This window comes from Triturus cristatus, chromosome 3_2 (genome assembly GCF_964204655.1).
Source record: "Triturus cristatus chromosome 3_2, aTriCri1.1, whole genome shotgun sequence".
Lineage (NCBI taxonomy): Eukaryota > Metazoa > Chordata > Amphibia > Caudata > Salamandridae > Triturus > Triturus cristatus.
The window spans coordinates 800,134,195-800,422,552 of record NC_140584.1 but is presented as its reverse complement, the minus strand read 5'-3'; positions in this window follow the sequence as shown (position 1 = coordinate 800,422,552).

Here is a 288,358-nt window from a genome sequence, read left to right as displayed (position 1 = left end):
ACTGGCCCCACTGCCCACCCCTCTTACCTGCAGCAGCCGCGGCTGCCTCTGAGGAACAGCTGCGTATTGTTTTGCCAAATGTGCTTTGAACACCTTTGGAATTGTATGACTGTATGCCTGAAGGTTTTCCTGTGGGGAAGCTTATAGTCAGTGCAATAGGCTTATGTTGGTTATAGCAACAAGCTTATGATAAAGCCCTTCAGCCTGATTATCTCACTGAGAAAAGTTACAACAGACACCAGAGTTTTGCCTTGTTTATTGTAAAAAAGCATGACACAGCACAGGCAGTAGAACTGGCATATTTATCTTCAAAATGATATGTTAAAGGCAATAGATCTTTCAAGATGGGTTGTTATTTCACAGTTCATACACTAAGCACAATAGCATACCAATATGCTGCTGCTTTGTTAATTTTCTTATTGAAATCATATGCCCACCACATGTAAGCAGGAACATGTTTTGTGTTTTATACTTCTGTTATTTTATTTATGTTGCAAATGACTGTTGAATTTGTGTGTGTGTTTCATTTTGAATGCAGGAGTGGGTGACTGTAAGAATGAGTCAGTGACTGGATGAATTGATTTATGACTGCAAGGATGAGTAATAGAATGCATATATGATGAGTTAATCCATGCTTATAAATAGCAGGGAGTGAAGAGACACTTTAGGAAAAATTCCAGACTTATTGTATAACCGTGGCTTATTTCAGGCATCGCCAAGCTGTTCTTATAGTTTGAGATTTGATTTTTTTTTTCTATTTTCAGGAAATTGCAGTTCTGGGAGCTCCACAGAAGCTGCTAGGCTCCCACAGTCACCAAAATATCTGGTTGTACTACCCTTCATCAAATCCACCCCCGTCTTTCCCCATGATTCCCACAAAGCCTAACAACAAACAGCTGTATAGGTATTCCGAAGAAGAAAACTGTTGACAGGAGTGTCATTTGGAAGTTATGTAACTCCACAATACTTTCCATAAAAGTACAGGGGACACATTTTTCTTTTATCACCCTTAAGGGGTAGAATCAAACCCTATATAGAGGTGATTCACAATAGCAATCTTCCTCTACTAAAGTTACTAAAGTTTTAAATGTGTTAGTTTTAAATTTGACATTATTACCATGCCCAGCTATCTACTTAGCTTTCTTGATTGAACAAATGCATATATATAACCAGGAAGAGTTGGCAACCATCTTTGGACTCAGAAAAAAGTAAAAAACAAACAGAAGGGGGCAATGCAGGAATACCCTAACCCCCTAGGCCTGGTGGTGGAGTCCCACAGAGACCGCTCCAGGGGCCATTTTTTTCTCCAATTTTTGGGGCCAATTTGCAGAGGATCCACAAATCCATGGCAAAGATAAAAAAACAAAACAAGCGGACTACCACGCTCATTTTTAATTTGCCCCCTGGCTGGGCCAGGTCCTGGGAACAGGGGTTTTATAAAATTAAGGGACGGGGCACACACACATCCCCCCCTCCCTGGGCCGCTTTCAAACATCTGCGAGGGAACTCAAAATAGTGTAAAGGGGAGGGGGTCAATGGAGCCCCCCTCCCTGAACTACTTTTGGTCCCAGGGACCACCATCCCCCCGGCCCAGCCATCCATTTATATATTGGGAGGGTGCATGCGGCCCCCTCTCCCTGGCTGATTTTGGCCCCTGGGACCACCACCAACAGGGGCCTGGGTGAAACAAATAAAGGTGAGGTGTGCCACGCAGCCCCCCTCTACCCCTGGTTGTTTTCAGCCCTGGGGACCCCAATCCTCTGGACCTGGCAATGCTAAATAATGGGAGGGGGCACACGGCACCGCTCCTGGAGCCATTAATGGCCCTGGAGGATGGGGTCAGCTATGCCCTGGGTACCCTATGCTCGGGACATAGCAGTTTCCCTACCCACATTCGTCCAGGAAGGGAAACCTCTGTTTGCTCTCACTCAGCTGTAGCAAATTTAAAGCTCCCACCAGGTGAGAGCAAACAGTAAGTCTGCTCCCACTAATGGCCCAGGAAGGGGCGTTGCATGTCCCCTTTAGAAAATGGCCTGGCCACGGGCGATGTGGACCCTAGAGCCGAAATCTACCTGGTGCCCCTCTCTTCAATTAATAAAAATGAGGCCAGTGGAGGGGGCTACATGACCCCCTCCCACTTATAAATATGGCCAGAAGATGGTGTCAAAGGGACCAGAAATCAACCCTCCCTATTTACAATAAGGCCAAGCCCCAGGAGATGGGCTTCCTGGGGGCTGAAATACAGCACGGGGAGGGGGCAATGTACCCATCTCCCCAATAAAAATGTGGGGGGCCTTGGAGGATGGGCTCCCCATGGCTCAACAACTCTGTGGTTGGGAGCTGCGAGCTCCCCTCCCAAGTTGGCTGCCTTCGGTGTGTTGGCCACAGGCCCTTTGGCCAACTCTCAGCTGCGCATCCCTGATGCATAAAAAAAGTACACATTCACTGCAAAAAATTAAGTTAACATGGATGTTAAAGTTAGGAAACCGATTTTAAAACGCCTTAAAATGTCATTAAAAAAAACTAAGGTTACAGGGATGTTATAGTTGGGATTTGTGCCCTAAGGTAACTATAACTCGCGCCTTCACCATGCACTGCTGATTTCCCCACATTTTACATTACTCATTATGGGCCTTATGTAGGTAAATTACATTTACCACTTCATAAATACCGAATCATACCGATTCGGTATTTATGAATCGGTAAATGTAATGTAAGTAAAAAAATACCGATTCGGTAAGTGTCGGTATTTTAGAATCGGTATTTACCGATTCGGTAATGGTAACCTGTATCTCATTGATTCCTATGGGCCAGGAGGCCCATAGGAATCAATGGGAAGCCAGTTACCATTACCGAATCGGTAAATACCGAATCGGTAATGGGGGGAGCTTAATCAAGGGTGGCAGGGTGTCACATTGACACCCTGTTGCACCCCTGATTTCTGCATGTGTGCACATGTGGCACACATACATGCCCTGAGGGCATGTGTGTCTGCCACATTGCACACATCTAAGGGCCAAAAAATGCATTTCCCGAGTCATTTGTCATTTACCACCAACTTACAGTTGGTGGTAAATAACGAATCCCCACACCCACCACACACTCCCCCTACATCTCATTTCTGTATTCGGTATTACAGATTCGGGAATACAGAAATGAGCCCCCTACATGTCAAAAGCCTAAATACCGGTCGGTAACGGTATAATTACCGAAAATCGGCCATTACCGACCGGTATTAGGTAAACTAAACAAAATGGTCGCACACTGCTCCACCCACTAGCGTGTTACCCCGAAGAACTGTGGTCCCTGTAGTCAGCGTCGGCGGGTACGCCTATGCTCAGTGGTGCGTGCAAGTCAGAGTAGCGTTAGCCATCCCTGGACACGTGTTTCGCGGTAGTTGCCGCTCGTCAGCAGGGAGTAGGAAGAGTGTGGGGTTGCATGTGTAGGCTGCTAAAATCATATCAGGTCTGGTACCTCTCGTAGCAACGCAGGTGCGTAACCTACAGCCCGTCGGCTGTCGGGGCTCAGGGAGCCACTAAATAACTAAACAAAATGGTCGCACACTGCTCCACCCACTAGCGTGTTACCCCGAAGAACTGTGGTCCCTGTAGTCAGCGTCGGCGGGTACGCCTATGCTCAGTGGTGCGTGCAAGTCAGAGTAGGGTTAGCCATCCCTGGACACGTGTTTCGCAGTAGTTGCCGCTCGTCAGCAGGGAGTAGGAAGAGTGTGGGGTTGCATGTGTAGGCTGCTAAAATCATATCAGGTCTGGTACCTCTCGTAGCAACGCAGGTGCGTAACCTACAGCCCGTCGGCTGTCGGGGCTCAGGGAGCCACTAAATAACTAAACAAAATGGTCGCACACTGCTCCACCCACTAGCGTGTTACCCCGAAGAACTGTGGTCCCTGTAGTCAGCGTCGGCGGGTACGCCTATGCTCAGTGGTGCGTGCAAGTCAGAGTAGCGTTAGCCATCCCTGGACACGTGTTTCGCGGTAGTTGCCGCTCGTCAGCAGGGAGTAGGAAGAGTGTGGGGTTGCATGTGTAGGCTGCTAAAATCATATCAGGTCTGGTACCTCTCGTAGCAACGCAGGTGCGTAACCTACAGCCCGTCGGCTGTCGGGGCTCAGGGAGCCACTAAATAACTAAACAAAATGGTCGCACACTGCTCCACCCACTAGCGTGTCACCCCGAAGAACTGTGGTCCCTGTAGTCAGCGTCGGCGGGTACGCCTATGCTCAGTGGTGCGTGCAAGTCAGAGTAGCGTTAGCCATCCCTGGACACGTGTTTCGCGGTAGTTGCCGCTCGTCAGCAGGGAGTAGGAAGAGTGTGGGGTTGCATGTGTAGGCTGCTGAAATCATATCAGGTCTGGTACCTCTCGTAGCAACGCAGGTGCGTAACCTACAGCCCGTCGGCTGTCGGGGCTCAGGGAGCCACTAAATAACTAAACAAAATGGTCGCACACTGCTCCACCCACTAGCGTGTTACCCCGAAGAACTGTGGTCCCTGTAGTCAGCGTCGGCGGGTACGCCTATGCTCAGTGGTGCGTGCAAGTCAGAGTAGCGTTAGCCATCCCTGGACACGTGTTTCGCGGTAGTTGCCGCTCGTCAGCAGGGAGTAGGAAGAGTGTGGGGTTGCATGTGTAGGCTGCTAAAATCATATCAGGTCTGGTACCTCTCGTAGCAACGCAGGTGCGTAACCTACAGCCCGTCGGCTGTCGGGGCTCAGGGAGCCACTAAATAACTAAACAAAATGGTCGCACACTGCTCCACCCACTAGCGTGTTACCCCGAAGAACTGTGGTCCCTGTAGTCAGCGTCGGCGGGTACGCCTATGCTCAGTGGTGCGTGCAAGTCAGAGTAGCGTTAGCCATCCCTGGACACGTGTTTCAGGGTAGTTGCCGCTCGTCAGCAGGGAGTAGGAAGAGTGTGGGGTTGCATGTGTAGGCTGCTAAAATCATATCAGGTCTGGTACCTCTCGTAGCAACGTACATATGGCCCTATATCTTCTATGACATTATTAATATTATCACAGCAACATTTGGAGTGAAATTATTGATGAGAAGACTGTGCATGGCGGGCGGGGGCTTGAGTTATAGTTGCCTTAGGGTACAAGTTATAGTTTCTTGAGATAACTCTAACTAAAACTGCTGAACTTCTAAGGTTTTGTGTGTGTAAATTCTGAACCTAACTATAATGTCCCTGAAACCTTTGTTTTTTTGGTGAATATATATATATATCCTTCCTATTTGTCACGAGTATCTCTGCCATATGGAAATCACTGGCATTACTGATATATGTTATCCTTTTGAGTTTGTCCTTTTGACGCATCCAATGATGTTGGTATATTCCCAATTGGACTTAAGGATAAGTTGCCGGATGGTGAATATTAGGCATTTTTATATTTGGCCCACTGGGGCGGAATTGTATTGTTTAAAATTGACGTAAGCCCAGTCAGGCATTTATCATGTTTGTCATTATTGCAAAGTGAAAACATGTGTGACAGCGACATGAGAAAATGGTGATATTTACACTAATCTGTTATAAATTTACTTAATATGTTGTCAACATCCCATGACACTGTGGCTTGAAACATTCTATGCATATGAAGTTACCACTTCAAAATGGATGCCGTTTTGCGAAGCATGTGCTGTGATATAGTAGTCCTACTTTCATTTTTGTTGATTCATGTGCACTATATGAAATAGGTGAATACAAGTAGTACTTGACCCATGACCCCAACCTCTCGCAGCACGTGAACACAGTGGACACTCCAGACGGGGGTAAGATATACTCCTTTATTTAAATTAACAGCGTATCAGCTCCTTGACGCGTTTTGGCTGGTCCCAGACTTTCTCAAAGATTCACTGACCATCCGGCCATTTCTTCTTAAAAGGTACATGATGTCATAGACATGGAAGACATCAATGTTTCTGAAGTCTTTCTTCTTTTTTTAAACGTATTTTCATTTTTTCTTTTTTAATATATCTTTTTTTCTCCTTATGATTACAATGCAATGCATAAGTATAACATACTTCTGTGTACCTTACTTTCAAGTGTACAGGATTTAGACCTGAGAACTGGGAGGTCTTAATTAAATATTTTGTCTTTTGGGCAAGTGCCCTCTTCAGTCACGGCTAGTTATTATCTAAAAATGACAAGGTAAAATGTATATACAAGATGAAATGGACACAGTTTTTTACAGCTTTACAAAGATAAAATCATACGAATATATCTCAATTCTATAAATATCTAAAGGATAAAACTACTACCACCAATTGATTAATATATAACAAAAAATCATCATATCTCAAATATATCAAAACCTATATCTAAAATAGTGGGAGGGTTTTCTCTGAAATATAAATACTTACGAATATCTAATTACAAAATGTTAATATATTCATCAATGAAGCTGTTCATTACATCAATAAATACATAAATACTGTCACTCAAGAGATGTAATCAGCAAAATAATTACATGTGGGGGCTATGTACAGTTCCTAGTCATTTTTACTTAGTAAACCAGGCATGGACTACTCTAAGCATATACTGGGGCCATCAATGAAATCACCCCACATGTCCTTCCAACTCTTCATCCCTGTTAGGCCCGCCGGGAATTTAGTATGTAAGTCTAAGATATACCTGGATTCAAGGCTTCTAAGATTGTTCACCCTATTCCCACCTCTTATATTTGGGGCAACTCTATCTACTGCAAAGTAATTCAGTAGTCCAGGATCACTCTCTTGGTGGTCATAAAAGTGCCTTTCCAGTGAGTAAGTAAAGTCATAGTTTCTTATAGCTCGTTGATGTTCCAAAATATGTTTTTTCAAGGGAAATACGGTACTGCCCACATATGAGAGGGGGCAGGGGCATGACAATGCATAAACACAATGATCCGTATTGCAGTTATAGAAACCATTAACTTTTATTCTTTGGCCATCAGAGGTCTGAAACGTAAATACATTTTAAGTCAACCTGCACGCTTTACAATGATTTCTTTTAAAAAAGCCCCTTTTGGCAGATAGCCAAGTATCCACTTTACGTTTCCTGACAAAGTTAGGCTGTCTCCCAACATCCTCCTCTCCCTATAGCTTACTGGAGGAACTGGTGGTAGATCCCTCCCTATCACTGTGTCACTTTTCACCAGTTTCTAGTGATTTCTCATTATCTGGGAGACCATGGGAGACATAGAATTAAAGGATGTGAGGAATCTAGTTATAGAATTACCTTTTTCCCTTCTTGTGTAACTGGTTCCTAGTTAAATTACTAGTTCTTGTGTCACAGCCCCTCTTTTGGAACCTATTATTCATTTTAATCACCCGTCCTTCAAATTCTTGTTCCTGACTACAATTCCTATTCAGTCACAGGGTTTCACCATAGGGAAAACTCTCTTTTAAATTCTTGGGGTGCTGACTTTTGAAGTGCAAAGTGTGTTTTCCTGCCGTTAGTTTGCGATGGACTGTGGTGTTAATGCACACATCCTTTACTTGTAACAAAATATTGAAAAAAGAGAATGCCCTAGAGCGTATATGTGATGTGAAGTGGAGATTGAAAGTATTGTCATTGAGAACCTTTCCATACTCCTCTGCTTTAGAGCTGGACCCATTCCATAACAAAAATAAGTCATCAATGAAATGGGTCTAGATCAGGGTGTTCTGGACATATTCGGAATTCAGGTCAGCCCCGGCTACCTGCTTCTCCCACTAGCCCATCACCAAATTGGAGAAGCAGGTCCCCATTGCTGTTCCCATCTTCTGTCTATACAGGGTCCCATCATGTAAAAAGATATTATCTTTCAGACAGATGCTAATCATTTTAAGAGGCATCCGATTGTTTTCCCAGAAGCAGGCTTGCCGCTTCTTAAGAAAATATTCACAAGCCTTTAGCGCAAAGTCGTGTCCAATGGATGTATATAGGGCAGTTACGTATAATGTAATCATAATGTATGAGATTGCCCAAACAAGGTTATTGATCTTGGTAAGGAAATCACCACTGTCCTTACAGTAGGATGGTAATGTTTTCATGAATGGAAATAAAAATTAGTTGATATAGATAGCAGTGTTCTCCAAGAAGCTGTCATTGGAGGAAGCAATGGGCCTCCCTGGGGAATTTTGTAGGGCCTGATGTACCTTAGGTAATAAATAAAATGATGGAATTCTCTGATATTCGGATTTAAAAAATTGTTGTACTACAAGACAATTTTTCATTTGATACAAAAATATATGCTGGACCTCAAGGTTGAAAGTGGTACGAATTAGGAGTGCAACTGAATTAGTGATAAAAACTGCAAAAGCAAACTGACATCTTAGCACAATAAAAACAATTGACAAACATCATGATAAGGGAAAAAGTGGTTCTCTCCGTATATTAGAGAGAGAGAGTGTGTGTGTGTGAGAATGTGTGTGTGAGGTGTCAGTCAATTTTTTTTACTGTTTTGGATACAAATGTAAGCCTTACAATAGAAAACCCAAGATACTACAAAACATATGAATTTAACTATGACTTTCAAGAGAACTTGTCATACCTTGTGTGCAATGCAGTTCTGCATCTTGTACAGAGTGGCTTGTTCCCGCTTCTGTGCAAGTACCAGCCTTGTCAGGGTGGAGCTTCCTACGTACCACTTAAACTACCAGTAAAATATTTATATCCAGCCATTGAAAATAGATGAGGGCCAATACAATATTTTATTTGGAACAACTGTCCTAATATATACAGATTCAGATATTAATTACAACAGTACAAAGGTCAAATCTTAGGTTATTAACACAGTACAGCTGACACGGATGTGGAACTACAAGACCAAGACACTTGTGATCTTCACTGCTTACACTACCGGCCAATACCATGAGATGGTGCTTTAAGTCTGCCCCGATGGCTGTATTTATAACTCTTGAGCATCAAATAACAGCTTGGCATCTACCTTATATGCAGGTGGGCATCAAGCATTGTGATATTCAGTGCCATTGCTGATGGGGTATCATGGCCTTTAACTCATGAATCCTAGCATCCTAGCATATATATATATACATATATATATATATATATTACCTACTGGTGGTCGCCAGTAGGTAGTTATAGTTAGGACCTTGTTTCTATTCAAAAAGCGTTTTTTGTTTTCCCAATAACTTTGGCGCCGGTTGACGAATCATCGTGAAACTTTCAAACCCTATGGCCCGCTACGATCAGCTTCTATCCTGAAAGTGGTGATTCGCCAAGCGGGGGCTGAGAAAAAAGGGGGGTCCCAAAACGCATTTTCTCCATGTTATTTCCCATAGGAAACTTTAGACACGACTACAGCCTGAACTGCTGAACGGAATTACACCAAATTTGGCAAAAAGGTAGCCCTTGGTTCAGAAAGAGACCTTTTTTTTAAATGGTGTGAATCTGTTCAGTAGTTGCTGAGAAATTCAAAAAATAAGAGTAAAAAAATCAATTTCCCATAGGAAACTTTATGCAAGGCAACAGCCGAAAATACTCAACGGATTTACCCCAAATTTGGCGAAAAGGTACTGCTTGGCTCAAAAAGTGACCTTTTAAAAAATGGTGTAAATCCGTTCAGTAGTTGCTGAGAAAATCTAAAATAAAGGTTTCGATATTTACAGGCGTGGTGGATCCGCGCACCCTCCCGATCATGAGCTGCATTCTAATTGGCTGCTAATACTTCAAACCAGGAAGTGTTGGCAGCCATCTTGTGCCTCGGTAGAACCGAGGCACAGGAAATCAGTAAAACAAATGCGAAACACAAGAAAAGGGGGCAGGGTAGAAAAACCCTGACCCCCTAGGCCTGCTTAGGGGGTCCCACAAGGACAAAATCACGAGATGCGCAGAGGATCCGCTGACCCGGCCGCAAAAATAAAAAAAACTAAGCGCGGGCTCCCGCGCTTCGTTATTAATTAGCCCCCGGGTGAGCCAAGTCCCGGGGGCATGTCAAAAATATCCGGGTACCCCCACGCCCAGGGCTTTCTATAAATATTTGTGGGGGGGCACACAGCCCCCCCGCAGCCCTGGGGACCGCCAACCCCCGGGGCTTGTATTTTAAATGAGTGGGGGGCCTCCAAGGCAATGGACCTCCACCCCTGGGGCTTTCTTTACATATTTGCAGGGGGGCATATGGCCCCCCCACAGCCCCAGGGGCTGCCACCCCAGGACTTCTTTTTTTTTAAACTACCTGTGTGGGGGGCTTGAGCCCCCCCACATGCCCCAGGGACCGCCACCTCCGGGGCTTTGCTAATGTTGGGAGGGGGGCCGCACAGCCCCCCTCCTGGAGCCAGTGATGGCCCTGGGGACCACCACCCCCCAGGGCCAGCTCCTGCAGTGTCCTGGGGTGCCTGCAGGAGCAGTGACTGCTGTTCGCAATCACAGGGCGGGAGCCTCTCGGCTCCCGCCCTGTCATTGCAAACTCTGGTTTGGGTTTTGAAAGCGAGAGCAGGAAACCTGCTCTCACTTTCAAAATCCAAACCACATTGCTTTTCCACATGGGGATCTGCATCTTAGCAGCTATCCGTGTGGAAAAGCAATGCTGGCTCCCCCACAGTCCCCAACGAGAGGCCAGGCCCTGGGGATGGGGTCCCCAGGGCCATAAGTGGCCCGGGAGGGGGGGCACACGGACCCCTACCCCATTATAAAATACATTTTTTTTTTAAACCACGGAAAGGCCGGCCCCGGGGGATGGGGTCGCCGGGGCCATAAATGGCCTGAGGAGTGGGGCCATGCAGCTCCCTCCAATAATTTAATTAAAAAAAAAAAACATGGCCATGCCCCGGGAGATGGGGTCCCTGGGGCCGAATATGGCATCGGGAGGGGGGGCCATGCAGCCTCCTTCCAATTTTTTTACCTAAAAAAAAATAGGGGTCAGGCCCTGGGGGATGGGGTCCCCATGGCCAATAAAATAGGAAAGGAAGGGGGGCCACACAGCCCCCCTTCTTAAAAAAATAAAATAAAAAGACCGGCATCGCGCCGGAGTCCCTGCCCCCTCCCTGCAGCAATCTGCAAATGCGCCCTCTGGCACGTTTTAAGATGGGGAACTAATTCCCCTTGAATACTGGGGGTCCCTTGGGGCCAACTAGCGCACCAGGAACCTCCAGTATGTGCCAGGGAGCCGTGTTGCAGAGAGGTGTTCAGAGGCCACGCCCCTTTTTACACCTCTCTGCAATGCAGCTCTGTGGCGCTTACTGGAGGTACCCGGTGGGCTAGTTGGACCCTAGGGACCCTCAGGATTCAAGGGCACTTAATTCTCCAACTTAAAATGTGCCACGGGCACGTTTGCACAGTGGTGAAGGTAGGGGGCGGGGCCAGAGGTAACGTGTGCAAACACGCCCTGTGGCGCGTTTTAAGTTGGGGAATTAATTCTTAAAACTGAAAACGGCCACAAGGAGTGTTTGCACACATGTAACCTCAGGGCCCCCCTCCCTTTACCAGTGTGCAAACGTGACACGTTGCGTGTTTTAAGAGGTAGTTTTAATCCCCCTGCCCTATTATGTACTAGGGTCTTACAGAGGAGGTCATGCTAATCACAGGGGTACTCCAACGCATAGTGTTCTCTAGTGTATGTAGGTGTTTTCACTGTATTCTAAGTGTCTTTTAGCATAGCACTGGCTCTAGGCCGGGTTAGTCAGAGTCAGTTACCATCAGTACCCGTCTGAAAAGGTGGTGGGCACAGGAGGACTTTCTGCTCCTCTGTTGGTTCTTTCTGCACATCTCTTCTTCTTACTGCACTTTTCTTCGTCTTTGTGGACTTCTGTTGCTTCTTTCTGCATTTCCTTTTTTTCTTTCTGTGCGTTGTTTCTTCTTTCATCACATGTCCTACCTCTGTAGGCATAGTTAGAAACTAGCATTTAAAAAACATTTTTGAAATTCACTGAAAAAACCATAGGTTTCAGGCACGTTATAGTTAGAAATTAGCATTTAAAAAACCTTTGAAATTCACTGAAAAATCCATAGGTTTTAGGGAAAGTTATAGTTAGTTGGACATTTCACTTGTACAAAACCATACAAATTCCCCCGTTATAGTTAATTCAGATAACTATAACTTGCGCCTCCGCAATGCACTGCTGATGACGTCACATATTACATCACTCATGACATGGTCAGTGACATCACTGATGACATCTCAAATGACATCCGCGCATCATTTTTTTTATTTTCGTGGCCAGATCCGCGAATCCTCCATGCATATCGCGTTTTAAAAAAAATAAAATGCTTTTTTTGGCCCTGGGAGTCCTTGTGGGGCCCCCTAAGCAGGCCTAGGGGGTCAGGGGGTTTCTACCCTGCCCCCTTTTCTTGTTTTTCATGTTTGTTTTACTGATTTCTTGTGCCTTGGTTCTACTGAGGCACAAGATGGCTGCCAACACTTCCTGGTTTGAAGTGTCGACAGCCAATTAGAATGCAGCTTGTGATTGGGAGGGTGCGCTGATCCACCGCGCCTCTAAATATCGAAACTTTTATTTTTGATTTTCTCAACATCCACTGAAGGGATTTACACCATTTTTAAAAAGGCCACTTTCTGAGCCAAGCTATACCAAATTTTGCTAAATTTGTGGTAAATCCATTCAGTAGTTTCGGCTGTAGCCTTCCATAAAGTTTCCTATGAGAAATTGATTTTTTGACTCTTATTTTTTGAATTTCTCAGCAACTACTGAACGGATTCACACCATTTTAAAAAAAGGTCTCTTTCTGAACCAAGGGCTACCTTTTTGCCAAATTTGGTGTAATCCCGTTCAGCAGTTCGAGCTGTAGTCGTGTCTAAATTTTCCTATGGGAAATAACATGGAGAAAACGTGTTTTGGGACCGCACCTTTTTTTTGGCCCCCGCTTTGCGAATCACCCCAAAACTTTCAGGATAGGAGCTGACTGGAGCGGGCCATAACGTTTGAAAATTTCGCGAAGATTCGTCAACCGGTGCCAAAGTTATTGGGAAAACAAAAAATGCTTTTTGAATAGAAACAAGGTCCTAACTATAACTACCTACTGGCGACCAAAATGTTTCAAGAGCGTTTAGTTAGGCTGACATTTCACAAAACCAGAGAAATTCAGCCTTTATAGTTACCTTAGTTAACTATAACTCGCGCTCCCGCAATGCACTGCTAATGACCTCATATATTACATCACTCACGACATGGTCAGTGACAGTCGCCAGTAGGTAGTTATAGTTAGGACCAAAGTTTCCATAGGAAAAGCATTTTCTGTTTTGCCATAACTTTGGCACCGCTTGCAGAATCTTCACGGAATTTTCAAAAACTTCCCCTTTTTGGTTCAGCTGCTGTGTTGAAAGTTTCGGGGTGATCCATTAAGCAGGGCCAAGAAAAAAGGGGGTTCCAAAACACGTTTTCTCCATGTTATGTCTATAGGGATTTTTCATTTTTTTTAACACGACTACAGCCTGAACCGCTGAACAGAATAACACCAAATTTGTCAGGAAGCTAGATGTTGGTCCGGAAAGCGTACTTTTTGTGATTTGGTGTAAATCTGTTCTGTAGTTTCAGAGATATTTAAGTTTAAAAAATATATATATCTGGGGACGCAAGTCCTTGCAGTGGACTGGTGGATCCAACAAAAATTTGATTGATTGCCAATACTCTAACCAGGTAGTTTTGGCAACCATCTTGCAACTCAGTTTGATGCTGAGTCCCACAAAAAAAGTACAAAATAAAGAAAAGGGGGCAGAGTAGGAATACCCTGACTCCCCAGATATTGTGGAGGGGGCGTTCCCACAGGGGCCACGCTGGGGGTTAAAGTATTTTTGAAATTTCATTTTGCTGCAAATTCACGGGGAACCCACAGATCCGTGCAAAAATAAAAAATAAAAAGACGGTTGGGCTCCTGAGCATAATTTTTATGAAGCCCCCGGGTGGCATGTAGGCTTTCTATAATCTAGGAGGGGGACTCATGTGGCCCCCACCTAAACTTTGAACAGCCATGGAGACTGCCACCTCCCTGGGGCACAGAACTATACAAATGCGGGGCGCCCACCCAGCCCCCCTCCAGCCCTGGGGACCGCCAACTCCCTGAGGCAGTGAATTATACAAATTCAGAGGACCCGCATGCCCCCCACATCGCTGGGGCCTGCCACCTCCCCAGGGCAATGAATAATAAGAATGCTGAGGGTCCACAAGGTCCCCTGCAGCCCCAGGGACCACCACCGCCCTGAGCAGTGAATTATACAAGTACGGGGGACCTGGTGCACCCCCCACAGCTTTTGGGACCACCACCTCCCCGGGGCTGTGAATAATAGAAATGCGGGAGGCCCACAAGGCCCCCCCACAGACCCGGGAATGCCACCTCTCCGGTACTCTAATAATATAATGGAGAGGGTCCGTTCCGGATCCCTGCCCCAGGGACCACCACCTCCCCAAGGAAATTTCTAAGAAAAAAAGAAGGGGAGCCGCGCGGGGCACTGCCTGGAGCCAAAGATGGCTCTGGGGACCACCACCACCCTGGAATGGCTCCTACTATGTCCTGGTGTGCTCACCCCCAGGACACAGCTGTTTGCTATAGCTTAGCTGGAGCATAACCGCTCCTGCCAAGCCATAGCAAATTGTGCTCAACGTTGATGAAAGTGAGACCATTTTGCTCTTGCTTGATCAAAGCGGAGCACAATTGCTTTGAAAGAGAGGGAGCTGAATGTTAGCAGATCCCTCTTTGTCAAAGCAATGCCGGCTCCCGCAGGAGGAAGGGAGCCGGCAGGGACCATGGGGCCTTGAGGCTTACCCGTAGTCCCCAACATTGCTCAGTGGGTGCCCTGGGTGGGATCAGAGTACCCACACTAGAAGCCGGGCCCCGGGGGATGGGGTCCCCTGAGTCAAAATCGACCCGGGAGAGGGGCCAACTTGCCCCTTCCCTTTATTTAAAAATAAATAAATAAATAAAAAGGTCAGGCCCCAGGGGATGGGGTCCTTTGAACTAAAATTGGCCTGGGAAGGGGCCAACTGACCCTCCTCCCTTTAAGTTCTAAAATAAAGAAAAGGGCCGGGCCTCGGTAGATGGGATCCCCAGGACCAAAATCCACCCAGGGAGGAGGCCGTGTGGCCCATCTCCCTCATTAATAAAAGGCTGGCCCCAAGGGGTGGGTTCCCCAGGGCCCAAATTGGTCAAGGGAAATGGGGCTACACTTTCCCCTCCTGTAAGAAATGTTGCCACCCCTTTCTCCACTACTCTGCAAACCTGCACTGCTGGAGAGGTAACAGGAGGTCTTTTTGGCACCCAAGGACCCTCTGTAGCTAAGAGGTCTTCTTTCCCTACCTGCAATGCCCCAGGTGGTGCGTTTTACAGAGTGTTGGAGAAAGGGGACGAAGCCTCTGAAGACCTCTCAGAAAGCATACCCTTTGGTACTTATTGGAGGTAACAGTAGGGCTTGTTGGCCCCCAAGGACCTTCTACATCCAAGGGGACTTCACCCCCAAGCCAGAAGTGTGCCACGAGGTGCGTTTGCAGAATGGTGGAGAAAGGGGGCATGGCCTCCGAAGTCTTCTCAGCAATACCTGTGTGTGGGACTTACTGGAGGTAACAGGAGAGCTTGTTGGCTCCCAATGAAACTCTAGAGCCAAGGGGACTTCCTCTCCCAACCAGTTGTGTGCCATTAGGTATGTTTGCAGAATAATGGAGAAAGGGATGTGGCCTTCAAAGTCCTCTGAGCAATTATGCTCTGTGGGACTTAGTGGAGGCAACAGGACGGCTTGTTGGCCCCCAAGGACCCTCAGCAAGCAAGGGGCCTTCATCCCCAACAAGCAGTGTGCAGGAGGCGTATTTGCAGAGTGGTGGAGAAAGGGGGTGTGGCCTCCAAAGTCCTCTGAGCAATCACATTGTTTGAGACTTATTGGAGATAATAGTAGGATGTGTTGGCCCCAAGGATCCTCTACAGCCAAGGGGACTTCCTCCACCAACCAGTTGTGCTCCAGCAGGTGCATTTGCAGAATGGTGATGAAACAGTGGGGGGCCTCTGGTGACTTGCCGGCCTTTTTTTTATTTATTCGGGGAGGGGGACCGCGTGGGTCCCCTTCACTGGCCCAATTTTGGTCCTGGGGACTTCATTATACGGTACCAGGCTTTTTACTTTTTTACAAACTAAAAGGCAAGGTGGCCAAGCCTCCCCTTCACCGGGCCGATTTCGGCACCGGGGACCCCATCCCCTGTGTCCAACCCTTTTTTTTTTAAGTAAAAAAAGTTATAATAATGGAGGTGGGAACACCCGGTCCCATTCCTTGAGCAAATTAGGGCCAGGGGGCCCCATTCCCTGGGGCCTGGCCTCAATTGTGGGTACCCTGGTCCCACCCAGGGCAGCAACTCTGTTGGAGCCCACGGGGGAGCCTCAAAGCCCCCGTGGTCCCTGCCGGCTTCCCACCTCCTGCGGGAGCCGGCATTTCTTGAACAGAGAGGGAGCTGCTAACTTACTTATCGCAACAACAGGGGTTCTTGGCCACCAATTATCCTCAGCAGCCAAGGGGAGTTAGTCCCCTAACCAGTAGTACCTCAGGAGGCCCCTGTGCAGAGTGGTTGAGAAAGGGGAGAGAGCCTTCGAAGCAACCACACTGTGAGGGACTTAGTTATCGCAACAATAGGGGTTCTTGATCCCCAACAACCCTCAGCAGCCAAGGGGAGGTCATCTCTCAACCAGTAGTACCACAGGAGGCCCCTGTGCAGAGTGGACGAGAAAGGGTATGGGCCTGCTACGATCTCAGCAATTCTCAGCAGGCTCATTTCTGACCTTTTTTCTGCCTCTTTCTGGTCATTTATGACCTTTATTCTGCCTCTTTGTGCTCATTCCAGACCATTATTCTGCCTCTTTCTGCTCGTTGCTGACCTTTATTCTGCCTGTTTCTGCTTGTTTCTGACCTTGCCTCTTGTTGCTCGTTTCTGTCCTTTATTTTCCCTCTTTCTGCTTGTTTATGATCTTTATTTTGGATTTTGCTACTGCTAGTTTCTAACCTCTAATCTGCCTCTTGCTGCTTGTTTTTGACCATAATTCTACCTTTTTCTTGCCAGGAGACCGCTGGGGTAGCCTCAAGTCCCATGCTGTCCCTGTATGCTCCCCGCTACCTGGGGCAACCAGCATTGCTTTTACACATTGAAAGTTGCTAACATGCAGCGCCCTGTGTGTAAAAGCAATTGTGCTACGCTTTCAGCAAGCAAGAGCCTATTCAATGCTCTAGGTTGCAGAAAGCGAGCACAGTTTGCTACAGCTTGGCGGGAGCGGTAAAGCTCTAGCCAGGCCATAGCAAACAGCTATTTTCTGTGGGTGGGACACAGCAGGAGTGGGCCCTGGGGGGTAGCGGTCCCCAGGGCCATGTATGGCTCCAGGAGGGTGACCGTGCAGCCCCCCTCCTGGGGAGACCGTGGTCCCTGGGGCTGCGGGGGGCCACAACCCCTGCGTTCAATTTGACTTAAACCCCTGGGAGGTGGCAATCCCTGGGACTGCAGTGGGGTCTGCATGCCCCCCCTTCTTCAAATTAAAGCCCCGGGGAGCTGGCGGCCCCCGGGGGCCACCTGCAATATTTAATCTTAAAACCCCAGACGGGGGGTCAAAGGGGCCCCGATTAATCAATAAATAAGCCTCTGGAGGTGGTGGTCCACGAGGCAGTGGGGGAGGCCATACGGGCCTCCCCGGCATTTTTCGTAAAAGAAGCACCCAGAGGTGGAGGTCCCTGGGGCATCAATGAGCCCCAGGAGGAAGGGGTCGTGCATCCCCCTTCTTTATTAAAAGGCCACAGGAACTGGCCTACCCCGCGGCCAATTAGTAAGTAAGTGAAGGAGCCCTTGTTTCCTTCTCTTTTCAATTTTGACACAGACCCGCTGGTCCACCCGTGAATTTGAGGCAAAATTGAATTTAAAAAAATGTTTTTAATACCCGGCGGGGTGCCTGTGGGACCCTTCAACCATATCTGGGGGGTAAGGGTATTCCTACACTGCTCCCTTTTTTTTTTATTTTCTACATTTTTTGTGGGACTAGGCTTCACGCCGAGTTCCAAGATGGCTCCCAACACATCATTGTTGAAGTGTTGACAGCCAATGACATTTCAGTAGGATCTGTGAGTCCACTGCAAGGATCCACGTCTCCATATATCTATATTTTTTAAACTAGCTCTTAAGCTACTGAAGGAATTCACACATCTAGCTGTCTGCCAAATTTGATGTAATTACGTTCAGTAGATCGGGCTGTAGTTGTATTCAAAATCACTGTGGGAAAATGCATGAGGAAAACATATTTTGGGACCCCTCTTTTTTCTCTGCCCCTGCTTGCTGGCTCGCCGTGATACTTTCAACACAGCAGCTGAACCAACTGTAGCAAAAGTTTTGAAAATTCTATGAAGGTTTGTCAAGCGTGCTAAAGTGATAGGCAAAACCAAAAATGCTTTTCGTATGGAAAAATGGTCCTAATGAAAATTACCTACTGGCGACTGCCAGTAGGATGGAGATATATATATATATATATATTTATATATTATCTACTGGCGGATGCCAGTAGATAGTTATAGTTAGGACCGTGTTTCCATAGGAAATCCGCAACATTCTATTTGGAATAACTTTGACGCCGGTTGACGAATCCTTGCGAAATTTTTAAAATAGGTGGGGCGCTCCGCTCCGCTCCTACCCTGAAAGTCTCGGGGGGATTCGTCAAGCGGGGGCTGAGAAAAAAGGGGGGTCCCAAAACGCGTTTTCCCTATGCAATTTTCCATAGGGACCTTTAGTCCAAGGTACAGCCCGAACGGCTGAACAGAATTACTTGACATTTGGCAGAGAGGTAGTCCTCAGGTCAGGGATGTGCCTTTTGCAGGTCTGGTGTCAATCTGTTCAGTAGTTCCTGAGAAAATCAAAAGTAAAATCATATATATATGTGGGCAGAGCCTAACCACACATCTCATCCTGAGATCTGATTGGCTATCAGCACTTCATCCAAGAAGTGTTGGCAGCCATCTTAGGACCAATATACATGATAGCACCTGATTAAAAAGCATTGCAGTTAATAGAAGGTTTTAAGACTTTCGTTACATTATAAATCATTTGTTGATGGTACCATACTCATTTTAGGAATTGTGGTATGTTCTAAGGTGATTTCACCATGTGAAAAAGCCTTCTGCTGGGATATCATGATAGAGAGAAAAATATTTTCCCATGCTTTTCCCACAGAGGTTTGGAAGGTGATCTATAAGCTAAACTGAGAGCTTATTTTCTGTAAATTCACATTATCTTTCTCAGTCATGTGAGAATGAAGTCTGAAATTCTCAGTAAAACATGTACATCCAACAAGGGCAGAGACTGTCAGTTGATTCCTTTGTGTTCTACTGCAGCTTTCCAGAGTGTTCCAAAGAACAACTAGAGCGCTAACAGTCCTACTTATGATAAACGTATGGCACACCTGAAGCCATCTTGCTTGGATTAAAGTGGTAACTCTTAAAACATTTAATTTAAAACGGAACAAAATGAGGGGGTTCATTTTTCCATAAAAAGTAAGATTAGTGCTGCAGAAAGAAAAATTAGTGCACATTTTGAGTGACTTCTCAAATCCTCTTCTATTTCATTAAACAATTCTGACATGCAGACTGAAACATGCACTTTCAATACCAGCAGCAGTTTTCCCTGGAGAGCAGTAGCTTTACTACAGTGATCTAATGAGCAAAAAGAGTGCTAGCATTCTGAATTTATGGCAAATGTGTGACACATCTGAATGCCTTCTTGATGGAATCAAAGTAAAAAACTGAAAGAATTTCCTACTGAGGAGACTGCAGTAAATGAGGAAATAAGGAAACTTCATAACAAATAAGTCTCCCAAGATGGCCACCAGAGACAAAAGAGCCCAAATGCAGCCCAAATATCACCCAGATGTAGCCCAAGTATAGCCCAATGACAGAATGTCCCAGAGTGTTCTTAAAAACAACTACAGCGCTTACTGTCTTCGTTATGACAAAAGTATGGCACACCTGAAGCCATCTTGATTGGAATAAACTGTTAACACTTAAAACATTTAATTTAAAAAGGAACACAATGAGGGGGTTCATTTTGCCATAGAAATTATGATTAATGCTGATGAAAGAAAATGAGGGCACATTTTGAGTGACTTCTCAAATCCTCTTCTATTTCGTTAAAAAATTCTGACATGCAGACTGAAACATGCACTTTTAATACCAGGAGCAGACTTCCATGGTGAACAGTAGTTTTACTACAGTGATCTAATGAGCAACTAGAGTGCTAACATTCAGAATTGATGGCAAATGTGTGACATATCTGAATACCTTCATGATGGAATCAAAGTACAAAACTGAAAGCATTTCCTACTGAGGAGACTGCAGTACATGAGGAAATTAGGAAACTTCATAACAAATAAATCTCCCAAGATGGCCACCGGAGACAAAAGAGCCCAAATGTAGCCCAAAATCACCCAGATGTAGCCCAAATATAGCCCAATGACAGAAGTGTGCAAAACACTTATTATTTTGTGTTTTTGCAGTGTTATATAGTGCAGCCTTGTCAGGTATTGGAGTGCTTTACATGAGCATTGGTTACATCACACAAGAACAAATTCATTTTGGTTGTCGACATGGGGAGACTAAGTGATTTGACCAGAATCACAGAATGTCGAGCTGAAGCAGAAACTCCAACCTGGTTCCCCAGTTGCAAAGTCTGCAGTTCTGGAAGTAACACCACATCCTCTCCCCTAAGTGCAACTTTTAATCAAGTGGTCAACTGGATAAAAAAACATAAAGGTAACAAATAATTTAAAAGTGCTTTGTCGCTATTTGAAAACTCAGAAAATATGTCCTTATTTTAGTCTTTTAGAGCACTAACCATAATTGTGATGCCAATAAGACCATCTCATATATGTAATTTCTAAAGGAAATGCTCTAGGTATTACAGTTTTGATTACATCAAGATGACGTCAGGCGTTCCACACTTTTGTAATAAATATAGAACGTTAGCAATCTAGTTGTTCATTAGGATACTGTTGAGAGGCAGAGGCCAGGGGCACGGACTCTGAAAATTGAAGGCAGGTAGGAGGGTGCAAAGGCAACAATTTAACCATACTGAGCAGGCAGGAAGGGTCGTGGCAGCACAACAGACTATGGAGGGCAGTGGAAAGGGGGGCAGGGGCAACAAACCAACAATACAGGACTTGCAAGAGAGGCTGTGGCAATGTAATAGACCATTGTGGGCAGAAGGAAGAGGCAATGGTAGTACAACCATACATGCCAACAGACCCGATTCAGCCAGGAAACGTCCAATGTTTTTAAGCTCAAATGGGCTTTATTTGATCTGTCTCCTGTCTACAATCTCCTCTTTTTCAATGTAACTCAAAGGGGAAAATCAATACCCCAGTTTTTTTTCAAAGTCTCCCTCTTACCAAGTTCAAAATGTTCGCAAGTATGGTACATTGGATCATGGAAGGAAATGGGGTAGGGACATGGACTTGGATAACAGAGGACAGGAGGAACATGGAGGGGTGCACCAAACTGACCCTGCAGGGCAGGCATCAGGGTTTGCAGCAGCGCAATACACCACACAGTGCATGCGGGATGGGAGTGCAGCACAACAATCCATAGAAAGCAGGAGGGAGGGGACAGGACCATGCACATGGACAACAGAGAACAGAGGGGCAAGAGGCAATGGTAGCTAGCTGACCATAATGGACAGACAGGAGATAAATCTGCAGCATAACAGACCATAAAGGGCAGGAGGGACGGATCAGGGGCATTACAATGGAACAGACAAGCCAGGAGGGAGGGAGTAGGGGTCTGCACATGTAAACAGAGGGCTGGGGGCAAGGGGGCAGGGCAGGAGCAGCAAGATAGCCATGGAGGTCAGGCAGGATGGACACTAGTAGCAAGACACACCATGAAGAGCAACAGTGAGACTGTGATGGCATACACACAGACCATGGAGGGAAGGTGGGAGGGGTTCAGGGGCAGCTAACTGACCACACAGGGAAGGTGGGAGGGGCCATGGCAGCACAGAAGACCATGCATGGCAAGTGGGAGGGTTAGTGGCAGCACAATGGCTATGATGGGCAAGAAGGAGGGTGCAGGGGCATGCACAAAGGACGATGGAGGATAGAAGGGAGGGTCAGGACCTGTGCACAGACAAGAAAGTTCAGGGGAAGGGGCCTCACAACAGACCGCACGGGGCAGGCAGGAGGAGCAGTTGCAGCACAACAGACCAGGGAGGGCAGAAGGGTGTGGCAGTACAATGAACCATGTAGGACAGGAGGAAGAGGATAGGGGCATGGCATGTGGACAGGCAGGGTGGAGGTGGCAGGGACAGGTTATAGTCATCTGACAATGCTAGGCAGGTGGGAGGGGAGTGGCAGCTCAACAGAACACTCAGAGTAGATAGGAGTGGCAGGTCCATGGAACATGGTGGGCAAAAAGGATGGAGCAGGGGCATGCACAAAGACATCGGAGGGCAGGGGGAAGGAGAATAGGGGCAGAAAGCTAAGCACAGAGTTTAAGCAGGAGGTCAATGATGGGGCATAGAATTGGGCAATGGAGGGCAGGAGGAGTGGACTGGTACATCATACTAAATTGAGGGCAGTGGCAGCACATCAGACCATGCATGGCAGGAGGGAGGAGGCTAGTCCATGGATTCACACAACAGAGGATAGGGAGGAGGGGGATAGGGCAGCAAGCTAACTGTTCAGAGAAGGCGGGTATTAGGAACTTTATTGTTTTTAAAACGTGTGTCTGTGCGAACTCCTTAAAATATGAACAAGTATGCAGCATAATCTCACTTTTATTCAGGAAGAAGAGGACGTTTGTGACTGTGACTCCGGGCTCACTTGGTAGAAACACCCCCTGACCCTCCACCCCCTATCGCAAAATGTAATGCCCGTGAAAAGGGTAGGTGAACACAGTGTTATATAGAACATAGTCCTGAGAGCACGATTGAAAATGAAAACTAGATATAGTGTATGGTATAAACTATGCACCAAAAAGTGTGATATAAGATGAACCGGGCGTGAAATATAATATGCAATACATTGTGCGCAATGACAGATTCATTGGAGAGCGCGAGATAGCACAGGCACTAGCGCGTGCTATGCGATATGCGCCTTGGAGTGTAATATGCACAGGGCAGTGTTGTGTAACCTAACTAGTCTCTAAAGTTGTAATATAAAATATGTGCTGGGGAGTGTAACGTTGCATATGCACTGTGACAAAGATATGGATCCCAGATTGTAATATGTATGGCATAGCACTCTGCGTTATAACAAAGGCATCGAGGAAGGCACGTTAGATGGGGCAATATAACCCGCGCGAAGACAAGTGTGGCTTGACATATTCACGAGGTGGTGTTACAGTGCACATGGGCTAGAGAGTGTCATAGCATATGCACTAGCTAGTGGAATATAACACAGAGGTGTGTGGCACTCAGCAGGCAATGGTGGGTGTAACACAGCATTGGGCTCTGCCAGGAGCGCGGTGTGACTCTCAAGTGATGTTCGTCCCCTTTCCAGAGAGTAAAATAAAAAGTATTACACATCCGGCAGTGGATGTGTGTTTTATTAACCGTGAGGGGGGTTTCTTGCATAGTTTTGGTCGAATTTTTGTCGAATCCCCTTTGAATGGCTTGGTGTGCATGTGTATTAAATGTGCCCGTCAATAGCTACCCATGTTTGTATAAATAAACGACAAGGGTGTCTACCGGGATTAGGCACGGTAGGGCATCAGACATGTCAGAGCTTCACTAGTGGTGTAAATACATTCCACGTGGATGCATTGTATGCATAGTCGCCTTTTAATGAATAGCACGCAAATCGTCATGGTGATAGGTACGTACGGTTTGTCCAGCATGTCCTAGGTGTGTCCATAGATATATATTTTTTAAAAATAATAAAAAACAGTGGCCGGCCCTGGGGATTGGGGTTAAAAAACATATAATTAGGAGACAGGCCCTGGGGGATGGGGTCATCAGGGCCAATATATTAGAATAAGAAGGGGAACCACACAGCCCCCCTTCTTAAAAAATTTAAATAAATAAAAGACTGGCATCGTGCCGAAGGCCACGCCCCCTCCTTGCAGCACTCTGCAAACGCGCCCCCTGGTGAGTTGTAAGTTGGGGAATTAATTCCTCTTCAATACTGAGGGTCCCTGAGGGCCAACTAGCCCAACAGCCATCTCCAGTATGCGCCAGGGAGCTGCGCTGCAGACAGGTGTTCTGAGGCCAAACCCCTTTTTACACCTCTCTGCAACGCTGATCTGTGGCGCTTACTGGAGGTACCTAGTGGTCTAGTTTGACCCTAGGGACCCTTAGGATTCAAGGGGACTTAATCTCTCAATTTAGAACAGCCACAGGGCGCGTTTACACAGTGGTGAAGGGAGGGGACCTCCTGCTTAGCCTCTGTTCTATATTCACTGAAAAAACCATAGGTTTCAGGGGCGTTATAGTTAGCTGGACTTTTCACTTGTACAAAACCATTGAAATTCCCCCGTTATAGTTAGTTCAGCTAACTATAACTCGCGCGCCCGCAATGCACTGCTGATGACGTCACATATTACATCACTCATGACGTGGTCAGTGACATCACTCATGACATCACTGATGACATCTCAAATGACATCACTGATGACATCATCCTTGTGATAGAGTGGCAGACCTCCTCTCACCCTAATATAACCTTTGATACACACATTCAAAATAGAGACTAAAATTTTCAAAACAATGGACATACCAATACCAGTTACAATAACCTCTTCAGTAATTCTAAGATCCACATACACATCCACTCATTCACCAACAGTCCTATACAGTCACTCATACATGTACTCACTCATCATATGTACTCATTCACCTATACATCCTGTTACACAATGCCACTCATCCATCGAGTTACTCACACACATAGTCACTCATGCTAATAAAGAATCAAACGTACATTTACTTGCATATACAGTTATACACACACCACCACACTTACTTCTACGGAAACTTACACATACTTAGTCTTTTAAACAATCACTTATAGAAACACATACTTATTCATACAGGAACTCTTTCAATCTCTCACTCTCACATATACTCAATTATATACACCAATAGTCACATATACTAGTTTAAAAATTATGTAGTTACTCATAAAGACACTATTGAGACAGTCATTCACTCACTAACACACCCATACACACACTCATCCACCCATACAGTCCTGTACACATGCTGTCTTCAACACATACAAACAGTGAGTCACTCATTCATGCACCTATGCACTACGTAATATCCCCCACCGAACCATGCAGACACTCAGACTGATACTAAAAAAACCAACTAATAACCTATATAGACACCCATGTAGCTACTCACCAACTCATGCAGCCACTTATACACAAAGTGAGAGACTGATACAGATATTTACATATTTAAACATTACTCACTAAGCCATGTATTCACTATGATACACTTAATCAGTCAGTTACACAATCAATTTTTCAAAAACAAATCATCCATTTAGACACTGATATGCCCATTTATTCTTCCATCTACCTTGAGATATACATATATAAAACATATTTAATTTTCAGAAAAACACACATTCACTGGATGATGTCATCAGTGATGTCATCAGTGATGTCATTTGGGATGTCATCAGTGATGTCTTGAGTGATGTCACTGACCATGTCATGAGTGATGTAATATGTGACGTCATCAGCAGTGCATTGCGGGCGCGCGAGTTATAGTTAGCTGAACTAACTATAACGGGGGAATTTCAATGGTTTTGTACAAGTGAAAAGTCCAGCTAACTATAACACCCCTGAAACCTATGGTTTTTTCAGTGAATTTCTGAGGTTTTTTAAATGCTAATTCCTAACTATAACGTGCCTGAAACCTATGTTTTTTTCTGTGAATATATATATATATATATATATATATTACCTACTGGCGGTCGCCAGTAGGTAGTTATAGTTAGGACCCCTTTTCCAGAGGAAATCCGCAACATTCTATTTTGAATAACTTTGGCGCCGGTCGATGAATCCTCGCGAATTTCTCAAAATAGGTGGGGCGCTACGCTCCGCTCCTACCCTGAAAGTCTCGGGGGGATTCGTCAAGCGGGGGCTGAGATAAAAGGGGGGTCCCAAAACGCGTTTTTCCCATGCATTTTTCCATAGGACCTTTAGAACGAGCTACAGCCCGAACGGCTGAACAGAATTACTAGAAATTTGGCAGAGAGGTAGTCCCTATGTCAAGGAAGTGCCTTTTGTAGGTTTGGTGTAAATTTGTTCAGTAGATTCTGAGAAAATAGCCTTTAAATCAATATATATATCTGAGCCCGCTTACGGTACGCTTACCGTACGCTTACAGTACGCGTACGGTGGCGTGCGCGAGCGCGATTCTGATTGGCTCTTAGATCTTAGTAAACATTCGAATCGGCCGAAACCAGGAAGCGGCGTCCGCCATTTTGTCTCTCGCACTGAGTGTTATTTATCAAACATGATGCCCAAAAACATGTTACGGGGCTGTTTTGACAACTCCCTCCCACATAGTCATGTTGAGGGAGTCCCCAAACATCCCCCAAGAGCAAAAACGGTTTTATTTTTTTTCGGCAATTTCGCCGAGTACGCTTACCGTACGCTTACCGTAAGCGTACGGTAAAAAATAGAAATAAAAAAAACACTATCCATACTTACCCCACCCCCTGTGCTTTTGGTGGCCGTAGGCCACCAAATGTACAGGGCTTATTACATCAGTAAAAAAACTATATTTTGGCAACATGAAATTATAAAATCGAAATAAAAAAAACACTATCCACATTGACCCCACCCCCTGTGCTTTTGGTGGCCGAAGGCCACCAAATGTACAGGGCTTATTAAAGTTGATAAAAACCGTGCACGGAACGCACTGCGTTAAGTGGGCGCGCACGCCTCGAATGGCGTAAAGTAACTTAGCATTTAAAAAAACGTACAAATTCACTGAAAAAACCATAGGTTTCACACACGTTATAGTTAGGAATTAGCATTTAAAAAACCTTGCAAATTCACTGAAAAAACCATAGGTTTCACACATGTTATAGTTAGCGGAAATTTTACTGATAAAAAACCAATGAAATTGCCCCGTTATAGTTAGTGCTGGCAACTATAACTCACGCGACCGCAATCTTCTGCTGATGACATATGTGTCTTTATAAAAAAAAATATTTGTAATATATGTATAGCTAAAAATGTATGGAAGAAGACATGGGCAAATAAGTGTCTAAATACAGTATTAGCATCAGCAGAGGATTGCGGTCGCGTGAGTTATAGTTGCCAGCACTAACTATAACGGGGCAATTTCATTGGTTTTTTATCAGTAAAATTTCCGCTAACTATAACATGTGTGAAACCTATGTTTTTTTCAGTGAATATATATATATATATATATAATCGCTACCAAGTTGCACCAGGGGCCAAGGCACTCATAGGCGGGTGCTGTAACGCGGTGGTGCCCGCGTTCAAAATCCACGCTACCAACAATGTCCACGCTCTCGGACAAAGCACAGCACTCCGGGAGGATTCCGTATATTAGTTTATTCGGCAACAAGCAAAAGACAGACGCGTTTCAGGGTATCCTTCGTCAGTGTCTAATTACGCTAGCCGCGCGAGAACTATTTTAAATTCAAAAGACCCATGACGTCACTTCCTCACCCATATGGCCAATGCAATATTGTCTATCGCATGGCGGCCATCTTAACAGGGTGAAGATAACGTACCAGCCTATAGAGTTAAACACAATTTCAAGTATTACTCTCGACATTTAAGAGTTCCATCAACAGCGTTAAAACACAATTGTTACTAATCATGATTGAAAACAATTGTTAATCAGTTAGCATATTGTAAATATCATTTAACAATTATGTTACAAAGAGAGCTACACATCTTAGTACAATTAAGCCGTGGATCGGCATGTATATTGTAGCAAGCCTCATGATGTACATTTTGAACCTCGGTGTATTAAATAATTCATTCAATGGTTCATTAAACAGTGAAGCCGTGAATCGGCCTAAGCATTTTATAGTGAAGTAGTCCACTGAAATCCATGAGACTAATTCCCCACAAATGTAAGAAAGAGTCAGAACATACTCAAGGGAAACATAAGTAGGAGACAGGAGTTGTTCTTACCCCTTATATTACCTGAGTTGCATGAATGAAACGACAAAGAGAAGAAGAGATTACAGTTACGTCTACAAAGTCTACCAAATTACCTCCCCAGATGCACAGCTAATTCCTCTCCGCTATTCAACCCAAAGGGTGTTTTGGTGTGCAAATCAATAATGTAGCGGGACTCAAGTCTCCGCAAGCGTTGCACTCTATCCCCACCTCTTGGATTAATGTATACACAGTCCAAACCAAAGTACTGTAACAGTTCCCTGTTACTCTTGTGTTTGAGGGCAAAATGTCTGGCTACAGGGTAGTTACTATCTTTGTTCATGATTGCGCGTTGATGTTCCAAGATGCGCATCTTTACACTATGGATAGTGCTACCGATATATTTAAGTCCACAGGGACACAATAGACAGTAAACTACATGTGTAGTAGTGCATGTAATGAATTTATCTATGGGTTTAGGTTTTTTTATCCCATCAATTGTGTAGCTCAAGGTTCTTTTGCTGTTACAGCAAGCTTTGCATTTCCCACAAGGGAAAAAAACTTTCATTTCTTTCAGAACACCTTTAGCTTGACTTACAGGTGGTAGGTAGCTCTGAACAAGTTTATCCCTCAAAGACCGTGATTTGCGGAAGGTAATCAGTGGCACTGTAGGGATTTCTTTACCCATTACGGAATCGGTTTGCAATATATGCCAATTCCTTTTCATTATATTCCTCAAAGTGTTTGCATCATCTGAGAAAGTTGTTATCATCCGCAATTTGCTACCTTCAGAATTATTCCTTTTTATGCTGTTCAGCTGGGTATCATTACGGATCAGCAGATCCTTCCTATTAATCTTATTGACTCTCACTAGTGCTGCATTCAAAACTTCCTGGCTATAGCCCCTGTTAAGAAATCTTGTGAAGCAGTTAGCAGCAGCAGATACAAAATCGTTTTCTCTGGTGCAATTTCGTTTGAGCCGGAGAAGTTCCCCATAGGGTATGCTATTTATCAACTTGGGTGGGTGGTTGCTACTGCCATGTAAGATTGAATTACCGGCAGTCGGTTTCTGATATAAATCTGTGCCCAGGTTGCCATCCCTCACCTGCACCTTTAGATCTAGATAATTAACTTCAGTGGTGCTAATTTCATGTGTGAACCCAAGATTGAGATTGTTGTTATTAAGTTCAGAAATGAAATTTTCAGCTTGTTCAATTGAGCCTCTCCAGATTATAAAAAGATCGTCGATGTAACGATACCACACAACTATGTGTTCGGCCCATTTTTGTCTTTCATCACTAAGGGCCACCTGCTCCTCCCAACAACCTACGAAGAGATTCGCATAGCTGGGGGCGAAGCAGGTGCCCATAGCTGTACCAGAGATTTGTTTGAATAGCTGCCCCTGAAATAAGAAAATGTTGTTATGAAGGCAAAATTCAATGAATTCTAGCAGCATACTGCTGTGCTCTGCAAACTTGAGGGGCCTTTTATTCAGGAAGTATCGCATTGCCATTATACCCTGGTGATGATCTATACAGGTGTATAAGCTAGTAATGTCCATAGCAATTAGTTTGAAGGTAGGTTCCCAGTGCATGTCCATCAAATGAAGAATAAAGTCTTTGGTGTCCTTAACATATGACTTCAATTGTGTGACAAATGGATGGAGAAAACTGTCTATATAAGTGGACATGTTCTCTGCTAAGCTGCCCTGTGAAGAGACTATTGGTCTCCCGGGTGGGTCAATTTTATCTTTGTGTATCTTCGGTAATTGATAGAACGTAGGTGTAACTGGTTCATTGTTCCGTAAAAAGAGAAATTCATTGATGTCAAGCAAACCTAAATTATGCCATTTGGTAATCAGGGCATGATACTTTGTGATACTGGTTTGGTACACATCTTTATTGGTCCTTTCATAGAACTTGGTGTCATTCAACTGCCGATAAGATTCTCGACAATATTGTTCTCTTGTGAGTAACACTACGTTACCCCCTTTATCCGAAGGTTTACAAATGATATTGTCATCCATAGCCAGGTTTTTAAGGATCACTTCCTGTTCATGGGTTAAGTTCCTCTGTTGTTTCGGTGGGTGGGAGGAAGCCTTGATTCTGAATTTCTGAAGATCATGAAGTACGGCATCTGAGAGCGAGTCTATAGCATCGTATGGCATTTGTGGGTTGAAAATGGAAGGAGGTTTAAAAGTGGTTGAGGGTGTTTCTTGCTCAATTCCTGCCCGATGTACTCTCAGGACTAAATCCTCACTCTGTGAGGTCGTAATTGATTCTTCTGCCCGTAATTCTTCCAACAGTTCGATTGTATCCAGATCTTGGCCCGTTAAGACATCTGTTACTTTCTGCCTAGATTTGTGCTTCAGTCTTCTTGCTTCAGTTATAGAAGGTTTCAATTTGAAATATTTCTGTAGCTTAATTTTCCGGACAAATTTGAATAAATCAATGCGCGTCTGCGTGTATTCTAGGCGATCGCTTGGGCAGAATGATAATCCTAATTTCAAGGCTGCCTCCTCAGCTTCGCTTAATACACGTGGCGTGAGGTTAATGATGGTCAAATCATTGCTTTCTTTTACCATCGTTTTCCCCTGTTGCTGCGCTTCACTGTTTAATGAACCATTGAATGAATTATTTAATACACCGAGGTTCAAAATGTACATCATGAGGCTTGCTACAATATACATGCCGATCCACGGCTTAATTGTACTAAGATGTGTAGCTCTCTTTGTAACATAATTGTTAAATGATATTTACAATATGCTAACTGATTAACAATTGTTTTCAATCATGATTAGTAACAATTGTGTTTTAACGCTGTTGATGGAACTCTTAAATGTCGAGAGTAATACTTGAAAGTGTGTTTAACTCTATAGGCTGGTACGTTATCTTCACCCTGTTAAGATGGCCGCCATGCGATAGACAATATTGCATTGGCCGTATGGGTGAGGAAGTGACGTCATGGGTCTTTTGAATTTAAAATAGTTCTCGCGCGGCTAGCGTAATTAGACACTGACGAAGGATACCCTGAAACGCGTCTGTCTTTTGCTTGTTGCCGAATAAACTAATATACGGAATCCTCCCGGAGTGCTGTGCTTTGTCCGAGAGCGTGGACATTGTTGGTAGCGTGGATTTTGAACGCGGGCACCACCGCGTTACAGCACCCGCCTATGAGTGCCTTGGCCCCTGGTGCAACTTGGTAGCGATTATTTGTTTCCAGAGCACCGCGTGTGGACATCGCAGCTGTGTATTTACACCGGAGTGAGGACTGTGACTGCAGGAGCAGAAGGAGCACGGACCATCCCCCTCAGCGAAAGAAACGGGATCGGGTAAGACGTGCTCCTTTCTCCATTACAATCCTCCTCGTTTACTGCAATACGAGTCCCACGTTAGGCGTATGGGAGTCCGTTAGTAGGAAGAATACATCTTCTTTCCATTATATGCAAATACACAACAAGCAATGTTTGACGAAGCAGATCGTCGCGAGGCAGCTCACGACATTTTTAAGAAGACCACAACATCGTCATCAGAGAACCCACAAGCTGTATTGAATGAGTCAAACACTCGCAAGAATTTGCGTACACTTTTCACCAAACTCGAAAGACTCTATGAAAGAGAGGTAAGAAAATGGTGGGAAGCCACCTCCCTTCAAAGTTACATGGATGTCGACAGAGTGCCTAGGGGCCTGAGGATCTACACAGTGCCCGCTTATGAAAACCCGGATCCCTGCCTCCTTGAAGAATGGGCTGAATACACAGCAGCGTCATGCAAAGGCATGCTCGCAATTCTGGTAAAATTCGCCTGGAGTGACAGAGAAAAGGCATTGGTGGAAATCGCGAATCTTGAGAAAGAAATCGCGAATGATGACGACAAAACTAAACAGGAAGAGTTGAAGGAAGAGATGAAGAAACGCTTACAAAGATATGAATTGAAGATACGACAATGGAAGCAGGACAAATTTGAACGTGATGAACGGGATTACGCCCAAGGGAGGATCCTAACCTTCTCAAGAAAATTTTACGAACCACGAAAAGCCATCTATAAGAAGAAATCTCCAATACCGTCTGATAGAATAGAAACCTCTGAATCTGAGATCACTGAAAGTGAACTATCCGGTGAAGACACGACTGCCCCACAGAGTGATAAAACGAAAAATCCTTTTCACTTGGAGTTCGATCTGATACGGCAAACGTGGCTGAGAGGCGGAAAGAGCAAGCCTCCAGAAAACGCAGACGGACAAGGAGAGGCGGCTGGTGGCACACGAAGCAGAGGAAGAGGAAGAACAGATGTCTTAACGGCCCAAGATCTGGATACAATCGAACTGTTGGAAGAATTACGGGCAGAAGAATCAATTACGACCTCACAGAGTGAGGATTTAGTCCTGAGAGTACATCGGGCAGGAATTGAGCAAGAAACACCCTCAACCACTTTTAAGCCTCCTTCCATTTTCAACCCACAAATGCCATACGATGCTATAGACTCGTTCTCTGATGCCGTACTTCATGATCTTCAGAAATTCAGAATCAAGGCTTCCTCCCACCCACCGAAACAACAGAGGAACTTAACCCATGAACAGGAAGTGATCCTTAAAAACCTGGCTATGGATGACAATATCATTTGTAAACCTTCGGATAAAGGGGGTAACGTAGTGTTACTCACAAGAGAACAATATTGTCGAGAATCTTATCGGCAGTTGAATGACACCAAGTTCTATGAAAGGACCAATAAAGATGTGTACCAAACCAGTATCACAAAGTATCATGCCCTGATTACCAAATGGCATAATTTAGGTTTGCTTGACATCAATGAATTTCTCTTTTTACGGAACAATGAACCAGTTACACCTACGTTCTTTCAATTACCGAAGATACACAAAGATAAAATTGACCCACCCGGGAGACCAATAGTCTCTTCACAGGGCAGCTTAGCAGAGAACATGTCCACTTATATAGACAGTTTTCTCCATCCATTTGTCACACAATTGAAGTCATATGTTAAGGACACCAAAGACTTTATTCTTCATTTGATGGACATGCACTGGGAACCTACCTTCAAACTAATTGCTATGGACATTACTAGCTTATACACCTGTATAGATCATCACCAGGGTATAATGGCAATGCGATACTTCCTGAATAAAAGGCCCCTCAAGTTTGCAGAGCACAGCAGTATGCTGCTAGAATTCATTGAATTTTGCCTTCATAACAACATTTTCTTATTTCAGGGGCAGCTATTCAAACAAATCTCTGGTACAGCTATGGGCACCTGCTTCGCCCCCAGCTATGCGAATCTCTTCGTAGGTTGGTGGGAGGAGCAGGTGGCCCTTAGTGATGAAAGACAAAAATGGGCCGAACACATAGTTGTGTGGTATCGTTACATCGACGATCTTTTTATAATCTGGAGAGGCTCAATTGAACAAGCTGAAAATTTCATTTCTGAACTTAATAACAACAATCTCAATCTTGGGTTCACACATGAAATTAGCACCACTGAAGTTAATTATCTAGATCTAAAGGTGCAGGTGAGGGATGGCAACCTGGGCACAGATTTATATCGGAAACCGACTGCCGGTAATTCAATCTTACATGGCAGTAGCAACCACCCACCCAAGTTGATAAATAGCATACCCTATGGGGAACTTCTCCGGCTCAAACGAAATTGCACCAGAGAAAACGATTTTGTATCTGCTGCTGCTAACTGCTTCACAAGATTTCTTAACAGGGGCTATAGCCAGGAAGTTTTGAATGCAGCACTAGTGAGAGTCAATAAGATTAATAGGAAGGATCTGCTGATCCGTAATGATACCCAGCTGAACAGCATAAAAAGGAATAATTCTGAAGGTAGCAAATTGCGGATGATAACAACTTTCTCAGATGATGCAAACACTTTGAGGAATATAATGAAAAGGAATTGGCATATATTGCAAACCGATTCCGTAATGGGTAAAGAAATCCCTACAGTGCCACTGATTACCTTCCGCAAATCACGGTCTTTGAGGGATAAACTTGTTCAGAGCTACCTACCACCTGTAAGTCAACCTAAAGGTGTTCTGAAAGAAATGAAAGGTTTTTTCCCTTGTGGGAAATGCAAAGCTTGCTGTAACAGCAAAAGAACCTTGAGCTCCACAATTGATGGGATAAAAAAACCTAAACCCATAGATAAATTCATTACATGCACTACTACACATGTAGTTTACTGTCTATTGTGTCCCTGTGGACTTAAATATATCGGTAGCACTATCCATAGTGTAAAGATGCGCATCTTGGAACATCAACGCGCAATCATGAACAAAGATAGTAACTACCCTGTAGCCAGACATTTCGCCCTCAAACACAAGAGTAACAGGGAACTGTTACAGTACTTTGGTTTGGACTGTGTATACATTAATCCAAGAGGTGGGGATAGAGTGCAACGCTTGCGGAGACTTGAGTCCCGCTACATTATTGATTTGCACACCAAAACACCCTTTGGGTTGAATAGCGGAGAGGAATTAGCTGTGCATCTGGGGAGGTAATTTGGTAGACTTTGTAGACGTAACTGTAATCTCTTCTTCTCTTTGTCGTTTCATTCATGCAACTCAGGTAATATAAGGGGTAAGAACAACTCCTGTCTCCTACTTATGTTTTCCTTGAGTATGTTCTGACTCTTTCTTACATTTGTGGGGAATTAGTCTCATGGATTTCAGTGGACTACTTCACTATAAAATGCTTAGGCCGATTCACGTCTTCACTGTTTAATGAACCATTGAATGAATTATTTAATACACCGAGGTTCAAAATGTACATCATGAGGCTTGCTACAATATACATGCCGATCCACGGCTTAATTGTACTAAGATGTGTAGCTCTCTTTGTAACATAATTGTTAAATGATATTTACAATATGCTAACTGATTAACAATTGTTTTCAATCATGATTAGTAACAATTGTGTTTTAACGCTGTTGATGGAACTCTTAAATGTCGAGAGTAATACTTGAAATTGTGTTTAACTCTATAGGCTGGTACGTTATCTTCACCCTGTTAAGATGGCCGCCATGCGATAGACAATATTGCATTGGCCGTATGGGTGAGGAAGTGACGTCATGGGTCTTTTGAATTTAAAATAGTTCTCGCGCGGCTAGCGTAATTAGACACTGACGAAGGATACCCTGAAACGCGTCTGTCTTTTGCTTGTTGCCGAATAAACTAATATACGGAATCCTCCAGGAGTGCTGTGCTTTGTCCGAGAGCGTGGACATTGTTGGTAGCGTGGATATATATATATATATATATATATATATATATATATATATATTCACTGAAAAAACCATAGGTTTCACACATGTTATAGTTAGCGGAAATTTTACTGATAAAAAACCAATGAAATTCCCCCGTTATAGTTAGTGCAGGCAACTATAACTCATGCGACCGCAATCCTCTGCTGATGCTAATACTGTATTTAGACACTTATTTGCCCATGTCTTCTTCCATACATTTTTAGCTATACATATATTACAAATATTTTTTTTTCATAAAGACACATATGTCATCAGCAGAAGATTGCGGTCGCGTGAGTTATAGTTGCCTGCACTAACTATAACGGGGGAATTTCATTGGTTTTTTATCAGTAAAATTTCCGCTAACTATAACATGTGTGAAACCTATGGTTTTTTCAGTGAATTTGCAAGGTTTTTTAAATGCTAATTCCTAACTATAACGTGTGTGAAACCTATGGTTTTTTCAGTGAATTTGTACGGTTTTTTAAATGCTAAGTTACTTTACGCCATTCGTGGCGTGCGCGCCCACTTGACGCAGTTCGTTCCGTGCGCGCACGGTGCGCTTCGCGCACCGTGCGCGCACAGTAAGCACCGCACGGTGGGCACGCGGTGCGCTACGCGCACCGCGTGCCCACGTTACGCTAGATGGGCCATGTACGCACGATGCGCTTCGCGCACCGTGCGCACATGGAGGACATATGATGCACTTCGTTTTGAAAGGTAATATTTTAATTTTTCGTAATTTTTATAAGCCATGCACAAATGGTGCCCTTCGGGCACCATTTGCACACGGGGTGGACAGAGTGTGGATAATTTTTTTTATTTTTTTTTATTTTAAATATTATAGTTTATCTCATCTGATATAAGCCATGCACAATTGGTGGCCTTCGCCCACCAATTGCACACGGGGTGGGGAGAGTGTGGATAATTTTTTTTTTTATATAATTTTTTACCGTACGCGTACGGTAAGCGTAATCGGCGAAATTAGCGAAAAAATAAAAATTCCGTTTTTGGCCTTGGGGGATCTTTGGGGACTCCCTCAACATGGCTATGTGTGTGGGAGCTGTCTAAACAGCCCCTTTACATGTTTTTGTGCTTTGTATTTTCATCATCACTCTCAGTGCGAGAGAGAAAATGGCGGCCGCCGCTTCCTGGTTTCGGCCGATTCGAATGTTTACTAAGATCTAAGAGCCAATCAGAATCGCGCTCGCGCACGCCACCGTACACGTACGGTAAGCGTACCGTAAGCGCACCGTAAGCTGGCTCAGATATATATATTGATTTAAAGGCTATTTTCTCAGAATCTACTGAACAGATTTACACCAAACCTACAAAAGGCACTTCCTTGACCTGAGGACTACCTCTCTGCCAAATTTCAAGTAATTCTGTTCAGCCGTTCGGGCTGTAGCCCTGTCTAAAGGTCCTATGGAAAAATGCATGGGAAAAACGCGTTTTGGGACCCCCCTTTTATCTCAGCCCCCGCTTGACGAATCCCCCCGAGACTTTCAGGGTAGGAGCGGAGCGTAGCGCCCCACCTATTTTGAAAACTTCGCGAGGATTCGTCGACCAGCGCCAAAGTTATTCAAAATAGAATGTTGCGGATTTCCTATGGAAACGTGGTCCTAACTATAACTACCTACTGGCGACCGCCAGTAGGTAATATATATATATATATATATATATATATATATATATATATATACATATATATACATATATATATATATATATATATATATTGCACAGATTCCTCGTAACTCAAGGATGACGACGCCGTGTTCTGGCCAAGAAAAAACTTTATTGCATTCGACTGGTAGGACGCGTTTCGCCTGACTAGCAGGCTTGTTCACCAACGGCTTGCCCGTTTCAAAGGCCATTTTAAATACAGTGTTTCCGTCATGTCACATGACTTGGACTACTCTCATAGTGTATTGGAGAAAAGACTCGTAGTTTATCAAAACATATTAGCGTGAGTTCGTGCGATACACTTCAATTTATATTCTATAAATATAGACCAGTGTAATTGTAAGAGTTCACTGCAAACCTAATAATCTTTACGAATTAAAAATGAATTATACAATTTAAGAAACATTGTTTCATCAAGATTTAAGAGGTATTGATTTTCTGTCTCATTTCAGCAATACGAAATAGCCTATAAAGCAGTTAAGCCCAAGTGGGCCAACAAATCCATAAGAACTCTCATGTTAATTAAATCACGCTGAAGAGCACACTCAACACCAAACACATTTCATTCTGCCCCAGTGGGCTTAAAATACAGTATAGTCTGAAATACACTCATTGATTAGCTGTCAGAATTGTACACTAATAGGCGAATATGATATATGTGTCTAAAAAAACAAAAAGAAGAGAGAAAAAAACTTTGAAAATAAAATGTGACTTAAAAACGGGGCAGAGAAGTTGCCTATTTTATACTGTATTCTTTCATAGAAAGCTGTCAGTAACCTGATTATAGATGTGTACCTAAATCGTCTTCAATATTCAATCCCGCCGGGGATCGTGTGTTCAGCTCTATAATGTAGCAAGACTCTAGCTTACGCAGCTTTTTTTCTCTATTGCCTCCTCGCTGGTTCAGAGGAATGCAATCTATCACAAAATACACAAGACCTTGAGTACTCTTATTGTGGTATGCTGCAAAGTGTCTCGCAACGGGGTAAGAGTTGTCTCCATTGCGTATAGCTCTAAGATGTTGAAGCATTTTTTTGTGGACTGGGTGGATTGTGCTGCCGATGTATCTCAAGCCACAAGGGCATTGGAGAACGTAGACAGCAAAATCTGTCTTACAATTGAAGTGTCCTTTGATTTTTTTCGTGCGTTTAGATAGTCCCAGTGTATATATCTGTGTGTTTTTTCCAAAGCTACAGGCTTTGCATTTTGAACACTTAGTGAACCCCTCTCTGGGTTTTAGCCAATTCGTGGACTGTTTCTTGGGACGCCTCATCACATTACTGACCAAAATTTGTCTAAAGGACTGTGCCTTTCTAAATGTAATTGCTGGTCTTTTCTGTGTTAGTTTGCCAAGGATCGGATCGTTTCTGATCAAGTGCCAGTGTTTAGTGAGGATGCTTCTGATTTGACCATGTTTACGATTGAAGGTGGTAATCATTCTGAGTTGATTATTTTCTGTGTTTGCCTTTTCGATTTTACTTTTACTTGGTTTGAAAAGAATTTCCTCTCTAGAGCTTGCCCTGGCTTTATTGGTTGCTGCTTGCAGATTAGTCTTGGTGTACCCTCTAGCTGCAAATCTCGAGCTGAGTTTGGTTAGTTCATCTTCCAATACTGCCTTTTCGCTGCAGTTGCGCATGGTTCTTAGGCATTCCCCATACGGGATGCTCCTGATCAGATTCTGGGGATGGAAGCTCTCTGCATGGAGCAGAGTGTTCCCTGCGGTGGGTTTTCTGTACAGTTTGGTTTGCAGTTTGGAGTTACTCACATAAATGGAGAGATCAAGAAAATTAACTGAGGTGTTACTGAGGTATATATATATATATATATATATATATATATATATATATATATATATATATAGAGAGAGAGAGAGAGAGAGAGAGAGAGAGAGATGATAGATGTATATATATTTGGGATGTAGTTTGAGCCCTGTGATTAATACTCCGAGTTGGGTACAGAGTGATTCAAAGTTTGGAAGTAACGGCCAGGCTACAACATGGTGTCAGGAGAATTCTCCAACAAGCCGTTAATCTACGAACCACCGCATTATTTCAACATAAAGATCAAACTCACAAACGTAACCATGGCAACTGACGCGCTTAGAGAAAGGGAGGAAGCAGCGGCAGCTATGATTAGCGACAACAATGCGCTGACAAATGACTCAATTTCCCAGAAACCATCAACAATGGCCAAAAATGCAGGCATTAAAGAAAAATGCAAACAACTGGAAAAGCTTATGAGAACAGAGCTAAAACGCTGGTGGGAGGTGAAGTCATTGCAAATGTATATAGACGTGGGAAGAGTTCCCCGCGGTCTAAGGATACTCATCGCCCCAATTTATGAAGCGCCCGACCGCGAGATAATGCGGGAATGGGCTGAAACAAACTTGGAATCATAGCGTAAATTACTTTTTATTTTGGTCAAATATGCTGAAAAGGATTGTATAAAGTTGGCTGATGAAATGGACAAACTAAATAAAGACCTTGAAACAATGGAACAACGGGAGGAAATCGAAAAACTAAAAATGGACATGAAAAAACGTTTTAAAAAGAGGAAGACATCATAAGGGAGCACAAAGCCTTTAAATTTCACTGGGGACCGGTGTGATTACGAATATGGAAGAGTATTTACATTCACAAAAACATTTGACGCTCTGAAAGCTGATATATCAGGGACGACACAAAACTTGGTTCAAGGGACAAGGGGTGAGAATCTGCAACCAGAATTGACCTCTGCATCAGATGGAAGCTCGGCGGTGGAAAGTGGGTCGGAAGCTGAAGCTCGCAGAAAAACGAAACCTCCGGCAGCTCGCAGACACTCCCTAACTCAGGAAGTGGATTTTTTATGCAGGGAGCGCCTCCAATTGCTCAGGCCATGAAAACAGCAAGGGAATCCATATCGAAACAAAACAGAAAATGGAGGGAGAGAAGGAAGGCAAGTAGAACAAAAAGCAACCAAAACAGCAGCAGAAGAAATTCTGGAAAAAATAAGGCCAATGAATGCAGATGCAACCAATGACAAAACTGTCATTAATCTAACAGACACTGTCCTAAACGCTGCAGAAAAACAACTTCTGACCTTGGGTCTATCCTTCTGCCCCGAAAGTTCATTTAACTATGCCAAATCACGAGTTGATGTGTACAAAAGCGTAAGAAAATTAAAGCTTCAAAAATTCCATGCACAGGCCAAACCTTCAAAATCAGATAATGTTGACGCAAGTGTAGCTAATAATATTCAACCAATACATGAAGAGCATACTGAGGCCACAAGCGACAAAGAATCGCAAAATATGGTGGAGATCCTATGCGATCTAATACATAAGGAGGATCATGGAAGTCAAGGCAATGTTGAAGACTCACCATTAACCCAAACTAAGCAATGTCAAACACCATTCAAGCCACCTTCTACGTTTTACCCACTTATAATCAAGGATACAATTGACATCTTTCAGGAACAAGTTATCAATGATTTAAAAAACCTGAATAGGAGTATATAGAAAACAAAAAACAAATCCACAAAGAATAAGAAAGAACTTCAATACCACCAACTGATGACAAGACTAAAAAACAACAAAGATATAGTCATTAGCAATGCCGAAAAGGGCGGTAACGTGGTACTTTGGAGGAAAGATGACTATGTAAAGGAGGCAATGCGTCAACTCAATGACAAATCGTGTTACTGCAGCAGCAACAAAATGACTTTAAATTTGGTCCACTCAACATATAAAATGAAACTGATGGGTTGGCGAAATTTTTATGGATTGCAAATCCAACTACGTCAATTATGTACTTTATTCCAAAAGTACACAAAGACGAAATAAACCCCCCCGGGAGGCCGATTATATCAGCCAGAAACAGTATTTTTGGGGAACACTTCAATATACATAGATTTCTTTCTTCAGGAACATGTTCACAAACTGACCTCCTATATCAAAGACACGGGGGATTCCTTAGCCAAAATGATGAATTTCCCCTGGCAAGATGATTACCTGTTGATCACACTCGATGTGGCCTCTCTATATACATCCATCAAACACAAGGATGGACTAAGAGCCTTACAATTTTATCTATCTAGAATAGGGCCACATTATGCTGAAATCACCAGGATGTTGACTAACATGGTTGAAATATGTTTAACAAATAATATATTCATGTTTCAAAATACTATGTATCAGCAATCGCGAGGAGTAGCCATGGGAGCCAACTTCTCTCCCAGCTATGCGTGTTTACACATGGGCTGGTGGGAGGAGTTGGTTCTCATGGAGAACAATTCTGATGTTATGACTAACCATGTTAAATGTTGGTGGAGATCCATCGATGATTTATTCTTGGTCTGGCAAGGGTCTAAAGATGAAGCGGTCATGTTCATTGATTCAATCAATATTAATGATTTGAATTTAAGTTTTACAGCTAACATTAGCCAAAACAGCATAGTGTTTTGGGATGTTGAAGTTTACATTAATCAGGGTAAACTTGAGACCACTTTGCATACAAATCCTACAGCAGGAAATGCAATCTTGCATGCAAGTAGCTCGCACCCAAAACACCTAATACAAAGTATACCTTATGGTGAGCTACTTCGCATAAAGTGAATATGCAGTGATAGCAAAGATTTAGAAACTGCACAAATGGAATGTCTAGCTGGATTCAAGAAAAGAGGATATAGTAACAAATGTCTAGCGACAGTCCTTACCAAAAGTAATCTCAAACAAAGGGAAACTCTATTGAAACAGAAGCCCAATAAGTTCACGCATGTTAAAACTCCAAACAGTTTCAGATTCATTCTGGAATATAACCGACAGGAGGCAGCAGTAAAAAATATCATTAACAAGAATTGGTATCTCATTAGACAGGATCCAGTCATAGGTATGACAGTCCCTAAACGGCCCTCCATAACTTATAGGAGGAACGTTTCAATGAAAGATACCCTAGTTAAAAATGATCCCTGTGGTCCTCCAGCTAAGACAACTTGGTTAAACCAAAGATTGGGGTTTCACAAATGTAAATCATGCAAGTCCTGCCAACATGGGGTGTCAACAACCAGCTACTCGACCCCCTTTGGCAGCCCGGAAAGACAAATCAAAATGACTTTAAACTGCAAAACGGATCATGTGGTGTATGTGCTGGAGTGCCCATGTAACTCAGATACATTGGGAGTACAATTTTACAAGGACATAAGCGGGTACTCCAGCACATACGCACGATCAAAAACAATGATCAAGCTTACCCAGTGGCTCACCATTTCAATGAGCGGCATAATAACAATCCAAAGGATCTTAAATATTTCCTTATAGATTGTGTCCCCAGGAATAAAAGAGGAGGAGATAGGGAAAAGACCCTCCGGCTATTAGAAATGAATTACATTTTAAATCTTGATACCAAGCATCCCAACGGTCTTAATAGCTCAGAGGAGCTTCACGCCAGTTTGTCCAGACAATAACCATCAGTCCTCTATAGAAACAACCCTGCTAGTCAATTCCATTAACAACAATCTTTCTAAAAATAAATATATTGAATTTCTATGCTCAAATCAATGTCAGCTCTCTAAACATAGCTATATAATCTGCATTAAGTAATTGTCCTGTACATGAAAAAACACCCTCCCTTGAATTATTAAACACCATTTTTTATCTATTCATTAGGCACTATTCACTTTCTTAAGCACTATTTTTTGCACATAGTTATCTTTACAACCAGCAACGTTCATTGTGACATTAACAAAAAACAAGGATTTGTCCTAAAATACATTTCAAACACAAAACTTGAGGACGAAAATGACAGAACAAATGAGTCCAGGCTTTTAACAATCACCATAGTTTTACAAATGATCAGGCTATCCAACAATAATCTTTTAAGAACAAATTCAAATGTATTGGAACTAAAAAGTTTGTAGGAATTATTAGAACGGATTAATCCTCTTATTCAGTTATTTATTCATTTATATATTTATACGTTTTAGATATTTAAATAATGAATATCCAAATTGATTGCAATAACTGTTAATCTACTGTGGGTGAGATTTCAATGCATACATAGGTATTTATTTATTTATTTATTTATTTATTTATTTACGTTTGCACATTTGCACATTGAACAATGGACCCTACTGCAAATAATAAGCCAGCATTAACTAGATATCATTTAGTCAAAGAATTACATGTTTTGATCTTTATTTTCTAACAATGATGTTGGTTATTTTGACAAGCACTGGGCACTTTAAATTTGTAATCACGTGGTTTACTGAAAAAAACGGGATCGCTAGGAAAAAGAAAAAAAGTGTAACCTTTAAAAATGAAAGGCCAATGGTTGATGCGCGTCATGTGATCAAGACGAGGGACGAAACGCGTAATGGCAGCCGCTATGTGTTTGTGAGAAGACCAACATAAACGAAGCAGTATTTTAACAAATCCAGTGGTCCGTGCTCTATTCAGTGCGCTACGAGTGAGAAGGTGCGACTTTGAAGGAGTGCTTCCCGATAGATATATATATATATATATATATATATTTTTTTTTTTTTTTCAAGGAATGGAACAAAACATTGGTGATACGCGTTACAGCACTTTAATAAACAACCTTACTTGAAACTGGAATTGCAGTGTCGGTATCTGGCTGTGTGCATTAGCATGCTGGAGCTGGTTGTAGATTTTATATATATATATTTATATATTCCAACCAAACCCGACTTAAATAAAATCGGACACCGACACAGGAGATGCTTTAGCCATCCAGCTTAGGTTTTATTGTTCTTTCGCTGACGCGTTTCGGCACAACTGCCTTGCTCACACAAATAGTCGCAAACAAATCCGTTACTTATAAACAGAAGTCACAAGGTCACATGATCATTTTCCAAATAAACACGGAAAACAGACTAGTGAGCGCTTCATGTATTACTATCTCAAAATACAATCATTTGTTTTATAGCATATTGTTTTACTCTCATTAATTTGCTTAATTCCTGTAAATTTCATTCATAATTATAAAAATTAAAAATTTTAAAATCACACATTTTTTTATAAATTTGAATTGTCCAAGGGATTAATAAAAGAGAGGGAGAGCAGAGACACTATTTCAAACACAAGTGCATTAAAATGTTTGTACAGCAATACAATCTCGCACTTATTGTTCTTTTATACATTCTGTGTTTATATTTGTCACACAAATTGTACTACATTGCTGGTCTCCTGGGCAAGTGCCCCTATCACGAGTCCAATTACTTATTTATTTTTGTCTCAATCGGGCAAATTACAGAGATTGTATCCAGTCAATCTGCCAATAGACCCTTGTCAAAAATATCAGAAAGCAGAGACATGTGTTAAAATCTTAATAGGTCATATGCTTATTAAAACAGTCAATCTTTATCCTGCTTAACAACGTGCAAATCTCGCTAACATAAAGTGCTAGTGCTTTATTCAGTGCAATAATCGCAACACATAATGTGCAAACATTGCTCAATAAAGTGCTAGTGCCTTATTATGTGCAAAAAACGCAATTTCTAACAAAGTGCAAGTGCATCACAGTACTTTATTTTAGAAAAAGTAAAATGGCTTATTGAAATTGTTTTTTGTGACCTATCACGTCTCCACTAATAAAACAGACAAGGGATCTTATTCTGACAGAGACTTTTCAAATATAGATATAGAGGAGACTATCTGTTCACTTGTAACTTCTGTAAATTAAAATATTTAAAAATAAAAGCTTAAAAAAGCAAAAAGGTTCATAATGGATACCAAACTATTCCAAATGTACATGTAAATCTTCCTCAACGTTCAAACCATGTGGACTTTTTGTATTAAACATCAGTATATATTTTGACTCCAGTTTACGTAGTTTTTTCTCTCTGTCAACCCCTCTTTGATCCTTGGGGATCTGATCAATAGCAAAATATACCAGTTCATTGGCATTACCTTTGTGTATTTCATTCATGTGACGTGCTACTACATAGTTCTTATCATTGCTACCAATTGCCCTAAGATGTTGTAGAATGCGTACATGTTATATATATATATTCACTTAAAAAACCATAGGTTTCACACATGTTATAGTTAGCTGGACATTTCACTCGTAAAAAACCATTGAAATTCCCCCGTTATAGTTAGTTCAGATAACTATAACTCGCACGCCCGCAATCCACTGCTGATGACGTCACATATTACATCACTCATGACATGGTCAGTGACATCACTCATGACATCACTGATGACATCATCCTTGTGATAGAGTGGCGGTCGCGCGAGTTATAGTTATCTGTACTAACTATAACGGGGAAATTTCAACCTATGGTTTTTTAATAGAATTTGCAAGGTTTTTTAAATGCTAATTCCTAACTATAACGTGTATGAAACCTATGGTTTTTTAAGTGAATTTGTAAGGTTTTTTAAATGCTAATTTATGTATGTATTATTATATTTTTTATATATTTATTTTACAATAAACTACCTATGTATATAGTTATAGATTGACTGTATCCTGTAATATGGAATGGCTCAGCTCTTTTTTTTTGAATTTGGATAAAGTTGAACAGCATAGTTAATATCTTTTATAAACTTATAAACAGTTTAAAATGTTTTATTTCTTTTTTTTTTTTACGGTGCTCGCACGGAGCGCGCACCCCGCAATTTTTTGAAAAATAAATTAAAATGTTTTTTCACCCTTTGGGGTCCTTCAGGGACCCCCTGACAAAGGCTAGGTGGTCAGGAACTCTCTACCCTGCCCCCTTTACACGTTCTCCACCTTTCTTTTTCACTGTCACACACAAAATGGCGGCCGACACTTCCTGATTTCGACCGATTCGAATGTTGACTGACATGTAACCACCAATCAGAATTACGCTCGCGCATGTTATGGTGCGCGCACCGTGCACGCATGGTGCGCGCACGGTGCGCATATAGATATTTATGTACTTTTAACTGCAATTTTCTCAGGAACTACTGAACAGATTGACACCATATATGCAAAAGGCACATGCCTGACCTGAGGACTACCTCTTTGCCAAATTTCAAGTAATTCTGTTCAGCCGTTCGGGCTGTACCTTCGGCTAAAGGTCCTATGGGAAAGTGCATGGGGAAAACGCGTTTTGGGACCCCCCTTTTTTCTCAACCCCCGCTTGACGAATCACCCCGAGACTTTCAGGGTAGGAGCTGAGCGGAGCGCCCCATTAGTTTTGAAAATTTCGCGAGGATTCGTCAACCGGCGCCAAAGTTATTCAAAATAGAATTTTCAGATTTCCTATGGGAACTCGGTCCTAACTATAACTATCTACTGGCGACCGCCAGTAGATAATATATATATATATATCTATATATATATCTATATATATATATATATATATATGGTAATAAACAAAAGCCCGTACGCTTGGGAGCGCACTCGAACAAAAACGAAGCATCCGGCTTTCATTCAAAGGCACCTTGCTTTATTTCTTGGGTTAGCAATATCCAGACCTGACGCGTTTCGAGATCGCCTCTCTTTATCAAAGGTCACTGCCAGGATTGACCCTCAGGAAGTTCTTGACGCTATTTAATTGATCTCCGCTGAGTGCGATTCCGCTGAGTGCGAATGCGTGCTGGGAATTGTAGTCCCGTTCAGAACATCATATTTGGCTTTTAGTAAGTCCTGATTGCCAGTTTCCTGTATTGCAGTTTGAAATGCCCTGGTGGACCCCAGTAATGTTCAGCAAGTAAGTTACCTCGTTTTTGTGCTGCTAACAAGTATGGACACAGTTCCAGCCCAGCAGCCTCCTTAAAATTAGTGGATGGTGCAGCTCCCCACGGCAAGGGCTGCCGTGCATGATATGGTAATAAACAAAAGCCCGTACGCTTGGGAGCGCACTCGAACAAAAACGAACCATCCGGCTTTCATTCAAAGGCACCTTGCTTTATTTCTTGGGTTAGCAATATCCAGACCTGACGCGTTTCGAGATCGCCTCTCTTTATCAAAGGTAACGATATGATATGGTAATAAACAAAAGCCCGTACGCTTGGGAGCGCACTCGAACAAAAACTGAGGGTCAATCCTGGCAGTGACCTTTGATAAAGAGAGGCGATCTCGAAACGCGTCAGGTCTGGATATTGCTAACCCAAGAAATAAAGCAAGGTGCCTTTGAATGAAAGCCGGATGGTTCGTTTTTGTTCGAGTGCGCTCCCAAGCGTACGGGCTTTTGTTTATTACCATATCATGCACGGCAGCCCTTGCCGTGGGGAGCTGCACCATCCACTAATTTTAAGGAGGCTGCTGGGCTGGAAATGTGTCCATACTCGTTAGCAGCACAAAAACGAGGTAACTTACTTGCTGAACATTACTGGGGTCCACCAGGGCATTTCAAACTGCAATACAGAAAACTGGCAATCAGGACTTACTAAAAGCCAAATATGATGTTCTGAACGGGACTACAATTCCCAGCACGCATTCGCACTCAGCGGAATCGCACTCAGCGGAGATCAATTAAATAGCGTCAAGAACTTCCTGAGGGTCAATCCTGGCAGTGACCTTTGATAAAGAGAGGCGATCTCGAAACGCGTCAGGTCTGGATATTGCTAACCCAAGAAATAAAGCAAGGTGCCTTTGAATGAAAGCCGGATGGTTCGTTTTTGTTCGAGTGCGCTCCCAAGCGTACGGGCTTTTGTTTATTACCATATCATGCACGGCAGCCCTTGCCGTGGGGAGCTGCACCATCCACTAGTTTTAAGGAGGCTGCTGGGCTGGAACTGTGTCCATACTCGTTAGCAGCACATAAACGAGGTAACTTACTTGCTGAACATTACTGGGGTCCACCAGGGCATTTCAAACTGCAATACAGGAAACTGGCAATCAGGACTTACTAAAAGCCAAATATGATGTTCTGAACGGGACTACAATTCCCAGCACGCATTCGCACTCAGCGGAATCGCACTCAGCGGAGATCAATTAAATAGCGTCAAGAACTTCCTGAGGGTCAATCCTGGCAGTGACCTTTGATAAAGAGAGGCGATCTCGAAACGCGTCAGGTCTGGATATTGCTAACCCAAGAAATAAAGCAAGGTGCCTTTGAATGAAAGCCGGATGGTTCGTTTTTGTTCGAGTGCGCTCCCAAGCGTACGGGCTTTTGTTTATTACCATATATATATATATACATATATATATATATATATATATATATATATATATATATATATATATATATATATATATCTCTTTATGCATGTATAATCAATTCACTTATTAATACATTTATTTTAGCTTCAAATGAGCTCTGTAAACAGCTTTCTCTCAAAAAGCCTTTCCCTAGGAGCTAAAGGAATATTCTCTGGTACCATTAGTTGTAATACCCGAGTGGGAAAAGCCTGTGTGATATGGACTGATATCCAAACAGCAAGGACAAAAATCTTCAATTATATTTGTTGTTAGGTATATCTCTTCATCATCTTCATAGTTCAACCCTCCTACCTCAGTGCTGTTGCTACCTCAATAATAGAACATTACCTGTGTCTACCAAAGGTCAACCTTTATACGATGAAAAGTAAAAATATAGATAGAGATAAGTAAACATCATTTTATTATAAATCAGAAATAACAAGATAAAAACATGAGCCAACAGCCAAAAACACAGTCTTGTGCTGTATGCATCTTCTCTTATCTTTTAGGCAGAACCATTAAAACTCTCTTTAGTTTTGTCATATACCTGTTTATACCGCAACAGGACTCACAGAAAATAAAAGCTATGAAGGAACTTAGTATACAAAAAGAATTAAAACCAGTAAAACAAGTGTCACTACGCATCATGAGGAAAAGAAACTCCCTCACTCCTCTTTGGAGTCATTTTATAATATGTGTATAGAGTATATTCCACCTCCTTATTTATAATAAAGAGCCCACCAGAATGGTATACTGTACTAATGTTATTGATCAGTTCACTCATTAATACATTTACTTCAATTTCTAATGAGCTCTGTAAAGATCTTGTTTCAAAAAAGCCTTTCCTATGAGATAGAGGAATGTTCTCTCGGACCATTCTGGGCTGATGAAAAAACAAGCTGCCATGTAGAACCCCTTTTTTTCAGGCTTCCCAAGTTGTTACATAGTTTGAGTCCTGGAAAACAGCTTGCACCGTGTTATGTTATGGGTATTTGTAAAGCCCACTATCACCCACAAGGGTATTCTGACTCTGACCAGTTAAAGAAAAGCTGAGCCTGATGCTAAAAGAAACTCCTGTCAAATGGAACCATTGCAGTTGTTACTAGAGCTAGAGAATTCTGCCAAACAGTTCTGAAAGTTCTCTTTTTCTTGGTACTTCAGGTGGAGGCCAATAGATTTGATTTGATTTAAATGTGTAAAGCACAAAGAATGCCCTAAGGTGTCTTGGTGCTGATGTCTGTTCTTCCAAAATCACAAAAGAACCTAATTGAATATTTTTAGACAAGTGAGGCGAAAAGCCAAGTGATTTCTAAAGATCGTAAGGTTTGACTGTGGTTTTAGGTGCAGTGGCATTTGGTTCCAGAGAAGAGCAGTAGCATGCACAAAGCTTCTGCCATACCAGGTGACTTTGCAAATCTTAGGGACTACCATGGTCTTAGCAGAGGTAGATCACAGACATCTTTTGTGGGTATTGAACGCATACCCTATGCCGATCCTGATTCCAGCGCACTTGCTTTGGATTGCACCAATTTCATTTCTACATCTTCCCTTACCCTCCCGGAAGTAGATAATCTAGTTATCAGTTTGAAAACTGACGTAGGAGCCGTGATACTGCTTCTCATATATCGGCCCCCCACACTCCATGCCATCCTTCGCCACTTCACTGACTGAACAGCTGTCTGACTTATTGACACGGAACACCAGATTAGCTCTCTTTGGCGATTTTAATTACTGGTTTAATGATGCCAACGCCGGTCCAACACGCTACAGAACTCTTCGAAGCCCATAATAGCCTCAATCTGACCCAACTAATTTCTTCACCCACCCACATCAAGGACCAGATTTGGACCCACAATCTAGCACTTACCCAGCCTTCCGTCTTCCCCTGCGTGTGGTCGGATCACCACCTAGTCGACACCACCCTTACCATCACCGGTAGTATTCCCGCCCCTTTGATGGCCGGTGGTTTCTCTCGGAAATGGAACTCCTATGACTCAATAGGTTTCCTCTCGACCTTAGCCGACACCTGCCCAGCCATTCACACTCCAGTCAACATCGATGTGCTGGAAAGTGACATCGGCACTTGGCTAAAGTCGGCTAGCGATCAATTCGCCCCCCTAACTAAATTCCCCCGTACTAGACACCACAATTCTCATAGATGGTTCTCCGGCGACCTCAAGCAACTCAAATTGAAGGTCCGCCAGCTGGAACGGACATGGAGACGTAACTATTCCCAGCCAGACAGACTCTAATTTACCATAGCACGCAGAGAATACAAAAACTAAATCAGAACACTTCTCAAATAGAATTCTGTCTGCATATAATAAATCTAAGGAGGTTTTTAAAATCATGACTGAACTCACCACAGATGATAGAACTCTCCCTACCCAGACCCCTACCCAAGAGACCTGTGATGCTCTCAATCTTTTCTTTATTGAGAAAATTAACAAAATCAAGGACTCAATTACCCCCCTCCCACAGGCATCTCCAACAGACACCCCCCCCAATAATTCATCAACCTTCACTCACTTTCCTCCCCTCAATTCCCTTCTACTAGCTGAACTTGCGACTCGGGTAAAATCAGGTTCGCCATACGATTGCTGTCCCCCCTCTGTCATAAGGGACGTCTGCCTTAAATTACCCGACTGCATCTTACCTCTGCTGAACGGTTGCCTCGGTACCGGTATTGTCCCCAGTTCCTTCAAGGAGGCCATTTTGGTGCCTCTCCTGAAGAAACCTGGCGCGGACCCAGCGGGTCCATCTAACTACCGCCCCATTTCCCTCCTGTCCTACTTCTCCAAACTGACGGAGGCCTATGTCACTCGGCTTCTCTCCAACTTCATTGAGTCCTCCGGCCACTTGGAGCCTAATCAGGCCGGTTTCAGGCCTGCTCACTCTACCGAGGCCGTCATCCTGGCAGTTTTGGACACACTTAGGAGGAACGCAGACACAGGGACTCCCCAGGCCCTTGTACTCCTAGATCTATCGGCTGCGTTCGACACGGTGGACCACAACATCCTTCTTCACCGTGCCGAGTGTGCAGGCATCCAGGGACTGGCCCTCAGGTGGATCCAGTCCTTCCTGACTGGCAGAACACAAGCTGTCCGTTTGGGCCCCTATTCAGCAGCCAAATCCCCCACAACTTGTGGAGTCCCTAAAGGTTCCTCCCTGTCACCACTACTATTTAACCTCTACCTCCAACCCTTGATTTATTCACTTCAGAGCTGGTGATATCACTATCTACAACTATGCTGACGACCTGCAGATCATTTTCCCACTCAACTCTCCGGATGCTGTCATCAGGTTCCAGTCCGTTATGTTAGACATCCAGCAGTGGATTAACCACAACCAACTAAAACTCAACCCGGGAAAAACAGAGCTCCTCCTTCCCGGCTCCAGCCCCTCTTACTGGGGCCCGCGGTTCTGGCCTAACGAATTAGGCCCCCCCGGTTTCCTGTGAAATCAGTAAAGAGTCTTAGGGTGACTATCGACGCTGAACTTTCCCTCAGACCGCAAGTGGGTGCGGTGATCTCCTCATGCACGTTCCAGCTCCGAAAAATTCGTAAAGTTAGTCACCTCCTACCTCCAGCTGCCCTGGTCCAGGTTGTTATCTCCCTGGTACTCTCTCGCCTGGATTTTTCCAATTCCCTATACTTTGGACTTCCACAGTCACTACTGCGTCGCCTCGAGGTTATGCAGAACCAGGCAGCCCGTCTCATTTACAAAACTCCTATTTGTCAGTCGGCTAAACCCTTGTTACACAAACTCCACTGGCTACCCATAGAACAAAGGGCGGCTTTCAAGCTGGGCTGCCTTACGTTCAAATCCCTTCATGGCACCAGCCCAGCGTTCTTGAAAACTCTCATTACCCCACACCACCCCACCCGCAATCTTCGTTCAGCTCACTTACATCTGCTTGTCGCTCCTAAAATTAAAACTAATAAATTCGGCAGTCGCCGGTTTGCCCACCTAGTTCCCAAACTCTGGAACCCTCTCCCCCTGTCCATTAAATCAAGTAGTTCCCTCCCCCACTTCAGAAAATTGCTAAAAACTTTTCTCTTCCCTCCCTCGGGCTAATCCTCGCCTCCTTTACTTCACACTCACGTTTGCCTCTAGCGCCAGGAAACCCATGGTGTCAGTGCGCTTTACAAATCTCATTTAACATAACATAACATAACACCATTTCTTTGGCTTATGCACACGTCTTATCCGTTGATCGGCACGGAAGATCCACTGATCATCCAACTTTAAGGTTTAATCACGACCGTTGGAGGCTTTTAACAAAATATCGAGGACTCTCACACTGTTGACCAGCCGGGTCGGAATTATCAGCAGCAAAGGGACTTTCGAAACAAACGTGAAGACCCAAACAGACCCTCAGATAAAGTGGGCATGTTCCATGCAGGGCTTTGTGTGCCATACAGAGTGCTTGAAATATAACTCTGCTTTTGATCGGCAAACAATGTAGTTTCCTGAGCCCTTTAGCAGCCGATTAATGTTTTTTTAAGGTTTTTCAAGAGATGCACAGCAGTGTTCTGCAGTCTCTGAATCTTTATTATCGGCCCTTGTTGAATGCCCAGATAAATGGCATTACAGTAGTCTAACCGTAAAAGCTCGAGAGAGACAACCACAGTTGTCTGTAAATCTGTGGGGATGAAAGGAAGTACTTAAAAAAAAAAAGTAAGAAGTAGAAACACGAAGAAATCAACCCATTAGTCTGCTCTTTCAAGGTCAATTTAGAATCGAAGATCACTCCCAGATTTTTGACTTTGGTGACTGGGGTGGGTAAAGGGCCCAATATGGAAGGGCACCGTGGTGGGCTCCAAATTGATAAGTCTGATCCAAAGAGGAGCACATCAGTCTTGTCAGAGTTCAGTTTTAGGCATTGGCTGTCCATCCAGTTGACAATGGCTAACATACAGTACCTAAATCTCATAGCTACCTTGTCTATATTTGTGTGATTAGAAACAACAAGATGCGTGTCAACCGCATCTGATATTGTGTTGAATCCAAAAGATCTAATCAAGGCGGCTAGTGGAGTAACACAGATGTTAAACAATGTATGGCTTGGTGAGGACCCTTGCGGGACCCCACACTGCAAAGAAAAAGTGTTGGAAGTAAAATCTCCAAATGGGATAGACTGAGTTCTGTTGCTGAGAAAGGATGCCAAGAGATTAAGAGCCTTATTACGAATACGACAGTCCTCCAGTCGCTGGAGGACCTCCAGAGCCGTGGTGCGCCTGCCCGCCGGATTACGAGTGTAATCCTGGTCAGGCGGGTCTTACAGGGGCGGTCCGATAGTGGCAGTCTTTTAGGCTCATAGGAGAGCCTAACATGCAGGCTGCTGCTGTGAGACTGTGAGAGCGCGGACTGCACGTTCCTGCACGATGTGGCATGCATGCCACATTGTGCAGGAACTGGGGGTGCAATACCACAGAGGCATAACATATGCCTCCCCACATCGACCTCCAAGGCCCAGGAGTGGCAGGGGGCCCTGTTAGTTGCCTCTCTGCCACCCTTTTCATGGCACGCTCATCGTCATGAATGGCACAGTGGAAAGCCAACCCAGAATATGCTCTGCAGTGTCGCAGCAGCACAACAGCATATTGTGGCTCCTGACTGCTGTGCAACCGCTGTGGGTTCCTAGATCCCTGGTGGTCACAGCAGTCCTGTGGTGATCTGACCACCACATGTGTACTACTGCGGGAGGGACCGCAGTGTGGCGGTGGTCAGACCACCACCATGAGTACGACAGTCCTATGGACCGGTGTGCTAGTTATATGCCCCTAAGAGCATTGTTCTTAATTCCAGTCTTCATAAGTATATGTTTCAGAACTTGATGACTTATAGTGTCAAAGGCTGCGGGTAGGTCCAAAAGGACCACAGCAGCCTTTCCCCCACCATCCATTATTCCATGATTCTCCTCAGTTACCACCATCAGAGCGGATACCGTACTGTGTGACTTCTTGAAACCAAATTGTGATCCATCAAGGATTCCTTTCTGCTCCAGAAAGTTAGAGAGAACCACATTGAGGTGTCTCTCCAGGATTTTTTCTGGTGCTGGAAGCCTAGAATTGGCGCAGTCGTTTTCACTTCACTAGGATCTAGTGTGTATTTTTTAACAGAGGAAGAAACTCTTTTCCAGTTTAATGGAAAAACACAGAGTCCAAGCTAGTTTTCAATAGAGCTGTGAGTGTAGAGGCAAAAGTACTGGCCAGGTCATTAAAAATGTTTACTGGACAGGGATCGGTCAGGGCCCCAGAATTGGTAAGTTTAATCAACTTAGCAACCTTGTCATTTGTAAGAGATGGAAAATTTCTTAACGTTGGGAGGTTAGTATTGGCAACAGCAGTTACAGAGCTTAGAGGTTTCTATTTTCCCCCCTTGAAAACCCTGTAGACATCTTCTACCTTATCCTTAAAAACGTTGGCTAGATTATTGCAGAAAGGGAACAATGTTCCTGCATTTGGAGGGCACGAGAGCAATTGGACTGTTTTAAGGAATGGATGGATATTTTAATTTTGACAGTTAAAAATGTTGCTTTTGCAGCTATTATTTCAGCTTTGTACTCAGATAGACACTTCTTACATTTTACTTTCTCATCCAATAGATAACTGGTCCTCCATATTATTTCTTGTCTCCTGTACAGTCTCACAGTCTCTTAAACTTATTGAGCCTAGGGGAATACTAACCTGCTGCGGTGAGAGATCTGTGGCTTTTAACCTGTTTGAGGGGAGCCAGCTTATTTGCTCCATCCTCAATCCATTTAGAGAACTTATCTGCTAATGCATTGACCTCCCCCATTATTATGGGAGGAGACGAATCCAGGATAGCTGCTAACTCATGTCTCTCAAATTTATTTTGAGCTTCAAAGTTTTTACCTATCCCCTTATACCACTCGCTCCACTTAGAGAAAGGAACCTGGATGGTAAATTTGATCAACACGTGGACTGACCATGTGACCGGAAGGATACGTTCGATCAACAGTCCCTGGAAATAAGAGAAAACTGCATCCAAAGTAAGCCCTGCAATGTGCGTTGGAGCCTTAACTAGTAACTTGAGACATCAATTTTCCATATTACCAATTTACTGTATTGTGTCTTTGTTATGGACCTCGTCTAAGTGAAAATTAAAATCCCCTAAAACTGTGATATTAGCAACATGAATGCAGGTATCTAACAGCTCACTTATGGCTTCCAAAAATGTTACTCTAGGACCTAGTGTTCAGTAGATCAGAAGGCCATGAAACCATGTGTGGTCATGCAATTTACACATTACAAGTGAGCACCTCTGCCTTGGTCAGCGCAAATGGTTCCCATTTAATGTCTAGTTCATTTTTGTAGATAAGTGCCAAGCCCCCACTCCATTTTCCAACCCTATCTAATTAGGAGATTGCATAACCAAATTGAAGTGAGGTCACTATTTCTGGGTCTGATGATTTGTCTGCCCATGTTTCAGTTAGGAAACAGATGCAGGGACTGTAGTCGTCCTGGTAGTGGAAGAATTCATATTTGCATTCAGCAAGATACAAATTAATTTATTTGACGGGCTGATATACAAACTGGGAATGCAGCATTGGTTAGAAAATGTAGATTTGCCTCGAGGACCCTCTAGTGAGCAGGTGAACTTGCAGGTAGTCCAAACATAGTTAGAGTTCACCAACTTGAAATTAAATGGATTACAAGGAGAGGCCTTACTCCAGGAGAAAGCTGTAGGAGGGAATCTTTTGAGTAGCTAAACAATTGGCCTGGGGTCCTGGCACTGGAAGCTGTCCTAACTTGGACGGGCTTTCCTTTGGTGCACCTTCATATTTCAGTCATATTTCATATTTCAGTTGCGGGATGGGGCATGGCCGAGAAGTAGCCAATGAAAGAATTTTAAGATTCAAGATTTTCAGTTTTTCTCTGGATTTTAATATATTCCTGCTACTCTCAAAAAGCAATAATACCACCACTCCATAGGAAAGCCCGCTTGAGATACTACTTTTTTTGCCAACTTCTGGCCTATTGCAGCATTGGCAACTCAGAAGGGAAAAACAGCACCCTCTCAATATAATACCAAAACAAACACATATATGGCCTAGGGAGTACCCACGTGGGATTACGTGGACTGAGGAACCCAATATATATGTTAGTAATGTGCCCAAAAATTCTTCTGAAAAATTATGACACACTCTCACCCACCAACTTAGGGGGCAGGCTTCATTATAGGTTCGTCTCATCAACCCAACAATTTGTTACGGAGGGGCAGATGGGCTCCCTTTTAGTACAGGAATTACATTGTTATAGGTGGGTGAATGACACCTACTCATGAAATGTGGGATCCTAGGATATAGATAAAAATAAATTTCAATAAACCTAATCTAAGTCCACAGTTGGTTTCTAAAGTGATATTAAATATGGAATTATTGGTTCCCATACCTTTTAGGAATACGTGTTTGAGCCAATCCTATGGTCTCCTAAGAGGCCCACTTCCTTCTTCAGGACTGTGATGCGTAGTTATAATTAACTCTCATACACTTGTGCACATTCACATTGTCCTGAAGAAAGCTGCTGACCTAGTCGGGGTCTCAGCCTTCAGTTTTTAATAGGGAAAGAGACAGGAGAACATATTCTTTTAATATATCCATTCAGGCACCCACTAGACATGGGGTGAGACCACCAAGATATGGTGTGTGTGAAGTAAAGGTCTCTGGAGACCAGGGAAATTCTGCCTGCTTGGCAATTTAGATTTGGCAGTGGCCTTTAACATCATCAACTACTAACTCTTGCTAGAGTGACTTCAGATGGAGTTGGGGGCTTCTGATCTCATACTTAATGGTGTGCTTTCTTCTCAGAGGACCTCTCCCACTGCTTGAAACTGGACTATTTTTCATGCCCAAAAAATATTTATTTTAGCTTCCCCAGGGTTCCTTACTTTCACCACGTTTCTGTCTTAGCGAATTAGTTCATCCCGCAAGTTTCATGCATATGCTGACAACTCCTTGCTCTAACTGGAAGTGTTGGACCCAATTGATCTCCAAGCTAAACCCGACTGAAGCCTAACAAAGATTTAGAGATTGGTTTAGAACTAATGAGCTATTATTGAGTAAGAAGAAAACAGAAGCAGTGCTTTGGGCAGTTATGCACTGTCCTTAGTGTCCTTCCCTAGTCCTCTGAGCCTCTTCGGAGTCCGATTTTACTTTTCAGACACAATAAAACATCTGTGGTTCTCTGGAATGTGGACATACTCTAGGTTCAACATTGAAAATAGTTGAAAGGCTATTGGTTTCAGCAACGCAGATTCTGTTGAGTCATCCTCTTTCTCCCCAAAATATTTTATGCATTGGTTGTGTGGATCGTAATCAACTTCAAACTGGACTACAGCAATGCCTTTTTAGCTAGTGATCATAATTATCATCTGACATGATTTCAACATGGTCTGAAAGCTTCAGTCCCCGATTACAGAAAGGCTTAACAGTGGCTATCAGATGATGCACAAGTTGAATGTAAGATTCTGCCTCTGATGTATGATATATAAATGCCTATATTGACTCAGAAGATTTCACCGTATCGCCTTCATCACACTCTTTGTTCTAGAGCCAGCTATCTTCTCATAGTCCCCAGAACGAATTGTAATTTCTGTGGTGATCATGGATTCTCTATGCTGTGGCGTTTATGGGAAATAAATTCACCAAGGCAGTTTTAGAAAATAATAAGTGATATATTTCTTGGTTGGTTGCTGCTTCTGCTGTGACCTTTTCTCCTTTTTTTTCCTTTGGGAATTCCCTCTATACCTGGCATCTTTATAAGGTCATACTGGATCGTGAACCATGTTAATAATAAAGAAAAATAATATAGATAACTAAGAAACTAACTTATGCTCACTTGTGCTTATCATGAGAGTGTTTAATTTTGAGGAACTGATAGTCAAATTAAAGAGACTTCCTCCTGACAATAAGCATGACATTTCACACTTGCATCTCCTATAATGTGGTGTTTAGATCCATGACATAGTATGACTCCTCCCAAATTAAAATATGATTTGCGGCTCAGATAAAGAAACAGTTTAAATCAATTTACGACCAAACACATTCTGTCCTAACAGGCACTGGGAGTGCATTACTATTATCACATGAAATCAAACCGTTAGTGGCTTCAGTGGTTTTCAACCGTATTAAGATGATTGTATGTCAAAATATTGTATACAGAAATATCATCTGACATAAATATCAATGTCCTAAATGTTGTTTACTAAATGTTTGGTCCATTCGGTTTAGATTTTCTATCAAGTCCAATGGGGTGGTAATTTTGAAGTTTATATTTGGACACAATATTTATGTCAGATGATAGATATTCTGGGATCACTATTATGATTGATGTAAATCTATTAAGATTGATTTTGAGCTAGTAACTTTGGGAAATGTATATAAACAACGATGGGATTCATAAATCCAAACTAAAGGATTACTACTTAACACATTGCATGCTAATCTACTGGTATCCTGGACACAAGTGAATCAAAGGGTTCTATGCTAAGCATGGATCTTTTCATATCTGTGCAATTGCTGACCACACCAGGTGGGATTACATCAACGTGTTTGGGGAAAATAGTAAATAATGAATCAAAGGTTCTCAGGATATTCCATTTAATACCTTGTACAGAATTCTCTCATTGTGTTATCCATTGACAGCGCTTACTTCTTCAAGACATATTAGAAGTAATCACAACTACAGTTTTGTCTTATTCCAGCCTTTTTAAGACAGGTCATTGTATCACAGTATATACCTTTATTGCCCTGAGATTGTGCAATCTTTTTTCAACCTTTATCGATATTAGTCTTAATATAAGGAAATGTTCTTCAAATTACCTTTTCACCTGACTTCGAGAATTAGATGTTCTCAAACCATAATGCTAATGGATATCAAGTTGTCATTTACTCATATTCTAATATATGAACAGATTGAGTGCTTGAAACAATGATCTTCTCTAGTCCACATTAATATCATCTTGAGGGTTGGAAAGCACCTATGTGGTCATTGTCAGAGAAGATATTCCTCCACTAATATTTTAAGGTCTAACCTGCACATGGTGAAGTATGTGAGAAGCTAAATGAGTCAAGCTTTCCAAGAGGACAATATTTGCAGAACTGAAACAACTTAAACACAACTACATCAGATGGATGTGATCAGGCACTGACTCAATTATTATCCTAGTAGATGCCACTCCTAATCGTTAAGACCTGTCACATGTGCTGTAAGTTTATAGATCCAACGTTGCCTCAATGTTTTGTTCCAAAAATGGATCCATACTCTCATGGCCAGTCTTCCACATTGCATTCTACTTTTATTCTCTACTTAGTATACACATTTTCACTTTATTTGTTGTAATTCCAACTTATTTCTTGGGTAAGGAATGGTAAACATTTTCATTAGAAAGTCTATGATAATGTTTGTATGGGATCTCTGTTCTCAATATGTTCTCGAATCAATGAAACTTTCTTGTTTCTTTCCACATCTTCAGTGTCACCGTATGATTATGAACCAAATTTGTTCTGTTCAAGGTCCTTAACTTTTAAACATATACTTCTTCAAGACTATGGGCCTGGTTAGACCCTTGTAGTTGGTGAATGTCATCTCCTCCATGGCCTCATAACCTGTGAAGGTACTGAAAGTTTGGGGTGTGGTTGATGTCTTTTTATTCAGCTGCCCACCAAAATCACAAAGCAGAAGTTTGTTTCTGTAAAATGACAAAAATACCCCTCCTCCCCCACCATGGGATAATTTTATATTTTTCTGTGCATTACCATCAGTGTTTACCTGGTGTGATAGACAGAAAAAATGGATATGTCAGGCTGTCTGCTCTAAATACTACTCTATTGAGCTAGCGGGGGATCTTCCTAAATATATTGATGTTCAGCTCGACTTATAATTGAGTGGGCGGACCGAGGGGCTGAAGGACAAGGTGCTCCATCACATTTCTAATGGTGTACCCTGTCCACCACCATAAGGCACTAACTGCAAATGCAGAAAACTCAGCTGTTCTATCTACTTGCAAAAAGAAGTCTGCAAACAGGTATATTTAGGAACCCCATGCACCACTGTAGTGTCACTTTTAGTGATGCACTGGTGGGGCAAACCACAAAAATCATATTTATGAGGACACTCAAAGCCACTGGTTTTGAATGGCCTCATAGACATGGAGTAAAGCAAGGCAGCGCACATAGCTGTGTTACCTTATTCTGCACTAGGGAGGCATTCCATGGGTTTTGCGGTGCATGTTGCCATGCAACACCCATGAATTTTGACCCTTCCCCAGATTTACAAGACCATAGAAACCTGGGGATGCACCAAAACCTAATGCTTTCCCAGGGAAGGTGCAACGAGGAGAAATACCTTTATTTCTCCTTGTTTTTGCCTCTTTCCATGTGTTCCATTCTGCAGCACACACAGAAAGAGGAAAAAGCCTCCCAGGATTGTTTTTGTGCAGGAAGAAGCTACATTTTGTATAGAGTAGAACCACTGTGTTTTTTGATAGAACGACACAATTACACACTTACTGCTGCCACTGGGAAGATTACATTGCTCTTTATGGCCCTTCGTAACTTTGCTCTGTGATTTGCAGGTCACATGCCACAAGTCAGTAGCAGGACAGTTTGAATAACACTGTAAGGAAGATGATACCATGACGTGGCTGTGGGATGGGGTTTAAGGGGTGACAAAAAAGCCATGCGTAGGTACAGAGAAAAACGGAAATGCAGCCAATTCGAAAAGCAAATAAAAGACCTGCAAACTTTATTAAATATTTACAATTACGCTTTTTCTAGCTCCTAGAATTGTTTGCTTGATGAGCTATATGAATTTATTGGGACCCTGAAACCCTTCAAGCAGGGTTATCCTTCCCAGCCACGAATTTTACTCTATGGGGACTTTAATGCAAAGGTGGGTGGTGAAATTGCAGAATTTGGCTCCTGCAGTTTCGAAAAATGCAGTGTGGGACACCAGGGGTTGGGACTGAAGGAGTCACTCGCCCAACTTGACCTTCAAAATGGAGTTGCTTATTTTCAAGGTTATGGCCTGGCTAAGCCATCTAATAGAGGCAGAGTATGAGCGACAACCATTGACTACATATTTGCTTCTAAAAGCTTCCTACAGTGGTATCTAAATGGTGTTGTGATAGAAACTCAATGGAGTGATCATAATGCTCTATTAGTTGAAGGAGCTTGCCTGCTTGATAGGGATAAAAGACCCCCAGCGTCTAATGGCATTAGTAAGCATACCAAGGATGGTTTAAGGGTAGTGTGGCACCTTAAAGACCTTCAACTATGTTAAATTGTCTTCTTAAAAAGAACTCCTGGCTTTTTTTAGCTGTTTATATGAGGGGTCAAGGGATGAGTTATTCTTCTATTATCAGCAACTGTGTGATATCATGAAGAATTCTTTATTGAAACTCCTTATACCTTTGTCTGACTACCCACGCTGGTTTGATGAGAATTGCACCCTTGCCAATTGCTGCCTGAGGAACACGCTAGCTGGGTTGCATAGGGATGTAAAGGCGATACAGGAGGCTAGACAGACTTATATACTGACAATTACACAAAGGAAGCATGCATTGTTTTGTAAAGACATGGAAACTCTACAACTGGCTGCTGCTCAAAATAGCAGTAAGGTATTCTGGAGAGCAGTAAATAGGCTTTCTTACCGAGACTCTCCTTTGAACCATCCTCTGAGTAGTAATATTTCTGGATGGAAATGGGTTAAGCATTTTACTAACATATACCAGAGAGGGCGAGAACGCACTGCAACTGTTATTTGTCCACCCGAATCCTTTGCAAGTCACTGTACAGGAGGTGGAGGCTGCCATTCAAGCTAGTGCTGGTGGTAAGGTGCCGGGTCCAGATGGGATCCCCATCGATCTTTTTTAATGAAATCTAGATATATAACTTACTTGCAAAATATTTTAACAACTATCTAATAACATCCCGGAGTCCTGGTCCCTTTCTATGATTGTGCCTATTTTTTAAAAAGGTGACAGGGGTCTCCTAAATGTTACAGGACACTGTCTTTGATGGACAGCTCTGTTAAGATATTGTGGAGGATTATTTTCAATTGTCTGCAGTCATGGGCCACCGATAACAAACTATTATCGCCTTGCCAGTATGGTTTCTGTCCAGGGCGGGGTACAGTGGAGCAGTGTTTGAATTTACATCTGATAGTGAGTGAATACACTATCGCCAAGTGCTTCCCACTGTACTTGGCCTTCATGGACTTGTCAACCACTTTTGATTGCATAAACAGAAATAAGTTGTGGCTGATGTTAAATTAATCAGGAGTAGAAGTCTCATTAGCCAACTTCTTGCATGGTCTTTATGAAAATCTGGGTGCAAGAGTATGATGTGGCCAGTTTGGTGAACTTTCTGATGTTGTCCCACTAGCCAGTGGAATGCGTCAGGAGTGCAAGCTGGCACCCCTGCTTTTCATTCTGCATATTAATGACCTGAATGACTCCTTAAGTAATTCGAACAGGGATGTGCCGAAAATTGCCAACTCTGCTGTCCCCGCCTTATTATATGCCGACAGCCCTGTTTTGCTGGCTAGAACTCCTCATGCATTGCACGGTCTGGTGGAATCTTTTGTATCATTCATCAGTACTTTAGACATGAAAACACGAGTGGAGAAATCACATATTATGGTTCGCACACCCAGTAGGAAAGCTCTGACAGTTTTGAAACTGAGTGAAAAACATATCAGCGTGGTTGGTAATTTCTGTTATCTGGGCCTGATGTTTGACTCAAGTAATTCTTGGCAGATACAAGTATATACAGCCCGGCAGAAACTTTGAAGGGCAGTGGGCTCTCTTTTTCACTTAGGTAAGAAGGATGGTAGGTCCACAGTTTCGCCATTTATTAAAGTGTATAAGATGCAATGTATTCCCACAGCTACAATCAGAGCCGGGGTTGGGATATCACAAAGCTGCTGCTATACAAATAGAGGATAATAACATTTGCAGGAGATTGTTGAACCTTCCTCCCTCAAATGCTTACTTCATTCTCCGCACCGAGCTGAATTTAGAATGCATTTCAGACAGTATTGAATTGGCATCCCTCCTGCTTTGGGTTAGCATGTGTAGTAATGCTGAGGTAAGTTTCAATGGGGCAGTAATAAAGGACTGTCTGGCTCTAGACAAGTGGCTTTCAATCCCCTGGTTGAATTACGTCTGCAAATCTCTGGCTGAAAATGGTCTCCCTGAACTGTTTAGTACTCCTGGTTTAGTTATGAATGTTGAAAAACGGGTTGTTAAGCAGTGGTTTGCTGAATGCACTTCCTCACAGGGGATTCAGGATGCTGTTTGTAAACACACCATTCACCACTATTACTCCACTTTGGCAATAGGTGATACTGCTCCATATCTTGCACTAGAGTTAACCCACTAGGAGAGGTCCCTTCATTTTAGATTTAGGTCGGGAATGATTCGGCGTATATGCTTTGAAGATCAGTCTAATGCATAGGTTATCGTGTTGCCCACTTGACCTTGCAATGGTAGGGCAGAGCAACCTATGCTTCCTTTTATGTTTTTCTGTGGTTTTTATCATACGTTTTCTCAGCTCTGTCTTAACCCCACAAGGAAAAAGTCAGACTTTCAGAAATGTAGAGTGGCTTTAACTTTTCTTCAAATGTTAAAGAGGCCAGATATTTGTTATAGTGTGTGCTGCTTCCTTAAGATGGTCATTCGCAGCAGATGATCAATGGTGGGGTGCCAGTAGGGTAGCTGTGATAATTTTCGGGCCAGTTTTTACATTTCCTTTTAATCTGAAAGTTTCTTGTGATGGATCAGCTTTGATTTTAATGTTTTTATGTAAAATCAATGAATTGAGAATGCTATTAAGGGATGTTATTTCATGATATCAGTTTTTTATCTACATGTGTTTTATCTTGCACTTTTATGATCTATTTAAGATCGAGTAAAGATTATTGAAAATTAAAATGAAGAGACCTGCAAATGAAATGCAAGTACATGAAAGAAGGAAAGAAAGAAGAAAACAAAGATGGAAACAAAGATGGAAACAAAAAACAAGTGTTGAAAAAAGGATTGACATATCGAAAGAAGAACGGAAACAAGGATAGAAAGTTGGAAACGAGAGAAAGGAAGGAAAGAAAGAAATCAAGAAGAGAAGGAAGAATAGAAAAGGAAAGAACAAAGAAATAAAGATAACTGGGACAAAAAAAATAAAGAAGGAAAGAGGTAAAATAGGCTGAATAATGTAAAGAAATATCCAAATATGGAATGTGAGACAAAGGTAAGGAAAGGCACAGAGAAAGATAGAAGGAAGAGATAGACAAAGATAGAAAGAAATGGATGAGGAATCAAAGTAGGTTAATTGGAAGGAAGGCAGAGAAAATAATTATAAAAGAATGGAAAGAGTGATGGAAAGATAATTATATAAGAAAATAAAGACAAACATGAAAGGAGGAGAAAAGAACGGAAAGAAAAAATATCAAAGGATGGAATGAAAGGAAAATGGAAAGATGAAAGTTAAATAAAGGGGAGAAGAAGATGAAGAGAAAGGAGGAAAGGGCCAAACACCTCTGAAAATGTTCTGATGGCAGACATATTGTTTTCCTGACAATTGATTGCACTTGATTCTAAACAAAAATATTTAAAATATTCAGAGAGGGAAGCAAAGGAAAATGTGCTACTTTACTCTAAACCATATGCTACACCATTAATATATTGTGTATGGGGCATAGCATTTGCTTTCTTATGGTGAAAGAAGTCCCCAGTGATTAAAAACACTCTCCCTATGATCACAAACACTGAGAGAGAGAGAGAAAAAGAAAAGCAGTACTGCGGGAGACATACTGCAAAATACGGCAGGCAACAGACCCACTTACATTTGCCACAACACTTCATCATCAAAAATGTCTGTAGGGGATTATTTGACAAAGCAATGGGATTTACTCCAAGCCTCCGGTCTGGTCATTGTGGCGTGGGGATTAGGTTGAAGAAGAGACTCTGGCCTAGCCCAAGAGATGAGGTGCACATGTATAATCCTAATGGAAGGACTGGGGAGATGCTTTCAGTAACCCTCCCTGACCTGGCCCAAGGGTCACAATAGGATGTGATATCCCCAACCATGCCCTTAGGCCAGGGGGATGCCTCACGAAATTCATTTAGTGCTAGTCCAAGCGGAATGACATAACCCAAATCCTGCATTCCCCAAGGGCCAGGGATCTTGAAATCATAAAACTCCTCCAAGCCTTTCTCACTCCTCTGCTGGCCTTGTGAAGGACTAGGGGAAAAGCCTTGCCCCACCTCCTGCACATCTCACTGTCTGTCGTGTCTACAGCACACAGTCAAGTAGAATAATGTTTGTTTATTTCCATTGTTTATGATGTTCTCAATACATCTTCCCCGAAGCAGACAAAAAATGCAACTATTTCTTTAAGGTCCTTCCGTTAGTTTACTGTACCCTATTCATTCATAGGAGTTTGCTGTTGTTCATGCATCTAGTTTGTTACACCATCTCCAGATGGCATTAGCATAGAGGGGGCAGAATAATTACTCAGGCAGTCGGCTAGCGCTTAGATCCTAAGGCAATATGACATTTCATGAGAATCTGCTCTCATTTGCTATGAATGTGACATTTTTTACCAAACCACAATGATTTTGCAGTTCTGCTAATTTCATATGCATAAATACTGTATAAAAAGCCTCAAATTTGTTCTAATAGTAGAGATAATGTTTTTTTCCTGATATTGCTGGTCATTTGGGACTTGGAATATTTTTGATTTAGCATTTTTCTGTAATGTTCTATTTTCTGAGAGCCTTCATGTCAATTTACCCATACTGAAATTTAACATTTTTGAAATAAGTCTTTAAACGACTCCGCTTACATATACCTGAGTTGAGTGAGCCCCTTTACTCAATTGCCGTATTTCTGTTATTTGTGATGTGTTGGGAAGTGCCTTACCTCGAAGACACATTGCCTCATGAATTTGAGGTTTAACACCGTCTCTGATTCATCGAAACTGTGGGTGCCGTGGTGAGTCCAATTTTGGGGTGTCAAAACTGAGCGGTCCCTTGCACTCACTCTACAAGCCTTCACAATATTGAAAATCCATCACAGTGACCTAAGTCCACACTGTATCCTAAGAGCAAACATTCAAGTAGACTTCCTTAGATTTAAAGTACCTTTGCACACTGCAGCTTCAATTTTTTGTAACTCACTTTTCATCAATTGTAGCCAGGCATGCCTCTTGATTGGATCAATTTAATGTGTTTGAATGCCTGAATAAAAAAATTGAGATCAGACTTATTTTTTACTTTTTGGAAGTATTTATTTCACTTCTGCTATTTACATTTTGGGAGCTGCCATGAACCTTGAAAACAGTAAGCAACATCAGAGGAAGCCAGGGAGTGTCATCTGTGGAGTTATTCCAGTGGCAAAGTTAAATTGATGAATTATCATTTACAGTCCTCCAACAAGAAGCAGCACCCTTTCACATTGCAACTTTGCGACTGAAATGGATCTTCAGACTCGATGTCGTCTGACGTCAATTCATATTTCAGAGTTTAAAATAAGATGAAAACTGACATAGATGTAGATAGTTTTAATTGAGAAATACTCAATATGTTGAAACACCAGTTACGAGGAATGGTATGCTTTATGCTTTGACAAACTGAATGTGCCTATTTAACCATGTACTACCAGGGATCTTGATCTTTGATCTTGACAAAACTTACACACATGCTGATTTAGCATACTTCGTATCACTTTGTTGATATACGCTTTTTAGGTCTTGCCTGCCAACAGCAGCTGCGTTATCACTGAGTGGGCTATTGTTTACAGTGTAGCCAGTGAACCCACCCATTTCTTACCATTCATGAGCTTCATTGTCACTCTTCTTTGCTGCCTCCTTATTGGCCAGCACATGTTGGGCATCCCTTCCTTGTCTTTCTGTGGAGCACGAATCAAGCAAAGATTGCTTCCTCTTGATTGGTGTCAGTCTGCTGCTTGCTGCTGTGATTGAGGTACAATTTCTTCTTCCCCTCTCACTGCCACTTGTCTTTGGTGCTGCTTACCCTCCCACCTACTTTTTCACCATGTTACTTTTAAACCCTCAACCCACCTCTTCTCCGTGTTGTTCCCCCATCCACCCACCCCTTCCAGTCATCGTGGCTTGCCCGTACCCCACCACTTAGTGCAAAGGTATCTGCATGGGTCTAGCATGGGTTTTGGACTAGAAGGATTTTTTTCCAGTACAAAATACTATGCTTTGACTAACTTTGAAAGTTTTCCTGCTTTGGATGCGTGCTGTACTGTACAGCACACAGGCAAAATGCGAAAAGTTAGGAAAAATAAAAACATTCATCCTTTTGAATGCCTGCTTTCAAGTGATGTTATTTTTGGCACAAAACCCTGACTACTAATGTTAGCAGATAGGTTTTTGCATCACAAACCATGAATTAATGCATGGGAACACTCATGTACCACCTACAGAATGCCCTATTGACGTAGAATAACACAACGCAGCGATTTGCCCTGCTTTGTGTCACTTTCAGACAACTTTCCAGAGCAAAACAAGTTATGTGCTGGAATGTAAATATAAAAATGTTCTGCACAGTTTTGCATCAAACCCAGCACAAAATGTTTGTTAATCTGGGCCTGAGAGTGTGTGCCTTGTTCTAATTAGAACGATGAGTGTGATATGTAAAGTATTGGTTAATTGCATACTGCATTATGTAGTAGAAATGGTATGATTAGGAAGAAGCGATGGGCAATCAGGCTCACTGAATAATTGAATAGGTCAAATGGTCACTTTGATTATGTTACAAGTAGTTTGCATATATTTTGCATGTTTTATTTTAAATCTGAATTTTGAAGAATTGAAACGCGGTGAATGAAGGCATGGATTGAGTCATTGTATGGGGTTTATCATTAACATCGGCATGCAGGCAATAATCTTACTTTCAGATAAGTTGGGTGGACATCAGTCGTTACACTGACATTCATACAAGCAGGGTGCCCGCCCAGTTGGCTTTTGGAGGTGTTTAAGGCATATGCGCGGAGCTCAGGGCAGGAAACCAGAGCCGAACTGGTCTCTTCTGCAGTGAGACATTTGGCAGGCTGCAAGCAAGGGGTCATGATCTGTGGCTTGGGCTCACCATTCTGTGGCCAGTGGAAGTATTAGTTCAATCATCTGAACTCAAAGGCTTCCGGGTTCATTCTGGGAAAGGAACGGCTAGTAGTGCTCCAGCAAGATCGGCACTGCTTGGAAAAGGGCTTGGCGTCTCTGGAGGACACACTATGCATCGATGCCCAAATGCAAACAACATTTTTACCACGAGCCCTCTGAACTCTCAAGTTGTTTGGAAACGGCACTTACCACCTTGAAGTTTCCAGTATAGGTTTCCTTGTGGTTCTTGCTGAGCACCTGAGATACTTTGCAGTTGTAACCTGAACCTTGCTACCGGAATTTTGAAAATCTTTTCTCTTTGGAAAGCGTTTTTGGAAACTAACACTGAATTTGGAGAAGTATGATAAGGATTTAAGCCATGTTTTAGAAACAAACCTAAATAGTTTAATGTACTGATACTACGTTTATATTGAAGGAACATAGAACTACATTTTTGGATCCCATAAAATGAGGAAACAGATAGAATCCGCTTCCCTTTCAAAGACTGTTGAAATATTCACATTTGATATGTTTGAGGAAGTCTTGGCATTAAGGGAAGTGATTAATTGCTATCAAGTCAATCGGTGTTTATTTTAAGCACATTACCCATAAAACATAACAACTGTATTAATAAAAAAACATGTTAAAAACGTCATACAAAAATGTCAGTTAAAAGCAGTCATGCAAACATTACATCAGCATCAATTGAACAAGGTCAAATCTTACTGATATCAGTATTTTATCGATAAAATCATAAAATGCAATTAAAGTGTTATTATGCTTATCCAAGTGTTCATGCACAGTATGTGGGAAATAAAAGTATCTTTTGATGTCAGAGATAAGCAGTTTGATGTAATCGTCTAAGGAAGATACATATCGCGACAAAGCGAACATCAAAGAGGCAAATGTAACTGATTTGGCTACAGAAAAAAAAGAAAGGTAGTGTCTTTAGCCCACATTGTGTAACACTGGTATGATCCATTTCATTCTGAGTTTATAGTAAAGTTGACTAAACAACAAAAAAACTATTTCTGTCTCCGGTATTTTCTCTCCATAGGACCAATGGATTGAGAGAAGGTGATCACTAGACCACTTTGCAGCAAAAGTAGATAGGGGCAAATTGCCTAATCTGCACTTCACAAGCAAGTGTCGCTCAATAATACCCAGATATGCTTCAAACTACGGCATGCAGCTATGATGTAGGAACCTCTTTGCAAGAGTGCCATGGGTGGTTTCTCATCATTTGATCCACCGACTTGAAGTTGATTCTTTTGAAAGTTTGGGTTGAAGTGGCAGCTATAAGAATGGACAAAAACCAACTGTATAAGATTTCGACAAATGCGCCAAAACCAGGGAAAAGCTCTGTGCATTACACGTGACCAAATTCTCTTGCACTGTTGTACTATACAACCTTGGTATCTCATCCGTCCCACGTCTCAGCCAGTACCAGCGGGTCTTCAACCTAGTGCTGTAGTCCATGTTTCTAATACCTGCTTTGATGGCTAGGGGTACTGATGGAGTACTCGTATGTAATCTTAGCAGGTTTTTTGAAAAAACAATCATCCACTGTCTTCACTCTTCATAAATCAGTTATCCCTCAGATTCCAAACCATACAGAGCAACTGCCTGTGCCTAGGTTTTATACTCCACTAGTGTTGACGAAATGGCATGTCAACCTACCCTAGCAAAATACAGAGTGGCTTTTGCTTTATAATTCGATCATAGAATGCTCTTAAATACCTTGTTTTCCAGATTCCTTTTGCAACCAATCATCTGCCTTGAATTTCAAATTCATAAATTTATTCATAAGCAAGTAAATTTCGCACTTTGTTTTCCCAGCATTAATTTTAAGCCTCGTTGTACACCAAGCTCAGAAACAATTTGTTAACAAATGCTGGACTTGAGGCGTGGTTTCGGCGCCGACAAGATGGCCGCCTGAATCCGGAGCTCCGCCGCATCGGGACGATTCTCGGCATGCCGTTTCCGTTTTCGCGCCTCTGGACATGATTTTTTGATGGTTCCAGACGTCGGAACTCAGCGCGCACCTGGTGAGCACGACTATGAACTTTTTGGAGGATTTATAAACGAAGTTTCAATCGCGGATATTATCTCCTCAGAATATCCGCCATTTTGTGTTGATGGGATGCTGCGCGACGCTATCGCTCGCGTCAGTGATGTTTTCTCATCAGTATCTTCATCACCATATTAATCATCATATCCTGCGGCCTTTGTGTTAATTCCAGCTTTCCTTTGTCCCTTTCAATTGCTGCCTGCATGCTTCTTTCCTTTACCTTGGATAGCCAGCTACAGTAAGGATTATGCTGCTTTACTTTGCCTCATTGTCCCAGCTTTGGTGCTTCTGACTGACTCATGTCACTGGTCCTTTTTCAACATTCTCTATGCCAGCTTTGAGGAGTTTTTTCTTTTTCTGGATGCCTATGACTTAACTATTTGTGCCATATTTTATCATAAGACTGTTCTTGTTAACTCTTCTGGCGGAGATTCGTTCACCTCATACTGGTTACTTGCAGTTTTCGGAGTGGAACTTATATTTCTTTGGTCTCCTGCATTTTTCACACATTTTAACATTTGAGCTCTCAGATTTCTATGGGCAAATTACGTAACCCAAAGTTCGTTTTTGTTCCCTCAAAGAGTGCATCTACGCCTTCATCTTCCGTTTCCCCGTCAGACTCTTCTTCTACAGCAGACCAGATGGCGGGAGTTCCTTCCAATCGCCCTTCTCCATCACAGTCAAACTTAAACAAGTCTTCTCCTCCTACCACATCAACTAAACGTTTGAAGCACGACTCTCCTCCTCTGGACAAAACATCATCTCCTATCTCAATGGAATTACTTATAGAGGAGATACGCGCCTTTCGTCCCTTTGTAGAAGAAACCAACTCCAAAATGCAACTTCTGGAGGAGAAATGGTCGACTATGGAAAACAGGGTGACCTCCATGGAGCAGCAGGTTTCAGAGATCCAAGTTAACTCTCAACGTATCTCCTCTTTGGAAAAATCCGTTCTTGCTCTGCAACGACATACAGAGGATTTGGAAAACAGAAATAGAAGGAACAACCTACGCGTTTATGGTCTGCCGGAATCCCTGGAAGGTGATGATCCTGTCTCGTTCTTCTCCTCCTTTCTTCCGAAACTTTTGGACATGCCCTCCTCCACTTTGCTTAGGAGTCATCATTCTCTTCTTGAAAATTACAGACCTCCTTTCAGTTCTTTCTGCAGCAAGATCCAAACGTCAGGTCTCCTGGCTGGGTCAAAGAGTGTTTCTCTCCCAAGATGTTTCAAATGCCACTGCGTCACGAAGGAAGGAATTCCTGAACCTCCGCACTCCTCTTCGTTCTCTAGGTGCTAGATATGGCTTATTTCATCCATGTATCTTTAAAGTTACTCACCAAAATCGTACTTGGACTTTTCAAGACCCTGCTGAACTTAAAAACTTTATTCATATTCAGTCCAACAATGACATGGATACTTCCACTTCTGCTTGTGGCTGACTGTTTAACTTCCTTTTTTCTAATATTTTTCTGTATTTATTTATTGTTATAGTGATATTTATTGAAGAGTTTAAGTAAGGTTTCCTTTAATATTTCTTATTCCTCTAGTTTGTTCTCCTTACATGCCTCTTTTGTTTTCATTTCAACTCTCTGATTTTTCCAGTTGTTTGTTTAAATGTGATATATATTTTTATATGTGCTTTCATGTTTTTCCTTCACCCAAACTGCCTTTTAATTCCTTTTAATTCTTTTTATTCAGATCGTTTGGTATGCTTTTTCCATCTGTTCTGCTTGGGTTTTCGGATCAGATAGAACCCGCTCAGCAGAGCCTCTCTAACCCAAACCAGAACGTTACCCCCTCCCTAGGGCCTATTTACACCTAAATAACCACATATATGTACCACCTAAGGACAGGGAATTCCTACTATATATACCAAGACCTACAAGTCACAGCCTCGCGGTCCCAAACGGACCCAGGACTTCCTGCCCAGACGGCAGCCACAGACTTCCTGCCCAGACGGCAGTCACAGCCTCGCGGTCCCAAATGGACCCAGGACTTCCTGCCCAGACGGCAGCCACAGCCTCGCGGTCCCAAACGGACCCAGGACTTCCTGCCCAGACGGTAGCCACAGCCTCGCGGTCCCAAACGGACCCAGGACTTCCTGCCCAGACGGCAGCCACAGCCTCGCGGTCCCAAACGGACCCAGGACTTCCTGCCCAGACGGCAGCCACAGCCTCGCGGTCCCAAACGGACCCAGGACTTCCTGCCCAGACGGCAGCCTTAGACAAGTCACAGCCTCGCGGTCCCAAACGGACCCAGGACTTCCTGCCCAGACGGCAGCCACAGACTTCCTGCCCAGACGGCAGTCACAGCCTCGCGGTCCCAAACAGACCCAGGACTTCCTGCCCAGACGGCAGCCTTAGCACGAGTTCATCCTATACTTACCACGACATACAACAAGGGAATCAGTGTTACTATATATCAGATCACACAAAGACAGCTAGTTGAGCACAACTTGTTCCCCAGTTCGAAGGGCTCCTTTCTCCCTTATTCAGTTACCACCTACCTGATCAGGATTAACATCTGTTCATGTTAAGTCACAGCTGACTAGAAGAATAGGTTACCCTCTTACACAAGAACACGTAGCACATATTGCTTTACTACAAACTGAATACTTTATTTAGTTATTACATGCACACTCACGGAACATAATACGTATCACATAACCTGCAAAGAAAAGTGAAAGATTAAGTTGTACACTCTAATAGTAAGGGGTTGACATCACCTTGGTCGTATGTAGCCTGCACTCAATGGTCATCTAGGTTCCCTTCTCGTCTGCGCCTCGGCTTCGCCTGGAAGTCACACCTCCGCAATCACGGGTTTACTCCCGTCTCCCTCTCCGAGTCACTGGGACCTCTTCCTCATCGGCTACTCTCTTCTCTTTGGAATATCTATCTCTCGGTTTTTCTCCACCTCCAAGTTTGTCATCTGTCTTCCCTGGAATAAGTAGCAGCTTTACTACTAACGGCCAGGTGCCGCCTATGGACTAGAAGCAAGTGCCAGCATCTGCCTCAGACTTTCACTAATATAGAGGTGCATTTTCTCATGGAAAATTCCAGCCCGTAACCTGCCGCCCACCAAATTCTTGTACCTCCCCGTGCCAAGGACACGTTCCCAGCCGGCCGGCCTGATGTAGTGTCTTCGGCATGAAGAAAAATACAATCCTTCGATAAGGGCCGGCCTGAACCGGTTCTCTCCAAGCGAATAACACCTCATAACTAAAACATCCCCTTTAACCTAGAAGCATCTCAAGCTGCCGGAGCAGAAAGAAAGATGGAGTCTCTCCCGTTTGAGGCCTACCAGGCCTGCATTCAGTACGGCTCCATGAAATACCCTCACTACATGACAGGTTATCCCTAATACTAACGAATCTATCCCCTAGGCTATATGTGCAAGCCCTGATCTATGGGGAAGAGCACAGAATCATGTCGAAGTGCCTAGTAAATAGGCTCCATTCACTACTCTAACCCTTAGACTTGAATGGAAAGAGACTGAAGTCACCTAAATCACCCTTCAACACAGTAAGACCGGAAAAATCGAGCAGTACATTTCACCCTTGACTTCAGTCTATTATACATTCATTAAATGGAGCTAACATCTGTGGAAGAATAATATGAAACAAAGCTAACTGATCTATGTCTAGTACCAAGTGTGCAGAATTGAAATAATGAAGGAATACACTGAATAAAGCAACAGATAGAAATCAAAACAGCAACAGCAATCAAAATACCACCTAATATTTGGCGTAGCAAGTGTATATCAGGTAACCAATTAAAGAGCCAGTCAAACCAGCCCTGGTCAATGTGTTTTCTAACTTCTTCTGTTAAGTCACGCAACTTGTCGATGTGAGCACGAATGGATTGTGTATGGTCAGACAAGTTAAAACAACAGAGACCTTCGAAGTCCGAGCAATCATGTCCATGTTTAAGCAAAAGATAATCAATGGCTGCTCTATTTTGCAAAATGGCCCTACGTTCACCCTGGGCGTCTAATAGCATGTCAGACAAAATTGTAGAAGTATGATTAATAGATTTCACCATCCAGCAGGCCATTTTCCCAATAGATTTGGCATTATAAACCGCCAAAGCAGGAACACCAATAATTGAAACAGCTAAGCTAAGGTATTCAGACTTGGAATATAAATGCAAAGATGGGTCACAATCCTCCTGTAACATTACAGTATCTCGAAGCACACGAGAGTTGGCATTCGGATGCGATGCGAACATCAACAAACTGAGTCTCGTAATGGCACAAGGGCCTCCGGAAATGTTTGCAGGGACAAATGGCCAGGAAGTATTACCACATGAGAAAAGCCATCCGGCAGGTAGTAACATCGTGCGATAGTGACTGGGGGTAACTACCAAACTATTACAAGTCATATTGTTCTGAACTGAAACACATGTGGTCGGTGTCCTTTGAAAGCACAAAGTCCGTTCGTGAGTTGTAAACGAAGTGGCGCCTTTTAGTTTTAGGCGCAGACATTCAGAGATCGCACTAGGATTACACGTAAGAAAGAAGCACAAATCACCTTGTGTGATATTATAAGTAAGTATTTGGGACTGGATGGGGGTTTGCTCGTTCGGCAATTCAATACATAGGGGGCAATATACATGGGTAGCAAAATCACCCAGGAGAATATTGGGACGGGCCTTCGAGACATTAAAAATATGAGTTAAAGTTTCCAATGAGGCGGGGACAGCAACTAGGCAGGTCGCCAGAATGTCATGTACAGATCTCATCGGTGTCAAACAGAAGTGAGGGCCGTCAGTCACCCTCTTAGCACCAAAAGTTCGATGATGAATCCCATGCAGCGAAGGAACGCAACACTCGGGTTCCCAGTTCATCCCGGGTTGATAGGATCCCTCCTTTCTCGTCGTACCAGTCCGAAAACAGTCCGGCTCCGACACATCCTGCAGCAACAATCCAAAGAATGATCTGAAAGAGAACCAAATACAGGCATTAATCATTCTCGTAAATAACATTTATCAGCCGGGACCGCTTCCCAGCTATCTTTCCCTGGTCTCATAACCAAAATGGTATTATCCTGACCGGTGGCAATGACCTCTGCTTGTTCAGGGGGATTCTTAGGCGACTGCACCCAAACTCTGGCCCCAGGATTATCCGTGGAGCCAAAACCTTTCTGGCCACGTACAGTTAGCAACGTTGGAGCAGTGCCCTTCATTAATACACCACTGAAAACAGGCATTATGAGTAATTGAGCCACTCGGTCAGTGTGATGTATCAGTAAGTCAACCTCACTGCTATTCAGCAGGAGCACCTTAATCTCTCCCTGATAATCACTGTCGATAATTCCTCCAAGCACCTGAATGCCTTTTACAGCCAGCCCCGATCTAGGGGCGATCAATCCGAAATTTCCAGGTGGTATCTGAACACCAACACCTGTCTCTATGATGACTCGATCTCTACTTTTTATAACAATGTCATCCATAGCATGCAAGTCTAAACCTGCCGACCCTGGGGTCGCTCTACATGGAGCCAAAGCTCCGGGAGTAATTTCCCAATACATCACAGTTTCTCTGATTTCATTAGGCATAGCCTCAGCATTCGGGGGAAACAAACGCATAAGTGGAGATTCAGCATTTAAAAAAGGACGATTATTCAAAATCAATAGTGCTTGGGGCAAAAAGTCTCGCCAATTTTTATACTTGTCATCCGTTAACTTACGCAGCTGGTCCTTTAGCAGGCCATTCAATCTCTCCACCAGGCCCGAGGCCTGTGGGTAGTAGGGGATATGGAATATCCATTCAATATTGTTTTCCGCACAGAATTCCTGTACCAATCTTCCACGAAAATGGGATGCATTATCAGATTGAATTTGGAATGGCACACCATAGTACATCATAATTAATTCTAATGTTTTAATGGTATTCAATTGGGTAGCTTGCTTACAGGGAAGGGCTACCAGCAGGCCACTGTATGTATCAACAATAGTGCAAACATATTGACAATTCCTACTCATGGGAAGTGGACCAATGTAATCGATCTGCCAAATTTGAGCGGGCAGTTTGCCGCGATGCAAATGACCTTTAACAATTTGGGGCACCTTACGCCGTCTGATATTCTGACAAACGGGGCAGTGTAAAATAACATTTTTGATTAAATCTAAGGGAATATAAATTCCTCGATCAGCAGCCCACCTGCTAGTGGCCTTCTCTCCAAAATGTCCTGCCTTCTGGTGTGCCCATTTCGCCAATCCCGCAATATCAGAATCTTGCCTGTCCACCACTGCCTCAGCAATTTTAGACTTCTCATCTGCAATGTTATGAAAAAATTTGTCAAGAGAATCTATCGGGGTGTGAGCGTCCACATGGAAGATTGTAACAGTACTCTGTGGGAGCATCTCCCAAATTTCTTGCCATAACTCTTTTCCCCATAATTCTTTGGAATGTAACTTCCAATTATGGGAATGCCAAGTTGGCAACCAAACAGCCAGTCCATTGGCAGTAGACCAAGAATCAGTGAAAATATGACATGTACCAGGTAACTCTTGTTTCAAAACTTGGTAAACAGCGTAAAGCTCGGCAAATTGGCTGCTTTTACCTTCACCAGTTGTGCTCAACAATTTCTGTGTGATCGGATTATAGGACACCGCCTTCCAGTGCCGTGTCATCCCTATAAACCTCGCTGAACCATCAGTGAACCAAACATGGTTTCTTTCCGCTGCGGACAAATCATCAAAAGGCTTACCCCACTTGACAGGAGACTCCTGTGCTAAAGGTACGGAACATTCACTCTCAGTCTCAGTCGATGGCGCTCGCGCCACCTGCTCATGTAAAGAAGCAACTCCTTTCGGGCCCACACGTGCCCTGTCTTGTATGTACCATTTCCATTTAATCACACTCGCCTCTTGAGCGTGTCCAATTCGGTGAGTTTTCGGCGAACTCAGAACCCACTGCATGATAGGAATTTCCGGACGCAGAACTATATCATGTTCCAAAGTCAATTGCTCGGTATCCACCAGAGCCCAATAACAAGCAAGTAACTGTTTCTCAAAGGGTGTGTAACGCTCACCAGCATCAGGTAACTTTTTGGTCCAAAAACCTAACGGTACTTTACTCCTGCCTTGTTTCTGCCACAAACTCCAATTTGCATAAAGGCCCTGTACAGACACATTCAAATCCACGTCACCATCACGTACAGGCCATAAATCCAGAGCATGTTGAATTGCCTCTTTTGCCAGACTAAACGCATCTTGCTGTGGTTTATCCCATTCAAATGCATTCTTTTTACGCGTGACCCGGTACAAGGGGGCCAATATTTGACTCAAATGAGGAATATGCTGGCGCCAAAAGCCAAACAGACCAATGAAGCTCTGGGCTTCTTTCCTATTTCTAGGAACTGCAAAATCAAGAATCTTCTGTTTAACCTGAGGGATCACTTCACGGTGCCCTTCATGCCAATTAATACCCAAAAATTTTACAGCCTGGGACGGACCTTGCAATTTATCTGGGTTGATTTCCCAACCTTTCTCACGCAGGCACTCAATGACTCTGTCTAATTGGGTCTGAACTTCCTCTTGTGTTTCGCCTTGGATCAAAACATCATCAATATAATGACATATCTGAATTTGGGGATGAACCGGTACCTCAGCCAAATGCTCTGCCACCAGCCGGTGACATATCGTAGGACTATGCACATAGCCCTGGGGAAGACTTCTAAACGTCATCTGACGCCCGTTCCACGTAAAACTGAATTGTTCCTGACACTCTGGGGCAATCGGAATTGAAAAGAAAGCATTAGCAATATCAATGGACGCGTACCATGTACCTGGATGCTTTTGGATTCTCTCAATTAGTGTAATAACATCCGGTACTGCAACAGTCAAAGAGGGTGTGTGCTTGTTCAATTCTCGATAATCAACGGTCATGCGCCAAGAGTTATCACTCTTACGCACCGGCCAAACAGGATTATTCCAAGCAGAAGTAACTGGGGTTATGACTCCTGCATCCACTAACTCCTGAATAGTGGTACTAATCTCCTCATGACCACCTGGAATACGATACTGCTTCTGACAAACCACTTTTGTCGCATGGGGAACTTGTATGGGGGGCATTCTTAAACGACCAACCCGTATAGGTCTGGACGATATATAATGCGTTGTTCCAAATTGGTAACATCCGTCATCTAGATGCAAAGTCATTCCTCTCAAAATATCAATCCCAATTATGAATTCTAGAAGTGGCACTACTAGTACAGAATACTCTTTTCTAGGAATTCTACCTATTCTCATTTCAAGCAAAGTTTGAACTGCAGGGGTTTCTTTTCCACCTAATCCGGTAATAGTAAAAGGCTGACCTGTAAACTTCTTCGATTTTCCATGAATAAGAGTGGCCTCCGCTCCTGTATCTACCAATGCTCGGGCCCTTTGGATATTACGATGTCTCCAATAAATGTCAATATCTACATAGGGTCTATTATCTCTGTGAGCCCATCTGTGTACCGGAGCTTGACCTCTTTCCTAATCATTCTTACTGCATTCTGTATACCAGGATAAATCAGGATAAAGACTCTCACGCTTCTTAGGTATCGGTACCTCCTGTTCATATCCATTCCCAGTACGGAACGGATTCGTATCTTCTGCATTGTACTGCGGGTTACGATCGACCAAACTGTGACGATCCTCTCTCCTCCTCAACTCAGGGGATTGCTCCCTATCATCTCTACGTCTGCTGTAAACATAGTCAGTTCTCCCCCTTTCTCTTTCCCCCTCTCTCTCCCTGTCTCTCTCTCGACGGGGGGACACATCACGTGCAGAACGTCGATCATCACGACGAACAGAGCGCCCACGGCGGTCGTCATCACCGCTACTGTCAGAACCACCACGATCACACTCAGTGGTCCGAACACGCCGGGCACCCTCCTTTCGATCCAAGCCACGTTTGCGAAACAATTCCCACAAACGAGCGGTAGTCTCACCATCAATGTCCTCCCTCCGCACACCATCAGCCAGAAGACCAGAAAAAATATCACGTCTAGTAAGTTTATTTTCACCAGGAGTACGAGTGTCAGGCCGGGACTGACGTTCAGGTTTAAACCACTCACCCAACTCACCGAGTTGGCGCACCGATTCCAAAACCGTAGATAACACGTTACCAGTCTGATTAATCAATAAAGTCATCATGACCTGCTTATAGGCAACAGGGGAAGATCGAATGATACGGTTCCGCACAGAAGATGTCAACGAACCATCAAGCAACCTGTCAGCAGTACCCAGAAAAATTGCCGTTTTCATCACCTCCTCTTTGAGACGTTGAGCAGCATCACGCAAAGTATATCACGGCTTGTCATTCACAGGCCAGTCAGATTCAGTAGGATATTTTAGATTACAACCCTCAGTCGCCAATTGGAGTAAAGAAATCTGACCAACACCATTATAGTTACGAAAATGATCCTGCACAGTAGAATCCAAACTCAAGGAACAGAACTTTAAACAATCGCCAGTATCCAACATAATACCAGCAGCGCCCAGTTCATAAAGGCGCACCATCCATGTGAGCAAGGACTCACCAGCTCGCTGCCGAAATCGCTGCAAAATATCACTAATTTCCTGCTGAGTAAAGTCTTCTAAACAGTCCAAAGAAATACCCTGCGGAGCATTGGGAGACTGCTGCAACTTCCGACGGAAAACTGGATGCGCAGAAACCGCGGGACGAGCATCACAAGGAGCCCGATCAGTACTCGTAGAGGGACAATCAGTGTAAGAAGCATTGATCCCACTCGAAGAACGAGCGTAATCACGGGGTGCACCATCAAAGGTGCGAGAAGCAGACTTACAATCATGGCGGGAGCGAGAAGACTCGCGCTTGGCAGACTCCTCACCCGAGGAACAAGAATCAGTTGAGTTCCAGATATTACCATCCCATTCATCAGGATTCCAATCCAGCCCGGCTGTCGCCACGACCAGACGCACCTTTCGCGTCGAAACCCGACCGCGCCTGTTCTTGTATTTATAACGAGCAATTCGCACAGCCACCCGTTCGGCAATAGTTTGGTAAGTCTCAAGTTTATCAGCAAGCAACTTATTTTGACACCGCAACAAAGTATGAGAATTCTGAATCTCAACAAAGTGCGCTTCCACATCTTTAAGAGATATCTGTAACTTCAACAATCTCTCATGCAGAATCCTGTATGCAGACAAAAGAATCCAACCTCTGCGCCCCAAAATGGGAATCTCCTCACCCTTCGATACGGGTGCCTTCTGCAAACAAGCAATCACATTAGCCGGCTCTGCCAGTTCCAAAGAAGAATTCCAATTCTCACTCAAACCAGTAGAATCAGCCCACTCACGGGCCAAAGCTTCATAAGGCGTTGAATCCCATCCGGGAATATCAACGGGCAACTTAAAAGTAGATTTAGACCTTTTAGAAAACATCGTGAAAAAGCAAAAAGAAGAAAAGAAGAAAAAGAAAAGAAGGAAGAAAAATAAAAACTATACACAGAAATATACAAAAATAAAATGCAAACAAAACCATGCACGCGCCGAAAGCAAACACAAGACAACTACAACGCACACAGGTTTCGTAAACGGTTCGTGACGCCAAATGTTCTGCTTGGGTTTTCGGATCAGATAGAACCCGCTCAGCAGAGCCTCTCTAACCCAAACCAGAACGTTACCCCCTCCCTAGGGCCTATTTACACCTAAATAACCACATATATGTACCACCTAAGGACAGGGAATTCCTACTATATATACCAAGACCTACAAGTCACAGCCTCGCGGTCCCAAACGGACCCAGGACTTCCTGTCCAGACGGCAGCCACAGACTTCCTGCCCAGACGGCAGTCACAGCCTCGCGGTCCCAAATGGACCCAGGACTTCCTGCCCAGACGGCAGCCACAGCCTCGCGGTCCCAAACGGACCCAGGACTTCCTGCCCAGACGGCAGCCACAGCCTCGCGGTCCCAAACGGACCCAGGACTTCCTGCCCAGATGGCAGCCACAGCCTCGCGGTCCCAAACGGACCCAGGACTTCCTGCCCAGACGGCAGCCACAGCCTCGCGGTCCCAAACGGACCCAGGACTTCCTGCCCAGACGGCAGCCTTAGACAAGTCACAGCCTCGCGGTCCCAAACGGACCCAGGACTTCCTGCCCAGACGGCAGCCACAGACTTCCTGCCCAGACGGCAGTCACAGCCTCGCGGTCCCAAACGGACCCAGGACTTCCTGCCCAGACGGCAGCCTTAGCACGAGTTCATCCTATACTTACCACGACATACAACAAGGGAATCAGTGTTACTATATATCAGATCACACAAAGACAGCTAGTTGAGCACAACTTGTTCCCCAGTTCGAAGGGCTCCTTTCTCCCTTATTCAATTACCACCTACCTGATCAGGATTAACATCTGTTCATGTTAAGTCACAGCTGACTAGAAGAATAGGTTATCCTCTTACACAAGAACACGTAGCACATATTGCTTTACTACAAACTGAATACTTTATTTAGTTATTACATGCACACTCACGGAACATAATACGTATCACATAACCTGCAAAGAAAAGTGAAAGATTAAGTTGTACACTCTAATAGTAAGGGGTTGACATCACCTTGGTCGTATGTAGCCTGCACTCAATGGTCATCTAGGTTCCCTTCTCGTCTGCGCCTCGGCTTCGCCTGGAAGTCACACCTCCGCAATCACGGGTTTACTCCCGTCTCCCTCTCCGAGTCACTGGGACCTCTTCCTCATCGGCTACTCTCTTCTCTTTGGAATATCTATCTCTCGGTTTTTCTCCACCTCCAAGTTTGTCATCTGTCTTCCCTGGAATAAGTAGCAGCTTTACTACTAACGGCCAGGTGCCGCCTATGGACTAGAAGCAAGTGCCAGCATCTGCCTCAGACTTTCACTAATATAGAGGTGCATTTTCTCATGGAAAATTCCAGCCCGTAACCTGCCGCCCACCAAATTCTTGTACCTCCCCGTGCCAAGGACACGTTCCCAGCCGGCCGGCCTGATGTAGTGTCTTCGGCATGAAGAAAAATACAATCCTTCGATAAGGGCCGGCCTGAACCGGTTCTCTCCAAGCGAATAACACCTCATAACTAAAACATCCCCTTTAACCTAGAAGCATCTCAAGCTGCCGGAGCAGAAAGAAAGATGGAGTCTCTCCCGTTTGAGGCCTACCAGGCCTGCATTCAGTACGGCTCCATGAAATACCCTCACTACAGGACAGGTTATCCCTAATACTAACGAATCTATCCCCTAGGCTATATGTGCAAGCCCTGATCTATGGGGAAGAGCACAGAATCATGTCGAAGTGCCTAGTAAATAGGCTCCATTCACTACTCTAACCCTTAGACTTGAATGGAAAGAGACTGAAGTCACCTAAATCACCCTTCAACACAGTAAGACCGGAAAAATCGAGCAGTACACCATCCCATATGGTTCTTCCTTTAAGTCCTTCGTCCTGGAGCGGTTTGGACTCCTGATTTTGGGAGGTTTCCCTTGTTGAGTGTCGCCATAGCCTTGTTGTCTTCCTTTATGTCCCCCTCAGGTATGTCTTTTTCAGTCATCCTTGTTGGATATGTACTGTCTCTTCTTGTGCGTTTTTCCTCTGTTCCTCCTTCTCTTTCCCCCTTTTCCCATTACCTTGTTGCCTACATTTATTCTTTCTTTGATTGCGCTATTATCCTGTTTTCTTATCTGTACAATTTCAAATTTTTATGCTTTGTATTCCTTCAGCTTCTCTTCTGATTCCTCCTTCTTTTTTCACTCCCTTTTTTCTTCATTTGTTGAACTTTTTTTTATCTCTAACTATTGCTGCAGTTTTTGAGTCTATTATTTTTTTGCAGTCTTTAAATTCAGAGTAATCTCCTGGAATGTAAAAGGTTTTATTAGCCCTATTAAACGACAGAGGATCCTTTCCCACCTAGCTTCATATAATCCTGATATAGTTCTTTTACAAAAGACCCACCTAACTGAATCTGAGTCTCTCAAGTTAAAAAGAGGCTGGGTGGGTACGGTCCTATTTTCGCCTTCTACCGGTAGGAAAAATGGTGTTGCCATTCTATGTCACAAGAAGCTAAAATGTAAAGTTTTATTGCAAGAAACTGATGCTGAAGGTAGATGGATTATAACTAAGTTACTAATCAATTGTATATCTCTAACTGTTTTTAATGTGTATGGTCCTACACAGCTAGATTCTTCCTTTTGGCCCTTAATTACAAGCAAATGTATTCAACATAAAGATGACTTTTTTATTCTAGGTGGTGATTGTAACCAGATTGTGGATCCGTTTCTTGACCGTAAATCAACTGTTCGTTTCCTACCTCACAAACCTCACAAACAGTTCCTGGACACTATTTCGCAAGCACATCTCACTGATTCTTGGAGGCTTTCTCACCCTGACACTCTAGACTACTCCTTTTTCTCTCCCCCTCATGCATCTTTCTCTCACCTTGATTACATTTTTCTTTCTCAATCCTTATCTCAAAATTTACTGTCTTCTTCTATTGAACCTATAGTAATTTCGGACCATGCCCCTATCGTAACAGATCTTGACTTGCTCCCCCCGCACCCCAAGTCCTCTTGTTGGCGCTTTAATAATTCTCTTCTTACTGACCATAATTTCTCTTCTTCTTTTCGTTCTTTTGTTAACGAATTCTTTTCATTCAATGATGATCCCAATACTCCATTCCATCTTCTCTGGGATTCCTTTATAGCTTCGGCGCGGGGGTTCATTATTGAATTTGTTTCCAGGAAGAAGAAACTCTTTCTTCAGAAACGGAAATCCGCACTGGCTAATATTAAATCCCTGGAACATAAATTCTATACTTCCTCAAGTACTTCTATCTCTCCGGATCTCATCCACCCTAAATTGGAATTTAATAAATCCACTACTGATAATGCTTCATCGATTCTTCTTCGGAGTAGCGCTCGATATTATGGTGGTCGCAATAAAGCAGGGAAGCTCTTAGCTAACTACCTCAAATCCCATAAAGAACGTTCCTTCATTGAAGCCATTCACTCCTCTGATAACACCTTGCTGTATAAAGATCAGGACATACTTGACCAATTTCAGTGCTTTTATCGCACTCTTTATACACCAGAATCTCCTCCCAGTCCTTCTTTGATTAAATCCTATTTTGAAAAACTTCCTAATCCCTCTACCTCTCATCTTAATTTTCCTGACCTTGAAGCTGACCTCTCATTACACGAAATATCCACGGCTTTGACCACTCTATCCAAAAGTAAGTCACCAGGTCCAGATGGCTTTTCTGTTGAATTTTATATACATTTTTCTGATCTTCTACTTCCAAAACTTTTACCTCTTTTTCAATCGTTTTGTGTTTCTGGTAAGGCGGAGGGCACTTTCCAGGAGGCTACCATTTGCCTCATTCATAAGGATGCAATATAAAAGCAATTGGTAAGGAGGAAAAGATACACAAATATTTTTGGACACGGATACCTTTAATTATCCTGTTGTCTGCGTATAAATTTGCATTGTAATTATTTCAACATTTTGTCATTGAGCATATACAATAAACATATATTTACATTTAACACATCTGCAACTAAAAAAACAACAAACTAAAGCTACTGTCCACCGGGGAATTTTTCTTATTGTGGAGCCACCTTTAAATAGTGTGGACTACCTAGAAGGTTCAAACATTGCATTTAGGATCATCTTTTTCCAAATTATTCATGAGAAGCAATGTGAGATTGTAACATCCACAAATAATTCATTCAATTTATAATCCTTCTATAGAACAACTGTCGACGCGGTCGCGTTTCAGCCGGACTATTTCTTACGGCTTCTTCAGGACAAAGAGCAACAGCAGCATTCTTATGTGCCCGTGGGGGTCACACTGGTCTGCCTAGGCTCGAAGAGCGAAGGACTCTGCGGACAACAAGTCTACTGGAAGGGGTTTGCATCAATCACACACTGGCCGCTTCTATGTAGCGGAAACAGAGAGCCAGTTGGAAGGACGATATCTGGCCCGTAGCATAGCAAGAGACCTGAGTAGTTTCCACACCGCGGAGGATGGAACGCCACACTATTGAACTGTTGGGAACATAAGGATTTGTACTCCGGCACACCCCTGGCCATACTAGTAGATTTAACTTTGGAGTTACGGGAATCACCGCTTTGGATTTTTTTAAAAATTACATAGAAGCGGCCAGTGTGTGATTGATGCAAACCCCTTCCAGTAGACTTGTTGTCCGCAGAGTCCTTAGCTCTTCGAGCCTAGGCAGACCAGTGTGACCCCCACGGGCACATAAGATTGCTGCTGTTGCTCTTTGTCCTGAAGAAGCCGTAAGAAATAGTCCGGCTGAAACGCGACCGCGTCGACAGTTGTTCTATTTAAAGGTGGCTCCACAATAAGAAAAATTCCCCGGTGGACAGTAGCTTTAGTTTGTTGTTTTTTTAGTTGCAGATGTGTTAAATGTAAATATATGTTTATTGTATATGCTCAATGACAAAATGTTGAAATAATTACAATGCGAATTTATACGCAGACGACAGGATAATTAAAGGTATCCGTGTCCAAAAATATTTGTGTATCTTTTCCTCCTTACCAATTGCTTTTATATTGTGTTTCAAATACCCAGGTAAAAGGGGAGGGTGATTGTTGGGTATACCCCTAACCAAGAGAATCATTCATAAGGATGGTCGCGACCCCCAGTTTTGTAAGAATTATTGCCCGATCTCTTTAGTTAATGTGGATTATAAATTATTTGCCAAAATACTTGCTTCGCGCTTAGATCCCTTTATGCCTCATCTCATTGGTAAAGAACAATGTGGATTTCTTAAAGGTCGCCTCACTTCTGATAATTCTTGTTTATTCCTTAATGTTCTAAATAAAGTCTCATCCCTTTCTATTCCTTTGGCTGCTATCTCTGTTGACGCAGAGAAGGCATTTGACAGAGTTGATTGGACTTTTTTGTTCGCTTCACTACGTTGGCATGGTTTTGGTCCTAATTTTATTTCTCTTATTTCTCTGCTGTATTCTGCTCCTAAAGCCTCGGTTCTTGTAAATGGTCAAATTTCTTCATATTTTCCTCTCCAACGGGGTGTTCACCAAGGTTGTCCCTTATCTCCACTTCTCTTTGTTCTAGCCCTTGAACCCTTTTTATCCTCTATCCGTAATAATCCGTAATAATGATTCAATTTCCGGCTTTGCTTATGGCAATAATCAATTGAAACTTTCCGCGTACGCAGATGACATTCTTTTATTCATTTCCGAACCAGAAACATCCATTCCCCCTTTACTATCTGAATTCGACTCATTCTCTCAAGTTTCAGGATACAAAATCAACTCAGATAAGACTGAAATTCTCCCTCTCACTAAATTTTGCCTTCCCCATCTCTTTTCATCTACTGGGTTTGCTTGGAACAGCTCGAAGATTAAGTATTTAGGTATATTGTTCTCTAATTCTATTCTCTCTTCAATCAAACTAAATATGTCTGCAGTTTTGTCTCGTATTGAACAATTATTCTCCAATTGGAACCCTCTTTTTCTTTCTTGGTGGGGGCGATTAGACTCGATCAAAATGATGATAGCCCCTATTCTAATATATACATTTTCCATGCCACCTGTTCATATTCCTGCAATCTACTTCAAACGTATTGACTCATGCCTGTCAAAATTTCTTTGGAATAACAAGAAGTCTAGAATTTCTTTAGCTCTTCTTCGAAGGCCCAAACCCAATGGTGGAGTTAATTTCCCTGATTTTTGCCTCTATCATAGATCCTTTTCCTTACGTCAGGCCTCACGCTGGCTTACATCAGCTCCCTCTCCTGTTACTCCTCTTTGGCTTCTTATTGAACAAACGCTGCTGTTACCCTTCTCGTTTAGTGAAGTTGTCCGTTTCTCTACTAAAGCTCTGCATACTTTATTTCCCCTTTTTAAATATACCTCCTCTCTTTTAAAATCCCTCGTCAGTCCGCCCTCTGTTACCCGTGAATCTTTTCTGCATACCCCTATTTGGTATAACTCTCTTATCCTTTTACATAAGAGACCTATTTTTTGGAGCTCTTGGAGACTGAAAGGTATCATATGGGTGCACCAGCTTTTTGACGGAATGTCACCTTGTTCTTTCCCTCAATTTCAGATTTCCTTTCACTGCCCTCGTTCCTTTATGCAGAAATGTATTATTCTTATGGAAGTGATTCTCGATGTTTTCTACTCTCTTCCTTCCTCATCTTCTTCTGCCCCCCAAAATTTCTCCTCTTCTCAAACTTCTTTTTACCCTCCCTAAGGCTTCTCTCATTTATAAATTCTTTTTATCCCCTAATCCGGATCGTGTCAAGTCTAAATTGGAACTTTCTTGGGAAGCGGATCTGGGATGTGTCTGGTCTGTTGCCCTGTGGGATAAACTTTGGTCCAGATCTTTGAAAATCTCTCGCTCTGCATCTCTTACTCAATCTCTATTTTATCTGTATCATAGGCTTTATCTTTCTCCTCTTTCTTTAACACGATTCTCTGCCTCTCCTGATTCTAATTGTTGGACTTGTGGTTCTCCGAATGCTGATCTTCTTCATCTCCTTTTTCTATGTCCTGTGGTCTCTCGGTTCTGGGAGAAGATTTGGATGTATATTTCTCGTATATTTCCTATCTCAATCTCGTATTCTATACCTCTTCTTTTTCTTGGTAGCCTCTCTGATTCTATCAACCTTCCTTCACATTTTCATGGCCTTTTTGACCTCATGCTTGCTCTTGCCTTTCAGCACATTTCTTCTAACTGGAAGTCTCTTGTGAACATCTCTATACGTAACTGGTGGAATTCTTTATGTCATTTCCACAGACTTGATGTTGCCTTTGCTTCCTCTTCCAATATCCCCCACAATAGAGATCTCTTCTGGTTACCTCTTACTTCATACTTGGACCAGTTAGCTCTGAAGGCTCTATCTAGTGTCAACTCGGAAAACTTTAAACCTCCTTGAATGTGACTACATTTTTGATTTTGATTTCCTTTTTATAGGCTCCTTCTTTTTTTTTTTCTTGGATTTTCATAATTTCCTGTTATGCTGAAATTGTACTCATTGTTTCCTCCATAGCAATTATTGATACAATATATTTTACATTTTCATATTGTAGTGTTAAGCGCTTCATCTTTCTGTTCCCCCTCTTCTATGCCTTTATTCCCTCCCCTCCCCTCTTCTCCTTTTATTTCCCCTCTTATAAAATCTCACAAAATGCTTTTATTTTTCTTATTTGATATTAACTTAATAAATGTATTTGTACTCTTACTTCTGTCTCTGATTACTGCTGATATTTCTTTGTATTAACCTTTTCTTTAATAAAGCTTTTCTATCTGCAAAAAAACAAATGCTGGACTTATGGATCAAGTTGCTCCCATTCACAAACAGCAGAGTGTGCAATGTCAAGGACATCACGCCCAAACTCCATAAGGTGGGCGCTAACACCATTGTCAAAGAGGGTGAATAAATTAGGTGCCAATATACACTCTTGTCTGACAGCCCTATTACTACAGATAAGTGTTCCAGTTAGGGCCCCACTGCACTTTAGCGCAGTTCTTTTATGATGGTGAATAATTATAGCTAAAATGTATGCAGAAACATTAATGTAATTGAGCACTTTCCACAACAAATGTTGAGGGACGGTGTTGAATGCCAATTTAAATGATCAAAAGCTGTATACTGGACCAGGTGTTTTGAACAAAACATGTTTCCAAATCAGCAGAAAAAAACAAAAGACTTTAGTCTGCTCATATTCTCTTTAAAACCTATCTGAAGATGAAGGAATACTTTTTTTCATTAATTCAATCTTTTACTTTTTTCTGTATCAGTTTGGAAAATATTTTTGCATGTTATCAATTAAACATATGCGTCTGTAATTTTCAAGGTCCATATGGCAACACTTTTGGTATATACCGATGATTTCTTCACCAAGCCATGCAGATGCAATTGGTTCCCTAGGTATAAGTCCATTTAACATAGTTTAAACACTTTGACCCCATATTTACGGCTCGATTTTAAAGAGTTACACTTGAGGTTCTTCCAACCCTGGTGCTTTCCCAGATTTCTGTGATAGCATAATTTCGATTACTTCATCAAGCGAGAAGTACAGAGAATAAGCATCATCAGTGACGTAGGGTAGAAGACAGTGGCGTAACACAAAATGATGGGGCCTCCTGCAGAATGTGAGTCTCACATTTCTCACAGATATTCATTGACCTTGAGCTGAATGGGGCCTCCCTTAAAGGGTTGGAGCTGCAGGGGCCTTTGTTACGCCCCGATACAATATTAAGTGCAGCACTGCTTTCATTGGTATCTGCGAGAACAATAGCATACAAATGAATGTATTTTATATTACAGTTTTACAAAAAGACAATGTTGAATGCTCAGCATAACCAGATGCATAAACTTTAATCAGCAAATAGAGAGTGACATTATTCCAGCCGTTGAAATAACATTGATTCCATATATTTTATTTATGTTCTATTACTGTCAATGCTTTACTATAACACAGAGATTATGAGACATAGCAATAATCTGAAAGTACATCATTTCTATAGATATTGATAACTTGCTATGGTGACAAGGCACTAGAGATAATACTTGTGTCTTTAGATATCTACTACAACCAGCAGAAGTGAGTGGCAAGTCAGAGTGATGATACCCAGTAGCTCTGTTTTCTCTCTTGTCCCATGCCCCTTTTACCAAGTGTATTGCTAACACAACATATCGCTATTGCGCATGTTGGCTGTGGATAGAGAGAGGTGTGGAACTGGCCATTGTTCCAATGTATCTAGAATTCAAGGTTAGAGCATTCTGACAAATTGCCTGGTCAACATTATCATCCAACCTGAGCAATGGATTCCAAAACTTCTCTGGCCATATTTTGGATAAATAACTAACATGCTAGAGGAGATCAAATCAGTAAAGCTTGTGACTAAAGCTTTACAATCAGATTTAATTACAGTCAAAGAAGAAAAAATTGTATTGCAAAAGACTGAAAAGTAAGAAACTAGTCAAGTGCTATTACCCTCATAATCTAAAAATACAGAATCTTGAGGTTGCCACTACCGCCACAGGACTCAAAACTCTACTCACAAACCTATCCACTTGGAACTCCTAATATAACTTTAGCTCCTCCTGAGAGGTTTACAGGAGATTCCCAAGTACTACATATTATTCCTCAATGATTGTCAATCGTATGTGTATGCAAGGCTCTGATATTTTCAGATGAGCAAACCAACGTAGCTTTTGTCTTGTTACATTTGCTCTGAAACACTTCTTCTAATTGAAGTGTTCTGTTAGTGGAGTGAAATGACCCATTATTGTATAATTTTGCTGCCTTCTGTCAGCAAATGCAAAACTTGTTTCACAGAGAGACATATTATCTTTCACTAGATAATGACTTATTAATTTTAAAACAGGGCATTCACGATTTGTGGAGTTAAATTACGAAATGTAATTGTTTAGTTGTGCATCCTATTCAAGGTCTACATAATCAACAAAATAATGCTAAGTATGCAGAGCTTGCAGACTTAGGGATGGAGTTAGATTACCATCTAGCAGAACACCGTTCAGGAAAAAGGCAGAGCCTGGCCTACTAGTAGTACATCCGAAGTTAGGAGACAGTAGAAACTCCAAACATCCTGAACCTATTCAGTCAGGCATCATTAAAGGCCCTGTCTCAAATTGTATTTATTTATTTTGCCATTTTTGTGGAGTGCATACATTAATTCCCACAGGGATATCACGGCGTTTGTAGCTACCGTTTGTTTTCCACAGAGTGAAGCCTGGAGTCAGGGCTACATTAGTCAAAGAAGACCCATGTTTTCAGTTATTTCCTAAATACAAGATAATCCTCGGTTTGTCCAATATCCAGGAGAAGCAAATTCCAGTGGGTGGCTGCCAAAAAAGCAAAGGCGTGGCCACCCGTTCTGGCCCACTAGATCTTAATTACTTCAGCTAAGGCATACTGAATGAACTTACATGTCTTGTAGGTTGATAAAATTCAATCCTATTTCTCAAGAGTAGGGGTGGGCGAAATTTGCGCAATTGCGTTACGCAAATCTCCGCGAAACGGTAAAAAATCTCCGCGAACACGCAGAAATTCCGCGAACACGCGGAATTGCTTGTTCGCCATGCTTTTTTCCTGTTCGCAATTGCTGTTTGCGTGCTCGAGGAGAAATATCTCGCGAACATGCATTTTGAGAACGCGAACAAGCAAAAATTTCGCGAAATCGCGGAAAGCAGACTTTTGAGCAATTTCGCGTTCTCCGCGGAACGCGAAATTACGCAAATTCCGCAAATTACGCGAGCGGAACGGAATTTGCCGCCCAGGCCTACTCAAGAGCTATGGGCCGAAGTTATGCAGAGATCAATGCGCATGACAGAGTAGCTTAAACAGAGCCCTCTTACGTATTGGCAGGCAACGTAATGATTTTAAACAAGAATTTGCAGAGTCGCGTCAGCCTTTATTGCAAGTCAGTATAGCGGCTGCATTGAGGATCGTTTGAAGGTGTGTAAACAAATAGTCTGCCATACCCATGTATAAAGTGGAAAGAGAATGTGGAAAGAGAAAGAAGATATGCACATAAATTAATCATGTATTGTGGGAGCTTTAGGCCATTTGATTAGGAATTGTCCTAGTAAACCTAGGACCTCTAAAAATGAAAACCATCAGCATCGCATATACAGAGTCAAGACCCAACAGAACACTAGATTCCTTGATAATGAAAGGAGCTGCCTCGTTGAGTGAGGATATTGGTTTGGTTCCAAAATGGCACTGCATGCCATGCGGTGTCATGTAGCCCACATCATTTTACTAATATCAATTACTGTCATAAGGATGGGAGAATAAAGTTTCAGGATTTTTAGATTGAGCAGCTTCAGAAAACTGGACTCTAAATTAGCTCAATCTTCTCAAATACCTGAGAATAATAATATAGTTCCTGAGTAGGTTATGATAGCTGAAGGTTCCATGTTGTCTTTAGGTCAAGTACCATTTCATACATGTATGGTTCATGATTCCTTTGGTTTTTTTAGAAGCCATCCTTAAAAGATTTGCTTTGGTCTAGTTGATGCTCCTCAGTTTAAAGTGATGCTATGTATGCCAAGGTTGGCTTAGCATATCTTCAGCACTGAACGGGCAAATAGAATAGTATAATTGTATTCAGATTATTGTCACATTATTTGCCTGGCGTCATGTGAATCATTTTGGAGTTATCTTTCTGTGGCTTTTTAAGAAATTGCAATATTTCATGTTGTTGGTTGTATTGCTTCTTTACCACCTAGTTATGAAAATTTCATTGATGTGTCTGACAAGAAAAAGCAAGTGTCTTACCTCCACTGTGCAGTTATGATTGTAAAGTTACTGGAAAGACTGCCCTCTTGTTTTTGGCCTGGACCACAAGGCCCACATCCTTTGCTTCGAGTGAGGTGTTGAAAGTGGAAGAGGAGGGGCCATTAGCTCAGGAGAGAAGCATGTAAAAAGGCCTTAGAACACAAAAAAGTTTAATAAGGGAAGGAATGTGGACCTCACATTGCTAGTGAAATTAGAGATAGCAGTGCTTTTGAAGGGTTGGAAACTCCCTCTATTTCATGGCCACTTCAGCCCTGGTTTGACAATAATTTTCCCACATATAAAGTGGTACAGCATTTTAGTAAAATCAATTCAAATACAACAATAATCCTTTTGGGAAATAACACAGATAAAGTAGCAGTCTGAAGACCACTGGGTGAGGTGGAGTTTGAAAAAGCAGGGATTGAGTTGGCTATAATCAAGAGCTTATCAGGAAAGACACCCAGCCCCGGTGGAGTCCCATGGATCTTTCCAAAGATAATCTAGAACTTTGGGCATCATTAGTTTAGAACATTCTCAGGGCTGCTGCTAAGACACGACCAGATCTTGGTCCCAGTTGGTTATTAATCCCATCTACAAGAAGGTAGACAGAGCTGACTCTGCTTGTTACAGACATATCTCGCTATTGCGTTCAGTAGCTAAAGCTGCAGGTAGAGTTGTATTGGCGAAACAAGAATCATTGGCCCATGAAAACTATATTTCATTAAACATTCAATATGTTTTTTGCCAGTGCTTAGGCCCAATTGAACAGTGCCTCAGCCTCTTTCTGATGAGTTCTAAATACAGGATTGTCAAAAACAGTACAACACACTTGGCAGTTATGGATCTATGAAGCGCATATGATCATGACAGTTGCAAAAAAATAAGGGATAAAACTGTGGTCATGAGCATTAACACTCTATTGTCAATGCTATAGTTAGATACAGACATGAAAGCCACATAAGCTAAAGTGCCACAGGTAAGTGTCCAGAACAGACTCACATAAGATAGCCCCTTTCTCTTTACAATGTACTTTAGCAATTTGAAGGAATACTTAATAACAAGGGGACAGGAGATGCCACAGATAGGGTCACGTCTACAGCCCTTACTTCTCTACACAGATGATGCATTTTAAAGGCTTGCACAGCCAATGGTTAGCAAGTATTATTAAACTCATTCAGATGATTCATGGAGGACTTGGAGATTGACACTAAACTTTCCAAATAGTTTGTCTATTATCTGCGGTCCCCGCTCTGTGAAAACAAAGACTCACTTTGTTTGCAGAACTCCAATACATAGAGTTACAAAAATTCCAGTATTTAGGGGTTCCCTTCGATTCTGTGCTGAGATGGGATCATTTATTGTAGGGAAGTGCCCCTTTATGACATGGTCACTCCCACTTTGTGCATGGTATTTGATGCAATTTTGACTGAAGTGTGCTAGGTTCCTGCTAACCAGGTCCCCTGTGCCAGTGCTGTTTCCCTAAAACAAGGTAATAGTGCAATTGTTCCCCAACTGGCAAGACTATTAGCACCTCTGAAAGTCCCTAGTAAATGGTACCCCTGGTACCTAGGGCATGGGTAGTAAACAAGGGTCCCTAAGCAATGCAGCATGTATTGTGTCACACTAAGGGGCCCACCACCAAACACATACAGACTGTCACTGCAACCTGCGTGAAATGGTGCAGACAAATGTGAACACACAACATGGCATACACTCTGTCTGCCATGCCCACAGACCCTGCATGCAATATATGTAAGTCACCCCTATAGCAGCCCTTATAGCCCTAAGGCAGTATGCATTATATTACATGTGAGGACAGCTAGTGAATCTGCATTCCAAGGTCAGAGGCTTCAAAGTCTCTGCCGCCTTTGATATGCCACCCCCTGCCCTGAGGCCCAGCTGGCACTAGGACAGGGGGTAAATTAGCTCTGCACTACCAGGCCAGTCCCACCTCTAAAGTGGGCTGTTTGATGTGCCCCATGAAAGAAGGATTCCACCATCTTGTTTTTGGTAGACTTAGGAACTCTGGTTCAAGGTTATGCCCACTCCTAACAGGAAGTAGTCATATAGGTGGGGTAGGGACCCCAAGGGAAAGTAGCCCATTGGCTACTGCCCTTCACTCCCCTTAACACCTCTAAATTCATAATGTAGGTGGACCCCTGACAGCAGGAACTCAGATTCCCCTGACAAAAGATGAAGAAGGACCAAGAACAGCTGAAGAAGTGAGAACTGCAGACTAATGGTGGACTTTGGCATCAAACCTCGCCTGCCTGCTCCTGTCCTGACAAACGCTGCAAACTGACTCATCCTAGAGCTGTACATCCTCCGCAAGTCTCAGAGGGTCTGTAGCACTTTGCGAAGCCATCAGCATCTCCCTTGAAGTGGAGAAGGCACTTCCCTGCAAACTGCAGGCAACAACGGCAACATCTGGGTCCACCAAAGCAGCAGCCACCCAGTAGGAAGTCACTGTGCTCCAGGAGGTCTGATCCATCTCCCCACCAAGTGTGAAGATGAAAGGACCAACCCTAGCCATCCTCGACCAATATCCGGGGTACCGTAACCCTTGCAGCAACCAAAGCTTGTTTGAGTCCAATGCTGAAATGCCCAACCAGCCGACGAGGGAAGTCAGCATCCCAGAATCCAGCAGTGAGAGTGGCCCAGCTACATTTGGGCTGGCATGACTCGCGGGTGAGGGGCGTCGGGAGGGGGGTCGCACTGGGGGATTAATTTAATTAAAAAAATATATATATAGTTAAACTTACCTTCCAGCCGGCCGGGTCCCGCAGCTTCTCTGCTCTCCTGCTCTCCGGGAACAGGAAGCAGAAGCAGGAAGCCAGGATCCCTCCCTCCCCCAAGCCAAACAGAACGTTGTGATTGGTCAGGATGCCAGAGGCTTATGGGGAGGCCATTTTCACCTTGTAAGCTGCATTGCAGCCTGCATGGAGAAGGGCAGAGTGTGAATGACTGGTTTGGACGAACAAACAGTCTTTGCCCACTCCCAGTGGTGTGCGCACTCTAGAGTGTGCACACCACTCCTCCGCCACTAAGTCCCTACTGGTGACCACCAGCATTATATATAATATTAGTATTATATATAATATTATATATAAAAATATATGTGACCTACTAGCCAGTAGGGATTTAATTATCACCTAGTTTCTATAGGAAAATGTTTTTTGTTTTGCTAAGAACTTTGGTGCTGTTTGCCAAATCTTCACGATATTTTCAAAACTAGTTTGCCACTCACTTCAGCTGCTGTCTGGTTTGGGGTGATTCGTCAAGTGGGGGATTTTAGACTCGACTACAGCCCGAACTGTTGAACGGAATTACACCAAACTGAGCAGAAAGTTAGATCTTGGTCCAGACAGAATGCTTGTGTAATTTGGTGTAAATCCCCTCAGTAGTTTTGAGATATTAAAGGAAAAGCAAATTGGTATATCTAGAGGCAGGTATCTTTTGCGAATCCATCGCGATGCTCCGTGAATACATACGCCCACAGCAATGCCACGAATGGCTGGCCACAACCTAAGTAGAAAGTTGTGGCTGCAGTTATATCAGGGTGCAACAAAGGGGTCTGGAAGGGACCCCTGATGGGCAAGAACATGTCCTAAAACAATTTTTATTACACGTACAAGGATTCACTAAGCCTCAACGACGCTCAGTGGGCCCCCGTGTACCACTGCAGTGGATTTGCATATTTGGCTGAATTAAAAAATATATATATACACTCACTCAGACACTAATGCACCCACACACAAACCCACTCAAACACTCTCACACCCACTCACACACCCACTCAGACACTTACACACCCATTCACAGACCCACTCACACACTCAGGCATCCACTCACAGACCCACTCAAACACTCACGCACCCACTCACAAATGCACTCAGACACTCATTCAGCCACTCATGCACCCACTCACAGACCCACTTATGGACCCACTCACAGACCCACTCAGACACTTTAACACCCACTTACAGACTCACTCAGAAACTCAAGTACCAACATTTACAGGGACATTATATTTAGGAAATACCATTAAAAAAATGTAGAAATTCACAGAAAAAAATAAAGACTACAGGGACGTTATAGTTAGAAAATAGAATTTACAAAACCTTAGACATTCACTGAAAAAACCAAAGGTTACAGGGACGAGGTAGTTAGATTCCTATTTTACACCCACAAAACCATAGAAATTCTGCAGTTATAGATGGAGTTATCTCAAGCACTTCTAATTACCGCACATATTACATCACTCATAACATCTTCTATGACATCATTGATAATATCACTGCAACATTTGCTGTGAAATTATTGATGAGAAAATTTCGCATGGAGGGGGCTCGAGTTATAGTTATAGTACTTGACCGGGTGCGCAGTGGACACGCACAGCAGACGCGCCACTGGCATGCCGCAGGTGTGCCAAAGGCAAGGCCGTCTGCGGTCATCCATGTCTGAACAGCGCCAGGGGCCAGGACCCCTGTTTCACCAACCCGCTACACGGGGATTGAACTCCTTGACTTACGCCATATCGGATCTAATAGCCACTGTCTTCCTCCTGACTGGTGTGGCGGCTCAAATGAATACAAGTGTCATGTATGTAATTTCTCCTCCAGCATAGGTGTTTGGTCAGGGCCTGTCACCCCTTGAGTCCACACCAGAGAAATAACCAATAGGCAAAGGGACACCACTGTATGCTCCTTAATACCTGATCACTCATTAAGAATATATATGAGTTTGCAGATCTCATGATCAAGCATGATCCTGACATTACCTTTCTTACTGAGACCTGGGCAAACAGCATGTCTGATCCAGACATTAAGACTGCTATCCCGCATGGCTTCAACATCAAAAGGCTAGACAAAACAGATAAAAGAGGAGGGTTTGTAATTGTCTATAGCATCTCGCTTGAGGCTAATTTCACTCCAATATTTCATTTAGATTGTGAAGCGCTCAATTTTAGCAATAAAGTGAACAAATCGTACACGTTTCATGGAATTCTAATCTATCATTTGCCAGGCTCAGGATCGAGTTTCATTGACAAAATCCAATCCTTTATGGAATCCTGCATAACGCATACAAGCTTCACGCTGGTAGGGGATTTCAACTTTCACCTAGAGTTGTCCTATAATGCGGACACTCTGCACCTGGTTGACACTCTTAATAGCTTTAACCTACACCAACAAATTGAAGTACCCACCCATACGGTTAATCAAACGCTGGATGGAGTCTTCAAAAACAACACAGATTTAGAAATAGTCAAGATCCTGCCACTCCTATGGTCAGATCATAAGGCCATCTTCTTTTCAGTCACAACCCCGTGCAAAAAAGAGGAATTAATTAGCTCAATCAGGACCATTAAATACAGGTCTTGGAAGTATATGAAGGTGGAAGCCCTACTGGACGGTCTTTATAAATCAGCTCCAGCTCCCGGTAACAACATAGAATGTGCAGCAATCAGATACATGCGCTGGCTAGATGCGGCATGCATCAAAGTGGTGCCTGAAAAAACTCTGAAGAGCCATAGGAAAAATCCATCCACTCCATGGTTCTCACCTGCACTGAAAGCAGCACAGCTCAAATGCAGTCATCATGAGCGTATCTGGAGGAAAGAGTAATCTCCTGATGAAAAAAACAATTGTAAAAAATGTCTTTTGGAGTACAAAGAGCTAATCAAAGCCAAAAAGATGAAGTTTTTCTAAGGAAAAATCAGCTTAGTTGCTACCTTCACGAAGGAACTTTTTAAACAGTCAAAATGTTGTCTAATTGGAACAACAGTAACGTCCTCATTCCGGATGCACCCTCTGCAATACGTTTGCAGAATTCTCCCAATTTAAGGTCAATTCTATTTTTCAAGCATTTTCTCTGAATGCTCTTACTACTGACCTCTCTCTTCTTCAGGGTGAGGTTATGAACTTTGGCATATCCACAGGGTCCTGTCTACCTCCTGTCTTTGAGAAGTTCTCTCCTCTCTCGTGGGATAAAACAATCAGTCTCATGAGCTCTATCAAATTAAGGGCCCCCTCGGATCCTTGTTCTCCTTGGATCATCAACAAGGTGGCGAGCCCGGTGGGGGGGCCACTCAAAGATCTATTAAGTCAGGTACTCAGCTCTGGGCACTAACCAAATATCTGAAAAAAAGCTTCCATTCTTCCCCTGGTGAAGAAACCCTCCTTGGACCCTAAGCTGGTGGAAATCTATAGAACAATTTCCCGGCTTTCTTTCCCCGCCAAGCTGCTAGAGAAGGCCATGAATGAGGGAATTCTAACTTTTCTGGACACTCATCAGTTGCTTGATTCTGCCCAATACGGTTTCAGAGCAAACCATTGTACGGAGTCAGCTCTGGTGGCTGCTGCTGACTAAGAGTGGACAAAGGCGGCATCCTACTGGATCTCTCCACCGCCTTTTTATACGGTCCACCATGCACTACTTATTACATTTCCGCACTCCTTAGGCTTCCGGAACTCTGCACTAACTCTGCTGAGCTAATTCCTGGCAGACAGAACACAGTGGGTAGAGATGGGAGATGCAAAGTCCAGCCCTTTCACACTCCCCTGTGGGGTGCCGCAGGGCTCTGTACTTAGTCCTACTCTTTTTAACTTATATGTTACCCCCCTGGTAAAGCGCATCTATAGTTTTGGTCTGTCCGTACTGTCCTAAGCAGACGATACACAGATAGTGGTATCCATCTCATTACAGGCTGAGAAAGATGCAAACAATTTCTGCAGATGGATGGCAGCAGTAGCAAGTTGGATGAGGAGCAATTGCCTCAAGACAAAAATGAGATATTGCTTTTTGGGAGAGAGACCTCCTTTTGGAATGCGTCCTGATGGCTGTCTGAGTTGGGCAACCTTCCCAAGCCAGTGCAGAAGGCAAGAAACCTGGGGGTTTCTTCATGCTGCCGGTTCTAAATAAAATCCTCCCGTTCATTCCGTTTGACTTACAGAATACTGTAATGATAGCCCTCATTGCTTCCAAGATAAGATTACTGCAATGCTCTTTATCTAGCACCTCCAAATACCTGATAAAAAAATTGCAGTCCCAGTAGAATGCTGTATCAAGAACACTTCTAAAAATTCCGAAGTTTAAACCAGTCTTTCATCTATTGCATGGCCTTCACTGGTTACCAGTGGAGAAGAGGATCTCATTTAAGGTTCTGTGCCTAATGCATACAGCTCTTCACAAGACAGGCCCATCATATTTCGAAGAGCGGTTCTCGTGGTACATGCCGAGCAGAATCCTTAGATCTAGCTCTGCGCACATGGTCATAGTCCTAAGAATTAAAAGAGTAAACTGGAGCAGTAGAACGCTTGCTTATCTGGGAGGAAAGTTATGGAACTCCCTTCCCCTTGCACTCGGGTCACAAGTGACCCTGCAGCTATTCAGAAAGCAGATAAAAGACCTGGCTGTTTTCACTCTAATTAGCAGAGTCACTCCGGCTACCATCAGCCCCCTGCACCTCTCTCAGCATGTGTATTTCTTGTCTATTTCCTTTGCCCCTTTCCCTTTAAATTCCCTTGTATATATTCAACTTTGGCACCCACCATGTAGTTGGCAGTGATTCCACTTAGAACTGGAATCGTCTCATTGTGTTCCTGCCTCTAGTCAGGACAGTACTGTGCCTTATGGATTAAACCTACTTTATATCATATCTGGATTTCTGCTTCATCATTTGGAATTTTACACTAACGACGAGTTTACAAGAGTTCTTGCTACTTCTCAAGGCACAGGAGCGGTATTACTACTATTTTGGGATCGTTTTTACAACTTTGGACTTTCACACTGGACTACTATTTTGGAATAGCTGCTTTGCGTGTGTATTTGGATTGGTTGCCTTCTACTCTCCACTACCGTTGTTTTACCACTTCTGGACTTGCTACTGGGGTAAAAATATCAATTTTCACTATTTAATGGTAATTTTGGCTCACCACATCTTTCGAAATTTGCAACTGCTGCACGCGTGGAACGAATGAGCAAGATTCCATCTCCAATGCGATGTCAAGGAGAACGCCCAGCTAAGGTACTCCCTGCACGTCACACTTCATGTCCGACGTGAGGTGAAAGCGAACGCCCAGCTGAGGAACTTCCTGCAAGTCATACTCATCACGCGGTCCAAAGTCCAGCTGTCCACGCAACCCGATCACCTGGGAGGAACACAGAGCCAAAACCCAAAGGAAATGATGGACGGAGTGTTGAACATTGCAAGCACTCACCGCCAGTCAACTGATCTGGGTTTAATCCATCACTGTTCTTTAGCCCACTCTGCCACCCCAGTTCAGACATGGCCATATGCAAATCAGTCTGACCCTGTGCCTCATGGCAACAGTCCAGCCCGAATTGCCAAGCCATGTCTTCCCTGGACCGGAAACAAGCTTCCTAGGACCGGTTTCTGGCATTTCAGCCGTCTTCAGCAGGCTATATATATTCAAGCTCCAGTTGCCCCTCTCGGCAGGAACGCACTCACACACTGATCGGAAATGAATCCTTTATGAGTGACATGGGGCTTGATATTCGACCTGGCTCTGAATATGGAACACCGACTATGGTTTTTGATTGTCTCCAGGTGCGGAGGCCCATTTCAGGGCTTTGAACTGTGCAAGAAACAGCGGATATAAGTGCACCCATTCAGGGTTTGATGCAAGACACACTACGAGATCCAGAAGTTTTTGCCCATTGAAGGGCGTGGTATTACTACAAATGAAGGTGTGTCCTGAAAATGCACGTGGCTGTCGAGCCTTTGAGAAAGAAGCATCACGGCTTTGAAACGCGTCAGGCTGAAACGACACCCTTTGCTGTGTAATGCGATCTGCACATTGGAGGCAATTTTGACCAATAAAGGATTCATTTCCGATCAGTGTGTGAGTGCGTTCCTGCCGAGAGGGGCAACTGGAGCTTGAATATAAACGCGGCAGCCCTTGCCACGAGGCACGCACCAACCCGTGAAGATTGGGTGCCATGGGGCTTGGTATTCGACCTGGCTCCGAATATGGAACACTGACTATGGTTTTTGATTGTCTCCAGGTGCGGAGGCCCATTTCAGGGCTTTGAACTGTGCAAGAAACAACGGATATAAGTACACCCATTCAGGGTTTGATGCAAGACACACTACGAGATCCAGAAGTCTTTGCCCATTGAAGGGCGTGGTATTACTACAAATGAAGGTGTGTCCTGAAAATGCACGTGGCTGTCGAGCCTTTGAGAAAGAAGCATCACGGCTTTGAAACGCGTCAGGCTGAAACGACAACCTTTGCCGTGTAATGCGATCTACACATTGGAGGCAATTTTGACCAATAAAGGATTCATTTCCGATCAGTGTGTGAGTGCGTTCCTGCTGAGAGGGGCAACTGGAGCTTGAATATAAACGCGGCAGCCCTTGCCGCGAGGCACGCACCAACCCGTGAAGATTGGGTGCTATGGGGCTTGGTATTCGACCTGGCTCCGAATATGGAACACTGACTATGGTTTTTGATTGTCTCCAGGTGCGGAGGCCCATTTCAGGATTTTGAACTGTGCAAGAAACAGCGGATATAAGTGCACCCATTCAGGGTTTGATGCAAGACACACTACGAGATCCAGAAGTCTTTGCCCATTGAAGGGCGTGATATTACTACAAATGAAGGTGTGTCCTGAAAATGCACGTGGCTGTCGAGCCTTTGAGAAAGAAGCATCACGGCTTTGAAATGCGTCAGGCTGAAACGACAACCTTTGCTGTGTAATGCGATCTGCACATTGAAGGCAATTTTGACCAATAAAGGATTCATTTTCGATCAGTGTGTGAGTGCGTTCCTGCCGAGAGGGGCAACTGGAGCTTGAATATAAACGCGGGAGCTCTTTCCGCGAGGCATGCACCAACCCGTGAAGATTGGGTGCCATGGGGCTTGGTATTCTACCTGGCTCCGAATATGGAACACTGACTATGGTTTTTGATTGTCTCCAGGTGCAGAGGCCCACTTCAGGGCTTTGAACTGTGCAAGAAACAGCGGATATAAGTGCACCCATTCAAGGTTTGATGCAAGACACACTACGAGATCCAGAAGTCTTTGCCCATTGAAGGGCGTGGTATTACTACAAATGAAGGTGTGTCCTGAAAATGCACGTGGCTGTCGAGCCTTTGAGAAAGAAGCATCACGGCTTTGAAACGCGTCAGGCTGAAACGAAAACCTTTGCTGTGTAATGCGAGCTGCACATTGGAGGCAATTTTGACCAATAAAGGATTCATTTCCGATCAGTGTGTGAGTGCGTTCCTGCCACGAGGGGCAACTGGAGCTTGAATATAAATGCGGCAGCCCTTGCCGCGAGGCACGCACCAACCCGTGAAGATTGGGTGCCATGGGGCTTGGTATTCGACCTTGCTCCGAATATGGAACACTGACTATGGTTTTTGATTGTCTCCATGTGCGGAGGCCCATTTCAGGGCTTTGAACTGTGCAAGAAACAACGGATATAAGTACACCCATTCAGGGTTTGATGCAAGACACACTACGAGATCCAGAAGTCTTTGCCCATTGAAGGGCGTGGTATTACTACAAATGAAGGTGTGTCCTGAAAATGCACGTGGCTGTCGAGCCTTTGAGAAAGAAGCATCACGGCTTTGAAACGCGTCAGGCTGAAACGACACCCTTTGCTGTGTAATGCGATCTGCACATTGGAGGCAATTTTGACCAATAAAGGATTCATTTCCGATCAGTGTGTGAGTGCGTTCCTGCCGAGAGGGGCAACTGGAGCTTGAATATAAACGCGGCAGCCCTTGCCACGAGGCACGCACCAACCCGTGAAGATTGGGTGCCATGGGGCTTGGTATTCGACCTGGCTCCGAATATGGAACACTGACTATGGTTTTTGATTGTCTCCAGGTGCGGAGGCCCATTTCAGGGCTTTGAACTGTGCAAGAAACAACGGATATAAGTACACCCATTCAGGGTTTGATGCAAGACACACTACGAGATCCAGAAGTCTTTGCCCATTGAAGGGCGTGGTATTACTACAAATGAAGGTGTGTCCTGAAAATGCACGTGGCTGTCGAGCCTTTGAGAAAGAAGCATCACGGCTTTGAAACGCGTCAGGCTGAAACGACAACCTTTGCCGTGTAATGCGATCTACACATTGGAGGCAATTTTGACCAATAAAGGATTCATTTCCGATCAGTGTGTGAGTGCGTTCCTGCTGAGAGGGGCAACTGGAGCTTGAATATAAACGCGGCAGCCCTTGCCGCGAGGCACGCACCAACCCGTGAAGATTGGGTGCTATGGGGCTTGGTATTCGACCTGGCTCCGAATATGGAACACTGACTATGGTTTTTGATTGTCTCCAGGTGCGGAGGCCCATTTCAGGATTTTGAACTGTGCAAGAAACAGCGGATATAAGTGCACCCATTCAGGGTTTGATGCAAGACACACTACGAGATCCAGAAGTCTTTGCCCATTGAAGGGCGTGATATTACTACAAATGAAGGTGTGTCCTGAAAATGCACGTGGCTGTCGAGCCTTTGAGAAAGAAGCATCACGGCTTTGAAATGCGTCAGGCTGAAACGACAACCTTTGCTGTGTAATGCGATCTGCACATTGGAGGCAATTTTGACCAATAAAGGATTCATTTTCGATCAGTGTGTGAGTGCGTTCCTGCCGAGAGGGGCAACTGGAGCTTGAATATAAACGCGGGAGCTCTTTCCGCGAGGCATGCACCAACCCGTGAAGATTGGGTGCCATGGGGCTTGGTATTCTACCTGGCTCCGAATATGGAACACTGACTATGGTTTTTGATTGTCTCCAGGTGCAGAGGCCCACTTCAGGGCTTTGAACTGTGCAAGAAACAGCGGATATAAGTGCACCCATTCAAGGTTTGATGCAAGACACACTACGAGATCCAGAAGTCTTTGCCCATTGAAGGGCGTGGTATTACTACAAATGAAGGTGTGTCCTGAAAATGCACGTGGCTGTCGAGCCTTTGAGAAAGAAGCATCACGGCTTTGAAACGCGTCAGGCTGAAACGAAAACCTTTGCTGTGTAATGCGAGCTGCACATTGGAGGCAATTTTGACCAATAAAGGATTCATTTCCGATCAGTGTGTGAGTGCGTTCCTGCCACGAGGGGCAACTGGAGCTTGAATATAAATGCGGCAGCCCTTGCCGCGAGGCACGCACCAACCCGTGAAGATTGGGTGCCATGGGGCTTGGTATTCGACCTTGCTCCGAATATGGAACACTGACTATGGTTTTTGATTGTCTCCATGTGCAGAGGCCCATTTCAGGGCTTTGAACTGTGCAAGAAACAGCGGATATAAGTGCACCCATTCAGGGTTTGATGCAAGACACACTACGAGATCCAGAAGTCTTTGCCCATTGAAGGGCGTGGTATTACTACAAATGAAGGTGTGTCCTGAAGATGCACGTGGCTGTCGAGCCTTTGAGAAAGAAGCATCACGGCTTTGAAACGCGTCAGGCTGAAACGACAACCTTTGCTGTGTAATGCGATCTGCACATTGGAGGCAATTTTGACCAATAAAGGATTCATTTCCGATCAGTGTGTGAGTGCATTCCTGCCGAGAGGGGCAACTGGAGCTTGAATATAAACGCGGCAGCCCTTGCCGCGAGGCACGCACCAACCCGTGAAGATATGGTGCCATGGGGCTTGGTATTCGACCTTGCTCCGAAAATGGAACACTGACTATGGTTTTTGATTGTCTCCATGTGCGGAGGCCCATTTCAGGGCTTTGAACTGTGCAAGAAACAGCGGATATAAGTGCACCCATTCAGGGTTTGATGCAAGACACACTACGAGATCCAGAAGTCTTTGCCCATTGAAGGGCGTGGTATTACTACAAATGAAGGTGTGTCCTGAAGATGCACGTGGCTGTCGAGCCTTTGAGAAAGAAGCATCACGGCTTTGAAACGCGTCAGGCTGAAACGACAACCTTTGCTGTGTAATGCAATCTGCACATTGGAGGCAATTTTGACCAATAAAGGATTCATTTCCGATCAGTGTGTGAGTGCATTCCTGCCGAGAGGGGCAACTGGAGCTTGAATATAAACGCGGCAGCCCTTGCCGCGCGGCACGCACCAACTCGTGAAGATTGGGTGCCATGGGGCTTGGTATTCGACCTGGCTCCGAATATGGAACACTGACTATGGTTTTTGATTGTCTCCAGGTGCGGAGGCCCATTTCAGGGCTTTGAACTGTGCAAGAAACAGCGGATATAAGTGCACCCATTCAGGGTTTGATGCAAGACACACTACGAGATCCAGAAGTCTTTGCCCATTGAAGGGCGTGGTATTACTACAAATGAAGGTGTGTTCTGAAAATGCACGTGGCTGTCGAGCCTTTGAGAAAGAAGCATCACGGCTTTGAAACGCGTCAGGCTGAAACGACAACCTTTGCTGTGTAATGCGATCTGCACATTGGAGGCAATTTTGACCACTAAAGGATTCATTTCCGATCAGTGTGTGAGTGCGTTCCTGCCGAGAGGGGCAACTGGAGCTTGAATATAAACGCGGCAGCCCTTGCCGCAAGACACGCACCAACCCGTGAAGATTGGGTGCCATGGGGCTTGGTATTCGACCTGGCTCCGAATATGGAACACTGACTATGGTTTTTGATTGCCTCCAGGTGCGGAGGCCCATTTCAGGGCTTTGAACTGTGCAAGAAACAGCGGATATAAGTGCACCCATTCAGGGTTTGATGCAAGACACACTACGAGATCCAGAAGTATTTGCCCATTGAAGGGCGTGGTATTACTACAAATGAAGGTGTGTCCTGAAAATGCACGTGGCTGTCGAGCCTTTGAGAAAGAAGCATCACGGCTTTGAAACGCGTCAGGCTGAAACGACAACCTTTGCTGTGTAAAGCGATCTGCACATTGGAGGCAATTTTGACCAATAAAGGATTAATTTCCGATCAGTGTGTGAGTGCGTTCCTGCTGAGAGGGGCAACTGGAGCTTGAATATAAACCCGGCAGCCCTTTCCGCGAGGCACGCACCAACCCGTGAAGATTGGGTGCCATGGGGCTTGGTATTCGACCTGGCTCCGAATATGGAACACTGACTATGGTTTTTGATTGTCTCCAGGTGCGGAGGCCCATTTCAGGGCTTTGAACTGTGCAAGAAACAGCGGATATAAGTGCACCCATTCAGGGATGGGATGCAAGACACACTACGAGATCCAGAAGTCTTTGCCCATTGAAGGGCGTGGTATTACTGCAAATGAAGGTGTGTCCTGAAAATGCACGTGGCTGTCGAGCCTTTGAGAAAGAAGCACCACGGCTTTGAAACGCGTCAGGCTGAAACGACAACCTTTGCTGTGTAATGCGATCTGCACATTGGAGGCAATTTTGACCAATAAAGGATTCATTTCCGATCAGTGTGTGAGTGCGTTCCTGCCGAGAGGGGCAACTGGAGCTTGAATATAAACGCGGCAGCCCTTGCCGCGAGGCACGCACCAACCCGTGAAGATTGGGTGCCATGGGGCTTGGTATTCGACCTGGCTCCGAATATGGAACACTGACTATGGTTTTTGATTGTCTCCAGGTGCGGAGGCCCATTTCAGGGCTTTGAACTGTGCAAGAAACAGCGGATATAAGTGCACCCATTCAGGGTTTGATGCAAGACACACTACGAGATCCAGAAGTCTTTGCCCATTGAAGGGCGTGGTATTACTACAAATGAAGGTGTGTCCTGAAAATGCACGTGGCTGTCGAGCCTTTGAGACAGAAGCATCACGGCTTTGAAACGCGTCAGGCTGAAACGACAACCTGTGCTGTGTAATGCGATCTGCACATTGGAGGCAATTTTGACCAATAAAGGATTCATTTCCGATCAGTGTGTGAGTGCGTTCCTGCCGAGAGGGGCAACTGGAGCTTGAATATAAACGCGGCAGCCCTTGCCGCGAGGCACACACCAACCCGTGAAGATTGGGTGCCATGGTGCTTGGTATTCGACCTGGCTCCGAATATAGAACCCTGACTATGGTTTTTGATTGTCTCCAGGTGCGGAGGCCCATTTCAGGGCTTTGAACTGTGCAAGAAACAGCGGATATAAGTGCACCCATTCAGGGTTTGATGCAAGACACACTACGAGATCCAGAAGTCTTTGCCCATTGAAGGGCGTGGTATTACTACAAATGAAGGTGTGTCCTGAAAATGCACGTGGCTGTCGAGCCTTTGAGAAAGAAGCATCACGGCTTTGAAACGCGTCAGGCTGAAACGACACCCTTTGCTGTGTAATGCGATCTGCACATTGGAGGCAATTTTGACCAATAAAGGATTCATTTCCGATCAGTGTGTGAGTGCGTTCCTGCCGAGAGGGGCAACTGGAGCTTGAATATATATATATATATATATATATATATATATATATATTATATATATATATATATATATATATATATATATATATATATATATCTATATAGATATATATGTATATATATCTATATATACATATATATCTATATATATATATATTACGATACTCCTTCTTTTGTTTTCATCGAACAAGAACGGAACGGAGTCCACTTCTTTCGTGCATTCAAATATTTATTTTTGCTTCTGCCGCCATTACGCGTTTCGGGCCACCCAGAGCCCTTGATCACATGACATGCTTTCTTTTTTTCCCAGTTTTTAAAGTGACATTGTGCTTATTGGTGTTCATAAATATAAACAACAGACTACTCGTCTTTTTTTCATTGTTTGTAGTACTACTGCATTTATCACTAATCTTAAATAAATGTTTGTTTTGTATTCTGAGACACTTCAACCTCCAGTTTGTATAAATAAATAAATAAATATCTTTACAAACCATATAAAAATATGTTAATAAATATTGGTAATTGTTCTAAAAAGACCTCATTCATTAAAAAGACCAAAACTTCTGTCTGTGTCCCCTGTTTACAATATATCCGCATAAATGCGCAAGTATTTGTCCATATTTTAAATTTGTTGCATTCTATATTTTTCTTACAACCAATATACTTGTAAAATACATATTTCATCCATGGACAAATATATATATAACATGTACAAAACATTTGAAAATTGCCCATGGGTTATCATTTCCAAATTTCATGCTGTTACCGTGTTGTAACTGATTATTAACCCATTTTGTTTGTTATAATCAGTGTATATGGAAATTGGGGCTCACATTGAATTTCTTGATACAGTACGTGATATGTGCATAGTACGCTAAAGACAGTGCTAAAGTGCTAGTTTGCAGTGACACCCACTATTAGCCCATGGTACTACTGGTAAAATCAACGGGTATTCTGACCGGGAGGGGGGGCAGAATGAAATATCATTCTGTGTTCACCGCATTTTCTTTTTTTATTTTGTTCTTATTGGTCGGAATCTAAGTTCTAAAGCCAGGTGTACAGGTCTTCAGTGGTATCCAAACTACGCGGATTTTTACTGTCTAATTCTAATATGTATTTGGTTTCAAGTCGTCTAAGAGTTGCTTCTCTATTGCCTCCCCTTCTCAATGGGGGGACATTGTCAATTACGTAATACTTCAACTGATTCAAATCTTTATTATGTACCTCGTTGAAGTGCCTTGCTACAGGGTATGAACTATCATTGTTGGTGATAGCCCGAAGATGTTGAAGTATTCTCTTGTGGACCTGGAGGCGTGTGCTTCCAATATATCTTAGACCACAAGAGCACTCCAATATGTAAATTGCAAGCTCTGACTTGCACGTTAGAAATGTACTGATAATGATGGGTTTATCATTGAAGGGTGAATGGTACATGGTTTTATTTTCCCCATATTTGCATGCCTTGCATGTTACACACCTCACAAAACCTTTACGTTTAGTTAACCAGTTAGAATTAGTCGGGACTTCAGGGCTGCTACTCACTAAATGGTCACTGGTGCTGCATGCCTTCCTGAAGGTAACAGTAGGAGAGGCCGGCATTGTATCCCCAATATCAGGATCACTTAAAAACAAGTGCCAGTTGCTTTTAATTTTATTCCTGATGTTATTTCTTTGATTGTTATATGTCAGAATGAGTCTGGGGCTATTTGTGGCATTCTCACTGCCAATTTTTTGTTGTTGTTTCATTTAATTACGTGAGGGTTTGAAGAGTAAATCTTCTCTAGAGGCTGCCTTGGTGCGAGCTATTGCGTGGTCCAATACTTTGTGTCCATAGCCTCTAGCTAAAAATCTGGATTTGCATTCCTGCTGTGCTGTGTCAAGATCGTTGACACTGCTGCATATTCTGCGTATACGCAGCATCTCCCCATATGGAATACTTTCAATTGTATGTCTGGGGTGGAAGCTGCTACTATGAAGAATAGTGTTCCCTGATGTGGGTTTCCGATGTAATCGTGTTTGTATACTGTTGTTTTGTATATATACACCTACATCAAGAAAACATATGCTGCTTGCACTAATTTCTGATGTAAAATGTAAGTTCATGTCGTTTACATTCAAATCCATAATAAACTGTTCTGCGCTTAATCTATTGCCTCGCCAGATAATAAACAGGTCATCTATAAAGGGAATCCATTTTATCACATTTTTAGTCCAACAATCAATATATTTAGACTTTAAAATTTTCTCCTCCCACCATCCCATATGGAGACAGGCGTAGCTGGGCGAAAAGCTTGCGCCCATTGCTACGCCTCTCTACTGGTGGTATATCTGTTGTTGAAAAATAAAGTAATTGTTGTTTAGACAAAAAGTAATAAGGTCCATTAGCAGTTTATTGTGCGCATGAAATTCTATGGGTCTTGTGCCCAGGAAGTACTCAGTTGCTGTTAGTCCATCCCTGTGATGGATTGACGTATATAAATTGGATACATCCATTGATATAAGCACATATTCTTCTTCCCATTTGAATTCATGCAGCTGTCTTAAAAAATCCGTAGTGTCCTGGATATATGACGGTAGCGCCCTCACGAGTTCTTGTAAGAATGCATCTATATAGATTGACGCTGTCTTTTGCGGATATGATAGGTCTTCCAGGAGGTCTTAATTTGTCCTTATGAATTTTTGGAATGAAATAGATTGCTGGAGTTCTTGCATGTTAATTTTTTAGAAATTTAAATTCGTCTTGATTGATTAAACCTTTGTTTTTCCATGCTAATAATTTTCCAAATAACTCATCTTGTTTGGCATTCATAATGAATTTAGAACTCAATTGTAACAGTTGCGATCACCTAGTTGTTTAAGCGCCTCTTCCATATATTGTTCTTTAGGCCAGATGACTATATTGCCCCCCTTGTCTGAATTGCGTATAATTATGGAATCATTTTCACACAGTTTTTTCATTAGTTGGTGATATTTCTGCAGCTGGTTGTTATATTTTCTTTTTTGTTTTTGAGTTTTTGAATGCAATTTCCGGACTTCAGATGTTATTATTTCACTGAAAGTGTCAATCGAATCCCTAGTCATTATTGGTACAAATTTTGATTTTGCTTTAAAGTTGGTCATTGGAGCTTTGTTGATATTGATATCCATTTCTCCCATGGTTATCTGCGTGAGTTCTTCATTGTCCAATTCATTTCTTTCCATCATTCCTAAATCACGGATTAAATTTATATCAGCGGCTGTGAGGTTGATACCACTTTGTTGTTGTCGTTGGTGATGTACAATGGGGTTTGTTGTCATTGATTTATTATCTTTCAGTTGATGGAATTTCTGCAGTTTTATCTTTCTTATAAATTGATATATATCAACCCGTGTCTGTGGATATTCAAAGTTACTTTCTGCACAAAACGACAGCCCCAATTTTAAAAGTTGCTCTTCCGCTTGATCCAAATCCACATTTGCCAAGTTAATGATGGAATTTTCATTTATTTGATCAGTATTTATTTCTGGCGCCACCCTTTGTTGTTCGATTTTTTTACGTATTGCTTTTGCCCTTCGTCGTTTCCGGCTTTTCCTGCGCCTCGCATTTCTCCTTTGTTTGCATAGTTGCTTGGTTTCCTCGGATGGAGTGTTTGGCACCTTTGGTCTCGTAAAAAACTCAGCTCATCAACTAAAGTGTGACCCATTCTATTTTGTTTCATTTGCTTTGAAGTACTGGGGTTGATCTCTGTTTCGGATTCTGTTTCTCCTGTAGAGCTGAGATCTGATATGGATGATATTGATTGAATCTCATTTGCTGTTCCCTCTTTAAAACCTTTTCCTTTTTGCTGATTTATTTGACCTTTCGCTGCTACACGCAAGAAACGCGTTGGACCTAAGTACAACGGAGAGTTTTGCCTTTCTTTACCGCTGAATTACAGAAGCGTTGAACTTACCTTGGGTGTGTCGGCCATTTGGGTAACTCCTTCTGCAAACAAATTAGTGGCTCTCCCAGGCCACGGCTCGGCACCACTGCTTCATGACGCAGGTCTGTCTTTGTCTGAATTGACGAGGGCGGAACGAGGGGTGCTCTGGTGATTGTTGCATCGCGGAAAGAAGGTCAATTAATTCCCGATTTATAATATTTCAAAGGACTGTGACAGCGTGCAAGTTTACCCACTGGGGTCTGATTGTAAACTACTAATCCCAAGATGCATTTATGCCTGTTTGAATTTTCAACTGCCAAAATTTAAATTAAAAGAGGGATTTCATTAGTAGTAGCCTTGCTTGCTGTCACCTTTCTTCTGATCCATGATGAAGGGGAACACGCCAGAAACGCGTTGGACCTAAGTACAACGGAGAGTTTTGCCTTTCTTTCCCGCTGAATTACAGAAGCGTTGAACTTACCTTGGGTGTGTCAGCCATTTGGTTAACACTTTTCGCAATATATATATATATATATATATATATATATATATATATATATATATATGTATATAAAATATATATATAATTTTATTTGTATTGCGTGAAACTACATTCTGGACAGGGTCATAGACAGTGCATTATTGATGAGTAAGGTTGCAGTCAATTAGTGATTAGAAACTTAGATTGTGTCTGGGAGAAGACGTGTACCGTAAAGTGTGCACTGGTCTATATATACATGGTGCATCTCAGTGGCACTCTCAGATGGCAATCGTGTGTTATTAAACACATAAGACAACTCTCAGAAATAAAAATCATACTCGTTTAAGGAATAATAGTTTAAGATCAGTATTGTTTCAAGGCGGAGCCAGTACTCATTTCCATCTTAAGGCACTGTCGAAATCAGGACTTTATGTTCTAATAAATCCCACCACACACAGTAATGTTCTACCCTTCGCCACTCTGACCTTTGAGAGATTCAGCAATGTCGTTAGATGGCCACAGCACGTCCCTTTCCTGCAGTTTAGCGTGGCTGTAAAACCTGACATACTGCAGAGAAATGGCTGGCCTGCTGGAGAGCAGAATATTAAAAAGGTCAGAAGAGTAAAGTGCAAATAGTCACAATGCGCAGTAACCTACCCAAAGCATGAGACATTGCAGTGCCATTATTTTACGTCATGAAATATATAGCGGGAACAAAAATGGCATGGCATTATTACAACTTTATTCCAAATATCACCAATGAACTTGTAAGATGTACTTTTTGACTCTAAATAAAGGCCCTACTGAAAGAGCATTTTGCATCTGTAAGTTTAATTTACAGGCACAAATGACCTTTACAATTAGGATAACAACACTTTTGCTACTCGAAGCCTGTGGGAAAGGGGTGTTCCAGGCCAGGAATGCCCTGAAAATGTGGAACACCCTCAAATGTACTTATTTCTGGGTATTCTCAAACTTTTCTGCACATAGCCATCTTGGAATTGGTCAGAGATTTACTCATGTCAAGGGCAGGAGTAGTTACTTTCGGCAGGTGTTCAGGAGAAAGGAACAATCCAATGTTGGAATGTGGAAAATAAGTTTGCTCCCAATTGCCTAATTTGACACTGCCTTTAATTACATGTGTAGAAATGGCTTTTTATTAGTATGAATGGAAACTTCAGTATCCCAGCAATACTTCTGAAAACCATCAAGGACATGTGCAAAAAAAGCAGAAATCTACTCCCACTGGCTCTTTTTTTGCATTTGGAGCAAATTATACAATTTTTGGAAGGTCGAGGTCTTCAAAAGCCGATTGAGAAATGAAAATGAGTGATTCTCTTTAGCAATTTCAAAGTTTAGAATTAAGCTTATCCATAAGTCTTACTACAAAGACCTAAAAGAAACTTACCATCACTGTAATCTATTCAATACCCCCACGTCTGTCCTTCTCCTCAAAGCCATATTCCATGAGGATTTACCAAAGCAATGAACAACAGACACAATTATATGATGCAAAAATGGAGATATTTATTTACAGAATTAATGCAAAGCCAACTTTGACACAGAAAAACTAAACTTATTAGTATCTGAAGAAAACGTGTCCAACTTATAGAGAGAGAGAAACTATATGGATTAGCCCAGGTAGCAGATCTGCAAATTTACTGTAGGGAAACACCCCCGCCTCAGCACAGGAGGGTGCTATTGCTCTAGTAGACTTGGCCAAAACCTTTCTGCTTAACGTCAGACCAAGTGTGTCATAGTCCTTTGCCGTGGCCTGACGGACTCACCTACTGATGGTAGCTGATGAAGCCTTCCCATAAGAGACAAATCTTGGCTGGCTTCTTGCCGACAGACGCTTCTGCCGATGACAACCTTGATGAGGAGTAGTTTTCCTGGCAGAGTCTGGGGCACTCGGACAGTCTTTCGTCCATAGACCCACCAGTACCTAAATAGAGGAAACCGACCGCCAAGTATGTAGGCGGTGAAACCGCCCTAAAAGTGACGGTTGGACCAGTTATGCAAAGGTCTAAACCCGGCCCTTTGTCTTATCCAGTTAAATAATCAAGGCCCATTTCACATCCAGAGAAGATGGAATATCCTGAGCAGAAGTGAAGACCGTAAGAATAATTTCCTGATCTGTGTGAAAAACTGATTCGATTTTTGGCTTAAAAGCTGGATCTGGATATAAAACAACTTTGCCCAGGAAGAATTTTAAATATGGCTAAGTAATGATAAGGGCTGACAGCTCACCCAACCTCCTAGCCAAAGTAATAACCAGTATAAAAGCCACTTTTGTAGATAACTAAGGCAGACCTGTTTGTTCTAATGGCTCAAACGTTTCTTTCTGTAACCCTTCCAAAACCACCAAAAGATCCCAGGAAGGCAGAGGAGGTGACTTGACAGGTGTTTTCCCTCAGAAACTTTGAAGCTACTGAACTAGAGGAAGAATATCTATGAGATTTCTTCTAAACCCAATACAAGATTGAATGGTTGCCCACTGGAAGACTGAGGTGGAATGAGACAGGCATTTAGCAAACCCATCCTTAAGAAAGTCAAAAATCCTATAAGGATACGCGGATACTGGATCCAAATTCATTACTGAGCACCAGAAATAATTTTTTTTCCAGTTCTTCGCATAAGATTTTAGCATGGAATCTCTCTTTACTGATTGAATATCACATACTATTGCTCTAGAATAACCTAGGTCTTGCAACCCAGACCTCTCCACTTCCAATCCATCAAATAATTTGCCAGATTTGAGTTAATATGTTAGATCCAGGAAACAAAGAGGCAGGCTTCTAGAGCCAGCTGCATCAGAATTGGAAACCTTGGGCATTGTTGCCAGAACGGAGCCAATAGTAGAAAAGTGACCTTCTCCCTCGGAATCCTCTGAAGCAGCCTCTGGAGAATATAAAAAGGAGGAAAGGCGTACAGCAGTTCCTGTAGCCATGGGAGAGTCAGAACATCTGTGCCCCAAGGACGCGGAGTCTCCTTGCAGAATAAACTGAGGAGAGCATTCACTGGGGATATAAAGAGGTCCAAAACAGAAAAACCGAGCTACTTTGTCATTATCTGGAAATCCTAGCAAGAGAGATGGAATTCTGTGGAGGATGGAATATACCAGCTGAGACTGTACACCTGGGCACTGCATAAATCCAGAATGTACACTGCTTTGATAATGTACAGATTCTTCCCTGCCCAAGCTAGGATTTCCAGGCATGAGAAGCAAGACCCAGACATCTTGTTCCCCACTGTCTGTTTATATATGCCTTTGTCACCTGCTTGTCTGTCATAAGACAGGTTGCTTCATTTGGACATTCTCAGAGGTCAACAATACTCTCCCTCTTTCAGCTAACTTCCACCACTTCAAGGAATTAAGGCTTACTGTCTTCAACCATTTCTCTTGTACCTGCTGAGAACCTAGATTCGCCCCCTCCCAACCCCATTGACTGGCATCTGTTTTGATGATCAGGGGAAAGGGATCTGACATGTGAGTCCCTAGCAGAAGGTTCTGAGTTGACAGCCCCCACTGGAGATCTAGAAGGATGGCAAATGTAATCAGAATTTGACCATTGTAATTTAGGGAAGTTGGAGACCTGTGAGCTAAAACATGCTTTACAAATGGTTTGAGGTAAAGACATGACCAAGGAACAACTGCTGTACAAGCTGTCATGAGTCCCTGGAGTTGTAACCATTGACTGGCTGTAACTGTTGTCAGCTGCAACAAGTGAGGGAGTTTGGACTGGAGAGTCTCTATCCTGTTTTCTGGCAGGAAAACTTTTGCCTTCTCTGAATCAAACAATACCCGATGAATTGGCTCTGATGTACAGGGAGTAGATTCAATATCTCCTAGTTTAGAATCAGTCTCGGAGATGACAGAAATTTAATGGTCTGTTGAACATCTTCCTGAGCCTTGGGAAAAGAAGATGCCCAAATTATCCAATCATCTAAATATGGAAACAATTGAACCCCTAGCAAATGTAAGTGAACAACCACCAGAGCAAGTACCTTCGTGAAGATTCTCAGTTAGGAGGTTAGGCCAAAAGGCAACACACTGAACTGAAAATTATTGCCTGCTACTGTGAAACAAAAGTACTTCTGCGAGCTCGGATGAACAGGGGTGTGAAAATAAGTGGCATGCAAGTCTATGGTGGCCATCCAATCCCCTTTTGAATTAGCTGGGATGATATGCTGCTAAGTTACCATTTTGAATGGAAAGTCATTGAGGTTTTACAAACCAGGATGGGTCAGAAACTTTCCATCTTGTTTCAGCACAAGAAAAGAGACTTGAATAAAACCTTTGCTGATGCTGGTGGGGTGGATCTGGAATAATTGCTGTTTTCTGAAGCAGGTTATGTACCCAAGATGAATTGCCTAAAGTTTCAGCTGATCCTTTGGCAATTGTGTCTGAACAAAGAATGTTTCCGCAGGGGGAGTGCGGAACACAATTTGTTAACCACTCTGGACAATATTGAGCACGGATATGTGAAAAATTATGTTTTGCCAATTTTGTGGGCTATTCTTCCTCCAACCATATCAGATTTATTGTCATTTGGTTGCTTGAAGCTGCTGTCTGTTGGAAACATACCTGCATTCAGGATTTTCCATCCTCAGCGACTCCCTGAACACAGCCATGATAGGGCTGTTTATTCCGAAGAGCCTGATTGTATTTCTTTTGGGTAAAATAGAACCCTTTTCTCCTCAGCAGCCATCCTTACCAAATCCCCCAGCTGAGCAGAAAAAATATTAGACTTGGCTTTTTCAGCGGGTTTACTTTACCGCCAGACTTTTTGGACTCCTGATTTTGACCTTGTTTTTGTTGGTTTTAGGACTCTGGGCACTTTACCACTGCTATTCAGTGCTAAAGTGCACATGCTCTCCACGTAATTTGTGTTATGATTGGGTGTCTATGATTGGCTTATTTGATTTACTAATAAATGCTCAGTACTGTGTACTGTGTGTGTCCAGGGCCTGTAAATCAAATGCTGCTAGTGGGCCTGCAGCACTGACTTTGCCACCCACAAAAGTAGCCTTTCAAAGGGTTCTCAGATCTGCTATTGAAGTGTCTGCACGCAGTTTTTAACTGCCATGTTGACCCAGCAAGTGCACCCACTTTCCAGGCCCTAGTTTCCCCGAGAATGCCGCAATGCTGTCACCAACACCACTGTCTGCACTGCGACCTGTGGACACTGCTCGTAGAGAACACGCAGCACCGTCCTCTTCACACCACAGCACTGGTCTCACGAATGCCGCCGCTCGAAGCTGACATCGTCTCTGCTGCATGCACCGTAGTTTAGGGGCACCACTTGTAAGTAACATGACACACCACCCCATCCCACACTACAGCCTTGGCCCCACCAACGCCAGCATCATCGACTCCAGGTCATCATCCGACACCACTGCCAGCACCACAACCTGTGGGCCCCTACACCACATTGCCCCATCTCACACCACAGCCTTGGGTATACCGACAACAGCACTTCAGCAACAACACTGCTGCTGCACCGCGACCTGTCAGCACCACAATGAGCACCGCCCGCTTTGCACAGGAGCCCTGGTCTCACCGACGCTGCTGGCCGACCGTCACCGAGACACTGCCTGCACCGCGACCTGAGGGTTCTGCACATTGCACCACTCTGCTTCACACCGGAGCCCCTTCACCCACCGACATTGGTGCTCCTGACTACAAACTCATGGAGTTCAACTTGCAATGCGTGTGACTTCAAGGGCACAATGACTCCTGCACCGACTTCCGGAACTGGCGCCTGCCGACGCCACGCCTCCGGAGCTCACTGCAAGGTCCGACGCCCTGCATCTCCAAAGGTACAGTTTTACGGGTCTCTCTGACACAGTAGCTGGCCCGCCATGCCGTGGTCAGCCAGAACTGTTGGATTTGTTTACTCACAATGCCGTGATAGCCCCAGGTGTAGCTATTGACTGTATATAAAGCCAATTTTTTCCTTTTACAACCAAATCACAGCTTGCACGACTATATTCACAGATAAATACACTGGTGCGCATGTGCATTATTGATCTACGTGCACTCCTATCTGAACACCGAGACCGGCGAGTCAGAGTACTGCACTCATGCTCTACTCCAGACAAAACAAACATTTAAACAAGCATTTGCAATGCAATCGGTCTCACATTTGTGAAAGTTAGAACTCTTGGTGTTGAAAATGACAATGTTTTGGGACCTTATAAGTATTTAGTTATACAGCACAATATCCTTGGTGTTACAACATCTTCGGTTACTTCATATGCCACTGGTAAACGGTTACTGACATCGAAGGGTGAGACCGTAGGAGATGGCTTGGGGAGGGGGAGAGATAGAAGGAGATGGCTAGGGGAGGGGTTGAGACAGGAGGAGATGGGTGGGGCGTGAGACAGGTGGAGATGACTTGGGGGTGATACAGGAGGAGATGGATGGGGATGGCACAGGAGGAGATGGCTGGAGGGTGAGATAGGAGGAGATGTTTGGGGGTGCACTTTGGGAGTGCAACAGGAGGAGATAGTTTGGGGATGCAACAGGAGGAGATGGCTTAGGGTAGTGAGACAGGAGAAGATGGATTTGGAGGGAGAATTTGGAGGGAGGAGGAGGAGATGGTTTGGGAGGGGGAGGAGGAGATGGCTGGGGAGAGAAGACTGCTGTGGGTGCAGGAGGAGATGGTTGAGGGAAGAGGAGATTGTTTGGGGAGCAGGACACAATGTCTAGACATGTGCGAGGCAAAATATACATAGAGTGTTAAGGAAAGAAGGCAACAGGTGAGTTTGGCAAAGGGAAGAAGAGCAATAAAGGGACAGTTAGAGACTGGGCAAACCTGAGTGACCAGGGAAGAAGAATTTTTTAGACAAAGAAATGATGTCTGATGGGACACAAGAGGAGTATATTTTGGAACAGGGAATCATAGGAAAAAAAGGGAAAAATGTTGGAGTTAAAGTACAGTGATAAATCTAAGTTATGTGGCTGAGGAGATGGGTACCTGGGAATTGAAAGATTGGGACAGACTATGGAGAGCATGGTAACAAGTGTGGGGGAAAGTAAAGGGTTTGAGTGTTTGTGGGAGCATAGGGTGTGTCACTCCTTTTGAGGGGGTAAACTCAGTAAAGGGATATCAGGAGGTTTAAGATACATGATATGAGGGTCACATGAAAGGTCAATGGAGATGGCATAAAAAGTGAATGACTAAAAGGGTTTGAAGACGGTCCTGTCTAGAAGGGTGAGGCTGTACGATTAGTCACTGCATGCACCCCCCTTTCCCCTTCAACCCTCCATACCTCTGACTGCCCGACGCCTCATCAGGCACCGCTTCTGTACCCCACCCGGCTCTACCTGCAGTGTTACCTATACGTTGGGGACTTCCAGGCTTAGAGCACCTCCCTCGCAGTGTAACATGATGCACATGCTTGGTATTTATTTTTTATAGCATTGCAATCTTGCAAAATGAGGTACACCTATTTCATGTGAGACACTCCAGTTCCAGCAGGTATTCTTGTCCCATAGCGAGGGCACGGCCGACTGTGGTTCATGTATTCAATTCCTCTAAGATACAAACTGATCACACAGCCTGTCAATATGGGCCAGAGAATCAGCATATCCAGCTGAGCTGTAGATCACAATGGGCCTGAGCAATTCTAAGAAGTGCTATGCCATCTCGGGCCATCGCCTGCACTCCCCACTCCCTGATCTGTGTGTGCATACCTCATTGTTCTGGTGTTTGAATATTTCCAAGAAAAGGAACTCCACAGCAGCTTCCACCGCCATGTTCTTCTATATGAAATTCAGGTTGTCAATACCGGGTCATATGGTAGCACACCTAGACCACCCAGTTTTCTAGATTCTTGGGAATGGGAAAGAGAAGACATAGAAAAAGGACAGCCATTAGGAGTTCTGCATATACGAAATGGCAACCATCTTGAAGATACAACATTTTAGCCAATCACTGAAGAATCCAGCGAATAACGTAGTTTAAATCCTGAACTACATACGACGTACAGTTTAAGAACGGCCTTTTAGAAATGATGTTTATTAAACTGTTTACAGGTTTCTATTCTCATATTGCTACCTCAGATGGAGAGGGTGGTCGCGGCCCCCGCCTCCACTGCCAACGCTCTTGTTCAAGCCCCAAGATCGAAGAACCGGGATATGAGACTCAATGAACGCAACAACACATGCATGGCATAACCTTTTGAAACTGCAAGCTGGAGCCGTACTTTACTCCCCTATTACTCCGTTGGACTGGTGTTACTGGTTGCCCCCATGCAGGGAACAGGGGGTGGTTCGGGCTATGAAAACTATAAATATCCACACGATAGGGGAACTATTTCACGACGGTAACGCAAAATCATGGGACACCGTAATACCTGAAGACGCTATGCCAACTACACTAACCCGATTTCAATTCCACAGGGTCCGACATGCGCTAAGGGAACTTCTGGGTACTGAGTTGGAGGAGCCGCCAGAGGTGGCACCGCTAACATATGTGATCAAAGCTGCTTCTCCGGTCCGCATAATTTTGCAAAATGTACAATATAGTGCTAACCACTACACCAAGGCTCCTCTATCATGGCAGACAGACCTCAACCATGTACTTGATGACGCAACATGGAAGTACTGCTGTGAAAGCACAAAACGTATATCACTCAATGGGCGACATAGGCTCATACATTTTAAGTTCCTAAATAGGGTATATTATACACCAGAGCGACTCCACAGGTATGGGTTACGGGATTCTGCGGCGTGTGAACGCTGCGGTGCAGACCCTGAAGATTTTAATCACCTGGCCTGGTTGTGCCCCAGGGTGGCGTCTTTCTGGATCCTGATCTTTAAGGCGCTTAGTGACATAACTGACATTTCACTTGACCCGGATCTGTCACTAACACTGCTGGGATACTCCAAACACCTGCCTAAGGGTATCAGGCGTCTAGTAGATATGGGGCTCCTTATGGCTAGGCGTAGGGTGGCAATTTGTTGGTCACGCGGCCCGATCCCTAACTTGCCGGGTTGGACACACGATATGACATACAGTAGCATGCAAACTGAACATTATAGCGAGTTACTACCTCCCCGTAATCAACCCAAACATTTCTGGGGCCTTTACCAAACTTACTTGACCACTAAGTCGAATGGCACGGACCGGGTAGCTTCTCCTGAAGTTTAGTACGGGTTCGGGGGTTGCAAGTTCTATGGTCCAGAGCCGACTGAAATGATAGCCCTAGCCAAAGTACCCACTGTCTAGACTGTAGACTTACTCTCTGTTCCAGGTGGTGATAACGCTGTACTGTGCTGGTAAGAGTATTGCTTTGAACCACTAAATGTACAAGTGGTAATGGTATAACAATGACTGTTGATTTCTGTGTACTGTGTCTCAAAAAACAAGAATGTAATATCTCTGTCCTACTTTTTGTTCCTAATAAACAATTTTTAAAAAAAAGAAATAATAATACCTTAGTTATTAGGCACAAACTATGCAGGCGAAGTTTAAATTGATTGCGAAATGCCCAATTTGTTGGCTGCATTGTTGGGTAGCACTTTTAAACTGTTTAAAAATACTTATAAATAATAGATTTCGAATGGAAGGAGGTATTCTCTGCTGTTCCACGCAATGAGTATGCAATAATTATGCTAGAACAATAGAAGGTAAACACTGGCATATTTTCTCTATGCGGATTCTATAAAAGCCTCATAATAAAACACATCTATTTCAACAATATTGGTGTTGGGAGATAAATTATGGGCGTATTCATGTGAAATACTAATGTGGAGATAAACTGCAACTCCTGAGTACTTTCTTAAACCTTCCGACCGGATGGGCCTCATCAGTCACAATGAAAATTAAGGTGCTTTATTATCATACAGTAAAGTATTTGTTTTGATACATTGAAAACTGGATAATGCCATTAGGAGTACTTGTTTGTCTTTATTAGAGAATCGGTTTTTACTAGTAACCAGATCGTTTTTCACCAATTCATACAAATCACAAATACGTGTTGATATACTGACACAGAATCACACTATTTGAGATAATGTATTCACAAATAAATTAAATGAATGACTGTATCTTTACCTAAACTCAAGGGAGTGTTGTACAGTGGCATAGAGTAGAGTACAGTATTGTAGAGTGGAATGGCATAGAGTGGAATGGCATATAGTGACGTGGCTTAGAGTGAAGTGGCGTAAAGTTGAGTGGTGTGGCTTAGAGTGGAGTGGTTTGGGGTGATGGAGAGGGGAGTAAAGTGTCATAGAGTGGAGAGCCGAACAGAGGAGGGGCATTGAGTGGTGGGGCGTAGAGTGGAGAGACATAAAGTGTTGTTGAGTGGAGTGACATACAGTGGAGTAGGGTGGAGTGATGTAGAGTGGATTAGTAGAGTAGAGTGGAGTGGCCTAGAGTGGTGTGGAGTGTTGAGTTCTGTGGAGTGGAGTGTTGTAGAATGGGGTGTCATAGAGTGGAGTGTTGTAGATTGGAGTGTAGGGTAGGGGGCATAGGGTGGAGTACAGTTTCGCTGAGTGGAGTGGCATAGAGTGTAGTAGGATCGAGTGGAGTAGGGTGGCATAGAATCAAGTAGAGTGTTGTAGAGTAGAGTGAAGTGTCATAGAGTGGTGTAGAGTGGAGTGGCATGGCATGGCATGGAATAAAGTGGCTTGGAGTGGCATTAGGGAACTGAGTGGACTAAAGTGGAGTGGCATAGAGTGGAGTAGTGAAGTAGAGGGGAGTTGAGAGTCATAGAGTGGAGTGGTATAGAGTGGAGTGGAGTGGTGTAGGGTGGAGTGTCCTAGAGTGGAGTGATGTAGAGTGAAGGGGCAAAGAGTGGAGTGGCATATTCTGTCATAGAGTGGAATGGCATACAGTGGAGTGGTGTAGAGCGGAGTACGGTGTTGCAGAATGGAGTGACAGAGTGGTGTGTCATAGAGGGGAGTGCTGTAGAGTGGAGTTTCGTAGAGTGGAGTGTCATAGAGTGGTGTAGAGTGGCACACAGTGGAGTTTCATAGAGTGGAGTAAAGTGGAGTGGTGTGGAATGGCAAGGTGTTGCTTAGAGTGGAGTAGAGTGATGTGGCATAGAGTGGAGTGGATTGTTGTGGTGTTGTGCAGAATCAAGTGGAGTGGTTTAGAATGGGTAAGACTGAAGTGGCGCAGAGTGGAGTGGCGTAGATAGGCATAGAGTGGAGTAGGTATCATAGAGTGGAGTGGATGAGCATAGGGTGTTGTAGAGTAGAGTGGCATAGCGTGGAGTATAGGATCATAGAGTGAAGTGCCATAAAGTGGAGTGGAGAAGAGTGGAGTGGAGTGGTGTAAAGTGGAGCAAAGTTGCATAGAGTTTCATAGAGTGGCATAGAGTGAAATGGAGTAGAGTGAAGTGTCGTGTAGTGGTGTAAAGTGTCATGGAGTGGCGTACAGTGGAGTAGATTGACCTATAATGAAGTGGCATAGAGAGGTGTAGGGTAGAGTGGCATAGAGTGGAGCATCGTGTTTTGGATTGAAGTGTCAGAGAGTGGTGTGTCGTTGAGTGGAGTGGGATAGGTTGGAGTGGCTTTGAGTGGAGCATTGTAGGCTTGCATAGAGTGGAGTAGAGTGTTGCATAGTCAAGTGGCGTAAAGTGGAGTATGCATGGTGTGGTAGCACATTCCCATTATAGACAAAACATTTTTAATTGAAATTACCATTACTTTTGCACATACAGTTTTATTGATATATCTATACAGTGCACAAATGATAATGTGTGGAAATGGAACCACCTGGTGAATTGATTTGATATGTTTTGATCGTATTAAAGTATTTATTTCCACCACACTTCATAATTACAAAAAATGTGCTTCATTTTTGCTTTCCTAATTTTGATATATTCTGAAATATTGGCAATGTTCTTTTACAGGGCATTTATATTTTGTGTGGTTGAAACAAACCTTTCTTTTCCCTCCCCAGTATCCAGCAAGCTTGTCACATAAATATTCTCACATTGAAGTCAACAAAAGAAAAGTAAACACCAATCTCCCCGAAAGACAGAGTGTGACATTCGACCTCCATCCTTGAATGCACAGCAAATGTGACAAGATAAGAACAACATTTAAAGGTCTGTTTACATAAAGCAAGCACTTGTGGAAGAATACAAGGAGTAACGGTAAACAGGTTATGCTCCATGGGAGGGAAAAAGACATGCTGGACAGCCAAAAACAAATAAAGCCAGCACACAGAAAGCAAGTGAATGTGGGTGAGAAACCACAAAGCCAATGGTATGCAATGGGTGGAATGCATTCCCAAGGAAGATTTCAGAATGTCCCCTTAATGTCTTTTCATAACCAGGAAGCTATGCTCTCTGCTAGGCTTTGACCTAAAAAGGTGCAAAAAGTGGAATGCCTGGTGACTGAAAAGGGTTTAAAGAGCAGAGATTTGAGGGTTGAGAGAATGAGGTGTGTGACTTTGCCACATTTGAAAGAAATTGATCACAAAAAATGAGAAAGCATAAGAAAATATAAGCATGCAAAAAGAAATGAAATTATTATTCGAGTCCTATCGATACAATATAAAAGTACAGAATGTGTTGAATATAACAAAGGAAATAACAAAAGAAAATGCAATTAAATAAGAAAAACAATGAAAAACCCAAAAGGAACATGTCATTGGGACGAATATCCACGCAGGACTAATGAAGCTTCTAAATAAGATAGTTTCTATGGAATGTTCTCGATCTAGCATTTTCTGGGCCCACTTGCTTACCATTGGTACTCCAATGGACCTTTATGTACGATTGAGAGGTAATGGGAGTTAACATTGACATTAATCAAATTCAATTAATAGTGCAACACATTTGGCTACACAATGAGGACCAGTGATCGGTAGCTAGAGTTAAGAAGGTTTATTAAAAATTCAACATCAAGTTAAGATACACAACCCTTAACACCATGCTATAAAAGTACAAAATAGCAACGGGCAGGTTCAACCTATGGAAGAAATTAAGACGGACCAATGTTAGGCAAACAAGCAATTCATTCACAGCAATACAAAAGGGCAAGAGAAGTATTTGATGCTCAGAAAAGTGTCACAAGTTTTGTACTCCATACATGGATATATCTAAAACACCTAAAGTTCCAGATAAAGGGATGTTCTATACCCTAAAAAAACTCAAATATCAGGAAGCTTCCGTAAAGGAAATTAGAACAAGTGAAAATCAAGCAGGAAGATGTCAGAATTTCAGAAGCTCGTCAAGAGCCTTCTATGGGTCAGCGAATAAGCATAATAAGACTCAAAGGTAAGCATAGAGGTCTGAACCTCTCATAGCGTTCTAAGCATTCAGGGGAAAGTCACTGAAGGGATGTCAAAAATAATCTGAATCTCCAACAGTGTGAACACTAAGGGCCTGATTACAAGTTTGGCAGTGCAGCATAGGGTCCGCCCCGCCACCGCACTGCCAAACCCATAGTCGGGCCGCTCACCAGATTACGAGTGTTTCTCGTGTCTGGCGGGCTTTTTTTTACAGTCCCATGGTGGTGACTCTGAAAATGGGCACCGCAATTGGAACGCCAAAAACAGTCCATGCCGTGCAGGATCTGGGGTGCAGGCACACAGTGGGGCACATATTTTGCCACCCTGTATGCGTCCCATGGCCCTGAATCACAAGGGAGCTCTATAGAGCCCCCTTTGTTTCCTATCTGCCATGGTTTTTATGGAGGAGGAACTGCCATGAAACTGTGGTGGAGAGGAAACTTGTAATATGCTTGGCGGGATCGCAGCGGTCCCATCAAGCCTATTGCTGCCTCTACACCACCCCACTACCGCCAGGGAACGGCTGTTCCCTGGTGGCTACGGTGGGGCACTGGCATTCCGACCGCCCTAATTGTGATAGGGCGGTTGGAAGACCGCCACCACCGCGCTCTTGCGAGTCTTGTGGTCTAATCGTAATCAAGCTCTAAGTTATAACACATAAGAGTCTTCTGGGAACACACCTTTGTACGCATCCTCAGGGGTCCATTGTTCTCAACCGTTTCTCAAGTTGCAGACTGCAACTTCAGGATAAAATCTTACACTGGGCATGGGAATGACATTTCCTTCTCACGCACAGGTTAGTTTGCAACATTTTTTAATAGGCCTTACAGCAGAACCTCTGGCTCCTCATGTTCTTTCATCAAGGTTTTCTTCTCAGGCTCTCTCCTCTATGGTTAGTATAGTAATGTATCTATTCTCAAACTAACAATGCAATTGAATACCTGCAAGAAATGTCACATTAGAAGAAAATGGAAAGCAGTATTTATGCAGCATGGTAAAATACAGGCCTAGACAGGACAAGTTAAAGCATTAAATCAATAGCACATTTAATATGCGTGTGCACCTTTAAACACCAATGCATTAGACTGACATTACATGTAACGTACAGTAAATCTTTTAAATGATCGTGTGTAAGAATGGCGAGGAACTACATATAAATGAATTATATTAAATATATGTGTAACAGTGCACACATTACATACATTTTTTATCGTTTTAAGTGAAATCACATTCTGCATATCTGGGGATGGTTTATATTTAGTTTGCTAATCAATAAATGTTATTCAAGATATTAAAGCACACATTATGGGAGTCAAATTGCGTCTTTATAGTAAGTAGATTATCTGCTGAATAAGGACGGTCTATTTCATCAAGACTAACAATCAGTTATGGTAAAACATACAATATGAGTATCCTCTAATCCTACAGAGAATGCACTCTTTAATAATGATGTGAAGTCCAGCATTTACATTAATTGTTAAACCACACAAGAAAAGTGCATGTTCATGTCATGTATCTATTAAGTATTTGTTACGTATAAAGGGTTGGCAATTCTGCGCTGCACCATTTCATAAAAGGACAGTGAACTGATAAACTGTAGGTGACTAAGTGTCCACCCATGTGCGACTAAATTATTTTGACTTTTCCAGCTGATTTTATTTCTTGAAGAGTTGCTTTGTATTTGAGCATTTTGATTGATTTTTTTCCAATATATATATATATATATAAATATATTTTTACAACAATGCATTGCAAAGTTAAACACAATTATTGCAACACAAGCATCAAGTCAAAAGAAGTGTTTGGAAAATGTAAACAAAAATATATTGCATTAAGGGGTTTGTAGATGAGAGAAAGGCCAGCATAGCAAAATATATATATTTTTAACTGGTTGGTACAGACATTGTACACTCCCAAGTTGAATGGCAAGTGCAGAAAACTATGTTATGCCCATATTAGTATTTCCATTTTCTTTCACCACACCTGAAAATATGTAGAATAAGTTCAATTTAACGATTTATCACAATGTGTGAGTTTTTATTGTGTCTTCAAATGTGAATTACAGAGTCAACCAGCTGTCTTTCATCACTGTGTGATTCCTAGCGCCTGCTCAGTGCACGATTCTGAATCAGCCAAACACTAACCTCATTTAAAGCACTGAAGAGTAATGACTTTCAGCTCCTAATAGCTGTAGGAGAGTAGGATCTGCACTTTTGTTACCCCCACTTTTTTTCTGATGTATACACTGGTTTCTGGCTATAGTCTGGCTGGGTCCCTGCTAATCAGGGCCCCAGTCTCTCTGTTCTCTCTAAACGACTTGGTGTGCATATTAGATGCACTAGTGATTGGATACTGTGGTACCTTATGAGCCCCTAGTATATGGTACCTTAGGTACTTAGGGCGTAGGTACTTCACAGGCCTACCAGGGGCTGAAGCATGTCTTATGCTACCCCTGGGAAGCATTCTCAATAGGTTTCTATATCTCACCATACACACACATATAAACCACCCCTATGGTAGGCCCTATCAATCCTGAGGGCAGGGTGCTTGGTTTACAATGTGAGGGGGTGCCTCTGCATGAGCAGGGCCCCTCTGCAGCTACCACAGTCTATTCTCTATGGCTGTTTGCGATTAAACCATATACTCTTAAGTGCCTTAAAATGCTAACTTTTGAATGACTGCATCAAAACATGTCGTGTTAGGTGTCAAACAACTTGGAATCATACCCCCACATCAGTCCATGATGTGGGAGCATGATCCCACCCTTCTAGAGGGGACGACATGTAAAACAATAGAAATCCTATAGAGCCCTGGCTTCACAAAATGGATGCCACTAGCACAGACACTGGGCTGCCCTGCTGCTGCTGACTGAAACTCGCAGTGGAGGAAGCTCAACAAAAGGCATCCTGTCACAGGGAGGTGTCACCACCTTCCAGACAGGATTTAGTGTATTGGGGCTGGGTGGGTGCACTCCTAGAGTGCTTTGAAGTCCTGCACTGGGGGAGCAGTAGGCTCCTCTGTGCATATGCCAGCTCAAACCAGTTCAGGGGCTACCTGTCTCTGCTCTGGTGCAAAACTGGACAAAGGGAAGTGGGTGTAACCACCCCCTCCCCTGACCCTCTTAGAGGAGTGGTCATAGAGATAGTCCCTCCCCTTTCTTCACTATAAGATAGCAAACTTTGCCATTGCAAATCAGATAACCCTGGACGACGCTCTACAAAGAAGAATCCAGGCCCTTCAATGTTCCACTACCTTTGGAAGACAGCAGAATCTCCCTTGGAGTCAAGGTGTGACTCCCCTGCTTGGCAGGCACCAAAAACCTCAATCAACGGTTGCAAACTTTCCCGCTCCCGCCGGAGTTTGAAGTCCCTGCTGCCCCAGAAGTAAATTGCCTGACTTCTCGATGGCCATTGTGAGTCCCCAGCAGAGCTGTGGTGAGTGAACCCCACGAGTGATGAGGAACAGCAATACCCGGGGACCGTGTACTATTGTCAAGGGCAAACCCTTCACGACGTGCTACGGACTTGTACATTGGATCATCTGTGGCCCAAGCCTCCAGCAGATTTTGCAGCAAAAATCAGAGGCCCACACCATCCCGAGTGACCGTGGGCTCCTGTAAAGCATTTGCTGAAGAGGCATCTTTGCGATCATTTGCCCGTTGACTAGTGGGTCCCCCGAAGACTTTCTTATCAACTAAAAGGGCTCCCCTGGTTGCTCCAGGGCTGCCCTCACTCACCCTTGCTGGGTGAGTCCCTCAGACCTTGCTGGTCTGCACCATTGACTTTCTGCAGTCTACACAATTCTTGCTGTTGCCAAGGCTTGTTGGCTCCAATCCGGGTGCCGACACCGCCATCAGCCGCAGACTTTATGGGACACTCCGAACCCAGCTGCTGATCATCGTTGAACTCTCCTGGACCTCGTGAGCGAAGAGTCAAAACACAATCGATGACCTGAAATCACCCGACATTCGTGGTTAGCCATATTCCTGGCCACTGGTAACTGGCAAGTGACTTTGAACACTGTCCCTTCAATTTTCAGGTCGACTCCATCTTGAATCCACCTTTGGATTCCACCGGACACTTCTTCAGTCGGCGCAAGCATCAAGTCTTCTTTGGTCTCCATAGAAAACAGCGACACGACCTGACACCATAAGACACCTATGCACCCGGCTTCCCTGGGTGAGGTAACTCGTTTACTCCGGTGCCCTAGTGTGTGTTGGCCCTCAAAGTACTTACCTTGTAAGTGACTTGCTTGTAGACTTCCTCGAAGTACCCTAGAACTTTAAAAACCCAACCGCGACTTGCACCATCATAATCAATAGGGAACCCGCGGCTGTGTTCACACACTGCACGCATCTCCTGTGGGCCTGTTACTTACCTGCTAACCATGGGCGTCCGCAGAAATTTTTCCAGGGGGGGGCAAAATGTTAATGTCATCACCATCCTCCGACATGATGTGTGCCAGCTGGGGCGCAAGAAACACTGGGGCGCAGGAGGAGCCATGGGGGACAGGAAGCAGACTGCATAGGATCTCATACACCATAGGGTTGTTGTGCCACAGCCATCTCTTTCTTTAATAAAGTAAGATTTCTCTGGTGGTTAATGCAAAGATCTGTGTTTTGTCTACACCCAGTTAAGAATCATGAAGGTTTAACATGCAAATTTAAAATGTGTATTTTATGTATCAAGGTAAGCGGGTAACTGCTTTTGACATCCTCTTGTTACTTGCTGTTCATAACTTGCAATAATTCTAATATATCACAGAGGATTATATCTATATATATAGGATATATCACTATGGATTGGCATCAAGGAGCTACAAGTGACAAGCATTGGGTTTAGAACCATATTGTTATTTTCAAAATCTGTCTGTTAGCAAGATTGCCAAAAGAGGTCATTCAGAAGTAAGAAAGTCTAACTGGGTTTTAAATCATGACTGTGTGTTTCTCCCGACCAGGCACTCTTGACAATTTGTAGTCCTCATTGTCTTATGTAACATACTGTAGATTGATTTGAACACTTATGATTTATTGTCTTTTTTTAATGTGTGCGTGTGATGTAACATACTCTGACACCCTACACTGGGATGAGAAATGCTATGAAACAATGAAATAAAAAAATGAGAATTTTTTTAAAATCATAATTTGTGTAATTACCCAGATCTGACATACTTACGGTGTGTGCTCATCTCTTATACACAGAGGTTGAACAACATCAAAAACCTGCCTCCAAATCAAATTTTCCTTGTACAGATCAGAAGCTGTGTGTCTTAGTTTCCCTCGATTGCATTAGCATTTAGGTGCTAGGCTCCAGGTAGTTCCCACCATGGTGATACTCAAACAAAAGGAGTGCCGATGGCCCTTTAAATTAGGCCCTTGTTTTGGGGTTCCACCAGGTGATACTCGAAAAAAAAAGAAGGGCTGATGGCCATTTAAAGTAGTCCATTGTTTTGGGTCCACCTGGAAGTGAAAATAAAAAAGCCCCTTCACCGCCTGCAGGTTGATGCTGTAGGAGAGTAGGATCTGCTTCTTATGGTTACCCCCACTTTTTGCTGATGTTTCACTGTTTTTCGACTTTAGTCTGGCTGGGGCCCTGCTATTCAGGACCCCAGCCTAGCTGCTTCCTATCTAAAATGGATTCCAGGTACCTTAGGTACCCTACAGATTGAATTCTGGAGTGCCCTTTTAAGTCCCTAGAATATGGTATACTATTTACCCAGGGCATAGGTACCCTAGAGGCCTACCAGGGGCTGAAGCATGTATTATGACACCCCTGGGAAGCCCTCCAAAATGACACCAATGGACTGCAACTGCAGCCTGAGTAAGGTGGTGCATGCACCCCTTACTGTAATATAGGTTACCTGTGTCACTACCCATACACACACACATAAACCTATAAGTCACTCCTATGGCAGGCCTTATCAATCCTGAAGGCAGAGTGCTTGGTTTTCATGTGAGAGGGTGCCCCTGCATGAGCAGAGCCCCTCTGCACCGTTCAGAGCCTATTCTCTGATGCTGTTTGTGGTGCAGCCTGACTATATACTCTTAAGTGCATTATAACCTCACAGTAAATGTTAACTTTGGGATGGCTGCACGGAAACATGTCGTGTTTGGTGTCAAACACCTTGGAATCCTACCCCCACACCAGTAACTGGTGTGGGAGTAGGATCCCACCCTTCTAGAGGGAGAGACATGACAGCAGCAGTATACCTGGTACCAACTTAACAGAGCCCTGGCATCACAAAATGGATGCCGCAGCCACAGACACAAATCTGGCCTCCTGCTGCTGACCGAAACTCCGGCAGGGGAGGCCTGGACAATAGGTTTCCTGTCACAGGGAGGTGTAACCACCTCCCAGACAGGATGATGTGTATTGGGGCTGGGCGGGAGCACTCCCAGAGTGCTTTGAAGTCCTGCACTGGGGGCACATTTGGTGTCCCTGTGAATAGTCTGTTGAGTATAAAGGGGGCAACCCATATATACTACCCGACCTGGGTCAATAATACAGTACAAAAAGTGTGGTCTTGGTAGCAAACTTATTTAGATAAAAGAGTAATAGTAGCAAGACATACGACTAATTCATTATGGCATTAATCCAATTTATTTGGTTTTTAGGAGGGATACAATCCCTAATGCGATTAGGTTCAAAGCATATAGTAAAAAAGGGCAACCCTGTTGCTCAAAATCTTTTTCAATGCAATATACTACAGTGCTCTGGGTGTAGAAGGAGAGGATGGGGGATATAGAGTGATAATGTGTAGGTAGGGGACAGGAAAAAGGGTTTTAGTGACATATATACATCCACATTTCTTGTTATGTTTGGAACTCTTGACCATTTTGAGGCTGTTGAGAGATAATGACTTGGGAGAAGAGGGGCTTGAACCCGCCCCTCTTCTTCCCTGTTCTCCATTGGCTGGCCTAGTAAATGCTGGCCAGCCATTGGAGAAGAGGTCCCGTCACTCAAATCATGCCCCGTCCTTTTCGGATCGGGGGGCGTATTTTTTGCGAAAAGTCTCAGGGAGGAGACAACAGCAAAACACGCCCCCGAATCCGAAAACGACGCTGCGTTTCTCCGAGGCAGTTCTTCTCAGCCTCGGAGAAAGGCAGTGGTGTGATCGTCCGCTCCCCCTGCGTACGGCTGCTGCCCTGGTCTCCTCACCCTGTCCTCTCCGGAGCTTATTGTTTACTTTAGCCTTGTTCCACAATACTTCGGACCCTGAATGTTCCCGGCTGCGACCTCGATGCAAATAGCGAACACCGACTCCTTCTGCCGAGTGTGAGTACACCCGTGTCACAAGGAAAGCATTCAGGGTTCGTGCCCTTTGTTTACTTTTATCTTGACCCGAAGTTACTGCGCCGACGCCGAGATTCGAAACTTTTTTCCCAGTCTCAAAATCACCAATGCAGGCCCTGCCCCTAACGCCTTAAAGATCGTCGAATTATGCAAAAATATAAGCTAGCAGAAAGACAATGCGTACAGTGCTTAATTTGCAAACGAATAAGTGCCGTGGGCCGAAGGTTTCTCACAGGAGTCCCGCGACGGGGCTATCGGATGTCAGTGGTGCAATTGTCACCAAGGCTACGTAGTCGTTATTCCCGCTCATTGACTCGTTAGTCCACGATCAGCCACTCCCTGCCCCTTTCTAGCTCAAGCAGGTTCCCTCATCCCTGCGTTGTTTCTCTGAACTGTTTTTAATCAAAATCCAGCACTGGAAAAGTTGAGTCTGGTGACATGGCGTCATGTAGTCATAAACGAAGTAGAACGGCTGTGACTCCGCTGTGACCGACCAACGCAGAGGCGCGGATACCACAGCCTTCTCCATACGGTCACCCTCACTAATGGTTTGGTCCCCGTTTAACTCTTGCCAGCTTTTTATTGCAGCCAGTCATATCGATTAAGTACGATATCCATATAATTCCACAAAAAATAGTGTTTAACGTTCCTAATTGTATCCACAGCCAATCCGATCAAGGAATATGCCATGACACTTCAGCGCGGCCAAAAGGCTTATTTTTAGCATAAAATCAAAGTAGTAGACAGAAACTGCCACAAATGTAACGACGAACGTTTGGTCCTGCAACGAGCGCCAGGAAGTAGTGACACGGATATACAAGCGCTCCCACATGGTAACAAGCAGTTACAATGCAATGGTCTCGGCATTGGTAAAGTTAGAGCTATTGGCATTGCTCATGACAATGCCGTTTCTTTAAATGTTTTAAAAACAAAAACATAAACAAAAATAATGTTATGAGCAATGCCAATAGCTCTAACTTTACCAATGCCGAGACCATTGCATTGTAAATGCTTGTTTACTATATGCTTTGAACCTAATCGCATTAGGGATTGTATCCCTCCTAAAAACCAAATAAATTGGATTAATGCCATAATTAATTAGTCGTATGTCCTGTGAATAGTCCAGCTCAAACCGGTTGCAGGGGCTACCAGCCCATGCTCTGGCGCGAAACTGGAAAAAGGAAATGGGTGTAGCCACCCCTCTTTCCAAACCCTCCCATAGGTGGGTCCCCTGAGTTAGTCCAACCCCTTCCTTAGGTATAAGTAAGGAACCTCTGTAACCAGAACTTTAGCTATCCCTGGACGAAACTCTGAAACTGAATCCTGGAACTTCGACTTTCTACTCAAGACTAGAAGACTGAAGAATCTCCCTTGGAGTCAAGGAGTGACTCCCCTGCTTGGCAAGCACCAACGACGCATCTGTCTGGTCTGCGTCTCCGAAGCTCCCACCGGACGGCGAAGACGTTGCAACATCAGAGGTGGATTTCCAGACTTCCCAGAGGCTGACCTGAGTCCCCAGCAAAGCTGAGACCCATTGCTGTCGTGGGTAACGTGGAACCGGAACCCCTGGACTCCGTGCTCATTTGCAAGTGCATCACCTTCCGGACGACTCTCGAAGCTGTGCTTTGGGTTACTTGTAGCCCAGACCCCGAACAAAAAAATCCACTGAAGATTGCTGGCCTACCCACTCCGAGTGACCCGTGGGCCGCCATTTTGTGATTCAGCTTGAAGTACCTTCGCGATCCCTTGTCCGTCGACTTGTTGGTCCCCGAGAAGGCAACTCTGATTTTCCTTGGGCTTTCCTGGTTGCTCCAGGCGTGCCCCCACTCGTCCTCGCTGGGTGGGTTCCTCGGACCTTGCTGGTCCTCACCGAAGCCATTGTTCTCTTTCTGCGTGGGTTGCTGTTGCCAAGGCTTGGTGTGTCCAATCCGGACCACGACACTGCAGCACTCAACATCCTTCATGGGACGGCTCGAATCCAGCTCCTGGTTGTCCTCAACACCTCCTGGTCCTCGTGGCTGAAGAGTCAAGCTTCCCGTCAACTCACCTGAAGCACCCGACATCGGTGGGCATTCGACTATTGTGCCCCTGGTCACTGGCAAGTGACCCAGACTCTGTCCCCTCTGCTTTCAGGTTCTTCTCATCTTCGATCCAGGCTTGGATCTCTTCAGACACTTAGCATCTTCCAGGCAGCAGCACTTCTTCGCCAGCTTCCATTGAAAACGACAACGCGACCCGACACCATTTGACACCTATGCACCCGGCTCCCCTGGGTTAGGTGACTCGAGTACTCCGGTGCTCCCGTGGGTGTTGGCCCTAGACACCTCTAAGTCCAAAAGGGTTTGCTCCTAGTAATCTCCTAAGTGTCCTTAAACTTTAAAATTCCAACCGCGACTTTCCCCATAGAAGCTAACGGCGCTCGCGGCTGTGTTCCCACACTGCATGCGTCCTCCGGGCGTCCCCTGTGTCACTACCTTGGGTGGTTCTAAAGGGGCCCAGCGATTCTACAGCCTCTAGACCTTGTGTCTAGTCAAGTCGTGGTTCTTATACCACTATTTTAGTATATGGTTTGGTACGCCCCTAGGGCTAACTGTATATTGTGCTATTTACTGTTGATATTTGCCGTGTAACTTGTGTACTTCGACTTCTAGCCTCATACAGAGACTAGAGGGGTGTGTTTTAGAATAAATACATATATTTTATATATACCTGGTGTGGTTCTCCTTTCATTTGGTCATTCAAGAGATTATAGACTGGTAAAACAAGCTGCTTTACATTCCTTCAAGACTTAGCCTGAAGGCTGCTCTCCATAGCTACCACAAGGATAGCTTTCAATAAAGGTTGTCTTTAACCTATCACCATAAGGGGTTGTTTGGACTGATACAGGGTGCCCACTATAACTAGTGGACAGCATATACCAGGCCAACTTCTCACAGATGCTCAGAATAAAGAGCTGTCAGTGGCGGGTGCTGTTGAATGTGTTATGGTGTTGGCTAATTACGCCAGGCCAAAATCAGAATTACCTCATGGAGGGCACCCTGGTTCCTGGACCATGCTTAATAACAGCCCCGGGACCTGGCAGAGCACCCTCATGTTCTGCACTGTACTGAGCACATGTATTACCCCACATGAGGTCATTCTCAATATACTGTAAAGGTGTGTGGTAAATCACCCGTTTTAAAGTGCACCAATCTCTGAAGGGTGTGGGTTTACCTCAAATAAATAACTGTCACAAGCAAGTGGTAAATGCTTTCTACCATCTATTAACAATGTGTGCCAGGACAGGTTGCCCAACAAATACGCAATTACACAAACAGTTACATTAGTTTGGTCTGGTTCTTACGCCGAGGGTTTAAGAGGAAACAGCACCTTACAGGCCTAATTCTGAAGTGGGTGGAGAGAACAAAGGCAAATGGTTATGTTTTTTGTTCTTACTCTTGTTATGAGCTGATCATACATGCCATTTGCTCTTGTGTTTGCTCAAGCAATTGTCAAAGGGTCCTACCTGGAGGATATTTGATGTACAAATCTGTTCGCTAGGAGTAATAACATTCAAAACTTGCCACAGGAAACGTTTACTCATGTTATTCCTTATTTCAGGGCACATGTAATTGGGTGCAAATACACACCCCAGTGCCAGCACCCAAATAATAATGCTGTATCAGGTGCAAATGGGAGTTTGTGCCTGAATTGTTATCACCAGCAAAGCTGCCATCGAAGACTAAACTAGAAACAAACAAATTCACAGATTTTAACACCAAGAGTGTTTAAAGTCAGGCGCACAACACCCCTTTGTGCTCAAGAGGTTTCAGCAGCCCTCCCCCTCCAGCCCCCCGTCCCCCCCGTCCCCGGCCCCCACCCCGTGTGTGTCAGCCCAGCTGAGACAGCTTCCCCGGCACACACACAGCTGCATCGGAGTACTTCAAGTTCTCACAGGTCTTTAAAAGACCATTTACTTGTTAACGAGACTTTGTTGTGTTTTCACCCCCTCTTAGAGCCCCTGCATCTCCACTCTGCATTTGGCTGGATTAATTAGCCCCCTCCCACCCCCCCGAAATTTTACTCCAGTTGCGCCTCTGTTTAAAGTCGAGGTAGGAGAGAGATGAGTTGGCGTGAGGTTTAAAAGAGGGGTGAACGAGGAACTGAAGACGCCGTGTGGTGATGGTCATGGACGTCTGCAGGGAGGGCAAGGAGGGGCGCTCCAGGGGGGGGCAAGTGCCCCTCCTTGCCCCTCCCTGCGGACGCCCATGCTGCTAACACTGCAGTAGTGAAGCCCAAGCGATTCTCCAGGCCCTAGGGCTTGTCATTTTGCAAGTCGACATTCTTATACCTTTTTTTAGTATATGGTCTGGTACGCCCCTAAGGCTCAGCCATATTTGTGCTTAATTTATTGTGAAACGTTGACATTTGAATGTGTATCTGGCTTCTAATCTCATAAAGAGATTAGTAGAGTGTGTCTATTAATAAATACATATATATTTGATATATATACCTGTGTGGTGTCCTTTCATTTGGTAATTCAAGAGATTATAAGGTAAAACAAGCTGCTTTACATTCCTCTGAGACTTAGCCTGAAGGCTGCTCTCCACAACTACCACTGGGATAGCTTTCTTTAAAAGGATGTCTTAAACTTATCGACCATAAGAGTCGAATTGGACTGGTGCAAGGTGGCCACTGTAACTGGTGACCAGCATATGCCATTGCCAGGCCAACTTCTCACAATAGCAAATCATGGGATGATAACCGATGCAAACTTGTCATCTCACCCAGTGCATCTGTGGCAATATCAGCACCCTTCACATGGTCACCCAGTGATGAGCTGATATCACAGGTGGATAACAGTACCCGACGTGATGTTAAGAGTTGCAGGAGCCTCCGGAGGACACGGAGGTAACCGAGGTTTGACTGCATGGTCACGTGATAGACCATCTAGTCAAACCAGTATGTATGCAGAGGTGAAAGGCATCGCCCTTCTCAGTAGCCAAAGGGGAATGGGAGAATGGGTGCATAGAAGTTACTCGGTACTCACTGGAAACAAATATATTATTAGCACAGATGAATCTGGTAGGATAAAAAGATCCCAGAGCAGCCATAACCTATTGTTAAATGTGCATGGAGGAACAAACCATGCGTACCTAAGTATCGCAAGATGGAATTTGGTAATACATCATCAGTGTAAATATTGGAAGTTTAAATTGCATGTGTGTATGTGGCATGCATGCATAATATAGTGTGAAACTAGGCAAAAGGGGTGGAGTGCTGTACAGGGTCAAAGACAAGCATAAAATCAACGTGATAGAAGTATCTGTGTGTGGTCAACTTGATCAGTTCACCTAAGAGTTATCTGAGTTAATTCTGTCATAGAAGGCAAACAGCTTTTGTTACGGTTGTTTGCCTTTTTCACCAGATAATATTGATCACATTGTGAATGGTGGAAAGTGTTGCACTTACTGAACGGCTGTTTTATTACCCACAAAAGACCAGTGAACATCCGAAGTCAGAGCCATCCCCAGGTACATTGTGCCCTTGATAGTTAAAGAGTTTCTGGCTGAATAACTACATAAATAAAAATAAAAGTAGGGAGTGAAGAGGTTCTAAAGAAGATGGGAGAACCAGTCTGTGTGTCATTTTGAGGCCATTCTCTTCTATCACAATCAAGCAGACTACATGGGGCTTGTATATTCTTCCAATAGATGTGTTTAAGTGTAGTTAATGAAGTCACTGAAGAGCTGTGTATGTCATTGATTTCAAGGCCAAAATACATGGGCTCTAGGTCACCCAGTTGTCACCCAGTTCTTGGGGATAAGACTGTGGTGTGTTCACGTTTAAATTTGCATATTGTTATGTGCTACTCCTCATCCAGAATGTATTGTCAAATATCAAGAGTGAGCTACTAAGGCAATAATATGCATGCATTTGGTGCGACATAGCTTATGGCATGGTCTGGTAATATCAATGGTTCAAGTCGCCTAAACGCATGCTTTTAATGAGTCGGATCATCTTCTCCTGATCATCACACGTGCAAAATACACATTTTCAGTTCCTAAGAGGAGGGCATATTAGGTAGTAATACCACAATGTTTAGATCTATAGAGCAGTATTGCTAGCCTATGCCAATAAATGCTAGAGCAGTCAGGGCTCTTTAGACTAAGGGATTCAATATTTCCTTCTTGATGCTTCTAAAGGGGTTCGCCGAGTCTGTAATTTCAGATAGGGACAGAAAATATGAGGGTAATTTCTACAATAGCCAAATTTAGTTTTCCATAGACAAATCTCTGCTGAATATTTGAACTAGAATGGTGCTTTAGCAAGATTCAAAACATAAATTAAGACAGAATTAGAGCATCTCAATAACTTTTCATGTAATAAATGTCAGTGCTTCTCAAATCTGAATAACAAAATGTTTTACTTAATAAATGGAGGTCTAGCCCTAACAAGGAACTTTGGCACATATTGCTATTGTTGACTTGCATTTTTTTATCAGAAGTGTTATTATCCCTTTTGATGCTAGGCTTCTCCCCTTCCCCCCATGCTATGACTTTTTGATAGCATAAGGTATCCAGGCCAAATTTGCATCCTTTTCTTCCAACTTCATTTGGATTTTAAAGGTACCCAGGGTTTGTTGATTCCCTTGGAGGGGACCCAGAAATTTGCTAAAACAGAACCAAATTTAGTTTTTGGGGGGCAAAATTTGAAAAAAAGTGCTGAAGATGAAAGCATCTGTTTTTTTCCCCCTGCAAATGGTATCAATAAAGGGTTTGTAGTGCTGAAATCACCATGTTCCCATCTTTCAGGAAGAGACTGACTTTTGTCAGAAAATCAAAATTTGTTACACAGTTTTGCCATTTTACTGGAACATAGCCTATTTTTGCTATTTTTTGTGCTTTCAACCTCCTTCCAGTTAATGGCAGAAATGGGTATGAAAGCAATAATGTATCCTGGAAAGCTATACATTTAAAAAAAGTAGACAACATTCTGAATTCTGCAAGGGGCCATTTGTGTAGATCCTTCAAGGTTTTTTATAGAAACTAACAGTTAAAAATAGGAAAAATTTGAAAATGAGTAGAAAAAAACACCCATTAGTGCCAACGTTTTCACCTGTAACTTCTTCTAAGTATGACAGAATACATCCGCTGGACCCTTCTGGTTGTGGGGATATATAGGACTTGAAGGTTCACCAAGAGCCCGACGAACCCGGAGCCAATAACTGAGCAGCGTCTTGCAATGTTTTTTTATTGTGTACCGGGTATATAGCAATTCATTCGGGAAAATATAAATAGTGAAAATTGATATGAAAGACACCTATGTATTTCTGAAATGGAAACAAATTATACAGTTGAGAAGCAGTAGCTATTTACACATCTCCGAAATTGTGGGTACCCATACTAGCATGTGAATTATAGGACATTTTTCAAAGTGATTTCCTTTTTACACATCGTCTTACATTTGGAAGGTAGAAATGCATCGAAAGTCAATAAGAAATAACAGTTGCTCTACAATTCTGTGTTCCCCTAAGTCGCCCGATAAAAATGGTATCTTACTTGTGTGGGTAGGCCTAGTGCCCACGACAGGAAACGGCTCAAAACGCAACATGGACACACCACATTATTACAGTGAAAACTGACCCTTTTTTCCAAAGTGCCTAGCTGTAGATTTTGAACCCTAGCTCTGCCGGCACCTAGGGAAACCTAGCAAACCGAAACATTTTTGAAAACTAGACACCCTAGGGAATCCAGGTTGGGGTGATTTGTCTGGCTCTCACCAGGTTACGTCAAACTTACCAAACCCCCACATTTCTGAAAACTAAAGACCTGGGGGAGTCCAGAGAGGTATGGCTTGCGTGGATCCCCCAATGTTTCCATACCCGAATCCCCTGCAAACCTCAAATTTTGATGAAAAAATCTAATTTTGTCAAATTTTAGTGTGGGTAAGTTGTAGGATCACCGGGCTAACACAAATTTCCTACCACCCAGCACCTCATGGTCTCCTTATAAAAATGGTACCTCACTCTTGTGGGGGGGGTTAAGTGCCCGTGACAGGCAGGGGCCCAAAATGTATTGTGGAGACATCAAAATTACCTATGGCAAAACAATCTGCTTTTGTAAGTGGGTCAAATGAGTTTTTGGTCCCTGGATTGGTGGCTATCTAGGGAAACCTACCAACCCCACATATTTCTGAAAACTAGAGGCCTTGGGGAGTCTAGAGAGGTATGGCTTGTGTGGATCCCCCAATGTTTCCCTACCCAAAATCCCCTGAAAACCTCAAATTTATCTACAAAAATCACTTTTTTCATACATCTTGTTGTAGGATCACCGCGCTGGCACAAATATCGTATCACCCAGCGTTCCCCTTGTTCTCCCGAGTAAAATGATACCTCTCAGAACATTCCATCACTGAAATGTGAGGAAAATGTTTTTCTTACAAGGTTTGAGGTTTGCAAGGGTTTCTGGGTAACAGAACCTAGTGAGAGCCACACAAGTCAACCAATCCTGGATTCCCATTGGTGTCTAGTTTTCAAAAATATACAGGTTCGCTATGTTTCCCTAGGTGCCGGCTGCGCTAGGACCCAAAATCCACAGGTAGGCACAGTCCGAAAAAAAGTCAGTGAGCTTTCTGCCACCCTGGGGAGGGTGGAAATTGGGGGTTGTTGCCCCGATATGCCCCCCAGGTGGGGCAGTAAGACTGTGGCTATTCTGTTGGGGGGTTGGGACATTGGGAGTCCCATTCTGGGCAGTCCCCACCCCTACATATAAAAAAGCCAGGATAATCGCTAGTGCCTAGTGGGCTCTCTACCCCGGTGGGGGGGGGGGCATATCAGGGGCTTTTGCCCCATCTACCTCCTGGGGGGTAGAAAGATTGTGGCATCTTTTTTGGGGAGGTGGGGGTCCTCACCCCGAACTTTGGATGAAAAAATCCCTGGGGCCTAGTGGGCTTTCTGCCCCCACAGAGGGCAGATAAGGGGCTATTGCCCCATCTGCCACCCAGTGGGGTGCAGAAAGACTGTAGCATTTTTGGGGGGGCAGGTGGGGTCATTGACAAGTTCATTCTGGGCAGCCCCCAACCATACATATATAAAGAAAAATCCCTGGTGCTAAGTGGGCTTTCTGCCCCCCCCTCCCCGGGGGGCAGATCAGGGGCTATTGCCTGCATCTGCCTCCTGGGGGGGCAGAAAGTCTTTTCTGCCTTCTGCCTCTGAATGCTCCAGCCTGGACCTGTATCTGTATCCATGAACTTTGTCTTATTCCCTGCGCGGCTAACGGTGCCTAGCCCGGCCTGTTGCCTGCCAAAACTGTATTCAGCCTTCAAGTTATCTGCTCCGCTCCTCGAGAAATGCATTCCTGTCTAGTAGCTTAGGTAAACATCCCTCCAGCTGCAGAGCAAAGGGCCCGGCCTTACTGTCTCCGTGCAAGTAATTCATGACTTTCGTTACCATGGTAGGCCCATGCCCCCTCGCATCTCATGCATCTCATGTAGACACTTAGACGCTTGTACACGCACTAGCAGTCAGTATAGAATAACCTCTGCTTGAGAGACCTTTCCTTCCAGATAATATAGTTCCTTAAACACAAGATATTAGATACGATTTGGGATTAGGTTGTCCTGACATCCCAGACTTCTGTCTCCTCATGTAGGGCTAAATGTCAAGTCCCCTTCACCCTCTAGTTACACGTCAATCACACGTCATGCGGCTGCGCGCGCATCTCTGCCATGTATTTTTGCTGACTTTGCAGGATTCTCTTATGGATCCACCCACTTGTGTCATCATCATAATGACGTTTCTAGTATACGCCTTTATGTACGCCTATTGTAACGCCTTTTTCATTACGTATGTGTATTCTTATCTCTCTTCTCAGCTGTAACGCCTTCTGCATATGTCTTCACTGTAATGCATTTGCTATATATATTATAACCTGTCAATAATGTATTGCCTATCCCTTCCTGAACCTTCGTGGTGACGGAACCCGATTGCCTGGTTCGAACCATAATTCCTTTGTAAGGAATAAATTCCCTTTTATAACCTCAAATACCACGGATTCTGCCTCTTATTTTTACTGAGTTATTCTTATTGAATTTTACCGCATACATTAAGTCTAGGTAATTTAAATTTACCACATAATTGGCGCCCGAACAGGGACACCTCTCACACCCCACGCGCCGGAGGTGCGTTGCAGACCCGGTCTCCTGCCACAGCCGGACGGACAATTACGCGTACCCACAGGATTTCCTGTATCTCCCTCAGGCCAACGGGGGCGACTGAGGCTGCGATGAACACCCAGACGAGGCGGTGAGGAGTGCGGAGAATCCCGACCAGAGCCTAGCTGAGAGAGCAAGATCCGAGGTATCCAGAGGCCCACCAGATTCCGAAGTTCCGAAGTATCTAAGTCACGAGTCCAGTCCAGTCCAGTTTGGTCTAGTCCAGTCCAGACTTCCGAGGCCTTCCGTTCCGTGCTTCCCGGTGAGTACCGTTGCTGGGGATGCATCTAGACGCGCACATCAGTTTGTGCCGGTCAAGACGGGTTTGGGTACACAGACCTGGTCTGCACTGTTTCGGCAGTGTAGCTGTACTGTTTAGCAGTATATCCAGTATATTTAGTATTATGCAGTTAACTAGTTTTATTTTTAATTATTATTGTTCGTTTCTAAAAAGTTTTTGATATGTTTTAAATGTCGTGGTATGAGTGATTGTTCGATCTTCATTATTGTGTTTATTGTAATTATTGTGTTCAAGACCGAGTAAGAATTAAGTAGCAAGGTTCAAGATGCCGTTATTTTCAAAATTAAGACAGATAAAAACTAGAAAAGGGATACTCGAGGAAGCTGTTCCCATTCCACCTAGGGACACTCCAGGGTACTTTATGTACCATAAACATGGCCTAGATGCCGTATTATATCTTGATCTATGGGTGGACTACACCAAGGATTTAGCAGAGAGTCAGAGATGGCCCGCTGCTGGGACATGGGATGCAGATTGCATCATGAGAGTAGAAGAAGTATTATGGAAAAAGAAAGCCAGACAGTCACAGAAAGATGCCATTGAACTATGGCGTAAAGAATCGCATAGACGCACAGAGAAAGCGCTCAGAAAAGAAGAGAAAAGTAGGGAAGATTCAGAAAGAGCCCGAGAAAACATATTAATTGACGAAGGTATCCGAGTAAAAACAGAACAAGTAGACAGACAACGAAACACTCTTATGAATGGTATGTATCCTCTTCTGGCCGAGGGTTTGCCTAAGGCCACCCTGGAGGTACCAAAAGATCTGCCACCTCCATAACTCCCGATTAAAGTACATCCCAAGACCGCAAAGGACATTTTCCTTTCTTCCTATTTAGATGATGCAGCCCCCGAATATGCTAATGGTGCGCAGCCACGCACACCACCTGTTAACGACGCTCAACCCCAAGATCAGCTGCCCCCACCTCCGCAGCAACAAACTCCTCCTCACGTTCTAAACGTTCCACCTGTTTCTACAGTCCTTCCTGCATCTACACTCTCTACCCTACACCCAACAAATCCTTTTGGACTTGGCACCTCAGGAGGTGCGACAGGAGGTGCGACAGGAGGTTTTTCCACGCCACCGCCAGCATCTAGATTGACTTATAGGGATTTAGCACACCAACGTACACCCCAAACAGCTAATCACAATATATTTAATGAGCCTCTTACAGATTGTAGATATGATCCAGTGCCAGGTAAACACGACAGAGTGTTGCTATCATCAGTACGTTTACGACGAGTTGCAAACTATTTAATGACATTACCAGGAATGGTTGAACATCTAGACAAAATATATCGCTTTGTCCAAACAGGGCAAGGTCCTGAAAGTATTGGCGAGGCCATGGAATACCAGAAGGTGGACATGCAAAAATTATTGTTACGCTTTTTCATAAACTGCTTGATCAGAAACAGAGATAGGCCTGAGGTAGATCCGGAGGAAATGCAAGTACTTACCAGATGGGGTCAGAATATAGCAGACGGAAAACATGATAAACAGAAGAATATAGAAGTCATGCACCGAAAGATCAGAAAAGAAGTAGAACGAATACATGAAAGAAGATTAGAGGCAGATAAAACTGAATCAGAGGAAGAGGAGGAGGAACAGTCAGAAATGAACACAGGACAATTAGAATTACCAGCTAGAGAAATGATAGCTTATGTAGGTAAGGGAAGATCTTTTAATAAAACAATACGTCCGATGCGTCCAGAATGTAACAGAATTTTTCAAACAGCTATCTCAAATCCAAGGACCCCTGAACACTTATTCCAGGCTACTGATAAATTACTTCGAGAACGAAGGGGGTACCATGTGCTCGATTCTATGGATGAACAAGAATTAGCCAGGTCAGCAGTACAATGGGCTGACAGTTCTGAAAAATACAGTGATGATGCGCTAGCACACACGTTTCTGAATCTCACCCCAGATGAACAGCGTTTAGCTGGTATATACATGATACAACATCTCCTTATATTATATAAAGGCCAACACTCCGATCCTGGTCCCCTAACTGATATACTGATAGAACTACTCATGAATAAATGGAGAGGTCTAGGTACCGATCTAATTAAAGTAATTCTAGAATACCGACATAGATATAGTGCCTTTTTGTGTCCAGAACATGATCCAGCTCCCTCCATGGAAAGAAAAACGTATTACATAGACAGACAGAATCCCTTACGCGAAGTACACCCAGTTAGAAATGATGATAATACGTTTAGACGCGTGTTCGTGTACACGCCCATAACTAAAATAGAACTATTGGAAATGAAAAAATTAGTGCCCAGCCATGACAAAGATCCAGCAGGTTTTCACCGTGAACTAAAGGACATGTTACTCATGGGTGATTATACCTATCCTGACATTATGAAAATATTGAAAGTATTATTGCCTGCCGGTATTTACGAGAAACTCAAAGAAAAAGAGTGGGAAGTGGGAGACCAAAAGATTGATTGGACCGCATTAGAAAACGAAGAAAATGCCCGAACTGCAGGCGTAGGGCTTGGAGACAAAACTAAAGCATTACCAGGATTATTAGTACAAGTATTGCCACGTTTATTAACTACGAAAAAGGAAGACTGGGGAGCAATCTCAGCTTGCAAACAGAAACCCGATGAAGACACTAGTGATTTTTATTCCCGATTTGAAAAATGTTTTGGTATTAATAGCGGCCTGAAAGCAAGTAGCGATTCATATCCACATCTTTTTGTAACAAAACTAGTCGAGAATTCCCTGCCACAGGTTAAAAACAGAGTATTGAAAGTTGAGAGCACTTGGCAAGCTAACACTCCTTCACAAATGTTACAAATGTTACAGTATCACCAGAATAGAATTAGAGAAGAACAAGAACACGAACAAAGACGTATGAAAGACACGAAAATGAAAATGCTCGTCGCTCAGTCAGTTCCAGCTGACGGTCATAAAAAGGGTGCGACACAGTCCAGTAATTCAGCGGTTCCCGTTAAAGGGACATGCAACTATTGTAAACAGCCAGGTCATTATATAAACGATTGTGCAGTTCTGAAACATAATATCTCTACGGGTAAAACCAAGGAGAGACCACGCCCGCCTAGACAGGATCAGATCCAACAACAAACACCTCAACATGTACAGCCTATGCCGGTTCCACAACAGACCGTAGTGGTACCACAGCCACAGCCTATTGCCGCAACACAAAACACGACACAACAGATGTACCAGTATGCACAAAATGACTATCCAGATTATCAGCGCTACACATGAAATAGCCTAGAGAGGGAAGTTGGCTTACCCCTTATTTAGGTTCCTGTAGATCAGGAGGGTCCTTATGTACAGAGTCAAGTATTAGGGAAAGACAGAAAGTTTTTACTTGATACAGGGGCAAGCAGAACAACTATAAGTCACGACGAAGTCCCAGGGGCACCCCTCTCAGGCTCACAGAATATTTCCCTTGGTTTTTCAGGAAAGCCTACTATTAATGAAGTATCACAACCGCTTCCTCTTACAGTTGGTCCATTGACACGGACTACAGATTTATTGCTTACAAAATCATGCCCAGAAAACTTGTTAGGTATAAAAACAGTGAAAGCTCTAGGAGCTATAATATGTTGTTCTCCGGACGGATTACGACTATTTTTGCGTGACTTTAAAGGTCACTACGTGTCAAGAGACATGGATCACCGGTTACAGAATCTACCTGCACATTTATTGGCACAAGGCCCCACTGATGTAGGTTGTATGCACATTACACCATATCGAGTCACACTCAAAGCAGGAGTGGTATTACCACGAATGCGACAATACAAGTTACCTCCAGATGCTGTAGTGGCTTTACTGCAAATCATTGACGAGCTCATTGCACAAGGAGTGGTTGTGGAAACCGACTCCAATGTATGTAATTCTCCGATCATTCCGATTCTTAAACGAACTGATCCAAAAGCACCCCCAGTATATCGATTAGTTATTGATCTGCGCGAATTGAATAAATGCATTGTACCAAAATATCCCGTGGTTCCAGATATCTCTTCATTACTGACAGCTATTGATTCAGAAGCAACGTTCTTTACTGTAATTGACCTCAAGAACGCCTTCTTTAGCGTCCCAATCGATCCGGAAAGCCAATATTTGTTCGGATTTAGTTTAAATGGACGAAGCTTTAAATTTGCACGCGCACCTCAAGGATTCACAGAAAGCCCCAGCATCTACAGCCAAGCACTGAAAAGACAACTTGACAGTATCCACATGCCAGTTAACACTGCACTGCTTCAGTATGTCGATGATCTATTGATCACCGCCCGAAGCGAACCCGAATGTGAAAAAGCATCACTGACGGTTTTACATTTTCTGGCCGACAAGGGGCACAAGGTGTCCCCTTCGAAGCTACAATTCTGTGCCCAGCAAGTTGTGTACCTTGGGCACTTGCTGTCCAAGGGGGGGAGACAGCTCACACCTGACCGCATTCAGTTAATTGTAAACATGCCACCACCTAAGACACAAAAGGAGGTACGGGCCTTCATAGGCCTCACTTCGTACTGTAGGCAGTGGATCCCCCAATATGCATTTCTAGCAAAACCACTCATTCAGTTGACAACCCAGGAGGCAGCGACATCGACTGTCCTCCCTTGGACTCCAGAACATACACAAGCTTTTGAAGACTTAAAGAAAGCCTTATGTCAAGCACCTGTTTTAGCGACACCATGTTACAGTAAGCCTTTTACACTTTTTGTTACAGAACGTGAAGGTACTGCCTTGTCAGTACTCACTCAGGAACAAGCAGGATCACACAAACCATGTGCTTACTTTTCTAGCACATTAGATCCAGTAGCCCAGGCTCTTCCTGCGTGCCTGAAATCAGTCGCAGCGACAGCTTTAGCGATCAGACAAAGCGATTCCATAGTATTAGGACATCAATTGACAGTACAAGTACCACACGCAGTAGAGGTTCTCTTGAACCGGACACAAACACAACACTTGACTATAGCACGACTGATAGGTTACGAACTAACATTGTTTCAGCCACACATAGAAATCAGACGTTGTAGTACATTAAATCCTGCCACACTTTTGCCATTAAGTGGAACAGACCCATTGGCACATGATTGTATTGAAGTCATTACTATTACGACGAAACCCAGACAAGATTTGACAGACATCCCATTACCAGACCCAGACCTGACATTTTATGTAGATGGTTCATGTATGAGAACAAGTACAGGAGAGTTAGTGGCCGCTTATGCAGTCACGACAGACACCGGTCATTGAAACAAATTGTATTGACACATTATCAGCTCAAGCAGCAGAGCTCATTGCTCTGACACAAGCCTGTATTCAAGCCAGAAATAAAAAAGTCAACGTATACACAGATTCACGTTATGCATTCGGAGTTGTACACGACTTCGGAGTCCTTTGGCAAGAGAGAGGTTATTTGACTTCTCACGGTGCCAACATTCAACACGGTCCCCTCATTCAAGCTCTGTTAGATGCAATACATCTACCTACTGCGATATCTATCATGAAGTGTAAGGCCCATACAAAAGTCACCGATATTACTTCCCAGGGTAACGACCTAGCAGACCGAACAGCTAAACAAACAGCCCAGAATAGGAATCATGCAACTGACTTGACAAAGACAATAGTTCCGACACACTGCATGACAGTTAGGGATCCCGCCCTTGATGTAATTGACATACAGACACATGCTACACCAGAGGAAATAAAGAAATGGACTGAATTAGGAGGGATCCAAACAGATCAGGGATGGATGACGAAGGGAAAATCTATATGGTTCAAGTTATCATTAACACAATACATAGTCCAGCACACCTAGGAGAAAAAGCTATGTTAGACAGTATTCAAAACATTTGGTTTAATAAACACTTACGAGCTGCAGCCAAACAGAAAGTCCGAACTTGTATGATTTGTTGTCAGTTCAATCCAGGTAAAGGCGTACCTGTAGAGCAGGGTGGATTTCAACCTCCTGATCACCCTTTTGAAGTCCTCCAGATGGATTATATCCAGATGGAACGATGTCGAGGATTCAAGTATGTCCTCGTAGTTGTATGCGCTCTTTCCCGTTGGACAGAGGCATATCCCGTCTCAGATTACACTGCCCCGACTACTGCCAAACAGTTAGTTCGTGAATTCTTCCCACGGTATGGTTTGCCCCGTATCGTGTACTCAGATAATGGCCAGCCGTTCTCATCCGAGCTAATGAAACACATTTCACTCTTGTTAGGCTATCAATGGAAATTCCACTGTGTCCGACATCCCGAGGCAGCAGGTCTCGTGGAACGTCATAATCAGACCCTGAAAATTCGACTTTCAAAAATCTGTAGAGAGAAAGGTGTCGACTGGATAGTAGCCTTACCAGTTGCACTCTTTTACATGAGAATGGTAGCACATTCTCGCACAGGGCTATCCCCGTACGAGGTGGTCTTCGGTAGGCCACCAAATATGTGGGGGACGCCTATACCTCGTAAAATCACTGATGTTGATTGTAATATGCTGACAGATTACCTTGCTTCCTTGATGTCTGCACTACAATCTTGCCGTTCACAGGTAGCTGCAGCCTTTCCCGACAACACCGAGGTGAAGCCCCATGAAGTGGTTCCTGGAAACTTTGTTTTCATAAGAAATTTCGACAGGAGGAGCCCGTTTGAGCCTCGCTGGCAAACGCCAAAACTGGTACTTCTAACCACGAGGACAGCAGTGAAGGTCGAGGGTCGCAAGGGTTGGCTACACTCGAGCCATATCAAGAAATTTCATGGACTACCATCTGATTTGAACTCTCAGCCCTGCCCCCTTCCACAGACTGACTCAAAACTCCCCCTGGTTGAGAAAACCGAATCACAGGAATACAAACTGAAACTAAGGTCTAGCAAGTCAGACAATTCGATTGTTTAAGTCCTCTCCTAGGTTAATCGGTTGAATTAGTCTCTGACATGTATCCTCTAGACCAAAATAGAGAGAGAAATAGACAGAAACAGCTCAAGAAACGTGCATATTGTAAATCACTTCATAGTCACTGTATAGTGACATTGTTGATTATGTTTTTCCTAAATCTTTTGATTATTGCTGCAAGTATACTGTTGCACATGTACTATCCTATTTTCAAGCGTGCTCATTCTGCTTACAATGTTACTGCCGAACATTCTTTTAGTGAACTACCTCCACATGAGTTGTCCTACAGATTTGCGCTGCGCAACAACACATTCATTAGTATGTTACATCACTCCCATCAGACCAGCAATGCTACAAATTGTTGGATATGTGGCCGACTCCCTCCCTATCAGAAATACAAAGGAGTTCTGCCTCTCTTTCCGTACCCGTTCACACACAATGGCTCCTGTGGAGCATGGTTTAGTTTGATTAATTCTTTAGATTCAAACACTGTAGTTTACCAGAGCAACTGGGTATGGGGAAACCTGAACTTAGGTTTGCTTAAAGCCTGTTACCCTAACAAGGAGGGACTTCCCAAAAGAACAGGAACTGACCTAGAAAATGAAGTATATGGATTAGGTAATTTTACACTTAACCTCATGATTCTGAATGTTGAATCTGAAGCTGCACTAGTCTTGCCTGCTATGTCAGTATTACCAGTCAAAGGTGAATTATGTGTAAGAAAGAATGGTTCAGTACACTTGGGTCATAGTAAATGTACTACTGTGATCGAATTCAGTGATCAAGGCAAGTCTACATTTAGAGCTTCCCGTCATTCCTACTTCATATGTGGTCATACCGCATATATACGTTTACCTCTAGATTGGGATGGTACCTGTTACATTGCATTCCTTCTGCCACCTGTTTTCCTAGCCCCTCCTGATTATCATAGAAATACCAATCTAGTACACCATAGACCCCAGAGAGATATCCCGATTGTTGACTACACTGAAACAGCATGGGAACAATATACAGACTTCAATAAAGGTCTCTTTCCTTACATAGGTGTTGTCTCAAATAGTAAACTGATACGTAGATTAACCAGAACCCTTGAAGCAGTAGTGAATGAAACTACTTCCGCCCTAGGCAACTTAACAGAGGAGCAGTCTGCGATGCGGATTGTTGTTCTCCAAAATCGTCTTGTCCTTGACGTCATCCTAGCCGATAGGGGCGGAACCTGTAGGGTCATCGGATCAAGTTGCTGTGTTTTCATTCCAGAAAACGCGCCATCCGTATATAAAGCCATAACTCGTCTTCACAAGATTGCAAACCAGATACATCAGAATCCAGGCACCTGGACATGGTCCGGTTGGTTCTGGAGCGTGTTGTCAGCCTGGGGATGGAAAGTCCTATCCTTCCTAGGTATTGGCCTTCTCATAGTATTCAGTTGTTGCCTGTGTCTACAATGTGGACCAGCGATTTGCGGCCTGTGTGCCACATCGTGTATTCCACGTCCAAGTTCTTATTCAAAATCCCGGAAGAAGAAAGAAGAGCAAATGATGTTACATGAACAGATTGATGGATTCCTGAAGATCGATATTTCATGAAGGGTCCGTAGGGGACAAGGAGGGAATGAGGAAATATGAATTTTTATGATCAATTGTGTCCCCTATCTAGACCCCAACGGCTCCATGTACATGCTACAAGTACATGTATGTTCCCTCCACTTCAAGCTATGAAGACGCAAATACAATTGTGTCCAACGTTAATATGTCCTCTTTCAGATCTGCCATGAATGGGTCAGATATTCCGTTCCTAAGTATGCCTTGCCACCGTCTTTATATGGTATACTTTTCACGTTTTCCAGCTCTGGCGAGGTAGGCCCTGAATTCTGCCATCGAGCTTTTTCTGCCTTCTGCCTCTGAATGCTCCAGCCTGGACCTGTATCTGTATCCATGAACTTTGTCTTATTCCCTGCGCGGCTAACGGTGCCTAGCCCGGCCTGTTGCCTGCCAAAACTGTATTCAGCCTTCAAGTTATCTGCTCCGCTCCTCGAGAAATGCATTCCTGTCTAGTAGCTTAGGTAAACATCCCTCCAGCTGCAGAGCAAAGGGCCCGGCCTTACTGTCTCCGTGCAAGTAATTCATGACTTTCGTTACCATGGTAGGCCCATGCCCCCTCGCATCTCATGCATCTCATGTAGACACTTAGACGCTTGTACACGCACTAGCAGTCAGTATAGAATAACCTCTGCTTGAGAGACCTTTCCTTCCAGATAATATAGTTCCTTAAACACAAGATATTAGATACGATTTGGGATTAGGTTGTCCTGACATCCCAGACTTCTGTCTCCTCATGTAGGGCTAAATGTCAAGTCCCCTTCACCCTCTAGTTACACGTCAATCACACGTCATGCGGCTGCGCGCGCATCTCTGCCATGTATTTTTGCTGACTTTGCAGGATTCTCTTATGGATCCACCCACTTGTGTCATCATCATAATGACGTTTCTAGTATACGCCTTTATGTACGCCTTTTTCATTACGTATGTGTATTCTTATCTCTCTTCTCAGCTGTAACGCCTTCTGCATATGTCTTCACTGTAATGCATTTGCTATATATATTATAACCTGTCAATAATGTATTGCCTATCCCTTCCTGAACCTTCGTGGTGACGGAACCCGATTGCCTGGTTCGAACCATAATTCCTTTGTAAGGAATAAATTCCCTTTTATAACCTCAAATACCACGGATTCTGCCTCTTATTTTTACTGAGTTATTCTTATTGAATTTTACCGCATAAATTAAGTCTAGGTAATTTAAATTTACCACAGGGGGGTAGGGTGGGGGCATTTGCATGCCCATTCTGGGCAGCCCCCACCCCAGGCCAATAAAGTAAATATTAACCCTGGCGTCTAGGGTGCTTTTTGCCCCCCAGGGGGAGCAGAAAGACTGGATTGTTGTGGAGGGGAGAGGTGGGGGTATTGGCATGTCCATCTTGGGCAGCTCCCACCCCTACATGCATCGGGGGGAAAGCCCTGGCATCTAGTGGGCTTACTGCCCCCATCTGCCCCCCAAGGGGGGCAGAAAGACTTTAATTTTATTTTGCGGGGGTTGGGGCATTGGCATACCCATATTGGACAGCCCCTACCCCTAATTAAATTTGGGAAAAAAATCCCTGGTATCTAGTGGCCTTTCTGTCCCCCCCCCCCCCCCGGGGGGCAGATTGGGGGCTACTGTCCCCGTCTACCGCCCAGGGGAAGAAAGACTGAATTTACTCAATGTTATATGGGGGCAGCAAAAGCCCTTGCCTAATGGGCCGCCCCCCGTCTCTGGTGCCTAGTGGGTGGATCCCTGCTTGGGGATCACCCTCCTGGGGCAATCCCCAAGCAGGGATCTACTAAGGAGGGGTACCTGAGATTCTTCCCTTTCCAACAATACCTCTCCTGACTTTCTACATGCTCAGGGGGCTGAGATAGCCTCCTGAGCATGTAGAAAGGGAAACTGAAATGAGCCTCTGGGCTCATTTTAGTTTCGGTTTCACTGAAATTACGTCAGCGCGACATGCACGCTGATCGTCATTTCAGGGAAACCAAAGAAACAGCCTCGGGAGCTGGGGAAGCTCTTCCCCATCTCCCGAGGCTGTTGGGGGGAAAGGGAGTCCCTCTGGTACCCGCACCAGAGGGATTCCCTGTGCCATGTGCGAGGACAGCCAGGGGCCGTCCGACGCACATGAGCATTGGTGCTTCGGACGGCCCCTGACCGTACGACGCACCAAAGAGTCTATGGAGGATTATGACACAAACATGCATCAGTTTCCTCCTCTTGGTAACTAGAAGCAATGAACATGACAGCACCTAGGCAGAAAAAGCATTCAGAAAATCCACCTTATGCACATAATGACTGGAAGTTAAAGAGCATTCTTCTGGTCTTTATCAGTCTGGAATACCACTTCATGTCATTGTGTGATCTTTGAACAATTAGTGCAAGACTCTATAAATTGGTGCTCTGAGATTGTATCTGCCCCTTCTGCCTGACAAGGATGACTGCTTGAGAAGGCCAAACATCCAGTGCAATTGGTCAACTACACAGCATTTTGTTGTTTCATTTTCCCCTTGGGATTTTTGCGAACCTGTCTTTACTTCTGTATAGGACAAGACACACATCAACACTTACCATACTTAGTTTCACTTCAACTTTTAGTCCAGGTTTCTGTTTCACTTCCCTGGTGCATTATGGTCCTTGTAGTTCCTTCTGCCTTCAGAAACTTTCTAGATCACGTCCTAGTGGTGGTTCCCTGTTCACTAGTTTCGGTCCTGGATCCTATGTTTATTCTGACACCTTTATATCTACATTCTGCACTATTTTTTTCTTGGCCCAAATTTCCACTCCATTCCAGACTTTCCTCTTTCCTATCGTGTGTCTCCTGGTTCCCCTGACCTACCCTTTTCCGAGTCCCAGTTCAGCCTTCCATTCATTGGTTGCTCACTGATTCCTTGCACCTGGTGTATTCCCTGTAGCTGGCTCTCTCTCTGCACCTGCTCTCCTTCCCTGAGCCTCCTGCTATTTCATCCCTGTGAACACAAAGTGCAGCGGCTTGCAACTGACTTGGTTGTTTAGTCTCCTCGAACTCTGTTGCACCCATGCTCTTGTGATACCTGGTTTGCCGTTCTATCTTTTGTGGTCCTTTCTCTTTGTTTCTGTGATTGTCATTGGTCCTAGTCTTGTATATACTGTTCCTGTGTCTGTTTTTTCCTTGCCTTAAGTCTTAGTATTCCAGTCCTGCTCCTGATCTTGATTCCAATGTAGTTTTTCCCTGAACCCAGTTTCTGTTTTGGTGTTCCTGGTTCTGTTTTGTTTTGTCGAGTCTTCTGGTTATACTGTAATTTTGGTTGTCATAGCTTCCAAGGGTGCCAGTTAGACTCAAAGGTTTGTGCCTTTGGCATAGAGAACCATCCAGTGCTCCTTCTCCAATGGAGCTGCTGGGTGGCTCCCTGAACTCTGTGAAAATAATCTGTTCCTTCCTTTTGATAAGGTCTTTTCACCTCACAATGAGATCACTATCCAAGGAGCATGATTTCTATCATTTATAATAGTTCATCATCTCCCCTGTTCCCCTTTGTCGTGGAACCTGTGTTATCCTATAATATCCCTTTACAGACTTTCAGTTTCATGATCTAAGCCTTCCCCTGCCTACTCCAGACCTCAGGTTCTTTGCTGCCTTCCTTCCAAGCCTTCAGGTACTTACTTGTATATGTTTTACCCCGGAGCTGGAAATCCATTTTTCCTGCAGAGAACTCATCCCTCCTATATTCCAGTCTTGTGCTGATCTCACCCAGCTAGACTAGACCAGTGACACTGCTAGGTGTGTGAGCACCCGCCCCCCTGCAAATGAAGAATATTGTGTGGCCATTCTGGTGTAATAACTAAGTGCTGAAATTAATGTTTAAATTAATCTCTGCGTCTGGAGATAGCTTGGCTCTGCATTCCAGTCCATAGGTTTTCACTGACGTTGCTACTCTAGACAGAGACCAGACATATATAAATCAGTCTTGGTCCTGCTCCAATATGAACAATCGACTCCAAACATCAAGCCCAGGTCCCCTCTAGAATTCTGTTTTAGCAACCCCAGACAGGATTTGGTTATTTATGTCTCATCAGTCAAGCATGAGTGCAGTGGCACAGCGAGCATGGGTCCCATGTTTGAGCATACCCATCACACTAAGGGCATCTACTACAACTTGCTCACTTTACCAATGGATTCAAGCAAGCCTGGCTGAAGACGGCTGAAATGCCAGAAACAGGTCCTAGGAAGCTTGTTTCCGGCCCAGGGAAGGCATGGCTTGGCAGTTCGGGCTGGACTGTTCCCATGAGGCACAGGGTCAAGACTGATTTGCGTATGGCTGGGTTCAAACTGGAATGGCATGGAGAGCAAAAAAACGATGGATTTAGGCCCAGATCTCTGCACTGGGGTGAATGTATGACATTGTTCTGCATTCTGTCCATCAACTGTTGTTTTTGCAATTGTCACCCCGAGTGGGACGGGTATGCTCAGACATGAGTCCCGTGCTCTCCATGCCACTGAAATCAAGCTATCCTGGCTGAAAAGGGGTGAAACCCCTAAACCGGTCCTAGGATGCTTGTTCCAGTCCAGGGAGGACCTGGCTTGGCAGTTCGGGCTGGACTGTTCCCATGAGGCACAGAGTCAAGACTGGTTTGCATATGGCTGGGTTCTAACTGGAATGGCATGGTGAGCAAAAAAAACATGGATTTAGGCCCAGATCTCTGTACTGGTGTGAATGTATGACATTGTTCTGCATTCTGTCCATCAACTGTTGTTTTTGCAATTGTCACCCCGAGTGGGACGGGTATGCTCAGACGTGAGTCCCGTGCTCTCCATGCCACTGGAATCAAGCTATCCTGGCTGAAGAGGGGTGAAACCCCGAAACCGGTCCTAGGATGCTTGTTCCAATCCAGGGAGGACCTGGCTTGGCAGTTCGGGCTAGACTGTTCCCATGAGGCACAGGGTCAAGACTGATTTGCATATGGCTGGGTTCAAACTGGAATGGCATGGTGAGCAAAAAACGATGGATTTAGGCCCAGATCTCTGTACTGGGGTGAATGTATGACATTGTTCTGCATTCTGTCCATCAACTGTTGTTTTTGCAATTGTCACCCCGAGTGGGACGGGTATGCTCAGACGTGAGTCCAGTGCTCTCCATGTCACTGGAATCAAGCTATCCTGGCTGAAGAGGGGTGAAACCCCGAAACCGGTCCTAGGATGCTTGTTCCAGTCCAGGGAGAACCTGGCTTGGCAGTTCGGGCTGGACGGTTTCCATGAGGCACAGGGTCAAGACTGATTTGCATATGGCTGGGTTCAAACTGGAATGTATGTATGTATGTATGTACGAGATTTATAAAGCGCAGGAATCACCCCCGTAGGGGTATCTCCGCGCTAGCATAGACAAACAGTGCAGGCTGACAAGGCTTTACAAGGCTCAGATCTTAGATAATTCCGTCTTGAGGAGTTTTCTGAAACGCATCAAGCTAGAACAATTCTGCAGAACCTCTGGCAGGGAGTTCCAGTGTTTAGAGGCCAGGAAGGCAACTGTTTTGCCTCCAGTTCGACTTTTCTTAAAACGAGGAACCACCAGAAAACCTCTATTTTCTGACCTCAAATTCCGGTTCGGGGGATACAACTTAAACTTATCCGCCATATAGCTAGGGCATTTGCCAAAGACTGCATTGTGTGCAAAGCAACAGAGCTTAAACTTAATTCGCTGGCGAATAGGAATCCAGTGAAGTGACTTCAAAAGTGGCCCGGCGGTGGTACGAGGTGATTTACTGAGAACTAAGCGAGCGGCCATGTTTTGGACAACCTGTAGTCTACTAAGGAAAGCCTCATTTGCAGATGCCAATAAGGCATTACAGTAGTCAAGGCGACCGATTATCAGAGCCTGAACTAAGGTTTTGCGTACTGTCAGAGGCAGCCAAATGAAGACTGCGCAGCATACACAAGATGCGGTAGCAAGTCCCAACAGTGGTCATAACTTGATCTTTCATTGACAACCGTATGTCCAACTGAACTCCTAAATTTTTTGCCACCAAAGTAGGAGAGGGGGCGGGGCCCAACACCGCCGGCCACCATCCAGGAACCTATGAGGTGAGTGCAGGACCAAACAACAAAATTTCAGTTTTGGACGCATTTAGCTGCAAAAAGTGGTCCGTCAGCCATTCTGCTATGGCAGTCATGCCTTCCGCAAAACATTGATCCACTAACTCCCTATCTTTATCAAAAGAGAGGAGTAGTTGAGTGTCGTCTGCATAAGAGAATGGCTCAAAGCCAAACTTTCGAATAGTTTTAGCAAGGGAGGCCACATAAATATTAAATAAGGTCGGGCTTAGACATGAGCCCTGGGGCACCCCCTTACTGAGCTTCACAGTACGTGAGCGAAATAGGAATAGATTAATAGTTTGTGTGCGCTGATCAAAAATACTAATAAGCCATTTAAGCGCCACCTCCTGCAGACCGATCTCTTTTAACCGAGATATCAGTTTCTGATGACAGACCGTGTCAAAAGCTGCGGTTAAGTCTAATAGGACCAGCATCACTACTTTATTCTCATCTAAGGCCATTTTAATATAATCCGTAACTCCGATAAGGGTTGTCTCTGTAGAATGGTTAGATCGAAAACCAGACTGTGACGGGTCAAGAATGCCATTGATTTCCAGATATTCTGTTAGCTGTGTGTTAACATGGTTCTCTACGATTTTGCCCATTAAAGGAAGAAGTGAAATGGGACGGTAGTTGGAGAGCACATCATTCGCCACCTGATCTTTCTTCTTGATGGGAATTATTTGGGCTGCCTTCCAGTCTAAAGGCACACTGCCTTCATATAATGATGAGTTCAAAATCTCAGCAATGGGAGCGACCAAAGATGAGGCTAAAAGAGCGAATTTATGTGCGGGCATAATATCCAAGGGCGAACCAGATTTAGCCTTTTTTAGCATAGCTTCCACTTGTGCAATGTCCATAGATTCAAATCGTTTCAACCCATCTCCTGAGTCCGATCGCAAAACTGAGTCCGAGTTAACCAAAGACCCTTGATCCCTCCCCAGAGGGAATTGCTTGTAGATCGAGATTATTTTATCATCGAAATATGAAGCAAGGTTATCACACAGCCCCAGCGAGTGGGCGATCACCTGCACACATGCCTTCGGATGATTAAGGGTTTTGAGAATTTTATAAAGATCTTTCGATGTATTGCCTGCCTGATCCAATTTGGATATAAAATGAACTTTGCGTACTTTTAAAATATTTTAATGATAGCTGGCAAGGGCCAGTTTAAAACTTAATTTATCAGCCTCCAACTGAGATTTGCGCCAAGATTTTTCCATATTTTTGCATCTGGACTTTTCACAGAACAATACATCCGTGTACCAATCTTCATTTTTCTTTTTCCTCCTGGAAATACCAAGATGGTTTGTCCTAGGTGCCAATGTATCAATCACCTCACTTAAGGAAGTATTACAAATCTTAAGTTTAGTAGAGCTGTCCAAACACTCCCTAAACCTAGGGGGAGTATAGATTTTATTGAAAGATTCCAGAGTGATCTTCGGCCATTGTCTTTATGGAACTATCACCGCATGTTCCATCAGTAGAGATCTATACTTACTAAAAATTTTAAAAGGGATCATAAAATGATCTGACCATAGTAGTGGATAGGTGGGATCGGCAACAATATGGGGAGATGTAGAAAAGATGACGTCAATTGTGTGACCCGCTGAATGTGTGGGCCTAGAATTAATTTTGTTAAGGCCTAAGGAGGCCATATCAATTAAGAAAGTCGACGCATCTAGATTTTCCTTTTCCTCACAGTGAACATTAAAATCTCCGAGTAGCAAAAATTGCGTTGATGCAATTATATAGGGACTAATTTTTTCCATTATTTTTAAATTGAAGTCTTCTAGTGGCCCTGGAGGGCGGTAAACAAGAGCGCCTTTAATAGTATCTTGGGGCGTAATCTCAATTTTAAATATACACATTTCCATTGTGTGATCTTGGAAGGAATCAATCAGAGTTATTTTTATCGCCTCTTTATAGATAATTGCCACCCCCTTCTCTTTTTTCTACTCTGTCCACTCTGAGGATACGGTAGCCGTGTGGCAAAGCAAGGGCAATATCCGGCATAGAACTAGATTCGAGCCATGCTTCAGTAACAAAGCCAAAATCAAATGAAGCCGAGCTCAGCAAATCCCAAATTTCAGTTGTATGTTTAGGTAAGGATCGCAGATTTGCCAGAAACCCTTTCCAGGAACAAGCCAGTTTAGGAGGATGTGGCTCAGGAATGGTGAGCGAAAAAACTATGGATTTAGGCCCAGATCTCTATACTGGGGTGAATGTATGACATTGTTCTGCACCCTGTCCATCAACTGTTGTTTTTGCAATTGTCACCCCGAGTGGGACGGGTATGCTCAGATGGGAGTCCCGTGCTCTCCAGGCCACTGGAATCAAGCTATCCTGGCTGAAGAGGGGTGAAACCCCGAAACCGGTCCTAGGATGCTTGTTCCAGTCCAGGGAGGACCTGGCTTGGCAGTTCGGGCTGGACTGTTCCCATGAGGCACAGGGTCAAGACTGATTTGCATATGGCTGGGTTCAAACTGGAATGGCATAGTGAGCAAAAAAACGATGGATTTAGGCCCAGATCTCTGTACTGGGGTGAATGTATGACATTTTTCTGCATTCTGTCCATCAACTGTTGTTTTTGCAATTGTCACCCCGAGTGGAACGGGTATGCGCAGACGTGAGTCCCGTGCTCTCCATGCCACTGGAATCAAGCTATCCTGGCTGAAGAGGGGTGAAACCCTGAAACCGGTCCTAGGATGCTTGTTCCAGTCCAGGGAGGACCTGGCTTGGCAGTTCGGGCTGGACTGTTCCCATGAGGCACAGGGTCAAGACTGATTTGCATATGGCTGGGTTCAAACTGGAATGGCATGGTGAGCAAAAAAACGATGGATTTAGGCCCAGATCTCTGTACTGGGGTGAATGTATGACATTGTTCTGCATTCTGTCCATCAACTGTTGTTTTTGCAACTGTTCCCATGAGGCACAGGGTCAGACTGATTTGCATATGGCCATGTCTGAACTGGGGTGGCAGAGTGGGCTAAAGAACGATGATGGATCAAACCCAGATCTGTTGACTGGCTGTGAGTGTTTGATTGGTTCTGATGCTCCGTCCATCACCACCCCCTTTTGTATCGCTTTGTGCGCCACAAGTTGGCAGGGTATGCTCAGAACGTGGGTCCCTTGCTCACTTTGCCACTGGATTCAAGCAAGCCTGGCTGAAGACGGCTGAAATGCCAGAAACCGGTCCTAGGAAGCTTGATTCCGGTCCAGGGAAGGCATGGCTTGGCAGTTCGGGCTGGACTGTTCCCATGAGGCACAGGGTCAGACTGATTTGCATATGGCCATGTCTGAACTGGGGTGGCAGAGTGGGCTAAAGAACGATGATGGATCAAACCCAGATCTGTTGACTGGGTGTGAGTGTATGATTGGTTCTGATGCTCCATCCATCACCACCCCCTTTTGTACCGCTTTGTTCGCCACAATTTGGCAAGGTATGCTCAGACGTTGAGTCCCTTGCTCACTTTGCCACTGGATTCAAGCAAGCCTGGCTGAAGACGGCTGAAATGCCAGAAACCGGTCCTAGGAAGCTTGTTTCCGGTCCAGGGAAGGCATGGCTTGGCAGTTCAGGCTGGACTGTTCCCATGAGGCACAGGGTCAGACTGATTTGCATATGGCCATGTCTGAACTGGGGTGGCAGAGTGGGCTAAAGATCGATGATGGATCAAACCCAGATCTGTTGACTGGGTGTGAGTGTTTGATTGGTTCTGATGCTCCGTCCATCACCACCCCCTTTTGTACCGCTTTGTTCGCCACAAGCTGGCAGGGTATGCTCAGACGTTGAGTCCCTTGCTCACTTTGCCACTGGATTCAAGCAAGCCTGGCTGAAGACGGCTGAAATGCCAGAAACCAGTCCTAGGAAGCTTGTTTCCGGTCCAGGGAAGGCATGGCTTGGCAGTTCAGGCTGGACTGTTCCCATGAGGCACAGGGTCAGACTGATTTGCATATGGCCATGTCTGAACTGGGGTGGCAGAGTGGGCTAAAGAACGATGATGGATCAAACCCAGATCTGTTGACTGGGTGTGAGTGTTTGATTGGTTCTGATGCTCCGTCCATCACCACCCCCTTTTGTACCGCTTTGTTCGCCACAAGTTGGCAGGGTATGCTCAGACGTTGAGTCCCTTGCTCACTTTGCCACTGGATTCAAGCAAGCCTGGCTGAAGACGGCTGAAATGCCAGAAACCGGTCCTAGGAAGCTTGTTTCCGGTCCAGGGAAGGCATGGCTTGGCAGTTCGGTCTGGACTGTTCCCATGAGGCACAGGGTCAGACTGATTTGCATATGGCCATGTCTGAACTGGGGTGGCAGAGTGGGCTAAAGAACGATGATGGATCAAACCCAGATCTGTTGACTGGGTGTTAGTGTTTGATTGGTTCTGATGCTCCATCCATCACCACCCCTTTTTGTACCGCTTTGTTCGCCACAAGTTGGCAGGGTATGCTCAGACGTTGAGTCCCTTGCTCACTTTGCCACTGGATTCAAGCAAGCCTGGCTGAAGACGGCTGAAATGCCAGAAACCGGTCCTAGGAAGCTTGTTTCCGGTCCAGGGAAGGCATGGCTTGGCAGTTCGGGCTGGACTGTTCCCATAAGGCACAGGGTCAGACTGATTTGCATATGGCCATGTCTGAACTGGGGTGGCAGAGTGTGATAAAGAACAATGATGGATCAAACCCAGATCTGTTGACTGGGTGTGAGTGTTTGATTGGTTCTGATGCTCCGTCCATCACCACCCCCTTTTGTACCACAACAAATAACAAAGCAATAGAAAGAATGCTTTAATTAATCTAAGCCACTAGAAAATCACGCAAGGCTGCATTCCAGTCCATTGATGTTGTCAACTCTGTCACTCCAGAGAGAGACCTGCCATCTGCATATCAGTCATGATTCAACAGAAAAAGTAATAGGAAAAGTACAGCCAGTTCTACCAGGCAAGGTCCCCTCCAGATGCCAACACACGTAACCCCGGACTGGTTTGAGCTACTTAGGACTTGCCAGTAAGATATACCTTGAGTCCTGTGACACCGAGAACACGAGACCAACATCAGTTCATGCCCATTACACTTAGGGCATCTACAAGCATTTCTTCTATAGCCTTGGCATAGCAGTAGATGACCTAAGTGTGGCAGGTATGCCCACATATTGGTCCCCTCCTACTGGAGCAGGACTAAGACATCTGACTATTGCAGGTGTCTGTCCAGAGTGGCACAGTGGGCAAAAGACGCTGGACTGGAATGTGTCTGGGGTCATCACCACTGACTGACTATAATTCATGTATTCTTTCCATCATCCTATTTGCTGAAGTTTCTTTGTAGCAGCTCAGGAAATGTTAGACTATCTTTAAACCCTGTAGGTATCCATAGCCAACTACTCCTTCAATTGTACCTGGGGCAAACTAAAATGTCAAACTATCTATTGAGTTCGGCAAGAGAGACCCCAATACATCCGCCCTTGAAAGCCAAAACTATAGTCACCTTACAAATATTGTGATGCATCCTCGGCAGGATGATCCTGGACATGTGCCTGCACCACCTGGCTCCCATCCACGTGACCTTCACTGGTCCATTCATTTGACCCTTCCAGAACCTTTCAGGATATGTAGCAACTCACTCCTCAGGTCATGCACCAGATGTGGTACAGGGGAGGCTCAGGCGGTCTCACAGTCAGGCCTACCCTCTGGAACTATCTGTTTCCAAGTTGACCAATGTTCCACGCGGAAAACATGAGCTTCAGTGCTCTCTGTATCCCTGAAATCCCAGGTATTTTTGCTAAAACCTGATTTAACTGTCAGGGCTCCAACAGTACAATGGTTTAGGATGTAACAAATATTGTGTATTAATCCCTTCTGTAAATTGTATTTAGCTGCGTTCATTCCCGTGCAGTAGCATGCAGAGCGCTGCTTTGGACAGCCTCCTAGGAGGCCAGATTTCCTGCACTGAACCGAGAGAGTGTAATCAGTCGTTGTGTTCACTGAGGCAGAATGCATGTCACCTTTACAAACACGTTTAATGTCATGTTCAACTAATTTGTGCGCAGTAATTATTTTCCCTGGATTCTACAGCTTTTTTTTGTTAAGACTTCACATCAACTAACACCTAATTGAGGCGTGATTTCAGTTTTGCAAATCCTGCACTGCATGCAGCGAGCAAAATGAAACCACGGGCTTCGAAATTCCCACTCGCAGGAGGAGGAGTGTCTGTAAGGGACAGGCGCTGTGGAGCTGCATGTAGGCAAGAGTTCGCCTCCTCGCCCAAAGAACTGCATGTGCGTCTATGTGTAGATGTGCCTGGCTGTGAAATAAAGTGTCCGTCTGTATTACGTTGTGAAATTGATTGTCTTCTGACATACACTCAGACAATTGAGAATGGGGTGAAGTTAAGAGCCAGGAAGTGAGGCTAAAAGCCTCTGAAACGTGAACATTAAAAGTTGTTTGTGTAGTTTCTGCTCAAGTTGCCAGCCTTGTTTGTTCTTCCGCATTCTTCCTCCTTCACTGGGTTTATTTGTTCAGAAGCAGATGGTATAAAATAAATACAAAATAAAATAAATGGTGCTATTGTCACCAATTCCCATTCTTGCCCTTTTGGTACCCTCTACGTCATACATGCTTGGTGCATGTCGCTGTACGGATTGCTGGGTCTTCTCTGATTGCTCCCCTTCTTGGTGTACAGTCACACAGCCTCCCACTGCCCGTGTGCCTAAGGTGATTAGTCCTTTTTCTACTGATAATTTGTGTGTCTATTTCTCACACACCCACGCCTGTCAGACAGTTAGGCGCTGTCACAGCACCTCCGTGGTTATCGTGCTCACCGTGCAAGAGAGGTACGTTGTCCTAGCCTTTATCCATTTTCAATACTTTGTACCTGACAGAGGAAAGCATACTCGTGAAGCCCTGTATTGGGTGTGATAGGCGAATGTGGCATCACTTCTGGAAAAAAACTCCATACATGTCTATTGGTCACGTAGGGCAGTGTGTACATGGGCAGGTCTTCTGGACTAGCCCTGTTTAAGCTTCAGACCTGATGTAATGGTGAGCATTATATTTCTAGCACCCTTTATCATTGTCAGAATATTACCAACCTCTCTCAACGTGATGGACTCATCTGTTCCAAAACATAGCTAGGAACATGACTTTGCATGACATTTATAAGCCTAACACGTATCATGGGAGCACTGAGAACAGAACAGTATTAATAAGCAGTGTCAGATATACAGCAAAGGAGTCTGAGTAAAGTCTTTGCTCTCAATAATTGGTAGTAACAATATATTTGAGTTTATTAATGTAATACTGATGTAGGGACGCCCATGCCCTGTTTTCAGTCTGCAGATGTCCCTCATGCACTAAATTCTAAAGCAGGGCCACAGAGGGTAATTACAGGTAGAGTGCCCAAATGCAATATAAGCCTAATTTTTGGTCTTCCTGGATGTCAGGCTAATGGGGTAATGGGGGAGGGGCAGTAGCCGGTTTCATACACAGTATCAGTATCAGTAGCAAGTACAATTAACTGATAAGCAACTTCACCTGTACCTCTAGAGTCTAGACTCAGGCCAGGTCAAGGGTACAGCTTATCACAGCCATTGTCCATGGGTACCACTGCTTTCCGAAAATTAGCCTTTAGTGGGTCTTCAGCAGTGGGGTCACTTATGGCAGAAGGGAGATCCACAGTGTTTGTATGTGAAGAAAAAGTATTTAAAACTAGGATTCATAAGGAATAGTGGGAGTGGCAGAACAAGGATGTAGGGTCTTATTTCCAGTTTGGCTGACAGGATATCCCTTCCAAACGTGACACATATCACATTCATTCTATTACAAGTGTCACAAGACATAATGTACTTCAAATACAGTGGATGAGACATCGGCTACATCCAGGGCCGTCTTATCAGCATTATAGGCCCCGGGCAAAGCAGTGCACTGGCCCCTGCCTACACAACCACTCACAGGAATAAAAATGTTTAATGGAAAATGTGTGTTAAATTCTGGTCTGCATGGGGCCCCTAGGCTCGTGGGGCCCCTGGGCAACTGCCCAGGGTGCCCATGCGTTTGCGATAGAGTGACCAGTCCACCAAACTCTAAATAATGCCTTCCATTTGGGTATAGTTGTAGTATAGTTACATTAGGTAACAGTTTAGCATTGTACTAATGTTCAAATTGTATTAGCCTCTCTGTGCACAGAGTTTGGGCCCAGGCAGGGTTCGGGCCTTGCACTGGAGGTATTAGACATAAACAAGGCAAAATATGTCTGCTAACAGCATCTTTTAAATGACAGCACAAATGTTCCCCTATGATTCATCGCACACATTTTAAAATGTGTCCCGTTGGAGTGTGTTTGGTTGAATAAAGGAGAATTCTTAAAAGACGCAGAGCTCAGCGGCAATGCAGACATATTATCTGACACTGTCAGTAAGTGCTATGATTTTCAAAGATCGGCCAAACTACATATGGATTATTCAGATTTGAAAAAAACATCTGACCAGTTGTGGGCATGTGTTTAAAAACATATTGTGTGTTCGGTACAATGATCAGCAAATCCGTAGTATGCAATAGTTCAACAACATTGTTGAGTGTTCGCCAGAAAAAGGGCGCATCGTCTACAGTACGAACCAGTGATGTTGATCTATAAAGTAACATAAAAAGTTGAATAGGAAGCATCTCTGTTACTGACATTCTTAATTCTTCAATGACATCTGCTATTCTCCAATCTAAGTGGAATATAGCCCTCTATATGGTCCCATATAAAAAAAACTTCTGCAGACCCCACTTTTTCATCTAACTATCATCTAAACTCTTTACTGTAATACCATCAAACCTCTAAAGAAACGTATCAACACTCACCTCTCTGCCTTCAGGGAAACCAGTTCTGTTCTAGACCCCTCATAATTGGGTTCTCGTCAACATCACAGCACAGTAACAACCCTGCCCTCTGTAAAGGATGACCTGTGCGTGGCTCTAAACTAAGGTTATTATTAAACTGGTCTACTTCCTTTGATATGGTGCACCATCCATTGCTTGGACTGCGTACCGGGCGTTTTGGCATGCTGCCAAGCTGGGGGCTGATGTCACTGAGGTGGGGGCTAATTTCGTTGATGTAGACCTGCGTGTGCTTCGAAATAAACAAAGCAAAACGAATTTCGTTCATCACGCGCAGGTCACCATCAACGAAATTAGCCCCCAGCTCGGCAGCATGCCAAAACGCCCGGTAGGTAGTCCGGCCCTGATTGCCTACACAGCACCTTCAGCAAATCAGTCGACAGGGGCATGCTATAAACATTCTCACATCCTTCCAGTCTGATTGATCACAAGAGGCCAACATTCCTCCTGATCGATCTCAATAACAAGCATTGATAAAATAAGTAGGACACGCATGTGCAAAAGCTATTGGCTTTGCCAATGTGTTTTAGTCATGTTGTAAACCAGCGTTGCTCCTATTCAGGATGGCTAAAAGTTAGTAGTTTAGAGAAGAGTGGTGTGGAGTGTCGTAGAGTGGAATGGCAAAAAGGGGAGTAGAGTGTTGTAGAGTGAAATGGCATAGATTTTCTTGTTTTGGAGTGGCCCAGAGTGGAGTGGTTTAGAGTGGAGTGGCATAGAGCAGAGTGTACTGGTGTAGAGTGCCTTGGCATAGAGTGTTGCAGAGTATAGTGGCACAGAGAGCAGTGGCATAGAATTTAGTGGCGTATAACAAAGCGTCATAGAATGCAGTGGCATATAGTGTTGCATAGTAGAGTGGAGTGGTGCAGAGTGCAGTAGAGTGGTATAGAGTACCGTGGCATGAAGTGCAGTGGTGCAGAGTAGAGTAGTGTGGCATAGAGTGCAGTGGTGAAGAGTAGAGTGGTGCAGAGTAGAATATAGTGCTGTAGAGTGCAGTGGCATAGAGTGACTTGGTTTAGAGTGGAGTGCTGCAGAGTGCAGTGGCATAGACTGGAGTGATGCAGAGTATATTGGTATAGAATGCAGACGTGCATAGCAGAGTCATGTAGAGTGCAGAGTAGAGTGCAGTGGCATAGAGTAGCGAGGAGTGAAGTAGAATGCAGTGGTGTAGAGTACAGTGGCATTGTGTGCTGTAGAGTAGAGTGCAGAGGAGTGGAGTAAACTAGAGTTGACTGGTGTAGACTACATTGGCGTAGGGTGTTGCAGAGTGCAGTGGGGTGGAGTTCAGTTGCATAGAATTCAGCAGCATACAATGCAGCAGCATACAATGCAGTGGCATAGATTAGAGTGGTGCATAGTAGAGTGCAATGGTTACAGAGTGGAGTGGTGCAGAGTAAAGTGGCATAGAGTACAGTGGTGCAGAGCACAGTGGTGCAGAGTAGAGTGGCAGAAAGTGGCAGAAAGTGCAGTGGCATAAAGTGGAGTGATGCAGAATGCAGTGGCACAGAGTGCAGTGATGCAAAGTAGAGTGGCGCAGACAGGATTGACATAGAGTACAGTGCTGCAGATAAGAGTGCTGCAGAGTTCAATGGAGGAGAGTGGAGTATTGCAGAGTAGAGTGTCCTAGAGTGCAGTGGTGCGCAGTGGCAGAGAGTAGAGTGGAGTAGAGAGTATTGGCATAAAGTACAGTGGTGCAGAGTAGAGTGCAATAGTGTGGAGAACAGTAGTGCAGAGTTGAGTGCAGTTGTGTAGGGGGCAGTGACGTAGAGTGGAGTGGTTTTGAAGTGGAGTGGTATAGAGTGGGGTAGAGTACAGTGATGTAGAGTACGATGGCATAAAGTAGATTGTTTCAGAGTAGATTGAAGTGGCATAGAGAGTAATGGCATAAAGCAGTGTAGAGTGCAGTGGTTCAGAGTAGATTAGAGTGCCATACAGTTGATTAACATAGAGTGCAGGCACGTGGAGTTAAGTGTTACAGAGTAGAGTGCTTTGGCCAAGAGTGTATTAACATAGAGTGCAGTGGTGTAGAGTTCAGTGTTGCAGAGTAGTGTAGAATGGAGTTGTGCAAAGTAGACTAGAGAGGCCTAAACTGGGGTGTTGTAGAGTGCAGTGGTGTGGAGTGCATTGGCATGGAGTAAATTGGTGCAGAGTAGAGTAGAGCAAAAGACACACAGATGATGGACAGGATGCAGAGCAAATCAAACATTCTCTCCCAGTTAATATATCTGCGTTTGGTTCATTGCTCTTTTGCTCACCATGTCACCCCAGTTTAGACTCAGCCATATGCATATCAGTGTTGACACTGTGCCTCTGTGCCTCATGGGAAAAGTCCAGACCGAACTGCCAAGCCAGGTCCTGCTTGGACCAGAAACAAGCTTCCTGGGGCCGCTTTCAGGGCATCAGTAGAGTAGAGAGGCATAGAGTGGAGTGGTGCAGAGTGGAGGAGAGCAGTGGTGATGTAAAGGGGGGTGGTGAAGAGTAGAGTGCAGTGGTGTGCAGAGTAGGGTGCAGTGGTGTGGAGTGAAATATGCAATGTTTGTTAGCACAGTGTCATTACAGGCAACACATTTTCAAGTGAAATGACCATTACAATTGCACAGACATATAGGTTGATTAATAAAATTATACAGTGCTCAAATAATAATGTGTGGAAATGGCATCACCTAGCGTATTGATTTGTTTTGATCATATTAAAGTATTTCTTTCCAAAACACTTCTGAATTAACAAAAAAAGCTTCTTTCTGATATAGTCTGAAATACTTGCATAGTACATTTAAATGTTGCTATGTGCTAAAAAAAAAACTTTCCTACCCCCAGTATCCAGCACGATTGTCACATTAACCTCTCACTTTGAAGTCAGAGATAAAAAAGTAAACATAAAACTCCAAGCTCTCTCAGAAGACAGAGCCTGACATGTGACCTCTGTCTTTGAATACACAGCAAATGTGACAAGATAAGAACATGATTTACCGTCTGTTAACAGAAAGGAGCACTCATGGAAGAATACAAGGGAAGTTGGTTTGAAAAGGCTTTGCTACTTGGGAGGGTCAAACTCACATTGGACAGTCTAAAACAAGTAAATGAAGCAAATAGAAAGCCAGAAAATGTGAGTTACCATCTATAAAGCCAATGGTAAGCAACGGACAGAATGCATTTGCAGGGAAGCTTTCTGAAAGTCCCCAAGATGTCTTGAGCAAACCAGACAGCTGTGTTGTCTGGTAGTTTTTTTTTAATTTCAGTAGATTTTTATTATTTTTTTACAGCATATGACATTTAACATATAAAATATAACATACATATAACATATAACATGTACTCTGCATCGCTTGTTGATACAGGGTAGCCTAAAAAGCACTTTCCTGTGGTGTTCTTCAGGATTTATCCCTAAGCCCCAAACCTTTTAATGTGTAAGTCATCCACTGCCCCACCCTTGCTCGCCTAATCAAATCTTTTGGTCTTCATTGTACATTCTATGTGGACGACAATCACATTCTTATCAGACTGGTCAACAATGTGCAATGCTTTACTGACAACTTCAGATCATGCCTCTCTAAAGCTGCCACCTGGGTTTCAACTGGCTTAATCGAAATTAAGACAAACCCTATTGAGAAGCACTACCCACACACCATCATCTAAGGCATATTCTAAGGTAATCTTATGGGCCTTTTTGACCCCTCTCTAATTTTCACCTTTCATATGGCTCACAAATTGTTTCTTCTACAACAGCCTTCTCCAAAAATGTTGTCTTTACTGTAAATCAACAAAATAAAAAGTGGATCAAATATTCATTTTATCCTGCCTGGATTATCTGCAGGACAAGAGATGATTTTTTAATTAAGGGTGGCACCGAAGCTTTCTTCTACATAGTGGGAAAGAAGCCCGAAACACACATCTGATGGAAAATATCTTTCAGAATAGTCACAATCGCTTTGGCTGCTAAGCTAGTCCCCTAGGTGGACACGGATCACACGGCGACCCGCACTTTGATGATTTAATCAATTTTGTGACCTCCTCTCTAGAAGGAGAAGTAAAGCTCTCAAGCTTGATGTGTGTGGTCTAATGGCTATGAATAGAAATGGCTGGACTAGCTTCTGCAGTAAGAATCTTAAGATTTTTATAAATGTCCTCCACTTTGAGACGAAAAACCTCCGCTAGGGCATTACAAAAGGACTGAGAGCAATCCTTGAGAGTATTAGAGCTGACAGTAGTTACTTTTTTAATGGTGGAAATATTTCTTTAGGACAGTTACTAGCAGCTTTGATATTTGCTGTGAAATATGCAGTTGTTTCCTTCAGAGCCTTGAACACCGCTAGGCAATATTTATATTTGGGCTTTTCACATTCATAGGAGGTAGAACCCTATCTTTTATTCTTGTCTTCTGCAGTTCTGCTTGAGGATCCTAAGATCCTCCGAGAACCAAGGGGCTGATAAGTTATTTCTTTTTATTCAAGATCTTTTAACTGGAGCCAGAGAGTGAGACACACCATCTAGCCACTGGGTGTACTGCCAAGCTTCTGTCTCTGGATCATCAGAGACAATAGGACTAGAGCTATTTAGCTGTAACTTAAACTCTTCAGCATGAATTTTGTGCCCTGCACGAGATGTCGTTCAGACTGAACGGGCCAGGGGATCCTGACCAACTTGTGCATATTGGATCTCAAAGAAAACAGACCAAGACAGAGGCAAGGTTTTTAAATTAACTATTGCAGTATTGTTAGAAAACATCCCGTCAAGAGTATGCCTACCTACATGAGTAGGGCCATCTATCAATTGAGACAGACTGAAGGCTGACATGGTGGAAAGAAGAGACATGGTATCAGGATCAGCTGGTGCCTCCAAATAAAAGTTAAAATCACCTAGGACTGCAAGATCGCTAAGCAGAATATCAGCCTCTAAAAGACTGCCTACCTCATGGGCAAAACTGGCCCATGGCCCTGGAGGCCGGAAAAGAAGAATTCCTTTTAATGCCTGACACTCAGACATTTCCATGTGAAAAGAAACTGCTTCACAGATGGAAAAAGGCAAGGGAGAACAATGAACCATAAGATCAGATCAATAAACTATTGCAATCCGCCACCCCATTTGCCAGAATGGTCTACTCTAAAAATCGACAAACCGTTTGGAATGGCTGTAAGAATGTCTGGACTTCAGGCACCCATGTTTCTGTAATAAAAATAAGCAAAGGCTTATAGGTATCCACAAAAAGATGGAATTCTAGGTAGTGCTTTATTAGTGACCTGGTATTAATAAGTGTGCAGGATGAAAACAAGCTAGATTGTAGAGTGAAGTCTGATGTTGATAGGTGGTAATTTGGAGGTGCGATATTTATATGAGCACCTAATGCACCAAAATGAAACCTGTGATAGATGGGAGAAATGGGCTGACTAATCATCTGGCTTCACATTCAACTGGGATGTGAGCAAGGTGTTGACATTAACTCCTGAGCAAAGTGGTCTCAGATGTGATGGCAATAATAAAGAAGCGCAAACAGAGTACTGGATGACTCAGGTGATTTACAGGTGACAAAGCTACCACTGGACGTATCCACATAAAGTTAACAATTGGTGAGCAGACCCTACTGGAGGACCCGACATGGAAGGCGGTGAGAAGGAACATGTGGGAGCTGAGCTGTGATGCAGAAGGTGAGACGGAAATAGTGATCAACACTTTGTGGACATCTTTTTGGGGATCTTGTGGAGAGCGGGTGCTAGTACTTCACAGCTACTGGCAAGGATTGGTTACTTTGAGAGAACTTTACTTAAGGAACCTGTGACACAAAATGAGGGAATGCCATCTCGACAAGACAACATCAACAGAGTATTTATCTGGAGTGCATCCAAATAGGAAAAAAAATCAAAGAAGGGCAAGCAAACTCGCACACTATCTTGGAGTACAATAAGCAATTTGAAGGGAACCTCATAGATCCTTGCAAAACCTCCATAATACAAAGAAAGCACACCCCAAAAGGGAAATCACTGGTGGTGCCATCTTCAATACAGTGGCAAGAGCACAGTGGTGTCAAGACGGTTTTTATCATTTGTGTGTTTTTAGCAGGCTGTAGTTCTGGTGCTGTTTCATTGAAGAAGCAATTAACCCCAGAGGGATTTTAAGAAGGAAACAAATCAGGGTATTTCTCCTCACGGGTTGGCCAATTTGCCTCACTTACATGACAACTCTACAGATACCCATTGTTTTCCATCCAGCCATTCCTTTTATGTGTGTTTTTTCACCTACCATCAGATTGGTGGGCATCTATTTTGGTTGCAGTCTGGTGATGTCCTAGTTTCTGACGTGGTGATGGCCACTTGCCTGGTCATGAACATAATGCCAAAAAACAGGTGAGGAAAGCTCTTGCAGTAACATAGAGATTAAATACTGTCGGGCTGTGAGACGAGTCCTTAGATATTCCACAGGTGAGCAAATAGAAAGAAGACTGGAAGTTGGACAAAGCTAAAGCTTCAAGACGGCCTGACACAAATGACGTTATCTGCATTAAAATCATATTTATGACATCTAAATTGTATGGATAGGAGATTAGAGTGGTTTGAAACACTGTGTCAAAGACCACCAATGTATGCATCTAAGATCAGGACAGCAGTACCACCCTAATGTGATAGTTATCAGTTGACCAAGTATAACACCTGGTAGCACTTGTGGTGTGCGCATTGGCCACTTGCGGATCCGGGATATTCTTAGAGTTGATAAATGAGGAAGAGTTTTGCTAAACTTTTTGTTGGACTACCTCTGCAACTAATGTAAGTAGACAGAGAGAACCGAGATTGCTTAGTACTGATGGGTCCACCAAAATTTCTTTAAGGGCAGAGCAACCTGAACATGCTTCCACAAGGATCAATCAATCAATCAATCAATCAATCAATCATGTGTTAGTTAAGAGCGACTACTTACCCGTAAGGGTCTCAAGGTGCTGGAGAGGAGGGGAGCTGCAAGTTCCAGTCCATCAAGGAGGGGGTCTGTCGAAGAACCAAGTTTTGAGGTTTCCCGTGAAGAGTGATATTGTCTGTCTGAGGTGGAGAGGTAGGGCGTTCCAGGCTCTGGCCGCGAGGAAGGAGAAGGAGCGTCCTCCTGATCTGGTCTTTCTTGCGTGGGGGACCACGGCGTAGGAGAGCTGGGCTGAAAGTAGGGTCCTTTGTGGTGCGTGTAATTTGAGTTGGCTGTTCAGGTATGCTGGTCCCATGTTGTGGAGAGCTTTGTGTGCGTGGGTGAGGATCTTGAATGTTATTATAGTCTCGATGGGAAGCCAGTGGAGTGTGCACAGGTGCTGGGAGATATGGCAGTGTCTTGGCAGGTTGAGCACCAGTCTCGCGGCGGTGTTCTGGATATTTTGTAGCATGTGGGTGAGGTTTTTGTTTATTCCGGCATAGAGTGCATTGCCGTAGTCGAGTCTGCTGGTGACAAGGGCGTGAGTGACAGTCTTTCTGTGCTCGAGGGGGATCCATTTGAAGGTCTTGCCTAGAAGGCGGAGGGTGTGGAAGCAGGAGGATGCGACGGAGTTGATCTGGCGGTCCATTTTGAGCTGGGAGTCCAGGATGATTCCAAGGTTGCGTGTGTGGTCCGTGGGGGAGGGTGGGCTTCTGAGGGTGGGGGCCACCAAGTGTCATTCCAGGCGTCGGGGTGTGAACCCCTGATGAGCACTTCTGTTTTGTCGGTGTTGAGTTGTAGGCAGCTGCTTTTCATCCATTTGGTGACAGCTTCCATGCCTTCTTGGAAGTTGTGTTTGGCTGCGTTGGATTTGTTGGATAAGGAGAGGATGAGTTGGGTGTCATCTGCGTATGAAACAATGTTGAGTCCGTGGGTTCTGCCGATGGGGGCGAGCGGAGCCATGTAGACGTTGAAGAGCGTGGGGCTGAGGGAGGACCCCTGGGGGACTCCGCAGGTGGTTGGTGTAGGGTCCGAGAGGAAGGCAGGGCGTCTGACCCGCTGCGTGCTGCCAGAGAGGAAAGAGTGGATCCAGTCGAGGGCCTTGTCCCGAATCCCTGCGTCGTGGAGTCTGTGTGTTAGGGTGCGGTGGGAGACTGTGTCGAAGACTGCTGAGAGGTCGAGGAGGATGAGGGCTACTGTTTCTCCTTTTTCCAGTAGGGAGCGGATGTCGTCTGTTGCGGCAAGGTGGGCGGTTTCTATGCCGTGTTTTTTTCTGAAGCTGGATTGGGAGGAGTCGAGGATGAGGACAGGACTTACACCAATGTTTCACATCAGGGATCAGAAAGGCGTTGGTTGGTTTAACATCAGGTTCAGCATTGTGGAGACAGATAGCAAATGCTGGTTAAAGGGTTCGGGGTTTGAGGATTAAGCGCAGGTTTGGGATGGAGCATGGCTTTGGATTGCATTAGTTTCAAAAGTGTTCTAAGATGGCAGCATCTATTTTGCCAAGCAAAACCTGGGCATAGACTCATCACATTCCAATAAGGCACCTACTGGGAGGGGTTTAATCTTCTCCTTCATTTTTCTGGTCATGAGTGGCAGTGAAAATCTGACAGGACAGAGATAAAGAAGTATATTATTTGGCAACATTGTAAGTTGGAGGGTTTTCTGTTATCCTATGCAGGTCGTCAGCCGGGCTTTCAAATTTTTTGTCTCATTTATATCCCTTCCCTCAGGTTAGTCCAGCTAAGATTACTCCTTGTTTTTTGTGTTTAGGATATTACAGTTACCACTTGTTTCCAGTGGGACCAGTCTACTTCACCTCCTCTGTGCAAGAAGTTCCATGCCCTGTAGGATATGAGTAAAAGTCAAATTCCTTTTTCTGGGATGACTGTCTTTTTCATTTATGAAATGTATTAACTTTTTGTTACCATCTCCTGAACATGTTCCCATTTCTGGGAGCCTCCCATCTTGTCCTGCTGTATTTCCCCATTTTCTCCTCCTTTTGTTCCTCTATGCCCCTATAGCCAGTTCTTTCCTCGTGCACTATATATACATAAAGGGTCCTTGGGAACCCGTGGCTGCTGTGAATCTGAAGGATATCTGCAGAGTTCTCTTCTAATATCCCTGGTTCCTGAAAGACACGAGTAAAGCAAAGGACTGGTTAGAAAGGACTATGATAGCAGAACATGTGGCTTCAATGAAAGGATATTTAATTCAAACAGGTCACAAGTCAAGAGGGGTCTCAGACTTAACTGAGTGACAGATTAAACAGCAGGAATCCAGCAAAGCACGCAAAAAGTCTCTCAGAAGAGCAGATGGAGCATAGAAAAGAACCGCACAAGTCTGAATAAAGGATTTATTTTAACAGAAACACAAGTAAAATCATTGCACAAGGTATGCAATGGTAAAAAGGAATTGGTGACATAATAAGGGTTCAGGCGCCCATTTAAAGTATTGAACAGTTCTTGCGAGTAGATGTTAAGATGTTAAGATGATTTGGGAAAAAGGGGGTGGTGATGGACAGAGTTTCTGAATGATGCAGAATACTCTTACCAAGTCAAGAGATCATGGTTTTAATCCATCACCGTTTTTTAGCTCACTGCACCATCCCAGCTCAGAACCTGGCTACATGCAAATTAGTCTGTACCTGTCCATGTGCATGATGGGAACAGGGCAAACCAAACTACCAAGCCAATTCTTATACTGGGAAGGAAACAAGCTTCCGGGGACCGGTTTCTGGCATCACAGCCTTCGTCGGCCCGGCTTGCCTGAATCCTGATGGTGCAATGAGCAAGGGACTCACGTCTGAGCATACCCTCCCACACTGAGTGTGGTTAAAAACGATTTGGGAAAAAGGGGGTGGTGATGGACAGAGTTTCTGAATGATGCAGAATACTCTTACCAAGTCAAGAGATCATGGTTTTAATCCATCACCATTTTTTAGCTCACTGCACCATCCCAGCTCAGAACCTTGCTAAATGCAAATTAGTCTGTACCTGTCCCAGTGCATGATGGGAACAGGGCAAACCAAACTACCAAGCCAATTCTTATACTGGGAAGGAAACAAGCTTCCCGGGACCGGTTTCTGGCATCACAGCCTTCGTCGGCCTGGCTTGCCTGAATCCTGATGGTGCAATGAGCAAGGGACCCACGTCTGAGCATACCCTCCCACACTGAGTGTGGTTAAAAACGATTTGGGAAAAAGGGGGTGGTGATGGACAGAGTTTCTGAATGATGCAGAATACTCTTACCAAGTCAAGAGATCATGGTTTTAATCCATCACCGTTTTTTAGCTCACTGCACCATCCCAGCTCAGAACCTGGCTACATGCAAATTAGTCTGTACCTGTCCCAGTGCATGATGGGAACAGGGCAAACCAAACTACCAAGCCAATTCTTATACTGGGAAGGAAACAAGCTTCCGGGGATCGGTTTCTGGCATCACAGCCTTCGTCGGCCCGGCTTGCCTGAATCCTGATGGTGCAATGAGCAAGGGACTCACGTCTGAGCATACCCTCCCACACTGAGTGTGGTTAAAAACGATTTGGGAAAAAGGGGGTGGTGATGGACAGAGTTTCTGAATGATGCAGAATACTCTTACCAAGTCAAGAGATCATGGTTTTAATCCATCACCGTTTTTTAGCTCACTGCACCATCCCAGCTCAGAACCTGGCTACATGCAAATTAGTCTGTACCTGTCCCAGTGCATGATGGGAACAGGGCAAACCAAACTACCAAGCCAATTCTTATACTGGGAAGGAAACAAGCTTCCGGGGACCGGTTTCTGGCATCACAGCCTTCGTCGGCCCGGCTTGCCTGAATCCTGATGGTGCAATGAGCAAGGGACTCACGTCTGAGCATACCCTCCCACACTGAGTGTGGTTAAAAACGATTTGGGAAAAAGGGGGTGGTGATGGACAGAGTTTCTGAATGATGCAGAATACTCTTACCAAGTCAAGAGATCATGGTTTTAATCCATCACCGTTTTTTAGCTCACTGCACCATCCCAGCTCAGAACCTGGCTACATGCAAATTAGTCTGTACCTGTCCCAGTGCATGATGGGAACAGGGCAAACCAAACTACCAAGCCAATTCTAATACTGGGAAGGAAACAAGCTTCCGGGGACCGGTTTCTGGCATCACAGCCTTCGTCGGCCCGGCTTGCCTGAATCCTGATGGTGCAATGAGCAAGGGACTCACGTCTGAGCATACCCTCCCACACTGAGTGTGGTTAAAAACGATTTGGGAAAAAGGGGGTGGTGATGGACAGAGTTTCTGAATGATGCAGAATACTCTTACCAAGTCAAGAGATCATGGTTTTAATCCATCACCGTTTTTTAGCTCACTGCACCATCCCAGCTCAGAACCTGGCTACATGCAAATTAGTCTGTACCTGTCCATGTGCATGATGGGAACAGGGCAAACCAAACTACCAAGCCAATTCTTATACTGGGAAGGAAACAAGCTTCCGGGGACCGGTTTCTGGCATCACAGCCTTCGTCGGCCTGGCTTGCCTGAATCCTGATGGTGCAATGAGCAAGGGACTCACGTCTCAGCATACCCTCCCACACGGAGTGTGGTTAAAAACGATTTGGGAAAAAGGGGGTGGTGATGGACAGAGTTTCTGAATGATGCAGAATACTCTTACCAAGTCAAGAGATCATGGTTTTAATCCATCACCGTTTTTTAGCTCACTGCACCATCCCAGCTCAGAACCCGGCTACATGCAAATTAGTCTGTACCTGTCCCAGTGCATGATGGGAACAGGGCAAACCAAACTACCAAGCCAATTCTTATACTGGGAAGGAAACAAGCTTCCGGGGACCGGTTTCTGGCATCACAGCCTTCGTCGGCCCGGCTTGCCTGAATCCTGATGGCGCAATGAGCAAGGGACTCACGTCTGAGCATACCCTCCCACACTGAGTGTGGTTAAAAACGATTTGGGAGGGTATGCTCAGACGTGAGTCCCTTGCTCATTGCGCCATCAGGATTCAGGCAAGCCGGTCCGACGAAGGCTGTGATGCCAGAAACCGGTCCCCGGAAGCTTGTTTCCTTTCCAGTATAAGAATTGGCTTGGTAGTTTGGTTTGCCCTGTTCCCATCATGCACTGGGACAGGTACAGACTAATTTGCATGTAGCCGGGTTCTGAGCTGGGATGGTGCAGTGAGCTAAAAAACGGTGATGGATTAAAACCATGATCTCTTGACTTGGTAAGAGTATTCTGCATCATTCAGAAACTCTGTCCATCACCACCCCCTTTTTCCCAAATCGATTTTATCCACACTCTGTGTGGGAGGGTATGCTCAGACGTAAGTCCCTTGCTCATTGCACTATCAGGATTCAGGCAAGCCGGGCCGACGAAGGCTGTGATGCCAGAAACCGGTCCCCGGAAGCTTGTTTCCTTCCCAGTATAAGAATTGGCTTGGTAGTTTGGTTTGCCCTGTTCCCATCATGCACTGGGACAGGTACAGACTAATTTGCATGTAGTCGGGTTCTGAGCTGGGATGGTGCAGTGCGCTAAAAAACGGTGATGGATTAAAACCATGATCTCTTGACTTGGTAAGAGTATTCTGCATCATTCAGAAACTCTGTCCATCACCACCCCCTTTTTCCCAAATCAATTTTTTCCACACTCTGTGTGGGAGGGTATGCTCAGACGTGAGTCCCTTGCTCATTGCACTATCAGGATTCAGGCAAGCCGGGCCGACGAAGGCTGTGATGCAAGAAACCGGTCCCCGGAAGCTTGTTTCCTTCCCAGTATAAGAATTGGCTTGGTAGTTTGGTTTGCCCTGTTCCCATCATGCACTGGGACAGGTACAGACTAATTTGCATGTAGCCGGGTTCTGAGCTGGGATGGTGCAGTGAGCTAAAAAACGGTGATGGATTAAAACCATGATCTCTTGACTTGGTAAGAGTATTCTGCATCATTCAGAAACTCTGTCCATCACCACCCCCTTTTTCCCAAATCGATTTTATCCACACTCTGTGTGGGAGGGTATGCTCAGACGTGAGTCCCTTGCTCATTACACTATCAGGATTCAGGCAAGCCGGGCCGACGAAGGCTGTGATGCCAGAAACCGGTCCCCGGAAGCTTGTTTCCTTCCCAGTATAAGAATTGGCTTGGTAGTTTGGTTTGCCCTGTTCCCATCATGCACTGGGACAGGTACAGACTAATTTGCATGTAGCCGGGTTCTGAGCTGGGATGGTGCAGTGAGCTAAAAAACGGTGATGGATTAAAACCATGATCTCTTGACTTGGTAAGAGTATTCTGCATCATTCAGAAACTCTGTCCATCACCACCCCCATTTTCCCAAATCGATTTTATCCACACTCTGCGTGGGAGTGTATGCTCAGACGTGAGTCCCTTGCTCATTGCACTATCAGGATTCAGGCAAGCCGGGCCGACGAAGGCTGTGATGCCAGAAACCGGTCCCCGGGAGCTTGTTTCCTTCCCAGTATAAGAATTGGCTTGGTAGTTTGGTTTGCCCTGTTCCCATCATGCACTGGGACAGGTACAGACTAATTTGCATGTAGCCGGGTTCTGAGCTGGGATGGTGCAGTGAGCTAAAAAACGGTGATGGATTAAAACCATGATCTCTTGACTTGGTAAGAGTATTCTGCATCATTCAGAAACTCTGTCCATCACCACCCCCTTTTTCCCAAATCGATTTTATCCACACTCTGTGTGGGAGGGTATGCTCAGACGTGAGTCCCTTGCTCATTACACTATCAGGATTCAGGCAAGCCGGGCCGACGAAGGCTGTGATGCCAGAAACCGGTCCCCGGAAGCTTGTTTCCTTCCCAGTATAAGAATTGGCTTGGTAGTTTGGTTTGCCCTGTTCCCATCATGCACTGGGACAGGTACAGACTAATTTGCATGTAGCCGGGTTCTGAGCTGGGATGGTGCAGTGAGCTAAAAAACGGTGATGGATTAAAACCATGATCTCTTGACTTGGTAAGAGTATTCTGCATCATTCAGAAACTCTGTCCATCACCACCCCCTTTTTCCCAAATCGATTTTATCCACACTCTGCGTGGGAGTGTATGCTCAGACGTGAGTCCCTTGCTCATTGCACTATCAGGATTCAGGCAAGCCGGGCCGACGAAGGCTGTGATGCCAGAAACCGGTCCCCGGGAGCTTGTTTCCTTCCCAGTATAAGAATTGGCTTGGTAGTTTGGTTTGCCCTGTTCCCATCATGCACTGGGACAGGTACAGACTAATTTGCATGTAGCCGGGTTCTGAGCTGGGATGGTGCAGTGAGCTAAAAAACGGTGATGGATTAAAACCATGATCTCTTGACTTGGTAAGAGTATTCTGCATCATTCAGAAACTCTGTCCATCACCACCCCCTGTTTCCCAAATCGATTTTATCCACACTCTGTGTGGGAGGGTATGCTCAGACGTGAGTCCCTTGCTCATTGCACTATCAGAATTCAGGCAAGCCGGGCCGACGAAGGCTGTGATGCCAGAAACCGGTCCCCGGAAGCTTGTTTCCTTCCCAGTATAAGAATTGGCTTGATAGTTTGGTTTGCCCTGTTCCCATCATGCACTGGGACAGGTACAGACTAATTTGCATGTAGCCGGGTTCTGAGCTGGGATGGTGCAGTGAGCTAAGAAACGGTGATGGATTAAAACCATGATCTCTTGACTTGGTAAGAGTATTTTGCATCATTCAGAATCTCTGTCCATCACCACCGCCTTTTTCCCAAATCGATTTTATCCACACACTGTGTGGGAGGGTATGCTCAGACGTGAGTCCCTTGCTCATTGCACTATCAGGATTCAGGCAAGCCGGGCCGACGAAGGCTGTGATGCCAGAAACCGGTCCCCGGAAGCTTGTTTCCTTCCCAGTATAAGAATTGGCTTGGTAGTTTGGTTTGCCCTGTTCCCATCATGCACTGGGACAGGTACAGACTAATTTGCATGTAGTCGGGTTCTGAGCTGGGATGGTGCAGTGCGCTAAAAAACGGTGATGGATTAAAACCATGATCTCTTGACTTGGTAAGAGTATTCTGCATCATTCAGAAACTCTGTCCATCACCACCCCCTTTTTTCCAAATCAAGATGTTAAGATGTTGTAGCAAAGATTTAGGAGGAGAGTGCAGTAGAGTGGTATAGAGTACCGTGGCATGGAGTGCAGTGGTACAGAGTAGAGTAGTGTTGCATAGAGTGCAGTGGTGAAGAGTAGAGTGGTGCAGAGTAGAATATAGTGCCGTAGAGTGCAGTGGCATAGAGTGACTTGGTTTAGAGTGGAGTGCTGCAGAGTGCAGTGGCATAGACTGGAGTGATGCAGAGTATATTGGTATAGAATGCAGACGTGCATAGCAGAGTCATGTAGAGTTCAGTGGTGTAGAGTGCAGTGGCATAGAATAGCGAGGAGTGAAGTAGAATGCAGTGGTGTAGAGTACAGTGGCATTGTGTGCTGTAGAGTAGAGTGCAGAGAAGTGGAGTAAACTAGAGTTGACAGGTGTAGACGACATTGGCGTAGGGTGTTGCAGAGTGCAGTGGGGTAGAGTTCAATAGCATAGAATTCAGCAGCATACAATGCAGCAGTATAGAATGCAGTGGCATAGATTAGAGTGGTGCATAGTAGAGTGCAATGGTCACAGAGTGGAGTGGTGCAGAGTAAAGTGGCATAGAGTACAGTGGTGCAGAGCGCAGTGGTGCAGACTAGAGTAGCATAAAGTGGCAGAAAGTGCAGTGGCATAAAGTGGAGTGATGCAGAATGCAGTGGCACAGAGTGCAGTGATGCAAAGTAGAGTGTCGCAGACAGGGTTGACATAGAGTGCAGTGTTGCAGAGTAGAGTGCTGCAGAGTTCAATGGAGGAGAGTGGAGTATTTCAGAGTAGAGTGTCCTAGAGTGCAGTGGTGTGCAGTGGCAGAGAGTAGAGTGGAGTAGAGAGTATTGGCATAGAGTACAGTGGTGCAGAGTAGAGTGCAATAGTGTGGAGAACAGTAGTGCAGTGTTGAGTGCAGTCGTGTAGGGGGCAGTGACGTAGAGTGGAGTGGTTTTGAAGTGGAGTGGTATAGAGTGGGGTAGAGTTCAGTGGTGTAGAGTACGATGGCATAAAGTAGATTGTTTCAGAGTAGATTGAAGTGGCTTAGAGTGTAATGGCATAAAGCAGTGTAGAGTGCAGTGGTTCAGAGTAGATTAGAGTGCCATACAGTTGATTGACATAGAGTGCAGGCACATGGACTTATGTGTTACAGAGTAGAGTGCTTTGGCCAAGAGTGTATTAACATAGAGTGCAGTGGTGTAGAGTTCAGTGTTGCAGAGTAGTGTAGAGTGGAGTTGTGCAAAGTAGACTAGAGAGGCCTAAACTGGGGTGTTGTAGAGTGCAGTGGTGTGGAGTGCATTGGCATGGAGTAAATTGGTGCAGAGTAGAGTAGAGCAAAAGACACACAGATGATGGACAGGATGCAGAGCAAATCAAACATTCTCTCCCAGTTAATATATCTGCGTTTAGTTCATTGCTCTTTTGCTCACCATGTCACCCCAGTTTAGACTCAGCCATATGCATATCAGTGTTGACTCTGTGCCTCATGGGAAAAGTCCAGACCGAACTGCCAAGCCAGGTCCTGCTTGGACCGGAAACAAGCATCCTGGGGCCGGTTTCAGGGCATCAGTAGAGTAGAGAGGCATAGAGTGGAGTGGTGCAGAGTGGAGGAGAGCAGGGGTGATGTTAAGGGGAGTGGTGAAGAGTAGAGTGCAGTTGTATGGAGTGAAGTATGCAATGTGTGTTAGCACACTGTCATTACAGACAACACATTTTCAAGTGAAATGACCATTACAATTGCACAGACATATAGGTTTATTAATAAAATTATACAGTGCTCAAACAATAACGTGTGGAAATGGCATCACCTAGCGCATTGATTTGTTTTGATCATATTAAAGTATTTCTTTCCAAAACACGTCTGAATTAACAAAAAAGCTTCTTTCTGATATAGTCTGAAATACTTGCATAGTACATTTAAATGTTGCTATGTGCTAAAAAAAAAACTTTCCTACCCCCAGTATCCAGCACGATTGTCACATTAACCTGTCACTTTGAAGTCAGAGATAGAGAAGTAAACATAAAACTCCAAGCTCTCTCAGAAGACAGAGCCTGACATGTGACCTCTGTCTTTGAATACACAGCAAATGTGACAAGATAAGAACATGATTTACCGTCTGTTAACAGAAAGGAGCACTCATGGAAGAATACAAGGGAAGTTGGTTTGAAAAGGCTTTGCTACTTGGGAGGGTCAAACTCACATTGGACAGTCTAAAACAAGTAAATGAAGCAAATAGAAAGCCAGAAAATGTGAGTTACCATCTATAAAGCCAATGGTAAGCAACGGACAGAATGCATTTGCAGGGAAGCTTTCTGAAAGTCCCCAAGATGTCTTGAGCAAACCAGACAGCTGTGCTGTCTGGTAGTTTTTTTTTAATTTCAGTAGATTTTTATTATTTTTTTAAAGCATATGACATTTAACATATAACATATAACATACATATAACATATAACATGTACTCTGCATCGCTTGTTGATACAGGGTAGCCTAAAAAGCACTTTCCTGTGGTGTTCTTCAGGATTTATCCCTGAGCCCCAAACCTTTTAATGTGTAAGTCATCCACTGCCCCACCCTTGCTCGCCTAATCAAATCTTTTGGTCTTCATTGTACATTCTATGTGGACGACAATCACATTCTTATCAGACTGGTCAACAATGTGCAATGCTTTACTGACAACTTCAGATCATGCCTCTCTAAAGCTGCCACCTGGGTTTCAACTGGCTTAATCGAAATTAAGACAAACCCTATTGAGAAGCACTACCCACACACCATCATCTAAGGCATATTCTAAGGTAATCGTATGGGCCTTTTTGACCCCTCTCTAATTTTCACCTTTCATATGGCTCACAAATTGTTTCTTCTACAACAGCCTTCTCCAAAAATGTTGTCTTTACTGTAAATCAACAAAATAAAAAGTGGATCAAATATTCATTTTATCCTGCCTGGATTATCTGCAGGACAAGAGATGATTTTTTAATTAAGGGTGTCACCGAAGCTTTCTTCTACATAGTGGGAAAGAAGCCCGAAACACACATCTGATGGAAAATATCTTTCAGAATAGTCACAATCACTTTGGCTGCTAAGCTAGTCCCCTAGGTGGACACGGATCACACGGCGACCCGCACTTTGATGATTTAATCAATTTTGTGACCTCCTCTCTAGAAGGAGAAGTAAAGCTCTCAAGCTTGATGTGTGTGGTCTAATGGCTATGAATAGAAATGGCTGGACTAGCTTCTGCAGTAAGAATCTTAAGATTTTTATAAATGTCCTCCACTTTGAGACGAAAAACCTCCGCCAGGGCATTACAAAAGGACTGAGAGCAATCCTTGAGAGTATTAGAGCTGACAGTAGTTACTTTTTTAATGGTGGAAATATTTCTTTAGGACAGTTACTAGCAGCTTTGATATTTGCTGTGAAATATGCAGTTTTTTTTTTTTTTGGGGGGGCGTGGCTAGCCGAGCAGCGAGATGGCCGCTCTCTGAGTGAGCTCCGCCGGCTACTCTGATTAATCCTTCAGTAATCCTGCTCCTGGAGACTGCGGAGCCCCGCACCTCCCGGATTCTGCTGCTAACAGATTGGTGATCCTTCGACCCGAATTGGGGGCACGGAGACGGTTTCCCCTCGCAGCGGAGGCGATCGTATTACTTGCCGGCTGGTGGGGCGGTCCTGACCTGCACCGGAAGTGCATCCCGCGGGGAGCCGCGAGCCACGAGAGGCCGAGGCTGCAGAGGCCTAAGCGGACCGCGCGGAACTTGCTGTGGGGGCTTCGCCGCTGTGCCACCATCGCGGCCGACGGTGAGCTCCCCAAGCGGACGGCTGCGAGGAGACAGAGGAGCCCGGGGCGCCTTGGTGGGACAGCCGAGCTGCGATACGAAGATCCTGCGGCCGCGGAGGGCTGCGCTGACCGTTGATGAGCCCGGGTGAGATCGTGCAGGCAGGCCTGCGCCGGCGGCGTCACAGCGACGGCTGAGGAAGGGGTGAAAGGGGGCGCCCTGAAGGGACGAGGGGCATAGTAGATCCTGCCACGACACCGGGACCTCCCGCTACTCTTCGGCTGGGCGGGCCACACGCCTGGACAGCCGGAGTGGTCCTTTGTGGCCCTGGGTCCCCTGAGCCCCGGCGCGGCGCTATCCTAGTGGAGTGAGACGACGGCTCATTGCGCCCGGGGAAGGCTCTAGCTGACCGCTGACGCTTGCAGAGCTGCCTGGGCGCCTACAGTGTTCTAAACCGTGTCTTGCCACACTTGCTGTGAGTTCAGGGTCACGCTTGGCGCGCACTGGTGCCGACTGGACAGTCGCACACCTACGGGACGCTTGCTGGCGGTCGCGCAGGGAGGTGCTGCCCTATTGATAGGCCGGTGGATCTCTCTTGCCTGCAGTGATGGGGAAAACGGACGCCAAACAACCGAAGCTGACATTTGACGGTAAGAAGACTCCGAAGGGCGCGACAATGGAACCTGATGGGAGCACATCGCCGTCGCGGGGGGCGACCCCGGATATAGACTTTGGGGCCCTCATCATGGAGGTGAGGACGAGCCTGAAGAGCATAGATGCAAAGCTGGATACCATGTCGGCGCAACTCGAATCCGTGCAGAGAAAGGTGGACACCCACGAGAAGAGACTGGACAGTCTTGAACATGGGCAAACTGAGTGTTGCGAATTCCAACAACAGGCTAAGCGGCACATTACGACGCTGGAGCGCGAACTCGACAATTTGCGCGCCAAGTCAGACGATTTGGAAGCGCGCTCCCGAAGATCCAATATTCGCATTACGGGGGTTCCAGAGACCACAAACACGGGAAAGATGGAATCGTTTGTGTCGTCCCTCCTGCATGAACTGTTCGACCCGGACTTGTCCCCGGTGTTCACGGTGGAAAGGGCACACAGATCACTGGGGAAGAAACCTCCGGTGGGGGCCCCACCACGTCCGATCCTGGCCAAACTACTCAACTACCAAGATAGGGACATCATTCTTCGATTGGCGAGAGAGAAGGGTAAGATCATGCATCAGGGTAATCACGTATCCTTCTACCCAGATTTTACCCCGCTGGTGCAGGCGGCCCGGAAGGAATTTTTACCAGCTAAGAAAGTTCTATTGCAAGCCGGCGTGCCCTACTCTCTCCTCTACCCGGCAAAGCTAAAGGTCCTGCACGAAAACACCTCACACTTCTTCACTGACGCCAAGGCAGCCCTTAAATTTGCCAAACACATCTGTGCTGGGGTCAGGAGAAAATCGCCACGACTCGAGGAGGCTTCAGGGCACCTGAGTGACAATGACTGAGGACCCTGGCATGCTCGGCCTGCGGGGCTGCGGGTTTCCTCTTTGAGAAACTGTTGACAGCCAGACTGAACTCTCGCACAGGCTTGCTCTTCCCGAACTGCCTACTTGGGGGCGGTTGCTGGGACGCCATTGTATGCTGCTTGGGCTGCCATCTCCGGGCTCCCACTGAGACACAGGTTGGCTGCGGATCTTGGGGTTGGTAGGGTGGGGGTGCTGCCAGACCCAGGACCATTTAAGTTTGACAGTAGCCACCCCGCATGCGTGGGGGTGTCAGCCGAGCGCACCACGCCTCATGGGGTGCCTCCCTTTGTTGCTGTTGTTGGGGAATTTTGACACACAGAGTACATGTTATTGGGATATGTCACGACCTAATTGGGGGGTTGCTGAGGGAAGGGGGTGGAGGGGGGGTTTTGAAATGTTGCAAGTTTTGGTTCATATTAGGTGCATTGTACTACAACACGTGCTTAGCTCTCAAGGTGCTGGGTCCGTAGATAGGAGGTCCGGGTGCCAGGTGGACTTCCGGGGGCGGGGTTGGATGTCAGGGGTTTGGGTCTGTCAACTGCTTTAATGGGCGACATCAAAATCTGGACTTGGAACATTAGAGGCCTTGGGGACTTCCAAAAAGCCCGCTTGCTACACGGCATGTTGTCAAGGCATAACGTAGATATATGCTTCCTACAGGAAACACATCTGAATGTCACCCCCTCAGCTAGATTGAAGAATTCAAGATGGGCGCATGTTTATTCCTCCATTTACTCGAATTATGCGAGGGGCGTAGCAATACTCATTAGAAGGGGGCTGGATTGGCGGGAGTACTCTCATGTGAAGGATGCGGAGGGTAGGTATGTTCTGCTTCATGGGGCTCTGCAGGGTCGACCCATGGTCCTGGCTGCCATATATGGCCCGAATGTGGACGATCCTGACTTCTTCAGAACTGTTTGGGCGAAAATTATGCTGCTGGATTGTCGGGCGGTGGTGTTGGGGGGAGATTTTAATGTGGTGTTAGATGATGACTCGGATCGCAAAGGTGTGAGCAGACCGCAGCACACTAGGGCGCGCCAGGCAATTTCTGATATCATGAGGGAGGGTCTGCTTTCCGATGTGTGGCGAGTTAGAAATCCGGGTGTTAAAGTGGGGACCTGCTACACCTCTCACAAGGCTGCTTGGTCGCGACTGGATTTCTGGCTGGTGTCTCCTGAGGTTGCGACATGGGTGTCAGATGTGGATATTATGGCTAGATCGCTATCAGACCATGCTCCATGTATGTTGGTATTGCGCCCCCCCGACGCTGCACGCAGGGCGTTCCAGTGGCGCCTCCCCCCACATGCGCTTGCTGACCCTGTGTTTGTGGAGGAGATAAGAGAGGATATCATTAATTATTTTACTGAGAATGAGGGGTCAGCCACTTCTGATGCCATTGTGTGGGATGCATTTAAAGCTGTCGTAAGGGGCCAATGCATTGCGAGACAAGCAGGGGTCCTTCGTACCATAAGGGCCACGTTGGCTACACTTGAAGGGGAACTGAAAGCCCTCGACGTTGCTTTTAGCTCCGACCCAACGTTGGCGCTTGCTGGCGCTCTGAAAACTAAACTGTTGGCATTCAAGGAGGAGGCGGAGCGGGATGTGCGATTCCTGGGGCGGCAGGCAGAGGCGCGCAGGTACGGGGAGGGAGATAGACCAAGCAGGACTCTAGCCAGACTGATTGCTCCTCGCACACAGTCGAACTACATACACGCAATCTATGATAACACTGGCCGTCTAGTGGTAGGCCAAGAGGCGGTGCTGGGCGCCTTCGCAGACTTCTATGCTGCTCTGTACACCTCGAAACAGCCCACGACACCGGCGTCACTACGGGACTTCCTTGATTCCATAGCCCTCGTGTGGTTCAACAACAATCACAGACAGTACATGGACCTCACCGTTACAGTGCAGGATATCGCCCAAGTGATTAAAAGCATGCCGGCCAATAAAGCTCCTGGCCCGGATGGCCTGACCACCTCCTTTTATAAAACCTATGTGGCTGAACTAGCGCCGAGACTGCACTCAGTGTTTGTTGAGGCTCTCGAGTCGCAATCCCTCCCAGACTCCATGCGTGAGGCTCTCATTGTCACGCTCCTCAAGCCAGACAAGGATGACCAACAGCTGGACTCTTACAGACCCCTGTCCCTTATAAACGTAGATGCCAAAATCTACGCAAAAGTAATTGCGGATAGATTGCAACCGTTGTTGCCGATTATAGCGCTCCCTGATCAGTCGGGATTCATCCCTGGCCGTGCCACATCACACAACCTCAGGACTATCTTTTCGGTCCTTCACTATTTACACCCGTCAGTACAGGCAGCGGTGGTGTTTTTGGATGCCACCAAAGCCTTTGACTCCCTGGAGTGGCCCTACCTCTTCGAAGTGTTGAGGCGGATGGGATTCAGTCAAAACTTCATGACCCTTATTAAGCTCCTATACACGTCACCCAGAGCCCGGGTGAGCGTTAATGGTCTTGTCTCCAAGCCGTTCGCTGTCTCGAGGGGAACTAGGCAGGGTTGCCCGCTATCCCCGCTCCTCTTTGCGATTGCTATGGAGCCACTAGCAGCTCGAATTCGGCAGCACCACACTGCCAGAGGCATCGGATTCAGTGCTAGAAGCTTATTGATCTCGCTATACGCGGACGATGTCACATTGTACGTTCAGAACCCCAGAGACAACCTGAGCCCACTGCTGCGCGAGTTTGTAAGATTTGAGGGTCTGGCAGGGATATCCATTAATTGGTCGAAGTCCGTGGCATTCCCCCTGACGGAGAGCACTGTTAGACCTGCCCCTGACTACCCCCTAAGATGGGAGACGGAAGCTGTCAGGTATTTGGGCGTCTGGATTAGCCGAGATGTACAGGAGCTGTGGTCGCTGAATTTTGGTAGGGCGGTGGACTGGCTGGAAGGGAAAGTCGAAGTCTGGAATAAATTGCCGCTGTCTCTGGTGGCTAGAATTGCGTTGGCCAAAATGGTGGTCCTCCCCAAATTCTTGTACTTGTTTGTCAATGTACCACTACCTATGACGACGCACTTCCACGCACGGGTCCGCTCACTATTGCTGAAACTGGGGGCCGGTGGTCAGGCAAGAGTATCCTGGGACCTACTCACGCTTCCGCTCCGGCAAGGAGGACTGGGGGCCCCGGACTTGAAGCTCTATTCGCTCTGTGCACAAGCTCAATTCCTTCATTTCTGGGCCTACCCAGCCCCCTACCAGCCGCATGTGGCGGTGGAGCTTGCAGTGGTCGCCCCCTCGCCACTACGAGTGGCATTATACGGAGCGGTTACGTGCCCGTCGCGTGAGGTGGACACGGTAGAAATGATCCGCTGGTCCTGGCGTGAGCTTCGGAAGCGAGCTGGTCTCTCCCTGCTCTATGCGCCGGCGGTTCCTCTCCGGGGCAACCCGATGCTGCCTTGTTTGACGGCAAGAGGTGACGTCCTCACTATCCGTGGGAATAGGCTACTCACTTTCGCGGACATATATCCAGATGGCTCATTTTTCGAGATGCCTGCGGATGGGGATGACCAACCTTGCACGTTTGCGGACAAATTACTATATCATTCCCTTAGGGAATCCTGCAAGAAAATGGGACAGGGCTTCCCGGACGAGCCTTGTGCACTAGCCGCCCTGCAAGACTTGCTCTCAAGACCTTCTCCTAAAAAGCTGGTGTCCAGATTATATAACTGCATGCAGGAACAAGCCCCAGTGACAGTAGCCACGGCCGAGTCCGCCTGGGCTGAAGACCTGGGGGATCAGCTGCCGGATGATGCATGGGGGTATTGCTGCGCTCAACTCACAGCTCTATCACCGAGTTACCGATTGCGGCTCATACACTTCAAATTCCTACACAGATATTACCGCACTCCGACACTACTATGCCGCATGGGTATCCGCGAGAATGCTGCATGCTGGAAATGTGGGGGTGACGATGCCACCTTTCTACATGTAGCTTGGAGCTGCCCAAAGCTGGAGGCATACTGGTCAGGGGTCTTCAACGCCATAAATCAAATCGTACAGAGGAGCGACTCCCCGTCTCCACTGTTGGGTTTGCTGGGATATGTTAAGCGCACTGAGCCCTGTGACAGAAAACTTCATGCACTACTCCTGTTATACGCCAAACGGCAGATAGCTATACACTGGGGCAGACCAGCCCTCCCCACGCTCGAAAGCTGGATCAGGGATGTGACTTACGGCCAGACTCAACTGGCGAACTACTGGGAGACAATGCCCACCGCTTCCAGACCCACTGACATCTGGGGCCCGTTTGTACAGTGGACTACAGGACGCGCGGCCCCTGACTCCGCCGACACTTCACGCGCTACCAGCGTTTCCGACGACATGGGCTGAGGGAGCGCGCTGCGTAAATTAGCGTTAGAGGTCCCGCTGCCCCGCACTTGTACTATCGGACACTGCTCAGACGCAAGCTTTGGCGTTTACTGACTCCACTGACCAGGCTTGAGTCCACTGCCCCCCCCCCCCCTCCGCACTACTGGTCCCACTGTGGATAATTTACCGCCCCTCTCCCCCTCCCCCCCGCCCCGCCCTTCCCTCGCTAAGTCGCACACAGCTATGACACCTTCCCGCACCCGCTCTCCACATAGCTGTTTCCAAGTACTTGCACCTATGTTTGATGTTTTTGGTTTAGTTGTTGGGGGGTCCTGTTGGGGGTAACAAGGTGCTGACCGACACATCCTTTTTACAGTCTGCCGAAGCGGGTGGCTGACCGCTGCTTATTTGTGGGCGGATTTGTTGATTTTCGCTACCTTTCAACTGTCAGCGGCACTGGGTCAAAAGTAAGACCGTTTACTCGCTAAAAGATGTGCACTACGAACTTTAGACTTTTATTATATCTTAAGTTCACCTCTGCCGGTACCATTGGCCGGAGGAGGGCCTCAGAGATATTTCTATATCATCTTTGTATAATTTACCCTATAGCGGCCTGCCTCCGGGTTGTTGGCGTGACGCAGTGTATGTCATCTGTTTCATTTGTTCATAATAAATGTCTTACGACCAAAAAAAAAAAAAAAAAAAATATGCAGTTTTTTCCTTTAGAGCCTTGAACACCGCTAGGCAATATTTATATTTGGGCTTTTCACATTCATAGGAGGTAGAACCCTATCTTTTATTCTTGTCTTCTGCAGTTCTGCTTGAGGATCCTAAGATCCTCCGAGAACCAAGGGGCTGATAAGTTATTTCTTTTTATTCAAGATCTTTTAACTGGAGCCAGAGAGTGAGACACACCATCTAGCCACTGGGTGTACTGCCAAGCTTCTGTCTCTGGATCATCAGAGACAATAGGACTAGAGCTATTTAGCTGTAACTTAAACTCTTCAGCATGAATTTTGTGCCCTGCACGAGATGTCGTTCAGACTGAACGGGCCAGGGGATCCTGACCAACTTGTGCATATTGGATCTCAAAGAAAACAGACCAAGACAGAGGCAAGGTTTTTAAATTAACTATTGCAGTATTGTTAGAAAAAATCCCGTCAAGAGTATGCCTACCTACATGAGTAGGGCCATCTATCAATTGAGACAGACTGAAGGCTGACATGGTGGAAAGAAGAGACATGGTATCAGGATCAGCAGGTGCCTCAAAATAAAAGTTAAAATCACCTAGGACTGCAAGATCGCTAAGCAGAATATCAGCCTCTAAAAGACTGCCTACTTCATGGGCAAAACTGGCCCATGGCCCTGGAGGCCGGAAAAGAAGAATTCCTTTTAATGCCTGACACTTAGACATTTCCATGTGAAAATAAACTGCTTCACAGATGGAAAAAGGCAAGGGAGAACAATGAACCATAAGATCAGATCAATAAACTATTGCAATCCGCCACCCCATTTGCCAGAATGGTCTACTCTAAAAATCGATAAACCATTTGGAATGGCTGTAAGAATGTCTGGACTTCAGGCACCCATGTTTCTGTAATAAAAATAAGCAAAGGCTTATAGGTATCCACAAAAAGATGGAATTCTAGGCAGTGCTTTATTAGTGACCTGGTATTAATAAGTGTTCAGGATAAAAACAAGCTAGATTGTAGAGTGAAGTCTGATGTTGATAGGTTGTAATTTGGAGGTGCGATATTTATATGAGCACCTAATGCACCAAAATGAAACCTGTGATAGATGGGAGAAATGGGCTGACTAACCATCTGGCTTCACATTCAACTGGGATGTGAGCAAGGTGTTGACATTAACTCCTGAGCAAAGTGGTCTCAGATGTGATGGCAATAATAAAGAAGCGCAGACAGAATACTGGATGACTCAGGGGATTTACAGGTGACAAAGCTACCACTGGACGTAGTTAACAATTGGTGAGCAGACCCTACTGGAGGACCCGACATGGCAGGCGGTGAGAAGGAACATGTGGGAGCTGAGCTGTGATGCAGAAGGTGAGACGGAAACAGTGGACATCTTTTTGGGGATCTTGTGGAGAGCGGGTGCTAGTACTTCACAGCTACTGGCAAGGATTGGTTACTTTGAGAGAACTTTACTTAGGGACCCTGTGACACAAAATGAGGGAATGCCACCTCGGCAAGACAACATCAACAGAGTATTTATCTGGAGTGCATCCAAATAGGAAAAAAAATCAAAGAAGGGCAAGCAAACTCGCACACTATCTTGGAGAACAATAAGCAATTTGAAGGGAACCTCATAGATCCTTGCAAAACCTCCATAATACAAAGAAAGCACACCCCAAAAGGGAAATCACTGGTGGTGCCATCTTCAATACAGTGGCAAGAGCACAGTGGTGTCAAGACGGTTTTTATCATTTGTGTGTTTTTAGCAGGCTGTAGTTCTGGTGCTGTTTAATTGAAGAAGCAATTAACCCCAGAGGGATTTTAAGAAGGAAACAAATCAGGGTATTTCTCCTCACGGGTTGGCCAATTTGCCTCACTTACATGACAACTCTACTGATACCCATTGTTTTCCATCCAGCCATTCCTTTTATGTGTGTTTTTTCACCTACCATCAGATTGGTGGGCATCTATTTTGGTTGCAGTCTAGTGATGTCCTAGTTTCTGACGTGGTGATGGCCACTTGCCTGGTCATGAACATAATGCCAAAAAACAGGTGAGGAAAGCTCTTGCAGTAACATAGAGATTAAATACTGTAGGGCTGTGAGACGCGTCCTTAGATATTCCACAGGTGAGCAAATAGAAAGAAGACTGGAAGTTGGACAAAGCTAAAGCTTCAAGATGGCCTGACACAAAGGACGTTATCTGCATTAAAATCATATTTATGATATCTAAATTGTATGGATAGGAGATTAGAGTTGTTTGAAACACTATGCCAAAGACCACCAATGTATACATCTAAGATCAGGACAGCAGTACCACCCTAATGCGATAGTTATCAGTTGACCAAGTATAACACCTGGTAGCACTTGTGGTGTGCGCATTGGCCACTTGCGGATCCGGGATATTCTTAGAGTTGATAAATGAGGAAGAGTTTTGCTAAATTTTTTGTTGGACTACCTCTGCAACTAATGTAAGTAGACAGAGAGAACCGAGATTGCTTAGTACTGATGGGTCCAACAAAAGTTTCTTTAAGGGCTGAGCAACAAGAACATGCTTCCACAAGGATCAATCAATCAATCAATCAATCAATCAATCATATGTTAGTTAAGAGCGACTACTTACCCTTAAGGGTCTCAAGGTGCTGGGGAGGAGGGGAGGTGCAGGTTCCAGTCCATTAAGGAGGGGGTCTATCGAAGAACCACGTTTTGAGGTTTCTCGTGAAGAGTGATGTTGTCTGTCTGAGGTGGAGAGGTAGGGCGTTCCAGGCTCTGGCCACGAGGAAGGAGAAGGAGCGTCCTCCTGATCTGGTCTTTCTGGTGCGGGGGACCACGGCGTAGGAGAGCTGGGCTGATAGTAGGGTCCTTTGTGGTGCGTGGAATTTGAGTTGGCTGTTCAGGTATGCTGGTCCAGTGTTGTGGAGAGCTTTGTGTGTGTGGGTAAGGATCTTGAATGTTATTATAGTCTCGATAGGAAGCCAGTGGAGTGTGCGCAGGTGCTGGGAGATGTGGCAGTGTCTTGGCAGGTTGAGCACCCGTCTCGCGGCGGTGTTCTGGATGTTTTGTAGCGTGTGGGTGAGGTTTTTGTTTATTCCGGCGAAGAGTGCATTGCCGTAGTCGAGTCTGCTGGTGACAAGGGCGTGAGTGACAGTCTTTCTGTGCTTGAGTGGGATCCATTTGAAGGTCTTGCCTAGAAGGCGGAGGGTGTGGAAGCAGGAGGATGCGACGGAGTTGATCTGGCGGTCCATTTTGAGCTGGGAGTCCAGGATGATTCCAGGGTTGCGTGTGTGGTCAGTGGGGGAGGGTGGGCTTCTGAGGGCGGGGGCCACCAAGTGTCATTCCAGGCGTCGGGGTGTGGGCCCCTGATGAGCACTTCTGTTTTGTCGGTGTTGAGTTGTAGGCAGCTGCTTTTCATCCATTTGGTGACAGCTTCCATGCCTTCTTGAAAGTTGTGTTTGGCTGCGTTGGATTTGTTGGATAAGGAGAGGATGAGTTGGGTGTCATCTGCGTATGAAACAATGTTGAGTCCGTGGGTTCTGCCGATGGGGGCGAGCAGAGCCATGTAGACGTTGAAGAGCGTGGGGCTGAGGGAGGACCCCTGGGGGACTCTGCAGGTGGTTGGTGTAGGGTCCGAGAGGAAGGCAGGGCGTCTGACCCGCTGCGTGCTGCCAGAGAGGAAAGAGTGGATCCAGTCGAGGGCCTTGTCCCAAATCCCTGCGTCGTGGAGTCTGTGTGTTAGGGTGCGGTGGGAGACTGTGTCGAAGGCCGCTGAGAGGTCGAGGAGGATGAGGGCTACTGTTTTTCCTTTTTCCAGTAGGGAGCGGATGTCGTCTGTTGCGGCAAGGAGGGCGGTTTCTATGCCGTGTTTTTTTCTGAAGCTGGATTGGGAGGAGTCGAGGATGAGGACAGGACTTACACCAATGCTTCACATCAGGGATCAGAAAGGCGTTGGTTGGTTCAACATCAGGTTCAGCATTGTGGAGACAGACAGCAAATGCTGGTTAAAGGGTTCGGGGTTTGAGGATTAAGCGCAGGTTTGGGATGGAGCATGGCTTTGGATTGCATTAGTTTCAAAAGTGTTCTAAGATGGCAGCATCTATTTTGCCAAGCAAAACCTGGGCATAGACTCATCACATTCCAATAAGGCACCTACTGGGAGGGGCCTAATCTTCTCCTTCATTTTTCTGGTCATGAGTGGCAGTGAAAATCTGACAGGACAGAGATAAAGGAGTATATTATTTGGCAACATTGTAAGTTGGAGGGTTTTCTGTTATCCTATGCAGGTCGTCAGCCGGCCTTTCAAATTTGTTTTCTCATTTACATCCCCTCTCTCAGGTTAGTCCAGCTAAGATTACTCCTTGTGTTTTGTGTATAGGATATTACAGTTACCACTTGTCTCCAGTGGGACCAGTCTACTTCACCTCCTCTGTGCAAGAAGTTCCATGCCCTGTAGGATATGAGTAACAGTCAAATTCCTTTTTCTGGGATGACTGTCTTTTTCATTTATGAAATGTATTAACTTTTTGTTACCATCTCCTGAACATGTTCCCATGTCTCAGAGCCTCCCAACTTGTCCTGCTGTATTTCCCCAATTTCTCCTCCTTTTGTTCCTCTATGCCCCTATAGCCAGTTCTTTCCCCGTGCACTATATATACATTAAGGGTCCTTGGGAACCCGTGGCTGCTGTGAATCTGAAGGATATCTGCAGAGTTCTCGTCTAATATCCCTGGTTCCTGAAAGACACGAGTAAAGCAAAGGACTGGTTAGAAAGGACTATGATAGCAGAACATGTGGCTTCAATGAAAGGATATTTAATTCAAACAGGTCACAAGTCAAGAGGGGTCCCAGACTTAACTTAGTGACAGATTGAACAGCAGGAATCCAGCAAAGCATGCAAAAAGTCTCTCAGAAGAGCAGATGGAGCATAGAAAAGAACCGCACAAGTCTGAATAAAGGATTTATTTGAACAGAAACACAAGTAAGATCATTGCACAAGGTATGCAATGGTAAAATAGAATTGGTGAAATAATAAGGGTTCAGGCGCCCATTTAAAGTATTGAACAGTTCTTGCGAGAAGATGTTACAGCATAGATTTAGGAGGAAAACAATTGCGATTGGGTACATTTGAAGATTTTTGGTAAGCTTAAAGATCAAAAAGATAACAGTCTTTGAGGCACAGGACCAACTATAAAAGCTGCAGAATTCAGTTTCCACCATTGTTGATCTCAGACTACTGGTAAGATATGGAGGAATTGGTAACATCCATATGATCAATATAAGGGGTACAGAAATATAGGGAAAAAGGAACTGCAGCATGGTCAGTCCCTGCCATGAGAACTACAGATGGGGTATCAATGAGATCAAAAGTGGTAAAAACCAGATCAGGCAAGTGTTACTTCTCATGGGTAGAGGATAAAGGACATGCCTTGGCAGACCGGGAATAAAAATCCCATAATTTCAGATCTTATACACCCTGACCAATCGGGGTTCATAAAACACCACCAAACCCATTATAATATTATAAGGGTAGTGCACCTGGTTGAAAAAGTAAAAACGAAAGCAAAACCATTGAATATATTCCCGTTAGACATGGAAAAGGCTTATGAATGGGGGGACTGGCACTTCCTAAAACAGGTGCTTGTTCCAGAATGTTATGGTACTGGCTCTAGCTGGATACCAAGCAGCTACATTAAGAGTCGTTCTTAATGAAGGTATGTCCCGGCCGTTTGAAGTAGGGAAGGGTATGCCCTTGTCCCAGCTTCTTTTTACGCTAAGTATTGAACCACTAGCAAATTGCATAAGTGCAGATGGGGGTCTGCGGTCTAGAATTTAGCTGGGATGAACACAAAATCATACATTTTGCAGATGAAGTGCTCTTGCCCCTAATGAAAGAAACATAATCCCTTCCTAGACTACAGTATGAATTAGAAGACTTCAAAACAGCCTTGGGGTTTAAAATAAATACAACTAAATATGATATACTGAATCTGACTCTCCCGCAGCTCGTGGAAGACCTGACCAAGGGACACACAAGCATCAGATTGTCCTCAAAAGGCATTACCTATCTGGGGGCAAAGATCAAAGCGCATGTACTAGACCTCTCTATAAAGCCGGTCTGATCTTCCTCTTAACAGAGACCCGACGGAACCTCTAGCAATGGATGAACATACCAGTATCATTATTGGGCAAGATTAATGCTATCAAAATGAATGTACTCCCACGGCTACTTTACTTGTTCCATGGCTTGCCTATAGTGGAGCCAGACAACTTTTTCTCCACTTTAAAGAGTATGATCTTGAAATACATCTGAGGAGGGGGAAGACAAAGGATCTTGTACAAAGTACTGTGAATACCCATAGAGAGGGTCCTGCCAGATATGCAAACATACTACAGAGTGGAACAACTTTGGGTTCTAGCAGAATATAGCACCAGTGAATCATACAAAATACACCTGGACAGAATCATGTTGGGTCCCTCACTTTGGGATCTAATATAGAAACCCAGTCAAGACAAACCTGCCAATGTATATCTTACTCCCACAATGAATATCACAATTACAGTCAAGGATTTGGTGAGTAAACAACTGCATTGGATTACATATCGCCCCCTATGCAGCCCAATCCAATTCATTCCCGCTTTCACCCCAACACTTCCCCTTGGACCTTTTGATCCTTGGCGCAAGGGAGATTGGCACACGGTGACTGAATGTACCACAAGGGGGTTATTGAATCACACAATGACTGGAAAAGGGAATTCCAGATGGGGGAGAAAGAGAGACTACACAATGCACAACTGCAACATCAGGTCTCCCAGCCCTCAATTAAAGAGGCGGTAACAAGGGAACCCACCCCAACAGAGAAATGTATCCAACTTGCTGCCGAAATGAAGGCGGTCATTTCTACGCTATACCAACTTCAGTCATAGATAATTACCACCCGTATAAACATAAATGGGGAACCTTCATGGGAGAAAAACTCACACAGGGACAGTGATTACATATTTTGAGAGGTTTGCTCCAAATTACACGTAGCAAACTGCATAGGAAAGCTCACTGTACATTATTGTTTGATTAGTATCTTTACCTGGCCAAGCTACACAGATTTTACCCTACAGTCAGTCACAAGTGTTGGAGGGATTGCGGGGAGTTGGGGTATATGCTCCACATTTGGTGGGAATGCCCTAAAATACATTCCTTCTGGATGGAGATCATGGCAGGACTCAGGTTTATAAACACAAGCATTATCAAGTAATAGAAAGGGTGGGAGTTAAGACTGAATTAATAGACTTGGGTTTGAACAGCTGGAGTGTGAACATTAGGGGAAGGTAGCACCTTAACTTAGAAATCTATTCACTTGTTCATCGCAAAGTCAATAAAATATTATTTGTCAACTTTAACTGCCTTTCAACTTTAGTTTTTTAGAAAATATGTGTGTGTGTTTATTTTACACATATAATATCAATATATATTTATTGTTCCCCAAAAAAGACTACAGTAAAGTTAGTATTTGATAAAAGAGGTGAAAAGATTTGGTGAGGCTTCATGTGACCTGATTCAGTAGGTATGTGTATGTGTAAGTGTATGTCGTATTTTTATAGAGCAAACCTAGCCAAAAGATAGTGGAGTGCTGTACAATGCCAAAGACAAGGATAATGTAATTGAGTAATAGAAGGCGTAGCTGGTCTGTGGACTGGTAATGCATTGTGATGAGGTGTAAAGAAGTGCATCTTCATCTCTTGAAAAACTACAGCAGCATTGGGGCAGTCCTGATGGATACAAGATAGTGTGCTAAATCCTGGGTCCACAGATGGAAAGAGTTCCATTAGGATGGGAGTGATGTGATAATATTTCTTCAGGCACTGAATGAGACATGCTGTAGTGGGTCGAATGCCCTTGCTGAGTAAACTGTAGAGTCTTTGAGGCCATAAAGCAGCACATTACAACCATCAAGATGTAAAAGTATGAGGGCTTGAAAACCATTTCTGTAGTCGCTTTTTAGAAAAAGTTATTTCACTTTATTTAAAAGAGAGAGCTGGTGACAGGCCGTCTTTGTTTTTTTGTCAATGTGTTCCGTGAGCGTGAGGTTGGTGTCTAGAGTGAATCTAAGTGAATTTGCAATTAATGAAAGTTGGGGTTTGAAGCCATCAATGGCCATGTCATTGAGCCAGGTTTGTAATGTTTCTTGTTTGTTGTTCTGGGTAAATATCAGGGAGTCTGTCATGGTTGAGTTTAGTTTCATGTAGGTCTGGGTAATAGAGAGGCAATGTTTGAGGCTCTGGATGTTCAAAACAGAAGAGACTAGTATAGTTGTATTTCATCTGCAGTTTTTTGAACACCAGGCAATTCCATGTAGAGGTTGACAATAACAGGGGATAGTTTAGAACCTTGTGGGACTTGACAGGCGATAGGGATCTTTTGGGACCTGTAGGGTCCAATTGAACAAACTGACATCGGTTGGAAAGGTAGGAGGAAAACCTGTAAAGGATACTGCTGTTGAATATCATTCAAAACTCCAGGGTGCACTGTGTTGAACGTTGCTGAGAGGTGAAGAAATATCAGGAGGCAAGGGTCATCTTCATTGGTGGTCAGGGGGGCATCATGTCTGATGTGTAAGGCAGCAGTCTCCATGTTGCAGCAGGATTTTTAAACAAAACTGGTAGTCGTGCAGGAGATGATTCACATTAATGTGATCTTGCAGTTGAACGTAGACTGATTTTCCAATTAAAATGCCAATAAATGATAGATGAGTGAAGGGCCGGTAGTTGGTGTGGTAATCAGGATTTAATGTTTGCATCTTTAGAAGTCGCCGGAGAGTCTGGAGAGATGCTTTGAGTGAGGGGGCATTGACAATGATGAATAGGAGTGAGCAAATATTCCCAGAGAGAGCTTTGATAAAGGATAAGATTTAAGCATGTCGGAAGATCTGAAAGAGAAAGGGCTTTGGAGGATGGCCATGGCAGGAATTCAAAAGGAAAGAGTGGGCGTGAGAGATGAAATAGGCTCAGTGTTGTTGATGTGCTGTTTAATCTTCTATCTTTTTCAATGAAGAAGAGGTTTACGACATTCCACTTTCCTATGGAGTGATAAATAGAAGCGTCCTGGAGGGTGTTGATGCAGTGCTTGATGGTGTCGAAAAGCATTCTGCTTTGGTTGGTGGCTTTGTGTTTGGTGTTGGTATTGTACCGTGCTTTGGCTGATGTGATGAGCTGTCTGTGTATTGAGTGGGGGACTTCAGTCTTATGAGGTCATTGGGAATTCTTTTTTTTTCCATTATAGCACCTCTCTGTGGATAGATTGTTTATTGTCAGCAAGGTCTTTGGAATACCAATCTACTGAAGGCTTTTGCTTGCACCTGCAAGTTTTAATTGTGATGTGGATGCTCACTTAGTTTTCCAGAAGTGTTGAAGTTATTTACAAGGGTGATGGCATTGGGCGTTCAGTTGATTGATCCACCTATGCCGTGTTGATTAGCAGAGCAGGGGATGGTGCGGCTGAGTTTTAGAGGGGTCATAAGAAAGAAAACAATTCAAGAGTTGAGGCAGGGGCTCAGTTCAGGAGGACATGGGGAAAGAAACAGTGGGAAAGAACTGTGTGGGATATGAGTGAGGGGGTACAGGAGTCGTGAACACTGCCCTTGGGCAACTGAAGGCTGCCTGGCAGCATCAGACAACCCAGGATTTTTTGTCCTACTTCACAAGCTTGTACTTTGCAAAGCTCGCATTGTTTATACAAAAATTCCAATGATAGGAACTTTGCACACCCCTAGATCTGTGCAGATGTGCATTAAGCAAAACTTGTAAAACCAAACGAACAGCATCAAGTGCATGTGTTTTGATGCTTTATTTTATTCAAGGAATCATTTCTCCTGCAATGTTCCAAAGAATATTAATTGCATGCTTTAGCAGGTAGAAACTATGACGTCTGTGGTTGTTTCCTGGAGGTGTTATTTGATTACTCGAGCAGTTTGGGCTATATCCAGCGCATGCGCTTGCATTCATATTAAACTCTCTGCTCGATCGAGATAAAATGAGGATGAAAGGACTCTGCGAGGCATCGTGACAGAGTCGAACCATTTTTCAGCTTATCTGAGTGTTCTGAAACGCTAACGCAAATAGAAAAAATGAGCTGCATAATGTTTCTTTGTCTCACTGCTCCATTTCTCAAGCACATGTAAGTGATTTATCTCATAAGACTGTGTGCGTAGGAGATATCTCAATATTGGCATTGAAAATTCAAGCAACGCAATTACACCAATAAATATAACTGCTGTGACAATTTTCGGTGGAATCAAATATTTTCACCATGTCATCTCTCTCATTTAGTAAAAACGTATTCAGTACTGCCGTCTGCCACAGTCAGATTATGCAACCGAGCTCTGGATAAAACAAGTACTGAATATACCATTAGTTGTGCCTTTTGTATAGAGAGATTTTAACAACCTCCGTTAACACACAACAAAAAATCAGCACTGGCAGTGACGGTGAGAGCTTTCCTCGACCAAAGAACAGGCACTCGACAGGTGGCAGCATCCTGGAACACACAGAACAGGTTCAAGCCAGAGAGCAGACGTGCATGCTTCTTCACAGCCACACAGACAGAATATGCACAGAATGTGCTGATCTTATGCAAGCTTCCATCATATGTGCACAGCAGTGATTACAGAAGCATGTCTTCATACACACAAAATCATTACACCGGGAGCTGCGGAAGTGCAAGTTTCTCTCAGATATTTAGAACAGATATAGCACAACAAGAAGCTATGTGTGTGTGTGTGTGTGTGTGTGTGTGTGTGTGTGTGTGTGTGGGTGCACGTGCGCTCATGCTTGTGTTTATGTTTCATTAATGGTGGGTGCACAGAAGAATATCTGGTAGTGTGTGGATATGATGTTTTTCATGTGTCCATTGATGTGATGTATGGTGTACTGATGGTGTGTGAGTATGCAATGATATGGACGGTGTGAGCGTGTGGTGGTCTGTGTATTCCACATCTGTGCTTGTGTATGTGTGTGTGAAATGAGCTGTATGTGTTTTGTCTATGTATGCTTTCAAGTAGGACTTGGTGCTCAGTGAACTAATACATAGAGGTGGCTGTAGTGGCTTGCGAATTAACAATGATGGAACCCTTTTGGCTCCAGATGAACACCGTAGAACTATTATGTAATTAATGTATTGCAGTGAAGGCTGCTTTAGAATGTTGAGTTCACAGTTACCCGCAGATGAATAAAGACATGTATTACTAAGCTTGTGTTGAGTCGTCATTGGTGGCTATCCTGGCTGGGAATACACTACATGTGATGGCGAGATAGGGGATAAGAAACCTAAAAATTGACAGTGCTCGCTCAGAGAATTTGCCGGGGTCTAAGCAAACTGCTTGTGCGTACCACATGTGCCGTTGTCGAAGTACGGAATCAATGCTGAATGCATGTGGAGTCAAAGCACAGTTCCAGCCGCTATGAAGTAGTTGAAAACAAAAGCATTTACAGAGAATTTACAGGTCGTTAGTTGTGAATCTGTGGGTCAAACCATACATAAAGGTACTACACTACTACGCAACATAGAGCCATACCTAGTATGGAGTAATAACGCTGTGATTACAAGTGCTGCTTGGTAAAGGTCAACTATGTGTCAAGAAAAGTACAAAGTGACAAAGTGCAAGATAACATTACAATTAGAAAGTGAAGAAGACAAAGAGCTGCAAAGAGACACCTAAGGATAAAAAAATTATTTACTCACCATAGCAAAGTGAGCCAGAATGACCGGAGCGCCAGGCACTGCAACCTGGATTAAGCAAAGGGGTTGTTTTTTATAAGTGTGCAACCATCACCGCAGTTTACGAATATCTTTGGAATAGTGAAATGTTTCATCTGGCAGAGAAGGAAGTCATGCTTTTGTCTATCATTAAAAATGATCCTGAGGCCAGCACATCGCAAGGCCTCAATGCTGAATCATATAAGTCATATGAACCAAGCCACATGGATCCACATGCAGTGTCACTAAGTTCCACACTGGTCTACATCGCTGCCTCTTTTCTGAAATCACCACCACCATTCGATACCACCAAACAGCAAAATATTGGTGATAGATGGACTGCTTGGATAGAGACATTTGATGATTTCATTGATGCACTTGAAGAGACTGATCACAAAAAGATTAGCAAGTACCTCAAACATCTTGCTGGTGATGGCTTAAAATAAGTCATAAAGAAAATACCAGGAACTGACAAAGAAACCACATACTGTCAGATTAAAGAAACCTTGAATCTGAAGTTCAATCCAATTCCAAATTTTGACTATGAAAGATATATTTTTAGTCAAGAATGACAGAAAGTTGGTGAAACCATGAATGAATTTGTAGAGAGACTTGACACACTTATCAAACAATGTAAGTTCAATTAATATAATGATGAAGAGCCTTACGTTACGTCTTAGCGTCTTGATGGATGCCTATCTGATTCATTCAGATGGTAAATGCTGAGAGAAACTTTGAGTCTGGAATGAGTATTGATGGCTGCTAGAGCTGAAGAGCGTGCCAATGGAGGCCAGAGATGCCCAGAACGAATCAGTCATGAATGTAAAAAGCAAGTCAAAGCAAAAGACTGAAGATAATGTCTACACGTAAAAAGAAGTTACGATTTATATGTGGATTTTTGTTTCCACACAAAGACGAATTGTCCCACCATTGGGCAGACATGAAAGGGCTGTGGGAAGGAGAACTATTTTGTGATTGTGTGCAAAGAAAAGGGAAAACAAGTGTCTCACACTGTGAAGACAAAATAGCCCCCGAAATGTTCCAGAAACAATGTTCGACTCGCACCCACAAGGCCCAGTGGAGGCGCCAAGTGCTACAAATTGGCACCGAACGAAGTCGGTTGTCATCTAAATCATCGTCAGACAGTTCATCCATGTTAATGTCAAGTGAAAGTGAAATAGATGGTAGTGCTATATCAATGTTTACTTCAGAAAAGTGTGTGCATGTCGGACTGTCCGAACATGAAGATAAACGTCAGTCAAAGAACAGCCGCCATGACGAAGCACCAAAGTCATTCAAACATTGTCCAAAAATACACAGAAAGTAAATGGTTGTTTGATACCTTTCATCATCAACAGTGGTGCGTCGATAAACATTTTGCCTGAGAAGAAATCTAATGAATTGCATACCTTGTGGAAATTTAGCTCGCAAACTGAACATTATCTGCGCCATCTTGCCTCTCCCCAGCGCTACGCACAGCGAGCACACGGTAGCCATTTTGGGCACCCCTCTCTCTCCCCCGCTCATTGTCAATCGCCAGCGCGTTCCCCTGACACTGCAAGCATCCCCCGCGCGCCGGCCACTCCCGCTCTCTCATACAGGCCGTAAACCCTCTCCTTCTGCGCGACCCTGCTACGGAACCACATCCGACCGACATCCCATACATGGTCGTGCCTCTCCTTTGATAACCCCCTTCCTCTGCGCCCCATTGTCCGAACTGGTCCCAGGCCATCACCTAGCCCTGCGGATGCAGTTTATTGCCCCTACTGTAAGGGAAACACCCCACATCAAAGGGATTACAGTAGATCAAAGCCCCTACCCCCTGAGACCCGGCCGGTTGCACACACCCCCGGGAATTGGCGGAATATCCAGCTGCGTGATAGCCATCTCCTACTGTGGGTGGGGTGGGGACTTCTACTGTAGATATGTGTGGGAACGAGCTTGAAGTGGGGGTTCCAAGGAATGTCTTTCCGAACATCAAAGCCTCAACAAGAATGTACCATATGTAATAAAGCAATAAACCTGTGTATAAGAGACCAGGTCTCAGAGATGCAGTTAGAGCACCTCGTGACGATACCTTGCTGTCTGATCTGATGTGTTCTGCTCCGACGGAATAAAACTTTGTTTCCTGCCTTCCAGTCTCCGGCGCCTGCCTCTTTCATTGGTAAATTATCGAGTGGTATGAGAGGCGATTACCGCCGGGCAAATACTTGAAAGGTTATCGATTGAAACTGCCTCTACCATTTAACCATTGGCGTCCCAAACGTGGGGCCCATCAGCGACACGTGGATCCAGTGGGAGAGGTCCCGACGACAGAGTGAACGACTGCAACGATCGGGAGAGCTCCTGCCCAATAGACCCTCGTCTGGCAGCCGATCATCCGAACTTCACTGGTTCCGAGCAGACCTCTCTCGAGTGATCTACGGTCCTGACTGGGAACCATCAGGAGTGCCGCGGCAAATACGGAGAGTAGAGGACGATCGGGCGCTGGAGGCGGAAGACGAGAAACTGTCCACGCGGTCCGGGTAAGGTCGGGATACACGACAAATTGCGAAATAATTGATTGATTGTTTGAAGCTTTGGAATACTAGTATTGCTCATTGATTGTGCTCATTGATTGTTCTCTTTGAGATATTCGCTGTCTACAAACGGGGAGGAGTAGAAATACTCTCTCTCTCTCCCTTTGCAGATAGTGAAGGGTAGGTAACGCAGACTTTTGTCCCCGTTGAAACCCGTCGTGCCTATCTTTATCTCCCCACTGATTGATTGTCCGAACATTGATTGTTTTGAAGAATAGTGCTCTTTGAGATATTCTCTGTTTGCAAATAACGTAGAATAGAAATATTCTGTCTAGTCTTTGCAAATAGTGAAGGGTAGGTAACGCAGACTTTTGTCCCCGTTGTAACCCGTCGTGCCTATCTTTATCTCCCCATTGATTGATTGATTGATTGTCCGAACACTAGTTGTTCGATATTGGTTCTTTGGAGGTATTCTCTGCTTACAAATAACGAGGAATAGAGATATTCTGTCTAGTCTTTGCAAGCAGTGAAAAGATAGGTAGTGCTGACTTTTGTCCCCGTTGAAACCCGTCATGCCTATCTTCTCCCCACTGATTGGTAGTTGGTTCTGCCCGGACCGCTTATTAGAGGTGGACCATCCGGCCCCACTGGAAGGCACCCCTAATAAGGACATGTTCACTAAATATGGACTAGTCGCTGTAGCTTATACCAAGCTATGGCATAAATATACAAAGAAGGACCCCGAGAGTCAGTGGCCACTGATGGGATCCTTCGACGACCATAAGATAGAAGCGCTAGAAGTAGCTCTGCGTAGCAATAAGACGCCGCCTACTATGCTTGACAGTATTGGCATGTGGCGCAAAGAAGCAACGCAACGGAAAAAGAGGGAAGAAGTAAAAGCAGAAAAGGAATTACGAAAGGCAGCCCACCTTGCCGCTAGAAGGTTAGAAGAAGAAATAAAGGAGAGAAGGGAAACTAAACTAAGGCAGGAGCCCGAAACATCAGGCCAGTACGCTGTTAGGACCCCTTCTTTGCTCTACCCTGAGTTGTCCTCCAAGCAGCGAACGAATGACGAATTACTGTTAGGTCCCCCGATCATTTACATGCCCCCTCCATATGCACCCTCCCAGTCATTAGTGCAACACCCACCACCCCCAAACACGAGCAAAAGCAGTACAGGGGCCTCGGTCCTCACGGCCTCCGCGCCGGCTGAGCCTCTTGTACTGAACCCAACGTCGGCTATAACGTTAGATGACCCTGAAATGAGACAGAAAGAGTCCACCAGAATGAATCGACTAACAAAGGACGAACGAGCAGGAATCGACAAAATAGTAAAGACACTAGTGGAGCGAAAAGAAAGTGAGGAGTATATAACAGACGTGTATAACTCGTATGCCGACAGCCGCAGACGACACTTTGTCGTACGGCTCTGTTATCACGCCCTGAATGCATATGAGGATAGATACCACGATAAAGGTCCCGAAGGCTTAGCGGCCCAATATAGGAAGGTAGACATCGGAGAAGAAAGAGAGGGCGACGTGACGAACCTCTTCACTCGTACACTCGAGGTCTACCGACACCTTAAAGAACATAGACAGACCACCAAAGCAGAAACCCCCATAGCGACTAAGCCCCAGGAAGGAAGGGCTGATGCCATGATGCCCATCAAAGAAGCTGCCCCCTACTGGGTCCCCCCACGAGGTCAGGGAACACATGACGACATCAACCACCAAGATGCGAAGGGAAGGGTTGTATATAACTGGGTCTACCAGCCGTGGGACCGGCAAGATATTTTGACCTTTAGAAAAACTCTACCCGACTTGAGAAAGAACCCGACTGCCTTCTACACTGAACTGGGTACAGCCTTAGGCTCAACGATAATGACTTTAGCAGATATCGACTTGTTCTTTGGGCTATGCCTGCCGGCTGTGTGGAAACAAATCCGGAAAGTTGACCACGCTGAGCCGTTCGGATATACCTGGGTACAACTCGATACCATAGATAAACAGCGAGAACCAGGACAGAAACCCCCGAAAGCCATATTAGAGCTCCCAGACAAGATTGTACAAAAGCTGAAGACTCTAATCCCAGAAAGAAAGGTAGACTGGTCGATAGTGACGGCTTGCCGCCAGAAACCCCAGGAGGATGTGTCTGAATACTTCTCCCGATTCGAGACGGTGTTTTCCGATTACAGTGGCCAAGACATGACCACCGTAACCGGACATCACCTCTTTGTCCAGAATTATGTGAAGGGTCTGTCACAAGAAGTTTCCCAGAAACTACAGACCAGCGAGAGTAGTTGGGCAGCCTCCAAACCCACAGCAATTCTCCAGATGGCCCAATACTACGAAAACCAGAAAAACGAGAACGATAGGGCGTCAGAGAAGAAGAAAAAGGAACTAAAGGAGAGGGTAATGATAGCACAGTTGCAAGGGGTGACCATAGGAAAAGAACCCCCGAAAGATAATTACCAACCAACCGCCCCTAGAAAGCTACCCCCTAGAGACCATACCCCTACACCCTACAACGGACGGAGAGACTTAGATGGGAACCAATGTGCGTTCTGTAGAGGGTTCGGACACTGGAAATCCCAGTGCCCGGTCCTTCTGGAACTTAACAAAAATAGGGATCCCAGAAACACCGCATATGACCCCAGAAATAGAGGACAGGGACGAGGGCACACGAACGACGCCATCAACGACAGGCCAGGCAGACCAAACACCTTTGATCGCCCCCGACAAAACCAGTGTCAGCAGTCCGACTACGAAAGCACCCATGACTTCGCATAGGACCGCCAGGGGCAAGGGAGGGATCCAGTCGAACTCCGTGTTGACCAGCAAGGTCCTTACGTCACTGCTAAGGTCTTGGGCACAAAATCTCCATTCCTGGTAGACACTGGGGCGACACGTAGTGCGTTATCCAAACGACTGATCCCTAGGGCACCCTTGTCTGGCTCACATGTAACCTCTATAGGCTTCGATGGAACGCCCTCCACTAACCCCTTATCAGCACCAATCTCCTTTGACTTAGAAGATAACACCACTGACACGACCTTTCTGCTCTCCTCCAACACCCCCGATGCTATTATGGGACTTGATTTGCTAAAACATTTTCGAGCTACCATCAGATGCTCCCCAGACGGAGTTCGAGTCATCCTACACGATAACCCAGATCTGTCCAGACCCTGTCACACACGGCGTATGCTCTCTATAACCGATGCTGACATGTCCCTACTCGACACATTACCTTCACATCTATGGGCTAAAACCGACTCAGATGTAGGGCGCATGGTGATCGACCCGGTACACATAACCGTCCGACCGGACGCAGTGCTCCCAAAGCTTCCACAGTATCGGATATCACCCGAAGGCGAGAAGGCATTGGTGGAAATCATCGAGTCCCTAGTCGAGGCAGGAGTGGTAGAAGAAGTAGTCAGTAATGTTTGCAACAGCCCTATCCTACCCATTGTAAAGAAGCAAGGCGAGGGAGATGAGAAAGCCTACCGTTTCATTGTTGATTTGCGAGAGGTTAACAAAGTAGTCATACCCCAGTACCCCGTGGTCTCAGACATCACCACCATCCTCACCCTGATTCCATCCACTGCCACCACCTTTACTGTTATTGATCTCAAAAACGCATTCTTTTCCATCCCCATCCACCCAGACAGCCGCTACCTGTTCGGCTTCACTTTAAAAGCCCGTTCGTACAGATTCTGCAGGGCACCCCAAGGCTACACTGAGAGTCCCAGTATTTATAGCCAAGCCCTCAAGAGGCAGCTAGATGCAGTCCAACTACCCGATGGAGTGGTGTTGATACAGTACGTCGATGACATTCTTTTGGCGGCCGACACCACTCCACTTGCCGTCACAGCCACCATTCACCTCCTCCGCTTCCTTGCGGAGAACGGTCACAAGGTCTCCAGAAAGAAATTGCAATTCTGCCAGCCCCAAGTAACGTATCTAGGCCACCTACTATCCAAAGACGGGAGGAAACTTACCCCTGACCGAATTCAGACCATCCTAGAAACCCCTGTTCCCAAAACTCAGAAGCAAGTACGGTCCCTAGTAGGCCTCACCTCCTTTTGTCGACAATGGTTGCCAAACTTCAGTCTTATCGTAAAACCTCTGCTTTCCCTGCTGGCTAAAGATGTCCCCTTCCCCCTCCCCTGGACACCCGAATGTCAATCCTCCTTCAAAGAATTACGAGACGCCCTCTGTTCGGCCCCAGTCCTAGGAACCCCAGACTACACTAAACCTTTCTCCCTCTACACCCACGAAAGGGAGGGATGTGCGTTGTCTGTCCTAACCCAGTCCATAGGCCCTAAACAACGCCCTTGTGCCTACTTCTCTGCCACTCTTGACCCTGTAGCCAGAGCTTTGCCCGCATGCCTTCGAGCAGTAGCCGCCGCGGCTATCTCTATCCGGCAAAGCGAGGGGATCGTACTCTCAAACCCCCTCACAGTATTGGTACCCCATGCGGTTGACACCCTCCTGAACCAAACCAAGACTCAACACCTGACTAGCGCATGACTGACCGGTTACGAACTGACTCTGCTTGCACCCCACATCACATTGAAACGATGCACCACTCTGAATCCAGCTACTCTACTACCTCTCCCTGACACTGATCCCAATGCGTCCCCTATACACGACTGTGTGACCCTCACCGACGAACAGACCAAGAGTAGGGTCGACCTCCGAGATACTGCCTTCCCGGACCCTGACGGAGAACTGTGGGTGGATGGCTCATGCATCAAGCTCCCCGATGGCACCACCTCAGCTGCCTATGCAGTTACCACAGCCCGAACAGTTGTTGAGACAGCCCGCATCACACAGCGATCCGCACAGGCGGCGGAACTAATTGCTCTCACACGAGCCTGCATCCTGGCAGCAGAGCAACCGCAAACATCTACACAGACAGTCAGTACGCCTTCGGAGTAGTTCACCACTTTGGGCTCTTATGGAAAGAGAGGGGATTCTTGACTTCTCATGGCACACCCATCCTGCATGGAGATCTAGTCTCTGCCCTGACCGAAGCGGTCCTCCTCCCCACACGGCTGGCTGTGATCAAATGCCAAGCACACAAGAAGGTGACAGACATTATAGGACAGGGAAATGCACTAGCTGACATTACTGCCCGAACCACAGCCGAGAATAGGTCCACGACCCGTATGTACGTGACCAGGTCACAAGCTGAGAAATGGAAGGATGCTAGGGAAACGATTAGGGACATCCAATTAGCCAGTACACCACACGAGTTAACTGAATGGGCACGGGTGGGATTGAAGGACGATGATGGTTGCTGGCGGACTAAAGACTCGAACAAATGGTTGCTACCAGACTCATACTTGATCCCCATGCTGACCATGGCACACTCCCCCGCACACATAGGGTCTGCCCCCATGATCGAACTCATCTCCAAAGTCTGGCACAACGACAAGATCCCAGACTCAGCCAAACGTCTGGTCCAACAATGCCTAGTATGCCTCCAACACAACCCTGGGAAAGGAACTGCTGTACCCCGGGGAGGGTTCGGGGTCCCCAATCACCCTTTTGAAGTCCTACAAATGGACTATGTCCAGTTAGAAAGGTGCCAAGGTTTGAAGTACGTACTTGTCGTTGTGTGTGCCTTCAGCAAGTGGGTGGAAGCCTATCCAACCCACGACAACACCGCCATGACTACCGCAAAAGTACTACTGAAGGAATTCTTCCCCCGATACGGCCTTTGTCGAATTTTGTGGAGCGACAACGGCCCCCACTTCGTAGCCGAAGTTATCCAACTCATCTTAAAAGGGTTGGGTGTAAAACGGAAATTCCATGCGGTCTTCCATCCCCAATCTGCAGGCTTGGTTGAGCGACACAACGCCACCTTGAAGCTTAAGATAGCAAAAATAGTCGCCACCACAGGACTGAGATGGCCAGACGCTCTCCCGCTAGCATTGCTATCAATGCGTTCCACCCCCACTAAACACCACTTAACCCCCTACGAGGTCGTTTTCGGGCGGCCCATGAACCTTTGGGCTGCTCCAAAGCCAACATCCATCCACGACGTCCCGGACGTCCTCATGTCTGACTATTTGTATAACCTAACTAAAACGTTGTCTGTCATCCATCAGCAGGTGCTGCACGCCATTCCCGACGTTTCCAGGGGCCCCGGACACGACATCCAACCCGGTGACTTCGTCTTAGTGCGTAACTTCCAGCGCACCAAGAGTCTGGAGCCCCGGTGGACGGGCCCCCTGCAAGTCCTGATCACCACCCGAACAGCTCTTCGAGTGGAGGGGAAACGCAATTGGCTGCATGCACACCACTGCAAGAAGGTATCACCGACCCTGACAACCACGGACAACATCACCGCCCAAGAAGAACTTCTGGACAAAGACCGACCATCCCTGAGCCGCTGCCCAGATACAGAGACACTCGAGTTAGTAAGATATCCTGATCCCACCGTGCCATCCAAGGAAGGGTATAACTTGCGACGAAAGGAGAGAACTTCGGCTAAGCAGACCACAGGCTAAGTGGAAATCTCAGAGCGGTAGCCTAGTCACCTCAAAGGCCACCAGGAGAGAAACTAAACGAAGTCTGTGGTTCTGCCCGCTACCGAGTCTCTTGAAGGTGATGGAAGCGCCCGACATGAAGATGATGGAAGCAACCGGACGTCCGAAGATCCACTAAAAAAACCCAAAGACTGACCGAATGCACAGCTTAAAGACTATTGCACTTTTCATTACCCTTCTCTTTTGCCTTCTCCTCGTGGTCACCTTCTGGATCATGGAGGAGGGCACACCCGCTCATAAGATATTGCTGACCACCGTTCAACCTACCACCACGAAAGAACACCATCTGATCTCACTTTCACCCCAACTCCGAGAAAGGCGTAAGGAGTTCTGGAATAACTCTTTTGTGCAGTTGCTCCACCAACACAATCTTGCTGCCAACGCCACTAATTGCTGGATCTGTGGATTGCTACCACATGCCACTGGACACTCTATCCCTTTCATCCCTTCACCTTTTTCTGTCCATGGTTCCTGCCTCGCCTGGCTAATCCTCCTGCAAGAAAGCTACAAGGACAATGCCACTTCCGGCAGAACCATGTCACACTTCTACCATGGGTTCTGGCTGAACAAAACTGGAAGAACTTCTGCCCTCTTCTGCCCTCTGAGATCGAACACTTCCTTTCACATGGACATCCCTGCCAAAGAACGAGTTGAAATGCAAGTGTTCAACAACCCAGCCAGACCCACCTTCTCTTACCTCCGGAAACGGACGGCCGCCACCCTAACAGTGGCCCTGTCCGTCATCAACATCACTGGATTTGTGTGCCTCGAAGGCCTGGGGGCGCAGCTGGTGGGCCACAGCTCCTGCCTCATCACCCGAACATTGGACTCAGTTGACCCACCCTCCTTTGTTGCCTCCCCGAATATGTACTTCGTCTGTGGTACTAAGGCCTACACCTGGCTTCCGAAAGGTTGGGGAGGCACCTGCTACATCGCCTTTGTCCTTCCTCCGACATATGTGGCTCCAGCAAACCATCACCGACAGAAGCGGGCCAAAGACATTGTGCAAGCCGACTCCGCCGGAGCACAGTTCATGGACGCAGTGAAAGGCCTTGTTCCACTCTGGGGTCCAATGGCAAACAGCCGTGCCATCCGCCACTTAACCCAGGCAGTCGAAACGGCGATGAACATTACAGCTGGCGCCCTCGCCAACAACACCGCTGAGCTTCAGGCCGTCCGCCTGGTGGCTCTTCAGAACCGCCTTGTTCTAGATGTGGTTCTGGCTGATCGTGGAGGAGCATGCCGCATCATTGGGTCCAGCTGTTGTACCTACGTACCGGATAACTCACCCTCAGTCTACAAAGCAATTGAACACCTCCACAGACTTTCCGCAGAGGTCCATCAGGAGCAAGAAGGGTGGTCACTTGGGAGCTGGTTTTGGGACACTATTAAAAGTTGGGGATGGAGGCTGTTTTCATTTATCCTAATACCGGTTGTGATACTATGTGGATGTTGCTTGGGGATTCAGTGTCTGCCACCTTTATGTTCGCTTTTTATGAACTGCATCTGCCCTAAGACTTTGAACTTTGAAACAGAGCGGATGAAAGCCCTTTATGAGGTGGAAGTCCGTAGTATTATGGGGATAAATCCGAACTAGACAAGCTGGCGAGATATGTTAAAAGGGAGGACTGTGGAAATTTAGCTCGCAAACTGAACATTATCTGCGCCATCTTGCCTCTCCCCAGCGCTACGCACAGCGAGCACACGGTAGCCATTTTGGGCACCCCACTCTCTCCCCCGCTCATTGTCAATCGCCAGCGCGTTCCCCTGACACTGCAAGCATCCCCCGCGCGCTGACCACCCCCGCTCTCTCATACAGGCCGTAAACCCTCTCCTTCTGCGCGACCCTGCTACGGAACCACATCCGACCGACATCCCATACATGGTCGTGCCTCTCCTTTGATAACCCCCTTCCTCTGCGCCCCATTGTCCGAACTGGTCCCAGGCCATCACCTAGCCCTGCGGATGCAGTTTATTGCCCCTACTGTAAGGGAAACACCCCACATCAAAGGGATTACAGTAGATCAAAGCCCCTACCCCCTGAGACCCGGCCGGTTGCACACACCCCCGGGAATTGGCGGAATATCCAGCTGCGTGATAGCCATCTCCTACTGTGGGTGGGGTGGGGACTTCTACTGTAGATATGTGTGGGAACGAGCTTGAAGTGGGGGTTCCAAGGAATGTCTTTCCGAACATCAAAGCCTCAACAAGAATGTACCATATGTAATAAAGCAATAAACCTGTGTATAAGAGACCAGGTCTCAGAGATGCAGTTAGAGCACCTCGTGACGATACCTTGCTGTCTGATCTGATGTGTTCTGCTCCGACGGAATAAAACTTTGTTTCCTGCCTTCCAGTCTCCGGCGCCTGCCTCTTTCATTGGTAAATTATCGAGTGGTATGAGAGGCGATTACCGCCGGGCAAATACTTGAAAGGTTATCGATTGAAACTGCCTCTACCATTTAACATACCTTACCTCAACTTAAGCCATCGAAGACCAAAGTTTATACATGGGCTGCATCAACACCCTTAAAAAGTCAAGGTTAATTCGTAACAACAACGACAAAACTCAAGAAAAGGTGTCAGAGTATTATAATTTTATGAATAAAATACATTTAGGGCCGAAGGCAAACCAATGGAGAGTAGTAAACATAAATTAAAAAAATGCCGACTAGGTTTTCGGGGTAAAGTTGACACGAATGAGCAATGTCTTAATCTTAATTTGATAAGAGGGAAGTACACTATTGCACAGCACTTGCCACCTTACTTAGCCTTTATGGACCTGTCCTCAGCTTTCGATTTCATCAACAGGTCCCGTCTATGGTCCATCCTTTTAGAATATGAACTGGATGAGGCCCTTGTTCAATTTTTGGCCTATCTCCATATAGACCTGAAAGCGCGGGTCAAGAATGGTGGTGGGGGAGAAGTTTCCAATGACATTAGTGTAGGTAGAGGGGTCAGACAGGGGTGTGTTCTGGCCCCCCTCCTATTTATCATATATATAAACAACTTACATAAAGCACTGATTACATTAACTAATGATGTTCCTAGAATTAAAGGTAAATCTCTCCCAGTGCTTTTATATGCAGATGATGCGGTTTTAATTGGTTGCACACCAAATGCACTACGCACTTTAGTTCGAGGCTTCACAGATTTTATGCTGGCCTAGATTAATGTACACATTTTAAGAAATCTTTTATAATGTCTTGTGGGCCAAGGAAATGTCCTTTAAATTTTATTTCTGTGGGTGACCAAAAATTAACTTGCACTGTTACTTTCCCCTATCTGGGGATGGTCTTCGCTGCGAACGGTACATGGTGTGAACACATGACATACTGTAAAAGTAAGTTCTCGAGGGCCTTTAATTCAATCCTCAGTCTCCCCCACCCTAAAAGATCGGGGACGAGTCCAGATATTTTAAAGAATTTTAAGACTTAGAGGGCCTGTATGGCGGTGGCGATCCGCCCGCTAAAAACCACCGCACGCTTAGGATTTCCCCCCCGCCACATTACAATGGCGGGGGGGACCCCGGCGGACAGAAAGACCGTCCACCGGTTTTCCGCCCGGTCGCAGAGACGACCGGGCGGAAAAGCAGCTAACATGGTGGCGGTGTCTGGGAGACACCGCCATCCATATTAGCATAAATGCGGGGTTGTGCCTTTCCGTGGCGGCAACACTGCCACGGAAAGGCAGGTGGTTTTTGCCATTGGGGGCCCGAAGCGGGCCCCGGGGATTCTGGGGGTGAGGGGTGCACATGGGGGTTACCTATGGTACCCCCCTGCAGTTCCATGCACAACATGGCGGGCACCGCACGGTGCCTGCCATGTTGTGCATGGAAATGCATGACATGCCTTCCTGGCATTGCGGCGGGCTGTGCTGAGAGCACCGCCCACCGCAATGTTAGGAATGCAGGATGCGCATGCCAGTGTGGTGGGTGCATCCTAAGGTCTGCAACGGGACCCCGCACCGATGGCGGGCAGTCCCATTCCTTTTGTCCGCCCGCCATCCTAATGACCCTCATAGTGTGTACCAATTGCGATCTATGGGGTATTGCCAAATGCTCTTGCGTCCAATCAGAGGAAAATAGATATTGCAGAAAACTCTTGGGCGCTGCAATCTACACCCCTCTGTACATATGTCACAGCGAACTGATTTTAGGCTATTTTGAAGACATCATAAGGGCCCGCCCTGCACTATTTTGGCTAGCCGTAATGAAGAATCCCAAGGCTTCTCTCACAAGGGACATAATAGACGATTGCCTTTGTTGTGAGAAAGGAATGGACATGCCATGGTTTGCTGGGGTAGTCAGGAGTCTGGAGAGCGTCAATTTCGGTAGACTGTTTGCCAATCCAAACACAGCTGTAACAATGGACAAAAAAGTTATAAAGACAGCATTGTATGCACTTTATAGCGCGGAAAGACTAGAAAGGGAATTGAAGAAACAAACTGCTGCAAAATTTATACCCATTGAATACCCTGAGCATTGTCTACCAAGTTATATAGCACTATCGATGTCAATATGGGAGAGAAGCCTCCTCTTCCGTCTAAGAGCTGGGACAGTAAGATATTTGCTTTGTTTTCCCTATGGGTATAATACAAAACTTGACTCCCTGCTATGTCCATGTGATGGTCACAGTGGCCAAACACTCTTACATTTTTATTCTTTTGTAAATATTATATGAAATATGCAAAATGGCTGTTGATTCCGCATTAAAAAAAATTGTCACCTATCAATTTAACAGACGCTCTTGACTGTATACTTAAATTGGACAATGTTGAATTGATCTTGTGCATTGGCACCTGTTTGAGAGTAGCTATGGGTGCACAGAAATCTATGTGCGATCTATGAAGTAATTCGTATTTTATTATTCACAATATGCACTTTACCTATATTGCTGGTTTTTTTTTTGTTACATCATGGATTGCACATTGCTATCTATTTATTTTTCTAATGTGTTTTTATCTTGTACATGTTTTACTTTTATGGATACGTTGTTTGGATTTGGATTTGGATTTGGATTTGGAACATAAATTGACAATTAATGCAGTCAAATGCTTTTTCGGTATCAAGAGATAGGGCCGTAATGGGAAGAATAATATTTCTGCGAAATAGCCATTACAATGCATCTCTTTCCATGCATACCAATGCAAGTGTTACAGCGTTGTAAAGGTATGTATGGTAAAAACATATGTGTAGTTAAAAGATATAGGCATAATCGTGAAAACAACCGTGTTGGTAGGCAATCCACATCATTAGAGATAATGGAGAGACTCTTCTGCCTCCTCACAATGACGTGCACTGCCCCCCTCAGATGAGCTGCCTGCACCACACGAACCACAAGACGAGAGGTTAAGGGGATTGGGTTAGTGGTGGGGGCTACTATTTTAGGGGCTAGGGGGAACGGGATGTCATGCAGTGGTGGTGTTTTAGTGTTTAGGGTAGGGAAAGGGCTTGGGGGCAGTGGGGAGTCATGCAGGGGTAGTGATTTAGGGTAGGGAAAGGGCTGGGGCAAAGGAGGGGTCACACAGGGGAAGTGTTTTAGGGTTTATGGTAGGGAAAGGGGACAGGGAATTGCGTTGCGGTAGGAGTTTAAAGTTCAGGGTAGGGGGATGGGATTTTTTTAGAAGGGTTGGGGAACAGGGTGGGGTGTGCCAGGGACCAGGATTAGGGTTTAAGGCAGGGGTCAGGGAAACCTTTACCACGCATATGCTTTTATCAAACATGCTTTTACAATGAATTTCAAGGTAAAGGCATATTCGTTGAAAAAATATGCGTGGTGAGGAATTGGTATCTTCTGTATAGAATGATTTGTAGTTAGCTTGGAAGACATTGAAAATATCAGTACTGGAGGAGGCAATGTTGTTAGTGAGTTCATTATGAATGGGCCCTATATTTTCAAACTCAGATTTAATTTTCAAATAAATCGCCAACATTTTACATGTTTTTTTTTACCTCTGTGAAATGTAGATTTAACTGTAAGTAGGATGATTGATGCATCAGTGATGACACATTTATCATGGGTAGACTTGGCTGTAATCAATTCATGTAAAACAGAGGAAGATTTAGAATCTCCAATGACCCATTTTAGAATTATTGAGGGCTAAAGCAAAAGAAGATAAAACAGGGCCATGATCTGAAATAAAAATGGAACCAAATTCTGAGGATTAAATAATAGTAAGTAAGTACTTAGTAACTAAAATATAATCAATTCTGGACGTTCTATGGTGTACATTAGAGAAAAACAGAAACTCACAAGTATCAGGGTTACAAGGTTTCCAGACATCAAATAATGTATGAGTGGCATTGGCTGATTTAGTTGCCTTATGATATTTATCAGGATAAAATTTGCATTTAGGTTTCCGTTCGCTAAAGGGTTTAATCATTGATTAAAATCACTTGCTACACTTGCGGTGGAGGCGCTGATGAGCGGAGACCAATGGGGCGGGTTGACTCTCCTGACAGAGTTCGCACCCAACCTCGAAGCGGAGGCAGTGGGACAGCGGTAGTGCTGGTCCGCTCGCGTTGCCGCTTCTACTGGCCCAGCGGGGCACTGAATAAAGGCAGTGCTGTACTGATGTCACACACCAAAGGCTTCAAGAAAGGAGTGCGGAAGGGGAGAGCAGCGTTCATAGGCCCCCTGTTGACTACTTTCCCCAACTGCGGCTGCTGGTTGGAGCGGCTCCCCAGATAGGCAGGGGTGCATTGCGTGGGACTGTGGAGGACACGGGCACTGAGCGGATGCAGTTTGCCCCGAGGCCGGGCGGGGGGCATAGCGGAGCGAGTGCGCAGCACAACACTGATTTCTCCACCAACACTGCACAGAGACCCTGTTGCTGCAGTGCTCTGTGTAAGAGCCCAGAGAGCCCGCAAGCAAGAAACTGTGGCACAGGACATGGCAAGGCCGCGGAGCCCCATCGGGGTTCCAACTAAATATTTGTGTACCCCCTGGTGCGGGTGAACTCCGATAGGCCGGCGAGCACATCGCCAGACCCGCACAGGAAGCAGAGAGTAGCCGGCTGGGTTAGGTAATTCATACAGGCCTGGTGCTCTAGTGACCCAAGATGGCTGGAGGGAAAAGCGGCAAGGCAGCACTGCAGACTAAAATGGAAAAATATGCCTGGCAAAAAGGGTCAAGCGCACAGGAGAAAGAAGCGCACAAATTCTTCAGGAAGAAGCAGGGGCAGACAGGCAATCAGAGCTGACCCTTCAAGGTATCATGACAGCTATTATAACTATTTGAAGCTCGCTGGAAACCAGGATTGACTCAGTCTTGACTGAGGTTTCTCTGATTAGGGCAGATATCCGAAACATGAACGCTAGAATAAAGGAGATCGAGATGACATCTAACGCACTGGTCACAGACATGTCAGTTCTTAAAAAAACTGTAAAAAATACTGTGGCAGACCTCCAAGCTCGTACGGAAATAATGGAAAGCCAACTGGACGACTACGAAGGAAGGTCACGCCGGAACAATATTTGGATCTTGGGTGTGCCAGAATGGGCAGAGGGGCAAGCAGCTGACCTGTTGGTGGAGGAACTCATAGTGAAAGGTTTGCAACCTAAAGACCTGTCATCATTTTTCATAATCGAGAGAGCACACGGGGTGCCAGGGGGAGGCCGAAACCTGGTGCACCCCCTAGACCCATAGTGGCCAGAGTGTTCAACTACCATGACAGAGACAACATACTGCATACGGCTAGCGCTGCGCCGCCAGTCGATTATGAGAACTGTTAAGTGAACTTCTTCCTGGATTTCAGCTTAAAAGTCCAGCGTCAACGCCGCAGCTTCCTCGAGGTGAAGAGTGCCCTGTGGGAACAGAGATAAAATATGTAATGATTTTCTCCGCCAAGCTTAGAGTTGAGGTGGAGGGGAAGGTGTGGTTCTTTGGTAGCCCGGAGGAAGCATGGGACTGGCTTGAGGGATGGCGTACAGTACGGAGGAAGGGCCGCATTGTCAACCGGGAGGGCCTAGCCAGTCCCGCCCGGAACGCACCACTGGGAGCTGGCCCGCTGGTCAATGGTGATAATGGCTAAAATATCACACTCGCTGTGGGCCAAAACTTGTGCATTTTTGTGACACTCTCCGAGGTGGTTACATGGTGGGCCTGTCAGTGCGGGCGCTCCAGACATTTATACGATCCCGTCTCTGAACTACCTGATAGGGCTCATACAGATTGACAACGGTTATCAGGTGCATAGTCAGGCCACGCATTACAAATCTATCGGGAGTGGGCGAAAGGCACTCTGCAGAGTTGGGGAGGCAGGGGGACCAAATCCCACAATGCAGGGATGCAGGGAGGGTGTGGGAAGGGTTTTGTTGGTGATGCAGTTGTTGTATGGAACCTGGGACAGTTTGCAGCCTAGGCTACATCGGTTTAGGGAGGGGGGACAGAGGAGTTTGATAAGTTTTACACATAGTTCAGATGACACTAACACGAAGCGTCAGGAAGGGCACAGTCCCTTTTCCCCTCCAAGCATAGGGAAGCATTTCTCACTGAACGCCAGAGTATGTGTGCCTCGTGCAGCAATTATATTTCAGCTGTCAGGATCAGATATCAACAAAGATAGTAATGGGACCAATGTTAAAGCGAAACATTAAACTGATGTCCTGGAATGTCAATAGGCTTGGCGACAAAATAAAGAGGTCTATTGTACTGCAATACGTAAAACGGCATGAGCCAGATGTGATCCTTTTACAGGAGATGCATTTAATGGTGAACGCTTGTAAGGCATTGAATAGGTGGGGATACCACCTAGCGGCCCACTCCGCATTCAGCTTGGGATCCAGGGGCGTAGTTATAATGATGAAAAAAACCTTTCAGATGGCAATCGATCGCATATGGACAGACAACCTGGGCAGGTTTGCAGCAGTCTCAGGGAGGTGGGAAGGCCAAACTCTAAATCTTGTCTCTGTGTATGTGCCACCGAGTCTCCAAACATTAGCCTTTCAAGACCTGGGAGATCTTCTACTCGACCTCCCAGAGGGGAGGCTACTCATGGGTGTTGATTTTAATACTATTTTTTCGGCCTGCCTAGACCGGTGCCCACCGAGAGAGTTGCCACCCTCCCGTTTGCAAATTAACGACTTTCTGGGGGCAATGGGGTCAGTAGATGCCTGGCGGGCTCTACACCCGGTGGAAACTCAATACACATTCTACTCTGGGGCCCACCATAGCCCATCTAGGATAGACTATATTATAGTTCCGGCGGCTCAGCTGATATAGCTTAGTGAGGTGAGCTATTAGGCGAGGGGCGTCTCGGACCACTCCCTGGTTTGGGTCCGGGGAGAGGTTGGGGAGCCGCAGGTAGGCAGGATAGCTCCAATAAACCTGTGGTCCCTTAAAAACCCGCTCATCAGGGAAAAAATAATCAAAGAATTTGAGCTTTATTATCAGAAAACGAGGCTTCGGTATAGTCCACGTTGACCCTATAGGACAGTAGGAAGCATATCTTCAGAGATCTGGCTCTCTCCTCCCCTCTCCCTAGTGCAGGAGCTGATTTCAGCTGCCCAGCACTACACACACATGTTAGCGCCATAGCGCTATAGTGTGTGTGTGTGGGTCTAGCATAGGTTTTGTAGAGGAAGGGTAGCCTTCCTGTACAAAATACCATACCTGGACACGTTTTAAAGCTTTCCCTACTTTGTATGTGTGCTGAAAAGTGTAGCACACATGCAAAATCAGGAAAAGAAAAGAAGAAATGTAACATTTCTCCTGTTAGCACCTTCTTTGAAGTGGCGTTAACAATTGCCGCTAAACCCTGTTTACAATTGTTTGTGGATAGGGTTTTGCATCAAAAAGCATGGGTGGTTGCATGGGAACGCCCATGTACCACCCATCTAAGGGCCCCTTGATGCTAAGTAATGCAAAGCAGGGCTTCACGCTGCTTTGTACAACTTTTAGGGTACTTACCAGTGCAAAACAAGTTTTGCACTGGAAAGTAAATTACAAAATAAACATTTTGTGCTGGTTAGCATCACTTTTAGATGGCCAGTATCCACCCAACTCTAAACAAGACGCTGTTTTGGTAAAGAATAGTCTGACTAAGAAAATTACATTTGTGATTATTTTTTGAAGGTTAGACTTTTTCCAATTGGAATCCACAACTTGGAGACGCGAAACAAGATGCCCCTTCTGTTAGTTCATATATTCTGTATTTGATTGACACGTGTAATATTTTGTCATGTCACCAGATTATTCTTGCTGGAATGTATGTATGCAGGTTTATTTCCATACAGTGCCAAAACGGCTAAGGTTAGTCTTTTGAAGTGAATCCTGGACTTACCTGCAGACCAGTCCAGCATCTTCCCCAAGAGGTAGAGGTGCTCACTAGTGCATGTGTTGGTTAAGAAATGAGAAGCCAAATTCTGAAGCATCTGTGATGTTTTACATGTATTAATAGAACTAAAAAAATGACAATGGAGCTACATTAGTTCAGTCAATTAGACCCCTTAATTATGATAGAGCTCAAAGGGCATGCTTTTCTGGAAGCAGTTGGAGAGAGCATTCTAACAACCGGAAGAGAAGGCTTCTTATTGGCAGGAGTCTCCACTGATGATTTAGGTCAAATGTCGACTCACAGAGTTTTATCAGGGCCGTAGGAACGGAGGGGGGGGGGCTCAGTAGGGCCCGGCACCCCTATCTAGATGCCTGGCCTCACCAAATGTTCTAGGCAGTGGGCAGATGACAAGGGGATTTTTTTTTTTTTTGAAAACCTTTATTGACAGTTCTATCAAGAACAAGTATGGGCCTACAACCCCCCGGGGCCGGCCGCTAAGTAATCAGAGCAAAAACAGGCAAGTGTAAGCACAGGCAGCACTTCGGGGAGCAGAATCATAATGCTACTACTGTGAACAAAGTAGGTAGGGCACCAGGAGAAAAAGGTTTTCATTTTATAATGGAATAAGGCAGAAGGATCAGGTGCCAAACAATTTTCAAACAGCAATTACAGATATGCAGAGTAATAAACGTAAGCGATTTACAGCAATCCATTAGGTCAATGGCGCAAACACAAGAACATCAGGATGGGGAAAAATATCATAAGCAGTTGCGCCTGCAGTCTTACGCCAGAACTCCCGGAGAACGCCCCGGAAATTGCGGTACACACGGAGCGGCAACGAGTCATAGCAAAGGAGGTGTATCACGCTGATCCCAGAAAAGAAAAACAAAAAGAAAAAATCAGAGAAGAAAAAGGAGGCCATGGAAAAAGAGATAAAAGACTAAAGAATCCCCTCCCCCAACCCCCCACCCTGCACCTCTGCAGATGAGTACGGCCCCCCCCCCAGCAGTGTGCCTGTCGCCCTGGAACCAGACCCGAAATATAGGAGAATAGGGAAAAAGAAGTAGGAAAAGAACCCCACCAGACGGGGGCGGTAGAGAAAGTATTAATAAACTGGAGGAGGGCCTTCAAAACATACCCCCGGCTTCTCCCTCCCGCACGGTAAGTTTCCCCCAAAGTGAACAATAAACGGCACAAAATCTATCTTCTCAAAGAAAAAAAGGGGAGCATTATGCACCTATTATGCTGTTAGCTATACCAGGAGAGCACGCAACCCCTGAGCCCGCCCGTCCACTAGATGACCACCCCTGAAGGATCAGCCTCATCCCTGACCACTCTTTGGGAGTCTGCCCATGTCTACCCCTCGACCCAGCACCATATCCGATGTTCCAAGGTAAAGGATTGTCCAAAAACGTCCGAGAAGCGACGCACACAGGTGGGGTGGAAGTCCCTGAGCATCAACACAGTCCGCAGCGTGGAGAAACAGGCTTCCCAGTGTTGCACAAGGATATGCACTGCACTCCAGGTCCAGGAAGGCAGAAGCAGCCGAAGCAGACAATAGTTGCTGGAGTTGTCTCTGGGTCGCAGGAGGGCACGTACGGGACGAGGCTACCACATCCCACTCAGGTCTAGTGCCTCCGGGGCAGATCAGGTCCTCAGCTGGACGAACACACTGTAGCATACTGGCCGGAGTGTCCAGCTGTGCACTAACCTCAGGGGTGGCCGCCAAAGTGTCCTCCTGTGCGCAGTGTGGGTAGTCCCTGTGTACGTGCGGACAGGCGGGCCGCCACTGCCCCAACGCCGACGCCACACCGTCGAGCTTACTCCCCAAGACCCCGACACCATGAATCAAGGAGGAGTGAAGAGCACCAAGGGCCTCGAGGAGGTCGCCGTACCCCAGCACAGCTCTCTGCGATCGCGCCGCCACACTCCCGAAAGTCGCACTCTCACAATCCCGCTGCGGCCCAGCGGACAGGATGGTAGGCATCATTGCAACAAGATGGCCGCCAAGTATGCCCGACCCTCACCGGGGCCGGGACCCTGGGACAAGCGTCTCGATGTCCACGTCGCCGGTGACCGGGTTCCGGGGGCAGGCGAAAAGTTGTCCGTTGCATGGTCACGGGCAACAGTCGTCCCCACTACGGACCAGCTCCCGTAAAAATTCGGGGGCGGCCCGCAATGATCAGGGCAGGATACGGGCGGCGGCCGGGCAGCTCACCATCAAAGGCAGGGGCAGCCACCGGAGGGTCTGAGAATTGCACCCCCGAACATGCACTCGGTCCGCTACTCATGACAGTAGAGACGACCACGACGAAATGCAGGCCGAGTTTGGCACCGCTCCGGTGGACCGACTCCACCCAGTCACAACAGGCCGCTGTTGTTGAATTGCCACCCGGCCACGGCGTCCACTCGAGGTCCCGGCTCCAGGGCCGCACAGGCCGCAAAGTTCAAATGCACATTTCTCCGGCGATACCGCAGCCAGAAACCTCGGAGTCACACAGTCGGGTGCCTCTCTCCTTCAGAAACACGACCTCGTAGCACAGGTTAAGGATCTCGTGCAGGATATCCGTGCGGGATGCGGAGGTTCACGGAGCCGGGAGTCTACGCTGCCGTCCCGGTCGCCATCTTGGCTCCTCCCCCGACAAGGGGATTTTTAAAGAAATGCTCAGTACCACCGATGCATTTTTCACCTCGGGTGAAATTCAGAATGTAAGCTAAATGTGCTCCAGTTAAGAATAAATATTTTTTAAGAAAAAAGGTTAGCATTATTTTTATTACAATTTATTTATTTACTTATTTATTTATGTGTTTTTATATAGCGCAAACTTTACCCGAAGGTGTCCAACAGAGAGTTTTACAATAGAGCCAGTTACATTACATAAGGACTTCAGATTACGTGAATTACATAAAAGATACAAACAGATAAACTCTAAATTCACATTAGAATGGTGGCAAGTACATAAGTCTGCTACAGATAATAGTGGTTAGAGTTACAGATATACAAGCTGCAATTTCACTCAAGGTTACATTTTAAGGTAGGCTGAAGGGATTAGGTTTGGATATATATATATATATATATATATATATATCTATATATATATATATATATATATTACCTACTGGCGGTCGCCAGTAGGTAGTTATAGTTAGGACCACGTTTCCTCGCGAATTTTTCAAAATAGGTGGGGCGCTACGCTCCGCTCCTACCCTGAAAGTCTCGGGGGGATTCGTCAAGCGGGGGCTGAGATAAAAGGGGGTCCCAAAGCGCGTTTTTCCCATGCATTTTTCCATAGGACCTTTAGACACAGCTACAGCCCGAACAGCTGAACAGAATTACTTGAAATTTGGCAGAGAGGTAGTCCTCAGGTCAAGGAAGTGCCTTTTGTAGGTTTGGTGTAAATCTGTTCAGTAGATTCTGAGAAAATAGCCTTTAAATCAATATATATATCTGAGCCAGCGTACGGTGCGCTTACGGTGCGCTTACCGTACGCGTACGGTGGCGTGCGCGAGCGCGATTCTGATTGGCTGTTAGATCTTAGTAAACATTCGAATCGGTCGAAACCAGGAAGCGGCGGCCGCCATTTCGTGTGTTTCACTCAGAAAAAAAAGAGTGATATCTTGAAAAGGGGGCAAGGGAGAGAGTTACAGACCCCCTAACATTTGTAAGGGGGTCAAAGAAGGACAGAAAAGTACAAAGAAAACATTTATTGATTTTAAAAAAAATCGCAGGGTACGCGTACGGTAAGCTTAACGTACGCGTACGGTAGAAAAAAAATAAAATAAAAGAAATGAAATGCAGATTTAAGAGTTTAGATATTAGGGGTCTCTAAAAAGAGCCGTTGTGTTTATGAAGTGATTTTTTAGTGGTACCTACAAGTAAGTACCGATGCAGAGTCTAAGGTTCAAGAGGAAGACTCTGTTCCCTTCATCAGTGAAGTGCACACCATCTCCTCTATAAATGTCTTGCATGTCGTAACGCAAGTTGTTGTGGTAAATGGAACCCATACCATAGTCACGGAGGAAAGCAGAAACAGATTTGTTGACGTGCTTTCTTGCTTTGTATATCTGTGGACAGAAATGATTGGACCAGTTCCATTTTTGCCTTTGGCATATGTTAGAAAACACAAAGGCAGTTTTAGGGAAAAGTGAAAACAGTTGTGCAAAGGTGTCCTTCATAAGCATTTCCAGACCTACCCCAGTCAAAGTGCCTAGGTCATTGCCACCACAGTGCACTATTATGAGGTCAGGGTGTTGGATTTGCATGAAGGATTTCACCAATGGCATCAATTGGTGCCACTTTAACCCTCTCTGACCAATCCATTTAATGTCTACATTTGGCAAAGCAAGGTCTCTCACCATATCTGTTTTCTCTGCATACTTTTCACTCCAGAAGACATAGCTGTGCCCTACAATCCACACTGTGAACATCTTCAAAGGAGAACTGGATGCACTCAGGAGGTGTAATTCAGTAGAATGGTAAAAAGAAATGAAAGACAGTTTGGAAATGGGGGCATACATATTTTTTTTATAAAAAAAAGAACTGATTGGCTGTTTCATACCATTCTACAATAAAAACTAGGCTGTATGTGTAAATTAATAGAAGCATGTTTTGTATTGGTACAGAAAAATGTGTTACCAAAGAACAGTACTATGGATTTGCTGTTAGGTTTGAAAAGTCAAGCACTCTTGCTCTTTGGAAATGAAACATTGTTTGGTGAACTTCTGACCTAACTCCACACAGCAGTGTTCCATGAGCTGTTGCTATGGTAGCAGGCAGAAGTCAAGTTGGGGGAAGGGTACTAGGCAGAAGTCAAGTTGGGGGAAGGGTACTTTTGGAAAAGGGTTGGTTTTCAACCAATAGAAATGTGTGATTACATTTGAAAAAAAGGGGGAAGCACTGAGATTTGAAATTAACATGTATATGTGTGGAAAAAGAGAGGGAAAGTTTGCCATTATCTGGTTCTGCTGAGAGGAGAGAGGTGTAAAGAACAGAGATCCTGGCTCTGATAATCTGCTGTTTGAGTGCCACATTTCTTTCACAACTAACTAATTTTAAAGGTGAGTTTAGAGTTTGAGAGGGGATGTATATGGTAAATTAAGAAATGAATAATAGAAATGGAATTCCTTTTGTTGAAGTTGTGTTTATCATTTTCTGTTTTGGGAGAAATTTAAATGTGAGGAACATGTAAAATAATATGGACTATGTTTTCACGATAATTTAAGGTGTACTGGTATAAATAAGGAATACTTTTAGGGTTTGAGGTTGCACTCAGTAATGCAAATACATTCAGCATTACTAAGGCTGGTTGCCCTTGCTGGAGTGTAGTCAGTCACCCAGGTTACACATGTTGTTGGTCTCAGAAAGCTGTTTGGTATTGCTCTGGTGATTTTACATTTGCATTAGATGGAAAGGGGGAGGTATTTTTTTATGCAGAAGCAGACTCTTAGCACACAGCCAGCTGCTTCCCTGTGGAATCATGCACAGTATTCACAACCGAGTGGGGTTTGAGGTTTCAGTCAGTAATGCAAATACATTCAGCATCACTAAGGCTGGTTGCCCTTGCTGGAGTGTAGTCAGTCACCCAGGTTACACATGGTGCTGGTCTGAAAAAGCAGTTTGGACATGTGCTTTTTTAAGAATCTAAAAAGTTGGTTTAAAATGTGTCAGTCTGTAAAAGTGTTTATCACTTGCCAAAAAAAAGAGTAGTAAGTGTGCTTTCAAATTGGCAAAGAAATTTCGTTTTGTGACTAATATGAAAACATGACTCTGTGTGCAAAAAGGAATTACAGGCAGAGATTTATTGCGTATTGCTCTGGTGATTTCACAGTTGCATTAGATGGAAAGGGGGAGCCATTTTTTGGTGCAGGAGCAGACTCTTAGCACACACCCAGCTGCTTACCCTGTGGAATCATGCACAGTATTCACAAGCGAGTGGGGTTTGAGGTTTCAGTCAGTAATGCAAATACATTCAGCATCACTAAGGCTGGTTGCCCTTGCTGGAGTGTAGTCAGTCACCCAGGTTACACATGGTGCTGGTCTGAAAAAGCAGTTTGCACATGTGCTTTTTTAAGAATCTGAAAAGTGGATTCAAAATGTGTCAGTCTGTAAAAGTGTTTATCACTTGCCAAAAAAAAGACTAGTAAGTGTGCTTTCAAATTGGCAAAGAAATTTCGTTTTGTGACTAATATGAAAACATGACTCTGTGTGCAAAAAGGAATTACAGGCAGAGATTTATTGCGTATTGCTCTGGTGATTTCACAGTTGTATTAGATGGAAAAGGGGAGCCATTTTTTGGTGCAGAAGCAGACTCTTAGCACACACCCAGCTGCTTACCCTGTGGAATCATGCACAGTATTCACAAGCGAGTGGGGTTTGAGGTTTCAGTCAGTAATGCAAATACATTCAGCATCACTAAGGCTGGTTGCCCTTGCTGGAGTGTAGTCAGTCACCCAGGTTACACATGGTGCTGGTCTGAAAAAGCAGTTTGGACATGTGCTTTTTTAAGAATCTAAAAAGTGGATTCAAAATGTGTCAGTCTGTAAAAGTGTTTATCACTTGCCAAAAAAAAGAGTAGTAAGTGTGCTTTCAAATTGGCAAAGAAATTACGTTTTGTGACTAATATGAAAACATGACTCTGTGTGCAAAAAGGAATTACAGGCAGAGATTTATTGCGTATTGCTCTGGTGATTTCACAGTTGCATTAGATGGAAAGGGGGAGCCATTTTTTGGTGCAGAAGCAGACTCTTAGCACACACCCAGCTGCTTACCCTATGGAATCATGCACAGTATTCACAAGCGAGTGGGGTTTGAGGTTTCAGTCAGTAATGCAAATACATTCAGCATCACTAAGGCTGGTTGCCCTTGCTGGAGTGTAGTCAGTCACCCAGGTTACACATGGTGCTGGTCTGAAAAAGCAGTTTGGACATGTGCTTTTTTAAGAATCTGAAAAGTGGATTCAAAATGTGTCAGTCTGTAAAAGTGTTTACCACTTGCCAAAAAAAAGAGTAGTAAGTGTGCTTTCAAATTGGCAAAGAAATTTCGTTTTGTGACTAATATGAAAACATGACAGTGTGCAAAAAGGAATTACAGGCAGAGATTTATTGCGTATTGCTCTGGTGATTTCACAGTTGCATTAGATGGAAAGGGGGAGCCATTTTTTGGTGCAGAAGCAGACTCTTAGCACACACCCAGCTGCTTACCCTGTGGAATCATGCACAGTATTCACAAGCGAGTGGGGTTTGAGGTTTCAGTCAGTAATGCAAATACATTCAGCATCACTAAGGCTGGTTGCCCTTGCTGGAGTGTAGTCAGTCACCCAGGTTACACATGGTGCTGGTCTGAAAAAGCAGTTTGGACATGTGCTTTTATCAGAATCTGAAAAGTGGATTCATAATGTGTCAGTCTGTAAAAGTGTTTATCACTTGCCAAAAAAAAGAGTAGTAAGTGTGCTTTCAAATTGGATTACCATTGGAAATTTAATCAAAAAAGAATTTTAAAATTACTATTTGGCCTAAAGGAAATGGAATCAGATGTATTGTGGAGTTATTTGAGATATATTTTTGTGTTTATACTTCTGAAACAAAAATGTCAGACGGTATTTTAAAGAAATAAGTATTGATATTAGATGATATTTTTTAAGAATATTATGCATTTCTATAAAGTTATGTTTATGCAAAAAGAGATTGTGGGCTTTTTTAAAACAATCTTTGAGATTGTTAATTTTTTTTTGCCCGCTGTTAAATGATGAATGCAATTGCTTTCACAATTTATAGTGAAATGCAATATATTGTGAAAACAGCAAAAAAAAGGCAACACATTTTTTTGAAAAATATGTAAATATGTGTACTCTATTATAAAATGTTTTATTAAATATTAATACTTTTTTCTTTTTTTTCAGATTGAGATAGAAAATTTTCGACAACTAGAACCATTTTTAAAGCAATTAAAATTAAATTTAAATTAATAAATATTTTTTTGAGTGGGTATGGTAAGTCAAAAATTTCATGGTCCCTTTTTTCCACTTCTCCACAATCACATTTTCAGTTTTTCATTGTAGTCTCTCAAGGACCTTGTAATGTGATAATTGATTTTTAGTGTTTTTAAAAAAAAAAATAATAATAATTACGCGTACCGTACGCGTACGGTAAAAAAAAAATCAAAAAAAAGTTTTAAAAACATATATAAAAAATAGATGAAAGGTAAGGTTGGCTCTTACAAGAGCCGTTGTGTTCATGCAGGGACAGAGGAAAGAAAGAATGGGAATATTAGTCGGTACGACAAATGTGCTGATCTATTTTATTGTTCACTAGGGAAACACTGGTCTCCCTATGACAAATTAGATCATGACAAGTGGCGCACCGTATTTCAACCCTCAAAAAACGATGGTTTGTTTCCAGAGGAGAAGAAAAAGGAGATGCTCCCACCACAGATGAAGGGCTCACCTGACCTGCAGAAGAAGGACTCGGCCCTGCAGATGATGGACCAGGCTGAGCTGCTGTGGATGTGCTTGGTTGACTTACTGAAGGGTTACCTTCAGTATGTCGAGCATGTGTCCTTCTGTGTACATCTTTAAGGTGTCTCAACATGGTGTGATTCCCGAAGGAATACTTCTTGTTGGGATTCCCTCTTGAAAGTACACGGCCACACAGCTTACAAGTCACTAAGGGTGCATTTACCTTTTTCTTGCCCTCTGGAAAAGTAAAATACTCCCATATGAAAGAGGTCTTTTCTTTCCTCCTTCTCTGCTCTGCTGTTCTGCCATCGTATCACAAAGACAACCCAGCTCCTTCTCCTAAGGGATCACAAGCAGAAATGAGGGGAATGGGTGTGGTGTAGGAGAGTTCTAGAACTGAAAGTAGTTTCAACCAATCAAAAGTTGTGTTTCATGATCACATGACCCACCGTGTGCGTACGTTCCGCTTACGGTGCGCTTACGGTGCGCTTACGGCAAAAGTACGCATGCGCGTAACAGTCTTTCCCCAACACTTCCGCGTAACGTGCGCGTGTAGCGTACACGCGTACGCGCCCCAAGCGCAGTACGCGCGGCTACGCAAATTGCGTAACTATACGCAAACAGCGTAGATAAATTACGGACATTGCGTAAACCGTACGCTTACCGTAAGCTTACCGTACGCGCACTAAAAAAAAATATATATATTTTGAAAGTTATACTAATATATCTTACCTGTTTGGTAAAAAAAAAAAAGAGAAAACTTGAAATATTGCAGATTTTTTAGAAAAAAAACATAGTGTTTTAAGAGAATAAAAAGTTTTTAAAAAACTTGTTTTTTTTAAAAAAAAAACACATTTAATATAAGAATTTATAAAAAAAAATCATAAAAAATCTATAAAAAAAAATATGGGAATCACATATGTTATAGCTAAGAATTAGCATTTAAAAAACCATACAAATTCACTGAAAAAACCATGGGTTTCACACACGTTATAGTTAGAAATTAGCATTTAAAAAACCTTGCAAATTCACTGAAAAAACCATAGGTTTCACACATGTTATAGTTAGGAATTAGCATTTAAAAAACCTTGCAAATTCAGTGAAAAAACCATAGGTTTCACACACGTTATAGTTAGGAATTAGCATTTAAAAAACCTTGCAAATTCATACTGATACTCAAAAAACCAACTAATAACCTATATAGACACTCATGTTGCTGCTCACCAACCCATGCAGCCATTTATACACAAAGTGAGAGACTGATACAGGTATTTACACATTTAAACATTACTCACTTAGCCATGTATTCAATAAGATACACTTAATCAGTCAGTATAACAATCAATTTTTCAAAAACAAATCATCCATTTAGACACTTATATACTCATTTATTCTTCCATCGACCTTGAGATATATAAAACATATTTAATTTTCAGAAAAACACACATTCACTGGATGATGTCATCAGTGATGTCATCAGTGATGTCATTTGAGATGTCATCAGTGATGTCATGAGTGATGTCACTGACCATGTCATGAGTGATGTAATATGTGACGTCATCAGCAGTGCATTGCGGGCGCGCGAGTTATAGTTAGCTTAACTAACTATAACGGGGAAATTTCATTGGTTTTTTACGAGTGAAATGTCCAGCTAACTATAACGTGTGTGAAACCTATGGTTTTTTCACTGATATATATATATGTATATATATATATATATATATATATATATTATCTACTGGCGGTCGCCAGTAGATAGTTATAGTTAGGACAATGTTTCCATAGGAAATCCGCAACATTCTATTTGGAATAACTTTGGCGCCGGTTGACGAATCCTCGCGAAATTTTCAAAATAGGTGGGGCGCTCCGCTCCTACCCTGAAAGTCTCGGGGGAATTCGTCAAGCGGGGGCTGAGAAAAAAGGGGGGTCCCAAAACGCGTTTTCCCCATGCATTTTCCCATAGGACCTTTAGTCCGAGCTACAGCCCGAACGGTTGAACAGAATTACTTGAAATTTGGCAGAGAGGTAGTCCTCAGGTCAGAGATGTGCCTTTTGCAGGTCTGGTGTAAATCTTTTCAGTAGGTCCTGAGAAAATAGCATTTAAATCAATATATATATCTGTAAGCGCGCTCCGTGCGCTTACGGTATGCTTACCGTACGCGTACGGTGCCGTGCGCGAGCTCAATTCTGATTGGTGGTTACATGACTGTAAACATTCGAATCGGTCGAAATCAGAAAGTGTCGGCCGCCATTTTCTGTCTCTCGCACTGAAAAACAAAGGTGGATAACGTGAAAAGGGGGCAACGAAGAGAGTTGCAGACCCCCTAGCGTTTGTCAGGGGGTCCACGAAGGACCAAAAAGTACGAAAAATACATTTAATAATTTTTTTAAAAAATCACGGAGTGCGCGTACGGTAAGCTTACCGTACGCGCACGGCAAAAAAAAAAAAAAAAAAGAAATAACAATCACATTTATTAAATAAATTGAAGGACCCGCCAGGGAGAAAAAAAAATTGTTACTGTGTAAAAAAAGGCGAGGCGCGCACGGTATGAACTGCGCAACGTGGGCGCTCGGTGCGCGAAGCGCAGCGACTGCCCACAGCGCGCGCACGGTGCGCGCAGCACAGCGCGCGCACGGTGCGCGCAGCGCATCGTGCGCGCAGGGTGTGCGCGCGGTGAAAAACCAGAAAAAAAAATAAAAAATAAATACATAACTTAGCATTTAAAAAAACGTACAAATTCACTGAAAAAACCATAGGTTTCACACACGTTATAGTTAGGAATTAGCATTTAAAAAACCTTGCAAATTTACTTAAAAAATCATAGGTTTCACACGTTATAGTTAGCTGTACATTTCACTCGTAAAAAACCAATGAAATCCACGTTATAGTTAGATCAGGTAACTATAACTTGCGCGACCGCAATCCACAATGTGTCATTTCAGATGTCATCATTGATGTGAAGAGTGATTTCACTGACCATGTCATGAGTGATGTAATATGTGACGTCATCAGCAGTTTATTGTGGGCGCGCAAGTTATAGTTACCTGATCTAACTATAACGTGGAATTTCATTGGTTTTTAACGAGTGAAATGTACAGCTAACTATAACATGTGTGAAACCTATGGTTTTTTAAGTAAATTTATATATATATATATATACATATATATATATATATATATTCTCCAAAAGATTTCCCTTGACTTGAGACCGCACTCCACATCAGGATAGAGTATCCACTTTCTTTATTTTAAAGACATGCAGCTTTCCATCCTTATATATCGTCCCTGGCCTGACGCGTTTCGAAGCATTGTGCTTCTCTTCAGAGGCCCGTTGCTGCAGCCCTTTCAGGATCGGCCAGCTATCACCATCCCCTGCGCTGCTCAAAAGTACTTGGCTTCCGGTGTGCCACCATGACGGAACTCCTCGTTCTGCAAGGCACGCTGGGATACGTAGTTTTTGGCCTTCATTTTCATACCCTCCAGTGGGTGTGGCTGCTGGAACGAAAAATTGGGGACATAATTAATCACCCTCTGTTGGGCTTTGGAGTCGAGACTGCATGGCTACAGTATTGTTCCTGAAGTGTCCTCTCACGAGTAACCAATTCACTCATGCAGGCCGATCATTTATCGGTGGTGCGTCGTCCCTTACGGCCTGGGAACTGCCGTTAAATAGATTCTCCAAAAGGTTTCCCTTGACTTGAGACCGCACTCCACATCAGGATAGAGTATCCACTTTCTTTATTTTAAAGACATGCAGCTTTCCATCCTTATATATCGTCCCTGGCCTGACGCGTTTCGAAGCATTGTGCTTCTCTTCAGAGGCCCGTTGCTGCAGCCCTTTCAGGATCGGCCAGCTATCACCATCCCCTGCGCTGCTCAAAAGTACTTGGCTTCCGGTGTGCCACCATGACGGAACTCCTCGTTCTGCAAGGCACGCTGGGATACGTAGTTTTTGGCCTTCATTTTCATACCCTCCAGTGGGTGTGGCTGCTGGAACGAAAAATTGGGGACATAATTAATCACCCTCTGTTGGGCTTTGGAGTCGAGACTGCATGGCTACAGTATTGTTCCTGAAGTGTCCTCTCACGAGTAACCAATTCACTCATGCAGGCCGATCATTTATCGGTGGTGCGTCGTCCCTTACGGCCTGGGAACTGCCGTTAAATAGATTCTCCAAAAGGTTTCCCTTGACTTGAGACCGCACTCCACATCAGGATAGAGTATCCACTTTCTTTATTTTAAAGACATGCAGCTTTCCATCCTTATATATCGTCCCTGGCCTGACGCGTTTCGAAGCATTGTGCTTCTCTTCAGAGGCCCGTTGCTGCAGCCCTTTCAGGATCGGCCAGCTATCACCATCCCCTGCGCTGCTCAAAAGTACTTGGCTTCCGGTGTGCCACCATGACGGAACTCCTCGTTCTGCAAGGCAAGCTGGGATACGTAGTTTTTGGCCTTCATTTTCATACCCTCCAGTGGGTGTGGCTGCTGGAACGAAAAATTGGGGACATAATTAATCACCCTCTGTTGGGCTTTGGAGTCGAGACTGCATGGCTACAGTATTGTTCCTGAAGTGTCCTCTCACGAGTAACCAATTCACTCATGCAGGCCGATCATTTATCGGTGGTGCGTCGTCCCTTACGGCCTGGAAACTGCCGTTAGATAGATTCTCCAAAAGGTTTCCCTTGACTTGAGACCGCACTCCACATCAGGATAGAGTATCCACTTTCTTTATTTTAAAGACATGCAGCTTTCCATCCTTATATATCGTCCCTGGCCTGACGCGTTTCGAAGCATTGTGCTTCTCTTCAGAGGCCCGTTGCTGCAGCCCTTTCAGGATCGGCCAGCTATCACCATCCCCTGCGCTGCTCAAAAGTACTTGGCTTCCGGTGTGCCACCATGACGGAACTCCTCGTTCTGCAAGGCATGCTGGGATACGTAGTTTTTGGCCTTCATTTTCATACCCTCCAGTGGGTGTGGCTGCTGGAACGAAAAATTGGGGACATAATTAATCACCCTCTGTTGGGCTTTGGAGTCGAGACTGCATGGCTACAGTATTGTTCCTGAAGTGTCCTCTCACGAGTAACCAATTCACTCATGCAGGCCGATCATTTATCGGTGGTGCGTCGTCCCTTACGGCCTGGAAACTGCCGTTAGATAGATTCTCCAAAAGGTTTCCCTTGACTTGAGACCGCACTCCACATCAGGATAGAGTATCCACTTTCTTTATTTTAAAGACATGCAGCTTTCCATCCTTATCTATCGTCCCTGGCCTGACGCGTTTCGAAGCATTGTGCTTCTCTTCAGAGGCCCGTTGCTGCAGCCCTTTCAGGATCGGCCAGCTATCACCATCCCCTGCGCTGCTCAAAAGTACTTGGCTTCCGGTGTGCCACCATGACGGAACTCCTCGTTCTGCAAGGCACGCTGGGATACTTAGTTTTTGGCCTTCATTTTCATACCCTCCAGTGGGTGTGGCTGCTGGAACGAAAAATTGGGGACATAATTAATCACCCTCTGTTGGGCTTTGGAGTCGAGACTGCATGGCTACAGTATTGTTCCTGAAGTGTCCTCTCACGAGTAACCAATTCACTCATGCAGGCCGATCATTTATCGGTGGTGCGTCGTCCCTTACGGCCTGGGAACTGCCGTTAAATAGATTCTCCAAAAGGTTTCCCTTGACTTGAGACCGCACTCCACATCAGGATAGAGTATCCACTTTCTTTATTTTAAAGACATGCAGCTTTCCATCCTTATATATCGTCCCTGGCCTGACGCGTTTCGAAGCATTGTGCTTCTCTTCAGAGGCCCGTTGCTGCAGCCCTTTCAGGATCGGCCACCTATCACCATCCCCTGCGCTGCTCAAAAGTACTTGGCTTCCGGTGTGCCACCATGACGGAACTCCTCGTTCTGCAAGGCACGCTGGGATATGTAGTTTTTGGCCTTCATTTTCATACCCTCCAGTGGGTGTGGCTGCTGGAACGAAAAATTGGGGACATAATTAATCACCCTCTGTTGGGCTTTGGAGTCGAGACTGCATGGCTACAGTATTGTTCCTGAAGTGTCCTCTCACGAGTAACCAATTCACTCATGCAGGCCGATCATTTATCGGTGGTGCGTCGTCCCTTACGGCCTGGGAACTGCTGTTAAATAGATTCTCCAAAAGGTTTCCCTTGACTTGAGACCGCACTCCACATCAGGTTAGAGTATCCACTTTCTTTATTTTAAAGACATGCAGCTTTCCATCCTTATATATCGTCCCTGGCCTGACGCGCTTCGAAGCATTGTGCTTCTCTTCAGAGGCCCGTTGCTGCAGCCCTTTCAGGATCGGCCAGCTATCACCATCCCCTGCGCTGCTCAAAAGTACTTGGCTTCCGGTGTGCCACCATGACGGAACTCCTCGTTCTGCAAGGCACGCTGGGATACGTAGTTTTTGGCGTTCATTTTCATACCCTCCAGTGGGTGTGGCTGCTGGAACGAAAAATTGGGGACATAATTAATCACCCTCTGTTGGGCTTTGGAGTCGAGACTGCATGGCTACAGTATTATTCCTGAAGTGTCCTCTCACGAGTAACCAATTCACTCATGCAGGCCGATCATTTATCGGTGGTGCGTCGTCCCTTACGGCCTGGGAACTGCCGTTAGATAGATTCTCCAAAAGGTTTCCCTTGACTTGAGACCGCACTCCACATCAGGATAGAGTATCCACTTTCTTTATTTTAAAGACATGCAGCTTTCCATCCTTATATATCGTCCCTGGCCTGACGCGTTTCGAAGCATTGTGCTTCTCTTCAGAGGCCCGTTGCTGCAGCCCTTTCAGGATCGGCCAGCAATCACCATCCCCTGCGCTGCTCAAAAGTACTTCGCTTCCGGTGTGCCACCATGACGGAACTCCTCGTTCTGCAAGGCACGCTGGGATACGTAGTTTTTGGCCTTCATTTTCATACCCTCCAGTGGGTGTGGCTGCTGGAACGAAAAATTGGGGACATAATTAATCACCCTCTGTTGGGCTTTGGAGTCGAGACTGCATGGCTACAGTATTGTTCCTGAAGTGTCCTCTCACGAGTAACCAATTCACTCATGCAGGCCGATCATTTATCGGTGGTGCGTCGTCCCTTACGGCCTGGGAACTGCCGTTAAATAGATTCTCCAAAAGGTTTCCCTTGACTTGAGACCGCACTCCACATCAGGATAGAGTATCCACTTTCTTTATTTTAAAGACATGCAGCTTTCCATCCTTATATATCGTCCCTGGCCTGACGCGTTTCGAAGCATTCTGCTTCTCTTCAGAGGCCCGTTGCTGCAGCCCTTTCAGGATCGGCCAGCTATCACCATCCCCTGCGCTGCTCAAAAGTACTTGGCTTCCGGTGTGCCACCATGACGGAACTCCTCGTTCTGCAAGGCACGCTGGGATACGTAGTTTTTGGCCTTCATTTTCATACCCTCCAGTGGGTGTGGCTGCTGGAACGAAAAATTGGGGACATAATTAATCACCCTCTGTTGGGCTTTGGAGTCGAGACTGCATGGCTACAGTATTGTTCCTGAAGTGTCCTCTCACGAGTAACCAATTCACTCATGCAGGCCGATCATTTATCGGTGGTGCGTCGTCCCTTACGGCCTGGGAACTGCCGTTAAATAGATTCTCCAAAAGGTTTCACTTGACTTGAGACCGCACTCCACATCAGGATAGAGTATCCACTTTCTTTATTTTAAAGACATGCAGCTTTCCATCCTTATATATCGTCCCTGGCCTGACGCGTTTCGAAGCATTTTGCTTCTCTTCAGAGGCCCGTTGCTGCAGCCCTTTCAGGATCGGCCAGCTATCACCATCCCCTGCGCTGCTCAAAAGTACTTGGCTTCCAGTGTGCCACCATGACGGAACTCCTCGTTCTGCAAGGCACGCTGGGATACGTAGTTTTTGGCCTTCATTTTCATACCCTCCAGTGGGTGTGGCTGCTGGAACGAAAAATTGGGGACATAATTAATCACCCTCTGTTGGGCTTTGGAGTCGAGACTGCATGGCTACAGTATTGTTCCTGAAGTGTCCTCTCACGAGTAACCAATTCACTCATGCAGGCCGATCATTTATCGGTGGTGCGTCGTCCCTTACGGCCTGGGAACTGCCGTTAGATAGATTCTCCAAAAGGTTTCCCTTGACTTGAGACCGCACTCCACATCAGGATAGAGTATCCACTTTCTTTATTTTAAAGACATGCAGCTTTCCATCCTTATCTATCGTCCCTGGCCTGACGCATTTCGAAGCATTGTGCTTCTCTTCAGAGGCCCGTTGCTGCAGCCCTTTCAGGATCGGCCAGCTATCACCATCCCCTGCGCTGCTCAAAAGTACTTGGCTTCCGGTGTGCCACCATGACGGAACTCCTCGTTCTGCAAGGCACGCTGGGATACGTAGTTTTTGGCCTTCATTTTCATACCCTCCAGTGGGTGTGGCTGCTGGAACGAAAAATTGGGGACATAATTAATCACCCTCTGTTGGGCTTTGGAGTCGAGACTGCATGGCTACAGTATTGTTCCTGAAGTGTCCTCTCACGAGTAACCAATTCACTCATGCAGGCCGATCATTTATCGGTGGTGCGTCGTCGCTTACGGTCTGGGAACTGCCGTTAAATAGATTCTCCAAAAGGTTTCCCTTGACTTGAGACCGCACTCCACATCAGGATAGAGTATCCACTTTCTTTATTTTAAAGACATGCAGCTTTCCATCCTTATATATCGTCCCTGGCCTGACGCGTTTCAAAGCATTGTGCTTCTCTTCAGAGGCCCGTTGCTGCAGCCCTTTCAGGATCGGCCAGCTATCACCATCCCCTGCGCTGCTCAAAAGTACTTGGCTTCCGGTGTGCCACCATGACGGAACTCCTCGTTCTGCAAGGCACGCTGGGATACGTAGTTTTTGGCCTTCATTTTCATACCCTCCAGTGGGTGTGGCTGCTGGAACGAAGAATTGGGGACATAATTAATCACCCTCTGTTGGGCTTTGGAGTCGAGACTGCATGGCTACAGTATTGTTCCTGAAGTGTCCTCTCACGAGTAACCAATTCACTCATGCAGGCCGATCATTTATCGGTGGTGCGTCGTCACTTACGGCCTGGGAACTGCCGTTAAATAGATTCTCCAAAAGGTTTCCCTTGACTTGAGACCGCACTCCACATCAGGATAGAGTATCCACTTTCTTTATTTTAAAGACATGCAGCTTTCCATCCTTATATATCGTCCCTGGCCTGACGCGTTTCGAAGCATTGTGCTTCTCTTCAGAGGCCCGTTGCTGCAGCCCTTTCAGGATCGGCCAGCTATCACCATCCCCTGCGCTGCTCAAAAGTACTTGGCTTCCGGTGTGCCACCATGACGGAACTCCTCGTTCTGCAAGGCACGCTGGGATACGTAGTTTTTGGCCTTCATTTTCATACCCTCCAGTGGGTGTGGCTGCTGGAACGAAAAATTGGGGACATAATTAATCACCCTCTGTTGGGCTTTGGAGTCGAGACTGCATGGCTACAGTAATGTTCCTGAAGTGTCCTCTCACGAGTAACCAATTCACTCATGCAGGCCGATCATTTATCGGTGGTGCGTCGTCCCTTACGGCCTGGGAACTGCCGTTAAATAGATTCTCCAAAAGGTTTCCCTTGACTTGAGACCGCACTCCACATCAGGATAGAGTAGAGAAATATGTGGGTTTGGTAGGTTTCCTTGATGACTGCCGAGCATGGGGCCAAAAACCCACTTGACCCCCCTTGCGAAACCAGGTAGTTTTGAGATGTGCAATTTTGATGTCGCCTCAATACGTTTTGGGCCCTTGCCTGTCACGGGTACTTGGGCCTCCCACACGAGCAATAATGGAGACAAATCCCCACTTGAAACCTCGAGCCTGAAGCTTCATTAGCCACGAACTATTTTTAAAGAGAGTGAAGGACCATAATTTGTTAAAACACTTCCTCTGTGGGGCCACGCCTTTGGGCCCCTCTCCCTGAAAGTAAAGATCTTCAATTGCTGTCTACTGTTTATAAATCATCTTGGCCACGCAATATTGAAAACCAGATTGGCAACCACTGCTTGTTACATATTGCTGATGGTTACATTTAATCGGCATAATGCAGTCTGTTCGTGAGAAAGACTAATCCAGCCCTGATGAGAGTGCGGCAATTGATTTAACCGGCACTCGAAACGCGTCAGCAGACAAAGGAACTCAACTCCTTGGTTAAATATTGCAAATATACCCCCTTGTGTCCCTGATATTTCAGAGGATTTGATTTATTCCAAATATAAGGGTGTTAGTTGTCTAATTCATCAATTTGTATGACAACTTTGTATTTCGGATTGTGTATATAATGATTGTTCTTTGTGACATTTCATTTGGTTGTTTCAATGTTTGATTATTATGAGTTTATTTGTAATTGTATGTCAAAACACAGTTTTCACGTTGTTCATTTTCATTGTGTAAGTACTAATGTGGTATTTCGTGTAGTTCATTATGTGTTCTTTTTGTGATCAAAGATATTAATTAAAAAATAAAAAAATATATAAAAGGCAGAAATTACTGCTTAGGTAAACGTATTAATTTTCGTTTATCTTACTTCATATGAATAAGTGTTGAAGTCACTAGAGGTATAGGTAATTTTTTTCTTATGTAGGTCCCACACGAGTGAGGCACCATTTTTATCGGAAGACGGGGGGAACGCTGGGTGGTAGGAAATTTTTGTCAGCCCGGTGATGCCACAACTTTCCCACACAAAAATGTGCGGAAAAAGTGATTTTTTTCTGCTAAATTTGAGTTTTGCAGGGGATTCTGGGTAAGGAAACGTTGGGGGATCCACACAAGCCATACCTCCCTGGAATCCCCCGGGTGTCTAGTTTTCAGAAATGTGTGGGTATGGTAGGCTTCCCTAGATGGCCGCCGAGCACAGGCCAAAAATCCAGGTGACCCCCCTGGCGAAACCAGGTCGTTTTGAGATAGGCAATTTTGATGTTGCCTCAATACGTTTTGGGCCCTTGCCTGTCGCGGGTACTTGGGCCTCCCACACGAGTGAGGCACCATTTTTATCGGGAGACCCGGGTGATTGCTGGGTGGTAGGAAATTTGTGTCAGCCTGGTGATGCCACAACTTTACCACACAAAAATGTGCGGAAAAAGTGATTTTTTTCATCTATATTTGAGGTTTGCATGGGATTCTGGGTAAGGATACTTTGGGGAATCCACGCAAGCCATACCTCAATGGAATCCCCTGGGTGTCTAGTTTTCAGAAATGTGTGGGTTTGGTCGGTTTCCCTAGATGGCCACCGAGCACGGGGCCAAAAACCCAGGTGACCCCCCTGGGGAAACTAGGTCGTTTTGAGATAGGCAATTTTGATGTCGCCTCAATACGTTTTGAGCCCTTGTCTGCCGCGTGTACTTGGGCCTCTCACATGAGTGAGGCACCATTATTATCGGGAGACCCAGGGAATGCTGGGTGGTAGGAAATTTGAGTCAGCCCGGTGATGCCACAACTTTCCCACACAAAAATGTGCGGAAATAGTGATTTTTTTCAGCTAAATTTGAGGTTTGCAGGGAATTCTGGGTAAGGAAACGTTGGGGGATCCACGCAAGCCATACCTCCCTGGAATCCCCCGGGTGTCTCGTTTTCAGAAATTTGTGGGTTTGGTAGGTTTCCTTAGATGGCCGCCGAGCACCGGGCCAAAAACCCAGGTGACCCCCCTGGCGAAACCAGCTCGTTTTGAGATAGGCAATTTTGATGTCGCCTCAATACGTTTTGAGCCGTTGTCTGCCACATGTACTTGGGCTTCCCACACGAGTGAGGCACCATATTTATTGGTAGATCTGGGGGAATGCTGGGTGGTAGGACATTTGTGTCAACCCGTTGATGCCACAACCTTCCCACACAAAAATGTGTGAAAAAAGTGATTTTTTTTCAGCGAAATTTGAGGTTTGCAGGGGATTCTGGGTAAGGAAACGTTGGGGGATCCACACACGCCATACCTCCCTGTAATCCCCCGGGTGTCTAGTTTAAAAAAATGTATAGGTTTGCTAGGTTTCCCTGGGTGCCGGCAGAGCTAGGGTTAAAAAACTACAGCTAGGTACTTTGCCAAAAAAGGGTCAGTTTTTCACTGTGAAATTGTGGTGTGTCCATGTTGCGTTTTGCGCCGTTTCCTGTCACGGGCACTAGGCCTATCCACACAAGTGAGGTACCATTTTTCATGGTATACTTTGGGGAACGCGGGGTGGGTGGAAATTTGTGGATCCACGCAGATTCCAGAACTTTCCGCCACAGAAATGTGAGGAAAATGTTTTTTTTTTTTTTTACATGTAGGTTTGCAAGGGATTCTGGGTAACAGAACCTGGTGAGAGCCAGTCAAGTCACCCCATCCTGGATTCCCCTGGGTGTCTAGCTTTCAAAAATGTATAGGTTTTCTAGGTTTCCCTAGGTGCCGGCAGAGCTAGGGTTCAAAAACTACAGCTAGGCACTTTGCCAACAAAGGGTCATTTTTCACTGTGAAATTGTGGTTTGCCCACGTTGCGTTTTGCCCCGTTTCCTGTTGCGGGCACTAGGTCTACCCATGGAAGTGAGGTACCATTTCTCTTGGAAGACTTAGGGTAATTCAGATTTTTAAAGCAACTGTTATTACCTATTGACTTTCGATAAATTTTTGCCTTCCAAATGAAAGACAATGTATAAAAAATAAGTAATTTTGAAAAATGATCGATAATTCTCATGCTAGTATGAGTATTCCCAATTTCAGAAATGTGCAAATATCTACTGTTTCTAAACTCTATATTCTGTTCCCATTTCAGAAATACATAGGTGTCTTTCATACTGATTTTTCCATGTAAACATTTTCACAGAATAATTGCTACATACCTGGTACATAATAAAAAACCATTGCAAGTTGCTGCTCAGTTTTTGGCTCTGGGTTCGTCGGGTTCTTGGTGAACCTACAAGTCCTATATATCACCACAACCAGTAAGGTCCAGTGGATGTAATGGTATATTGCTTTCAAAGAGCTGTCATAATTAGAAGAAGTTACAGGTGAAAACGTTAACACAAAAGGCTGTTTTTTTCAACTAATTTTCAATTTTTCCTATATTTAACTGTTAGGTTCTGTGAAGAAACCTTGAAGGATCTACACAAATGACCCCTTGCTGAATTCAGAATTTTGTCTACTTTTAAAAAATGTATAGCTTTCCAGGATCCATTATTGCTTTCATACCCATGTTTACCATTAACTGGAAGGAGGTTGAAAGCACAAAAAATAGCAAAAATAGGCTATGACCCAGAAAAATGCCAAAACTGTGTAAAAATGTTTGGTTTTCTGACAAAAGTCTGTAATTCCTGAAAAGCTGGGAAAATGGTGGTTTTAGCCCCACAAACCCTTTTTTGATACCATTTGTAGGGAAAAACCCAGATGCTTTCATTTGCAGCACTTTATTCCCATTTTTCCAACAAAATATAGCTGTATTTTGGCTAATTTCTGGGTCGCCGCCAGGGGAATCCACAAACCCTGGGTACCTTTAGAATTGCCGGGATGTTGGGAGAAAAGGACGCAAATTTGGCGTGGATACCTTATGTGGTCAAAAAGTTACAGAGGCCTAAGCGCAAACTACCCCAAATAGCCAAAAAAAGGCTTAGCACAGGGGGGAAAGGCCTAGCAGCGAAGGGGTTAACATACAATGCACGCACCCCTAAAATATACAACTCAGGAGGTGCACACACAAACACTTTAATAAAAGGTCTCAAATAACGTTTGAATATGAAAAGACCTTGTCAAATCTAGAAAGCTTAGAATATTTCAATACAATTTTGAGCTCTTCAGTCTCAATTATCGAGGCTTGAAGTTTCGTAACCAAATGTGTTTTGGATTTTGGTCCTCAGAGCAAAAGCAGAAACCGTAACTTCTAGTACAGTGTCATAAGTCAAGGGGAAAAACGGCTGACTAGTATTTGCAGTGTAAGATAGGTTGCAGGTTTATTAATCAAAAATGCAGAAATAAGGGGAGATGACCATCACAATGGATTTAAAAAGGGTTTTTCAGACATAATAATTATCAATTCCCTCAGCAAGGAGAAGTGATTCAGTTGCTTTCCCCCAAAGGGTATACAAATACTAAGGGTCCTATTTCAAGTTTGGTGGTGTGGAAGCAAGCTGCCACACCACTGCCCGGCTCCCTCACCGCCAAGCAGTCCATGCCGTGGAGTTACAGGGGTGCATGCACACAGGGGGTACAACATATGCCCCCAAAGATGCACCCCCATGCACAGGTTCAAGAGGGGGCCTCTAGGAACCCATTTGTTTCCTCACCTCCAGCAGTTTCATGGTGTGAGAACAGCCATGAAACAGCTGGAGGTGATGAAACTCATATTATGCTTGGTGGTGCTACAGTGGCACCACCAAGCAAATTGCGCCATCAAGACTGCCGTGCCAGCGCCAGGGATTGCAGATCCCTAGTGGCTGCAGCGATTCTCTGGAGATCCGACCTCCGTACTTGTAATACAGAGGTCGGACCACACCCCTACCACGAGTTTGCCTGTCCCATGGACTGTCAATCTCGTAATTAGGCCGTAAGACATCTGCTGTATATCAATCCTAGGGTACCTAGTCTCAAAGGCTTCCTCTAATGGAGGCTGGGGTTACCTCAATGGTACAATCCTTGCCCAGACTTTGGGCTTATGTTTATGGCACAATTGTGATGTACCTCACCCCTCTGTTTTAGTGTTGATGCATACATGTATTATATGTAAGTGTAAAACTCACACAAAGGAGCTGACGTGTGCCTACACCCGCTAAGGCAACAAGAGAGACAGTATACATAGCAACCACTGGTGAACCAAACTCATAAATGTTAGTAATTTAGGTACCAAACTGCACTACAAAGGGCGGAAAATACGTACAGGCATAAGGCCTCCAAGGGAGTAGTCTGAAGACTAAACTACTCCCACTTGAAATATACCTCTATGAGAATTCCTTGCAGCCTTCCATCCTCCTTCCATCCTTCTTTTCATCTATTATTGCACCTTTGTATATGTTCATCTATTTCTCCATCCATCCCTTCATAATTCCATCCACCCACCCATCCAACCATCCATCCTTTCATATATATATTTATCCATTAATAAATCTTTCTCTCTAGCCTTTTCTTTTCATCAGCTGCCCATTCTTGATTGTTCTAGTCATTCACTCTTTCATCTATCAATCCTCTCACTCTTCCATCCATACTTTCACCCTTGAATCTGTCCATCTTTTTAATATTCCATCCATTCATTCTTTCAACTGTGCTTTCACCCTTCTGTCCTACCTTTCACCTTTTCTTCCTTATTTCTTTTCATGTTTTCTTCCTTCCTTTAATGCCCCTTTCTCCCACTGTTACTTATCTCTTCTATGTACCTCTCACCTTTACTTTTTTCTTACCTTTCTTCCTCATTCTCACTTTTTGTACTTGTTGTGTGTTTGGCCTGTTTTAATTGTTTAACAGTTTCTCTTTCTCTGTTTTCTCAGCTGTGAGAGGCAGCCCTCCTCCCACACCCTACTTTATTGATATTCCTTACCAGTATTATTTCTGAGCATTTAGGGGCATATTATCAAGGACGGCGTTAAAAATTATCTACGGTTTAGCGGCAGAAAACTGCCGCTAATGCGGCGATAATGGGCTTGATAATATGCCCTTGAGAATTCCAATAGAAGTCCATGTTCTGGTGTGAACATGGGCTTCTATTGGAATTCTCCATGGCATATTATCAAGCCCATTATCGCTGCTTTAGCGGCAGTTTTCTGCCGCTAAACCGGCGATAATTTTAACGCCGTCCTTGATATTATGCCCCTTAGTCTTCAGACCGAAGAGTCCCAAAAATAACAAATTGCCATTTTAGCAGGGCCTGGTTCACAGGCCTGTCAGGCCCAGTGGCCGCCCCCTACTGTCAATTAATATTATTATTATTATTATTATTATTATTATTATTATTATTATTCAGCTTATAGAGCGCCTGGTTACTCCAACGGATTGTCCCCACGCTAGAACACCATCAACACCACAGCAGCTGGCCTGAGCCTCCCTCCCTCCCTCCCTCTAGCCTAAGGCCCCAGAAGAACAGGTAAAAGGCCTACTTTCAGCCCCCGGGGTGGTGGGGGTACTGAAAGAGCCAAGTTTTTAGTTTTTTTCCAGAACAGAATCTCCGATGGGCACATCCTTAAATCAACAGGTAGGTTATTCCAGGCCTTGGCCGCAAGAAAGCCAAAGGAGCTCCCTGCAGCCCGTACCTTCCGCACCATTATAGTCACACAGATAGAAAATGCCTAAGAAGTAAGACACAAAAGCTGGCCCACTCCATCCCAAAGCTCCTGTTGGTGATATGCTGTAAGAGTGGTGGTGGTTTGGACCACCACATGGTGCAGACTTAAAAAACATGCCTCTCCCTGTTATTCACTATACCCCAACAAGCTTGCGCTACACCAGAGAGATAGCAACAAATGAATTAAAACATGCCATTCCTAAACCCTTGCAGTGCTGCCACAGAGCACTGGCTATCCAACTCTCAGCACAGGCTATAACTTACAATCAGGGACAAGTATTCTGCTGCGGAAAGTCCCAGGCAGTACCCGATTGGATGGTCTGACAGGTCATGGTGTGGGCAGATGTTTTTTGTTGTTTTCTGTGGTTCTGTTTATGTTCTGATATGACCAGTTTTGATGGTCTAGCTTGACAGCGCAGTTGTTGGCAGACAATTATGTGAGCATTACCAAAGAGGAGTTCTGGTTTAGCCAACATGTTGGGAGCCAGAAGAACATGTTTTGATTGAGCAGACGTTGTGTGTGTCCACAAATAAAGTACTTGCCCTCCACGCAGCTGAGGTCATTTGATTTATCCAGCTGCTTAAGCTTGAACGTTTAGAGGAACAAACATGACACTGTAATGCTATCAAAGTGTCTTAGTTAACTAGATAATTTATGTTGTTTTTCCTTGTAATCAGCAAAGATGGGAGGATGGGAGTCATTCACCTACATGGATTTTTAGATCTGGCTTGACAGTACAACTGTCACCTGACCTTTTACATATCTATGCCGATGCTATTAACTTGTAATGCTTCATATGACCATGCAACATTCCTTTAAAGCCTGACCAATTTGATTTGCAAATGCGTGTTCCTGTTGATTTTGCTGGTATTAAAACAAACATTGCAAAAACAACAATTGATGGACAGAATGCAGAACAATGTCATACATTCACCCCAGTACAGAGATCTGGGCCTAAATCCATCGTATTTTTGCTCACCATGCCATTCCAGTTTGAACCCAGCCATATGCAAATCAGTCTTGACCCTGTGCCCCATGGGAACAGTCCAGCCCGAACTGCCAAGCCTGGTCCTCCTTGGACTGGAAACAAGCATCCTAGGACCGGTTTCGGGCTTTCAGCCCTCGTCAGCCAGGATAGCTTGATTCCAGTGGCATGGAGAGCAAGGGACTCACGTCTGAGCATACCCTTCCCACTCGGGGTGACAAATGCAAAAACAACAATTGATGGACAGAATGCAGAACAATGTCATACATTCACCCCAGTACAGAGATCTGGGCCTAAATCCATCGTTTTTTTGCTCACCATGCCATTCCAGTTTGAACCCAGCCATATGCAAATCAGTCTTGACCATGTGCCCCATGGGAACAGTCCAGCCCGAACTGCCAAGCCAGGTCCTCCTTGGACTGGAAACAAGCATCCTAGGACCGGTTTCGGGCTTTCAGCCCTCGTCAGCCAGGATAGCTTGATTCCAGTGGCATGGAGAGCAAGGGACTCACGTCTGAGCATACCCTTCCCACTCGGGGGGACAAATGCAAAAACAACAATTGATGGACAGAATGCAGAACAATGTCATACATTCACCCCAGTACAGAGATCTGGGCCTAAATCCACTGGAATCAAGCTATCCTGGCTGATGACGGCTGATAGCCAGAAACCGGTCCTAGGATGCTTGATTCCGGTCGAAGGAAGACATGGCTTGGCAGTTCGGGCTGGACTGTTCCCATGAGGCACAGGGTCAAGACTGATTTGCATATGGCCATGTCTGAACTGGGGTGGCATGGTGAGCAAAATAACGATGGATTAAACCCAGATCTGTGACTGGGGGTGAATGTTTTGCCATTGTGCAACATTCCGTCCATCATCTTGTGTGTTTTTCTGTTCACCCTATGTGGGAAGGGTATGCCCAGACGTGGGTCCCGTGCTCACTACGCCACTGGAATCAAGCTATCCTGGCTGATGACGGCTGATAGCCAGAAACCGGTCCTAGGATGCTTGATTCCGGTCGAAGGAAGACATGGCTTGGCAGTTCGGGCTGGACTGTTCCCATGAGGCACAGGGTCAAGACTGATTTGCATATGGCCATGTCTGAACTGGGGTGGCATGGTGAGCAAAATAACGATGGATTAAACCCAGATCTGTGACTGGGGGTGAATGTTTTGCCATTGTGCAACATTCCGTCCATCATCTTGTGTGTTTTGCTGTTCACCCTATGTGGGAAGGGTATGCCCAGACGTGGGTCCCGTGCTCACTACGCCACTGGAATCAAGCTATCCTGGCCGATGACGGCTGATAGCCAGAAACCGGTCCTAGGATGCTTGATTCCGGTCGAAGGAAGACATGGCTTGGCAGTTCGGGCTGGACTGTTCCCATGAGGCACAGGGTCAAGACTGATTTGCATATGGCCATATCTGAACTGGGGTGGCATGGTGAGCAAAATTACGATGGATTAAACCCAGATCTGTGACTGGGGGTGAATGTTTTGCCATTGTGCAACATTCCGTCCATCATCTTGTGTGTTTTGCTGTTCACCCTATGTGGGAAGGGTATGCCCAGACGTGGGTCCCGTGCTCACTACGCCACTGGAATCAAGCTATCCTGGCTGACGACAGCTGATAGCCAGAAACCGGTCCTAGGATTATTGATTCCGGTCGAAGGAAGACATGGCTTGGCAGTTCGGGCTGGACTGTTCCCATGAGGCACAGGGTCAAGACTCATTTGCATATGGCCATGTCTGAACTGGGGTGGCATGGTGAGCAAAATAACGATGGATTAAACCCAGATCTGTGACTGGGGGTGAATGTTTTGCCATTGTGCAACATTCCGTCCATCATCTTGTGTGTTTTGCTGTTCACCCTATGTGGGAAGGGTATGCCCAGACGTGGGTCCCGTGCTCACTACGCCACTGGAATCAAGCTATCCTGGCTGATGACGGCTGATAGCCAGAAACCGGTCCTAGGATGCTTGATTCCGGTCGAAGGAAGACATGGCTTGGCAGTTCGGGCTGGACTGTTCCCATGAGGCACAGGGTCAAGACTGATTTGCATATGGCCATGTCTGAACTGGGGTGGCATGGTGAGAAAAATAACGATGGATTAAACCCAGATCTGTGACTGGGGGTGAATGTTTTGCCATTGTGCAACATTCCGTCCATCATCTTGTGTGTTTTGCTGTTCACCCTATGTGGGAAGGGTATGCCCAGACGTGGGTCCCGTGCTCACTACGCCACTGGAATCAAGCTATCCTGGCTGATGACGGCTGATAGCCAGAAACCGGTCCTAGGATGCTTGATTCCGGTCGAAGGAAGACATGGCTTGGCAGTTCGGGCTGGACTGTTCCCATGAGGCACAGGGTCAAGACTGATTTGCATATGGCCATGTCTGAACTGGGGTGGCATGGTGAGCAAAATAACGATGGATTAAACCCAGATCTGTGACTGGGGGTGAATGTTTTGCCTTTGTGCAACATTCCGTCCATCATCTTGTGTGTTTTGCCATTAAAACAAACATTGCCAGCAGCGCTGATATCCATGTTGTCTTCCATACCTTGCAAAACGACTATTCATACAGAATGTCTTTGCAAGTTCAAAACTGCCCCAATTTGCAAACATGGCCCACGTTTTTGCCTAGCTAATTCACTTAAGGGGGGCCACATTTATTTTGGTGGATGGACCTATTTTCTGATCCAGTCCAACACTGGCAGCAACTTATAAATAGTAGTTTTATATAGCGCGAACTCGACCCAAAGGTATTGGAGCGCTTTATATGAGCACCAGTTACGTAACCCAAGGATACAATATTTATTTGTGTTTGTTTTGATAGGCTCGGGGAGTTCAAGTGATTTGCTCAGAATCAGGATGTTGAGCCGACGTCCAGACTCGAACCTGGTTCCCCAGTTCCAAAGTCGGCAGCTCTGACCATGTGAAAAACAACTAAACTCTCTTAAGTCAAAGTGCTTTAACACGTGCACCTGTAAAGCTTTAGCAAATTCTGTATACTGAGGAGCCGTGATGATGCTATTGAGGCTACAGTATTGTAATGCCGTACTATTCCATGTGCTACTGCCTTGATCAGCAGAGCATTCTCATGTCATCGCCCCCTACCCCCTCCCTGCTGGCGAGTGGGCTGGGCGCGCCTTTGTTTTTTCGTATATTAGCATCCTGCATTCCACGGGCGGGGGGCGGGGGGGGGGGGCGAGAACACAATACCATGATCAAGATGAGAGAAACGGTAATAGTTATAATCAGTATGCGCGGATAAAGGCGATATTAATAACTCGCATGTACAAAGGTTCAGGGAAGAGGCCAGCACTTACAGAATGGATACCAGCTGTTGCCGGAGAATGAAGCGCCGGCTAATTACACAGCACCCTCTTGTCTGAGAGTGGCATCTCCACTCAGAGTCCCCAGCCTATTCACTCCCACCATAAATATTCTCACATCCACTAATTAGCTCTTCATTGTCTGAATTAGCTGTGATAGTTCAAGCAGCAGAATGCCTTCTGTATAATACGCTTTTGTGATATGGATATGCTGCTATCGCTCTTCCTCTGCCTCTTTTGTCAGGCCTGCTCTCTCACTCACGGCTCCCTCTCATTTCGCAAGGAATGATATGGCATTAAGCGCCCAGAGAATACCTTCACAGAGCAGTCTTCTAGCCACTGTCTTCCCAATACAAATGCTGTAATAAGGTACGATAGGTCTGGCTAGACAGCACAGCTGTCTCTATTAAATATTCTCTTTAAAATAGACACAGTGGGCTTTGGGTATTTTACAACTCAAAAGTACACTGAAACCACAAACTGAATTATTTTTCACGTTAATGTATTGTATACTGAACACAGTTGTTTTTGTATTGTATTTTCACTGCAGCGTTTTTTTTTTATATTTGAGTCAGTATTCATAATGCAAGTCAGATCTATTGCTTTTTTCGTTGCCTGTCTGTCCTTGTCACATGGTGTTGTAGCATCTTAAGGTCACGTCACCAATTTGTAATCTACACAGGAGTACAAAATGCCAGGGGCGGCTCCTGTACATGGGCGGAGGAGCGTCTCCCCACTGCTTTCTCACAGTGTGAGAAGCAGAAACATAAAATGGTATTATGAGTAAAGCAGAAGGCAGGGTTTGGTTGGGGGTGGGTGGGTGGGCGGTCCTGCTCATGGCAGGGGAGGAATAGCTAGCCTACTGTTGTGCCTGCTTAGGGAGGCTGGGCGCTTGGATCTTTTGGTGGTCAAGAGCCCGGCTGTGCTGACTGCATGGCTGGTGTGAGTTGTTTCCAGTGGCATGGCAGCCTCCATCTTGGTGTGCTCACCGCCAAGAGGCCCAGCATAAGCACAGGTGAGTGTTCGGGGCTGCATACGAACACCCGATGTGGCCCCGGCATTGAGAGGAGTGGGCAGTAGGGCGAGGGTGGGGCCGTGGGCAATAAGCGGCACAAGTGAAGGGCTTTCAGGGCGGGGGAGACCCCCTTATAGCCTCCAAGCCACAAGAGAAGAAAGCCCCTGAGGGTACAAACTACAGTCTGCAGGCCTTGAGCAGTTTGGTGGCAGGAGCACATCCCAGGGTGGAGGAGGGGCAGAGGAGGCTGGGGGTATTAACTTGCCTCAGGAGGACGAATTTGGTGGGATACAAGTTGAGGAGCTCTTTTTTAGTGGGCTTCATCAGGGTGATTATGGTGAGGAACGTTCCTTTGGCTGCATGAAACAAGTTGAGAGGGAAGTGTTTGCAGCCCATTCTCATTCAGGGATAGAAGGTGGGAGGTGACTGGCATATGGGGGCCACATATGTAAGAGGTCCAAGGGGGGTGGGGCTGGAATGAACAGGACGCAGGAGGAGGGCTGGGTAGTGGATAGCCTTTGGGGGCTTCGGTGGTTGGATGGAAGGGCCATAAAGAAGGTTCTTGTGGGGTCATTGGCTGCAGAAGCCACTATGCAGGCAGAGCCATGGGGTAGGGCTTCAGCAATTGTAGCATTCATGCTGGAGTGGAGTGAAGATGAGGAGGTAGACGTAGGACTGGGGCTCGCTTTGTGAAAGCTTCAGAAAGTGTATGCCAGGCTGGGAAAAAGGGTCGGCAATATGACAGGGGTACCAGGCAAGTGCAGCATTTTGGGGAGTACAGGTACTTGGATCAGCAGGTAAATTTCACATGGGACTGCACACGAGACCTATTCTCTTCTTTACAGGAGTCCAGATTACGGCAAGTCATGGACCCCAGAAAGCACAGCACGGCTCATCTGCCCCAGGGGAAAGAGAAGACATGACCAGAATGGCCAGCCAGATGGTATCGTGGAACTCTGTCTTAGGTGGCACAAGAATGTCTCGGGTGGCCTCGCCAGGGCAATCACTGGAGTGAAGCATCTATATCTCGGGAGCAGTATGGGTCCGAACAGCCCGCATCAGAGGAACGTCTGAGAGGGAATGGTATGACCCCTCAGGAGATGGTATATGAGGGCCCAAGGAGGGAGTGGGCATGAGGAGTAGCCCGGTAGTGCTCATGTGGCATGATGAAGTGTTAGATTATGAAGACAGCAATCTTGAGGGAGAGATTGCTGACACGGAGGTGCAGGACCTATAGATGCAACCAGAAGGGCACCACGTGGGAAGGGGGGTAACTCTAATCCTGCATCTACAGCTATTTTTCAGGTTCTGAGCTGGGACCAAGGACGGGGACCAACAACGCACACTGGCAAGGAGGCAGGCTTCGGTTCGGGCACTGACCTTACGGCCAAGTAAGACAGTCAATGTGGCCTAGGAGGCAGATCCAGGCATGGTGTCCACCGGAGTAGACACATGGGTTTGAATGGGGGCAGGAGGTGCGACTGCTGAAGGGTAGGTACATCAAGGATACTGTAGTAGGTACAGAGGACACAAAGCGAGAAGAGCCAGAGACTCCGAGGAAGGTAGGTGTGTAGTGAGGATACAGACACACCTGCGGACATTGCTAAGTTAGCATAAATTAGTATAGGCTTGGCTGCCATTTTGCCGCTTTTGCTCATGTTACTACATGCCACATTTCTTGTAAACACTTTGTTTGCTTGCTTTCACATGAGAAATGTCTGCATTTCACATATTTAGCTGAACACTCTGCTCCTCGTCTGTACAGCGTGTTCAAGGTCGAAAAACAATGAGCTCTGTTGATTTGCTTTGGTCAGTCTCACATCCCGAGCCATAACATATAACACTGCTGTAAGCCTGGAAATCTGGTGCTTTTAATATTGCCTAGCATTCATGTTAACACACTAGGAGAAATGCTTTCCAGGATAGAAGAGCTGTGCTTATCCGGTGATGTAGATTCCTGCATCTGAACTCGGAGGTATGGGGTCCCCCTGACAAAGCCTGGAGGTCTTCTATAATTATAATAAACTAGCTTCTAGCACAGGGAAAGTGGCAAGGCACGATAGTCCTGTTTCCACCATCATTATAATCTGATTTCCCCTTTTGTTCTATGTGGAATGTAACAATGCTGATTTGTTTGATCTTATGCATATTGCTGCTAGTATTGGCTAGTGTACTGCATTATAGAGCACGTTAGTTAAATTAAAACATTTTAAACTATTCCTTGACTCTATTTACTCATGTTGTGGACAAGTACGAGAGTTTGAACGAAAGAGTGTTCTTGTTCCCACATATCCTGAGAGGGACGGAGTAGCATGTTCTAGGATGTCTAATCATTGGTAGCTTCGCTGCAGCACAGAGAACAAATGAGACTCTGTAGCTAGTCGGATTGGGGTTCTGGGCTCCGAGGTGGGTATTTTGGTACACCACTACACACTGAGGTCCTGGTTTCCTGTGCATAGTTCTGTGTATGTGCAGAATCCCTGCAACATGGCACACCTAATGTTTCATCTGGTTCTTATATACGAGTCACTTTAGTAGTACTTGTGCTTGTCCATGATACCCTCGCTTGTGCTTTCCGGTAAACAGCTGTGATGGCATAACCTATCTATATTGATGTTTTTCTTCAAACTTGATACATTAAATGGTTTTATAGTTCTTTTGAATTACTACCCTATTGCGCTGCCACGCATTAAGTTGCTCTTCTTTTCTACTTGATATGGCTGAGGTAGATATTGCGGCACATAGACGCGGGGTGCTCCGTCATCATTTGACTACTTTTGGAGTGCCCGACGCGGGTATCTCACTCCTTTTTTTGGTAGGGGCTAATCCAGCTCACCACTTTGAGGTGTTTTATTCTTGGGTAACCTTTCCTGCAGTGGATGGAGATGATAACTTGTTCCATACATACACTCCCACTGCAACACTTGTAGCGTATCGGCCGTATACGACTCTTGAGGTTCCGATTTCAGCATGGCAACACCGTATTTGGTTTAATGGCATCCTACCCCACACTGTGACCCCGGTCCGGTTAGGTGCTTTATCAATTCCAGGGGCCACTTGGCCAGTTTTGGCTGGGTGCTCACCACATCCACGTTATCTAGTAGTCACTGTAGATGAGTTGCGCGTCGTACACATCTCCTTGATCGAGGTACACAGGGCTCTAGTACAATACTTCTCACACAATCTACAGATGGGAACACCTGGGGTTGCTGCGCAACCAGCTGGACCAGTGGGACTAACTATTAGTCCGGTTATGGCTAATTCGGTTATGTGTAAGCGTCCCCAGAATAAGGAAGATTTACCTTACTGGCTTGCAGAGAAATTTGACCAGCTGGAAGCAGTATTTCCGAATACAGCTCCTGTGGAGAAATACAGGATTCGTACTATTAGTTTGCAGAAAGACTTAATACCCGACGTAACTGATTGTGAAAATTGGAGTAAAGTGTTTGCGGCGGGGTATGCAAAATGTTTTAGCACACCATCTATGACTGTGCTCTCCTCCGTGATTAAGCGTGTTCAGGATGAACATGGACCGGAGGCGGCTGTGGAGTTGAGGATGATGTTGGTTGGAGTGTTTGACATAGTTGCTGATCTGATCCTTGCTAATGTCAAGGGAGATGCGGTTAACTTTCAAGTGTCTAATGCTTTGTGCCTTGTCCGGCATTGAGGACAAACCCAGCGAATTACCAAAAATTATTGCAGAAGCTTATAGGACAATTGGGCTCAATAGTTTGAGTGTTAAGCCTTTCGCTAGAATTCCAGCGCAACAGCAAACACAAACGGCACAGTCTGCTAAAGACGACCGTCCAAACTTTTCAAAAAGGAATTGGAAAAATAAGAAACAGGGGAAGCAGCAACAAACACAAAGGTCGCGTGCAGCGTCACCAGTTCCTGAACCTTCTGAGTGCACTTATGGTTTGCGCGACAGCGCAAGAATTAGGTCTCCTGACAGGTTTCAGGTTCCTGATCAGCGTTCTCCTCGTTCTTCACAGGCAACATCAGGCTCACAAACCAGTGGACGGGAACGCCAGGATCGCGGCAGAGGATGAGGTGCCCCGCAAGGTCGTGAGCAGCCTCGACAGACTGAAAGCAAAGGGAAACACGACGATTTTCCTCGTCCGTGACCGCCTTTTCAGAAAAAGAAAGTTGCTGCTTTAACAGCGAGATATGCCACAGACGGTGAGAACCCGGCTCCAGAACCTAACATAAGCAGTAACGCTGCTAGACAGCGCAGCGGAGGTTACAATAGTGTGGCAAGCACTGCGTCCATTCCTGGAGACGACAGCAACTGAAACATTCATCACAGTTGAAACAGCTGAACCCCGAGTGGCTCCCCCTGACAGATTATATGATATAGTTCTTCTAATTGAAGGTGACATACAACGTGTAATAAAAAGTGATTTTGGGGGAAAATCTGAATTCTTCGTATTACATACTTTTCGCAGAGAAAGATTGGCTGCCGCCTTTTGTTCTAGCAGGGGTGAGGAGGTTATACTCCCCAGTTTTTCACATAACGTCTCCAAGGAGCAGGCAAAGGCATTTGCAGAAGAATGGGCTTTGGTGCTTCCACCGGCTCTGTACCCTACTCAGGTGGGCTGGGATAAATATTCCCCTCGCATGAGATACCATTATGGTCTATGCCAAAGCCACACCCCCAATATCCCCTCCGGTGGGAGGCAAAACTCCTGTTGCGAATATTCTGGATCAACTAGAGTATCAAGGAGTAATTGAGTCATGTGTGTCACCGATGAATAATCCTCTATTTACATTAGCAAAACCCGATGGGTCGTACCGCTTAGTTTTGGATTACCGACATTTGAACTCACATTGTCAGACTTGTGCGGTGCAGAATACCCATAGTTCTGCATTAGTCAACAGTCTTGTTCGTAAAAAATATAGAACTACACTAAACATGTCCAACGGCTTTTTCCCACACAATCTATCAGCTGAAAGCAGTCAATGGACCGCCTTCACAGCGGGCAGAAAACAAAAAAAGTACGCATTTTATTCTTGGGTGACCTTTCCTGCAGTGGATGAAGATGATAACTTGTTCCATACATACACTCTCACTGCAACACTTGTAGCGTATCGGCCGTATACGACTCTTGAGGTTCCGATTTCAGCATGGCAACACCGTATTTGGTTTAATGGCACCCTACCCCACACCGTGACCCCGGTCCGGCTAGGCGCTTTATCGATTCCAGGGGCCACTTGGCCAGTTTTGGCTGGGTACTCACCACATTCACGTTATCTAGTAGTAGCTGTAGATGAGTTGTGCGTCTTACACATCTCCTTGACCGAGGTACACATGGCTCTAGTACAATACTTCTCACACAATCTACAGATGGGAACACCTGGGGTTGCTGCGCAACCAGCTGGACCAGTGAGACTAACTATTAGTCCGGTTATGGTAAATTCGGTTATGTGTAAGCGTCCCCAGAATAAGGAAGATTTACCTTACTGGCTTGCAGAGAAATTTGACCAGCTGGAAGCAGTATTTCCAAATACAGCTCCTGTGGAGAAATCCAGGATTCTTACTATTAGTCTGCAGAAAGACTTAACACCCGAAGTAACTGATTGTGAAAATTGGGGTAAAGTGTTTGCGGCAGTGTATGCAAAATGTTTTGGCACACCATCTATGACTTTGCTCCCCTCCGTGATTAAGCGTGTTCAGGATGAACATGGACCGGAAGCGGCTGTGGAGTTGAGGATGATGTTGGTTGGAGTGTTTGACATAGTTGCTGATCTGATCCTTGCTAATGTCAAGGGAGATGCGGTTAACTTTCAAGTGTCTAATGCTTTGTGCCTTGTCCGGCATGAGGACAAACCCAGCGAATTACCAAAAATTATTGCAGAAGCTTATAGGACATTGGGCTCAATAGTTTGAGTGTTAAGCCTTTCACTAGAATTCCAGCGCAACAGCAAACACAAACGGCACAGTCTGCTAAAGACGACCGTCCAAACTTTTCAAAAAGGAATTGGAAAAATAAGAAACAGGGGAAGCAACAACAAACACAAAGGTCGCGTGCAGCGTCACCAGTTCCTGAACCTTCTGAGTGCACTTATGGTTTGCGCGACAGCGCAAGAATTAGGTCTCCTGACAGGTTTCAGGTTCCTGATCAGCGTTCTCCTCGTTCTTCACAGGCAACATCAGGCTCACAAACCAGTGGACAGGAACGCCAGGATCGCGGCAGAGGATGAGGTGCCCCGCAAGGTCGTGAGCAGCCTCGACAGACTGAAAGCAAAGGGAAACAAGACGATTTTCCTCGTCCGCGACCGCCTTTTCAGAAAAAGAAAGTTGCTGCTTTAACAGCGAGATATGCCACAGACGGTGAGAACCTGGCTCCGGAACCTAACATAAGCAGTAACGCTGCTAGACAGCGCAGCGGAGGTTACAATAGTGTGACAAGCACTGCGTCCATTCCTGGAGGCGACAGCAACTGAAACATTCATCACAGTTGAAACAGCTGAACCCCGAGTGGCTCCCCCTGACAGATTATATGATATAGTTCTTCTAATTGAAGGTGACATACAACGTGTAATACAAAGTGATTTTTTGGGAAAATTTGAATTCTTCGTATTACATACTTTTCGCAGAGAAAGATTGGCTGCCGCCTTTTGTTCTAGCTGCTCCCAGGGGTGAGGAGGTTATACTTCCCAGTTTTTTACATAACGTCTCCAAGGAGCAAGCAAAGGCTTTTGCAGAAGAATGGGCTTTGGTGCTTGCACCAGCTCTGTACCCTACTCAGGTGGGCTGGGATAAGGATTCCCCCCGCATGAGATACCATTACGGTCTATGCCACAGCCACAACCCTAATATCCCCTCCGGCGGGAGGCAAAAACTTCCATTGCGAATATTCTGCATCAACTAGAGAATCAAGGCGTAATTGAGTCATGTGTGTCACCGATGAATAATCCTCCATTTACAGAAGCAAAACCCGATGGGTCGTACCGCTTAGTTTTGGATTACCAACATTTGAACTCACATTGTCAGACTTGTGCGGTGCAGAATACCCATAGTTCTGCATTAGTCAACAGTCTTGTTCGTAAAAAATATAGAACTACACTAAACATGTCCAACGGCTTTTTCCCACACAATCTATCAGCTGAAAGCAGTCAATGGACCGCCTTCACAGCGGGCAGAAAACAAAAAAAGTACGCATTTTATTCTTGGGTGACCTTTCCTGCAGTGGATGAAGATGATAACTTGTTCCATACATACACTCTCACTGCAACACTTGTAGCGTATCGGCCGTATACGACTCTTGAGGTTCCGATTTCAGCATGGCAACACCGTATTTGGTTTAATGGCACCCTACCCCACACCGTGACCCCGGTCCGGTTAGGCGCTTTATCGATTCCAGGGGCCACTTGGCCAGTTTTGGCTGGGTACTCACCACATTCACGTTATCTAGTAGTAGCTGTAGATGAGTTGTGCGTCTTACACATCTCCTTGACCGAGGTACACATGGCTCTAGTACAATACTTCTCACACAATCTACAGATGGGAACACCTGGGGTTGCTGCGCAACCAGCTGGACCAGTGAGACTAACTATTAGTCCGGTTATGGTAAATTCGGTTATGTGTAAGCGTCCCCAGAATAAGGAAGATTTACCTTACTGGCTTGCAGAGAAATTTGACCAGCTGGAAGCAGTATTTCCAAATACAGCTCCTGTGGAGAAATGCAGGATTCTTACTATTAGTCTGCAGAAAGACTTAACACCCGAAGTAACTGATTGTGAAAATTGGGGTAAAGTGTTTGCGGCAGTGTATGCAAAATGTTTTGGCACACCATCTATGACTTTGCTCCCCTCCGTGATTAAGCGTGTTCAGGATGAACATGGACCGGAAGCGGCTGTGGAGTTGAGGATGATGTTGGTTGGAGTGTTTGACATAGTTGCTGATCTGATCCTTGCTAATGTCAAGGGAGATGCGGTTAACTTTCAAGTGTCTAATGCTTTGTGCCTTGTCCGGCATGAGGACAAACCCAGCGAATTACCAAAAATTATTGCAGAAGCTTATAGGACAATTGGGCTCAATAGTTTGAGTGTTAAGCCTTTCGCTAGAATTCCAGCGCAACAGCAAACACAAACGGCACAGTCTGCTAAAGACGACCGTCCAAACTTTTCAAAAAGGAATTGGAAAAATAAGAAACAGGGGAAGCAACAACAAACACAAAGGTCGCGTGCAGCGTCACCAGTTCCTGAACCTTCTGAGTGCACTTATGGTTTGCGCGACAGCGCAAGAATTAGGTCTCCTGACAGGTTTCAGGTTCCTGATCAGCGTTCTCCTTGTTCTTCACAGGCAACATCAGGCTCACAAACCAGTGGACAGGAACGCCAGGATCGCGGCAGAGGATGAGGTGCCCCGCAAGGTCGTGAGCAGCCTCGACAGACTGAAAGCAAAGGGAAACAAGACGATTTTCCTCGTCCGCGACCGCCTTTTCAGAAAAAGAAAGTTGCTGCTTTAACAGCGAGATATGCCACAGACGGTGAGAACCTGGCTCCGGAACCTAACATAAGCAGTAACGCTGCTAGACAGCGCAGCGGAGGTTACAATAGTGTGGCAAGCACTGCGTCCATTCCTGGAGGCGACAGCAACTGAAACATTCATCACAGTTGAAACAGCTGAACCCCGAGTGGCTCCCCCTGACAGATTATATGATATAGTTCTTCTAATTGAAGGTGACATACAACGTGTAATACAAAGTGATTTTTTGGGAAAATTTGAATTCTTCGTATTACATACTTTTCGCAGAGAAAGATTGGCTGCCGCCTTTTGTTCTAGCTGCTCCCAGGGGTGAGGAGGTTATACTTCCCAGTTTTTTACATAACGTCTCCAAGGAGCAAGCAAAGGCTTTTGCAGAAGAATGGGCTTTGGTGCTTGCACCAGCTCTGTACCCTACTCAGGTGGGCTGGGATAAGGATTCCCCCCGCATGAGATACCATTACGGTCTATGCCACAGCCACAACCCCAATATCCCCTCCGGCGGGAGGCAAAAACTTCCATTGCGAATATTCTGCATCAACTAGAGAATCAAGGCGTAATTGAGTCATGTGTGTCACCGATGAATAATCCTCCATTTACAGAAGCAAAACCCGATGGGTCGCACCGCTGAGTTTTGGATTACCGACATTTGAACTCACATTGTCAGACTTGTGCGGTGCGGAATACCCATAGTTCTGCATTAGTCAACAGTCTTGTTCATAAAAAATATAGAACTGCACTAAACACTTCCAACGGCTTTTTCCCACACAATCTATCACCTGAAAGCAGTCAATGGACCACACTCACAGCGGGCGGAAAACCAAAAAATTGTACGCGTTTGCCAATGGGCTCCAAAATAGTCCTGGAATTTTTACTGCCCGTACTGTCTCTTTGTTAGACAGCATAGACGAAGACACATACTCGTACGTTGATATCTATCTAACAGACGACGAGTTATGGCCGCATCTTTGTCGCGTGGATCGCATCATAGTTTTGTTTGCTGACCACGGTTACAAATTTAACTTTGCAAAATCACATATTGCAGAGTACACAGTGTTGTTTTTGGGCTACGAGCTCAACAATGAAGGAAGAGGCTTAGGGCCTCACTTCTTGGAAAAATGTGCACGTTAGCGACCTCCGACTACACTGAAAAAATTACAGTCTTTGCTGGGTTTTTTGAATTTCGGTCGAACTTATATTCCCGATTATGCCCAGCGTATCAAGCCTTTGTATGCTTTGATACAAACAACTTTTTCAAAATCCTGCTGTTTTCTGGAACATTCTACTATACTGCAATCTTTGCAGTCTGACCTTATTGAATCAAAATTCTTGTTGACTCGTGATAACCATACTAACCTGGTGATACGAATTGTCCCTGGCCATGTGGGTTTCACTTACTTGACGTTTAATGAAGGTGACACAGTACCTATTTCTTACAAATAACATTTGTACACTTCAGCAGAATTGCGGTTTTCCTCTATTGAAAAAGTTTTGACAGCTGTCCAGATGGCGATCCTAAAGGAACGCGCACTGGCACAAGGGAAACGGATTTTGGTTGTAACACCATGTCCCGCTCTTGAAGCGGTGACAAAGGTGAATGTACCAAACTCTAAGGCTTTGTATCCCCATTGGTTACAATGGGCCACATCGTTGACCTCTCCAGATATCACGATTATTTTTGACTCGTCATTGCGTACACAGGAGTTCTTGCAGTATGAATTTGTTCATCCTCCTCTTATGTCAATGCGCCCCCTTCAACAGTACCAATGTATCATTTACACCAATGGTTCAGCGCAGCCGGCAACCGGGTCAAAGCATTCTTACTCGGCGGCCTGTGCTATAGTGGCAGGTACCGCACTGAAGTGAACGGGGAGTTCAACTCCAATGTTGTCCATACACAGGCACAGCCCAATTAGCGTAGCTGCGTGCTTTGGTACTATCTCTGGAGTTTGCAGATCCAAATGTGACTACTTTAATTGTAAGCGATTCATATTACTGTGTTCAGGCTTTCAATGACAACTTATTCTTTTGGTCTCAAAAGACTATCGGGATTCTAAAGGCAGCGCAATTAAACATAAAATGCTTTGGGTTCGAGTCGCAGATCTAAAAGACTGTCTGCCTCTCACACAGGTAATTCATACTCTTGGTCATCAGCGTCTAGGAGTACAAGCAGTTGGCAACAGTTTGGCAGATGAAGCTGCCAAATCAGCAGTAGCCACGTGTTCAGTTGCAGCAGTTACAAGATCTATGAATAACATTGATAATTACATTTTGGCAGCAATAGCTGCTACAGAGAGGGATGATAATTACCCGCAGGGTTTCCCTTCCAAATACTCTTATCATTTAAGTCCCGATAATGTTCCATACGTGAGAATTAACGATGTTGGTGACAGGTTGATTCCCAACGCAGACCACAGACCTTCACTGATAACAGCCGCACACAAAGGCATGGCTTCGGCACATGCTGGGGTGTCTGTGACTGTTTCTATCTTGCAGCAGCGTTTCTGGTGGCACAGCTTATATAAACAAACCCATAATTACGTACTTTCATGTGACATTTGTCAGCAGATTAAGCCGTCTACGGCTACAGGCCCACCACAAACACAGCTATGCATTTCTAATAAACCTTTTGGCTGTGTTTATTTAGATCACTGCGGTCCTTTTTCTTCAGATACTGCCTATAAGTTTATCTTAGTTGCAGTTGATTCGTGCACATGCTTTCTCTGGGTTTGGCGACAACGCAGTGCTGATGCCCGAACTGTCATCAGGGATTTCCGTGTCTTTGTGGGAATTTTTGCATGTGGCACCTTCCATTCGGACCAGGGTCCAGCGTTCACCTCTAAGGCGTACAAGGATACCATGAGATCTTTGGGGTGCAGGTGAAATTTTCGACTCCATACAGGCCTGAGGGCAATTCGGTTGTGGAATGAATGAACTGTGACTTAAAGCAATCCTTGATAGCAGTAACTGGTTTGCCCATTTGTATAGCATATAGCGTGCACTAAATAATCTCCCTAGAAAATCTCTGGGTGGGCGGACCCCATACAAAATACTCTTCGGCATGAAAATGTTTGTGCCAGACCTTGATGGTCTAGACATGGTGGCGTGAGCCGCATCCTTTGATGTAGATAATCATTCTGCTGTATTACAGAAACTACAAGAGACCCGTGACAGTCTTGCAAAGGAACATTTACCCTCACCCACTGATGCTGCGCTGCAGATTCCGGTAGTCGGCTGGCTACCCAAAATCGGAGACCTGGTCCGAGAGAAGGTGGAGAACAAGAAAGAGTTTGGTCCCTCTCATCTTGCACCTATTCCAGTGCTTGGAGTGAAGGGCACTCATACAGTCATTTTACCACCGCTTCATGGTCGAAAAGACAACATATACATCTCAGTGGACAATGTCAAGCTACAGCACCTGGCCGATCTTGAATAGCATCACTCCAGCGGTCTCTACAACAATTGTATCAAGAGATCCAGGCTTACCCGCTACTAACAACTGGCAGGATGACACCGCCAATGAGCTGGACTCTGTTAACAATCCTTGCTGCACCCGCCAGCTTCCACTCATAATGAAAAAACAGAATATGCTAATCCCACTACTGTGTCATTACCTGGTTTGCGACCTGAAGCCAGTAATGAATCACATTTTACCTTTGACTCACATTCCACATCATCAAAGGCCCCTTCCAAATTTTCTATTTTTGTAGCCTGGTTTAAACTAACTTATTTGGTTCCGCCTTGGACATACATCTGGTTGGTGCTCATTGCAATTGTTTTGTTCATGTCCATTGGCTTTGTGACATTCTTTTTCCTTCTAATCAATGGTCACTACCTTCCTGAACGCTTTGCTGTAAAACTGGTAGATGGAACTTTGGCTCCGCACTCGTCTTCTCACATAATGAAAAGAGACCAGACTTTTGTCAACATCACTGCCTGGCCAGTTATAGACGGCATAGTTTGGGATGCTGTAGATTTTCAAATTCATGGCTCTACAGAAATAATTACTGTGCCAAATGTGCTTCGTGTTTCAATAGGTGATGTAGTGAAACATAACATACGGTCTGATGATTGGGACGTACAAGTCGTACAATCCTTGTTTTCAGATTTGAAATACTATGCTGCATTTGATGCTGGGGATTTATATTTGAATAATGCAAATTATGCAGATTTGTTTTGCTATCAGCACTATGGTCATTATTATCTGCATAAAGCAAACACGTTTAGAAATGTTTTTAATTATACACAATGGGAACATTGCCTGACTCCTTTGGAAGGCAGCTCTAAAACGTTTTTGAAAAAATTCACATATTTCACCGACTTTGTTAAATCAAAGCCCTCGTCGTTCTATTTTAAATTAAATGCTTCTTCAAATTCTAAAATAATGCTCACCCACACTAAATTATTATAGTCTAAATCCTTCTTATATTCTAAATCCTTTATTGATAAATTGCCAGTGGGTGGCTATGATCTGTGGAAGTCCACAATTGATCTTAAATTAGTTTGGGGTTCTAAATCCTGGCAAGTGCAAGGCACAGAAGCATTACATCGTGCATGCCTCATCCCATCACAGATTCTATTTTTAAATGCATCGATTTATCAAAATACTTGTTTTGGATTGGCAACTTCTAAACAAATGAATGCCCCTGCTATTCCTGCACTAGCTGCATATCAGAACTGGAAAAATTGTACTAATTATTCCATGTCTGAATTACAATTACTTCTTAACAATGACACCTTTAATATTTCTAGTTTGGACCCCCTAGGTTGGTTGGTTTGGCAAACTAGTTTCTAATCCTCGTTTTGCTAACTCCCATTCAGTTACTACATATTCCGCTGGAAAGTTATGTCAAAATTGGTTGCCACACTCGACTCTAGCTCCAGTGAAACAACATTTATCATTATTATCAGGTGACATTGATTTGACAGATTTTATAAAAGGACCTGCTGGTCCAAGATCAAAAAGATTTATTTATGCAACTTACAAATCTGGAAGCTATCCCAAATTGAAGCAGCTTCACGTTTAAGAGCAATCAATCAGGCACATCTTGAAAAAGTGCTTGCTGTTGTTGATAATAGTATTAACACACTTTCTTCCCGCATTTACACATTGGAAAATATTGTTTCACCTGTTGTTGACATTGTGCAAGAGGATATTTCTGTTTTGTATCATGGTCAAAATCAATTGTGTTCAGTTATGCAATTTGCGTGGACTCTACGGACTCTTAAGATGGGGAAAGTTCCATGGGATCACTTGAACGCTTCATCGTTATTTTTGCCCTTTAACTTGACAACAAAACAGCAGTTTATGTCCATGAAAGATGCTATATATTCTCTTTTGCATGTTGAAAAGTTAGAGCCGTTACTATTGTCTGTGGCAGACACAGACTCAGCTGTCTGGCTCATCCGTGGGGTGATAACTCTCCCGTTTTCCTTGTTTAAATTTACCTCATGCATGAAACACTATCCACTAGGCCGCTTCGAACCCTTAGGCAGTGCTTTTCTACACTAAGTTTGGTCATTCTCTTGTTTGTAAGAACATGCAGTTGCATGGCCCCTGTAACCTTACGGCCCTGAATCTTGCATGTGTTTTAAAAGGTATACCGGTGCCAGCTATTACACCCACTTTCACTCTGCTTGCAAACGGTAGTTATTTGCTTTTAAATAATGAAGATAGCTGCGGTATGCTAGCCGGGATCCCTTACATTGTAACGGTTTCACAGCATGTGGTTTGCTGTAAAGATTTGCTTTTTCCACCCCCACACGGGAGGCTTGATAACTCGATTTGGCCTTCCATTCCGACCTTGAAGGCAGACTTCAACAAGTTGAGCAGAATAAGAGCATTGTTATCCCAAAAAGAAGTTTCACTCACATCTGCCCGTGAGACATTCGTCCTTCATGTGGCTAACACCCGTACGAAGGTACAAGCCCTTCTTAATACTGACCTCCCACTTCATTTTGGTGCGTTGATTCACACTATCTTCAATGCTTCCAACACTACAGGCAGTGCCCATTTCTTTAAAGCTGTGGGCTCTGGTCTTGTGACCTCTTTCCAAACTATATTTGGTGTGATACCAGCATTTATTTGTTCTATTTTTCCCAGCGTCCTCGGTGGCTTACCACTATTACTTGCCTTAGCCCCTGGGATTTTGCTGTTAATTTGCCTGCTACGAAAGGGATGCTCTTCCTGTGGTCCTGAACAGCCACTACCGGCTGCAGATGCTCCGTAGCCGTATGCTTGAATGCTACGGTACTCTGCCCCTGGCCACACTCAGAGTGGTTTATGGATTATCTTTTCGCTTTGCCTATTACACTTGCGTGCAACCTGTCTTCAACTGCTTGGATTGTTCCTTTCAATGGGCATTGGATCTTTGACTCTCCAATATAGCATTTCCTCCACCAGATTTTGAACTGCTAACGAGTCCCTTAGTGGCCCATGAGCAAGAATGTTCCGTTGTTGGGATTATGGTCAGCGCAGCTGCGCTGGGAGTTCTGGCTGAGTGGGATATCTGTGCAGCGGCACAGGATTTCCTACAACGGAGTTATATCGAGTATCACGCAAGTTGTCCTTTGATGGTGCTGGAAGCGCTCATTGTTGAGGAACATATATGTTCATTCACTCTGCTTGATTGGGTGGCATCACGTTTTTCTGATGATAACAATGACTTCCTCTTGGAGCCTATCACAACCTACTGTTCGTACACCTTGCTGGATTGACTCAGCCACCTTATCCTTGCTGTATTTTTTTTTTTTTGTGTGCCTTTTTTGACACAAACTATTTTTTTTAATTCTTTCTCACCTCACATTCCCCGCAAATCTGAGGTATCATTGATACATATGAAAGATGTGTTCTCTTTAAGACCACTGTCCGATGGACTGACCAAGGGGAGGGTGTAGTGAGGATATCGACACCCCTGCGGACATTGCTAAGTTAGCATAAGTTAGTATATGCTTGGCCGCCATTTTGCTGCTTTTAATCACGTTACTACATGCCACATTTCTCGTAAACTCTTTGCTTGCTTGCTTTCACATGAGAACTGTTTGCATTTCACATATTTAGTTGAACACTCTGCTCCTCGTCTGTACAGCGTGTTCAAGGTCGAAAAACAATGAGCCCTATTGATTTGCTTTGGTCAGTCTCACATCCCTAGCCATAACATAGAACACAGCTGCGAACATGGAAATCTGGTGCTTTTAATATTGCCCAGCATGCATGTTAACACACTTGAAGAAACGCTTTCCAGGATAGAAGAGCTGTGCTTGTCGGTGATGTAGATTCCTGCATCTGAAGACAAAGCCTGGAGGTCTTCTATAATTATAATAAACTAGCTTCTAGCACGGGGAGGGTGGCAAGGCGCTATAGTCCTGTTTCCACCATCATTATAATATGATTTCCCCTTTTGTTCTATATGGAATTGTAACAATGCTGATTTGTTTGATCTTATGCATATTGCTGCTAGTATTGGCTAGTGCACTGCATTATAGAGCACGTTAGTTAAAATAAAAAATTAAAACTATTCCTTGACTCTATTTACTCATGTAGTGGACAAGTACAAGAGTTTGAACGAAAGATTGTTCTTGTTCCCACGTATCCTGAGAGGGACCGAGTAGCATGTTCTAGGATATCTAATCATTGGTAGCTTTGCTGTAGCACGAGAACGGATGAGACACAATAGCTAGTCGGATTGGGGTTCTGGGCACCGAGGTGGGTATTTTGGTACACCTCTACACACTGATGTCCTGGTTTCCTGCGCATAGTTCTGTGTATGTGCAGAATCCCTGCAACAGGTGCTGCCAGAGAAGGGGGAGACAGAGGATATGTCAACTGGTAGTCGGGTCCTTGGCTGTATGTATGTGTGAAGAACGTTAAAAGACATGTGGTGGGTTTCAAAACTCAGGAGTTTGTCGCCGCTCAGAGGAGTGGGACAGAGTTGAGTATGTGATGCAATTCATCTTACAGCTGACAGAGAAGGACCTGGCCAGAGTAACAATAGCAGGGAAGTTGGCTGGCATTGTCTTCATGGGGAAGTCATAGAGGGGTTATACTCCATCAGCGGGAGAGTTGAGCAGGGGAATGTCAGAAGGTTGGGATAGGGAGCGAGGTAAATTGGGTCCTAAGAGGAAGCCTCTTTTTCAGCTGGTTTTTTTCAGCGTGATTCATAGTTTGCCAGAGATGTGCTTTTCACAATTTTAAGTTGTTCTTTTCTCCACACTAATGATGTGAATGTTTTTTTGGACGTCTAGAGTGTTTGAACTTTTAGGAGCCTGGGGTACACTAGGGTTGGCATGGGACAATGTTAATTTTCAGCAGAGGGGCCTTTAAATTCGATGTCTATGGTCACGTCAGACCAGAGGTCGCAGGGAAAGTCAGTTGTTTGGCAGTTTCAGCAGGAAGGGTTTTGTTCTGTGACATGTGGCAAAAAGCTCAGGGCAACAAGCGGGAACATTGGAAGAGGAGGTGTTCAAACACCAACATGGGGACCAGGTCACCTCTTCTCAATTGTTAGCAATTCTGAGAAAGGCAGTCACAAAGCTGGAGCTGGTGTCTACTGGCTTTGGCAAGCATTCTTTTAGGATTGGGGCAGCAATGGAGGCAGGTAAAAGGGGTGTGGTCTAGGGAGCAGATAATAGGGCTGGGTAGGTGGTCATCAGACTGCTTTCAGAAATATGTTAGGACTACCAAGGGTGAAGAGGGTAATTGCTAGCTGGATGACATGCTCATACTGTTTTCTTTCTCAGGTTCGGTACCAGGCCTGTTAGCTGCTTGCATGTCGGTGTGGATTGTCAGACATTCCTTCACAAGGTGGACAGCCAGGGCAGCAGGGAGGAGTTTATGGGGTAGGAATTTGGGTTTTTCAACACAGCTCTTTGACGGTTGACTGGTTTGGTAGGGGTGGCATGAAGGGGAAGGAGTTGTTACCCAAGCTTAATATGATCATGTAGAGTAACACCTACCCAGACATTTTGATGATTCACTCCGGAGAGAACGACATGGTAGTGGAGAAAGGGAAATACGATTGCAATGGTCAGGCTGCTTTATACCTTGGGCGGAGTTTATACCAAGAAGGTGTTGGAGAGGTGCTGCCAAGCCATCAGCCATAGATAAAGCAAGGACGAAGGTGAACAGTGAGATGCAACATTTTTGTAGGGACTAAGGCGTGGGCAGAATGCAGCATGTTGATTTGCGCTTCAAGGAGGTTGATTCTTTAAAGGACGACGGGGCACATCTGTCAGAATATGGGATGAGATTGTATTTGGTGGAATTGAGGAAGTTTTTGGTCAGGACCTTGAAGCTACAGGAGGGATTTGTTGCTGTTGGGGGGGGGCAGAAATAGTCAGGTTTGTGGATTCTTCTGATGGTGGTTGGCCCACAAGTCTGCAGGCCTCACTTAAGGTTATTTTGGCTAATATAGGATAAGAAGGCAGAAAGGGAGGGTCTTGACAAGCCTACACTGCAAGTCCTGGAGTTAACATGTTATGTCATAGAAATAACATGTTAGGCGGGGAGGTAGATTACTGAATGTATAGTGAGATTTTAGTTCTGTAAGGCTGTGGCCGAGAAGTTTTATGTGATACACACCTGTTTCAATAAAGCGGCCATTTCCACACAATATGGCGAGTCAGTGATCTCTAAGGTGCCCCATTTCACCCAATAGTGCTTTGAGGGACAGATGACTGAAGGAAGGGCTGTCCTCCGGAGGTATTGTGCGTATCAGGCACAGTGTAGATGACTGGGCTTAATTCGGCTACTTCCGGTAAAGGATGGAGCCCAAGTGTATATAGTTAGCCATTTTGCTCTGCCACCCACCATTTTGTATTTGGTGTACACAGTGGCAGCCCTTGGCAGATAGGTCAAGATTGTCACACCAACCCACCACTGTTTATATTCCTTTTCGGGAAAGGACAGGTTGAATTCTGATGATTACGAATAAGAAAGGCTGGTTGCAAAGGGTGTGTTGGGGAAGTTATTGTATTGCTTGTCGCTTGAGACAGGTGTGAGAATGAGGCGATTTACCCACAAGTTTGGAGGCCTTAACTTAAGTTTATTTTAGTTAATGTAGGATAAGCAGGCAGAAAGGGAGGGTCTTAACCAGCCCACACCAGAATTCCTGGAGTTAAAATGTTACATCACCGGAATAACAAGTTGAGCACAGGTTAATTAGTTCACTGCTGAGCAGAAGGGGAAGTTTAAAGCAAGGCAATAAGAGAAGTACAGTGGTTATCATGTTAAAGTTCAAAGAGTATGTATACGGGGCGGCATTAGAGGAGGGAGAAGGAAGGTAGATGACTGAATCTATAGTGAGATTTTAGTTCTGTAAGGCTATGGCGGAGAAGTTTTATGTGATACGCACCTGTTTCAATAAAGTGGCCTTTTCCACATAATATGGTGAGTCAGTGATCTATAAGCTGCCCCATTTCACCCAAATGCTTCTGCTTGTCGGCCTCTGTGTCCCTATCACTGAGCTACTACACTTGTGACAAATAATGAACTGAAATATTAGTAGTCTGCCATAAAGTAACACCTGATGAAAATCTCACTGCATGATTGCCAGAGCCATTTTCTTTTCTCAATAGCATTAGGCTTCCATCCTCAAGATGGTGGACAGCTGCCCTAGCCACCTGACCATTGTAATACCTTTTTTTCAAAATGCACAATTGTGCAAAAAAGTGTGGAAATAATTGCACTTAAAAAGAATTTGCTAGAACACTTAAAAGTGTAATTAAGATTGTAAACCACATTATTTTATTGAAATTAATGCAGTTCTGAAGTGTTCTGCTCATCCTGCTCCTGCTCATCGACCCCTCCCAATCAGTTTCTCACTGCAATTAATTTCTCCCTGTGCTTCCATTGAGATTCAAGTGAGAGTGGACAGAATCTGGAGTGGGCAGAAGATTTCTCCTACCTTAACCTTAACCTTAAGAAATGCGTTAGTGTTTAGAATTTAAATTAATACGTTGTTGTTCCTGATTTGCCAATCATGATCATACCATGCTGAATTTGCAGATGCTATTAATTGCTTATGTGGAATTTATAGCAAAAGTTCTGGGTATTGAGAAACTGTTGCTTATGCTTTCCATTATTTTCCTTTCACAGAGGAGCCTGTGTGAAAGATTAGGGGATGCTGGACTCAAGTTTACCTTTATTTTTCCACACCTATTATCATATCTGTTCTGCCAAGATGCGTTACGACTCATCGCCATTTCCCCGGAGACACCACCTGGATGGCAGGCTATTTAGACAACACCAGAGCGCCTCCGCACAACGGATGCACCGCTGGCATGCCAAATGTGGGCCAAAAGCAAACCTGTCTGCGCAGGTCTGTGCCCGAACTGCACCAAGCACCAGAACTCCTGGCCGTTTCACCCCACAACTACATAAAAGACTGAGCTGCTCGAGGGATGAGCTTCTCATCTGCCATACCAATGGCTTTTCCTTGTTTAGATTAGATCAAACTCTGAAGCAGGGAGGGCGCTTAGCAGTGGTATACCGTAACCATAGAGCAGCCACATGTTTGCCTGTATCTTCCAATGATGGCGAAGCACTCTCTTTCAAAATAGAACTCTCTAAGAATCAGCACTTCAAGGGAATGCTAGTATACTGTTCCTCCGTACCGAAAACTACCTTTGTACAATCAGTGAGTACTCTCTTGGAATCCTGTCTACATTTATCCACATTTACCCCATTTGGAGATTTTACATTTTCATTTAGAAGCTCTAGCTGATAGGGAAATTGAATATTTAGTTGACACTATATTCAGTCTAGTCCTTCCCCAACTAGACCATGTCTCTACACTCTTTGCTGCCCATACTTTAGATGAAATGTTTTCCAATAACCAGCTATTAATAGTCACTGCTACTGTACCGACTTGGTCTGATCACAAGGCGGTCATGGTCAGGTTGAGGTTATCTAAGTAACCGTCCCCCATCGGTACATCACGTCAAACATTTGAATCACACGCGTGGCATAAAATGGAAGCAGTCCAGCTTAATCAGTTCCTGTTAGAAATCCAACCGGACTGCACGAATGATCTGAACTTATCAACTTGTAATTATTCAAACTGGTTGGGCTCTGCAGTGGACCGACTAGCTCCTTTAAAATCACACAGTCACTACAGAAGCAAACCTACAGTTCTTTGGTTTTCTGACAAATTAATAAGTCAAAAACAACTTGGTTGATGACAGAAACAAAGATGGAGAAAAAATTATGATTGCGAGAGAGATAAATACAAACAATGTATCGGTGTCTATAAAGCCATGATCCACGCCGAAAAATCAACTTACTTTATTGCAAGCAATTCAGCCAAAGCACTCTTTCAGACAGTTAACACATTAACTAATTTCAACAAAAAAAATATCTCAGGTAGTAATCAATCCTTCGGTGATAAACTTGCTAACTACATCAAGACTAAAGTTAAGAGGCTTATCATGAATTTTTGTCGAACAAGCAAGCTAATCATATTGTCACTAAAGACCTAAGTTCTCCTCTCATAACTGAGACTTCAAATGAATGTACCCCTCTTACAGCAGAGCAGCTTAAAAAATGGTTGTAATCAGTCAAATCTGGCTCCCCATCTGATCCATGTCCTCCAGCAATAATACAGCTTTCCCCAGAGATGGTAACTCTACATCTCACCATTTAATTAGATGTTTGGATCAGGATATTTTCCCACGGTCTGGAAGATAGTCTTTGTGCGACCTGTAATAAAGAAAACCACACTCATTCCTCAGGAACTTAATAGCTACTGCCCCATTTCCCAACTCCAGATGCCAACCAAAATTGCAAAGAAGGCTATGAAGTTGGAATTAGTTTCCTTTCTAAACAAAAAACATCTTCTAGATTCCTCTTAGTTTGGATTCAGGAGCAATTGCATTACTGAATCAGCACTGATTGTGGGCTGTGAGGAAATCAGAGCGATCCTGCACAATGGCAGTGAAGCAGGTCTCACTTTGCATGACCTGTATGCCAGGTTCGACACGGCCAATCACAATGTGCTCTGTGGTAAATATTTCTCCTTTACCTGGACTGAATTTGATACAGGAACATAATAAAATAGCTCAGTAAAATGAGAGGCAGAATCCGTGGTATTAGAGGTTCGGAATGGGCTTTATTCCATTGATACGATTATAATCGGTTGCTCTCAATGTTCCGTCACCACGAAGGTTCAGGAAGTGAAGCACACACATTATTGACATGAAATGGCTTTTATAATACATACATTACAATGAAACGAATACAGTAGGCGTAACAATTGATAAGGAAAATGACGAATTGTCTACGTAACCGAAAATGGGTGTAATAAGGAGTAAAAAGGAACATAATTGGTTATGAGATCATATATAGGTGGATCTATAAGATAATATTTGGCATAGATGCGCGCGCAGCAGCATGACGTGTGATTGACGTGTAACTGGGGGGTGAAGGGGACTTGACATTTAGCTTTACATGTGGAGACGAAAAGTCTGGGGTTATGTCAACCTAATCCCAAATCATATCTAACATCCTATGTTTAAAGAACTATGTTATCCACAAAGGAAGGACTCTCGGACAGAATCTATTCTATACTGACTGTGTGTGCGTGTACAAGCGTCTAAGTGTCTACACTAAACGCGAGGGCAGGAATCTTCCATAGTAACAGGGCTATGAATTACTTGTATTAAGACAGAGAAACCGGGCTCTTTGCTGGGTAGCTGGAAGAATGTTTACTTAAACTACTAGGCAGGAATGCATCGGCTGAGGGGGAAGCAGATAATTCGAAGGTGAAATACAGTTCTTGGCAGAGAATAGGCTGATGTCAGGCTTTGTGAGCCGCGCAGAGAATGAGACAAAGTTCATGGTCACAGATGCAGGCTCAGACTGGAGCTTTCAGAGGCAGAAGGCAAGAGGAGTTTCGATGACAGAATCAGGGCCTACTTGCCTGGACTGTAAAATAACATAAGTGAACCATATAAAGCCGGTGGCCTTTTGTACTTAAGAATGGAATATCCGGCCTATCCATGGCGGATCTGACAGAGGACATGTTGACTGTGGACGCACATGTATTTGCGTCTTCATAACTGGAACTGGAGGGAACATACATGTACTTGTGACATGCATATAGAACCGTTGGGGTCCAAGATAGGGGACATAACTGACCAGAAAAATCCATATTTCCACATTCCCTCCTTGTCCCCTACTTGCCCGTTAAGAGATATCAATCTTCATTAATCCATTGATCTGTTCATATAGCATCATTTGTTCTTCTTTCTTCTTCCGGAATCTTGAATGAAATCTTGATGGTGGAATACACGATGTGGCACACAGACCACAAATCGCTGGTCCACATTGTAGACATAGACAGCAACTGAATAGTATGAGAAGGCCAATACCTAGGAAGGATAGAACTCTCCATCCCCAGGCTGATATCACACTCCAAAACCAACTGGACCAAGTCCAGGTGCCTGGATTCTGGTGTATCTGGCTTACCATCTTGTGAAGGCGAGTTATAGCTTTATATACAGATGGCGAATTTTCTGGTATGAATACGCAGCAGCTGGATCCGATGACCCTACAAGCTCCGCCTCTATCAGCCAGGATGACGTCAAGGACAAGACGATTTTGAAGCACAACAATCCGCATAGCAGACTGCTCTTCTGTTAAATTGCCTAAGGCGGAAATAGTTTCATTCACTACTGCTTCAAGGGTTCTAGTTAATCTACGTATCAGCTTGCTATTAGTAACAGTACCTATATAGGGAAAGATGCCTTTATTGAAATCTACATACTTGTCCCATGCCGTCTCAGTATAATCGACAATTGGGAGATCTCTCCGCTCTCTATTGTGTACTAAATGAATATTTCTATAATAATCAGGAGGAGCTAGGAAAACAGGTGGCAAAAGGAATGCAATATAGCAGGTACCATCCCAATCTAGAGGTAGACGCATATATGCAGTCTGACCACATATAAAGTAGGAGTGGCGATAAGCTCTAAATGAAGATTTGCCTTGATCACTGAATTCTACTGTAGTAGTACATCTACTATGGCCCATATGTATGGAACCAACCTTTCTTACACACAATTCACCTTTTGCTGGGAATACTGACATGGTGGGTAAGACTAGTTCGACTTCGGATACGACATTTAGAATCATGAGATTAGGTGTAAAATTACCTAATCCATATACTTCATTTTCTAGATCAGTTCCTGTTCTTTTGGGGCGACCCTCCTTGTCAGGGTAGCAGACCTTGAGTAAAACTAGGTTTAGGTTTCCCCATACCCACTGATCTTGGTAAACTGCTGTGTCTGAGTCTATGGAATTAATTAAACTAAACCATGCTCCACAGGAGCCATTATGTGTAAATGGATGTGGAAAGAAAGGCAAGACTCCTTCATAATTCTGATAGGGAGGAAGTCGGCCACACACCCAACAATTAGTTGCATTACTAGTCTGATGGGAATGGTGTAACATACTAATGAAAGTATTATTGCGCAGCGCAAGTCTGTAGGACAATTCATGCGGGGGTAAGTCACTAAAAGAATGTTCTGCAATAACATTGTGAACATTTCTGGCAATAGGGTAATAGATGTGCAACAACATACTGGTAATAATTATTAAAAGACTTAAGGAAAACAAAATTAATAATGTCCCTATACAATGGTTACGCAGTGATTTACAGTATGCCTGTCGTTTCATCATTTTTCGCGACTGTTCATGATTCAGGTCTAGAGGATACATGTCAGAGACAGATTCAACCGCTTCACCTAGGAGAGGACTTAAACAATCAAACCGTCTGACGTCCTCGGCCTTAACTTAACCTTGTAAAGTTCGCTTTCAGTTTTTTCCACCAAAGGAAGTTTTGAATCAGTCTGTGAAGGAGTGCAGGGCACAATGTCTATATCCGAGCATTGTCCATGAAATCTTTTGATATGGCTTGAATGAATCCAACCCTTGCGGCCCTCGATCTTCACGGCTGTTCTTGTGGTCAGCAGAACTAACTTGGGTGTCTTCCACCTGGGCTCCAGCTGAGTCTTTCGGTCGAAATTTTTCACAAACACAAAATCCCCCGGAACTATGTCATGGGGTTTCACCTCAGTGTTGTCGGGAAATGCTGCAGCAACCTGTGAACGACAAGATTGTAGTGCAGACATCAAGGAAGCCAAGTAATCTGTCAGCATATTACAGTCAACATCAGTTATTTTGCGTGGTACAGGCGTCCCCCACATATTTGGTGGTCTACCGAAGATCACCTCATACGGGGATAGCCCTGTTCTAGAGTGTGCTACCATTCTCATGTAAAAAAGTGCAACTGGTAATGCTACTATCCATTCGACACCTTTTTCTCGGCATATTTTGGACAATCTGATTTTCAGAATCTGGTTATGTCTTTCTACAAGACCTGCTGCCTCGGGGTGTCGGACACAGTGGAATTTCCACTGATATCCTAGCAGAAGTGAAACATGTTTCATTAATTCGGATGAGAACGGCTGGCCGTTATCTGAGTAGACAACACGTGGTAAACCGTAGCGTGGGAAGAATTCTCGAACTAACTGTTTGGCAGTAGTCGGGGCAGTGTAATCTGAAACCGGGTATGCCTCCGTCCAACGGGACAGAGCGCAGACAACTACGAGAACATATTTGAATCCTCGACATCGTTCCATCTGGATATAATCCATCTGGAGGACTTCAAAAGGGTGGTCAGGAGGATGAAATCCACCCTGTTCTACGGGAACACTTTTTCCTGGGTTGAACTGGCAACAGATCATACAGGTACGGACTTTTTGTTTGGCTGCTGCTCGTAAATGTTTATTGAACCAAATGTGTTGAATGCTGTCTAGCATAGCTTTTTCTCCTAGATGGGCTGGGCTATGGATAGTGTTAATAATGACTTGGACCATTGAATCAGGAAGGAACCATACAGACTTTTCTTTCATCATCCATCCTTGGTCCGTTTGGATCCCTCCTAATTCAGTCCATTTCTCTATTTCGTCTGGTGTGGCATGTGTCTGTATGTCAATTACGTCAAGAGTAGGATCTTTAACTGTCATACAATGTGTCGGCATCGGGACTATTGTCTTTGTCATGTCGGATGTTTGAGTTTGAGCAGTCTGTTTAGCTGTTCTGTCGGCTAAATCATTGCCTTGAGAAATGATATCAGTAACTTTCGTATGAGCTTTACATTTCATAATTGATATTGCAGTAGGTAGATGTATTGCATCTAATAAGGCATGAATGAGGGGTCCGTGCTGAATGTGGGCACCATGGGAAGTTAAATAACCTCTCTCTCGCCACAGCACGCCGAAGTCATGTACGACTCCGAATGCATAACGTGAATCAGTGTATATGTTGACTTTCTTACTTGTGGCTTGAATACAGGCTTGTGTCAGAGCAATGAGCTCTGCGGCTTGAGCTGACAAAGTATTTATACGATTGGCTTCAATGACTTCAGTATCTGTTGTGACTGCATAAGCAGCCACCAATTCTCCTGTACTTGTTCTCATACATGAACCATCTACATACAACGTCAGGTCTGGATCTGACAATGGAACATCTGTCAAGTCTTGTCTAGGTTTCGTCGTTATAGTAATAACTTCAATACAGTCATGAGCTAGTGGGTCTGTTCCGGTTACTGGCAAAAGTGTGGCAGGATTCAATGTATTACAGCGTCTGATTTCTATGTGTGGCTGAAACAATGTAAGTTCATACCCTGTAAGTCGTGCTATAGTCAAGTGTTGTGTTTGCGTTCTATTCACAAGGACTTCTACTGTGTGTGGTACTTGAACTGTCAATGGATGTCCTAACACTATGGCATCACTTTGTCTGATTGCTAAAGCTGTCGCTGCTACTGATTTCAGGCATGCAGGCAAAGCCTGAGCTACGGGATCTAATGTACTAGAAAAATAAGCACATGGTTTGTGTGCTCCTGCTTGTTCCTGTGTGAGTACTGACAAAGCAGTACCTCCGCGTTCTGTAACAAAGAGTGTAAACTGTTTTCTGTAACATGGTGTTGCTAAAACGGGTGCTTGACATAAAGTTTTCTTTAGGCTTTCAAAAGCTTGTGTATGTTCCTGAGTCCAAGGGAGAACAGTCGATGTGGCTGCCTCCTGTGTTGTCAACTGAATGAGTGGTTTTGCTAGAAATGCATATTGCGGAATCCACTGTCTACAGTATGAAGTGAGGCCTATGAAAGCCCGCACCTCCTTTTGTGTCTTGGGTATTGGCATGTTAGCTATTAACTGAATGCGATCTGGTGTAAGCTGCCTTCCCTCCTTGGACAGCGAGTGTCCAAGATAAATAACTCGCTGGACACAGAATTGCAGCTTAGAAGGGGACACCTTGTGCCCTTTTTCGGCTAGAAATTGTAAAACTGTCAGTGATGCTTTTTCACATTCAGGTTCGCTTCGGGCGGTGATCAGCAGATCATCGACATATTGAAGCAGAGCAGTGTTAACTGGCATGTGTATACTGTCAAGTTCTCGTTTCAGTGCTTGGCTATAGATGCTGGGGCTTTCTGTAAATCCTTGAGGTGCGCGTGAGAATTTAAAGCTACGTCCATTTAAACTAAATCCGAATAAATATTGGCTTTCCGGATCTATTGGGACGCTGAAAAAGGCATTCTTGAGATCGATTACAGTAAAGAATGTTGCTTCGGAATCAATAGCTGTCAGTAATGACGAGATATCGGGAACCACAGGAAATTGTGGCACAATGCATTTGTTTAATTCGCGCAGATCAATAACCAATCGATATACTGGCGGGGCCTTAGGATCTGTTCGTTTAAGAATCGGAATTATCGGGGAATTACATACATTGGAGTCAGTTTCCACAACCACTCCTTGGGCAATGAGTTCGTCAATGATTTGCAGTAAAGCCATTACAGCATCTGGGGGTAACTTGTATTGTCGCATTCGTGGTAGTACCACTCCTGCCTTTAATGTGACTCGATACGGTGTAATATTCATGCAACCAACATCAGTAGGGCCTTGTGCCCATAGACGTGTAGGTAAAGTCTGTAATCGGGGATCCATGTCTCTGGACACATAATGACCTTTAAAATCACGTAAAAACAATCTTACTCCTTCCGGAGAACAACATATTATGGCTCCTAGAGCTTTTAACGTTTTTATTCCTAATAGATTTTCTGGACATGATTCAGTAAGCAATAAATCTGTGGTTCGGGTCAAAGGTCCTATCGTAAGTGGAAGAGGCTGTGACACTTCATTAACAATAGGCTTTCCTGAAAAACCCAGGGAAATATTCTGTGAGCCTGAGAGGGGTGCCCCTGGAACTTCACTACGTTTTATAGTTGTTCGACTTGCCCCTGTATCGAGTAAAAATTTTCTGTCTTGGCCTAATAATTCACTGTGTACATAAGGTCCTTCTTGATCTACAGGGATCTCGATAAGGGGTAAGTCAATTTCCCTCTCTAGGCTTGTTCATGCGTAGCGCTGATACTCAGGATATTCATACTGTGCGGTCTGATACATTTGTCGTGTTGTTGTCTGTGTGGCAGTAACAGGCAACGGTGGTGCAGCTGGCACAAACTGTATTGGCTGTTGTGCGGCTGGCATGGCCTGGGCATGCTGCGAAGCTCCTTGTTCATTCTGATCTTGTCTGAGTGGCCGTGATCTTTCTTGTGTTTTTCCTATGCTGATATTATGTTTTAAAACTGGGCAATCGTGTACGTAATGACCTGGCTTTTTACAGTAATTGCATGTCCCTTTTACGGGTCCTGCTGAATCGGAATGTGTCGTACCCTTTTTATGCCCTTCAGCTGGAACTGTCTGAGAAACTAGCATTTTCATTTTCGTGTCTTTCATGCGTCTGTGTTCATGTTCTTGTTCCTCTCTAATTCTATTGTGATGGTACTGTAACATTTGTAACATTTGTGATGGAGTGTTACCTTGCCAGGTACTCTCGAATTTTAATACTCTATTCTTTACTGGGGGCAGGGCATTTTCTACTAATTTTGTTACAAACAGATGTGGGTATGATTCGCTACTTGCTTTTATGCCACTATTTATACCAAAACATTTTTCAAATCGGGCATAGTAATCACTAGTGTCCTCATCTTGCTTCTGTTTACAGGCTGAAATTGTACCCCAATCTTCCTTTTTCGTAGTTAATAAACGCGGCAGTACCTGTACTAGTAATCCTGGTAATGCCTTAGTTTTGTCCCCAAGCCCTGCTCCTGCAGTTCGGGCCCTTTCTTCTGCTTCTAATACTGACCATTCTATCTTTTGGTCTCCTACCTCCCACTCTTTTTCCTTGAGTTTCTCATAAATGCCAGCAGGCATCAATACCTTTAATATTGTCATAATGTCGGGGTAGGTATACTCTCCCATGAGTAACATGTCTTTAATTTCTCGGTGGAAACCCGCTGGGTCTTTGTCATGACTGGGTACCACTTTCTTCATTTGTAACAATTCTATTTTCGATATGGGCGTATATACAAATACGCGTCTAAACTGATTGTCCTCGCCCTTTATTGGGTGCACTTCTCGTAAGGGATTCTGTCTATCTATGTGATACGTGGTTCTTTCCTTGACGGGCAGTGGAACATGTTCTGAACATATAAAAAGAATATATTGCTTTCTTGATTCTAGAATTTCTTTAATTAATTTAGTATCTGGACCTCTCCATCTATTCGCGAGTAATTCAGTCAATATATCGGGTAAGGGACCAGGATCCGAATGCTGACTTCGATATAGTATAATGAGTTGTTGAATCATATAAATCCCAGCTAACCTCTGTTCATCTGGGGTAAGATTCAAAAATGTGCGTACTACTGTATCATCACTATATTTTCCGGGACTGTCCACCCAATGGACAGCTGCCCTGGCTAAATCTTGTTCATCCATAGAATCGAGGAAATGATAACCCCTTCGTTCTCGGAGTAATTTGTCAGCTGTTTGGAACGAATGCTCATTAGACCTTATATGGATTATGGGTGTTGGGAAACCCCTGTTATTGTCTGGACATATCGGGCGTATCGGGTCATTAAGACATCTCGTACTATTACAAGATCTTCTTTTACCTACATAGGCTATAGTTTCTGACTGTCCTGTGAGCGGTCCTGACCCTTCTTCCTCGCTTTGTTCAAACTCGTCTACCTCTAATCTCTCTTCGTGTAGGCGTTCTATTTCTTTACGGATCTTTCGGCACATGGCTATTATACAATTTTGTTTATCATGTCTCCCTTCTGAAATATTCTGGCTCCATCTTGTAAGAATTTTCATTGCTTCCGGGTCTACCCCCGGTCGATCTTCATTTCTGATCACACAGTTTATGAGGAAACGTAACAGTTCCCCCTGTATCTCTACCTTCTGGTATTCCATAGCTCTGTTAATACATCCTGGATCTCGCCCTGTGTGGACAAAATGGTATATATTATCTAGATGCGCAGTCATTCCTGGTAACTTCCCTAAATACACTGCGGCTCGTCTGATACGCAATGATGCTAGGGTCATTTCGTCCTCCTTTCCAGGCACGGGGTCATATCTACAATCTATAAGAAGTTCCTTAAGCGCACGGGCACTAAGGAGTTTGGGTGTACGTGAATGTCCTGACTCTTGAAATGTAAGTTTATTTATTCTGGGTGGCGTAGAGAAAATATTGGTAGCACCTCCCGTAACCCCATCTGGGGTGTCGGGTGCGAAAGGATTCGTTGAACGTGATACAGCAACTATAGGTGTGGACACAGCTATAGAAGCAGCTGTGGGAACAGGTGTAGAAACAGATGTGCTTGCCAGAACTTGTGACTCGATTTGTTGCTGTAGGGATACGGGTGCTGGATCTGAGCGTTGGACCTCCCTGGTATGTGGTCTATGCGGGGTGGAATTAGCATACTCGGGAGCTGCGTCATCTAAATATGAGGAAAGAAAAACATCTTCTGCGGTTCTAGGATGCCCCTTAGGATGTACCTTTATTGGAAATAATGGGGGTGGCAAGTCTTTCGGTATTTCTGGGGTAGCCTTAGGTAATCCTTCTGCCAGAAGGGGATACATACCATTCATAAGGGCATTTCTTTGTCTGTCTACTTGTTCTGACTTCACTCGGATACCTTCCTCAATTAATAGATTTTCTTGAACTTTATTGGAATTGTCTTTACTCTTCTCTTCCTGTCTACGTGCTTTTTCTGTTCGTCTATGCGATTCCTTACGCCATAATTCAATGGCATCTTTCTGTGACTGTCTGACTTTCCTTTTCCATAACTCTTCTTCTACTTTCATGATGCACTCTGCATCCCAGGTTCCCGCTGTGGGCCACCTCTGACTTTCTGGTAATCCCTTGGTGTAGTCTACCCATAAATCAAAAAATAATATAGCGTCTAAGCCATGTTTATGATACATGAAGTGCCCTGGAGTGTCCCTAGGAGGAATAGGAACGGCTTCTTCGAGAACCCCTTTTCTAGTAGTGATCTGTCTTAATTTCGAAAAGAGCGGCATATTGAGAACTGACCTTATACTTGATTTTGACCACCTGACCTGATACTTGAATTTGAACAGACTTAATACAATAAACACGATAATGAACAGTCATTCATACCACAATATACAGAACGTATTTAAACACATTAAACATTAAACATTAAACCTTTAACTGAAACAACAATGATGGTCGTCTGCATAACTAACCACCAAGCTTAATTCTCGACAATAACTAGACAATAACTAGACACTTCGGAATACTTCGGAATACTTGATATACTGCTAAACAGTACAGATACACTGCTAAAACAGTGCAGACCGGATTTGTGTACCCAAACCCGTCTTGACCGGCACAACCTATGTGCACGTCAGAAATGCCTCCCCGGCAATGGTACTCACCGGGTAGCTTCGGAAACGGAAGGCCTCAGTAACTTGAACTTGACTCGGACTGGACTGGACTCGACTCGACTCGTCGGACACTGGACTTGACTTCGGACTGGTGGGTCTCTGTATACCTCGGATCTTGCTCTCTCAGCTAGGCTCTGGTCGGGATACTTCGCACTTCTCACCGCCTCGTCTGGGTGTTGATCGCAGTCTCAGTCGCCCCCGCTTGACCGGAGGGAGATACAGGAAATCCTGCTGGTACGCGTTATTGTCCGTCCAGCTGTGGCAGGAGACCGGGCCTGCAACTCACCGCCGGCGCGTGAGATGAGAAAGTGTCCCTGTTCGGGCGCCATTCATGTGGTAAATATTTCTCCTTTACCTGGACTGAATTTGATACAGGAACATAATAAAATAGCTCAGTAAAATGAGAGGCAGAATCCGTGGTATTAGAGGTTCGGAATGGGCTTTATTCCATTGATACGATTATAATCGGTTGCTCTCAATGTTCCGTCACCACGAAGGTTCAGGAAGTGAAGCACACACATTATTGACATGAAATGGCTTTTATAATACATACATTACAATGAAACGAATACAGTAGGCGTAACAATTGATAAGGAAAATGACGAATTGTCTACGTAACCGAAAATGGGTGTAATAAGGAGTAAAAAGGAACATAATTGGTTATGAGATCATATATAGGTGGATCTATAAGATAATATTTGGCATAGATGCGCGCGCAGCAGCATGACGTGTGATTGACGTGTAACTGGGGGGTGAAGGGGACTTGACATTTAGCTTTACATGTGGAGACGAAAAGTCTGGGGTTATGTCAACCTAATCCCAAATCATATCTAACATCCTATGTTTAAAGAACTATGTTATCCACAAAGGAAGGACTCTCGGACAGAATCTATTCTATACTGACTGTGTGTGCGTGTACAAGCGTCTAAGTGTCTACACTAAACGCGAGGGCAGGAATCTTCCATAGTAACAGGGCTATGAATTACTTGTATTAAGACAGAGAAACCGGGCTCTTTGCTGGGTAGCTGGAAGAATGTTTACTTAAACTACTAGGCAGGAATGCATCGGCTGAGGGGGAAGCAGATAATTCGAAGGTGAAATACAGTTCTTGGCAGAGAATAGGCTGATGTCAGGCTTTGTGAGCCGCGCAGAGAATGAGACAAAGTTCATGGTCACAGATGCAGGCTCAGACTGGAGCTTTCAGAGGCAGAAGGCAAGAGGAGTTTCGATGACAGAATCAGGGCCTACTTGCCTGGACTGTAAAATAACATAAGTGAACCATATAAAGCCGGTGGCCTTTTGTACTTAAGAATGGAATATCCGGCCTATCCATGGCGGATCTGACAGAGGACATGTTGACTGTGGACGCACATGTATTTGCGTCTTCATAACTGGAACTGGAGGGAACATACATGTACTTGTGACATGCATATAGAACCGTTGGGGTCCAAGATAGGGGACATAACTGACCAGAAAAATCCATATTTCCACAGCTCCTTGATCATTTTAATAACACTGGGCTTAAGGGCACTGCTTGGGCAATTTTAAACTATTTTCTTTCTGACGAACAACAATTTGTCACCATTAATTAATTTGTTTAGCCCCTTTTCCATCCCCTGTGGGCTACTTCAGGTGCCGTTATTGTGTCCCACACTTTTTATTACATATGTCACACCCCTGGCCAGCTTTATTATCACCTTTGTTTTTTTCCATATTGTGTCTTATGCAGACAGCACGCAAATTGTTATCTCTATCTCAACTGATGTCCAAGATGCAGCTAATAAGTTCCATGACTGCATGATGGAAGTGGGCACTTGGATAAAAGGCAACTGCCCTAAATGTAACTCTGGTAAGTCAGAGGTGCTTCTGTTTGGTAGTAACATTTCCTTCTGGTCCCCTGTTTGGTGGCCACAGGATCTGGGAACTCTTCCAAGAAATCTAGGCATCATGTTTGACAAGAAGCTGACCTTTGGAGATCAAATCAGCACCGTCACTTCTTCCTCATTCCATACCTAAAGTATAATACAAATATTGTTCCTTGCATTCCATTTGAGCTTCAGAAGACAGCAATAGTATTTGGAATCTGAACTGGCGTTTGGAGAAGAAAATTATGCTGAGATTTTGAGAACTCCATCCCTTCTGGCGGAGACTGTAGTAACCCAAACACTGAAGAATTCAGATGACTGGGAAGCTCTTACAGCTAAGAAAAAACATCAGGTTAGGACAACCCTTCATGGAGCTTTTATGACCGAATATCTCAGGAAGAATACAGCTCCTAGAGGTTTAGTGGTGACCAATGAACCAAGACTCTTTTTAGATAATAAAGAGTTTCGCATCAACTGGTCTGGTATTGCATGGAAATGCACGAAGGACTGGCTGGTCCTTATAATTAACACAGCTAGACAACTGGCAGATGCCTTACTAGTAGAGATACAACAAAGTGAAAGCCGACTAAAAACGCTTGTTCATATTACTGTCTACAAGAAAAAACTGGAGGAAATTAATAATGATCAATCAGAATACCGAGAATATTTAACCCAATGTAAAATTACTAAATTGCAAAAGGATGTACAAAAATTCACTAGAGACACAGTTTATCCTTATACGACAGATGAACATTATGATCAGCCACAACAATTACAACAATCAAAAATAACACGAAAACAACGACCCAGACCGACCCCACAGAACTGGACATTCAGCTCAGGCGAAGATAGGAGTAGTTCGGAAAGTAGTGGTGATGAGAATACGGGCAGACAATTTGGGAGACAATACCAGAATCCACGTCACCCTATATATGCACCACCGATGCCCCCTTTCGGTTTCTTGCTCTCCATGCCACTGGAATCAAGCTATCCTGGCTGACGAGGGTTGAAAGCCCGAAACCGGTCCTAGGATGCTTGTTTCCAGTCCAGGGAGGACCTGGCTTGGCAGTTCGGGCTGGACTGTTCCCATGGGGCACAGGGTCAAGACTGATTTGCATATGGCTGGGTTAAAACTGGAATGGCATGGTGAGCAAAAAAACAATGGATTTAGGCCCAGATCTCTGTACTGGGGTGAATGTATGACATTGTTCTGCATTCTGTCCATCAATTGTTGTTTTTGCCCCTTTCGGTTTCTGGCAAAAAACCCTTCTACCCCCAAGGATTTGGATTTCCTCCAGGACCGCAGCCTTTTTTATCCCGAGGCCGTGGCAGGGGCAGAGGAATACAAAAACAAAGAAGAAACACGAGAGTCCAATGGGACGACCAAACACCGAATGTGACAGGGGCGGTGACCCGGAGCATGGGCAAGGGCAACGGCCCCTCAACGAGCAAAGATTGAGTAATATTGTAAATCTGAGTGACCATATAATTACACAGGATACGGAATCGGGTTTATCAAAGGGTTTAGGATTTGTACCAACGCCCACTAATGACCCCTTCCGCCTTCACACAGAACTGGCCCAGTTCTTCAGAAAAATAAAACTTAGGGATTTCTTCGGGGATCATCAAGATGACTACGATTCCAAAACTAATACAGGACTGAGAAAAAAATCCAGTTTCTCGCCACCTTCACAAGAAGTATCATGTAACATCCAGGCATTTGAACAGGCAGTACTGAATGAGGTGAACAAGATTGACTTCCAGAAAACCAAAAGTTATCAAAACTTGACAAAAGGTGAAAGGAACGCACTTCTATCCTTGAAAAACAAAAAAGAACTGGTAATTAAACCAGCTGACAAAGGTGGTGCTATTGTACTCATGAACCTGGAAATGTACCGGAATGAATGCAATAGACTGTTGAGTGACTCCAATAGTTATGAGATCTATGTTAGAGACCCTACCAACCGCCTCAAGAATCAGATTGGGATCATGGTACATGAGGCAGTCACTAACGATTGGATAACGAAACAGGAAGCAGAATTTTTG